Genomic DNA, 282,438 nt, shown 5'->3' on the forward strand with positions numbered 1-282,438 from the left:
AAACATAAAAATTCAGAAAATAAGGTTCCTGGAGGATTTTAAGTGCTTTCTGACGCACCCTTTCCTGGAGCGTTCCCAGGGAGAGCAGTGCGCCGCAGCCTGTCCTTCTGCCACCCTAGGAGCGACCCTGGGTTCCAAGTGTGTCCTAATTACCCGCTTGTGCTCAGGACTTAGCACTGGGCGTGGACCGTAGTGACAAGTGCCACATTCTGTGCTTCAAGATCCTTTGTTGCTGGAAGTTAAATTCTAGCAAAATGTAGGGTTTTCTGCAAAATGAGAGATACCTTCCAGCAGATTCCAAGCCCGAGGCCCCGGCAGGGGTCTTCTGAGGGTGCAAACTCACCCTGCATGCTCGGCTGGCCGGAGGGAGCTCTCCGCGCGTGGGGGCCGCACCCCAGGCAGCCATGAGGGTCCAGAGCTGTGATGTCTGAGTGTCAGGGTGCCCACCATAGGAAGGTGCTTGATGGGCCCCTTGCACAGACAGGGAAACTGAGGCAGGATGAGCGAGGAGCCCCAATCCCAAGGCGCCTGTGGACTGATCTGAGACTCAGATCCCAGCCACCAGGCCATGGTGGCGATGGAAGGGTCTCCGTGCCCCGAGAGCAGGACCGCGCGAGAGGACAGGCCCCAGGGCGCCCCATCACTTGGCCAGCAGGGCGGGCGAGGGCACGGGCGGCTTGTGGTCGCCAGCGGCGGCCGTTCCCGCCTCCTGCTCCTCTGTCCCCCTCCTTCCCCCAGTGGCCGCCGGAGTGGGGCCAATGAATGAGAATCGGTTAAGCAAGAGAAATGGTCCTCAAATATTAGGACGCTCACCCAGAAGCGAAATATCCTGAATTTTGTGAATTGTCCCTGCAGAATAAATGAATCTCAAAAGAAATCAAGGTAGCAGAAAGGCCGCAAAATCAGACACTTGAAAAAAAAAAAAAAACAGGTGCTAAATGTCTCTTTGGAGTGTGGAACAAGAAAACCCAAGTAGGCCCAATTCTTCTCTCCAGACATAACTAACTGGAAGTCGAGCCAAGCAGCCGAGCAGAGGCCCCGGCGCCCCCGGCCCCCCGTCTACAGACGCCGCGTCTGAACGCGTTCCCGACGGGCCTGCGACGGCGCGGCAACCACCCACGGGCACAATGGGGTTTACACTGCGCCTGTAAACCGTATCCAGGACACAACTCACAAAATAACAAGAAGTGGCCCATAAAGTTCTTGAATGCTCAAGAATTACAGGAACTGCCTCGGAAAGAAACAAGACTATTATGCTTTGTGGAACCCCCCGAACCGCCGGGCCACCGTTGTTTTGTTTGGTGGGTGAGCGTGGCGATGGCTGGCCTCCTAAGGACGCTGGCTCACATTCCCAGGGACTGAGCTGCGTGTCACGGGGCGGGTGCGTGCAGCAGCCAGCCCCCGCGGCCGGTGGCCCGCTCCAGCGTGTGTGGGGTCCGCGGCAGGGGTCCCTGGGAGCGAGGCGATACATGCCCGTCAGCGTGCGGGGTCAGCATGGGGGGCAGAGTGACAGCCCGGGATGGCACCCCCGCATCGCCCTGCCCCAGGGGCCCCTCGCGAAGACTTCCCGCCATGCACAATCATCAACGGAGCCTACCACAGCTTCGTGCCACACGATTTTAACAAGCCCGCCGCGAGTCAGGCTCCTTTCATCCATCACGGGCACCGCGCGAAGACCCGCGGAGCATCCCACAAACAAGCGGGCGCCCGAAGACCTCACAGGCCCTCCCATGGTCCCGTGGCTCAAGACACCAGATCCCAGAGCGTGTGGCTGCAACTTCTTTGCACCGGGGCTCCCGGTACTCCCCTGCTGGGCCTTTGCCCGCCCCCCAGACCTGGAGGAGATACCTGCACCCCACGCTCACTGCTGCAGTGCTCCCAATAGCCAAGGGCCCGCCGAGACACAAAAGGGTCGAGGCATCTGTGCGCACGTGCAGTGGAATATGACTCGGCTGTGAGCAAGGAGGACACCCTGCTGTTTGCAGCGACGTGGATGAGCCTGGAGGCCACCTGCTGCGTGAGCTACGCCGGCACCACTCCACTCCGCTCGGAGGAACCTAAGAGTTGGCAAACCCGTAGAGGCCAAAAGCTGAGTGGCGGGAACGGCCAGCAAGTCGCAGGCCCCCGATGGGTGTGCACCAGAGCACCCGTCGTTGGCGAGCCGGTGCCATAGACTGGAAGGTGTCGGGGTGCAGATCTCCCGCTGGACACTCTCGGCAGCAACCCCGTGAGGCGACGGGTAGGTTTCTGCTCTGGGGCGAGGGCGTGTCAGGGGTTCCCTTGTGTCCAAACTCGTCGAAACATGCACACTAAGGCCCTAAGTCCCCGCGACTCTCTGTGTCTCAGGTGTATCTCCACGAAGGGGAAAACACAAGTTCCCTAGCGTGGGTCTTAAATGAGTGTGTGTTAGCATTCATCCCCCGCGGGGTCGGGACAGGCCGCTCAAGCCGCGTGGGGGCCTTGGGTCTCCCTAGAACCCCACTGCTCTCCGTCCCCCGCGGTCCCCGGCGTGATAGAACTGGAAGCAGGGCCCCCCCAGCCTGGGGCTTGTGTGATCAGTATGGGCAAGCGCTGCGCCCCACGGCAGACCCCAAGCTCTGCCCCGCCTCCGCGGGCTGCCTGGCGAGGAGCAAGAAATCCAGCAGAAGCTGCAGCAGAGCCCCCGACTTCACAGGACGACGTGGGTTCCCAGCCACAGAGCTGGGACTCGGGCCACCGGGCGTTCAGGCCGAGACGGCGCAGGTGCAGCACGGACGCAGGCCCAGCCCGAAGCAGCCGGTTCACACGGGAACGGGGCTGGCGGCCGCTGGGAGCCACGCTCAGGCCGCGTGGGAGAAGCCGTATGGGGCCGGCGGCTGGGAGGAAGCTGAGGCCGCTCAGGAATGTGCTGCTCTTTGAACCGTTTCCTTTCACGAGCTGGAAGGAACAGGAATTCACGTGGCCGCGGGCCCGGCTCGGTGCCGGGGAACTGGGGCGCGGGCTCTGCGAGGGCTAAGCGCTTCCATGGGAGCCGGGCCGCGTGGGGAGCCTCCGGCTGCTTCCTCTGCAGCCAGCCACCCCGCTCCCAGGCGCCCCGCGTGCTCCTGGAGTCCCGGGGCTCAGGGCACCTCGGGGTCCTATGTGGCCGATGGCTGATCCCCAGGCCCTGAGAACAAGAAAGCAAGGGTAAGACGGGCTTCCAGGAGGGGCCGCGGCTCCTGGAGCTCTGGCAGCACAGCGGCCAGGCCGGCAATTCATTCATGTAGTAAAAAAAAAACAACACTTGATGGGATGAGCCCTGGGTGTTATTCTATATGTTGGCAAATTGAACACCAATAAAAAATAAATAAAATAAAATAAAATAAAATAAAATAAAATAAAATAAAATAAAATAAATAAAAATAAAATAAAATAAATAAAATAAAATAACACAAAATAAAATTTAAAAATCAGAAAAATAAAAAAAATAACAACAAAACCATAAACAGCCTTCCAAAATATGTAAAAACGATAATTTTTGAAGACCACATTTATTTGCCATGCAAACCGATCTCTGGGGTCCCAGGATGGTGAACGCGGACCTGGAGGAGAGGGGAGCCGTGCGACTGGTCCCGCGGGGCAGCAACTGAAATCCCCACCGGTGGGGCCCCGGGCACTCAGCGGTGGGGCATCCGCCTTCGCCCAGGGCGTGACCCCGGGGTCCTGGGATTGAGTCCCGAATTGGGCTCCCTGCTTCTCCCTCTGCCTGTGTCTCTGCCTCTCTCTGTGTGTGTCTCTCATGAATAAATAAATAAAATCTTAAAAAAAAAAAAAAAAAACACCGATGGTCAGGAGTAGATGCGGAAACCAAGCGTGGGAGCAAGCGGGCCTCTGCCTCACTCGAGGATCGGGCCCGTTCCAAAGCAGCTGCTCCCAGCGCGGAAGGCCTGGGGTGGTCCTTGGGGATGCAGGGGGGCGGGGCCGGAGGGTGCTCGTGTCTCCCCGGGGACACTACCGCCCAGCGAGCGGGTTTGCGAGACTGCAAACCCGAACACGGGACTGGAGGCCATGAAACCGCCTTCCCCTGGGGACAGGATCCCAGAGGAGAAACACAAAGCTGAGACCCGAGAGGCCTCGGGACAGGCGATGAACAGAGGAGACAGGGCGCCGGCACCCAGTCCCCACAGAGGCCCTCCCAGCACCCAGCCCTGCTGGTGCCTGCACCCCGACTTCCACCACCAGCACTGCTAAAGGGGGGTCCGGGGAAGGCGGGGAGGTGGCGGGATCTGTCCCCTCTATTACAGGCAAATGGAAACTTCACTTTTTTTTTCCATTCTGGGACTGCTGGGGACCCCCAGTCCCTCCGTGTCCTGAGAACGATCGGGGTCTCTGGTGGGAGAGCCGGCTGCCAGGCCTGTAGGGCCGAGAGAGCCGGCTCCCCGTCCCCGGGCGCTGCCTCGAGGCGCCGGGCCTGGATGCTGGCAGGAGAGTAGCAGGGGGCGGGGTGGCCCCAGCAGGGCCAGGACCCCAGAGGCTGCCGGGGCTGTGCCAGGCCCTCTGCATCCTAGCTCCTCGTTCCGGGGCCAGGAGGCGACTGCTGCCACCTCTGGGAAGCCCTCCAAGACCTCAGACGCTGAATCAGAGCGAGGCATCCTCGTGGTGCTTCCTCCTGCTGAGCGGAGCCACATGTGAGGGCTTCACCCGCAGGTGGTCTCTTCCACCGGCCTCCTGTGAAACGGAGGACACTAAGCTTTGGGCTGAACCTATTCTTTATTTCTGGTCTTTTATTTTATTTTATTCTTTTTAAAGATTTTATTTATTTATTCATGAGAGAGAGAGAGAGAGGGGCAGAGACACAGGCAGAGGGAGACGCAGGCTCCATGCAGGGAGCCCGACATGGGACTCGATCCCGGGACCCCGGGGTCACACCCTGAGCCGGAGGCGGTGCTAAACCGCTGAGCACCCCCGGGCTGCCCTATTTTTGGTCTATTAAAGAAATAGTCTTTTTTTCAAAAAAAGATCTATGTGTTTTAGAGAGGCAGAGAGAGCGCACACGAGGGCACGCAGGGAGCACAGAAGGAGACGGAAACCATCTCCAGCAGACTCGGTGCAAAGCGCAGAGCCCGGCACGGGCTCCATCTCATGGCCCTGTGATCGTGACCCGAGCTGAAGCCAAGAGTCAGAAGCTGAACCGAGCGCACGACCCCGGCGCCCCGAGAAATGAGCGGCCCTGACAGGTGCATTTTAATGCCTGGCACCTGGTGGGGTTGAGGCACCGCTGGCACGTCCCCGTAGGACGGTCGGGAGGCACGGGTCTAGTTCGCTTGCCGACAGGGGAGGCCGGGCTGCTGTGTCCCTGACACTGTCCCGAGCCTCTCACCAAGGGATGCAGCCTGGAAGCTCGTGCATTTTGGGGTCATTTCACTTCCACCAAACATGGCATCCGAGAGGACGGGGTCATTTCTCCGTGATCGTTTCCCCCCTGGGTGTGGCTTCCGAATCTCCGGGTCCATGTGACCCTCTGATTTGCACACGCCACCCGGCACGGACTGTGAAATCCTCTCCTCACTGTGACACCGTAGGAAGCCACTTCGCAGGAGGGCTCTGGGGGCCGGGCTGAGGCCTTCCCCGTGGCTGCCAGGCCTGCACAGGGTTTGCCCTCCCTGAGGTCCCGGACGGCTGGAAGCCCCGCGCGGGCAAGGGTCGCCGCGGCCACCCTCGCCCATACACCCTTCCCGTCCCCTGCGGTCAGGCCACTTGCAATCACATGGCAGCTACTCCTTGAAAATCCGCCTTGGAGAAAAGCTCGGGGCGGCTCTGTGTGACCCCGACCTTCGTGCAACTTGGAGCCCCCGCCGCCTCCGGCTTAAGATAAACTCTTGGAAGGCATCCGAAGGAAGAGCAAATATTTGGACCATGGAAAGAACCTCTAAATAACAAAAGGCCAAAGGCCTGGTTTGTGTCAGGCCACTTCCCCATGCCCTGCACCCCAGCCACTTCCCCGGGGTCCCCAGCCCACTTAGGGGGCTGCCGCGCAGGACCCCAGACCCCAGGTGACGTTCAGCAAAGACAGCTGTCCTGTCTGCGGTCAAGGGACAGCGTCTCCCCCGAGTAGACGCGGCTTCCCAACGGCACCGGGCTCCAAGGGGCCATTCCCGGGACCTGGGGGCAGAGCGCAGGAAGAACCAGCTCGAGGACCGCACCCCGCAGCTCACTCACGAGACCTGGCGCATCCTCTCCGTCTCTATCCCTCATGACTGTATCTGCAGAGGGTTTGGGCTTCTTTGTTCAAGCAGATTTGATGATTTTTAAAGAATGTTTGTAGAATTTGACATTTATACGTTTAGAATGGTAGAGGTTAGTCACTCAACAAAGATACTGAGGATTTATATACGGCAGGAGCTACCCGCAGTCACTCATTCGGCGCATTCTCGGCGCACTCTGTCTTCCCTGCTCCGTGCCGGGCGTTCCTCTGGATGCTGGATGATGCCCGGGCTATGTCCCCAGGACTAGGCTTGATGGGTTTTGATTTTGTTTTTGATTTTAGAGACAGAGACGGATATAAACAGAGAGAGTGAGCGTGAGGAGCAGAGGGAGAGGGGCAAGCAGACTCCCTGCTGAGTGCGGAGTCTGATGCATGGGTCAATCCCATGACCCTGAGATCACCCACTGAGCCAAAACCAAAATTTGGATGCTCAACGACTGAGCCACCCGGGAGGCCCCAAACCTAACGTCAATAGGAGCATGGTCAGGGGTCTCTGAGCGAGGCTTAGGGGTGAAGCTCGGTGCTGGTCCATTCCTTAGCATGCTCTTATGAAGGTGGTAGACCAGCTGTCCCGTGTTAGGGACGAGAAACACCACCGCCCCCCAGCTGAGGGCTGGGGTGTGTTTGGGGTCACCTGCTCCCCCCCTCCAGGTAGGAACTGCTGAAGGGGGCACATCCACCCACGCTTCCCGTGCGTGTCTTAGAAACACAGACGCCAAAGACATCACGTTGTCCCACCAGGTCCACACTGCACGGGCATGAGTCCCCTGCGTCCTGCAGGGCGTCCTCGCTTCCCGGTGCCTCGCCCTGTGAGCTCCAGTCTCCTTTTTTTAACTCGGCTTTTATTGTATTTTCATCTCACAAGGGACTAGGGCTCCTCCTCTGCACACCCCGATCTCGTTCAGCCGCCCATCCACACAGAAGAGGTGAATATTCCAGATCTTAGTGCAAGCTTCCAGGGACAGTGGTGGGTAGCCACTCAGCAGCGTAAGCGAAAACAAAGCAAAACCAACCAACAAACAACAACCCACCTTGCATATATATATTCTTTCTTCTCTGCTCATGCTTTCTCTACCCTAACCCTGAATTGCTCACATGCTGCTAATTCTCCGTAGGCTCTCGCCTGCTAGGACGTCCCTCAGGTCTGGTCTACCCACCGTCTCATTGCTACCTACCTCCCGATTTATATCTGTTCCTGGTGTGTGTCAGGTTATAGGGCATTTTGTTTTGCTTTTTTCCTCCTAAACGGGATCGTTTTTTAAAAATTAATTATTTAATTATTTTTTCGATCTTGGGGGCATTACCTGAACCTTAAGGTAAAATTACAGCGGAGAGGATATCAGGTAATGGGGACGTAGAGGCTTCCTCCCCCGGTGCGTCCCCACGCAGACAACCGGACGTCCTCCATCTGGCCAGGCTGCTGCTCTCACAGGCCCCATCCTTGGGACGGGGACCCCACCCGGCCACGGACCCCGTAGGCCCCCACCTGCTAAGGCCATGTGCTCACATCGGGCGCCTCCCCTCAGAATAGGCACACATTCAAAATAACCACCTTTTGAGAATGTCGGACCCCCGTGGACCGGTGTCAGCGTCCAGCCATCGGACTCTGTCCTCGGCGGAAGAGCCGTGCACGAGCCCTCTGCCTCACCTGCCGCCAAGCCTCGGCATCTGCCGCGTCTTCTCCAGGACGCTGTGCAGACGGACGTCCTCCCGTGGGATGACACGGCCTCCACCCTATCTGCCTCCGCTCCCCAGCCCGGTCCCAATCTCGGAGCTGCTCCAGACAGTGCATCAAATTCCACAAGCGCTTGGGAAGCCGGGGACCTGTTGTCTTATAAGGAACCGACCCGCTATCCCTCAGCCTTTGTGCTCAGCCCTTACTCTGTAGCCGCGGCCCGGGGTGGCCCCCAAACACCAGCTCGCTGTGGCGATCTCCCATTCTAGACCCCGAAGCGCAAACCCACGCGTCTCCCTGCCAGATGCACCTCCGTCCCTCCTGTGCCCAGACCTTCTCCGCTTCCCCTCACCGCTCCCCACCCTCCATCTGCCCCGGCGCTGGGATATCCCGATCCCTGCATCCAGTCCCACTGCAAGCCCCGCTGTGAGCTTGCTCTCCAAGACCGTCCACGGAGACCAAGCAGAGCAGGAGGCCCACCGGCCTCTCAGCCTTCCCTCGGGTTGGTGGGCTTGACGCTGCCCGTGTCCCCCGGCGGGCAGCCCCGGCCCGCCCTCTGTCCGCCGTCCCCCTGCCCAGGCATGCCCTGTTTCTTCACCTGCACTGCAGGTGGCATGGCTCTCCTCCGCAAAACACCCGTCCTCAGAGGGCTGGCCTGTTCAAGTTCTGCAGAGGTTTTTTTTTTTTTTTTTAAGATTATATTTTTATTTACTTGATAGAGAGTGAGCACAGGAAAGATCACAGAGGCAGAGGGAGAAGCAGACGCCCCCCTGAGCAGGGAGCCCAACATGGGGCTCGATCCCAGGGCCCTGAGATCATGGTCTGAGCTAAAGGCAGATGCTTCGCCCACTGAGCACTCCCAGGCCCCCCTGAATTCTGCAGTTTTTACGGCTCAACCCCCCACTACCCTCCAGATAGATGTACAGTTCTCTGGCGTGATATTTAATACTTTATGATGCTTCCCAGCAGTGAGTCATCCCTAATGCTCCTGGTGCTCCACACGCACCAGGAGCCAGATCTTCCATGACTTCACCTGCTCCTGTCTGCCTCAGACCCCAGGGCCTTTGCATGTGCAACGCCTCAGCTAGCAAATCCTCCTCCTCCGCTTGTCTCCCTCCTCTAGCTCTTTGCGCTCCGCTCGTTGGAGCGTTGCTGCCCACAGGTGTCACGTCTGCCTGTGGCTTGCAGGCTGGGGTTCCCGCTCCCCAGCTCGTGGCGTGTCCAGCTGCCATGAGACGATAGCCATGAAACCCAAGTCAGTGACGTGCGTGGCAGTGGCGTCAGGTGAGTCTCCGTGGCTGATCCAAGTGAGAAACGTCGGGACCGCACCTGCCGAGAGCTGGCCTTCCGGGGGGGGGGGGGCCGAGTCTGTGTCACGCCGGCCCCCAGGGGTGTTTTGGAGGGAAGCTGCCACCCGGCTCATCGCAGAGCCGAGCCAGGGAGCGTGGCTGGGGTGGGGGAGAGGCCGGGAAAGTCCGGGGGCCTGTGTGCTGTGCAGCCAACACCAGGGCTGTAAAACTAACTAAACCCTGGAGCGGCTGACGCCCGGCTGGTGCCGCCTGACCCCCCGGGCTTCGGGGCGCACCTGACAGCTTTGCTGGTAATCTTCTAAATCTGTTTGGTCTGGAGCCGGAGCTGACGACCTGGAGGCCGGAGGACCTGCGGGCGGTGCCGGGCCTGGAGCCTCTTCCTCCGCGGCTTCCCGGCCTCCTCCCAGTCGGACCGGGAGTCTTGAGGCCCAGGCCCAAAGCGCCCAGGGACGGGATGCCTGAAACCACGGGCAACGTTCAGCCTGAGAGCCCAGCACCATTAAAGTCCAACCCGAAACTCACGGTGGGGCCCCGCACGGGAGGGTGGGGAGCCTCACGTGCCTCGTGTCCAAGATGGGCCACGTCGCAGCAGGGGACAGAGCGGGGCAGGAGGGGAGGGCCGCATGCGACCCTGTGTGTGCGCTGCCAGGTGAAGGGACTACTGTGAACCCACACGGGAACATCCCCGGGCCCCGAGCCGGTGCTTCCTCCTGCTGGGTTCACTGAGCACAGCCCTCGTCTCATCCAGGCAGACACGGGGAAGCCCCAGCACGCGGGAATGAGCGGCCCGGACTCACTGACCACGTCGGGGAGCCCAGGGCGCCAGCTTCTTGCCAGCTCACCCCGCCCATGCCACCGTGCCGCCACCAGATCCCACAAACACAACTGGCCCCGGCCCTACAAACACTGGCATTCCTGCCTGGGCTCTCAGGACAATAGAACCAGCGCTCACCCCGACCCCTGTCCTCCCACGTGCCCAGCGCAGGCAGAGGCGGAGGGACTGGATCAAGACCCCGTGGGGGGCGGCCGGGAACACAGCGGTGGAGGCAGGGGCAGGGGGCAGGGGGCAGGGGTGGGGACGAGGGCCAGGGTGAGGCCCGTCAGGCGGGGAGCGGCTCAGGGAACTAGCTCTCCCTCAGCCTGGCCCCAGCCTGCGTCCCCGTGAGGGTCTCTGCTCCTGTGCACGGGGCTCTGAAGCCCAGCGACACTGCGAGCCTCCCACCCAGGGCTGTGCCCACCACCACCGGGTGCCACCCGGACACTGGGGCGGGGCCCCCACCCCGGGCCCGTGGGAAAAGTGTGCGGACAGGCAAGCCCCCGCTTCTGAAAGTTTCATTGCAGGAAAAGGAGAAGAAAAAGCACTCTTCTAAAAACCACGTTACACCTTTGCCAGGAGAGAGAGAGAGGCCTCCCAGGAGCAGGTGGGCAGGACTGTAGGGCCTCAGGGTCAAGGCCAGGGCTGGGACTGGGCCCCCGCAAGCCTCTCCTCCCCTGCGGGAGCTGCAGATCTCTGCAAGGGCTCTCACTAGCCCTTTTTTGATGATGAAAAGGGGGAGAACTTAGGGAAGTACCTGCCCCCGGGGCACATGGGAGGGAAGTGCCTCCCGTGGTGCAGCGATTTCAGTCCCGAGTGTGGCCCTGGGGGGCTGGCGTATGCAGCTGGAGAGACGTCTTATAAAATTATAAATGTGCTTGGGATCCCTGGGGGGAAGGTTCAGCGGTTGAGCAGCTGCCTTTGGCTCAGATCGTGACCCCGGGGTCCTGGGTTCAAGTCCCGCCGCATCAGGCTCCCTGCGTGGAGCCTGCTTCTCCCTCTGCCTGTGTCCCTGCCTCTCTCTCTGTGTCTCTCATGAATAAATAAATCAGATCTTTAAAATAAATGGCTCCGAGTCAAGGTTTTGCACACTGCGGCTCCGGGTGCTCCTCCTGTCTACCCATGAGGAAGTCACCGGCCGACGAGGCTGGCCCCGGTGAGGGTCGGAGCGCACCTCCGCCCTCCTCATCACGACAGGCCGGTACTTTTTAAGATCAACGATAGAGCAGGACTGGAGAGTAAAAGCCAGAGGCTGGAGCCAAGCCAAGCATTTCTGGGCTCCTAGGAGACAGTCGGCAAACACATCCGTGAGCCAGCGGTCCGGAGCCGTCAGCCAAGCCCCAGCCGAGCGAGCGGGCGGCAGACTGTCCCAGACTCCGGAGCCTCCGTGTCCACAGGCCGGGCAGCGTCCTCGGCTGCGGACGGGACCCCCGCGTGCAGGGAGGTGGGACATGGTCTCTGCGTGGCTCCCCTCCCGCGCCACGTGCAGATACACAAAAATTTAAGTGATGACGATAGGCATCGCTGGCAGGTCACATGTGGGTTCAAGTGAGGTTATCAGACCTGTCAGGGGAATGTCTTGGAACCATCCAGACACGTGATGTGCTAGCTCTCGGGTGGAGCCCCCCAGATGCGCCCTGGGGGCATCCGCCCCAACCTCTCCGAAAGTCGCCTTAATGTCCGGTGGTGCAGCGCATGTGCCCTCCGTCCCGCCTTCCAAGGGACTGAGATTTATGGGGCCTCGAAGAAAAGTGCCCCCCGGTAGGGGCGGGGCTCACTGCTGAAAATCCAAAGTCAAAAAAATAAAAAATAAAAGTACTGTTAGCTTTGGCCCCTCGGGGCGGGGGGTGGGGGTTAGAAAAGGCCACCAACTGTCACAGTCCTTGGCCAGGAGCGGGTCCGCAGCCCCAGGCCCGCAGCACTGACATCGCCATGTCTCCGGGGCACTGGTCCAAACTTAACTCTTTGGGCCTGTTTTTACATATATAGAAAACAGCACGTATACAAATACATTACCATTTCTTATTTTCTTATTTTTATTTTATTTATTTATTTATTTATTTATTTATTTATTTATTTAAGAGAGCACGAGCACACACATGGCAGGCGGGGGGAGAGAGAGATTCCCAAGGAGACTCCGTGCAGACCCGGGGCTCGAGCTGAGACCCTGACATCCCGACCTGAGCCAAAGTCAGGAGTCGGCAGCTACACGGACCGAGCCACCCCGGGCCCTCTTTCGGCCCCTTTGCTGCTGCGACCTTCATGCCTCTGACCGCCTAACCTCTCCCCGTATCCGGCCGTCAGTACGAGCCATGTCTTGCAGTCACCCGCTTCGCTTTTAAAGGAACCCGCTTCTCTGGGCGCCGTCTGGGGTGGCCTGATTGGGACCCAGGCCCGTGGCACGTGATGTGGCGTCCGTTGGGCACTGGGGACACGGCGAGCCCGTTCCCCGGAGGAGCGCTCATGTATCTACAGCGGCGGACGGTGTTGCACGCGCTCCCGTCGGCCACCTCCACGGCACAGTCATCCCAGGCCAAAGAGAGGAAGTGTCATCTTTTTTTATTTTATTTTATTTTTTATTTTTTATTTAATTTTTATTGGAGTTTAATTTGCCAACGTAGAGCATAACACCCAGCGCTCTTAAGGAGTTGATGTGTTTATTTATTTATTTTTTTTTTTAGGAGTTGATGTGTTTGAATACTTCTCATTGTCTTATGGGATCGAGGAGTAAAATAATCAACTACTTCATTCAGTCTACCGTAGAAATGGTGAGTGGTGACACCGTACCTGAATGTTTCTTAAATCTCACAATATTGTACATTTTTATGGCATTGACATTTTCAAAAGTTTCTCTTTAAAATTTTGCTAATGCAAAAAATAAATAAATAAATAAATAAATAATAAAAAAATAAAATAAAATTTTGCCAACGCCATTTATTTTTCCCTCTTGTCTATGTTCCCTTCTTCCATCTCCTCCACTCAGTTATCTATGTCCATAAATTTAAAGACTTGAACTCTGACCTTACAAATTTATTCACCCTCCTAAATTCATCAAATATATGGTTGACTTTTTCTGAGGCACCTAAAACTACACATTTACAGGATGATTTTACATCTCTTTTCCCAGTATAGCTTTTTTTTCCCACATTATTCCCCCATCCATTCGTGAATCCATTCATGCTATCTTACTGAGTTGCCCTTACAGGAAATGGGCGCAGTGCATTAGACACAGTATTAATACAACAAATACAGTTCCAGGTCCATTTAAAGTTTACCTAATTTGGAGAAACTGATATTACAAAGTAATGGAAATATTACGACTTCACAGGTACGGTAAATATATAAGATTTACAGATTTATGACTTTACAGATACAGTAAATATATAATAGATTGACCCTCCAACCCTGGTCCCAGATCCTGACTCCTACCAGGGCGTCCCGACTCCCCTGGGAGCTCTGCCCGCCTCTGGGACAGCCCCGGGGTACGGGGTACGCGCTGTGTGGCTTTCACAGCTTCCTGCCAGTTGTGTTCCTATGAAGCACAGGGTCACAGCCACTGTTCCTAAATCTAAGAACAAAATTGTATGTAAAATGGGGCAGAGTGTCCCAGAGCAGCAGGTGGACCTGGGAGGGTGAGCAGATGTTGCCTCAGCATGCACAGATGCAGGCCCCTGGCCCCGCTACGCAGGCTGCGTGCTGTCACCAAGTGACAGCAGCAAGGGCCTCAGCCCAGGCCAAAGCGAGGGAGTAAAGCCACCATCCCCAGGAGAAGCAGCTCTGGCCCTCGTGTTCGGGGGTGGGGGGAGGCTGGACAATAGTCAGAGGCGGGGATTCAGGGGCTCTCACTTGGGAGAGGGAGGGCCGTGAGTGCCATGAGGCAGAGGAAACAGCGGGAAACACAGAAGAGCAGAGAGAGAGCCCACAAGTCCTTCCTGCCCCACAAGTCCTGCCCCTTCCCACAGGTCCCCGGAAAGGGCGGCCGCCTTCCCTCCGTTCACTCCAACACAATGTTCAGGGGGGACCCTCCCTGCCTGTCCCTCTGGCTGCACCCAGGCCTTCCCGAAGGCACGAATAACCCCCCTTACCAACACCCCTCGCCAGACATGTGCGGCCGTGGGCCTCGGAAGGGGTTGGGCTGGATGAGCAGCACGTTGACCCTGCACAGCAGGCTCCACTGATCCAGAGGCATGGGGTCATTCAGTGGGGCCCCCGGGTCGCCGACGGGGGCCACAGCCCAGGCCCTGAGCGCGCAGCCGGGGAGCTCAGAGCAAGCAGGCCCGAGGGGATCCGGGAGCCGAGCCAACGCGGTGCCCAACGGCGGCAGACGGCTTGTGTCTGGGGTGGCAGGAACGGGGACAGCTCTGGCGAGGCTGGTGGGGGGCGAAGCCACAGCTCCTCAGAGCCTTGCAGGGAGGAGGGCCGCGTTCCCCCAGACACCCACGTCCACAGCCACATGGCTGCCAAGTGGCTGGAGCGGCTCCCCCGAGTGCACAGCACGCTCCAAGCCCCCAGAGGAGGGTGGGATCTGAACACGGGGACGGCCGTGGCCGCGTCCCTCTGCAGGAGGAGGCGCTGCTAAGTTTCCACGCAGCGGGCCCGGGCTGCTGAGACAGATGCGAAGCACGGAGCTCTCACCTCCCGGTTTACTTTGGGGTCGGAGACCATGCGGGTGAGCACCCCAGGGGCCGCGCTGCAGCCAGCACCCGCCACCCAGGCTCGACCCGTGCTCAGGTGTCACCATCCAGGGCACAGGAGAGGCTGCAGCTCTAGTCCCCAGATGCACAAAAGAGGAGGCGTCTCCGAAGAGGTATTTTTCTACAAATGCAAACAACGAACGATTCTTTCCCTTTTAAACGAAACACAGCGAAGACTGAGCGTTGCTTCGGCTTCTGTCAATACATGAATGAAAAGAATGAGGGGGAATCGCATGAGGTCTGCAGCCCGCCCCAGGAGGGAGCGGCCGGCCGAGGATGGCTGAGGGGGAGCCACAAGAGATGCCTGGAGGATGCGACGATTGGCGGTGGCTCAGCACGGCTGTGCGTGGATCCCTCCTGGGCGCCCACCACCCTCTCCCATGCAGCATGAGCTCGCGGGATGAGCCGGGGTGAGTTGTGTGTGCCTGGCCTGGACCGGCCCCGGTGCTCGGGCACTTTCACCAGGCAACCCCTGGGGGTGCAGCAAGGGCCCGGGGGCTGCAGCCTTCCTTCCCACCTTCACCGGGAGCCCACGGGCTAACCGCCACCCCCGATGGCGCTGTTCCTGTTTGTGCAACGTCTGACGTCCTAGCACTTGACAAATACCAGAAACAGAACATTTGCAATAAAAATACTCACCTGTTTGCCATTGGTCCCAGTGACAGATTGCAGCCCCAAGTCCTGCTGCAGACACATGATGTCATCCACGCTCCCCGGAGGAGTCCCCCAGGAGACCCTCACCCCCCAGAGTGGCCCTGGAGACCCCGTGACCCTGGGGACCGGGAAAGGGCGTTTTGCATCCGCGTCTCGTGGATTCCTCGGGCTGGTGCGGGAGGAGACAGTACAGTCAGGACGGCAGGCCCGGAAGCAGGGGATCCTGGCTGGTCAGCGCTCGGGCCTTCGAAGCTGCCGTGTGCCCCAGGCATCGCTCCACAGGGGACTGACCACCGTTTTACTAAAAGTTTCAGAAACAGGAATTCAGCATGTGTCTGAGGACAAGTGGAACGTGGGGCAGGACACGTCTAGAGCGGTAAACAGAGATTTTCTCTTGGCCTGCAGCCCCCGCTTGCCGTCTCCTTCGTCCCCGACCCACAGCAGCATGTTCCGCGGAGGACGTCTGCTGCATCTCTGCTGTCCCGCCTCCCCTGGGGCCCAGTCCCCACGACCCCAGCCACGTGTCCTGGGCCCACGTGACAGGGGGCTCCCTGGAAAGAGCAGTGGTCTAAACGGGAACAGGTGATAAAAGCTGTCACTTGACGATGACCTCAAACGGCCCTGGGCTGATGGCACAAAGCGGCACACGTTGTTGAGAAAGTCACGAGGGTGGCCACCCGCACCTGGAGCCAGCCTGGCCGCCGAGGGCCTGCGGGCGTGCACGTGTGTGCATGAGAGTACCAAGTGTGAGTGCAGGTGAGGACGTGTGCATGCGTGTGTTGGTGTGAGTTTAAGTTTGTGTGAGTGTGGTGTGTGTGAGTGCGTGTGCATTCCATACATCTGTGCGTGTGAGTATATTGAGTGTGTGTGTTTGCAGGTGTGTATCTGATGTGTGAGTGGGAGCATGTGAGCATATTGATACATGTTATTGAGTGCTTGTGTGCGCATGTGAGCATGCGGGTGTGTATCTGACGTGTGAGTGGGAGCACGTGAGCATACAGTGTACATGGGCCTGTGTGCACGTGTGAGCATATGAGCATGCAGGTGTGTATCTGACACATGAGTGGGAGCATGTGAGCATATTGATAGATGTGCATGTGTGCACGTGTGAGCGTGTGAGCATGCGGGTGTGTGACTGTGGGGGGGGGGAGCATGTGAGTGCGTGGTGTACGTGGGCCTGTGTGTGCACGTGTGAGAGAGCCTGTGTGTGTACATGGGCACCCGTGCACGGCCGTGTGTGTTGTGTGCAGTCCTCGGTGCACGGCGTCTGCACGCCTGAGGTGCTCCCAGCCCAGGTGTGAGACACTCACAATCAGGGCGTCCCTGCTGTGCACCAGCACACTCCCTTGAGGGAAACCAGTGTCGGGGCACAGGATCTCGGGGGCACAGGGGCAGCCCTGACGGCTCGGCACCGGCGTGGACGCGGCCTGACCTCCTCCGCCCCTCCCATCGCTGAAGTACAGAAGAATGAAGGAGACTAGCACCTCCGACGCTGCTCATCCATCACGCCACGGCCCACCGTCTCGCTCGGCTTGGTCACCCCGAAGCATCGCCCAGCCCCAGCCCCCGACGTCCCAGAGACACGTGCGACAATGCGCTGGGCGGCCCGCTGGGCGCTCACGAACTGGCTCCCGAGTCACACGGGTGGGCCCTTGGGGCTCCCGGGGCCGGGCTGCACGCATGCGTGTGCACGGCCTGCCCGGCCGATCCCGGCCCAGCATCGAGCCGCAGGAGCTCCTCCGGACGCCCAGGCCCGCGTCTGCTCTCTGCCCAGTTCTCTCTCTGGGAGCCAACGGCCCCGACTTCCAGCGGGAAACCCAGCGTCTTCACTCGCTGGCTCGGGTCCGCCCCTTCGCGTCAGGGGACCCCGAAAGCCCGACAAGGTCTGAGCCCGTGCTGAGTGGGCGACAAGGTGCAAACAGGGACAAGGGCGCCCCAGTCACCCCCCCGCACCCCGGGGTCCTGCCCCCACCCGTCCCAGCAGGCCTACCCGGGAGCTACCGAATTCCCAGAGGAGGGAATTCCAGACCAAAGCCGGGTCTCAGTGCAGCAAGCTGCCCCCCGACCTCAGGATGTGCAGACTCCTCCCCCGCATACCCTCAAACCCCGTCTTGGACTGAGCAGGGTTATAGGAAGGCCTGGATTGGGGTCAGAGATTGGGTGCTGAGACCCTTCCCCTACTAGAAACGTGAGGAGCAGGAAAAGTGACTTTGTGGCCCCCACCCCCAGGGGCGCCCAGTAACACGGGCTCCAGTGACACCTCAGGGGCGGCCCCCGTGGCAAGAGGAAACAGCCCGCCCATAAGAAGGGCAGCAATGGTGAACAAACCGAAACTCCCACAATTTGGTGCATTTGTATCATTATCCAGAGGCCACTGGGAGTCAGGAGGGGCGCCCGTGCCCTGCAAGGTGACGGGCCACATGCCGGGGTGCAGGCCTGAGGCCCACGCTGCGTTCCCAGGGTGCCAGGAGCCGCCAGGGCCAGACCAGAGGAGCCCGCTTCTGGCAGGTTCTGGGGGACCTCACAGTAGGTCCACGCTAGCTTCTTGCTGCAGGAAGCTTTGCAAGCCAGATTTTTGGTTCGTTTTTTTAGATATTGGATTTATTTATTCATGAGACCCAGAGAGAGGCAGGGACCCAGGCAGAGGGTGAAGCAGGCTCCATGCACGGAGCCCGACGTGGGACTCGAACCCAGGACCCCGGGGTCACGCCCCGGGCCGAAGGCAGATGCTCCACCGCTGAGCCCCCCGGGCGCCCCGAGAGAGACGTTTTGATTTGATTTTTGTTTAAGACCAAGTATGTTTGAATGCCCTTCCTGTGAGAGCCCTGGTGACATTGCCAGACGTCACCTACCGCAAGGCACAATCCTCAGAGCCCTGGATGTGCGTCTTGTGCCCCAGACAGCCTCGTCCGAGGCCTGCGGCTGCGATCCCCGTGCCCCCAAGCTGCCCGGGGCAGGAACAGGCTGAGGACAAGCCGCAGGGGAGCAGAAACACCTCCGCTCGTGCCCTGGGGCTCTGCATCTCTCATGAATAAATAAATAAAATCTTTAAAAAAAAAAAGTAAAAATAAATAAATAAGCAGGTGCCCCCAGAGAAGTCCGCCGGTGACAACACGTCCAACTTGGCTTTTGTTCTCCTTCCTGCCCGTGAGCTCAGGGACAAACACTTCGCAGCCGGGGATCGGAAGGAGCCGAGCTGGATGCTTTCCTCCTGGCACTTCTGGAACATGTTCTAGAACATATTCCTGCGTTTCCTAGTGAAGTTACTACATTCTGGCAAAATGACGTTGGCTCTTCCCTATGGGACCACGAGCTCTCTGGCCCAGGAGTGAGGTCCCAGGGCCCCCGGGGGAGGCCACCCCCCACCCTCGTCATCATCCCGTCACCCGGGTCACCTGTGTCCCATCCAGGGAGGGCGGCCAAGCTCAGGAAGCCAGAATAAGCCGGCAGGTGCCACCGGGCCCCAGTCGCGGTGCACAAAGCACACACTGCTCAACGCAGCCACATGGGCCCCGAGCCTCCCGGATCTGCCCCAAAAGGAGTCCTCCGAGCAGAGCACAAGCGATGAGGGAGGTGGGGTCAGGCTTGCGCCGGAGGACGCCTGGGGAACCCCGTCCCCTGTCCCTAGCCACGACCTTCCTGGTGTGTCCGTGCCTGTGCTAGGGCGTCCGGGCCAAAGGTCTCAGAGAGCCGCGAAGTCCGTCCCAGAAATCCCATGCAGTCGCCTGTAAAACGAGATCACGCTCTCAACAGCATTTCAAGCTGTTTGGAGGAAATTCACTGTTCTTACACGTTCGTGTTTCCACTTATATTTTAGTCGACAGCTTTGGTCCTAAAAGAAAATTTTTAAATGTGTTTTGTGTAAAACATGTTGACAAGCCAGAGTATAACTTGATGTAATAATTAAAGAGCATGGAATAAAAAAAATTAAAAGAAAAAAAAGGGCATGGCACAAAAATAACGTCTCGAGATTATTTATAGGACATGTAGGTCCGTGACGGCTCCCTTTTAGGGCAGCCAATGACTGGGTTTTATTTTTTTAATTTATTTTTATTTTTTCATTCCACGGGGATACCAAGGAATTGAACTTTTTAAAGGCCGTTCTCTCCCCTCCACCCCAAAGAGACCTCCCGGAGCATTGACTGTGCCTACCCATTTGTGGATAACTTCAAACTATTCCAATAATTCGAAATTTCCCAGTGCACGACTGTAGTGCCTCCCTGCATTACTCAGGATGCATTAGTGGATCCTGTTTTAGATCCTATTTTAGTACTATCCTATTTTAGAGCTTGCTGTGCAGGGATACATCTGTCTATTACTCATTAGACTGGATCCTGGGAAAGTGGTGTTTTTATGCTGTTATGTTATTTTCATTTTCTAAAGTTTAATTTAATGAATGAATAAATAAATAAATAAATAAATAAATAAATAAATAAATAAATAAATAAATAAAGTTTAATTTTTTTGTTGCTGGTACATGGAATTACAACTGATTTTTCTATATTGACCTTTTATCCAGTGACATATAATATTACTAAATTCACTTACTCTGATAATTTCACTGAAAACTCTTCTAGATCCTCTGTATCCACAATCATGTTCACCTTAGAATAAAGATTGCTCGGTGTCCTTGTCTCTGACCCATGCACCTGCTACTTCTCTGAGTCGCTGTAGGGCAGCTGGGACCCCCCAAAGCGTGCTGAGCCGAAGGGAACTAGACCCGTTTTGCCCCTGGGCCATGATGGTAGCTGGAACATTTTATTTCTTCTGTCAAAAAAAAAGAAAGCTTTCCTGTGTTCCCAGTTTCTAAGGGTTTTCTCATAAACAGCTGTGGAATTTTTATCAAGTGTCTTCCGCATTGATTTAAAGGATAATATGGGGGCAGCCCAGGTGGCTTAGCGCTGTAGCGCCGCCTTCAGGGCGTGATCCTGGAGTCCCGGGATCGAGTCCCATGTCGGGCTCCTTGCATGGAGCCTGTTTCTCCCTCTGCCTATGTCTCTGCTTCTCTCTCATGAATAAATAAATAAAATCTTTTAAAAAATAAAATAAAATAAAGGATAATATGGAACGCCTCCTTTATTACGTCAACGGGGTCAGTCACGTGTTTCAGATACCCGATCATCATCCAGTCCTGTAAAAAGCCAAGTGCTTGTGACGCACTCGCCACACCAACAATTTATCAAAGCTGCCTTTTTAAAAAAAGAAAAATCTCCGAATTTGAACATACCATCCATTTCCAAGCAGCCAACAGGAATATATGCATCTTCTCATTTTCAGCCTTACAAGAAGGACAGAAACAGCCTGCCGTTGGCTTGTATTTGTAGAAGCAATTGCTTGGAAGCATCCAGCCTCCTCATAATCGCGGAGTTTACTGACATGGCCGGTTCTGAGCCCGTGTCCCACCTGTTCGGTCTCCCTTCATGTCCAGTCTTGCCTTACTTTGAATCGATGGAGCAGTTTGGGCTCTGTTTCCCCCTCCACCCATGTTGGGATCATGCACCTGTTCTCTCCTCCTGGCGCTCCCCCCAGAGAGTGTGATATGTGGTGCACGTCCTCCACCCAGCAAAGGCTCCAACCAGAACCACTCGCCAGGCAACGCGCGCGCGGACGTCCACTCGAGGCAATGACACCTGTCCACTCCTGGCTTTTATGCTTTTATTTCCGAGGAAAGTTTACATAAGTAAATAATTCTTTGACTTTTTTTTTGAATTTTGAACCTATTTCAAACTCACTAAAAAGCTGCAATAAAAATACAAAGAAATCTTATGTTCCCTTCATGCAGGCTTTTTGTTCACATTTTTGTTAATATTTGTTAGCATTTTTGCCACATCGGCTTTATTATTCTATCTGTCTTTGCAGGTGAAAATTGTTTGAAACACATAAGAGCATTTGTGTTCTTTATGCCCCTTTAACTCATTGATACTCCAGTGTGCATTTTCTAAAACAAGGATGTTTTCTGGGGATCCCTGGGTGGCTCAGCGGTTTAGCGGCTACCTTCAGTCCGGGGCATGATCCTGGACTCCCAGGATGGAGTCCCACGTCAGGATCCTTGCATGAAGCCTGCTTCTCTCTCTGCCCCTCTTGCTCTCTCTCTGTGTCTCTTATGAATAAATAAACAAAATCTTAAAAAAAAAAAAACAAGGACGTTTTCTTACGAAACAATAATTCAGTCTTCAAACTCAGGAAATTTATCGTGCATTTATTATGTTAAATGACCTAGAGCCCATATTCCAGTTTTCCTTCAATGATTCTCTATAGCCTGTCTCTCCCCAGCGAGATGATGCCGGGACAGCACGTCACACCTGTCCCTCGTGTGTCTTTGATCCTCTTCCACCTGGAACACTTCCTGACCTAACGCTGACATTTTGGAGTACGTACATGAGGTATTTTAGAGAATGCTTCCTCATTGGACATATCCGATGCACCCTCACATATCCCCCACCTGAAACAGCACAATGGTTTGTCATTCTCGGGGTGTCCTGCTCAGAGGCACATGACATCCGTCCACTCTTTGTCGATCTGGGGAACGTGGTGTCTCCACTTCAGCTGACTTTTCCCCTCTGCACCTGTTAAGCAGTTTGCAGGGAGAGATTGCCTGTAATCAAGCTCTGCTCAAGAACTACAACGAGAGCTGCTGACTCCTCTTCAAACCAATGGCGTTGGGATGACTGCAAAATCATCAGTGGAGAACCCACCGCCTCACGCATCAGTCACAGGCCACCTACCTGCCCTCCACGTGGGTCTCTTTCTCCAAAGGCTTCTCACCTCCTCGTCCAGGTTAACCTGTTACCTATTGTCGGTCTGACATCATGCATTTCTGCTTCGTTTTAAGGTTCCAACACCTTATTCTCCTTATTTACATTGATGCACAAATTATCCCAAAGGTGGCTAGTGGGAGCTTTTTCAAACTAAGCCAGTGCCTTTTGACATATTTTTATTTATTTGTTTATTCATGAGAGATACAGAGAGAGAGAGGCAGAGGCAGAGACACAAGCAGAGGGAGAAGCAGGCTCCCTGCGGGGAGCCCGATGTGGGACTTGATCCCGGGTCTCCAGGATCACGCCCTAGGCCAAAGGCAGGTGCCAAACTGCTGAGCCACCCAGGGATCCCCCACTTTTGACAAATTTTATCCTAATTTTGTAGGCATACAAAATGTTGCAGTCTCATCTTGTAACCTTCCTTCACCAGACCTTGGGACAGCCATTTCTCCAAGGAGCCCCGATTCCTGTTTAGTGACCTCCTTCCAGTGCTATGTTTTGTTTTGTTTTTGCCAAAACAGTCAGATATGGATATATTTTGTTATTCCCCCTCCTTTCTTGCTAGGTGGCGTGCTCTGTGTACTCTTTGGGAGCCTGCCCACTGCAGCCAAGAGCAACCCCGAGGAACCACAACAAGCTCTTCATCCGCATCTTTTTTCTTTTACACAATTGCCTATTTCTTCTTCTGTGTGAGTAACGTATTTTTTTTAAGTCACTCTCCTATACTTGGACATTTCGGTAATTTCCAATATTTTGCAATTGCAAGCAACACTACAATGCATAATTGTGTGCACATGAGGTTTTGTATTAGTAGAGGTGTGTCTTCAGGGTAAATTTCTACAAGTGTGATTGTGGGTCAAAGGGTAAATACATGTATATTTTGTACATTGCCAAGCTTGTCTCCCCAGGAGTTCCGCCCCTTGGCTTTTGCACAGCACAGTAGAGCAGGGGCTGTTTCACCCGACACTCACTGAGTATGCGGTCCAGATTTCAGAATCCTGACTGTCCAAGTAACTACCAATCAGTGTTGCTATAATTTGCATTTCTCTTGCCATGAGTGAAGTTTGAGCACCGTTTGATATATTTAAGAGCTATTTTTACATCTCCTTTTGGCGAACCACCTATTTTTTTATCTCCTTTATAGCTCCTTTTATAGGGATTTTCATTTAAAAATAATTCCAAATTATTCTGAACTTTTGTCCAAATATAGTTATCCAAACGTACTTCCTGAAAGACAAAGGTTGATGAATTTGTCTGTCAGGTGACACACTGATGATTCTCTGCTTTTGATGAATTAAGGAAGCTTTGAACTGATGTACGTGGGACGGAGCATTTGGACTTCAGTAAAGACTTAAATTCAAAAGAGAAAACGATGCCTAGGTGGCTCAGTGGTTGAGTGTCTGCCTTGGGCTCAGGGCGTGACCCCGGGGTCCTGGGATCGAGTCCCACGTCGGGCTCCCTGCGTGGAGCCTGCTTCTCCCTCTGCCTGTGTCTCTGCCTCTCTCTCTGTGCCTCTCATGAATAAATAAATAAAATCTTTGTAAAAAGAGAGAAAGAAAACGACACTTATCTTTGCACCTGCATCATATGGTCTGCAGAAGCCAGACAGCAGGGCTCCTGCCAGGAGTGCTCCTGCCAGCACTCAGCGTCAGCGACCTTCATCACCAAGTAATGCTTTTGAAGAAGTCAAATTAACTAGCCCCACGTTGTTGCCTCTAGATTAAGATATTGGTAGAAAGCTTTCACTACGCCACCATTCGGAAGGCACTCACACGTACCTTGCTGCACATCGCCTAGTTCACGTTCCTGTCTCTGACTTGGGCTTTCTCGTGTGTGTGGAGTGCAGGACGGATCTGATCCAGCCTTTTCCCAGCGGGTCTCCCGCTGGCCCCCCACACTGTTGACCCTTCTCCTTCACCTGGTGCTGGACACGTAGCCCCTTCTGCGCGTCCACGTGAGCAGTCATTGCACCAGCTCCTGATCCTCCGCTGGCGAGCCCGGGAGCCTGCTTGAGGACTGGCCCCCCTGCTCTCCTTCTTCTTCCTCGGGTCTTTCCTGGCTCTTCTCCTGTGTTTGCTTTTCCTTCGGAGCTTTGGTATCAACTTGCCAGGTCTGGGGAGAGAAGCCTGTGGCTGTTTTCATGGGGATCATCACACACCTCATGAAGCAACAGCAGAACAGTCATATGTGTCCTGTTCAGACATCGAGGGAAGCACAAGGGGGTCTGTGTTTTTCTTTTTTCTTTTTTTTTTAATTTAATTTAATTTATTTTATTTATTTATTTATTTTTGGTCTGTGTTTTTCAAGTGTCTACTTTCACATCTTTCAGGCCTTCATATGGCTTTTAAACATTTTTTTTCTTAACTTTATTCTTAAGTATCTTTACCTATTTATCCAATTGTATAGAAACTATCTTGCGTTCAGTAGTTTTTATTAGAAATCCACGTTGACTTCTACTAAAGACATTTGCATCATCCAAGGGGAGGCATCGTGACTTTTCCTTAGATACATTTATAAGATAAATAATATTAATACATTTCCTAATACTGAACCACCCTTGCGTGAAGCTCTAAAACCAGTGGGAGTATTCTCAGAGTATTCTTCGTTGTTTCCTAATGTGATGCTGAAATTGCTTTGTTGAAATTTTTACCGAGGTGTTCTGCTTGGTTATTTAAAACTAATAAAAAATTGGTTGGAAAATTCCTTTTTTATGTTATTTTATCAGATTTAAGTATCATTACTTTATTTGCTTCACAAAAAGAACTAGCAGTTTCAATCTGGTCTCTAAAAGCTTGCTCGAAAAAAAATAAAATAAAATAAAATAAAATAAAATAAAATAAAATAAAAGCTTGCTCGAATTCCCCCTGGGAACTGATGGTTTCCTGTGAAATAACTCCTGGATAATTTTCTATGATTTTCCCGTGAAACGGGTCTGCTAATGAATTCTGTTATGACTTGCATTGGTTTTGGTAAACCTTATTTTCCAATAAATTTTCTGTTTCACTAAGGTCCCCAGCTGTGTTTGCACATAGACATAAGCAAGGCTGCCTCTCCGGGCTCTCAACCCTCGATGTGTTCCCTCTCGGTCACTGTCTTTTTCTGTCTCTGCACCTCTTTGTCTCCTCACCAACAGTATGTTAGAGGCTCAGTCGCATCCACGCACGACTGAGCCACGTCCCAGCAGTATCCCCAGCGGCCTCTCGGTCTGCCTGTTCTGTAACAAGAAATGCAACAGCGCAGCCATTCTCGTCCTGGAAACGACCTACTCGAGGTTGAGGAGCATCTCTCCAGCCTAGAGGAGCTAATCTCCCTGTCTCCCCAAGGCTGTTCCCCAGGTTCAGCAGATGCCCATTAGGAGGGGGAAGGAGAGAGCGTGCGGAGCACTCAGCTGCTCCAGGGCAGCAGCCTTGGAAAATCCCTAGAAGTCCTCAGAAGAAATAAATTGCATTTTTAACCTCAAATCCAAAGGAACCAGAGCGACCGTAGCATCCTTACACACCGTGAGCCCCCAAAGCCGGTGCAGGCATTGATCCCCCGTGAATGTTTCCCTTTGGCCTCGGCACAGAAGGCGAGTGCTTCCCTCACCGAGGGCCCGTCCCTCGGGTCGCTGCTGCCCCATGAGGCCAGGACCTCCTCCCCACCCCCTGCCCTCACCCTGGCCGCCCACGCCCACGCCGCAGCCCGCATAGGGACTTTCCCGCTGACCATGACCTTCACTGCCTCCGCCCGGACAGGAGCTTGTCGGCACCTCGGGGACAGAAGCAGCTCGGGTCAGCCCCTGGTCCCATGCAGGGTCACGAGCCCCTCCCGCCGGGCAAGCTGGAGCAGCGCGCAGAGCAAGGCCCGCGGAGAGCAAGGCCTGCGGAGGGAAGCCGAGCCCTGGGGTGATGACCAGAGACCCTGGCCCACCTCCGTCCACCGGAGCCTGCCCAGCGCCCTGGAGCTGACTCGCCTGGAAGCTCCAGACTCGCCTGTGAAATCTGTTCGTTATTCAACAGGTGCAATTAAAACACGAAATGAAACAAAAAAATCATAACAGAAGCATGGAGAGGCCCAAATCGGGCTCACGGCCCGGCGGCTCCCGTTGCTCACCCTCTGCCGCCTCCAGGCCAGTGCAGCCGTGAGACCGGCTCTGCTTCCTTCTGCAGGGGCGGCTGCCCTGCTCCTCGTCCTTCGGCTCCGTCCTGCCAGGCGGCCCCCCGAGTGCCCAGGACGCTGTGCCCCTCCCTCCAGGCTCTCCTCCACCCCAGGGCCCGCACCCGGACCCTCCCTCTGCACCTGCCCACCCTCCCGTTGGCCTTGGGAGCGAGGAGACTGAAGAAACCACCAGAAGGAAATTGGACTTGGCAATCCCTTCCCGCGTGATGGAATGACAGGAGAGCCTTCACCCCGGTGGACAGCCAAGGGCACACAGGGGAGATGCCCCCCGCTGCAGGACTCTGCACCCACGCTGGGGGCAAATGCACAGGTGCATCCAGGGAGGGAGAACCGGGGGAGCAGAGCAGAGCAAGGGGCAGGGCCAGAGACACGTGCATCCCCCCCCACCCTCTGCCCCGGGTGCCCCAGCAAGCGGGTGGCCGGGGAGGCCTCGCCAATGGAAAGGGACAAAGCGGCCGCCCGACACCAGGATGTCGGGCTGGTCTTGGAATCGGCCCGGGCCCTGGGGCCCTCGAGACAGCGGGGAACACTCCCTCCTTGTGCTCTGCGTGGAGCACCGTCCTGAGCTCTCGCGGGAAGGATCACCTCTGCAGACTGGCTGTCCTGTGCCCCCTCGGGGGAGCGCCTGGTACCCAGTGGGCCACCAGCAGAAGTGCCCGGCGGGTCCCCGAGCTCGTACGTGAACGTGCGGGGCAAACGGCAACTCCGAAACCGAACACACCTGCGATGAGTTATTTCTTGTTTAACGGGATAGGGATGAGACGCTCCTCGTCCTTGGAACTCCGGGGAGCCCCTCCCAGGAGCCGCGTGCTCAGAATGGGTGCGAGCTCCTGCCACGGCCCCTCTCGCCTGCCGACGCCCACTGACGAGGCACCCGCGGCTCACACGGCTGCGCGAGCGTCTGACGACTTGGTGCGGGGCAGGAGCAGCGGCCCGACGTCCTGGGGCCGGCCCATGCCACCCCGGGACACCGGTTGGCAGAAACAGGTCAAGTGCGATCGGTCCTCACTGCATTCACGCCGGTCGTGCTGGGACAGCAGAGTGAGCACCGCCCTGCTGCGCCCTGAGCGTGCACGGAAATGCTGAATCACCGTACGGTGCCCCTTAACTAATATTGCACCGTATTAACCACAGCGGCCTTAAAATCCAGACGTTTTTATCTTATTTTATAGATTATTTATTTATTTATTTATTTATTTATTCACCAGAGACACAGGGAGAGGCAGAGACACAGGCAGAGGGAGAAGCAGGCTCTGTGCAGGGAGCCCGTTGCGGAACTCGATCCCAGCCTGGGGTCATGCCCTGGGCTGAAGGCGGCGCTAAACCGCTGAGCCCCCCAGGGATCCCTTTTTTTTTTTTTTTCAAATCAAAACGTCTTTACAAGATTGCTGAGCCGACATTGATGTCATCGATGGATTTATTTTTAGAGAACCCAAAACATGTTTTCAAGGAACCCGTCAACCGCCACAGGGACCTGCACACCCAGGGCCTCCTTCCCGAGGCCACGGTGGGGGGATTGTGAATAATACACCGGAAAAAGCCTTTTTAGCCATTCTTTGGGGATACGCTCCTGCAAGAGGAGTAGGCCCGAATAAATGGCCGGGGGGGTGACCTCACGCCCACTGAAGAGGGGTGACCCCCTGCACACCCCACGGTCCTCATCAGACTCCATCCCGCCCCCCCCCCCCCCCGGCAGTGGAGCCCAGAGCCTCTCCCGCCTCCCGACGGTGAGCGACTCCCCCTGACGTTTCTCGTGCTTCTCCGACATCCCTAAGATCCACGCGTGTCCTCGTCTCTGAGCTAGGCTTGCACCAGGCCCCGAATTCCAGGGTCACGAGGACTGTTTGGTTCGGTGTGCTTTGTGGGCAGCCCCCCGCTTGCTAATGCTGGCGCACGTTAGAGACGACGCCGTCTCCTCGTGGATGTGTCTCCAGCCTCGGGGCTGCCGGGTCCCCGTCTCCGCGTCTCTGAAGGTGACGCCCAGACACCGCCTGCCTTTGGCACTGCTGCTGAGCCGTCATGGGTCGTACCTGCTGTCCCCAAGCTCCTTTATCTGATCTACACTTTCCACCGGCACCTTCTCGCCATGACTCCTGCCGGCCCCCGGGACTCCAGCTCCAGGCCCCCCAGGCACCCCGCCGTGGCCTCTCCGCCTCTCCGTGGCCCCGGGTTCCCTGCGCATGGGCCTGGCGGGTGGTCCCCGATGTGCTGGGTCTGTCTGTATCCCTGTAGATGCTCTTTGGCTTTGATCGGTTCAGTTGGAAACAGTCTGAGCCTTTGGGTTTTAATAGTGTTCGTCACGGGGCGTCTGGGGGGCCCAACGGATGACGTATCTGCCTTGGGCTCAGGTCATGACCTCAGGGTCCTGGGATCGAGTCCCGCCTGGGGCTCTGCGCTCAGCGGAGAGTCCACTTCTCCCTCTGCCCTCCCCCCTGCCCCTGCTCATGCTCTCTATCTCTCTTCCCTTCTCTGTCTCTCAAATAAATAAAAATAAGATTTAAAAAAAAAAAAGCTGTTGGTCACAACCAGAATGGTGCTCGGTCTGGGGCCATGCGTCCCGCTCCCCAGACGGGGCCTCCCTGGGTACGATGCTCCGTTCCCCACAGACCCTGAGCCCTTCCAGGGGGAGGCAGCAGCTCTGAGGACAGGGTGCCGCCCCCCCAAGCCCTCCGGGTGCTTCCGCGGTCCTGGGGCGCTTCCTCCCTGCCCTGCATGCAGCCACGCAAGTGGGGTGCCCCCCCTGGACGATCTCCAGCCTTCTCTCAGGCTCCGCTCTGTCTCTCCAGCAAACTCCGCTCCTGACACTTGACGTCCCGAGTTCCTGCCTCCGTCCCCCTCAGCGCGTCAGAGAGGCTCTGCGTGGGGCCCCAACATCAAACAGCGGCGTTATTTTTTTAAAGATTTTTTATTTATTTATCCATGAGAGACACAGAGAGGGAGGCAGAAACACAGGCAGAGGGAGACGCAGGCTCCATGCAGGAGCCCGATGCGGGACTCGATCCCGGGACTCCCGGAGATGCTCAACCGCTGAGCCACCCAGGCGTCCCATAAACAGCTGCTTTAAATCCTACGTATAAAAGGTTAAAAAGAAACCTCAGTTGGAGGCCAAAAGAGAGAGCGATGGCAGGGAAGGCGTACCCGCCAAGTATCCCAAAAACACCCGGCAAAATCAAAGAGGTGCTAAAGATGGAGACGGGTGTGCGACACCCCTGGCACCAGGTCAGCCGCCACGGCCAGAGGGACGAAGCCACGGGGGTCCCTCCAACTCGAGAGGCTTCCACCCGACACGGGCACCACCACTGCTGCACACGCGTCCCTGGTGAAACGTGTCAAGGGGCTCACTGGCCACCAAGCCCGGTGCGGGGCTGAGGGGCACCAGACATGCCGTGAGGCCACACTGGGCACAGACCCACCGGGATTTCCTGCCTGGAGGCGGCACCCATCAGTTCCTGTCACAGAATCTAAGGGTCCAGGCACAGGGCAAGGGGCCAATGGACGGCAGCACCGGTGCAGCACAGCTGCTGAGCCTTGCGGTCCAGCCGTGTCCACGGTGGGGGGACAGAGGACCCCGGCCCTCCCGGAAACGCCGTCTGTGCCCGAGGCTTCTCACCCCAAACACAAGACAGGCATTTGGGGCAAACGGTCCTTGCCTGCCGCTGGGCGCCCGCTGAGGCCGTCATCCACCCCTCCGCTGGGAACCGACAGCTTTCTGCACACCCAGGCTCCTCTTAGAGGCTTCCTTTCCCTCCTGGAAGCTTGAAAGCCCCCTTGCACCGCACAATCTAACCCAGAAACTGGGTTCACGGCTGAGCCAGCTCCGCCTGCAGAGTGAGCCGGGGACTGGGCCTCACACCACTCCCGGCCGCGATCGCGTGCGAGCACGCGCACCTGTCGGAGCTTGCACGGCTTGTCTGCCCTTGAGAAGGGCCCGATGCGCACGGAGGAGGCACAGCTGTCGGCCTCGGCCGTGCAACCGGGAAGCACGTCTCCCGCCGGGTCTGCTTTCCTCCCAAATCCAATCTTGTTTTTTTTTTTTTCCCCCAAGAAGGAGTCAAACACCCCGGGCTGCGACAAGCAGGAAGGAGTCCGCGTGTCTCCCACCACTGCGAGGCGGGTCACTCGTCCATGTTTCCGTCTAGTAAAATTAGCTTCAACGGGGATTTAGGTCAATAATCCAGCCAAGAAGCGTCTTGCACCGGCTGCACGGATGCCAAGTCGGTGCATCTGTGTCTGGCCTCCGGAGGTGATTCGCAGTGGGGACACGGAATGCCGTGCTCCGGGTAAGCCCTTCCTCCGGGGCCGTCTCAGACGATGAACCGGCGGATCAACCGCGGGCTGTGAAGTGTCTGGTTCACACTTTACAGGTGAACAGACCGAGGGCCTCTGGCCTTGGCAGCACCGCGGACGGCTGGGGCCCATGGAGCCCTGTGCCTGGCGGTGCCCCCAACCCCCTTGTCATAAGGAAGCATGAGCCTGTTTCTTGTTACGACCTGGGCCATGTTCCCCAAAACTCCCGTCTCAATGTCCTGACCCCTGGAACCTCCGATTGTGACCTCGCTTGGATAGAGGGTCATGGGGTGGTGAGTTACAGCGAGACCATGGGGGTGAGCCCTAGGTCGCAGGGCTGGTGTCCCCGTAGGAAGAGGAGATCGGGACACAGACACACCGGGAAGGACACCCTGCAAGGACCTTGGGACACACTGGCAATGGCAAGTCATGGAGGGAGGCCTTGGGAGGAACGGGTTCTGCCCACACCTGGGCCTCGGCCCTCCAGCGTCCGGGCCGTGAGCGCCGCCCCTGCAGACGGAGATGCCACCCGGTGCCATATGCCCCGTCACGCGCCCTTGTTCAGGTCCCAGCCACCGCCGCCGTGCCCCAGTCACAGCCCTGGAGGCGAGCTGCGATTCCGGGAATCCGCAAACGTCCTGCATCCACACACGAGATGGGCTCAGCCCCCGGAGCCCGTGTGCCCCACGACCCAGGTCTTTAGCTGACTGTGCTCGGTCCAGGAGGGGGCTCGGGGTGGAGTGAGCGGGTAAAGGAACCAACGGGGGGCGAAGGAATGTGGCAGTGAGGGGGGGTCCCTCCCGATGAGGACATGGAGGGCAGGGCTGAGAGCACCCGAGGAGGCGCAGGGTGGGTGAGCCCGGGGGGAGGACCGGGAAGAGGCGAGGCTGCGTGGTGCCCACGGGTTGGCCCTCGGGATGGGGATGCCCGCCTGGGACGCGGCCACAGGACCAGCATGTGCCGCTGGAGGGCAATGTGCCCTTTGGGGTCGCCAGAGATGCCCCCGAGGAACTCCCTGCAGGCGGATAGACGTTTTGGTCGTTGGGTGAGCTCGGGAGGACAGAGGCCGAGGCCAGGACAAGGGCCCGGGGGGCCGTCCGCGGGTCTGGGACTGGACACCCCGGCTGGACGGCAAGTGGCCAACAGAGATAGACTGCCCACAGCTCCGGGGGCTGGAGGATGGAGGCCGGGGCCAGCAGCTCTGTGCCTGCCCTCCGCTGTCTGAGGGACCACCCTCGTACACCCTCCCTCCTGACCCACCCCCCAGGGCGCACCCCTGGCCACCACCACCTGGGTTCGGAGCCCCCACACAGCTGGGACCCACAGCCAGTCTATGGCCGTGACCGCGTGGGAGAGGAAGACATCCAAGGCTGGACGCTGGGGCGGTGCCCTTGGAGGGGCTGAAGGACGGGCCCAGGGATGAAGGAGGACGGAGGGCAGAGCCAGAGCCCAAGCACACAGATGGGTCATAGAGGAAAGGGCGTCAGGGCGTCAAATGGCCCCAGGGTGATGACACGTGACGCCGACGATGGCACCTGGGACAAGCAGGAAAGCCTCCGTCCCCCCTCTCCCCGTCCCATCCCGTGGCCGTGGGGCCTGGTCCCGGGGGCCCCAGAGCTAGTGGCTGAGAAGAGGCAGCGCGGGCCGGCCACTCGCCAGGGGCTTGGGAAGTTGAGGTACAAGCAGGTCGGAATGCGGGGTGCCCGGCGCCCAGAGCCTGCAGCATGCGGAGACACCGGCCAAGGCCACCTCAGCTCGTGACCAAAGCGTGACCGTCCCCAGTGCCAGCGCCTGAAACAATTACCTTCTTCTGGGATCCCTGGGTGGCGCAGCGGTTTGGCGCCTGCCTTTGGCCCAGGGCGCGATCCCGGAGACCCAGGATCGAATCCCACGTCGGGCTCCCGGTGCATGGAGCCTGCTTCTCCCTCTGCCTGTGTCTCTGCCCCCCTCTCTCTCTTTGTGTGTGTGACTATCATAAATAAATAAAAATTTTTAAAAATGTTAAAAAAAATTACCTTCTTCTATTTATGGGCAGCGGGACTAGCAGAGCGCTTTAATGGCTTTCCGAGACATCTTAAGTAGTGGTCATTAAGAATAATTATCTCCATATATTTGGCAGCATCGGGGTTTTTATGTTATGTATATTCATAGAGTTCTGAAATTCTTGGGATGCCCGGGTGGCTCAGTGGTTTGGCGTCCACCTTCGGCTCGGGGAGTGACGCTGGGGTCCCAGGATCGAGTCCCCCGTCGGGCTCCCTGTGTGGAGCCTGCTTCTGCCTCTATGTGTGTATCTCCCTCTCTCTCTGTGTCTCATGAATAAATGAATAAAACCTTAAAAAAAAGAAAGAATTCTGAAATTCTGTATTATGCTATCCGGCCGAAGTGAGTACATTAAAGTGACTCAGCATCCCGACACCGGGGAAACATGCTTTTAACATTGTGTATATTACTTTCTAGACATTGATACAAAAAAAAAAAAAAAAACAGGTGGAAACAAAGTAAAGAGGTTTCTGCACAAAACTACCCCCTAGAGGCCTAGCACTGGATTTCTTGGGCGCACCGTGCATTACTTGAACCGTCCTCCGTTCCCGGAGCTGGGGTGGGATTCAGTCTGTCACTACGTCCGGCCACCCTGAGAATGGTTTTACGCGTACGTATCACGTTCGTGCAACGTCTCACCTGATCTCTTCATGCTTGGGGTCGCCCACAGGGACTGAGAAGTCAGAGGGAGCCTAGCGGGGCAAACAGCACACGCTGCAGCGCTCTCGGGGCCACGCCCTGAGACCCCAGGCATTCGAGAGCAGCAGTCGGGCGCTTTGCAGCCAGGTGCCCGTCGCCCACACAGACACACACATGCACCACACAGGACCCCCAGCACCAGGGGACCCTCCCCGGGGCCTCCCCCTGCCACTACCCACACGCGGAGGGCCGCAGGGGCAGGGACCACCTCCCTAAAGTCACACAGGGTGATGCTAGTCGTGGCATGATGCCCCACCCCCTCCAGGGCACACAACACGAGCATCTCATTTCCCCAGGCCCGTGGGTCAGGGGGCCGTCCTGCTGGTTGGCCCCGGGCGTGGGGCTCCCTCAGGGTCACCCGTGCATTGACCAGAGCTCCGCTGTGCAACCTCGCTGAGCTCGGCTGGGCCTTCACAGGCACCCAGGGCGCCACCCAGGACGGCTGGGAAAGGCCGAGGCGCAAAGGGGCAAGCACATTCTCGCCGCCGGAGACAACGAAGCCGCCCACATCGCTTCCGGGCCTCTGCCGTCCACATCTACCAAGTGGGGATGCCCGCGCCATCTCTGGCTGGACGGGACTCCACCGTCCCAGGGCTAACAATTATTTTTTCTAATTTCATTTTATTGGAGTTCAATTTGCCAACATAACGCATAACACCCAGTGCTCATCCCTGGAAAACGAATAAGGGGTGGTGGAAAGGGAGGCGGGTGAGGGGTGGGGTGACTGGGCACTTGATGGGATGAGGGCTAACGATTTGGGGCACAGGAAAGCACAGAAAGCAGAGGGCGGCTCTGGGGTGGGCGGGGCTCCCCACGACGCCTCTTGGGCTGGCTGCTGCGGGATGTGCCCACGGTCTACCCCGGGGTCCACGGGAGGAGTCCATGCAGGAGATCACGCATGCAGGAGAGCAAAAGCATCCTCCTCGGTTGTGCATTTCACCCCCACGAAATCTCCTTGGGTGGGAATCACGAGGATTTAGAGGCCCGACCAAAGATGTTAACTGCGGTCGCGAGAAAATACGGCATCCGCCACCGCGACATCACCAACGTTGAACCGTCCACATTTTACTTACTAAGAAGCAGGCACAGAGGTGACCACCTGGATAGAGCAGATGCACGTCTTCCTTCCCAGTCTATTGCTCACTAAGAAGCAGGCCTGGAATCCACGTATTAAAAGAGGAGGAGAATCCAGAAAGCCGTTGAAGGTACTTAGTACTCAGTACTTAGTACTTGCACACTTGGTATTTCTGTAAGACACGTAACTACGCGGCCGATGACATCGCTGTGGCTGGGGATCTCCGAGGAAACCAGTGCTGTGTGGCCCTTCCCGCTCCCCAAGGAGTAGTGACTGTCCGCCATTCCTACTTACTGGCCACGTCCAGCAAATAAAAAGATCTGAAAATTTAAAAAATAATAAAAAATAAATTAATTAATTAAAAAAGATCTCAAAATTTAAAAAAATCATAAAAAATAAATTAATTTAAAAAGATCTGAAAGTAAAAAATAATAAATAATTAAAAAAGATCTGAAAATAAAAAATAACAATTAATTAATTAATTAATTAATTTAAAAAGATATGAAAATAAAACGACGTCAGTAGTTTTTCCTGCTTCTGGCTTCATGTGTAGCAACAAACACTGCTTTCAACCCGAAGCATGAAAATGTCCAAGTTTCTTTCACTGCCAAACACACACACACACAAAGGGAAACAGAGTCCACTGTGCAAAATTACACGACCCCGTGGATGAACTACGGGAGGGAATACTATTATCCTGGTGCCAGAGACTCACATGATTTACTCCACGTCTAAAATAAGCGTGAATGTTCCGAAATACGGTTTCACGAGCATTAAAGCCCACATCTGGGGGAGAAGTAGTGGAATATCAATCATAGAATAAAATAGTCTTAGGATCTCAACACTTCAGGTGCTTGCAGACCCCTGGGGCCCAGCTGCCTCACTCCGCCCTTCTCCTAATGAGATCTGAAGTTGGGGCGTCTGGGGAGCGCAGGTGGCGAAGTGTCTGCCTTCAGCTCAGGTCGTGACCGGGGTCCCGGGATTGAGTCCCGCGTCGGTCCCTGCTGGGGGGGGGGGGGCTGCTTCTCCTGCCTCTGTCCCTGCTTGTGCTCGCTCAGTCTCCTTCTCTATCAGATGAATAATCAAAATCTTTTGAAAAAGGAAATGAGCACGGTCACGATCCCCAGGCAGGCGTGAACATGCTCGAAGTCAGGGCTGCAGAATAACACGCGAGGTTCTCACATCCTGGACTCCGGCGCTTTCTACGCGTCCAGTGCATTCTGGTTCGGAGAATCACTGATGTTAAAACTAAGAGACCTCAATTAGAGGCCATCTGGTCGCACGTGGGTATTTGTCACCCACAAAGCCAGCCTGTCCAAAGTGAAGACCCCGCACTCAGGAACGGACAAATCTTGAATCCAGGTATCCCCCGTGGCCTCGCCTCTCTTTCTTGAGCTTATTAAATTCTGAGTATAATTTTGCTTCACATTCCATGATGTGTTTTCATTTTTTTTAAAAAAAGCTACATGATGTTCGGGGGACTATGAAGCAGGGAAAACATCTGCAAGTGTAGTAGCAAAGTCATAAAAATAAAAAAAAAGTCTGAAATAGCGGCGCGACATCAGCTCCGCGGCCGAGTCCCAGCCTGCAGGTGCGCACACCTGTGAGCAGGTGCCCAGGACCCTGGGTCGGGAACGCACCCAGTCACAGGGAAGGACTGGACATCCTGCAGGGGCCACGCACCCCAACTGCCGCGGGGCAAGTGAGGTCCCGGGCGCTCCACGCTCGCCACCCGCCACCTGACATGCTCCTGTAGGCCGCGTCGGGCAGAAGGACGACCTCTAGTCCCAGAACCAACCTCTCCGATGGCAGAGTTTTCCTTTGAAAATGCAGAAGCTCTCACCCAGGTTTTGCGAAATGGTTCATTACAAATACAACATGCAAGACGGAAGTGTAGAGGCGGCAGCCGGGTTTGCTCTCCCGCGGAGAAGGCATCGGCGGGCCTGTTTCACCCCCAAACCCGGACGCGCCGTGTCTGCTCCCCGAAATCTCAGCTTCACTGTTGGCGAGGAGGCCCAAGTACCCGAGCACCGCGTGGGAGGCTCCGCGGGCCCAGGGTGGCCTCAGTGAGCGAAGTGCCTGGCCAAGCCCCAGGACCCCCGTGGCTGCGGAAGTGGGGCCGCCCCTAGCTAAGCCTCTCCCGCCGCTGGCCCATAACACCGAGGCCCAGAGTGAGCGAGCTCTACTGTCACCGCAGCTCCCATGGGCACCGGGCGTCCCTCCCGCTTCTCCTTGCCCCGCGTACCTAGCTGTTCACACACAGCTCGACAACAGGAACAACAAATCATAAAAGGAAACCCCAAAACCTCATTTGGATCTTCATGGCTGAGGCACGCCGGGCACTTGGATGTTCTAATCACCTGCACATCGAACGTCCTTCGGAGTTGGGGCAAGCCGCGGGTCGGCCCCTCTGGAACGATATTCCGCTGTATTCACGGACGCATATTCCATGGCTGCTAGTTCCTTCTTAAGCCCTTCCGACGTTCAAGTTGGAAGGTAGTTAGGTCCTATCCCCGGGGAAGCATGTTTACAGCAGAGCACACACAGGACACAAAAGAGGCAATTTTCAAAAGTCAACAAATACAGGATGGCTCTCCCCGGCCCCCTGAATTGCCAAAGTTCCCCAAATCGTGGGAGGAAGAAAGAGGTGAGGAGGCCCGGGATGCTTGGCTACCTTGGCATCCCTGACACAGGGGCTGCGGCCGGTCCGGGTTGAGAAAGAACAAGCCAGGCAGGCCTGGGGGGTCCGAGGACAGACGCCGTAGCCCGGCCTGGAGCCAGCAGCTCAGAAGGGGCGGAAGTACCTCAAAGAAGGTCCTAGACCGCAGATTGTTGCAGACACACAAACGGATTCCAGGCTGCTCCGAGCTAGCTCGGGGATAGAAAGCTCGGCCGGTCCAGGAGGTGAGAAGTGGAGATGAGCCAAGGGCCAGGGATGCCAAAGGGCAGGGCTGCAGCTGTGATTGATAACGAGAGGACGAGCAAAGCTAAGACCGCCTCAGTGGCCACCAGCCCACGAACCACGACTAGTCCTAGAATCACAGCCCCTCAGGGTGAGGGGACCCCGGGTTGTCAACGCTGTGTCAGAAGTGAAAGGGCCCTAGAAACTGTGTTCAAGGTACAACTCCTACACACCGGAATTTGCGGATCCGGATTCTCAGATCCGGAGAAGCAGACACGTTTCTTCCGGTATCGGGTGGCAGGCAGGCGGCTCTCTCCAGGCCCAATCACGCTTCCAGCCGCGAAAAGCCGAGGAGCAGAGGACTGGACTCGGCTGGCTTGGGAGAGCAGGAGCTGAGCGCATGCGGGCTCCTCGTCCTTCACCCTGACACTCTTCTGGTGCTTTTTTCAATTTTTCGTCTGATGTCAGTGGGCACTCTCTTTCTCCCCTTTGCTTCTCAGGGTTTCAACTGACTTAAAAAGCCAGGGCCATGGGGCAGCCCGGGTGGCTCAATGGTTTAAGTGCCTGCCTTCAGCCCAGGGCGTGATCCTGGGGTCCCGGGATCAAGTCCCATGTCAGGCTCCCTGCATGGAGCCTGCTTCTCCGTCTGCCTCACTCTCTCTCCATTATGATAAATAAATTTTAAAAAATCTTTAAAAAAAAAAAAGCCAGGGCCACACCAACACCATCCTAATAATGGATTACAGCCCTAAGTACCTCAGGTCTTACCATCCAGATGCCAAGGAGGCCTTCCAACAGAGAATGACAAGGCACCATGAAGGCAAGAGAAAATGCTTTGTTTTCTAGGGAGAGGGAGGGAACACGCAGGTGTGGGTGAGGGGGAGATAATCCTAAGCAGGTTCCGTGTTCAGCATGTGAGGCTCGGTCTCAAGACCCTGAGATCATGACCTGAGCCAAAATCAAGACTCAGACGCTCAACCGACCCAGCCACCCGGCGCCCCGGAGAAAACCCTCAGAGGAGACAACACCGTGGCCTCAGACTCAGGTAGGACCCAGATCTGAGAAGGACCAGAGGAGGAACCTCGAATAGCTGTGAGGGAAAAGCAGCCGGCGGGCAAGCCGATGAGTAACAGAAGCGGAGAGCTGGAAACGTTAAGGAAACTTTAAACAAGAATGAGAGGCAATCGCTAGAAATCAGAGACACTGTAACAAATTAAGAATGCTCGACCTTCAGGCCAGCCCAGTGGAAATTTCCTAAACAAAACTACAAACGGGAGGGAAAAAAAAAAAAAAAACCCTCTGAACATTCAGGAACTGTGGGACGATTTCAAAACGTAGGACACGTGCATAATCAGGACACCAGAAGGAGAAAGACGGAAAAATGGATCAGAAGACAATTTGGAGGAAGGACAACAGAGAATTTGTCAGAATCCATGATGCTGCAAAGAAGAGGAGGATAACGTAGAATGGTTAAAATATTGAAAGGGAGGGATGCCCGGGCGGCTCAGCGGCTCAGCGGCTTTGGCTCAGGGCATGACCCCGGGGTCCTGGGATCGAGTCCCACATCGGGCTCCTGCATGAAGCACCCAGGACTAAACTCCCCCTGCCAGTGATGCACCCACAAGGGCCTTCTATCTTCCCTTCTATCCTTCCCTTCCCTTCCCTGCCTGGCCCGCCACTTCTTAGGTGGCGCGGCCATAAACCCTAAGGTCTTGGGGTGCCGTGGGCACGGTGGCAGCCTCTGCTGGGCATCCCCCATTCCGTGGGCCCCTCCTGGCGGCAGGTGGACGCACGCCCTTGCCTCTGCTTTGGGAGGTTCCTGATTGTGTCTCCCGTGACCGTGGTGACCCACATGGGACCAGGCAAGTGAGAGGTATGTTGACACCTATGATGACCCCAGGGGCCCACATTTATCCTAACACAGGAACACAAATCAGCATGACACTTTAGCCAAAATGATGCCACACCGGAGTTCTTTACACTAGAACAAAAAGAAAGAAGAGAAAAGAAAAGAAAAAAAAGAAAAGAAAAGAAAAGAAAGAAAAGAAAAGAAAAGAAGAAAAGAAAAGAAAAGAAAAGAAAAGAAAAGAAAAGAAAAGAAAAGAAAAGAAAAGAAAAGAAAAAAGAAAAAAGAAAAGAAAGAAAAGAAAAGAAAAGAAAGAAAAGAAAAGAAAAGAAAAGAAAAGAAAAGAAATCAGGAAGACTTATTTGCACCGAAAAAAAGAGATAGTTCGAAACAGAATTGCAAAGCCACCAAGGGAGACGCATGTCCCCATGTAATGCTGATCTGAGGAGGGAGACTTAGGAGCCCCCAGGCCCCCCGGGGCGCACATCGGCCCCTTGCACGTCCCCAGGATCTAGGCATGGTTGCACCCTACCTTTCCAGAACCTTCTTGGCCATTCTGCAAACTGTCAAAGGACATCTGGTCCCCTGGAGGCCTCCGGAGCTGCGATCACACTATGACCCTGGGTCCCCCATGCGGCCGTGAGTTCAGGAATCACACGGTGTCCTCCTTGGCCAGGCTGCCTTAACAAAGGGCCGCCGACGGGGTGGCCGGGGCGAAGGACGCTCACGGCCTCCAGGCTCTGGGCTCCGGAAATCTGAGACCAGGCAGGGCCGTGCACCCCGGACGTGTTCCAAGACTCTCTCCTTGGCTCGTGCCTGGCCTGTGTCCCCTGTGTGGCTTCACATCGCCTCCCTCGTACGGATTTTATAAGGATACGCGGTCCTATTGGATTAGGGCCCACCTGGCGACCACACCCTAAGTCTGTCCAGAAGCTCGTGTGCTTCTGAGTTAGAACCATTCACAGCTGAGTCTCCACTTAACTTTGCAGACACAAACCGACACAGCCAAGCACTCCCAACGGACACGTGTAATTTTAGGTGGACCCTGGAATCAAAAGTGGCAGGGCCCCAAAGTTCCCGCTGGAAATCCCTGTCTCGGCACCACCTCCGGGGCAGCCTGGTGCCAGGTGGGGGGGGCGTGTCCCAGCTGGTTGTGCTGCAGAGACTCAGGAGGGAAGTCACAGAGGGCTGCGTCCATGGGCACCTCTGTCCCAGACTCGCACGACTGCCTCCTGCACACACACCTTTGCAAAATAGAAGCGATTGTGTCTGTTTTGCTGGGTGGAGCCCGAGGCCCCCAAGGGAAGCAGCTCCCCGGCTCCCAGGACTAAGGGCTGGGTACGGTGGGGGCCGGGAGGCCAGGATTCTGTGGGACCATGGCCAAGAATGGGACTCGACCAGACCCTCCTGCCCGGGACCTGCCCCAGGCCCTGAGCGAGCAATGCAGTGGGTGCGAGGGACGAGGCTCACGGCCCCTTCACAAAGCAGAGGGGTCCTCTCCCCTGTTTGGGGGCAGCCACGCCTACACCTTGGGCCCGTTGGGGCCCACCGACGGCTGAGCAGGACTGCACGTGAGCGAGGAGCAGTTCAAGTGTGCAAAGCAAAACACACTCATGGGAGAGACGAGCAAGGCCAGGGGCAGCGTGAGGGACGACAGTCGCTGGAAGGAAGCACTCGTGGAAGCTCGAGGAGAAAGAACATTCCAGAACCTGGCCGCTGCCTCCCTGCCTGAGAAGCAAGATGCAAGGAAGGAAGTCCCTGTGCATTCTGAACGTGGACCGGGGCGGCCCGGGCTCCCCCTCACTGGGGTCCCCGTGTCCTGCACGACACCCCGCCGAGAGCCACGGATGGGTGAAGGGCTGAGGGGCGGACGCCAGGGGCCAGTGCGTCGCGTGGATCTGGACGATTTTGGCCAAGGCGTGAGCACCGGACCCGGCAGCTGCCACCCAAGAGGCAGGGTGTCTGCTGGTCTGCAGGAACCTCAGGGGGCTGGGGTCCGGGGAGCCTGCCCAGCCCCTGCACCTTGCTCTGCGCTTGGGGGCGTCGCGGCGGGCCGGCTGGTTATTGCTCACCCGCCGCGCTTGGTCCTTGGGGGATCCCACCTGGGCGCCGGCCCCAGGACCCCCCAGCTCGCCGTGAACCGCGCACCCTGCCCCTCGCAGGGAAGTCAGCCCTCCCCGGGGATTTTGCAGAATTTCGAGTCCTGTCATGACCGGGGGTCTTCGCCTGGCTGCCACCGTGTCCCCAGAGCCCGAAGTCGGGCAGCCCAGGAGTGGGTGGAGACCAGGGAAGGGGACGGGGTCGCAGGACGGGGCCCTACGTCCACAGGGAGGCCGTGGGGGCCTCTCGCCTCTCCTCCTCCAGTGTTGAGAACCAGCAGAAAGCCCCCTGCACCCCCACCTGTACTTGACCTGTACCCCACTTGCACTTCCAGCTGTACCCTCACTTGCACCCCCACCTGCACACCACCTGCGCCCCACCACACCCCCAACTGCATCTCCACAGGTACTCCACCTATACCCCTACCTGCACCCCCTCATGTACCCCCACATGCAACCCCACATGCACCCCCACCTGCACCTCCTCCTGCATCCCCACCTGCACCCCCATGGGTACCCCCCCTGCACCTCACCTGCACCCCACCTGTACCCCCTCCTGCACCCCTCCTGCACCCCCACCTGCACCCCACCTGCACCCCCTCCTGCACCCTTCCTGCACCCCTACCTGTACCCTCTCCTACACCCCTCCTGCACCCCCACCTGACCCCATCTGCACTCCCTCCTGCACCCCAACCTGCACCCCCACGGGTACCCCCACCTGCACCCCCTCCTGGACCCCACCTGCACCCCCCCACCTGCACGCCCACGGGTACCCCCACCTGCACCCCCATGAGTACCCCCACCTGCACCCCCACCTGCACCCCCACCGCAGCCCTGCTGCCAGAGCACATCCATCAGCATGTGAGGCCCAGGTGACAGCACCCGACACCTTCACACGGGGACCTAGTCAAGCCGTCACAGGATCGGGGGACCCCAGAGCCTTTGTATTTTCTGGGAAAATGGTGAGCGGCGCCTGGGGGTGGGCCAGGGGGTGGGCCGTGCCCCTGTGCTGGGTTCCTTCTGCAGAAACTGGGGAGAAGCCACACCCCATCTCAGAGAGCTGGCATCTCCTCTCAGCAGAAGGTCTTCAGGGAACACCGGGCCTCCCCTGAGGGGGGTTCTGTCATCCCCTTTAGGGGAGCCTCAGGGGCTCCGCGGCGCACCCTGCATCCCCGGTCAGAGGCCGCCATCTGCTGGACGCAGGACGGGCTGGAGGGCAGCGTCTCCCTGCGCCTTCAGTTCCAATCCCCCCCTTCTATTTTGTATATTTTTTTACTGGACTTCGATTTGCCAACACACAGTGTGGCCCCCCGTGCTCCTCCCTCGGGGTCTCCCCAGAGCCCGGCCCCGCCCCCCCCCCGCCTCCCCTTCCACCGCCCCGTTCGGGTCCCAGAGTCAGGGCCCACTCGGGGTCTGTCTCCCCGCCTGGCATCTCCCACCCAGTCCCCCTCGTCTCCCCCGGGGTCCCTTCCCCACTTCTAGGCCCCGTGTGAGCGGGACCGTGGGACTGTCCCCCCCCCCCGCCCCCCAAGTGACTTCCCTCCTGGGGCAGCCAGGGGCCGTTGAGAGAGCGGCCCAGAGCCGGGGCGTCCCAGGCCGCAGGGCGCGTTGTCCCACAGAGCCACGGGCCCCGGTGGCCCCACAAACAGGCGCAGAGATGAAGGAACGGACCCCCCGGAGCTGCACCCCCAGCTCCAGCCCCACTGCTGCTCCACGGAGCGGGACAGACCACCCACTGGAAAGGGATGGTCTCCTCAATCGGTGGTGCTGGGGACACCAGGCCCCGTGGGCAGGAGGATGGAGCCGGACCCTAAGAGCCACAGAAACCCCCCAAGTGGACATCGTGGGTCTAGACGGCTGCATGAGGCTCCATCTGGCACCGGTGGGCTTCCCAAAGCCCCTGTCCCGTGCCCGTCACGGGGACGAGGTCTGGGCCCGGCCTCCTTGGGGCCCTGGACCGGACGGAGGCCCCTGCCCTGGCCCCACCGGGCACACCACAGGGCCCAGCCCCCCCAAGGGAGCCGAGGCCTCGGCCCTGCTGCCCACACCTCACTCCCAGGACGCGCAGATGCTGAGGACCCCGGCCTCGGGACAGAGGACAAGGCCCCCGACGCCCCACGGTCACCGGCCACGGCTCTCCCCCAGGACCCCAGCCTCAGGCTGGCAGACGCGGGACCCCGATCCTCCGCCAAAGCCGGGTTGGGGATCCCACTAGGCAAAGGCCGGGGCACGGGGTGGGGGCCCTGGAGCCCCGCGGACACGGCCTCCCACCGCCCGCCTGCACCCGCGGAATGAATCGGCAGCAGGTGGGAGCAGGCCCTGCACCCCCCCCCGCCCCCGCCGCTGAGGGCCGTGGGCGCTGCTCCGCGGGCTGCTGGCGGGCTCGGGGCTCGGCGGTGGGTGCACCCGCGGCCCCAAGGGGTCAGGGCGGCCATGGTGGGGACCCTGAGCACCGGCTGTCAGTCTGTCCTGCGGGGACGGCCCCCGGCTGTCCGCCCGGCTTCACCCTTCACAAGCGAGGGGAGCGTCTCCTGCCTCTTCGTGGCCTCCATGAGCCCTCCCACGGGAGCCGGCCTCTCCTCCCCGTCTCTGGGTCTCTCCCTCCCATCTCTGTCTCCCTCCCTGTCTCTGTCTCTCCCCATCTCTGTCTCTCCCTACCCGTCTCTGGGTCTCTCCCTCCCTGTCTCTGTCTCCCCCTCCCCGTCTCGGTCTCCGCTCCCCACGGCTGCCCAGCCCATGGCCTCCAGGGCACCCAACCCGCGGGAAGGGCACCGCCACCCTGGAGCCTGTGGCCCTTCCGGGGAAGGGACCAGCGTCTGGGTGCCCGGCCATCCCAGGGTGGCCCTTGGAGCCCAGGCCGCGGCGCCCACCCGTGGGTCCTGGGAGGGGCCCCAGGCCGGCGCCCGCCTCCTCCCCGTGCCCCCCGCGCTGTCCCCCGGGGCGCTGGCCGCCGTCTAACCCACGGGACCCTGGAACAAGGGAGGCTGTTTCACGCCCGCCCAGCACCTACAGCGTGACTCAGCCACACATTTTTGCTGAATCTAAGCTGTGACCCTGACAACCTGCTGCTGGTCACTGACGCCAAGTGTGTCACCCGGGAGCCAACCCCCCGGCCCGAGGCAGCCCGAGTCCAGGGCCTTGCACGCCACGTGAGTGCCGGCCGCATGAGGCCACCGCAGGACGCAGAAGGTGCCCGGCCGTGCTGTCCTCGGGCCGCCTCCCCGGGGCAGCAGCACCTGGGGTCCCTGGAGCCAGAGGAGGAGCTGCCGGGCGTCACCCCGCAGCCCCACTCCCCCTGCGCACCGCCCCACCCAGGGGCCCCCTGTGCGCCCTGCTGCCCGTCCATGTCCCACGGGCAGCCCCGCTCGGCCCCACACTCGTCCTCGGGGCCACGGGTAACCCCAGAAGGAACCAGGGCCACGTCCAGCTGTCAGTCCTGCACCGAGTGGAGCTGGTGCAGCGCCCAGCGCCCGTGAGGCCGTGGGGTGGGAGGGGCCTCCCACCGCGGCCCCGAGGCCAGCTCGCCCGACCACGGGAGACCAGGACAGAACCCAGCACAGCCGGGCCTGAGCAGCCTGCGGGGCACGTGCGTCCCCCACAGTCTCCCCCACGTGTGTGCAGAGGGCAAGCGTGCGCAGGGAAGGACGAGCCGTCCGGGGCTCACGCGACTCCGAGGACGCACCAGGGAGCGATTGGGGAACTCGGCAGCCCCAGGCTAACAACGGGTCACGACATCCTACCGGCTGCGGGGGAACCGCAGCGACACCACGGGAAAGCCTCCGTGAAGGGCTCCCGCTGTGCGAGGTAAGGCAGGGCGTGCTCGGGGCACCCAGGGCACGGGACGGCCAGGCCCACGGAGTTCAGGGAGGCCCGGGGCCTCGCGTGGGGCGCTCACAGGGGTGGGTTCAGTGCGCCGCGGCCGCTAAGGCCCGTAACACACGGGACGCCCACGTCCTGCTTTCTGCGGAGGTCACGTTCCACAATGAAGGAGCTAAAAGGTGACGACAACGGGAGTGCTTCACGACGGGAGCGCGGCGGGCCACCCACCCACGGGTGGGACTCCCTGGCTGGCCGTCCCTGTGCAGGAGGGGAGGTGGGGCCCAGCACCACGTCCCTGAGTCGTCCCATGGACCATCCCAGGGTCGTTCCTTACGTGCGCTTGTGTACCCCCGGCCGTGGACACTCCCAGCACTCGGCGTGTCCTCCGGGTAAAGGTGGGCAGCAGGGGGCCCCCTTCCAGAGAGCGCCCTGCACCCCCCCGGCCCCCGGCCCCCATCATCCGTCCAGGCAGCTCCTATGGTGGCTGTCACCTGCCGGCCTGTGCTGGCTCCAGGAGGCCCACCTGACCAGGAAGGACGCAGGGACACATCCCGCAGCCGGACGGGCCACAGCGCGGGCTCGGGGCGCAGAGGCGGAGCCTCTGCTCCGGAGCAGGTGCACCGAGGGGTGCGCTGCAAGGCCTGGGGCTCCACCGCTGGGCCCACGCTGGCCAAGGACCGCCCCACGGCACCTGCCGTGTGCACCTGCCGTGGCCGCCCTGACCTGCTCTCTGCACCAGGAGGCGTGAGCAGGACGATCGTTGCTGAGCTTGAGGATCGTGCTCGGCGCCCACCGGCCTTCCTCCCCGTCGCGTGCCCTGGACCAAGTCTCCGAAGCACGGGCACACACCTGGCCCCAGGCTCTGACATCTTCCTGGGCCTCAGTGCGTGGCAGGCGGCTGCCACGAGCCCTGGCCCACGGAGGGCCCCAAAGCTCGGGCTTGGCTCGTGACACGAGCAGGTCGGGAAGAACCCGACCGGACGGGGACGCTCAGTACAGACACCGCGGACCCCGGGCGGGATGGCGGCCAGGCCTCCTGCTCCGCCTCTGCGTCCATGACCTTCCACGCGCACCTGCCGTGTCCCGCACATGGCCTCGTGGAGGAAGTGCTGCAGGGAGGCGGCCGCCCCACAGCCTCAGCTGTACAAGACCCGCTGGCCAACCCGCCACCAGCTGGGACGCACGCAGGCCGCCCCATGCACCTGGTCCTCCCCACCCACTCTCCCTGGGGGCGGCCACAGGGACTGGGGTATCTGCTTCCACGGGAGCTCAGGGCACGGGCCTTCGTCAGGACTGAGCCTGAGCCTGAGCTCTGAGCCTGAGCCCTGAGCCCTGAGACTGAGCCTGAGCTCTGAGCCCTGAGCCCTGAGCCCTGAGCCCTGAGCCTGAGCCTGAGCCCTGAGACTGAGCCTGAGCCCTGAGCCCTGAGCCCTGAGCCTGAGCCCTGAGCCCTGAGCCTGAGCCTGAGCCCTGAGACTGAGCCTGAGCCCTGAGACTGAGCCTGAGCCCTGAGCCCTGAGACTGAGCCCTGAGCCTGACCCTGAGCCTGAGCCCTGATCCCTGAGCCTGAGCCCTAAGCCTTGAGCCTGAGCCCTGAGCCTGAACCTGAGCCCTGAACCCTGAGCCTGAGCCTAAGTCTGAGCCCTGAGCCTTAAGCCCGGAGCCTGAGCCTGAGCCCTGAGCCTGAGCCTGAGCCCTGAGACTGAGCCCTGAGCCCTGAGCCTGAGCCTGAGCCTGAGCCCTGATCCCTGAGCCTGAGCCCTAAGCCTTGAGCCTGAGCCTGAGCCCTGAGACTGAGCCCTGAGCCCTGAGCCTGAGCCTGAGCCTGAGCCCTGATCCCTGAGCCTGAGCCCTAAGCCTTGAGCCTGAGCCCTGAGCCTGAGCCTGAGCCCTGAGCCCTGAGCCTGAGCCTGAGCCCTGAGCCTGAGCCTGAGCCCTGCTCCTTGAGCCTGAGCCCTGAGCCCTGAGCCTGAGCCCTGAGCCTGAGCCCTGCTCCTTGAGCCTGAGCCCTGAGCCCTGAGCCCTGAGCCCGAGCCCTGAGCCTGAGCCTGAGCCTGAGCCCTGAGCCTTGAGCCCTGAGCCTGAGCCTGAGCCTGAGCCTGAGCCCTGAGCCCTGAGCCTGAGCCTGAGCCCTGAGCCTGAGCCTGATCCCTGAGCCGAGCACGTCTGGCCTCCGGGGCTGGTCTGGGCACAGCGAGGAGCTCATTTGCCCCTGGCATCCTGGCCACATCCCCAGCAGGGATCAGCCTCCCGCAGCGGGAACAGCCCCCCTGGGGGTCCCCAGCTCTGCCCTCTGCCCCTAGACATGTAGCTGGGCCCCCCACTCTGCACAGATGTCCCTTCCAGCAAACCTCACGGCCTCTGGCAAACTCTGCCTGCCCCCCCAGCACGTGAGCTGCTGCCTCCCAGAGGAACGTGAGAGCACCGCGCACCTGCTGGGGCGTCTCACCTCGCCCCTGCCCCTAGTTGGCCGCCCCTGCACCTGCTCCCTGAAGCCAGAGCCTCCTGAGGGATCGCAGGGAACAGTTACGGCCCAGGGCACCTCCCACCCCGCGCTCCTGGCCACACCAGTTCTGGGAGACTTCGACCATTACCAGGAGAGCACCTGCAATCACTTACACACCTGATGGGAGAGTAGACACTCAGGCTTCTTCTCACGCAAACCAAGGCCTGGCCTCTCCCCCTCTCCTGGGAGAGTACACTGGACACACGGTAATGTCCCTGCGGGAGGGCGGAGACTCCTGGGACCCCCGGCACCTGCAAGCAGCAGGGTGGGGACGGCCACTGTGTCCAGCTACAACTGCATCCACCTGCCACTGTGCACATCTGCCCCTGCATCCACCTGCTGCTACTTCCACCTCCCCCTTCATCCACCTGCCACTGTGCTCACCTGCTGCTGGATCCACCTGCCACGCACACACTAGGAGTGGAACAACACATAACCTTCACGACACCTTCACGTGCCCTATCTCCCTGCCACGTGGACGAAACACGGCACTTCTTAGAGGCTCTCGCAACGACCCACTGCTTCCACGACTCAGCCTGAGCACTCAGCTCTGATCGGAGGTCTCTAGGAGCCAGGGAGACACCTAACAATAATCATAACACCATGGCTGCCAGTTTTTTTTTTCCAGGATTCTAACAAATATTTACTGAACCAGCTGAGTTTCCAGAATCACCTCAAGGCTCAGGAATATCAGACGTTAACAGCGGGAAGTCCTCGCACCATCACATGAAGACGGAACGCGGGTATACGTGTGACCTCCCATCGGAGGAGTGCAGGCCCTGGCCGCTCAAGGAGAAGCCACGGGTTGCATCTTCGCGGTGACTGGGCTCAGTCGCGAGGCCATGATCTTTCTATAAAAAGGAAAAGAAGAGGAAACCGCTGCACGTTGAGACACTAATGCCCCACGGGCCAGCGGTGATGCTACGGGGGGAAGGGCAGAGGCGAGCACGGGTACGAATCCCTCCCCGGGTCCCCAGCGGCCTCCGAGGAGAGCAGAAGCTGAACTTGCCCTGGACGGGGATGTTCTTTCAGTAAACGTGGCGAAGGTCGTGGTGGGGACAGGGAGAAGACCGCGCAGCAGGCCCGGCGTGAGCGTGCAGGGCCCTGGAGGCCGCCTCCCAAGCAGTGGCCCTGAGCACGGGTCACCTGCCCAGCACGGGGCCCACGGGCCCCACAGCCACGACAGCTTGGAGACGCGCACCCCCGACCACTGTGCTCCCGAGGGGAGCTGCTTAGACGCGGGACCGGCGCGCCAAGAGCGGACACGGGGACACCGACGGCCCTGCCACCAACGCCGGCCTCGCTGGGAGGCTGTGACCCTGTCGCACTCTCCCTGTCCCTCTCACTTGCAGCTACGGCTCCGGAACGGGCGCTGCTCATACATTTGGAGGAGGAATTATTTGGGTTGGAAAATGGAAAATGACTTTCACTTAGTATTCACTGGCAAGAAAGGGAGTACTTTTTTTTTTTTTAAGATTTTATTTATTTATCCATGAGAGACACAGAGAGAGAGACAGAGGCCCAGGCAGAGGGAGAAGCAGGGAGCCCGACAGGGGACTTGATCCCGGGACCCCGGGGTCGCGCCCTGAGCTGAACCGCTGAGCCCCGGGGGCCTCTGGAGGGAGTACTGTTAAATGGGAATGATCCCAAGTCAGTGGCCAGTGGCGGTTCATTTAAAATGTTTTAGATGCTGGGATCCTTGGGTGGCGCAGTGGTTTAGTGCCTGCCTTTGGCCCGGGGCACGATCCTGGAGACCCAGGATCGAATCCCACGTCAGGCTCCTGGTGCATAGAGCCTGCTTCTCCCTCTGCCTATGTCTCTGCCTCTCTCTCTCTCTCTCTGTGACTATCATAAATTAAAAAAAAATAATAAAAATAAAAAATAATTTCATTTAAAAAAATAAATAAATAAAATAAAATAAAATGTTTTAGATGCTAACAAAGATCTCTGCCAAGTGGTGTGGATTGCACCTGCAGCCTCCACCTCGCAGTCAGCTCTGCCAAGAAGGCCTCAAGGCTGGGAGTGCAGCTCAGGTGCCTCTGCAGCCCCACCCCCGGGTCCATGCAGCACACGGCCTGTGCGTGACGGTGAGCCTCCCTCGGCCCCGCGGCCTCCCCCTCCCCTACTGGCCCCCCTCCCCAGCGGCCGGGCCTTCGGCTTGGGTTTGCTCTCCCAGACTTCGGAAGGGTCTGTAGGTCCCCCTTGGGATTCCCACTGGGCAGTTCAAGACCGCCGGGCTGGCATTCGGCCGCGGGGGTGCGACCTTCTGTCATGCTCATGGCACCTTAGATGCCATGTGTCCCCATCCGAGGCCAGCCCGCCATCCCAGGCCAGGCCCCGCTGCCCAGGTTGCTGAGACAAGACCCAGGCTGATGCTTGCTCGCTGCCCCCAGAGCGCCCACTCGGCAGCGGGAGCCACAGGGGTCCCTGTGCAAAGGGCCACGAGGGGCGGGGAATGTCGTCCCTCCTCCGGGAGACCCATCACCTGCCAAGCGTCGGCGACACCCTCTAGTATTTGAAGAGCCCTAACGTCTCCTCCAACCAGAGCCGTCTCCAGTCCCCGGAGGTCCCACATCCCGGAGAACAGGATGGTGGACAGCGGTGTTGTCTTCCACTCGCAGGGGCCACCGGGACCTCGCAACAGCCTGAGTCTGCGTGCTCTGGGGCTCCGGCCTCCCGCCGGCTGCGGGCGCCCGGCCCGGGGACAGGACCCCGCACACCTGCACGGCGCGCGCCTCGTGGTGTTCTCACCACCACGAAATAAAATCAAGTGGAGAGACGGAGAGACGGCTGTGCATCTCCAGGCTGGGGCGAGCTTCTCCCGGGCCTTGCTCCGCAACGAGGCTGGTCACCTCCCTCTGACGGCTGCGGGTCCTTGTTGGAGGGGTCTCGGCCGCGCAGACCAACCTGACCCAGCTGCAGAGCCCAGCGGTCACCTGCACCCCCCCCCCACCCCGGGGCTCACGTCCCACCCACCAGGCTCTCGGTACACAGCACCTGGGCCCTCACCGACCGCGTGGAGCCAGGGGGGCTGCGGCTCCTGCACCCCAACGCCCACACGCGGCTTGACCACGGGCAGCTGTGGTGCCTCCCAATCCCCCGCAGCCAGAAGGGGGCCTGCCCCAAGCCACCGACTTCTAGGAGCCTCCGTCCTGATTCCAAGAAGAATAATATCTGTGCTGACACCACGACGATGCTGTGTATCACGGGGCACGCTCCACCATCGGGACCTTCCCGGTGAAGTCCCGCCATCCAAGGTCAATTACACACACGCGTGTTAACACACCCGTTCAGGACACGCGTATCACGTGCCCCATAGGTCCCAGGCGTTCTGCCGGTTCTGCAGATGGAAACGCAAACAAGACAAGACTCAGAGCCTTCCTTTGCTCCAGCAGGTTTTAGTAGACTAATGCACGGAGCAGACCTTATTACGGTGTAAGAATTCACTATATGGTAAAGGATCCGTTGGGAAGAAATAGGGCATGGGCCAATTTATGTAGGGAAAATGGCTCCTGATTGGTGAATGGTAATAGTGTTTCTCATACCGTCCATCAAAATAAATTCCTAAACGAACTAGGGGTGGTGGAGGGGGAGGAGGGCGGGGGGTGGGGGTGACTGGGTGGCGGGCACTGAGGGGGGCACTTGACGGGATGAGCACTGGGTGTTATTCTGTATGTTGGCAAATTGAACACCAATAAAAAATAAATTTATAAAAAATAATAAATAAATAAATAAATAAGTAAATAAATCCTAGTATATTCAAAGAGTAGATCTAGGTTTTCAGTAGAAGTGACTCTTTCTCTGGTTTTTCTTTCTTTCTCTCTCTCGGTCTCTCATGAATAAATAAATAAAATCTTTTTAAAAAATTAAATAAAATAAACTGAGTGACGGTTAGAGGTATCTGTCCAGAAGGTTCCACCCCTTATGGACCTGTTTCCATTTTCTCCACACCGTGACCCTAAGAGGTAGGTGGTGATGAGCACAGTCTCATCAGCGCCAACAGGAAAACCCAGACGGGGGCTGACACCGCAGCCTGGACCAACCGGCCCAGAGGTTCTCACGCACAACTTGGTGAAGAGAGCCTGGAATTTGACGTCACCATCTGGTGAATAACTTGTGATTCTGTGACAGCCCCGAAATCTTCATATCCGACAAGCCAAACCCAGCCTTCGAAGGCCCCAAATTTGTGCGCAGGGTCGCCCGCCATGGATCTTTTCATCCTTCGCGAACCTGGAAGACTAGCAGGTGTATTGTGTCGTTCCAGGACCGGCCCCGTCCAGACCAGGCCCGTGGCCCGTGGCCACGACGTGGCCTCCCGACTCCTCTCTGTCTGCGCATTTTACTCGTTTCACGTCTTTGAATCAAGGACGTCGTTCCTGGACAGCTCATGCTCCCGGGACATCACCCTTGGTGAGTTTTCTACACCATTTTCTACACCATTGCCGCCCTCTCTGGGGCTTCTTCCGAGAGTCTTTCTCTTCCGCACAAGGTGACCACTTCAGGGGTCTTTCCTCCAGTTGCGCATCCTCCTTGGGATTTCCCTGCAGATAAGCTTCAAATCCCACCTGCGTTCCGGGGGCTCCCGAACCCCTCACTCCTCCGAGGGAAGCCAAACACAGCCGTGCACCGCCTTTTGTTCAGGGACACACAAATGCCCCTCAAGAGCCCCAATAAGCCTGGCAAACCCAAGCTGTCTCTTCAATCTAAGGGGTTCCATGTTTGTTCGGGGCGCCAGCAGTCACCGAGTCAGAACCTAAAAGCCATATGGGACCCCCCGCTTAGAGCCTTGTATGCCTTCAGCCTCCAAATCCCGTGTCCGCTTCCTAGACAGCCCCTGGACTCCATCCCTCTCTCTCTCGACCCAGCCGCAAATGCCAACATTCAAACCACCCTCTTTGAGACAGATGAGCGACCCCTAACTCTGGGAAATGAACTAGGGGTGGTGGAAGGGGAGGTGGGCGGGGGGTGGGGGTGACTGGGTGACGGGCACTGAGGGGGGCACTTGGCGGGATGAGCACTGGGTGTTATTCTGTATGTTGGCAAATTGAACACCAATAAAAAATAAATTTATAAAAAATAATAATAATAATAAAAAGAAAAATAGAGAAAATACGGAAAAATTTTAGAAAATGAAAGACAAGCTGCAAATCTTCAAATCAGCCAGAGAAAGGACCTGTAGTTTTCAAAGGAGCAACAGATTGAAATTTTTTCAAAAGAAACTATGGAAGCAAGAAAACAATGAAATTCAAAGGGTTGGGGGAGGGGGAGTATTACTGCCAGAGTAAAATTCAACGACCTAATAAAAATATTTAAAAAAAAAAAAACTCCCTCTTTGCTCATGTGCGTTGTATGGAATGGACTTGGGCCTGGTTTTCCAGCGTCCTGACCTTTTCCACTGTAGAATAAGTTCAAGAAAGTGGCATTAGTGGTAACAGCGAGTGGGATTTCAGCTCCCCTAAACCCACACTGAAAACAGTAAAAGATCATCAAAGCTTTAAGAAAATAGAAAAGAGGGGATCCCTGGGTGGCGCAGCGGTTTGGCACCTGCCTTTGGCCCAGGGCGCGATCCTGGAACCCGGGATCGAATCCCACGTTGGGCTCCCGGTGCCTGGAGCCTGCTTCTCCCTCTGCCTGTGTCTCTGCCTCTCTCTCTCTCTCTCTCTCTCTCTCTCTCTCTCTGTGACTATCATAAATAAATAAAAAATAATTAAAAAAAAAAAGAAAATAGAAAAGATTTACCAAGATCTAGGTAGATAAGATATCCCGGATATCCACAGAAACCCGAGAGAGTCAGAGCCACAGAACCTGAACAGGTTGCCCCAGTCTCTGCACACTTGACGTGTTGAACCAGAGGACGACTTGTTAAGACAGCAGCGGGGTGTCCCGTGCACGTCAGGACGCGGCAGCACCCCGGACCAGAAGCACCCGCCACCCCACCCCGCCCACTGCACTCTAACAAGCCATCGTGGCTCCAGACCTATCCTCCGGCATTTCGGGTATTATACAACCGTCCAATATGGGGTGAGCAAAGACAACATACAGTTTAACTCTTTTTGGTAATCATGTTGGTGACAGTAAACCCAGTGTCATTAGTCTAATGGGGTTGTCTGAGCAGAATCGTGGGGAAAGGCCAAAAAAAAAAAAAGAGAGAGAGAGGGAGATTCTAATTTTATTGTCATTTTCACATCCTTGAGAACCAAGATTCTCAAAGCAAAAGAAAGGAAACACTGAGGTGATATAGAAAGAATGCAGAAAGACCCAAATAGTCCTGAATTTGGACAGGACACGTTAGTATGGCCTCATGAGGTATTTGATCTTTTTTTTTTTTAAAGATTTTATTTATTGATTCATGAGAGACACAGAGAGAGGCAGAGACCCAGGCAGAGGGAGAAGCAGGCTCCGGGCAAGGAGCCCGACACAGGACTCGATCCTGGGACCCCAGGAACATGCCCTGGACCAAAGGCAGATGCTCAACCACTGAGCCACCCAGGCGTCCCGGTTTTGATCTTTTAAAAAGGAATTTTGAAATAATAATAATAATAATAATAATAATAATAATAATAATAATAATAAAATAAAAAGGAATTTCAAGGGCGCATGGGTGGCTCTGTTGAACATCTGCCTTCGACTCCGGTCATGATCCCAGAGTCCTAGGATGGAGTCCTAGGACTCCAATTTGCCTATGTTGACAAATTGAACACCAATAAAAAATAAATTCATTATTAAAAAATAAAATAAAATAAATAAAATAATAAAATAATAAAATAAAATAATAAAATAAAATAAAATAAAATAAATTTAAAAAAACCATGTCACCCTTCCATCCTCTAGCAGGACTGGAAACTTTCAGTGATTCCACTCAAGCTTCTCTGCAGAGTCCTTGAGTTCGGGGGGCGGGGGGCATTCTTTGTCGGCATAACTCAGGTTGCACCTGAGATGGGACTATTGATTTTATTTTATTATTTTTTAAGATTTTATGTATTTATTCCTGAGACACGGAGAGAGAGGCAGAGACCCAGGCAGAGGGAGACGCAGGCTCCATGCAGGGAGTACGACGTGGGACTCGATCCCGGGACCTCGGGGTCACACCCTGAGCTGAAGGCGGATGCTCCACCGCTGAGCCCCCCGGTGCCCAGGACCGTTGATTTTTATAAGAAGCACCAAGGGCTTCCGGCCAACGCGGGGCTCTGGTCCCAGCCTGCCTTTCCCGACTCCCTTTTCCTCGCACCTGGGCTGGCAGCCAGCACCCCCGCGGCAACCCAGCCGCCTACCCTCTGCCCTGGGGCCCGGTCTGTGCCTCCAGCACTTGCACTGGCATCGCCTGCCTTCGGATGCTGGCCTTCCTTTTGCTTCTGGAAACTTGTCTTCCTCCTTCGGGGCAGGACCACGGCTGCGCGTCGGGGGAGCCTCTGCTGAACTCTGCAGACTGTACCCTACCCCTGCCTGTGTGGCACCGGCAGGTGCCGAGGGACCGACATCTCGTGTCCGGGTTCTCCTGCGTGACAGCCCCCACGCTCCTCCCACGGCGTGTGTTCATCTCTGCCCCAGGCCCAGGTGCGGCCACGTCTAGTCCCCCGTGATATCTCTAACAGGAACAAAAAGCAAACCCAAAAGGGCCTGCGAACTCGGGGTTGACTGTCCAAAGAGAGAGCCGGATAGCTTTCTGTAGGTTCTTCAGCTCTCTCTGCAGCTATCGTGGCTCCCTGCCACCTTGCTTTCTCACACAGAGATTTCCCAACTCCCCAGGAACGGAACACACTGAACCTCACGGAAAGTTCTGGCACGGCGCTGTCGTCTGATGGCCTCACTCATCGTGGCCTAGAACGGACAGCAGAGCGCGTGGGAGACCCAAGGCTCTGGGGAAGGCTGCTTCACTTCCGGATGGGATCCCGCTCCCCCAGTTTTTGTGGAACCCCCTGGGGGACCCGGCTCTCCACAGCAGCCCCAGGACCTCAGAGGATGTGCGGGAGCGCCACAGGGCCGGGTGGCAGCTGGGACAGACCGAGGGCTGCAGGCCACAATGCGTGACTCATGGTGGGCCCCACGCGTGTGGGGAAGTCGAGGCAGCTGCTCACACTGCGGTTTCCTCCTCTGGAAAACGAGCCCGTTGTGTGAAGAAGGGGCCCAGGGCCAGGAGGGTGCCGTCAAGCCGTGTCCCACATAAGGACAGCATCCCCCGCGCCCCCCACTCTGATGCCCAGCTCCAGACCCCAGGCAGGTCAGGCAAGGGCACTGCTCTCAGCAGGATCGGGGCGCCCAGGTCTCCCAGGAGGACCATGTGGGGTCGTCTCGGCCCCTCCCTCAGTCCCGTCGCTCGCACTTTGTAAGAAAGTGGGCATCACAGCACGGATGTGGCAGGCAACTTCAACCTGGCAGGCCAAGAAGTCCTCACCCGCCACACACCCCTCCCCCCGCTCCCTCACATTATAGCCATTTTCTAGCAATGGAGGCATCACTGCAAAATCTGCCGGGGGAACCCCAAACTCCAAGCAGCCGAGGGAGTTAGGCAGGCTCCCCAGAACTGCAAGAGACGCCAAGGAGGCGACCCACAGCTGCCATTCTCAACGAGCCAACCAGCAGGGTCCCTACACTATTGTCACTGCTGATACGGGATCGTCCTAACGAAGTGCAGCATCGTGCAACGAAAGGTCCTTGGTAGAAAGTCACTCGGTGAGAAGTCTCAAGACATTTTATTTTATTATTTTTTTAAAGATTTATTTATTTATTTATGATAGACCCAGAGAGAGAGGGAGAGGCAGAGACACAGGAGGAGGGAAAAGCAGGCTCCACGCAGGGAGCCCGATGCGGGACTCGATCCCAGGTCTCCAGGATCAGGCCCTGGGCCGAAGGTGGCACAAAACCGCTAAGCCACCCAGGGATCCCCAATCTCAAGAGACTTTAAATGCTCACATCCTTTGATGTGAAAGGGTGAGATATACCTTTCAGGGTCTATTCTAAGGCATGTGGAGATGCAGGAAAAAATGCAAGTGCAAGCAGGTTCCTAGAGCATTGCTTAGGATCATTAAGAATCTGAAAACCACATGGCCAGACACCAAGGAATGACCGAGAAATGAGGCGACACTCAGCCCATTAAACTGCATTTTAAAGAAAACATGAAAACAGCAGGATTCATGATAGTGCACCACAGTCGGGAGAGCTAGTGTACAATCCTGCAGCCCCCAGGTGCCCATCTTTCTGCATGTGGGGGTCTGTCAAATTGGCCGCACCTTACTTAGTTCTAGAAAGCGTTTCCGAATTGCACAGGTGTGTTAAGCCAACCCAGACCACAAGACTTAAAAGGGAGGCAAAAGGAGAAAGAAAAACAAAAGACACGGGGATGAAGAGGAAAGCAGTTCACGTGAACGACGGACAAGGGCCGGGCTACACACTTGGCCGTAAACTCACTAGCAGCCAACGAGTTATGGGAAGCGGCTTAGGATCTGTCTTATAGCCAAGTTTTTTTTTTTTTTTATGGGAAAAAAAAGTTTGAACAGCTATTTCTGCAAAGAAAAGACACAGATGACACGCAAAAGACAGTAAACAAAAAACAAAAACCTGACAACACCGAGGGCGGGGAGGACAAGGAGCTCTGACTCGGGAATATAGAACTGTGCAGACACTCGGACGACACTCTGCTGGTTTCTCACAAAGCTAACCCTAATCTTTCTTTTTTTAAAGATTTATTTATTTACTTATTTATTTATTTATTTATTTATTTATTTATTTATTTATTTATTTATTTATGATAGACACACAGAGAGAGAGGGGCAGAGACACAGGAGGAGGGAGAAGCAGGCTCCATGCAGGGAGCCCGACGTGGGACTCGACCCTGTGACTCCAGGATTGCGCCCCGGGCCAAAGGCGGGCGCCAAACCGCTGAGCCACCCAGGGATCCCCAACCTTAATCTTTCATACAATCCAGCAGTTGTGCCCCTATTTACCCAGATGACTCGAAACCAAAAACACCCATCACAAAACCCAGGTGTCCAGACAGACACCCACACCCGGTTGTTCATGGCAGCTTTCTACATGATCCTCATACACTGGAACCAACACACGTGCTCTCCAGCTGGCGAATCATATATAGGACACACAACGAACCGGTGGCACATGCTTGCCTGGTACATCCTCACCCGAAGTAGCAGGCAGCCATACAAAGGAACACGGGTACGTGGACAAATCCCTAAAGCATTCTGCAGAGCAAAAGAAGCCAGACCAAAAAGGCTCCGTTTTCCATGACGTTCTGGAAAAGACGCCACAGTAGGGCCAGAGGACCGACCCATGGCTGCCAGGAGCTATGGCTGGGAAGGGGTTGGCAGGGAAAAGCTCCCATGGGGCAGTGTTTGGGGAGTGGAGCCGCTCGCTGACTTGATTAAGGGATGCACACCCTAATCGGACTCATTTGCCAAGACCTGCCTGGCGTACACCCAGGAAAGCAGGTACTTGACTGTACACAGATCCAGAAGGTTTTAAACAGAGAAGACACGCAGGTCAGAGACCTGTGGCAGGTTTGGGGTAAGTGCACACATACGGACGATCAGGAAGGTGCTGGACATGTTCCTGCAGGAGTGTCTGGGGTCGAGCAACTCCTGGTTTCAAAGTACGAGTGAGAAAGAAGGACGAGAAGAGGTTTGGCTTTAAGGAAACAGCCTGGGAACACGATGCTGTTCCACAAATGTAAAAACGTGGAATGCTGACTTATTTTACCCTTGGACCCCGACCACCAGTGGCCTGAGGACAGACGTGCTCTAGGGGTGCATTTCCAGGGACAGGGTAGCTAAGCCAACAGGGGCTGCGTCCCAGCCGGCGAGGATCTGCACCCACACCGGCACCCTCGGCCCTTCCCTCGGGGCAAGCATCACCGAAGGATCACAGACTCTCCCCGGCCCGGGCACAAGGATGACGCCCCGGGAGCTTGCACGGGCTTCAGGCTACCCCTCCCGCGAAAGCTCACCAGCCTGATTACGCACAAGTGCTGTGGCATCCGTCACGTGCCAACAGGAGAGAGTCACCCTTGGATCCATACCTCCAGTGTCCTCTGTCCTGGGGACATAGTGACGTGGCTCTGTGCCCTGCCCATACTCCTCTATTCAACCCCGCAAGGAGCCTGTTGCTAAAGCAATCGCCCACATTTGCAGAAACCCGACAGAGACATTTCAAAGCTGCATCCCAGTTTTGCTTTGGGGGATCGAGCCCTTCTCCCATAAGCCTCAGGCCTCGAGGGTTTTCCTTCCCCAGCGAAGGACGATGGCGAGCATGCCAAGGTTTACGCACCACTGTTTGTGAGTCAGAAAACGCGTTCGACGTGCCAAGGGTGGGATGCAGCACACAAGGAGGTCTTCGTGAAGTTGGGATTCTCTCTTGTATGTGCTGATCTCCTGACAGCTGTTGTCGGCTCAGACGTAGACCATTTTCCCCGGGCCATGCATCTTTGCCCTAACTATATTAATCCCTAGTATAATCATACGCGTCATCAATACATAGAGACATATACGTATATCCTTATATATAGTTATTTTATTTATTTTTTAAACAATTTTTATTTTTTATTTATTCATTATTTTAGAGACAGAGAGAGAGAGAGAGAGAGAGGCAGAGACACAGTCAAGGGAGAAGCAGGCTCTATGCAGAGAGCCCGACGTGGGACTCGATCCAGGGTCTCCAGGGTCATGCCCTGGGCTGCAGGCGGCGCTAAACTGCTGAGCCACCAGGGCTGCCCATATATATTTATTTTATAAAGCATCCCAGACACTCTGAAAGCATAACCTATAATTTCAGGGGGGTGGGGGCATGAGCCCATATATATACATTCACAGACATTTCAAATAAATACAAAAGAGCTACCAGGAACATCAATGGCATGAAGATCACCATAATAGCAGTCCTACGGCATCCCATACCCTGAGGCTGACATGACTTGAGTAGGTTAAGGAGCCCAGACAGGGAAGATTTTCCTCTGTGTCCTTTGCATATGGAGAATGACCTGGAATGTGCCTCCGGACCCGCCAGACTTGGCACCCTCTGCCCGTGCTCAGCCACGTGAAAGGCACTCGAACCTTTCCGGTGGTTGGGAACCCGTGGCTTCACCTCCCTAAGCGCCCACGTCCTCCCCACTCCCCGAGCTTCCGTTATGGACGCCCTGCCGACAAGGAACCAAGCCCGGAGGCTGATATGCCGGGAGAGTGTCCCCATCGCCACCTGCTTCTCCCAGACCCTGAGCTCGTCCCTCAAACCCATCGTCTTCTAGGTCAGTCACAGACGTCTCCGTCCAATAAAACCGGACCCTGGACTATCAACAGCCAGAGAGCTTAGTTACCTTCTTCTGGAGCAAAGAGGGCTTAATTTTCAACAGGTCTCAGAATTTGATGGGAAATATTTGCATTTCATCGTTCTAGTAGGGAAGGAGGATGAGGAGGATGAGGAGGACGAGGAGGAGGCGGAGGAGGAGGGAGGATTAGTAGCTACATTTGCACATAACATTTGAACGTTTGCATCCTGCGGGACGTGCCTTCTAAATGGTGGCTCTCACCCTATATAGAGATTGCAGTGCAAGGCCTAAAATTAGGATGCAGTGTTTTGTAGCAACTTTGACGTCTGGTGACATTGGAAGGGCCTCACGTGGCCTGACTATCGGCCCCCCTCCTCACTTTGCTCCCTGGACCAAACTGTCAGCCCCGGGTCTGGACTTGGCGGCTGCCTGTCTCTGAGCAGCAGGTGTCACCCCCCTGCCAGTTCCAGGGATGACTCCTAGAAATCGAGCACATGCTCCCCTGGTCTGCCCACGAGCGACTACAGTGCCCGCCCCCAGCCCTGCTGCTGATTCTGTGCCCGAGTGGAGGCCCAAGGTGATGCACGCTGTACGCAGTCCTGCCGGCCGGGCTGTGGGCACCTGGGACCCACAAATCACCGGCCGCCTCATCTGTTCAGGGTCGGGTGTCACGTGCTTAGCCATCCCCATGCTAGGCCGGGAGGCCCTCCCTCCACCGTGGGATAAATGAGCTCAAGTTAGCTAAGGTTTATTAAGCATCCAGTAACACTAGCATTAACTGCTGTTAATAGTATTTTAAAAAAAAAATACTTGGGATCTCCGGCTATTGGCCAAACGCTGCTGGGAACACGGTCCCTTGACGCTCTCGACAGTTCTGAGGCACACTGATCCTCGTTGGTAGTCATGTTAGTATTAACTGGTATTAGTAGGCACACCAGAAAGATTATTAGGCGATAACCCATGCAGGGCCTGCGGATACAGGTCATGTGTCTCTCACGAGGCGAGCTGTCCAGGTGTGGGAGGTTTGGAGGCTCCGCAATCCCCAGCACAAGGCTTCCATCTGGGCCCGTCTATCTCCACTTTCTGGCCAATGGAGAATAAGCAAAAGAAAGGGAAATGAAACTACCTTCTTCGTCCAAATGAAAAAAATGTAAAAACAGAGTCAAAACTGCCAGTATTCGATGGCAACATGAGGATTTACCCAGAAAACATAAGAGGATCAACAGATCATTGCAAAAAGGAAGAGCTTAACAAGGATGCTGGATGTGAAATCGATAGGGAAAAATCAATGGCATTTCTCCAACGCAGAAAATGTTAACAGCAAACAAGCTACACGTTAAAAATAAAAAAATAAATAAAAAATTAAAAAGTAAAAGTAAAAATAAAAATAGCAAAAAATAAATAAATAAAAATAAAAAAAATAAACATAAAAATAGCAACCGAAACGTTGAAACCTCTTGGAGCAAAGTGAATGTATTTTTAATCCAGTCAAGCATTTTTTTCAACAAAATGAAAGTCAAGGGCAGCCCGGGGGACTCAGCGGTTCAGCGCCGCCTTAGGCCCAGGGCGTGACCCCGGGTCCCGGGATCGAGTCCTGCAGGGAGCCTGCTTCTCCCTCTGCCTGGGTCTCTGCCTCTCTCTCTCTCTCTCTCTCTCTCTCTCTCTTTCTCAATCTGTGAGTCTCTCATGAATAAATAAATTTTAAAAAAATGAAAGTCAAGCATGAAGGCGCTGTGCTCCCAGCCAAGCAGCCACCGTGAGGCTACGGCAGGTGCAGTGGACGCGGGTCCACTGCAGGAGGAGGCGGGTCCCAGGCTGCCAGCAAGCCGTCCCATAGGCTCCCTGCGAGGCCCCCTCGCCCACGCCGGCGCAGGGGGCCCACGGCTGAGCTCGTGGCATCACGTCGGGGAGCAGCCAGTGCCGGGGGTCCCCACAGAGACCATGCAGGGGCACAGCCACGAGCTGCCTCCGCAGGCTCCCTCTGAGAACCCAACCATGGGCTGCTTGGGGCCGAGGGGCCATGAGCCTGGGGACCCCCCCAGGACCCCCGACCGGGCTGGCCTGACACCCCTAGGACGCCCACGGGGCCGCAGCATCGCCTTTCGTGCTGGCTCGCATGGGCCCCCGCCCTCCAGGCAAGTGCCTGCAATTCTGCTCGGCTCCCTCCCTGCCGTACACAGCGCGCAGTCCTGCGTCCCTCTTCCCTTCTGTGCTCGTCCCGGGACCCGCCTGCACGACCTCCCCTCCAAGTGGACATCCGCGTCCCACAGCTGGTCAGCATCACCCAGTGCAAGCGTTTTGAGACTCAGAGCGCTGCTCGTCCTCCTCTCTGGGCTGCGGGCCCATCTGGGGCAGCCAGGCCGCCACACATGCACCCCGGGCCGGGCCGCCCAGACCTCAGGCCTGCATCGTCACAGTCCTGGAGGCTGCGGATCCAGTGGTTCAGGGACGGTGTCCTTCCCTGGGGCCTCATGCGACAGAGACAGGGACGGAGCTCTGCTGTCTCTCTTCAGAAGGACCACGGTCTTCCAAGATCAGGGCCCTGCCCTCGTGACGTCACTCAGGCCAAATTACTTCCTTGAGGCCCCATCTCCGCAGTCCGCCGTTCTGGGGGTTAGGCCCCCCATGCTTCAGATAAGAACTTGGCCAGGAGGGCGGGTGCAGACACCGGGTGCATCACAGTCCAGGAAGGCAGCGTGCTGACTTGCCTCCTGCTCTAATTCTGTCCCGAGCACCTGGTGCGCCGCAGCGAGTAACCGCCCCGAACAAAGGGATAGAGCAATGGTTCTTCCCCATGACCTGGAGATTGCATAACTTTGACACTCGTCTGATCTGCTGGCCCTGACACGGGAAAACCCCCCAAAAATTCTCAGACATGAAGGTTCATTGAGGGCTCCCATCTAAACTCAAACCCAAGGTCCTGTGAACAGACCCACAGCTTACTACGACGGCTTCATGATTCTCCGCAGGCTCTGGGTTGTCATGATTTTGATGAGAAAAGAGCTGATATAGGAAAAGAGAGTATAGGGTTTTGCACAACAAGAGGCAGGGTTTTGTCTTATGAAACCTTCAGGCTGACATGTCCTTTTGAGCCATCCTTAAGGTAGGCACATCCTGCTGCAGCGGTGCCAGCATATATCGTGAGATAAATGAAATATCCTGAGATTTCACGAGACGGAAATATCCCAAGATTTCTCCCACAAGGACTGTGGCAATGACGACTTATGGCAATGACAGGTGGCACAGGCACGGTGAGCGGTCACACAGCTGCTCCGCCCGCAGCAACCTTAGGGCACGATGTCTGAAGCTTTGAACCAGACGGAGAGCCCGAAAGCTGGTGTGGTCTGGACTCGTCTGCAAATGAGCTTCGTGACTTTGGGCAAAGCATTTCACCTTTCCATCCAGCTCCAATATCTTTATGAATTTATGATTTTGTTTCACTACGATGTTTCTATTGGTGAGTCAAAACACCACATTTGTTTTCCAGGGAAAGCTCCAAAACGGTGACACAATGACATTCCAAAGAACGGGCCATCGGAAGAATGAGGAATTACTGAAAAATCACACTCTAGGATGAGTGACACAGGAGCGGCAATGGTGAGGCTCTGTCTCTTCACGCGGCCTGGTCCACACTCAGTGACAGCAGACTCAGCGGGGTCCCTGAGCAGCGAGCCAGGACCAGGATGGCCACTTGACCTTTGTTCCCTGCTTATCTACTCCTCTACAAGAGTCCAAAGAACAAAGCAAAAGGTATCAAGGGAGCTGGAGATGCTTATTTTCCTACAAGCCAGGCGATTGTTGTGAGGCGTGGTGTTGAAATCTCATCTGAGTGACTCTACTTGTAGTATTTCCCTCCAGAATAACAAGTGCCAGCTCTTGGGAAAGAGAGAAAGCTGAACGGATTCCCAGTCCGTTCCAATATATCCGGAGTCTGGATCATCTCAGGCGGATTTGAACGACTCTAGGTGCAATATTTCGGCGGTCAGATGCTCGTGCAACTTCCATGATGACATGGTGGACAGGAATTCCTGGAGAAGGCTTTCCATCATCCCTTCAGATGTATTTATCTCCAGGAGGCCATGGCCTCAAAACAAGAACTGAACGTCCTGATTGCAGCGGGAGTGGATCCACTCACTAGAGATAAACAAGGCTGCCAGGTGCCTTGAAGAAAAGAAGCAAAGCACATTGTTGAGCTCGTACTGTGGGCCCAGGGAAGGGCTCGGTGCCTCACATGTCATCTGATTTCACCTCCATGCGGGCCCATGGGTGCAAGGACACTCTCCCCTGGCATAGGAAGGTGCAGAGACCCAAAGCACCCCCATCGCCTCAGCTGGCACGTCTGGCCTCCACCCCACTGCAAATGTGCGCCTTCGCCTCTGCGGACCTGGCTGCACACAGCTGAGCTCCACCAGCGCCATGACTTGGGATGAGCAAAGACCAGCTGCCACCCCCTGTTTATTAATCCATTCAACACAATTTAGTGAGGCTCCCATAAAAGCAGCAAATCCCAAGCTGTGGTGTGCATGTGCATCCTCTGGAGCAGTGGCTTCTGCAAGTCCGGTAGGTCTGGGTCTGATCCCCTGCACTTGACAGGCTTCCGGTGACACCACTGCTGCCGGTCCGTGGGCCACACTTTGAGCAGGAGCTGCCAGCTGGCCGGAGAGAATATAAAAGCAAACAAGACGCAATCCGTGGCCTGGCCAGCAGAGGAACGCGGAAGGCAGCTGGATTCACCAAACTACCACGGTCTTCAGGAAAGCCCACGCCGCCTGGGGTGATGGAGGTGGGGAAGACCTCCCTGGGGAGGCTTCGGAGCTGAGCTTGAGACACGAAGAGCTGTCTTCTCGTGGTGAACCCGGGGCGAAGCCCACTGGTGGGGGAAGCCACGGCCGCTAAGGTGGAGGGAGAGAACAGGAGCGCCAACGGCAGAGACGCCATCATAACCACAGCGCTGCCAACGGCGCGAGTCATGAGAACGCTGGAATCCATGATCCCATGATCCCAGATTAATGATGAGAAAATCTGCATCGGCCAAGTTCAAATGAAGGAGCATTCTCTCAAACCCTGGCCAGCACTCCTCAAACTGTCGAGTGTGTAAAAAGCAAGGAAAAGCTGATGAGTTGCCATTGACCAGAGTGGACCCAAGAGAAGTGATGACTGAATGCATCGTGGTGTTTTAGGGTCGGATTCAGAGACAACAACAACAAAAAGAATATTGAGAGTAAAAAGTACTGAGCTCCGAATACCCAACTTTTCTGTAGATCTAAATTACTCCAGGACAAGACGTTTCTCCTAAGACTTTGAAAGCTGCACAGACCGTATTAATATTAGGAGAAGTAGACTCAGAGCAAGGAGCATGATCAGGGGTGAATATGGGCATAGAATAATGATAAAGGATGAGCTCATCGAGAACACAGAATAATCCTAAATACAGATGCACCTGACGACAGGTTCCAACTACACAAAGTGACAAATCCCAAACCTGGAAGGAGAGCTACACAGACCCACAGTTGGACTTGCAGACATCAACCCTCTATTCGGAGTATCAATAGGAAAGGGAGGTGGAAAGTCCGCGAGGATGCAGAGGATTTGGAAAGTGCCATCCACAACCTGGACGTCGTGGGCATTTATAGGACGATCTGCTTCAGAAAGCAGCATCCGCATCCTAAAGCGCCAGGAATATCCCATCCCGCGAGGTCGGACACGTCCAGCCCCATGAGACTAACACTGACAAAGGCCAAACACTCGAGGCCACAAATCCCATTCTCTGACAACCATGGGGTTAATCTAGAAACCAAAATGAAAAAGAAATCTGGAAAAAAAATCCCCAAACATTTAGAAATGGAAGGACATGCTTCGAACTGCTGTCATGAACCGAGTCAAAACAGAAGTCTCCAGGGAAATTAGAAATGATCTTGACTGGCATGAAAATAATAAGGCAGCTTAGAAACGCCAGTCGCATGTCACTAAGGTTTTGTTTAGAGAGAAATTTACAGCAGTCAATGCTTGCACGAGACGACAGATCAGTGGTCTAAACTTCTCCTTTAAAATCTAGAAAAGTGCAAAATAAATCCAAATCAAGCAGAAGGAAGAAGATAATAAATCAGAAGGAAATCAGCAGAAATCCATGGAATTAAAGACAGCGAAATATAGAGAAAATCAATGAAAGAAAAGATCAATAAAACCCTGACAAGACCAAAAAGCAATTTAAAAGACAAATTACTGACATTGGAAAGGAAAGAGAGGATGTCACTCAGTCCACACAAGTAATAAAAGGAGGGTAATGGGATCATCTCTCTGCCTACGCATTTAACCACTTTGATGTAATGGACCAATTCTTTGAAAAACAAAAGCCATCCAAACTCGTTCAAGAAAATAAAACCTGAACAGTCCAATATTTATTTTTTTTGAAAAGCAATTTTTTTTATTTAAATCTTCTAATTCATGTAGAAAAGTCTCAGGACTCCACCTCCCCCCAAATTATTTCTTTATTTTATTTTTTTTTTATTTTAGAGAAAGAGAGAGAGAGCAACAGAGGAGGAGCAGAGGGAGAAGGAGAAGCAGACTCCAGGCTGAGCAGGTAGCCCGACGCGAGGCCTGATCCCAGGACCCTGGGATTGTGACCTGAGCCAAAATCAAGAGCCACCTACGGGCCTGCAAAAAAAAAAAAAATTATTTTTTATTTTTTTATTTTTTTATTTTTTTATTTTTTTTTTAAGCTGGAACTGATCTAGGTTACCAACATCGCAGGGTCCTGATCAATGTACAAAAGTCTGTTGCTTCTTTGTATACGATTGACCCTTGAACGATGTAGGGATTGGGGTGCTGGTCACCCCCCAACTTTCAAGAATCCAAAGATAACGTGAAAAAATTCTATTTATTTACGGGTATATTGATTCAGGCATTGTAAACAAAGGGGCATCAATATGATTGCTTTTTTTTAATAAATTTATTTTTTATTGGTGTTCGATTTGCCAACATCTAGAATAACACCCAGTGCTCACCCCATCAAGTGCTCTATGGTGACCTCGTGTAGTCAGGGCGTATATGCCAATGAATAAATAGTCATGAAATCTGTACAGGATCCTGTAGCAGGATGCTACAGGCCTAGTCACAAGACGGCATGGAGCTCACTAACGTTTGCTATCTCTAAGCACCGTGGTTCATCCGTGAGTTTTTGCAGACTGTCACGTTTCCAGCAACTTTTCCAGTATATTTATCGAAACACATCTGCAGGGCTCCTGGGTGGCTCCATCAGTTCAGTGTCCAACCCTTGATTTCAGCCCAGGTCGTGATCTCAGGGTGCGGGATCGAATCCTGCGCTGGGCTCTGTGCTCAGTGGGGAGTCTGCTTGAGACTCTCCCTCTCCCTCTGCCCTTCCCTCCCCTCTCTCTCTGTCTCTCAATAAATAAATACAATCTTAAAAAAAAAAAAAGAAAGAAAGACATCTCTGTATAAGTGGGTCCATATGATCCAAACCTACATCGTTTGAGTGTCAACTGTGCTAAGGATGACTAATCTGAAATGAGGAAGTGTGTTGACAGCGGCATCTAAAGATGTAATACCCAAAATAAAATAAAATAAAATAAAATAAAATAAAATACAAAAATAAAGATTTAATACACTTAGGAGGAAATTTAACACTTTACCCTGCAAACTACAAGACGTCACTACTGGAAATCCATCACCTAAGTAACGTCCCCGCTCACAGAGGACACGTGTCGCCCGAGATGGCTGCGCTACCTGGGTCTCGAGACTGGGTCCAGCTCCTGTCCTGATCCCCGCGGGCTCTTTCGCGGTAGTTGACAAGCTACGGGATGCGCGTGGAGATGCCCAGCGCGCAGAATAATGAGCCAGTCTGGGGCTCCCGAGATGTGGGGCTGACCCACAGCTGTGACCCCCCCAGGACACCATCTCGTCACTACGGATCTTCCCGAAAACGAACAGACTGCGTCTCGACGCCTCTGGGGTACCTGCATCCAGGCGGGGCCCGGGCTGCCCGGCACGTGCCCTCCGGGATGGGGCATTGGGGCCCCAAGGCCACGCCTTGGCACCCGTGCAGGACTCTTCCCCCAACACGGGCGTCAGCCGCTTGCACGGCAGAGGTGGTCAGGGCCCGGGCAGCCCTGAGCACCGGAGGCCCAGCCCACGTGGGTGGCCCGCGCAGCCTTGTCTCCGGGACCCTGGCGGGAGGCCTCAGGCCAAGGGAGAGCCCCGGGGCGGCTCCACACACCTGCTGCCACGGTCGCTCGAGGAGCGGCCTTCCAAGCTCCAATTGGAGCAGAGGCCAAGGGACGGGGCGCCCCTCGGGGAGGCTCCCGTCGCTCCCCAAGCAGCCGGCCCAGGTTGACTGGTCCCACCGTGTGTCTGTGCCGGCGTCGGCTCACGGAAAACGGGCCTTGGCTTTGCAACGGTGCCGGGAGTGTGCCCCCCGCCCCCTCGTCCTGCTTCAGGGCCTGGTCTTCCGAAGTAGAACACGCAGAGGAACGCCTCCCCCTCCTGCCTGTGGCCGCGTCACCATAGGCGGCCTCCCCAGGGCCCCGTCAGCCTGTGCCCGGTCCTGGCAGACCGGACCCGGTGCCCGGGAACCCCACCGGGTGGGCGCACCGAGGCCCAAAGCACCCTTGGCCCCGGCCACCAGAGGCCAGAAACTCCATGCAGCATGGCTCCCAGGCAGGGCAGGAGAGGGGAGGGGAGGGGAGGGGGGGGAGGCTTGGAGGCTGGGGAGGCTGGGAGGCAGGGGAGGCTGAGGAGCCTGGGGAGGCTGGGGAGGCAGGGGATGGTGGGGAGGCTGGGAGGCATCTGCTCTGCAGCCAAGAGAGAGCCATTCCAAGGAGGCCACGCTGGGCATCTGTGACAGGAGCAGACGCCCCTCCTCCACAACATAGGGCGCCCACAGTCTGCACCGGGCACATATGAGCGGGGGCCGCACATGCGTGTTTGCCAGCGGCTCCTTGTAGAAGATGATCCTCACACGCGGTTGCTCCTCTAATTCACCATCATCAGATGTTTACCTGTTTCCTTTCTAATGGTTATTCCGACATTGTTATTCAGCTGACCTCCTTTCGGTGATTTTCAGAGGATCCTTGAAAAAAAAAAAAGAAAAACAGTCTAGGAAAATTGCACGTGTCCACGGCTAAAGTGATCTGTTATTTCCAAATTTGTTATTTGTAACTGTGGGGTTCCCCCACCCCTTCCTTAGCTGCTCTTCAGGGCTCGGATGGTTCCAGATCCTTCCAGCTCCTGGAAGGGCCCGGCGCACACTTAACATTCTTAGTTCATCACGAAGCTGAGATAAACATCAGTTCACGCCAGCCCCGCGGCCGGCTCTGTGGCCCTGCTGGTAGCGCGCCCGCTGGACACGGGGACCACAGAGGACAGGCAGCCCCATGAGGCCCCGTCAGGCCCCGTCAGGCCCCATCAGGCCCCGTCAGGCCCCGTCAGGCCGGGAAGGAAGCACCAGGGAGCATCCCTTTTGGCAGCTTATTTGTTTACAGGAAAGGGAAGGCTGCAGGCAGGGTCCCCACAGGCCCCCACAGCATTTTGCAACCCCTAACTTCTCCGAAGCACTCCTAGGGAAGCGGCCCCGCTCCAGCTGCAATGGAGGAGCTGGCGTCCAGGTGCCACAGGAGGAGCAGGTGCTGGGCTCCCTGCTGGGCGGGGAGGTTGGGGGACACTGGGGCTGCTGCCTGGCTGGGAGTGCGTGGCGGGGGGGTGCTTGGGGGACCCCGGGGGTCCGCGGCCGCACTTGGGCTGATTATCCTCAGGCACAGGCTTCCCTGCTTTCTCCCCCAGTTGCACCACGTTGGGGACCCTCACACCTGGCCCCCGGCTCAGCCCTGGTGCCTGCGCCCACCTCCCTCCCCGGCCGCTGGGAGGACGCGGTGTTCTCCAAGGTCGCCCGGTGGGTCAGCCCTACCGCGTGAGGCCTTACAGACACCGTGCACCGGCACCTGCCCCCATCTCAGGGCGAGGCACTAACACTCAGCGTGTGTCTGCTGGGACGCAGGGCCTCTAAGGGACGATCGTGCTGAGCCTCAGGGTGCACCCTCGTGGCACCTGCTGCATCCCTATGCAGGGAGGACGTCAGGACACAGGCACCCGGAGGGAGGAGCATGTGGGACACGAGGAGAAGGTGGCCGCCCACAGGCCCCGGACAGGCCTCGAGGGGACCAACCCTGTGACACCTGCATCTGGGCCTCCAGCCTTTGGCATCACAAGATGAGCACCTGCTGTTCAAGGCCTGGCTGGCCGGCCCCACGACCAACAAGAGCATCCTCCCCTCCGGGGGCGCCTGCGCCTCCGGGGCCCCTTCCAGCACCCAGGACAGTCGCCAAGATTCACTCTCAGTTCTGATCCCAAGAGCGCAGCCCTAGGTGCGGCCTGTCCTGGGGGCCACAGGACCCTGGGGGGCCGAGGAGCGAGCTTTCCCCGGCAGAGGACTCAGGTCCCAAACCAGAAGTTCCCGGCGCCCGACCCACCGCCCGCTCTGCTTTTTTTTCCTTTATGATAGTCACAGAGAGAGAGAGAGAGAGAGGCAGAGGGAGAAGCAGGCTCCATGCACTGGGAGCCCGACGTGGGATTCGATCCTGGGTCTCCAGGATCGTGCCCTGGGCCAAAGGCAGGCGTCAAACCGCTGCGCCACCCAGGGATTCCCCCGCTCTGCTTTTTTAGGGGACGCACTAACCTGGGAGGCTGGCCTTCGCTCAGGCCACACCTAAGGGCAGCAGTTCCGAGGCTAAGCTCCGGGGGTAGCTCAAAGCCGCAGCCACCTTCGGGGGGCCCACCCAGTCTCCCCAGAATCGTGGGAGTGGCAGGCAGCATCCCAGGGGTAATTGCATGTGGTCCCTTGGAGGTTTTTGAAGTCTAAACCAAAACGGGGGATCCCTGGGTGGCGCAGCGGTTTGGCGCCTGCCTTTGGCCCAGGGCACGATCCTGGAGACCCGGGATCGAATCCCACGTCGGGCTCCCGGTGCATGGAGCCTGCTTCTCCCTCTGCCTGTGTCTCTGCCTCATTCTCTCTCTCTGTGTGTGACTATCACAAATAAATAAAAAATTTAAAAAAAAAATTTAAACCAAAACGGCTGCAGGAAGCAGAAGACCCCGCGAGCGCACGGCTGTTCCACCTGGACGCGGCCCCGACCCGGCGCCTAAGCACTGGGGGCGCGGCCCACGCTCATCCTCGTGGGGCCCCCGGCTCCCGCCTGCTCCAGGCGCCCTCCCCGAGGCCCCAGACGCCCATGCTGCTCCTCAGGCCGCTTCCCTCCCTGGCGCATGGGGGGCCGCCCGGGGCCCCAAGTCTGCCCATGTCCTGCTGTGCTCCCTGGGCGTCTGTCGGGAACGGTGCGTGGGGAGCCGGGGCGGCCGCACAGACCCCGGGACAGGCAAGGGGAAGACCCCCGGGTGCAGCGTGCACCGTGGGAGCGTGTTCAGGGGGACATGGAGGGGAAACCTCCCTCCAAGCTTCTTCTTTTTTTTTTTTTTTAAGATTTTATTTATTTATTCATGAGAGACACAGAGAGAGGCAGAGACACAGGCAGAGGGAGAAGCAGGCTCCATGCAGGGAGCCCGACGCGGGACTCGATCCTGGGACCCGGGGTCACACCCTGGGCCAAAGGCAGATGCTCCACCGCTGAGCCCCCCGGGCCGCCCATGGCTCCGAGCTTCCTAACAGCCAGGGCACGTGCGTGTGCAAACTTGCACACTCACACCTGACCGGTCGTAAAATGCGCCAGGAGCCACCGCGTGCTCCGAGAGGGTCACTGGATTCGAGTGACGGAGGACACTGGTGAGGGCCTGGCCTCGGCATCCAGGGCCCCGTCCCTTCTCCTGCTCCCCGGGAGACTGGATCCCGCCCACTTCTGATTCCCAGAGGGCAGCCCCAGGTCTGGCCCACCACGACGCCGAGGGACCCCAAGGGACCCCGAGGGCCCAGGCACAGGGGACCCCGTGCTAGTCGACAGGCAGCGGAGACCTCGGGCGCCACGGGAAGTGATTCCCACTCCCAGGAGCTCCACGTGCACAGGCCACCGTGGGCAGTGGTGGCTCCCGGGGGGTCTGGGTGGGGAAGCAAGGCCAGCAGGGAGCCTGCCCCGAGGACCTGCCCCTGAGCCGAGCACCCTGGGGGGGCCGCCTGGCTCTCCCCTGCCCTCCAGGCCCGCCGAGCTCGGGTGTCCGCCGGGCGCCCCTGCTCCTGTCCCCACGCCTGGCCCGCTTGCACAAGCACACGGTGCCGCGGGGCCTGGGCGGTGGGCACATGCGACAGGCCCAGCCTGGGCACTCTGCCCCTCCCTCCTCACCTGGGTCCTGGTGCAGTCGGGGCCATCAGGCTCCCCGGCCGTGAGCTGCACCCGTCGCACTTTCCAGAAGCAGGTCCTAGACTCACAGTTGAAGCACGTCACGGTGTCCCCTCCCCTGGTCTAGCCCGACGCTTCCCCCCCCCCCCCCCCCCCCCCGGACGCCCACCTGCGCCTTGGACCTGCGCTTGCTCAGGGACTCCGGGCCGGGGCTGGGGCGTGGCTGGCGGGGGCAGGAAGCGCGCCGTCCGGAGGCCGCAGTGGCAGAGGTGCGGCCGACCCGAGGGAGAGCTGCCCGGCACCCACACACCTGGCCCAGGGGAGACACGGGGCTCAGGGCCACTGCCCGGGATCGTCCACCCTCACGTGGAACCCGGGGGCGCTCGGGGGGTTAGAGGTCATCCTCCCAGGGCTCCCCCTGGGCCGCCGGGCCTGCGACGCTGCGATGCACAAGAGGCACAAGGTTGGGCTTCCCCCCCTTTCCGGGCTCAGGGACCCCCCCGCCCCTCCGGATTCCCTAAGGGGGGAGCACAGGTGTCCCTGTTTGCTAACAGGTGAGGTCAGGAGGGCACCTGGGGGGCCGGTGGCCAGGGGAGCCGACCACGTGGTTACAGGTGGGCCCGGGCCCCAGCTTGGATGCAACAGCCCGGGGCCCCTCAGCGGCTCAGGGAGGCTGGGGGCCTTCTGCGCTGCTGACGAGGACTCGGAGGCCGCCCCCGACGCCCGCACACGGGGGCTGCAGGCTGCGGCACCAGCTCTCCAGGTCCCTGCGCCCCCCTCCCCCCCCGCGGCCGCCAGCGAGGAGGGGGTCGACCTCTGCGCTTCCCCACCCAGCACCCCGGCCGGTGACCCCATGAGGCCCTCCCCCTGGACCCCGCGCCCTCTTCATCCCCCTTCCGTCCTCTGCGCCTCCAGCAGCCCAACCTCAGTTCTCTGGGCGGGGACCCCTGCCCCCCATCGTCTTCCCAATGGACCCCATGCCCCCCGGCCTCGTCCTCCTGGGGGACCCCCCACCCCACGCTGTCCTCCCTGCAGACCCGCCCCTCCCCGTCCTCCCCGGGCCTCTGCCCCACCTCCCTCCTGCCCCTGCCCCTGCCCCTGCCCCTGCCCCTGCCCCTCGCCGTCCTCCCCGGGACCCCTGCCCATCCTCCCTCCTCCCTCTGCCCCTCCCCGCCCCTCCCTGTCCCTCCCCGTCCTCCCCCCTCCGCGGCAGCCCACACGGGTCGGGGAAGGCGCGCGCGCCCCCTGCCGGCCGTGCCGGGACGCTGCGCTGACCGCGCGCAAAGGGCTGATCTACAGCTTTCCTGAAGGCAAAGGATTTCAGGGCTATGGACATTTCTGAAAATACAGATAAAGAAAAAAGGAAGGGGCACTCTGGCCGCTGCGGACACATGCAGTCGCGGCACCGTGCGCCTCCTCCAGGACGTCCTCCTGTGCCGCGTGTGCTCCCTGGGAGGCCTGCCCAGCCTGAGCAGCTTGCAGCCACCAAAGACCGTCAAACTTTTTAAATTGTTCCTCTAGGGACGCCTGGGTGGCTCAGCGGTTGAGCTGCCTTTGGCCCAGGGCATGATCCTGGAATCCCAGGATCGAGTCCCATATTGGGCTCCCTGCATGGAGCCTGCTTCTCCCTCTGCCTCTCTCCCTCTCTCTCTCTCTCTCTCTGTGTCTCTCATGAATAAATAAATAAAATCTTAAAAAATAAAAATAAAAAATAAATTGTTCCTCTAACAAAGGTCAATGTGACTGCAAGCCCGGGGCGCCCTTGTCGTGGCAGGGTGCAGGCTCCGTTAACCGGCTCCTATCACAGCTGCCCACCCGCGGGAAGGTCCAAGGTCCCACGGGTCCCTCCCGGCCTGGTCCCTGATGGCCGCTGAGCAGTCAGGAAGGCTCCTGAAGCTCCGTGGTCTCTCCGCTCCGGGCCCACCGCTGTCACTAACCTGGGTGACAGGGTTTGCAGGTGACTTAGAAAGACCCAGACACATACACACAGGCCAAGGCACACCTGCCCACACGCCACAAAACATGCAGACACGCACGTGCCCATGCCGTGCGCACACACCAACACGCCTGCACGCACACACACTCCATAAAGCAGGCCCACCAGGCCACAATCAGTGGGGAGCAGTGGACGTGAGAGAGGAGATGGGCGGCAGATGTGCCTCTGGACCTCGCTGCAGGAAGCGGGGCGAGGCAGCCCTGGGGAGCAGTGTTCAGGCCCCAGGCTCATCTTCTGCGGTGATCTGGGCTCTCGGGCGGCCGCCTTGGGGTCTCTCAGCCCCGCGGCCGGGCTTGGCCCTTACTGTACGCCCCTCGGGGCTGTTGTGAGGATTGTGGAAGACAGTGCCTGGCACAGAGTAAATGCTAATGAAGCTTAGATATTACTATTACTCAGAGAATGTATTGGGCCTCTGCTCAGAACCCACACCTTGTACTTTGTTTTTTCATTTATGGGAAATTTGTGAAATCTCTTCTTTGTTACTAATCCACTAGTGGAAGGGTGTGGGGCTGGTTCTGGTTTTCGACAGTTCTGAATAGAGCGGCTGCAGACCTCCACGTGTGAGTCTCTTTTGAATATAAGTTTCATTCCCTTTGGGTAAATACTTCAGCACAGGCTCACCGGGTTACACGGTGTGAGCATATGAGAGACTGCGTAAGAAATAAGAAAGCGTATGAGAAATTGTAAGACAATGCCAAAGTGCTCCGGAAGTGGCTGCGGGTCTTTTGCATTCCACCCGCCAATGTGGGCAAGTTCAGGGGCCCCACGTCCTCCTCGTTGTCCTCAGCTACTGTTTTGACCACTCCAGAAGAGACGGGATGAGCGCTCGTGGAGGGTCTAATTTGCATGTGCCTCATGCATGTGCACACACATGGCCATGGTGGACCACACCCTGGAAGAACTAGTAATTTTGCATCTCTGCCAACTGCAGTGATGATGCTGATGGTGATGATGAATGATGATGGTGGTGATGGTGATGATGGTGGTGATGAAGGTAGTGATGGTGGTGGAGATGATGGTGGTGACGGTGATGATGGTGATGGTGATGGTGATGATGATGGTGATGGTGATGATGGTGGTGGTGATGGTGATGACGGTGATGGTGGTGGTGGTGATGGTGATGGTGATGATGGTGGTGGTGATGGTGATGACGGTGATGGTGGTGGTGGTGATGGTGATGGTGATGACCGTGGTGGTGATGGTGATGGTGATGACGGTGGTGGTGATGGTGATGACGGTGATGGTGGTGGTGGTGATGGTGATGGTGATGACGGTGGTGGTGATGGTGATGACGGTGATGGTGGTGGTGATGGTGATGACGGTGATAGTGGTGGTGGTGATGGTGATGACGGTGGTGGTGATGGTGATGACGGTGATGGTGGTGGTGGTGATGGTGATGGTGATGACGGTGGTGGTGATGGTGATGACGGTGATGGTGGTGGTGGTGATGGTGATGGTGATGGTGGTGGTGATGAAACAATACCATCCATGGAAAGCTCACCATGTCCTAGGCTTTGCATGGGCTCTTCTTACACAGAACCTCATTTTATCTTCATCAAAACCCTTTGAAGACAAGGAATGTGCAGCCCTCATCACACATGGAGACGGCCAGGCTGACCCTGCTCGTGTGCAGAGCACGCGCACGCACACACACACACACACACACACACACTGCGGGGCTGTACTGCCCAGAGCAGCCGATCCCGTCTAACCGACACTGAAACATTTTCAGAGTTTTGCCTTGATTTGCCTCCTCTTTGCTCTCACAAGCAGTGAGAACAGCAAGTGTGTCCTCACAGCTGTCATTCGGTGAACTCCTGCCCACCACCCAGAGAGTGATGTTCTCGGTACTTTCATCTTCTAGAGGAGAGTCCTCCCCACCATGGCCTGCTCCTCTCCACCTTCCAGGAGCGCCAGGCCCTGGGCCCCGCGTGTGCAGCATACCTGATAGACTAACGGCCCTTCCTGCCCCCGTGGCCCACCATGGCCAAGCAGACATGGAGAAGCAGCGCGTGTGGTCGTGGGGCCTCCATGGGGCAGCCCTGCCTGGTCCCCCTGTCTCCTTAGGCCTGCTCAGCGGAGCCCTGGTTGAGGCCTCAGGCATGCCCTGGGACTTCTCCGGTCATTTTTATATAATCAAATGCCCCACAGTCACTTGTGATTGTGGAAAACATCCCAATTTGGTGCCAAGGATGTGCAGGTTCCTGCAAGAATCCAAGTTTCTCTCTGCACCCGGTGTCGCTCTCCGCCCCTGGGAACTGGCTGCCAACCCCTCAGGAGGGGCCTTGGGAGGAACAAGGATTGGGGAAGAAGGGTGCGCCTGGCGGGCTCTGATCAGCCCCACCTGCCCCGAGCCAAAGCTGGCCATTCTCTGGGTGCTTCTGGGGTCTCCAGAGCCTACGCCCCCTTCCTGCACCTCCATGCACCTGGGCAAAGTTTTCTTCTGAGAATTGCTGGCTCTCCCCTCCGGCTCTGGCTCTACGTGTTCAGACCTGTCATCCTGCTGGGTGGCCTCGTGAGAGACCCAAGATCAAGACCCCCCACATACACCCGGCTTCCCCACATATACCTGCAGGTCTCCCCGCAGCGGCGCTGCAGAGCTTGGGCCTGGGCCTGTGTCTCCCAGAGGTTCACATAGGTCTTGACTCTTCTCCTAGACGCGTGTCTGGTTTTGCTTTTCTAACGACGTTCCTGAGATGTAGCGCGCGGCCACGGCCTCCGCCCACGGAACGGAAAGATCCGGCGGGTTTTAGTACCTCTCCTGCACTCCACCATCGCCGCGGTCACGGAGGGCGGTTCCATCACCTCTTAGAGGACGATGACTTTGTTTTACCTCTTGGTTTCTCTTCCCGCCTATACTGGGAGCGCAAGGCAGGCCTCGCCAGGCGGGCAGGGGGCGTGCGGAGGACAGAGGGCACGCGCTCTCCCTTCAGGGCTCAGCAGCTTGCCGCGTCCGCTCCTACTCCTGCTAAGACGGACACAGCCAGACCACGTGGGTCTGCGAGGCGAGGCCTCTGGAGCCAGCCGCCAGGGTCCCCCCGCGCGTGCACCCTGGGTGCAAAGGGCATGGCCTGTGTCCCGACCATGGCCAAGCTGCTGAACATTTCTGCCCCTGGGCTCCGCATCTGTTGCCGGGCGGGGTCCCCACCTGCAGCTCCGCGTGGACCAGCGGGCAGCTCCCTGGCTCTTCCCTGCCCCCCGGGCCAGGGGCGGCCAAGTTGGGTTCAGGCATCGCCGCGTGGCCACGAGAATTTGGTCCGTGCAGAGGCCCCCGTGGTCCCGACGCCGCAGCCCGGGGGCACAGGTGTCACAGGGGTAGAGGTTGGGGGGCCGTGGCTCAGCAGAGGCTTCCCTGGCCGGGCCTCTCCGGGGTCTCCAGGTGGTGGGAGACGCCGTGTGCTTCCTGGGGTGGGGGTCAGGCCTTCTGCTGGGGTCCCCCCGCCCCCGGGGTCTCAAATCCATGGAGACAGAGAGGCCTCATGGGCCAGCTCGGCTCTCGTGGCACCTGCCCTTTACTGGTACCCTCCCACAGGCAAAGGCTTTGGGGGTCCACGCCCCCACCCCCGCAGCCCCGGCCCTGGCCACTCGACGGCACCTGGTCTGCTCGTGTGTTTGGGTTCTCCTCCCTCTGCCAAGCTCTGCGCTCTGATCCCGCAGGAACTTTATGGCCATGGATTCTTGGATCTTTCTCTTGTTACCAACTCGACAGCCCTGCCGCCCGAATGTGCCCAGGTGTGGCCAAGCCCGTGTCCCCTGCACACGCCGGGGGCCCCAAGTCCACTGGCAACTCCAGTTGAGATTGGAGTCAGCCGTGTGAAGCGCGACCCCAGGCCCTGGGGTCCATCTCCTGGTCCTGGCAGCCACAGGCACCTCTAGAGGAAACACGAAGCCACTGGGCAGGCACAGGGCCCGTCACTGGTAGATTCAGAGCCCAAGGAGGTGGACCCGGGAGCCCACCTCCGATAGATCTGGGTCCCCGGTGGGCGAGATCCCAGCACTAATTGCCAGGAGATCCAAGGCCCCCCCCAACAGATCCACGGGTCCCCAGTGGGCAGGACCCAGGTACCCTTCTCCAAGAGGCCCATGACCCCAGGGGTCGGACACGGCTGCCCACTATCAACAGACCCAGGATCCCCAGGAGACGGGCCCCAGGTGCCCATTGCCAGTAGGACCATCAGCGGTAGCCTCTGAGTGACAAGCAGGGAGGTCACCTGCACATGGCCAGCTCTCACCCAGGTGCGGAGTCCAGGCCACTGTGACAAATCCACTATGCCCTCGGAGAGCCCGTGCCCTGGCCATGGCATCCACGCCCCGTGGCCCGGACTCCCTCCCTGGCCCTGCTCAAGGGTCGACCTTCCGTCCGACGAGACTCTCCCAAGCTCGGGAGGCCCCTGGGTCCCGTGTCCCCGTCACCTGGTTCAGGAAGGAGGTACACAGAGAGAGGGAGCCCAGACCCATGACGGCAAGAAGCCAGCCTGATGCGGCCCCACCTGGCTGGGAAGCCCGCCCTGGGCACCAGGCGCTGTGCTCAAGGTGCAGCCACGGAACTTCATATTCAGGTTCGGCCCGACTCAGGAGGACCCGGAGGGGCCCCGCCAGCAGGGGAGCAACAAAGCAATCAGCAGCTACGAGCAACAGCACATGCTGCAGTCCCGGCAGACACGTGCACACGTATGCACACACGTAGTCACACAGGGGCAGGCTCACACGGTCACACAGGTGCAGGTGCACACAGTGACACAGGTGCAGCACACACGTAGTCACACAGGGGCAGGCTCACACGGTCACACAGGTGCAGGTGCACACAGTGACACAGGTGCAGCACACACGTAGTCACACAGGGGCAGGCTCACACGGTCACACAGGTTCAGGTACACACAGAGTGACACAGATGCAGCACACACGTAGTCACACAAGGGGCAGGCTCACAGGGTCACACAGGTGCAGGTGCACATGTAGTCACACGGGCAGGTGCAGACGTAGTCATACAGGTGCAGCACACATGCAGCTAGAAGGTGCAGGGACACACGTAGTCATGCAGGGGCAGCACACAGAGTCACACAGGTGCAGGTGCACACACTGACACAGGTGCAGCACACATGTAGTCACACAGGTGCAGGCACACAGTGACACAGGTGCAGGTGCACCCGTAATCACATGGGCAGGCTCACACGGTCACACGGGCAGGTGCACACGTAGTCACACAGGTGCAGATGCACACACAGGGACACAGGTGCAGCACACAGGTAGTCACGCAGGGGCAGCTGCACATGTAGCCACAAGGTGCAGGGACACACGTCGTCACATGGGCAGGTGCACACGGAGTCACACAGGTGCAGCTCACACAGTCACACAGGAGCAGGTGCACACACAGGGACACAGGTGCAGCACACAGCCACAAGGTGCAGTTGCACACGTAGTCACATGGGCAGGTGCACATGGAGTCACACAGGTGCAGCTCACATGGTCACATGGGCAGGCGCACACACAGGGACACAGGTGCAGCACACATGCAGCTAGAAGGTGCAGGGACACACGTAGTCACGCAGGGGCAGCACACACGGTCACACAGGTGCAGGTGCACACACAGCCACAAGGTGCAGGGTCACAGGTAGTCACACAGGTGCAGGTGCACACGTAGTCACACAGGTGCAGGTGCACACAGAGGGACACAGGTGCAGCACACAGGTAGTCACGCAGGGGCAGGTGCACATGTAGCCACAAGGTGCAGGGACACACGTAGTCACGGGCAGGTGCATACGGAGTCACACAGGGGCGGCTCACACAGTCACACGGGCAGGCGCACACGCAGGGACACAGGTGCAGCACACACGCAGACACACGTGCACACAGATGCACTTCTACCCAACACAACAAATGCCTGTGCCACGGAGAATTTACCACGTTTATTATTTTATTATACTTTGAATAGAGACGATATCTGAAAAGCAGAGAAAATGACTATACAAAGGGCTTATAGAACATTCATTTACATACTGGGTATATTCTTTACAATGTAAGAAAAGTAAAAACGCGCACTACTAAGGCAGCTGTGGAGACGTGAGGTCCTGCACGCCGAGGAGACCCGGGGCCCCCGACGCGGTGACTTCCCAAGGCTGCGGGCTAACACTGGAGGAGCACGGCTCCGGGCCGCTGGGCGGGCGGGCAGGACCCGGAGCACGACCCCGCGGTGAGCAGGTCTCGCGGCCTCCCTGGGACTGGGACCCTGCCTGGGGCAAAGCGTCCCCGCACCCGCGTGGGGGTGGGGCTCACCGCGGTCCAAGCCCCGTTCGCAGCTTCCTCTCGCTCTGTGTCACGCACGTGTAGCACGGGGAGACACCTGTCGTACCGGCTCGTCGGGAATCGGGGATTGGGCTTCCCCGGCGGTGGAGGCGGAGCCCACTCCCTGATGCCCTGACCGCCGGGGGCAGAGGCCACAGTGGGCCAGTCCGCTTACAAGGCAAGGGAGGACGGCTTCTGGAACGTTCTGGACACAGAGCAGCCGGGAAGCCCACACTCCCCTCGCTCTGGTTTCTAAGCAAGCCGCCTCTTCCATCACCGGAAGGCCAAGGGACCGGGCGGGCGGTCCAGGCCGAGCCACGCACAGGCGTCTCAGGAGGGGGTGCCCCTTGGGGATGCACCTCGGGTCCTGGAATCCCCAGGCGCCAGCCACCCTTGCTGAGGACCCGGCCCCCGGGAGGGAGAAGGTCCGCGAAGACCAAGGCAAACATTTGGCACAGAAGTGAGGCACTTGCATCTGGGACATAGGGGAGTGGGACGCCGGCCCGGCCACCCCGCTTGCTTCTGCGAGGTCGGGTGTGGGCAGCCCACGGGCTGGGGCCGCTCAGGAGGCCTCCCCGGGCCGCACGGGGTCCTCAGCAGGAAGAGCGCTCAGGACTCGGCTCCCAGCCCGGGGAACGGAGCCTTGCGCCAGGCCTCCCCTCCTCCGCCGCGCAGCGGGCTGGGGACGTGGGGCCAACTGCTCACAGGGCCGACTCTGCCCCCGGACAACGGAGGGGGAGCGTCCACTGGCCTCCGGGGCCGCAACTCTGGGGCCGTCCAGGGCCCCCCAGCGACCGTAGGCCTTCCTGGTCCTCGCAGCCATCACGCCGCCCCCCCCTCAGGGCCCCAGCATCGCCGCGGGGAAGACAGGCCTGCCCCGGGGAGACGGGAGGATGGGCCCTGTCCGTTGCCAGGGCCACTGCGCAGCGGCTCCCACCGCCGCCGCCAGCGTGCAAGGGGCTCCCTGCAAGGCCCGGAGGCCCGGAGGTCCGGAGGCCCGGAGCGCAGCATCCGCCCCAGGGAGGCGTGGGTGAGCAGTCGTTGAGGGAAGGACAGCACACGGCCCGCCTGACCTCGTGTCTGTAAAGCCAGAGAGGAGCCGGCTTCCCGTCCTGGGGCTGGGGCGTCAGGCTCGCCAGCTGCCGCGCGGCGGGCGCCTGGATCCCTGTCACGTCTCCGGCTGGGGCGGGCGGCGGGGGGGGCTCAGACCTTCTTAGGGGAGCCGATCATGACCTTCGACACAAAGTTGACAATGGCGCTGGCGGGCTGCTCCGGGTCGTGCTCCGCAAATAAGTGGCACACATTGTCCGTGGCGCTGCCCTGCTTCCGGGCCACAAACCCGAAGACTCTGTGACGGGAAAGGTGGGCAGGTCAGCGCAGCGGCGGGTCCCGCGAGGCCCGGCGAGCTGTGGGCCCGTGTGCTGCCCCCGCGGGGAGAGCAGGTGCGTGGCCGCCCCCTGCCCGGTCCACCGCTGCCCGGGGCAGGTCCCCCCGAGCCACCCACCTCCCCTCCGGTGTGGGGACTGTGTTCCCGCCAGGGACGGCCAGGCAGGGCCACGTGGGGGCTGGACGCCCTCGCGCACCCCAGGCACCTCAGTCTCAGACTACGGGCAAGCGAGGGAGCGCACCTGGCTCCGGAAGGTTCCGGGAGCACGGCCAGGGAGCCAGGGCTGGCTGTCGGGGCTCCCCCAGCGTCTGGGAAACACCAGCACTGGGTCCGCCACGCGTACATATGCACGGGAAGCCCTCCCGCTGCCCCGAGCTCGACGTGCCTGCGGTGCGCACCTGCCCTGGCCGTACGATCCTCTCCACGCTCCCCGCCCAGCCCAAGGACTGGGCCTCCGGGGACGAGCCAGCAGGAGGGGAGCCCAGCCGGCCCTCCCCACGGGAGGCACCTTCATTCGTGCTCACGGCACAGCCTGCACCCGCCCGCGCGACGCCCTCATTCCCTTACGCGCCGCCAGCTTCGGAAATCTGCGAGGAAACCCGCTTTGGGCAGAGATGGGGGGCGCTGGCGTCCAGGAGCCTTACCTTGAGCAGGGGCCGTCTGTGATCCACCTTGCAGGTGGGAAAAAGAGAAAAAAAAGGAAGAGTTACATGAGTCTGCACGTTCACAGGCAAAGGGCGCACAGACACTGCCGACACACACGCTCACTTACTTCCTGTCCTGCGGATCCAGCGCGCAGAAGATGACGCTGCTCACGGGGTAGTGTCTCCGAAAGAAGAGCCTGTCGGGACACGGGGAGGACACGCCCCTGTTAGGGGGCACGCGGGTGACGGGGACGCTCGGGCTGGGCGCCCCCGGGACAGGGTCCGGGCAGAAGCTGACTTGACTACTAGGCGCCTGCGGGCAGAGCTGTGGGCACGGGCGGACGGGCGGGTGCTGGGCACGGGGCTGCGGGAGGAGCCGCCCCGCGGTGGAGACGGGCGGTCATGCCGTGCACCTGCCAGCCACGTGGGGTCGGGACCAGGCCCAGCAGCCCTGGCCGGTGCGGGACGGGAGCCGGGGAGCCCAGCCTCCCCACCCTTGGTCCAAGGACCGCCGAGCACTTCCGGGGGCACGTGGCACAGGTGCCGGGGCAGGCGGGCCGTGCTGGGGGGAGCGCTGGGAACTGGCCCTGCGCCTGCCTCCAGGTCGGTGGTGGTCCGGCTCTCGCATGAACCACCCCGGGCTGTTTTGGTGATGAATTAAATAAAAACTCCATGCATCAAAAATGCATCTGACTCTGAGATCAGGGGCTGCACCGGGGCAGGAGCACCCAAGCCTCCGTCTCTGCTGCCCCTGCTTCTCCCTCTGCCTGGGTCTCTGCCTCTCTCTGTCTCTCATGGATAAATGAATAAAATCTTTAAAAACACAAAAACAAAAACTTATACACGTGTGCATGTGGTACTCAAAGGTCCAAATCTCTTTTTTTTTACGGCCTTACTAACTCGTAAGAAAACCTCCGTGCCCACTGTCCACGGTTCAGGCGCGACTCCCGGGAGGCCCCAAGTGACACATCCAGGACCACCTCTGGGCACACGCGTGTTGGCAGGCCTGAGCCCGGCGTGCCTGGAAGCCCCGCCCACAGCCCAGCGCCCGGCACACTCACTTCCTCTGGTTGTCTGTCAGGGTGATGCCCTGTGCCGACACCTTGAAGTGCACGACGGTGCACATGGGCGGTGGCTCCTGCACCAGGGTGAGGCTCAGCGCCTTCTGGACGGCTTGGTGGCCCGTGAGGGACTCCATCTCCACGGAGTTCAGGTACCACACGTTGCAGGCTGCGCGGCACACGGGGAGTGGTGTGTTAGGTGGAGGCAGAGCCCTCGGCCCCCCGATCCCCGAGGTGTGGAGAGGGAGGGACCTCGGCCCCCCGGCAGCTGCATCCCCAGGATGCGGAGCATGAGGCGGGGAGCGTGAGGGCCAGAGCCCCACAGAACCGTCCTGCACGGAGACCTGGGAGGGGCGGCACCCGGGAAGCTGCGGGGACGATGCATGACCCGTGTGGCCCGGAGCAGAGTCGGCCTCTCTGCTGGGGGTCACGGCCCTGCGCTGCCAGGGGCCAGGGGCTGCTCCTCCTGCAGGAAGGGAACCGCTGAGCGGGAACAGGGCTCGGCCAACAGCCCAAGGCCCGCTGAGGCTTGATCCCTGCAGCTCCCACAGGCCCGACGTGTGCGGTCAGGGTGACTGGGACGCACGGGCTGCCTGCCGCCCGCTCCCCGCAGGAGCCACCCAGCCCCGGGCGGAGCAGCCCGCGCCCCCGCCCTGCAGGTCCCTGTGAGCGTCAGAGTCCCAGAAGCTCTGGGGTCTCCGAAGCCCCGGCTTCGGTGAGGAGGACCCGGGGCTGCACCGAGTGTCGGGAAAACGAGGCTCTTGATCCTGGAGCACCCCAGGGGCGTGTCAGCCGGGGTCTCGCGGGGCAAAGCCGCCGGGCCGATTCGTGGAGCCACCAGAAGGGGCCCAGCCGGAAAGGCCCAGAATGAAGGGAAAGAGGTTCCAGAAACCCTCCTGAGAGGGAAGCGGCTGGAAGCCGGGGGATGGGGTCTCCGCGAGTGTGCGCTCCGGGGCCCCCCACTTCCTCTGCAGGACTCCGGCCCTGGACCCGCCACCTGCAGGGAGTCTCCTTGGAGACTAAGCTCCCTGAACCACGCTCCCTCGCTCTCACCAAGAGCTCCGGACGGCACAGGGGACAGCGCACAGCGCAGGCGCCGCCAGGCACCATCGAAGGAGACGTTCCCGCCCCAAACACAAGCACCTCCGTGTCCCCGAGCCCCCGAGGCCATGCGCTTGCTGGCATCCGGCTGCAGTGATGCCTCACAGAGCGCCTGGGCCCACCCGCGCCTACCCCGTGCCCAGGAGGGCGCAGCGGCCTGGAGACCCCGAGACCCGTCCAGGCACCTCGCAGCCCCCGGGGGGCCAAGCATGTGGTGGTGCCTACGGGGAGCCCCCTGGGTACCAGGCGTGCTCAGCAAGACAGTCTCCCTGGGGGTGCGCTGTGGCTCGTACCGCGAGGTCCTGAGCCGCAGCCCACGCCCACTGACAATGCCACACGTGCGCTGATGGCAGGTGCACCTTCCGCAGGTCACACCTGCGTGTCGCTGGCCCAGGTCGAGGCTCAGGGCAGAAGCAGAGATGCACCTGCCCCTTCCAGCTGGCCGCCCCTGTCCCGGGCGCTGAGGGCTGGGGTGCCCCTGCTCCTGCCTGAACCCGAGGGCTCCTCCGGTGTCGTCTCGGGACAGAGCGTTTGGGCACAGAGTCCTTTCGGGTGCGGCTGCCCGGGGTGTCAACCCCAACCGCCCTCCTGGACAACAACCTGGCAATCCTTATCGGGAGCGGCAGACACGCCTGCACCTGGTGGCCCAAGAACACGCAGGAAGGAGATCTACAACCGCGGCAGGTGAGCAACGCAGAGTTGGGGCTGGGGACGCCCTGCACGGACCCGGCGGGGAAACAGGGAATGGTTCCACGGACCCACACGGACACCCAGCGGCCAGCAAAGGGTGGCCGGGCCACATGCACAGCGAGACGTCTTTTTCTTCTCCCCATGGCCTCGTATCCGCAGCCAACAATGAACATGGCCGAGCCTCCTGTGCTGGCCACCTCACCGTGTCCACCATGGGAGCCGCATGCCGGGCACCGCCGGCCCAGACGGCAACCGTATGTCAGTTGCTTCTCAAGACCAGAGAAATGCCAGAGATTGATGGGAGAGCAGAAGCAGAAGCCACGGTCGTGCTGGGACCACGATAAAGAGCGCGTTTGTGTAGGAGCAGGAGCAAGCGGGTGTGATGTTGGGAGGGTGGTTGTTCTGTTCCTGATTTCACGAGCGTTACTGTGATGTGTTTCCTAACACAAGAAAGGGAGCTCTGATCCGAGTGCAGCGAAACCCCGCGGAGCAGGCCCGGGCTGGGTCTGCACCCCCCCACCGGGACGGGACGGGCTGCCGCCACCCAGACCCTGCGCCCCCGTGACCCCACAGACGGTCTCTGGATAAGGAGGGGGGACTCGCGGGAAGCTGGCTCCTACAGACAGAACCTGAGGATGCAGGCCGCCCGTGGCCGCAGCACCTGCTCTCCCACCTGACGCGTGCTCCTGGTGGGGCTGCCTCCTGTGGCGCCCAACGGGGCAGCCACCCAGTGCTCGCGGCACAAAGCCCCAGGCCCCCGAGCCGCAGCCAGCCCTCCAGCCTCCGGCACCCTGGGTCCTAAGACGCCAATGCAAAATCCAGACAAAGACATCAAGTAAGGAGGCGGCCCCCCAAGGGGTGTTTGCAGTAACCGAAAGGCCGGGAGCAGGCCGCACAAGCGGAGCAACTGCAAGGCGGACTGTCCCTCAGCCGCAGAAAATCGGGGGATGGGGGGTTCGTACTCCATGCGAGACTAGGAAAAGCATTCAGGGCTGTCTGGGAACCAGACCTCTGAGCAGTTCACTCTCCCTCTGAATTCCCTTTTTTCGATCTAAAGAACTCCGATTTTTATAAATGAAATACACGCCACAGCAGGGAAGGTCAAGGTCACATCCCTAACATTTCTGGGAAATGAGCCAACAGAGGTCTGGTCCTCCTTCTCAGGATGGACGGCATCCCACTGCTGCAGGGCCCCCGAGGAAGAGGCCAGAGACACCGGGAGTCAGGGAGCCGAGCAGCCCATTGGGCTCGGCCCTGGGGCCGCCCACCGAACCCCACCCGCCCCCGGGCGCTGCTTCCCCAGCTTGACGGACTCCACCCGGGACAAGTCGAGTCCCGGAAGTGAATGAGGACACTCATTCATTTTAAGAAAAAACAAAAAACATTTCCCTGAGGGGGATCGCCGGTGGGACAGTCTGACCGCCTTCCTGCACGCGTTGCAAGCCCTGCGGGGGCCCCAGGAGCTCTCTGCGGCTTTGTCCCCACTCCAGCCACATCTCTGGGTCCTGATTCCACTCCTGGCCTTGCCACCCATGAAGTCAGCTGCATGGGAATGTAACCCCCTCGAAGGGTCTTAGAAACACCAGGTTTTAAAGGGATGCGGGCTCCGCGGCATAGTGTGCAACCATGGACATAAGATTCCAGGACCCACCTCAAGTCCCGGGAACTGACACTCGCCCCCAAAAAAGCAAATGTGGACCACCTGGGTGGCTCAGTGACTGAGCCTCCACCTTTGGCTCAGGGCGTGACCCTGGGGTCCCGGGATTGAGTCCCGCATTGGGCTCCCCGCAGGGAGCCTGCTTCTCCCTCTGCCTGCGTCTCTGCCTCTCACGAATAAATAAAATCTTAAAAAAAAAAAAATCATCCAGCGTTACTGGTACCTGCCACGTATTATCCAACAAGATTTAAAGTGTCCCTAAAAATGGTGTCAAAAGTAAAAGCTTTAATGTATAAATATAGGAGCCATTAAGGTTCCTAATTACGATTAGTGAATCCACTGATCCATTTACGAATGGAGAATGGACATCTACCGGGAAAATGTCTGATAACCATGAAGTCTAAGGAGAAACAGGACAGGCCACCTGTCCTAAGATGACGTTACGCCAAGTGCAGAGCCCGGAGGCGTGTGGGCTGCAGTGGGACCCCAGGCTGAGCAGGGCTGCACCCCGGAGAGACCCCAGGGGCCCCCAGCTGCGGCCCGTGCGGGGCAAGGGTGAGGCGCCAACACAGCAAAGGCCATTTCTCCACGTACGCGTGGCAGCAGGAAAACTACACCCTGCGTGAGTGACCCCATCACCGTCCTCGAGGCGGTTCTCAACGTCTGATTCACTTGGTCTCTGCGGCCACGCGGGACGGAGAGATCATCATCGCTACGACGGACTTGAACCCAGGACCGCCACAGCCATGCTCCTCGTTTCGGAGCATCACACTCCAAGACGCTGCTGTTTGGGGCAAACCAGGTCACCTTCGTTTCGGATACACGGAATGTATCTCTCAAGGACGGTCTGAAAAGAGTCCGACGCGGAATTACTCGATGTGAAAACCAGAGAGATGAAGTTTAGCTGAGCAGCAGGTGTGATGATGGGGGCTCCACGGAGGAAAGCTGGGAGAGCAGAGGAATGCATGGCGTCCAGAGGAAGGAACCAGAGAAAAGGTGCACGGCACACTCAGCTCCAACACAGAGCCACGGCCGAAGAGCGCACCATGGACACAAGCGGCGGAAAGGAGACTCTGAAACCCCCTCCCCAGCGTTCCCGAGAGCAAGCGTCCACCACGGGGACCTCAGCTCCCTCACCACTGCAGAGTCGGGGGCTCGGGCCGCGCCCATGGCCCTCTTCCACTGGGGCCACTGAACGCTGCAACCGTGACCAGGGCGGCTGTAATTACAGCACGGCGCAAGAAATAAGACTAATGCACAAGTCAATCCCTTTCCTAAAAAAAAATAAAAAAATAAAAAATCCCTTTCCTATCCACCGGCAGGGGACAACAATCTGGAATTAAAAGTACGATTCAATAAAAAAAAAAAAAAAAAAAAAGGACGATTCCAATTTATAAAGGAAGATTCAATTTATATTAGCAGCCCCAAAAGTGAGATACCTAGGTACGAATCTAATAAAATTATGTACTAGACTTATTTACAAGGAAAACTGTAAAACTGGTGCAAAAATACAAAGTAAGTGGATAAATGAAGAGAGAGATTCCATGTTCATGGATAGGAAGCCTCAGTGTTGTCAAGATGTTGCTTCTCAAATGGATCTAGAGATTGGATACAATTGCAATAAAAATCCCCCAGCAGGTTATTTTGTGGATATTGACAAAGTGATTTCTAGAGTTTAGGACCAAGGACAGGGACGCATGGGCAGCTCAGAGGTTTAGCACCTGCCTTTGGCTCAGAGCATGACCCCGGGGTCCTGGGATTGAGTCCTGCATCCTGCTCCCCGCAGGGAGCCTGCTGCTCCCTCTGCCTGTGTCTCTGCCGCTCTCTCTCTCCCTGTGTCTATCATAGATAAATAAATCTTTAAAGGAAAAAAAAAAAAAAAGAACAGGAAGATGAGCTATGCATAGACTGGGAGAAAATATCTGCAAAAGACACATCTGATAGAGGACCGGTCTCTAAAATATACAAAGAACTCTTCAAATTCAGCAAGAGGAAAACCATCTCGCTAAAAAAGCGGGCCACGTTCCGTAAGACATCTCACCAAAGAAGGTACACGGGCGGCGGAGCTGAAGACATGACCCACGTCACACGTCATCCAGGAAGTGCAATTAAAACATCAATGGGACGCCGCTGCCTGCCTGTCAGAACGGCCAAAATCCAGAAGCGTCCTGACACGGGAGATGGTGCAGACGTGGAGCGGCAGGAGCCCTCATTCACCGCCGGCGGGATTGCAAAACGGGGCGGCTGCTTTGCAGGACGGCGCTGGTTTCTTACAGAACGAAACCCACTCCTACCAGAAGGTCCAGCGGGCGGACCCGAGGAGGGGACCACCCCCGTCCAGCTAGAACTCTGCACACGGATGTGACAGCAGCTGAGCCATAACCCGCCAGAGGTCCTTCGGCGGAGGAAGGGTGCGCACACCGGGGTCCCCGCAAGGTAGGGTCCTTCAGCTCTGAGAAGGAGCTGCCGAGCCATGAGGAGGCTCGAAGGAGTCCCTAGCGCTAAGGGGCAGGGATACCAACTGGACGACTCCAGCCGAAGCCATTGTAGGATCGGCGAAGTATGTCGGCGTCGCCGGGAATGAACAGCCCCCCGGCGAGCCCCAGTGGAGACGGCGGGCTGGGACGTGACGGCGTGAAGGCAGGTTCACAGACCCCAGCCAGCGGGTGCGCCCTCGGGGGGGGATGCCGTGCCGGGGAGCATCGTGCACCCACCGGCAGGGGACGCATGCGGAACCTCTGTTCCTTCCTTTCGATTTTGCTGCCAACCTACAACTGCTCTAAGGGATTTTAAAGTCCGGGACGCCCGGTGGGGCTCGGCAGTTTAGCACCACCTTCAGCTCAAGGCGTGACCCCAGGGTCCCGGGATCGAGTCCCGCATCGGGCTCCCTGCATGGAGCCTGCTTCTCCCACTGCCCGGGTCTCTGCCTCTCTCTCTCTCTCTCTCTCTCTCTCTCTGTGTCTCTCATGAATAAATAAATAAAATCTTCAAAAAATTGTATAAAGTCTATCAGCTTGAAAGACAAGGGCGCAGGCTCGCTCACCGCCTGGGGGTCCGCGTCACCCTGCGCTGCCGGCAGCGGGGGCGAAACCATCGGCTCTCGGAGTCAGGCCCTGAACGCTTCTGCGCCCGTGGCTGGAGGGCCCGGCCCCCACCTCCCGGCTCACGGCCTCCCCCCACACGGACCCAGGGCCTGACCCTCTCGCACGGCTTCAGTCTCGTTCGGACGAGGGGTATCTCCAGCCCGGGGTGTCCCGCTTCCGTCCGCCCACGTGAGCTGCCCCACCGGCTTCCCTGAGAGGGGAGGCCTCCAAAGCAGCAACCGCGGAGTCCCAGAGACGAAGGAGGCTGTGTCACCGCCCCCCGTCGGCCCCGGCAACCGCGACCGGGCATCCCGAAGCATCCCGAAGCCGGCACTGACCTGCCCCTTGCTTCAGCAGCTCTGCGGCCGAGTTGGCCGCCGTCTGGGGAGACGTGTCCGCTACCTCCTCCAACGGATCTGCGGGAAGGAGCAAGAAAATGCCAACATGAGTCCGACTCACCGGAGAAGGATCTTCCCACCACGGTCAGACTCGTGCCCGGGATCCCAGGCAGTGACCCGCGTGGGTCTGAGGGGTCGGGGGGTGTCTCAGGGCGACAGCGCCCAGCCTGTGGACACCACGTTCTGAGCAAGGGGCAGCGGGACGTGACGTGGTCCAGTCACAGGCCTTCCTCAGCTCTCAGCGACAATTACCTCTATTGCTCATTAATCACTATAGAATGTAATACAATTATGTGAAATTACGGCTGCGTGGGAAGCTGGGAAATACAGCCAAATCACATCACTACGTGGCAGGTGCTTCTTCCCCGAATTATAGGTTATTTTCAAACCAGCCATTATAAAAGGCAAAGAGAATGTTTGTCACTTAAGCTCAAAAGAGCGACGTCTTGCTGACTTTGTAGAATCATACAAATCAATGCAAATGGCCCCAAAGGGGCCTCCTGACGTGGGCACTTGCCAACCGGGGAAGCCGTTCAGAGCCCAGGACGCGACACCGGGGCTTCCTCCTGTCTGCTGAGTGTCGCCCCGCGGACTCCAGTCTGACTGCCCCGGTGAGTCCCCGTGGACCTGACACCGCTGCCCCCGACATGTCCACGGGGAGCCCGAGCGGCGCGGAGGACCCGACCATGTACCTCTGTCTGGGATGAGCAGCTTGCAAGGCAAAGCCAGGGGCGTGATGGAATGCTGACACACCAAAGCCGTCAGGCTCCCTGCAAACGGGAGAACCATAGAGGGTTAGCACGGCCCCGCGGACGGCCCCGCTCAGCCACGCATCCATGGCTATGTCTTCAGCAGCCGATGCCCGCACGCCGGGACCCCGCGCAGAGCCTCCTGGAGCCGCGAGTCCGGCACAACAGCAAAGGGAGAAGCAGGGGCGCCGCGGGTGATTCTCAGCCAAGACCTGCAGGCACCAAGCCTGAGAGTCGGAGGCGGCCCAGGTGCTGGCGCCCCCGAGGCCCCGCGGGTGCTCCCGGAGGCTGGGGGAAGGCTGGACGCCGGCGTGGGCCGGAACACGGACCGGGACCTTGCAGCCACTCACCGAAATAGGGCTCGTTGGGGCACCCTTTCAACCGCACTCCCTTTGGGGTACACTCGATCAGGAAGTGCCGCACAAGTTCGTTGGCCAGGTCGCCTGCTGTGGTGAGATTTAAAAGAAAAAAAGAGAGAGAGAATTTGAAAACGAGTGCACCAGCAGACGGGACAGGACGACACGGCAGCAAAAGGGAGGGGATAAGAGCGGAGGCCCTGCGGTGACGTGCCCAGAGGCGAGGCACGGGGTCCTGGGGAGAGGCCCCCCCGGCCCTGCAGGAACTCCTGGTGCGAGGACTGAGTTTGCAGCTGCACATGGGGCCGTGCCGTCCGGTGGCGTCCCTTCTTCACGGGACAGATGACAAGGATCGGGACACGGGGGATGCCCGAGGGTGAGCTGCAAGGGACCGGTCTTGACGGGAGGACGGGCAACACCGCAGCCCCCGCTGGCCCGCACAGCCGAAGAGGAGGCGCATCCAGAGACCCCCCGACGGCACCCCGTCTGAGGGCAGGAGGGGACGAAAACCAGGAACAGAGGGAAAGAGGAGACGGCGCTGCGCCAGCGGGTCCCACAGTCCCCGTACGGTGCAGGCCTTCCGAGCCCAAGGTCACCCAACAGCAGGACTCACCGCAGGGGGGTGTGGTCCCCGGCCCTGCCCGTGGGTGGCCCCCACTTAGTGTTCACGGACAACACAGGCCGCATCCCAAGGGCGGGAGGAGGTCAGACGCTACGGGAGGCAGCAGGGGACGCAGCTGGGAAAGGAGCCCCACGCCTCTGCAGCTGTGGCAGGACAGTGATTGATCCGTGTCTCCCGCGCTGGAGGGGACACACGTGTGCTCGGGTGACAGTGTCTCGGGGGGACAGCCGGCTGCCTGGCTACACCCATCGCTGCCCAGGCTCTGGTATCAGAGGTGGGATGCTGACTTGCTGGGCTCGTTCCTCCCAAACCTGTCCCCTGGATGGTGACGCCCCAAACGCAAACCCAGGCCTGGACGAGGACAGGCTGCCAGCTACGATTTCAGCCAGAGGACTCCGGCACGATGGGGCCGAAGCTGCTCCGCACCCTCACCGCACGGCCGAGTAAAGGTCGGCCCCAGAGGTGGATGCGTGCTCCGAGGCAGGAGGGTGCACACGGCACCACCCGCCTTCTGGAAGAGACAGTGCATGCGGGGATGACGTGGGCTTGGCGTTTCCACACAGCCAAGGGCTGCCCGGCGTGCTCCACATGCCCGGCCCCGCTCTCCGCGCTGGGCCCCATTCACAGACACAAGCGCTCCTGCATGGACGCCTGTCCTGCCACAACCTGCGTGCAGGGTCGGGGGAACCCTTCACACGGGGCTTCAGGTGCCCCTTTCCAGGTCTGGCTGTGCACGAAGCTGATTGGCAGAGCCCCCCGGCCCCCTCATGCTTCCAGATGACACCACCACCCAGCTCCGGCACCCCCAGCCCCGGCTTCCTGGAGAGCCCCGCGGCCGCACCTGGGGCTGCACCCCTCGACCGCCAAACCCCACGTCCCTGCAGGCGCAGCTCCGAGGCCACTTCCTCTTGGACATCGTGGGCCCCGAGTCTGTGCTCATCCAGAACCCCTGCTCCCAGCAAGCCCGGGGCCTCCTCGTGCATCCCAATGTGGCGTTTTCACAAGCTGACCGCCGGTGGCCTGGCACCGACCTCCCAACAGCATTTGCTCGCTTCGTGTCTCTGTGTCCCATTTTGGTATTTCTGGTGGCATTTCAAGTCTTCCCACTGTTATTACAGTCATTACTGCGACCTGTGACCCGCGATCACGACACGCAGGACGCTCAGACAGCCGCGAGCTTTCTCACCAGGGGTGTTTCTTCATCGAGGCGTGTGCGTTGTCTTTCCAGATGTAAGGCTGTTGCACTCAGTGGACCGCGGTAGAGTAAACCTCATTTTCACACGCACCGGGCAGCCCGAAAGCTTTTCTGACACACATCATTGCGATACATGCTATTGCGATACACACTATTGCAATACGCGCACCTGCACTGCCTCCTGGGTGCACCTGCCTCCACTCCCAGGAAAACCGTCAGCAAGGACAGAGCCGCGGGTGCAGCAGCCTTACCGGGAGAAGCAACGACTCTTACAATATGAGCAAAAAGCAGGTCACAGAACCGTACCTATCAGTTTCCTTATGTAAAGCTGAGAACGGGCCAAATCCTGAGGATTAGGGATGCCTGTTTGGGTGGCTGATACACGCGGACCCACCGACTCTTCAGACTGAGCGATCTACTTCCTCTTCTGCACGTTTCATCACGAGCACGACCACACGCGGAGGTCTGCGATGGCTCCGCAACCCGGGAGACAGCCTGGGGGCGGCCCCCACGCCCCTCCTGCGTGTCGCTGTCCCCCGTCCCACGACCCTGTGGGCACTGAAGCGACCCCAGACTGGGTTCCGTGAGGCCCCTGGGGCTGGGCCCAGGCCCTTCCAACGTCCTACTGTTGGTCCCTTCCCCGCCCACCATTTCTCCAAAAAAAATCCCTGGGTCTGGGTGCTGCGGGGCGGTATCTGGAAACCTGAACGTGTGAGCCACGTGCATCAACTGTCACTGCTCATCTCTGCGGCCCTGAGCACTGGAAGTGGATCTGAACGTGGGCGTCCATGGTTTGGAAAAGTGCCTCATCTGTGGGCACTGGAAAGAGTCGGCGAGAAGGAATTTATTGGGCTCCCGGGGCCGACCAGGACGCAGCTGCCTCGGCCAAGACTGTTTCCATTGTTCGGCAGCTGAACGAGGGGAGGCATCACCTGTTCGACGCAGTAAAGGAATAAAACTCACAAATAATTAACATTCTGGCTTGCACGGGAACGGTGCCCAGTAGAACGCGCCGGGAAAAGAGAAATACTCAGAAGGAAACGTGAGCGGCGTTTGCCGCGGCCACGACATCTCACTGGCGTCAGCACAGGCCGCAGACGCTGTACGCGGGTGAGTGCACTTCGTCGGCTCCCGGGGCCCCTACCTTTCTTGTTGAGCTGCAGGACAGAAGGGGGAGGCGTGGCCACCTTCATGGCCAGGCCGTAGGCTCCTCGGAAGGAGTGGCTGTCCCTGACGATGAATGACCCAGGCTCCTTGTCCTTCAGCATGGCGATGGCTGCGGAGGGAAGGAGACACATGCACGGGTTTGCCGTGGTCCACGTGGCCCATCCGCACTCACAGCAGGCAGGTGTTTTTGCAAACTGGGTCAGAGGGAGCGGACCAGGGTCCCTTGTGGTGCAGCGCAGGGGTAGGAGGGGGGGTCCTGTGATGACGCATAGCTTTCAAGGGGGGCCTGACTGCAAGGATGCAGCGCAACACCCCCACCTTTGGCTCTCAACAGGTTCAGGCACGGTCCTGGCACCTGCCGGGCACACATGAGCCCTGTTCACCCCACAGCACCCGTGAGGCACAGGCAAGGCCCTACCGACCGCCCAGGAACCTGGCCCACCGGCCTGGGCGCCCGGATGCCTGGCAAGGCTCCCCTGTCCCTGCTGCGGCCCCCGCCCCACGTGGCGCTTTACATATTTTAAAGTGTGCACTTCCAACGGGGGCCGAAGGCAAGACGGAAGGGATGGGCCCAGATGCTCCTGGACGTTTCACATAAACCTCCCGATTCACCCCAGCAGACAGCATAAATGTGGGGCTCGCGGCTGGGCGGGGCAAGGGCAGGGCACTTAGCTAACCAGGAAAACCCTGCTGTCCACCCTCCCCCTCCCCCCCCACCCCCGGCTCTGCAGGGGACCACCTGGCGCTGGGCACCTGCCTCCCAGGCCCAGCCCCACCCGCCCCGCCCGCATCCTGGGCCAGAGGCTGCGCCCTCGCAGTCAGCGACCCCACAGAGTTTTCTAGGACGTGGCACACGGCAGGCCCTTCTCAGACCACCCGGCTGGGCTCACTGGGCTCACATCTCTGTCACGGGGATCCCGGAGCGGGAAGGGGACGAGGAGGGCGAGGAGGGCGCAGCACGAGAGCTGCTGGGCACAGGCACAAAAGCCAATTCAGGGACTGGGCCATGGGCTCCCCGCCCCCGGCAAACATGACAATAGGCTCCTTGAGCTCAGGGGGAGAGAGGCACATTCTTACCATTTTTATGAGCTACTTAATTGACTAGAAGAATTCCAAGAGAGCGCTGCGGGGCGCTTAACCCCTTCTCTCCAGAAAAGAATCCTCGGGACAGGACCTGGTCCATCCTCCTCCCTGCTCCGAGGCACCACTGGCCCCCGGCCCCGCGTCCGGGCTCACCACCCCCCCCAACCCGGGATCTCCCGACCCCACAAATCCTGCAGCAGGATGACTGTGCCCCGCGGGGACCCCCTCCTGTTCGCTCTCCGGGAAGAGGCGGCCCCTGACTTATGTGCTCAGACACGCTCAAGACTTCAGGTGTCTGCCAGCTGGCCTGGGCGGACGCCGCATGGCAGGTGTGAGGCACACAGCTACTTCTGCAGGCACAGACAGGGCGTGGGGCGGACCTCTGCCCTCCGTCCCTCAGGGCCCGACGGGGACGGGGAGCAGCCTCTGGTGACAATCGGCTGCATCTCCCGCAGGGGTGGGCAAGAAACGGGAGACTTGCCCTAAGTTTTCATCCCTGAGGCCGTGACCCTCGGACGTCCCCGCCCCAGGACGCCATCTGCCCGCGTACCTTGCTCTCGGGAGATATCCGCCTTGTACCAGAATTTGGACGTGTCTTGGACAAAGTTCACGGACACATGCTTATCACCTGGGTTATCTGCAAAAGAAAGCGTAAAAACACTCACTCTGGACGCTTTAGGGCGACCTCTCACCTCTCACGGAGCCCTGCGCTCAAAGTGCATCCCAGGTCAAGGATGCGGTGTCTCGGGGGAGCAGTGACCTCTCTAACCCTGTGGGAACCCAGGGCGCGGCAGGAGGCTGGTGAGCGCAGGGCAGGGGTAGCGGAAGGCGCGGAGGGGAGGATGCCGACGGACAGGGACGGCCCTGGGCTTGGCTCTGGCGGCGCTGCCCAGAAACACCAGCCCCCCCTTGCTGCCCACCACCCCCCGACGTGACAGGCGCCTACCTGGGGAGGGCGCTGCAGCCTCCAAGGCCTTGGGGAAGTCCGGGAGGACGTTGGGGAACGGGATGCTCATGGTGCTCCCACTGTGGGGGCTGGAGAAGCCGCTGGAGGACGGGGAGGCTGAGCCCGCAGACCGGTCCCCCTCCGAGGCTCGCTTCTTCTCGGGAAGGGGCGGCTGCCCAGGCAGGGCCAGGCTCTGGCCCGGCAGGACCGGGCTGTGGTGGCCGACATGCCCAGGTGTCCCCGTGAGAAAGCCGTGGGGCAGGAAGCCGTCGTTGTCGGCAGCCGCAGCCGTCCCCTGGGTGCTGGGAGCCTGGGGCGCTCCGTGGGAATTTGCCAGCAGGGCCCCTGGGTCCTCGCCGGGGGGAAGGCCGCCACCCATGGGGCCAGGGCCGAAGCTCAGGAAGGCCTGGCCACCCGGGGGGCCCAGGGCCTCGGGGGGCTCCACCAGGGATGGCGGGTGGTTGTGGAAAGAGGCCTGGAGCTCTGTGGGCGGGAGGTGGGGCCGCCCGGGGCCGTCGGGGCTGGGGCTCAGGAGGCCTCCTGCCGGCCGGCCGCCCCCCAGCACAGCCAGCGTGGCTTTGGGGCTGCCATCCACCCACAGGAGCTCCCCGGATGAAGGGCTGGTGGAGAGACAGAGCGATCAGGGCGCTGGCCCGGGAGACGCCCCAAGGTCAGCGCTCAGCTGCCGCCCACCTCCCCCTTCCTCGCTCTTCACCTGGCAAAGACCCTTCGAGAGCGGCAGCCCGCACCCCCGGGTCCCTCCCTGCGATGCCAAGCACGCGGCTCGCTGCCCTGCTGTTCCTGGGAGTGCTCCCCGGGTGCCGACTGTGGCCCTGCTTTACTCCGCCTCCTCCCTCAAGAGCCAACAGGGGCGCCTGACTCGGTTTCCAATACTGACTAAGGGGTCCCAGCGGGAACATGAGGAGGTGGGATGCCAGGGTGGCTGACGCTTGGTCTTAGCTCGGGTCTTGATCTCAGGGTCGCATGTGCAATATGTTCAAGCCCCGGGCTTGCGAACATAGTAACACACGCACATAGGTAATAATATGCTTAAAATGTAATATGTATCACATCATAGATACAATGATACGAAAGTAGGGTTTGATTTAAAAAAAAAAAAAAAAAAGAGAACACGAGAAGTCAGCACCCCCACAATGGGGAGCTCCCACGTGGAGCATCCAACAGTCCCCCACGGTGAGGTGTCCAGGAGCCGGCTACCAGCCGCGTGTCACACACGCCTCCTGCCCCGGGCGTGCCGCCCTTACACGGGACCCTCCCCTTGTAAAGAGTAAGGGGGCGGCCGGCAGGTGTGCCTGGAGCGTGCCCCGTCCTTGCACACGGAAACCACTCAGGAGCCGCTCCTACTCTGGGCACGGGCAGCAGCCAGGGGCCGCCCCATCGCCATCTGTGCCCCCTGCTCCCGCTGCACCCCTGCTCCCCCAGGCCCACCAACAGGGTGTCACTGTGCTTGCCATGTTCCCGAGGGCGCCGGCATCTGCCCGCCTACCCCTCCGCCCAGCCAGGAGGGAGACCGAGCCGTGGCCGGTCCCGCGCACCCCTGCTCCAGCCTCAGCTTAGAGCCCGCTGCCACAGAGGCCCAGTCCTTAACTGGCCACGGTCCCCAGGGTGCATGGGGACTCTCAGGAGTTCTCATCTGCGATCACATTTCTGAACGGCGACTGTTCTCAATGCACAGAGCAGCCACGTGTCATCTGCTGGCCGAGCCCCCCGCCGCCCCCCCGTCCCCACGCCCCGTCTGCGGGAGCCGCGAGCGCTAAGTCCCAGGGCCCGTGTCCCTACCTGTCCCGCCGCTGGGCGGGGCTGCTGCTGGTGATGGTGCAGGAGGCCGTGAACGCCCGCTGGAAGGCAGGTGCCGCCGGCGAGTCGGCCCGGAGCGCTGTGGATTTGGGCCCCACGGGACTCCCGGACATCCCCACGGCGCGGTGCAGGACCTCAGGGCAGCCTCGGGGTTCTGCAGCAGGGAAAGCACAGCAGAGAGTGGCTTACAGGCCTAGAACGTTCGCCGCACGCGAGGGCCCGATTCCACCCTGGGGCGGCAGGGGGGTCCCTCTGGCCAGGCCCGCTCCCCGAAGGCAGGACACGCACACACGCCTGCTGCCAGCTATGGCACGTCAGGGCAAGCAGACAGGCATCCTGCACGCTCGCGTCTGCAAGGACAAAGGAGGGAAGCACAGCGTCACCCCCTGAAGACCAGCGTACGACGGGCCGGCCATGGCCGTGCCGCAGGCCGCTTCTCCCATGACGGGGCCCGGGCCTTCGGCCCGCAGGCCAGCAGGAGACGCTGCACAGAGACGGCCCGCTTTCCATTTAGAGCTGGCCTCGTGTCGGGGGCTGGGCGGGCGCTCTCCGGTCCTCGCCCCCGCAATGGGCACAGACCCTGGCCTGGCCCCTGTCGCCCTGGGCATGAAGGCCAAGTGCCACGGAAACCTCCAGTCTAACGCCAAGCCCACAGATTCCATCCAGCTCTGTACACTCCCCTGACAAAACCCCCATCTGCTTACGGTCCGGCATCACCATGAATTCTGCGTATTTTTTAAATCTTGCCTTTTTTTTTTTTTTAAACTTCTGCTTCAAGAACTGGGCACATCCATCAGGTCAATAAAAGAACGCTAAGAAACACTCGTTATTTTGCTTTCTGCCTTAAAACAAGGGAAGGTTGATAAAAGCATGACTGAGTCCCTAAGAATCCCACGTCACTCCAATTACTCATTTCCAGGAAAGGGGAGGCATGTGGGCGAGTCACACACCCCAGCCACAGACCCACTTGGCAGCACGTGGAGCCGAGCCTGGACCCAAGCCCGTGGGCAGGACTGTGAAATCCCAGTGATTTGCGGAGATAAAGACGGAGGTTCTGAGCTACCCGAGCAGCCGGGGCATGGGGGAAGTGAAGAAACGTTCTGAGAACAGATCGGCCCAAAGGTCCTTCTGACGCCTCAGCTCAAGGGAAGGGATCAGATGTGTGGAGCCGAGACTGACGCAGCTGCTGAGGAGCCACGCGGTTAAGCAGGGGAGTTTTCACGGGGGCTGGACAGCAGCCCGGGAGCTCACAGCAGGCACGGACCTAGGATTCAAGGGGAGGCCCCTGAAGGCTACGCTGTGGGAATACCAGAGCCAGAAACAGATCAGCCCCACCCGGATCTGAGTGGTCTGCCCCGGAGAAACATCTCCCTCCCAAAGTTAACCTCACCCGCCAGAGCCTGCCTCTACCTATTATGGGTCAGTCGATCCATCCACCCACCCACCCATCCATCCATCCATCCATCCATCCATCTACCCACCTAACCATCCACCCACCCAGCTAACCATCTATTATCCATGCATCCATCCACCCACCTACCACCTATCTAACCACTCATCCATCCATCCATCCATCTACCCACCTAACCACCTACCCACCCACCCATCTAACCATCTATTATCTACCCATCCATCCACCCACCACCTAACCTCTATTATCTACCCATCCATCCACCCACCCATCTAACCATCCATCCACTCACCTATCTAACCACCCACCCATCCATCCACCCATCCCCCCACCTAACCACCCACCCACCCATGTAACCATCTATTATCTATGCATCCATCCACCCACCTACCACCCACCTAACCACTCATCCACCCATCCATCCACTCACCTCTCTAACCATCCACCCATCCATTAATCCATCCACCCACCCACCCCCCCACCCATCTAACCATCCATCCATCCATCCATCCATCCATCCACCTACCACCCACCCACCCATCTAACCATCTATTATCCACCCATCCATCCACCCACCCACCTAACCTCTATTATCCACCCATCCATCCACCCACCTATCTAACCATCCATCCACCCACCCATCTAACCATCCATCCATCCACCCATCTAACCACCCACCCACCCATCTAACCATCTATTATTCACCCATCCATCCACCCACCTATCTAACCACCCACCCATCCATCCATCCACCTAACCACCCACGCACCCACCCATCTAACCATCTATTATCCACCCATCCATCTATCCACCTATCCATTCATCCATCCACCCACCCATCTATCCATCCCCCACCTATCTATATTTCTATTTATCTATCATCCATTCATGATCCATCCACCCACCATCCATCCACCCACTGGTCTAACCATCCATTATCCATCCATCAATCCATCCATCTATTCATCCATCATCCAGCCATCTGCTCACCTACCTAATCATCAATCCACCCATCCATCCACCCACGTATTTATCTGTAATTTTTGGACACAATTCAAATATTTAACTTAAAAAAACGATCAGTCCTGGTAGTAACAGATACTAGAACAAAGAAATGAAAACGAAGACAAAAGGAGAGACAATAGCCACAGCTATATACACAGTGGAGTGAAAAGACACTTAAAAAACACACAAAATAAGAAAACTTAAAACGTTTCAGGAAAATATATGAAAATTTCACAGAAGAATTAGAATGCATTAAAAATAATCAAGTTAAAATTAAAAAAAAAAAAAAAAAAAGAATAATCAAGTGGATGGGGCACCCGGTGGCTCCGTGGTGAGCGTCTGCTTTCCACTCAGGCCATGACCCCGGGGTCCTGGGATCGAGTCCTGCATCGGCTCCCCACAGGGAGCCTGCTTCTCCCTCTGTCTGTCTCATGAATAAATAAAATCTTTTTTAAAAAGGAGAATAATCAAGTGGAACTCCTAGAATGACGTGAAAACAAAATGGCACGAAGCAGGCGGCCAATGATTCCATCAGCACACAACGCAGCAGGGGTGCCATGCGGGAGCTGGGTAAGTCAGAGGAGCACCAGCAGGGCACGAGGCCGTGTGGGACGTGGCGAGAAATTCTCACGCACACAACCGGTGCCGGGGCGGTGCAAGGGGACAGACCGAGCTGCAAGCAAGCCCGGGGAAGGTATTTAGCAAGAGCTCTCCCAAACGCACTATAGGAACCAAGTCACAGGTGTAGGGGAAAATCCATGACATCTAAGCCAGGCGAGCAAAAAGAAAACCATACACATCGGCTTGAGAGCAAAAGCGACGAAAATCGGAGAGACTTTGAAACAAAGCACCGTGTCTGATTCGGGAGGAAGCCGGGCGTCCTCGGGCACAGACTCTGCGTCCTCAGGGCCGTGCTCCATCCCCACGCAAGGCCCTTGCTCCTCCCCGCCCCTGCGGCAGACCGCCCTTCTGCCCCCACGCAGCGCCCCGCGTGCCAGGACACCCTACGCCACGCGTTGGTGGGGGCGCCTGGGAGGCTCGGTGGGTAAGCACCCCGCTTGGCGGGTTTTGTGATCTCAGGGTTGCAGGATCGAGCTCCGAGTCGGGCTCTGCGCGACCTGCGGAGTCTGCTGGAAGATTCTGTCTCTCGCCCCCGACCCTCCCTGTTCCCTCTCTAAATAAAGAGATGAATAAAGTAATACAGTGAAGTAGAAGTCGGTGGAGTCATTCGGCCACTGGAGGGTCTGCAAAGCGCGCCCTCCGATCCTGTCCAGCGATGCTGGAGGTGACGACCAAGATGCACGGCGCCTCCCTCCCTCCCTCCCTCCGCCAGCATCCTCCTGATGGTGAACAGCATCCTCACTTTACCCCTGCCCGTTCCCCGTTTCGGATGCACCTGCTGAGCGCCAACCGCCTCGTCAGCACTGTGCTGGCCGCCGACACTGGGTGGGCACGTGGCCGGAAGCTCAGCCTGTGAGCTTCCCCGAGGAAGGGACAATGCATCTACCTTGGGGGGGACCTGGAAGGCTTCTCGGAGGAAACTCCTTCGATGGAAGCCTAGCAGTACGAGGGTTTGCAGTGCGCTGAGCGGACGCCCCAGGAGTGCCAGGCACCCTCTGAGGCTCTGGGCACAGGAGGCAGAGCCGCCGCCACGGGGCGGGCGCTAGTGGGGGCTTGTCCTGAACTCATGAACGACGGAGCGCGAGCTCAGAAGTTAACCAAAGAAGTGCAGGGCGGGATGTGGAGTCAGCGCTCCAGGGTCCGGCCCCCAGGAGTGGGGCCAGGTCCCAGCCATGCCACGGCCCCGCGAGGAGCCGCGGTGACCTCCGCGTCGGGGGTCAGAAGCTGCCCGGTGCAGCCCAACAGGCCCCCATGTGCGGCCGGAGCGCCAAGGGTCACGCGTGGGCACCCGGGCCGCCTCCTCCCACTGCTGGAGACCGAAGGTGCTCGCGGGTGCTGCTGGCTCCCGGCCCCGAGCCCCGGCGGCCCTGGGAAGCCCTGCCCCGCTGGCTCGTGTGGCGCCTGGGATCGCCAGCGGGGAGGGGGCGGGCGGGGATAAGAGCCCGCTGTGTTCCCGTGTCGCCTGTTCCCGGAAAGCAGCAAGCTCAGCGCTCCCATGAAAGTAAGTGGCTTTGTTTCCCTGGCGCCGCCTCTGGGGCAGCGGCCGGGTTTCGTTCCCGGCCCCGGGCGATAGGATTTGATTACCCCTCAACCCGGAAAATGGACCTCAGCGGGGGCCACTCCTTCTGGCCACTTGTCCTGCAGGCCGCCCGGCAACAGGCAGGTGGGACACGTGTGGCCAATTCCACGTACCCTGCACACGCGCCGGGCGGTGACGGTGACGCTGCTAGACCCGCTGTCCCGGGCAGTGTCACCCGCGCAGTCTGGCCCGGAAGGAGGCCCCGGGGTGCAGTGGGCGCCGCCAGGGCTCAGCGAGGCGGCCCCACGGGGCACGTGGTGGGCGCTCCGCTCTGAGCATGGCCAGCGGCCCTGCTGCGTCCCAGGAAGCGGGGGGCCCTCTGTTCCCTCCGTGCTGCAGGACGTGGGGGCCGCCGGGGACCTGCTCCACCTCGTGCGGCCCCAGCTCTCGCCTTCCGCGGCCCCGGCGTCCTCCTGACAGACTCTCACACTTCCCCTTTCCAGTGCAGGAGGCACAATAGGGTCAGTGTTTGGAGAGCAGACTCTGGCTTCCTGGTTCCGTCCCCAGCTGGGGTCCTGGCGCCTGCAGGGCCGAGGGCCGGGGTGGGGGGGCATGTGGCTCCCTGGGCTCCCAGGCCTTCCGGGACCTCCTGGGCCCAGTCCCCCCACGGCCTACCCTTCCTGCACTTCCTCCCCTCGGAGCAGGGGTGACGGGGTCACAGGCCTTTTTTTTCCAAAACGTCTATTTTTAGGTCCCGCGGGAGCTGCCGCAGGAGGCTCTGTGGGAAGCGGGGTAACATCTGCTCCCCGGCCGCCGGCCGCGGCTGGCCTCACGCGGAAGCTGGCAGGGCCTAGGCGGTCCCGCACTGCCCAAAGCCCACCCAGCACGGAGACCCTGCTGCAGGGCAGTGCCCCGACCCGGACACCCCGGTGCGCCACCTGCACTCGAACCCCGAACCCACGTTCCCTGCCTCCCTGTGACAGGTGCCTCGTGAGGCACGGCGAGGACTCACATCGCCTGCTGTTAATAATTACAGATTACGCTGCACTTTTACGTGCTCTTTTCTATTTAAGATTTTATTTATTTACTCCTGAGACACAGAGATAGAGAGGCAGGGACACAGGCAGAGGGAGAAGCAGGCTCCATGTGGGGAGCCCAAAGCGGGACTCGATCTCGGGACCCCGGGTTCACGCCCTGGGCCGAAGGCAGGTGCTCAACCGCTGAGCCCCCCGGGCTGCCCTAAAGTATTATTCTTAAAAGGCAAAGCTTTCTATGGGAAGTTGGGTATCGGTGTTTTTTTTTTTTTAAAGGAAGTCCTTAATCTTTGAACGCTTCTGTGATTTGTGTAAGAACAACAGGCCATTCACCAACCTTCTGGAAACCAAAGGAAGGATGGCCAGGCAGCCAGATATAATGAGAATTAATTAGGGAAAACCCCTGGAATACTGGAAAAGCGGGCCCTGCGTGTCTCCGGATGAATGTGGAGACCGCACGTCTGCAGCCCCACATACGCCGCAAACAGGACGCAGTGATGACCGGCCTCCACGCAGATGGTGTCCGGCTTTCTCGTTCATAAATCTTCACGTCAAAGCCACAGAACGTGGGCGCCGGGCAGCCTCAGTCGGTGGAGCGTCTGCCTTTGGCTCAGGTCCTGGTCTCAGGTGCTGGGATTGAGTCCCGCGTCGGGTCCCAGCTCAGCGGGGAGCGCGCTGCTCCTCTGCGTCTCCCTCTGCCCCTCCCTCCTGCTCGTGCTCACTCCCTCTCGCTCTCAAATAAAAAAAATCTTTAAAAAAAAAAAACAAAAACCGTGGAACGTGAACGCGTTCCACAGCTACGGTCAGCATTTTCCGGGAGAGGCGGGAATGCGCTCCCAAGGTAAACCAGCCCCGCCTGCTAGAAGAGCTGCCCAGCCGGTGCTGGCGTCGCCGTCGCGGCTCCCGTCTGGGTGCAGGCAGTGGACCTGCCAGGACGCCCTCCCCGCAGATGGACTCACCCCCTTGGGAAGCGTTGCCGCGTCCGCCTGTCCGGGGACACGAGCACCAGGAGCGCGGATGCACCAGCCCCGGGAGGCTGCGGCCCTGTGCGTCGTCTACACTCCGAGCACATCCGTTTCCAGCCAGGATCTGCTTCCAACACACTGGCAAGGAGACTCCTCCCCTGGAGACACTGAGCGGATGCTTTCCTGGCCGCGAGGGTTGCCAAGCACCCCCTACTCTCCAGACGCGCCGGGCGAGCGGGGCCCCTCGGCAACCTGCAAAGACGCCTGGGCGTGCGCACCCAGGAGAGCAAACTGCTTCTTGTGCACAGCAGTCGGAAGAAAGGCACGGGGGTGGAGGTCCTGAGGATGCGGGGCCGCCCGGGGTGCGGGGGCCTCCCACACGGAGGTGGCACGGGGTGGACGCCGCGGAGCCGTGTCCCGTCTGAGTCGGCACCTGGCACTCTTCTCAGGGCTGCTGATACTCTGTGGCCAGAGGGGCCCCGGTGTGTGCTGTCCTTCGTCCGCAGGAGGACAGGGGCGTGCTCAGCCTTCGGGCTCCCACCGGTGACTCCACGTCCTCCCTCCATGTTCCGTTAGCCGGTTCCGTGCAGCAGCAAGTGGCCCCGGTGACCGGAGATCGCCGCCTTGCAGCTGCTTCCCATCGGGTGGGAGTCCAGGTAGACGGGACTGCCTACCGCTGCCGGCGTCGGGCTTGGGGACAGGGCGGCAGGGAGGAGGCACCCCCGCTGCCCCCAGGAAGCCCCCCTGCGGAGCCCAAGAGCCCGGAGAAGGTGCTTTCCAAGCAGAGGGAGGCCGGTGCACCTGCTGCAGGGCCCACAGAGGAGATGGCAGGCATCCGGATTTGCACATGGACGGACGGATGGAGGGAGGTTGGCAGCACACACGGACCCCTCAAGACGCGGCCCAGGTCAGTCGGTGAGGCGCCGTCCCCGTGACCTGTGTGGTCGAGGGTCCCAGGTTCCCGGAAGGATTCCAGTCCCACAACGGGTCCAGGCCACGGACAGGAGACCTCGATGCCCCTGCCTCCTGCACACCCCCCAGCTGGCCGGGCCTTCCTCTGGGAACGCACACAGGCTTCTGGCTCACCTCGGCCGCGGACCTTCTGAGGAAAGGCTCCTGCAGCCCGGCCCAGGCCAGCGACACGTGGGCCCCGAGCAGCCGTCTTCCCGCCTCGACCGCACCACGGAGCGCCACAACCCCGTGCGGAGGGCGCGGGGCACAAACCTGCCGCTTGGACGTAACTGGGAAACCCCATTTCCTGCAGAAAATCGGATGCACGTAAATCCTAGGCCTCCTTCTAGAATGATCTCTCACAACCTCCGGCATTTGGGGACTTTCCTCCCGGATGCCCCCAGCACACGTGGTAACTGGGAACCCAGACAGTTAACGGGAGGTTTTTGCTCTAATTTCGGAAACGGTAATTCTGTCATTCTTAGGAGGTCACTGGTGCTCAGACCCCGAACCAGGTCCCTAGGCAGGTAGTGGGGCTTGACTGCAGCGCCCCAACCACCCCAAGGACCACGGGCCCCACGAGGTCAGCGCTGGAAACCTCGGCCTCCGTTAACACCACGCGGCTCCTCGCCATTGCTGAGTGCATGACGCGGAGTCTTGGAAATATGAGCAAAACACGGAAGACAAGTTTCTGTGAGAAAAAGCAAGGTTTCTTCCTAAAGCATCAGGATGTTACTACTAATTACTGTCCGTGTGCCACTTGGCAGGCTTACTTGGTCCTCAGAACAACAGCTCAGGGGGTGTGCAGTCACGTCTTCCAGAAGCTCCCGTGCCCTGTGTGCCACAGCTGGGTTCCCAACCTCGGCTCTGCAGCGAAGCATGCTCCTCTGCACTCTGGACCCGGCCTCCTGGGTCAGAATCCCGGCGCTCCCACACGGCAGGTGCATCAGCCAGCTCGGGTGCCACAAGCGCTGCAGACGTGTGGATTAAACGACGAGAATGTGGTCCTCACGTCCTGGGGGGCTGGCTGCCCCGGGTCCAGGCTGGTCCCTCCCGAGGCCTCTCCTGGGCATGCAGACGGCCACCGTCTCCTCCCTGTGTCCTCACGTGGTCGTCCCTTCCGGCTGGTCTGATCCTGATCTCCTCTTCACCCCCTGTGGATGCCTCCTTAGGACCCCTGTGTACCCCCCAGGATGCCCCCGAAGGACCCCCTCACCCCCTGTGGATCCCACCCCCTCCTTAGGAACCCTGCAGACCCCCCAGACACCCCCTGTGGACCCCCCCATGGACGCCCTCACCCCGTGGATCCCATCCCCTCCTAAGCCCCCTGCAGAACCCCCTAGGACCCCTCTGTAGACCCCCTGCAGTCCCACCGCACAGACCTCTCCTCGGGCCCCTCTGTAGACCCCCACCTCCTTAGGAACCCTGTGGACCGCCCAGGACACCCCCGAAGGACCCCTCACCCCCTGTGGGTCTCTCCTTAGGACCCCTGTGGACCCCCCTACTGAAGGACCTCTTCACCCCCTGTAGATCCCACCCCCCTACTTAGGACCACTGCAGACCCCCCTAAAGGACACCCCCTGTGGACCCCTGCAGACTCCCCGCTGAAGGACTCCCCTCCTTAGGACTCCTGTAGACCCCCCAGGACACCCCCTGTGGACACCCCCCCAAAGGATGCCCTCACGCCCTGTGGATCCCACCCCCTCGTAAGCCTCCCTGCAGGCCCCCCTAGGACCCCTCTGCAGACCCCTCTACAGACCCCACCGTGGGCCCCTCTGTAGACCCCCCTACATACCTTCCCTGGGAAGGGAGGCCGCTCTGGCCCCTGGGGCTCCTCCCGGCCCAGCTGGGGCTGCAGGGAGGGCCGCTGGAGTCCCCTCGCACTCAGCCAAGGGCAGCTCTGCGCACCCCGGCCTCTGGCTGCCCCCACGGGGCCTCAGTTTCCTGCCTGTCCCCATCCCCACGGCAGCCCCAACTCTGCACGCATCTCTTAACGCACGGGCGCCATGCCTGGCTGGGCACCGTCCTCTCCATCTCAGTGGTCAAGCGACGGCTGGTCTGACAACCTCTGTGCCTGAGCCCACGCGGCGCCTCCCGAGGACAGAGCTCTCCAGAGCAGAAAGCCGAGGTGTGAAGGAGCAGGGTCTCTGGGGGGGCAGCTAGTGCCCGCCCCATCAATGCGGCCCCTGACCTTGCCGGAAGTGACCCACCTGTCCCCTGCCACGTGGGGCCACCAGCGGCGGTACCCCGATAGCTCACCATCAAGGTGTCTGTGCCCCACAGCCTCCCCCAGCGATGCCCATTGGGCGCCACACCGACTCCTGCCCAAGGGGACAAAAGATAAGGCTCCGTGTCTTCCAGAAACATCCACTTCCCTCCTGGAGCTCTGGCTGCAGGAGCACCTCTCCCCTTCTTTCCTCAGAGCAGACCCCTCAGGGGTCAGGATAACAGGTATCCTTCTGTTTCTAGCCTTTTTATCATAAATTCTCCCCGCGTTCTATCCCAACCCCGTCTGCTCCAGGAAACAGGACACCACCCCAAGCTTGAGGCTTCACACCCCACATGGGATCTGGCTCCAAAAGGCCTTCAAAAATGCCGCTTCCCGCAATGACAGTGATTTATCTGCTTGACCCCTGCGCATGCTTCAGGCACCTGTGGATCGCTTCCCCGACCTGCGAGTCCCGTCCCTGCATCACCTTGGGGTTCCCGGGGCTCAGCACAGAGGTGGTGACCGTACAGCCAACGTTTACTACATCAGCAGTGCTGAAAACAGGCCGGGAACTCATGATTCTGGCCAAGAGGGTGCAGCCTCACCCCTCCCCGAGCCTCATGGAGCAACGAGACCCAGGATGCCCCACAACCACAGCACGGGAGACCCGGACAGGTGGACAGACGGTGGCTGTCTGGGAGCCTCGGTGTGCCCTGGTTGCCTTGCTGCCTCCCGCAGGTCCCCAAACCATCACCCCTAGCACGGACAAAACAGCTCCAGGAAGAGCCCGCTCACCTCGGTGCTCACCCAACACACCAAGGGAAAGACCAACCTGACACCAAGGGAAACCCTCGCACGGTGGGTTTAGTGAAGCCGAGCAGAAAGCTCCTACTTCCTAACACCTCCGCTTCCCAGATGGGGGAGGCACTGGGGATGTCCCCTCCACGGAGGGCGTCTTGGGAGGGAACAGCGGGAAGCTGAGCATCAACATCTGCCCGGGGCAGGAGCACTGAGCACCACGGGGAAGGAGACCAGACGCCATTAATCCAGAGCCTAACACAGCCGCGGGGAGTCCAGGATCAATCAGAAAGCCCGTTCCCCACACAAGGACAGGGAAAGCCACCTGGATGGGCATGCACAGTTAATGACGACAGCGTCGACACTACACAGGCGCTGGAACGGTCTGGCGAGGATTTTACAGCAACTTGTCACCATGCTCCAACAAACAACGGTGCATTCTCTTGAAACAAGTGAAAAAAACAAAAGCAAACGGAAAAAAAAAAAACTCTCAGCAAGGAGGCAAAAGTTACCCCCAAAAGTGGAAATTGTGGGACCGAAAGATACAGAAGGAGCAATGTGTGCAGCAGCAGGGCAGGGCTGACGGGGAGGGGATCCTGGACTCGAGGAGCCAGCAGGGGCGTGTACCCCACGTGAGCAGCATAGCAAAACCCTAACAGTGAACAAGCCAAAGCCGAGGGGCCTGTGAGCCAGGGATTCGACCCCACGGTTGTGCCACCTGCGGTCCAGGAGGAGAGGGAGGGGCAGCTGGGAGGCTGCAAGAAGAAACGGCATCTGAAAACCCCCCCAGGCTTGGCCCAGGACGTGATCACTGAGTCAGGGAGCCACACGATCCCTGAATAGGATAAACACCAGGAAAACCCACCCATCGCAACAAAGCTTCTGAACCCGAGACAAGGTCCCCATTGCACAGGCAGCCCGGACGGGGGGCACCACTCCAAACGTGGGCGACTACTCATCTGAAACCAACAGGCCAAACGGAAGTGGCACCAATTTCCAAAAAAAAAAAAACAAAAAACAAAAAAAACAAGGAAACGAACCACCAACTAAGAATCCCACACGTGGCCTAAACATCCTTCGGTAATGGGGTCGAAAAATTCACAGGTGGCAGAGAATGAACAGGGCTTGTTTGGAGACCCACCCCCTTAATGAACGGCCAAAGCACGTTTTCCAGAAAGAACGAAAATCCTAAGAACGCACAAAGTAACGGGGACGCAATACAGGGTTATGGAAACCCAAATAAAGCAAGAAAAGAGGGATCCCTGGGTGGCACAGTGGTTTGGCGCCTGCCTTTGGCCCAGGGCGCGATCCTGGAGACCCGGGATCGAATCCCACATCGGGCTCCCGGTGCCTGGAGCCTGCTTCTCCCTCTGCCTGTGTCTCTGCCTCTCTCTCTCTCTCTGTGTGTGACTATCATAAATAAATAAATAAGAAAACTTAAAAAAAAAAAAAAAAAAAAAAAAAAAAAAAAAAAAAGCAAGAAAAGAGAAGCAGAGGGGGGAGATCCAGGGCAGCAAACAGAAAACTCGGTGTTTTCTGTTGTGCCGGACGGACGGCTGTGCCGGACGGACGGATGCTTAGGTCTCTGTGCCTCCTTCGCCCCCACCCGTGCTGCAGGGACACGGGCCCGCCACGCTGCAACTGCCCCACTCTCCCTACCGAGCAGCCCCTCTTTCCTGCGGGCCACACCCCCTTTCTCAAACCAACCTTCCTAGAAGTCTGGCTCGCGTCGTCGTCGTCCTACGGCTGCTGGCCATTCCCCGTCCCACCACCCCCCCGCCCGCCGCCGGTACTCCGCTGATTTTGGCACTTCCAGAATCAATTCATCGAGTCCCTTCACATCGACCTGCTGTCGGTGTTTTGGTTGAAATCACGGTAGATGCGCATGTGAGCTCAGCTGAGATTCAACGCCTTTCCGGCCTGACCCTCCCGTCTGCGAACAAGGTCTTGTTCTTCCTTGGCTGCTGTGCAGCCGCCTCCTGTTATGCTTTTAAACGTTCTCAGAGAGGAGCATCACCTTCAACGCCACCGTTATTTCCGGCCGGCTTTGCCCCAAAGGCCGCCGAGAGCCTACTGAGGACAGGAAGCCGCAGGTCAGCTGGTGGACCGCATGCTCTGGAACAGCCCGCCCCGCAGGATGAGGGACGGCGAGCTGCGTCCGCTCCGCTCCTGCAGCACACGAGGGCTCCCAGACACCATCTTCCTGGACCAGCACTTGTCCTCCAGGGACCCTTCTTCCTTCCCGTCAGAGCCGTCCGGGAGCTCCACAGCATTCCAGAAGCTTCTTGGGCTGCACGCGGGAAAGCGGGCCCACCCCCGGTTCCTCCAGCCCCAATGTCTCCCGGTGTCAGTCACCTTCCTGATCGCCTGGAGGCACTTCGTCCATCAAATATCTGAGAGAGGACAGGGCTCCAGGCCGGGATGGGAAGCGGAGGCGGTGCCCTGACTCCCTAGTCCGGGGCTCATGGGCTTGTAATCCGGCAGGATGGAAGCGGGCGGGGGCAGCGGGTGTGGACTCGGAGCAGGAAGGGTGTGGTCAGCGCAAGGGGTGGTCTGGACCCCAGCTCCTACTGTCCCGGGGCCCCGTGACCTTCCCATCACAGGGGAACACCAGCAGGGACAGCCGTCGAAGGAGATGGGAGGCCAAGCAAGTGGGAGGGAACCTGCCTGAGCCGACAGCTGCAGGGCTGCCGCCCCAACCCCATGGTGCCTCCGCACGCTGCTCGCCGCTCCCTCCAAACCCGGGGAGAGGACACCGAACATAAGGCCGAACAAAAAAGCAGAGCGGCAGCAGCCGGGACCACGCCTGCAAGCGGTTCCGGCCACTCGCCTGGACCCTCACCCGCATCCGACCGAGCACCTGCCGCCCTAGTCGCAGGCACAGATGCCCCCGCCCAGGGCTGTCAGGTCAGATTTCCCAAAGATGCTTTCAGGTCGCGGTCCCGTCACGCACACCAGCGCTCTGGGAGGCAGCGATCCTCGAGAGCCCTCCCTGTGCAAGCCAGCACCCCCGTGCCCTGCACGGGGACGCAGCCGCCCAACGGCAAGCTCAATTAAGAAACCCGGTCACAGGACACCACGCATCTCCACGCCCTGGGAGGCCACGCTCTGTCCCCAAGGCGACCCTGCCCTGCACAAGCACATGTGGCAGCGGCAGACCCTACCTGTAAGGTAAGCCTGCCCCAAGGAGCCACCCCTGGACCCCCAGCCCAGGACGGGGTACGGCCTCGGGGCAGGACGAGGGGTCTGCAGGGGGGCCCCACCCCACGTGTGCCCGTGGGTGGTCTCCGGCCTGAGACCCACAGAGGGAGACGGTGACTGCTCTGGCCTGGAACCCAGGGGCCCACACCCTCCAGTCTCACCTGGGGGCTCACAAAGACATTCCCGTGCTGCCCAGTTAACGGTGAATCCACACGCATGCAAAATTAAAGCATCAAAGTGCAAAACCACGGGTGATGCTGTGACACACGCCAGCCTCTGGGCAGGACGGAAGGAGAGACCACGACACCTGCGGGTGCAAAGACCCCAAAGGCAACGCCACTGATGAGCTCGGGCTACACTTTGTTGGAGAGACGGCCCAGCCTTTCCCCCGATGGAGCCTCTGGGGCCCTCTCGTCTGGCCCCTCACCCGCCCCATCCCTGCAGCTAGGGGGCCCCGCATGTCAGCAGCCCAGACCCGCACCCACCCGTGCCCTGCAGGCTCAGCTGCGCCAGGTGGAGCCCAGCGCGGGGAGGGACCCAGACGCCACCCCCCACCCAGGTTACCCCAGCGGCCGCATGTCCCGTGCTCAGTCCCGCAGTGTTCAGAAGTCCTCCTCCCCCAGCGGCTGCCCTGCGCCCGCCCTCCGTACCGGCCGCAGCCCTGCCTCTCCCGGGAAACTGGGGCGCAGCACCTGGGTACAGCCGGGCCTCGGTCCCAGCCCAGCCTCCACGCCCCAGGCCCCGGGCGGACGGGACACTGGGAGCCAGGCAGGCGGCTCTCTGGGTTTAGAAGAAAACGCTGCGCTGGGAAGCCCCGGCCCCGAAGCTGAAGCTGCACATCTGTGGGGCAGCTTTCGGCCGCCCCAGCGGGTCTCCAGTCCCGGCAGAGACAAAGCAGGGCTTTCTTCTGGAAGGAGGGGCCCTCCAGGTTCCGGGGCTGGGCGCCCGTGTCTCCCAGGGTCTCCAGGAGTCTCCGGCTCCCTTTCCCGGGACTCTGCACCCCCGTCCCCTCCCCCACAGCCAGGAGTCCTGCGGGGCGGGGGCGGGGAGGGGGGCCGAGCGAGCTGCGCTTACCTGGGCAGCGCGGGGCGGGGCGCCCCTCAGTCCAGGAGGGGCCCGGGAAGCGGCGGCGGGTTAGGCGCTCCTCGGGCTGTCCCGGGAGGCCCTGGGAGCCAGCAGCGGCCCCCACCTCCGGGGGCAGGGCGACTCTGGGTTCCGGTGTCCGGGAGGGGGGGGGGGCCGGGGCGGGCCGGGGGCGGAGGCCCATTCAGCAGGCGGGGCGGGGTGGGGGGGACTGGGGCCTGCCGCGCGGGCTGCCTGCCCGGTCGCTTGGGGCCTCAGGCCCGCCCCGCCTGCTGGGTCCGCTTCCTCTCCAGTCCTCTTCCCTCTCCCTGGTTAACCTCTTGCAAACCCCCAGCTGCAGCCCTGCCCAGCTCTGCTGCAGCCCGGGGCCTGCCTGTCACCGTCACCGTCGCCGACCGCCAGGGCAAGCAGCCGGGACAGAAGCGCCCCCTCCCGCCCAGTGGCGCCTCCTCCAAGGTGGACAGGACCCCTGGGCTCCTGCTCGGTCGGCGACGTCCTGCTGCTCCGGCCCCGCAGGTCCTCCCCCCTGCAGGCGGCAGCGCCAACCCACCCAAGAGGCGCCAGGCCCTGGAGAAGGGAGCCCCCGGGGCGGACCCCTAAGCACAGCACCTGTCCCTCCTGCCTCGGCCTGGCCTGGCCTCCCTCCAGGGATGCCCGGCTCCTGCTCTCGGTGCCACATGTGCCCACCTGCCGCCCGGCCTCAGGGTGGCCCTGGCACCCGGTCGTCACCCTGCACAGGCCGACAGACCCGGTCCCCACCAGGAAGAGCCCCAGGACCGCTCCCCAGCCTAGCGGGCATTTCCTCCAGCTTGTTTATGCGCCTGCAGGGCAGCAAAGATGGGTTGGAAATGTCTGACGGGCCCAGGGCGGGCGCGGCCACAACGGATGCCCCCCCACCACCACCCCCACCGGACGCTCCTGTGCTGCCCCGGCCCAGGAAGGCCCAGGAAGGCCCAGGAAGGCCCATGAAGGTGCTGCTTGGGCGGGCCCCTCCCAGATGCTCTGCAGACGCCGAGGGACGGACAGGCCGGGAGCAGCCGCCCGGTGGGTCCAGGGGAAGCAGGACAGGCTTCCTGGGCGCTGCCGCCACGACTGGGACGCGGGGGGGTCCACAGACACGTAAGAACCGCCTGGAGACACGGCCGCCCTGCCGCCTCCTGCTCCTCTCACTCGGCCGCAGCTACGGTCACAGCTGTGCTCAGAGCGGCAGCGGCAGACGACCCGGGTCGGCAGGCGGACGCCCCCGGGCTCACACTCGCGGGGCCCCGGCAGGCGGCTCACACGCACACGTGCCCGGCCGCCCGCCCTCCGCGCACACTCGGCTCAGGTGGTGCCAGGATGTCTGGGAGCCTCACAGGGAGGCTGCTTACAGGACGGGGGCCACTCATGCAAACTGCAGGGGGGCCCAGGACCACAGACAGGAGACACCCAGTGACGTGCAAGCAGGTCTTCAGCAAGGGCCGTGCCCCAGACACGAGACCGAGGGGTCCCGGGAGGCCCCGCGTGACACACGAGGGACGTGGATCCTGGGGGTGCTCCTGACGCCCAATGGCTGCTTTCCCGGGAGCTACCTGCCCGCCAGCCCCAGATGCCGGCTGCGCTGCTAACGACGTGCTCAGGACGTGCTTTTGCAGAGAAGGGACGAGAAGCAAACAGAAGCTGCAACCCCCACGAGCTCGGCTGCACCCGAGTTGGCGGCGGCCGACGTCCAGGTCCTCCGAGGCCCGGCACAGCGCCCACCCGCGGAGCGTGCAGCCACCCGCACCCGAGGGCACACGGAGGTCGCCCAGGAGCCCCCCGCCAGCACACCAGGGCCCTCGAGCACTGCCGGTTCCTGTTTTCCCAACTACCCAACGCTTATTTCCCTGGCTACTGATTTTATTCACGCGATCTCTCTCCACCACATATGAGCACATAGTGCATGATGCATCCTAAATGCCCCCAAAAAGCAAAGGAGCCCTGAATCTGGGCCCAGGCGGGGACACACACTACTCCACTTGCGTGCAAATACGCACTGGAACGCGACGGCCCGCAAAGCGGAGACAGTGTCTCTTCACCCAACCAGGGGGCTCCGGTCAGGGCCTCTCCGGGGCAGGGACGCGTCCTCACCGGGGGTTTGGGGGAACGGCCCCAAAGGCGCAGGGGCAGGTGGACCACAGCCAGGAACGAGGGGCGGGAGGCAGATGGCGCGTCTGACCCCGTATGGCCCACGCGGCTTGAGGCTGCCCCCCGCATGCATCCCCCGGCACCGTGCACCTGCGGGCCGGCGTCCCGGTCGGCAGCGAGGCTGGTCCTGGGGGCTCCCCGCTCAGGCTCTGCCCCCCACCACGTTCTCAGAGGCGCCCAACTGGCCACTGAATCTGCTGCCGGGGGCCGCTGCGGCATGGACGGGACGGGCTCCCCTCTTCCCAGCCCAAGGACCGCGCTCCACTTTCGACGGGGATGAAGCACACGTGGGAGGAAACGGCAGATTTCAAGACGCGTGTTTGGCAGGTTGTCCCATCCACACGCCGGGGTCCATCCCACCGTCCCAGCGACCGTCCCCAACACCACGTGGGGCACAGCTACCCCCGCACCTGCTGCGGTTTACACGGGGTCCGAAGGGCGTCTGGGGGGCTCCACGCAGGAGCTCAGGCTCCGCGGGCGGCCTGCGTCTCCCTCTTCCATGCCCCTCCTCCTGCTTGTGTACACTCTCTCTCAAATAGGTAAATCCTTAAAAAAAAATTGCAAAAATAAAAGGTGTCCTGAGAGGTCCCACAACTAGACAGCAGAGGACCAGGGTGGCAGCTGGGGCCCCCCGGAGTCTGTCCCCCTGGGCTGGCTGCAGGCTCAGAACGGGGCGGCGGGCAGGCGAGCGGCGGGGGGGGGGGCAACCCCGTCCCCCAGAGAACACAGAGAAACCTCTACTCAGAGATTCCAGAACAGTCCGCCAGAGGTGGAAGAAATGAGCTGATTCAAATAAACTGGGAAACCCGAAGATCCCTCTACATCAAAAGCAAGCACACAAAGGCCGGCATTCATCGTGGCCGGGAACCGGCAGCTCACGTGGGGACACTTCCAGGCTGGCCCACGGGGACGAGGTGTCAGCGGGGAGTGTGCCCAGAGCCCAGTGAATGGACGCTCTCACGCCCAGGCTGCACCCGGCTCCAGCAGCCCACCAGGCAGGGGTGTTTATTTTCAAATATATTTTGCGACACTCAACGTTCTTTTCTTCATTTTCTTCATCTGGGGCCGGGCAGGGGGGTGGTCGGGGGCCAGTGAGCTCGCTGCTCATGCACAAGGGGGTTGACGGTCACCAGGAGAGAGGCCCTCTCCTGCACAGACCGGTGTGCACGGGCATGCAGGGTCGCCCACACGTGCAGCTCCACGTGCTTGCTCCGGGGTCTGCGCATTCAGAGGGCTCCGGGTGTCCAGGAACGTCACGCATGTGCACATCCAGCACAGGCCTTTGTTCCCGTTATACACATTCTCAGCCCAAGCTCATGAAATTTCAAGAGAAGCGCGGAGTCGGGGACAGGAAGGAAAGGGGGCGCCTGGTACAAGGGTTGCACAATTTGTCACGCTTTGAAAAATGACTTTTTTTTTTTAATAAAAATAAAGCACTGCCTCAAATTCTCTCTCTCTCCTCTCTCTCTCTCTCTCCCCCTCTCTCAGCAAGAGGGTCCTGGACATGCTCGCCCTCTGGCAAACGTCACCACCTGAAACCAGCTCCAAGGGGGCCCCGCGGTGCTCAGCACACCCCTGCACCCCAAGGCTGCAGCCCCAAGAGCTCCACCCTGTCCTGCCCAGGGATCAGAGTCCTGGTCATCACGGCTGTCCCCACGACAGGAGAGGGACCGCTCGCATGACAGCCAGGGCCCCAGAAGGGCCAAAACACTCCCCAGAATGAGGACAAAATGGAAACTAAAAAGTGTAGGAGCCCAGTTCCAAGTCGGGGGAGGGGGGCTCCCCACCCCATGTGTGGCCCTCCTATGACTCATCCCGACCCTGACCCCATCTACTCAGGGACACAGCCCCGCAGGCCCAGGTGGGTCCCCACACCCCCCCCCCACCGTCCAAGCTGTCACCCGGGCTCTGAGCCACCAACCCCAGGCCCCCCGCGGCCCTCCTGGGTCTGACGAGGTCACGGGAGCGGCTCGCAGAGCTCAGGGGATGGCTCTGTCCCTAAGTCACCGCTCTGTGAGAAACCAGAAGGGAGAGCTGCCGGGGGCGGGTGGGCGGGGGAGCTCGGGGCTCCCAGGCCCCCCAGTCCCCGCGTCACCCACTCACCAGCCCGGGAGCCCCCCAGACCCGGTCCTTGTGGGCGTTTCTGGGGCTTCATCCCGAGGACGAGATTGATGAAATCACAGGTCATGGGTGTGGGTTCACCCTGCGGCCCCGCCCCTTGAGGTCGGGCTGCCCCTGGGGCTGGCGGGGGGGGGGGGGTCCCCACCTGTAACCACGTGGTCGGTTCCCCTGGCAACCAGTCCCCCCCCCCCCAGGTGCTTTCTTGATCTCACCTAGATGGCATAACAGGAGACATCTGAGCTCCCGGACTTAGGGAATCCAGAGGGGCTGGGGGGGTGGGGGGCTCTGTGCTGGGAATGCACTGAGACCAAGTCTGTCCTTCTCCAGAAATCCCAGCATCGTAGGCTCACACCTGGAGCTGCTGAGGGTGCTAAGGATGGTGTCCCAGCACGCCCGCGTTTCCCGGGGCTGTAATGCAGGAGGGTCAGGGGTGCATTTAACACGGGGACAGCCCAGGCCGGTGCTGGAGGGTCCCGGGTGGGTCAGACCTGCTGGTCTCCGGAAGCTTCCTGCCCCACCCACAGCAGGAGGAGCAGGTCAGAGAGGGGCAGTCCTCGCTCCCCCGCACCCGACCTCGGCTTCTCATTCCAGCGCCCGCCATGGCCCTGGAGCACCCTCTGGCGCGGCTTCTGTGCATGTTGCTTTCCACCGCAAGAGCCCTGTTTCTGCTGCGGAGTGGATGCGAGGTGCCCATGGCAGCCCCGGGGACATCTGGCACTGAACCTAAGTGGCCACAGGACCCGGGGGACACGTGGACGAGGGAGCAGAGGGCAAGCGCCGCACCCAGACCCGCAGGGCAGGGTGAGCCGGACCTGCGACGCATTCCCTCCACGACCAGGCCAGAGTGAGGAGTGAGGGTCCCGGGAGCCCCATCTGCACAAGGCCTTGCCCCCCCCCCCCCCCCCCCGGCTGCAGACCATCCCCCCAGCGCCCTGTCTTAGCCAGGATTCTGCCAAGTCATCCCCATCCTGCCTAGCCTCTGCCCTTCTGCACCAAGAATCCTGCTGGGCCAGTTTAGCAAGTATCCCCTCCCCCCATCCTTCTCAGAACTTTCCGTCCACCCACCTACCTGTCCCTCTGCTCCTGGCTCTCCGCTGCTCTCTTGCAGCTCAGGCTCTCCCTGTGGCCACAGGACCAAGAGAAATCTGTCTTTCCCACCTCTGGCGGGCGTCTGCCTCCCTTTCTCTGACACCTGTCCTGTGGGTCGTCCAGGAAGTAACCTGATGGTGCTGGGCTGATTCGGACTCCGCCGACACCCCAGCACCTTGGAGGACACAGGAAGGGACTCTGTGTAGTGAGGGGTTGCGCTAACTGTGCCCTCAAACAACGCCCGGAACCGGAATGGGACTAGGCCCTGACAGTAGTAATAGCAGAGTCGGAAACCTCTCCCTCCCTCAGCCTAGTCAGCACGTACTTGTGGGGTCCCTCCCAGCCTTCAAAAGCCCAGACCTCCTCACCAGGCGAACCACAGTACGAAGCGGCCAGGCACCGGGCACCCGAGTCCTCGCCCAGGACCTCGCCGCCCTGGGGCATCCCTGGTCATCCCCGCTTACACGCAGCATATCCGAGAGGACAGGGCTGCTAAATGGGAGGGTCCCGCGCACACATGGGGACCGCACCCACATTTACTCCCCACCAAGGGCTCCCATATTCCCGCTTTAACTCCTTGTAGTATAAAATCCTACACACAGAAGTAGGGCAGGACAGTACGATAAGCTGCATGGAGCCTCCGCCCAGCAGGTCCACTGGCAGCTGGTATGGCCTCAACCACGCCTGTGCCATCTCCCCTAGTGGGATTCACAACAGACCCATAAGCTGGAGATCATTGTGGCTTTACGTGCAGAAGAATTACAGGGACACTCTACTTTCTTTATCCGCTTTCCTCCCAAAGCCGTATCTTGCAGGAGACCAGGACCTTGACGTTGATATAGTCGGGATAGGCCACATTCCCCCCGACACAGACCCCTGTGGAGCCACGGCCACTTCCTTCCCACCTTCGTCCCTCCTGAGCCCTCGAAACGCTGTTTTGCGTTCTACAGTGGTGCCTCAGCACGGGTCCGACATGAATGGAACCATACAGCATGTCACCTTTAGGAAATGTCCACTCTGGAGATTCATCAGGGCTGTTTAGGTCTCAAGAGCTGGTTCACCCAGATGGATGAGCTGGGCTCCACAGCGTGCAAGGACCCCGGCCTCTATGACCATTCCCCTGTAGAAGGACAGCTAGGTTGTTTCCAGCTTTGGGCCCCTAAAAATAGAGGCACCATAAACACTTGTGGGCGTCAGTCTATGTCCTCAGGATAAAACTCGAGGCTCTTCGTCAAGTCACATGTAGCAGCACGTGTAGGTTATTTTTTTTAGGAAAGTGCCAGATGGTTTCCCGTGGACAGGCTATACCTGTCACACTCCCACCAGCAGGGGAGGAAAGTTCCAATTTCTCTACATCATCACCAGCACTTGGTGTTGACGCTATATTTTTATTTCACCGATTACGCTGGGTCTGTAGTGATGGCTCACGGTGGCTTTACTCGGCCTTTCCCCAGCAGTAACGACCCTGGGCGTGCTTCACAGGCTTCTCTGCTACCTGTCCATCCTCTTCGGTGAGAGAACTCTTCCTGGCCTTTATAGGCCTCCTGATCGGGTTGTTTCTGTCTTTACTGCCGAGTACTTATAAGGCGCAATTTGCTCCCGGTCTGTGGTCTGCCTTTTAACCTCTTCCTACAGAAATCTCCTTCAATTCTGATGAAGTCCTACTTCATCAATTTTCCCTTTTATGGATCGTGCTTTGGGTGCTCATCTAACAACACTTGTGTAGCCTGGATCCCAAAGATTTTCTGCTATTGCATTTTCCTAAAATGTTTGCAGTTTTATGTTTCAGTTTATGATCCATGTGAAATTAATTTTAGTATAAGATACAAGACTTTGGTTGCTGCTTTTTTTTTTTTTTTTTTTTTTTTTTGACCGTGGGCGCCCAATGGCTCCAGCAGCACCACTTGTTGAAAGGACGGTTTCTCCTACATTGATTGCTCTGCACGTTTTCCGAAAGTTGGGTAAATTTGTGGGTTTTGGGTTTTCCATTCTGTTCCAGGGGTCTTATGTCTGTACCTCACCCTACACTACATGGTCCTGATACTCAGGGTTACCTAGAAAGTCTGCACAGTAATCAGTCCCTGCCTCCACTTTATTCACGTTATTTTAGCTAGTCTACATCCTTTGCACGTCCACATAAATTTTAAAATTATCTTGTCTATAACCAAAAAAATCTTGCTGGGATTTTGATAGGAATTGTGTTAAAACAGTGTATCAGTTTGAGAAGAACTGACATCTTCACCAGGGTGAGTCTTCCAAACCACGAACATGGAATGCCACTCCATTTATTTAGATCTTTGATTTTTTTCCATCTATCCTGTGGAGTTTCCAATGGAGGAGTCTTGCATGTTTTCTTATGTTCACACCTTATTATTTTCCTTTTTTTGGTCTATTATGAACAGCGCTGTGTATCTCATCAGGTCTGTGCATGTTCACTGGTTATAGAAATATAATTGATTTTTGTGTGTATCTCTTACGTCCTACAATCAGCTGACTTTGTTCTAGAAGGGTTTTTTTGTTGGTTTTTATTTATTTTTATTTTTATTTTTTTGTAGATTCCTTGGACTTCTTCACATAGATAAATTGTGAATCTGTAAAAAGCAACAATTTTGTTTTTTCCCTTTCACTCTGTGGTCTTGTGCCTCCTTTTCTTGCATGATGATCCTGCAGAACTTCCAGGTTTAGGTGCGAGCTGCAGGGTTTTTGTAGATTTTTACTAGTGTTTTGCTGGAATATTCTAGTCATGAATAGACGTGAATTTCATTAAAAAAGTTTTTTGACGTCAATCGATATAGACTCATATGGCGTTTTTCTTCTTTTCCACTATGTGTGATGGCCGACACTGATGGATTTTGAAATATTGAAAAAGCTTTGCATCTCTAGAATAAATCCCCCTTGGTGAAGATGTTTAATTCTTTTATATACACTATTGCTCTATTTCCTTGGCTTCGCCTAAGGAGTTTTGTGTCCGTTCACAAGGGATAATAGCCTATCGTCCCCTTTTTGTTGTCTTTCTCTGGTTTTGGTACCAGGGTTCACACTGGTTTCATGGGATGAACCAGGATCTGTTCTCTCTCCTTCTGGTTTCTGGGAGGAGTTCTGTAGAATTAGTGTTGATTCTTTACACATCTGACTGAATTCTCCAGTGAAACCGTCAGGGCCTGGAGATTTCTTCGGGAAGAAAATGTGCACTGCTGCCCTCTTCCTGTCTGCAGGATGTGCCGTGATGGGTCCCTTTCATCTCTGGTATTAACAATTTGTGTCTTCCCTCTTTTTTTTTTTTTTTTTTGTCCGTCTTTTGAGAGACTGGCCAATTCTCTTGATCATCTCCAAGAACTGCTCTTTTACCGTTTCTTTTTCTCTATTGTTTTTGTTCAGACTTTTGTGATTCCTGCTTTACATTTTTAGTATTTTCTTCCTTCTAACCATCTTGAGGTCATTCTGTTCTTCTTTTTCTAGATTCTGGAGGCAGGCGTGCAAACTCTTCCTTTCAGGCTTCTCTCCTTTCCCAATGTGTTTCCTGCCACAGGTGTCCCTCTTGGCACCGTCTCAGCGCTGTCCCACCAGGCGTGAAATGTCTTGCTTTCATTTTATCCAGTTCGATACACTTCTTGAGATTTTTCTCTTGGACCCATGGATTATTTGCAAGTGTGTGGCTTCATTTCCAGGCCTTTTGGACCCCTGGATTCCCTGCATGGCATCCACGCTCTCTGCTCTGCAGAAGCCCGCTGCACAGCCCAGGATATGGCCCACCCGGGTTCGTGGTCCCGGGGCTCACAGCCCATCCACTTCTCTCCTCCACCTTCTGGCATCTATTTCACATGTGCTGCCAGGGGTGTGGTTGCGCTTTGCAGGAGAAATAGAGAAGATTATGCCTTTTCCTTGCCAGGAGGCCAACGCCACTCTCCTGACGGGGCTCTAAAGCAAATGCTCTCATTTATGCACACAACGGCACCTGGCTTTAATGACACGGAGCCAGGCACTACGTTCAATGCCCAGCACATCCCACCCCAGCCCTGCGCGCTGGTCAGATGAGGCATTACCACGTCTGCAGATGAGAAAACAGGTTCAGAGGGTCTCCACCTACGAAAGGAGCGGCTTTTCCATGAATGGACTTCAATCTGGGCCCTCTGAGACCTTCTGTGTCACTGGGTGACTTGCAGTTCCACCGAGAAGAGTGAAAACTGAGCCCTAATCTGACAATGCAGAACAAAACGCCCCTCGCTGGGGGTGAGGCTGACTGGCGTGCAGTCCCGGCTTTGCCCCCCACCCACTGTGTGGCCCAGACGATGTGCTTACATCTCTGTGTCCGTTCCCCCAGCTGTCAGTGGGTCAGCAGGGATAGTGACCCTCGTCATGTGACCACAAGACGAGAGAAATCACACTGTGAAGAACACAGGGCAAACATCACCTGCACGTGAGCTACTGCAGTCACCTGCCCGCAGCATGTACAGCATGTGGGACCGCCACGCGGAAGCAGGGCCCCCACATCCTGAGCATCTCGTGGACCCACAGCATCAGGGGCGGCCAGGTTAAAAATTCAGAAGGCACTCACAGGTGTTCTTAGGATGAAAGAGGTGCCCCCTTCATGTGCTGGCTTTTCATGCCTGAAGTCAGAGCCCTACTTCCCCTGCATGGGAGTCTACACACCGAAGGCACTGAGGACGCCCTGACGCTGAATGCACATTGGGTGTGCAGGGCCTGCGTGGCACAGACTCAGGAGCCACGCCTGCCCCCGGGCCGGCACCCACGCCGAGCACGCCAGCCTCACTCTGCTTCCCACGCCTTTCTCAAGTTCCAGAAGGTCCATTTTCTGTGATGCTTCCATAAACGCATGCAACTGCCCCCCTTCTCTGCGTTTCAGTCCTACCTGCTAAGAAAGGCGAGCGAGCTCTGCCTGTAAAGAGAAGCAGGTACGGTCCTGAAGCCGCGGGGGGACCTGGGAGAGGGACAGCCCTTCCTGTAAATGACACACCCATCTGGTGTCCTCTGGGCAAACAAGGGCCACGGCACCAGCCGTCCTCACAAGCACGTCCCCGGGGGAGGCAGCAGGAGTCCAGGGCACCCAGGAAGCCTGATGACCACTCAGGGAACCCTCGTCTGCCTCCCCTGGGGCAGCAGGAGGAAGAATCTACCGGCACAGAGAAGAAGGGCCTGAGAACGCACGCAGGCCTCCGGCGAACAGCATCCCCGCTCCCGGTGCCCGAGGCCTGAAGCGGCTGGACCTTCACGGCAAGTGGGGGATGTCGGCAGGAAGGGGTGCGGAGTGGACGCCCTTCCCTCCCCTGAGCCCGCGTGCCCTTGAGCCCCATGCAGAGGGTGGGACCTGAGCAAGGGCCACAGCAGAGCTGTCCCAGCGGTCGTCACCCCGCGGGCAGGTCCAGGAGAGCGGGGTCTGGGGTTGCCCCGCAGCCCCAGGCAGGGAGCCCGCTGACCCTGCAAGTCCTCTGCTAAGGGCTGGGCGGGCTTTCCAGATTCTGCTTCCAGCTCCAAGTAGCAGCGGGAGTTGAAAAGCACAGACACTGCCCCCGAGCGCCCAGGACCCGGTCGCCCCCAGAGCGCCGCGGCCCCCGCCGAGAGCCCCTCCCTCCTGAGGGGTCCGAGATGGGACTCCCGTGGAAACACGTCCCTGTGAGACGCACAAGCCGAGCAGAGGAGATGCTTACCGTGGGGCCCCCTGCCCAGCTGCAGCCCCGGCGGGGTGAACGGCAGGTAATGCGGGGGCGTCGTCACTGGAAGAGAAAACAGACGCCAGCTCTGCCGCCACGACCTCCCCGACGCTGAGCTGCCATCCACCGCGGGCTGGCTCCTCGCTTACCGTACGGGGTTTCTGGAGACACGGGAAAGGCCGGCGTGGGAGAGACGGAGGAGTCGCTGCCGCTCTTGGCCGGAAAGAAGGTCCTGCCACTGATCCCGTCAGGGTCTGGGGGGTATGCGGGGGCCACCGTCTGGAATTGGCACAGGGAGTCGAGTGAAGGCCCAGGCTGGCCCATGGCGGGGCAGTGGGGGGACAGGAGGCCGGGCCCTGTGCACAGCCCCACCGCCAGAGGCCACGGAGAGCTGCTCGGGGACACGGAGGAAGGTGTCCCTGTGGCGCGTCCACCTGCTACGGCGCAGAGCCGGGGCACTGGGCAGCAGCGACGACAGATCACACCACCCGACCCCGTGGCGAGCTCACAGGCAGCAGGAGCAGAGCGGCGACCAGAGGACTGGTCCAAATCCCCATCTCTGAGCTCTTCTAGGCTCCAACCCCCCTGTCCCATGACAACAAAGACCCCACGGGTCGGGAAGGGCTCGTCGCCCCGGGCTCCAACCCGTCTGCTGCACCCTGGTCACACGCGGGAGCTCTGTGGGCCCCACGTCCACGCCGACCCACCTTCTTCCTGCTTCCCTCCCAGGCCCACAGCTCCAGGCAAGCACCCTGGAGCCACCCTGGGCCCCCGCCGCGCTCAGGCCACAGGGGCTGAGCACCTGGGCTCACCCGCCCGCACCCCTGCCTTCTGGGGAGGAGCGCCGTCTACGGGGCGCAGCGGGGTGGCGATGGGACCACGACCGGGATGGCACGTACCTCCTTGGTGTCTGCTGCAGAGAGGAAGGGAGCCAGGCTGGCAGCCTGTTCTGCGCCAGGGGCCTTTCCCCATCCGCACTTAGGGAAGGCCGGCTGCCCCCCAGCACTGTTGTCGTACTGCCCGAGGCTCAGCTTCCGGAATCTTCCACCCAACGGCTCGTCACCGGAGGAGCCTGACAGGAGAGACACTCAGGCTGAAGGGGCCTTCACCGCAGCAGAGGACACACCCCTCCGTTGAAACCGGACAACTTCTCACAGTCCCTCCTATTTTTTTCTGGTTCCAGAACATTTTCAACGACCAAAAGGGAGCCCTCCTGCCCGGTCCCCTCCCCTGGGCCCTGGAGACCCCCCCCCAATCTTGTCTGTCTCTGGGGACCTGCCGGTTCTGGACGCTTCCTACAAACAGACGCATCCAGCAGGTGTCCTTCGCTCTCCGGCTTCCGTCACCGAGCGTGATGTCCCAGCCTGTCACCCTCTGAACCCACTTTGGCTCACTCCTCGCCTCCCCCAGCGTCGGCTGCAGGAGGCATCTTGTGCATCTGGTTCCCGGGCACAGGGAGCCCCGAGGCTGGGCCGGCGCCCGCCCTCCCCTCGCTGGCTGCCCCGGGACTCTCGATGTCCGGCAAGCTGGACCGGGGCCTGGGAGACCAGCCACGCTCGGTCACTTGGCCGTTGAGGGGACACGGAGATACACAGCCCCGCCGTGATCGGGCCACGCGGACATTTCAGCAGCGGGACTGTGGGAGGTTGCAGCCCCCGGACGGCCAGGCCCCGGTCCACGCCGGACGCAGCTGCCACCAGCCTGCCCTGGAAAGTGTGCTGAGGCCCGGCTCAGGGAAATTCCGGGGTGCCGAGGACAGTCGTCATCTGGGGAACCTGGATGCCCCCGTTGAGCCCCTACAGAAGTGGAGGATCCAGCCCAAGGCACTGGGGTGCCCATAAAGGGCTTCCACGGGGGCTGAATCCACCTGCCCCGGGAGACCAGCACTGTGGTCACCAACCTGCCACTGAGGCAGCAGAGGTGCAAGAGGTCACTTGCTCCGATTACTCGCTTAAAAAACTGGATTTAAAAACAAAAAAACAAAACAAAAAAAAAAAACAGGGACGCCCGGGTGGCTCAGCACCTGAGCATCTGCCTTTTTAATCAGGTCTCGGGATCGAGTCCTGTGTCAGGGTCCCCGTGGGGAGCCTGCTTCTCCCTCTGCCTGTGTCTCTGCCTTTCTCTGTGTCTTGCCTAAATAAATAACAAATAAAATCTTAAATAAATATATAAATGAATAAATAAAATCTTATTTATAAATAAGAATAAATCAATAAAATCTTAAGTAAAATAAATAAAATATTACTTATAAATAAGAAATCAATAAAATCTTAAATGAAATCTTACTTGTAAATAAGAAATCAATAAAATCTTAAGTAAAATAAATAAAATCTTACTTATAAATAAAAATAAATCAATAAAAACTTAAATAAAATAAATAAGTAAATAAAATCTTACTTATAAATAAGAATAAATCAATAAAACCTTAAGTAAATAATTAAATAAATAAATAAATCTTATTTATAAATAAGAATAAATCAATAAAACCTTAAATAAGTAAAATAAAATCTTATTTATAAATAAGAATAAATCAATAAAATCTTAAGTAAATAATAAAATAAACAAAATCTTACTTATAAATAAGAATAAATCAGTAAAATCTTAAATAAATAATAAAAAATAAATAAATAAAATCTTATTTATAAATAGGAATAAATAAAATCATACATAAATAAATACCTTAAAATACAACAACAAAACCCAGAAGCCCCCTGGCAACTCTGCACCCCACTGTAAATGCACTGAGCGCTGGTTACTTGGAGCCCACTTGCATCTTCCTAGGGCGACTCCAGTTTCTCGAGGGGACTGTCCAGCCTCGTCCATAGATAAAGAGCCGGGGAACCCGCGAGCTGGGGTCGCACCCCTCCTCTGCCCTGCGTCACCACCCTGGTCCCTGGCACGGAGGCGATGTCCTCGCCCGGTTAAGATCCCAGGTGACTGCTCCGGGCAGCCAAGGGGGCCAACACCTGCCCGGAAGGCCAGGGGGAAACCCACGGCCTCCTGGAGCGTGAACTGTGCCTGCCAAGTGCCCTGAAGCTCTGACCGGAGGGGCCGCGGCGCCAGCTGGGCCCGCACAGCCGGTCCTGGAAGCTGCCTTGGGTTGTCGAAGCGGGAACAACAATGGCCCAAGGCGGCCCAGCTGGGTGAGGCATCGCGATTTCAGCTCAATTGAAACACGCGCGTCTTCTAAAGAGGGTGGCAGAGGCCACAGGGCAGCGTGACGGCGGGAAGCCCACCCCGCCGGCTTCAGGTCCCCGGAGCGGCTCTGGAGCTGCGGGCCTCCCCGGGGGCGCCGGGACCGCCCGCCACCCACACCTGGAGCAGCGGAGGCCTCTCTCCCCCGCTGTCTGCCCACGCGCCCCGGCCCACGGGAATGGCCCGCCGCGGCACACGGAGCGAGCGAGGCAAGCCTGTCTTCCACGTTGCAAAACCGAAAATCCTATTCCCTGGGAAACACCAAAGCGCTTGGTCGGGCAGCGTCTCTCCCAACACGGCACGCCAGGAAGGCAAAGGAGACGGCCGAAGAAGCTCGAAGGCCGCCCTTTCGATATGAGGAATGTCAGCAGCCCTTTTCCTTCGGTTTCCTCCAAATCAGAAGGGACTCAGAGCAAAGATGTGAGAAGCCACCGGTGCCAGAGGCAAGGTCACTACTCAACCCACTGAGACCCCGTCAGCAGAGCCTGGTGCCTGGCCTCAGGTCCATTCTGGCTTATTGCAATTTATTTGCCCCTTAATGATCTGTCCCCATCCCAGGCCCGCTTGGGATCTCGCTGGCCCGCTCCTCACGCACATCATCTTTGAGCGACCGTAGCCATGACAGAGGACGGCGGCCAGAGGTGGCCACCCCCAGAACCACTCTCAGCAGACGGCAGTGCAGGCAGGCCCCGCGGGGCCCCCGGTTGGGAGCGATGACGCGTGGCCCTTCTGGCTGGAAGACCAGAGCTGCGACTCCCAGGTCGGTCCCCGCTGGGGACGCCACCACCTCTCCCTGCTAACACCGACTTTTCGGCCCTCTTCCCATGGCTTCCTACAGCTGCCCATCCCTGACGGTTCTTGCGCCCTTGGGGGGGGGGCACGTCTGCGTGGACCAACCAGATCCTAGCACACGTATGGCAGAGCTTTGGGCAGCAAGTCACCCACGCCAGAAGCCAGGAGGGTCGCCAAAGCAGACTTTCCGACACTGGAGGGCGGGGGTGGTCCCTCCACAATTAAAACACTGCCATGTGGCCTGGTAGTTCCACTCAAGAATTGAACACACTCGGACTAGGACGCTCCCAGCAGCACCCCTCGGGACAGCCAAAGTGACACCGTGTCCATCACACGGAGGGATCCACGGTCCGGGCACCCAGCGGATACAAATCAGCCACCACACGGGTGAGAGTGCAAAAGCAGCTGCCAGGTGGAAGGAATCGGGCACAGGAATCAGCCACGGAGGGCCACACGCTGTACAATCCATTAGGCGGAATGCCCAGCACCGGCAGATCCGGGGTTGGAAAGCAGACGAGGCACCTGGGGGCCAGAGCCGGGAGACAGCACCGACCACTAACGGACATGAGCTTGATCGTGATGCACGTTGCACCGGTCGCTGAACTTGGGGCTTTGGAAAATCACCACGGATGCACCGTGTCCAGCACGCGCGGTCTCACAAGCCAAAATGTACCAGGAGCCCCTGTTTCTCCTAAGACCCAGTGGCGGGCTGCTCCGGGCAGAGGAGCTGCAGCCACCCCCTCCGTCACCTCCAGGCTAGGCCTCACTGCCGGGCTCCTGCTCACGCCCCCCTGCCTTGCGCTTGCTCAAGGGTATCAGCAGGTGAAGTCTCCCCCACTTCGGGATGCGAACCAAGAGACCTACCTAAGTGCCAGGCTGTAGGGAGGGGCACACAGCCGGGGTGGCCGACAAGAGCGAGGGAGCACAACACCCCAGACCCCCAACCCCCCTCCACCTCACCCCATTTCATGAGGTGAAAGCTTTCCGACAGGTCACCTCTGGACAGACTCTCTCCTGTCCTGTGGGCAGGGACGGCTCCCTACACTGTCCTGTGATGAGGTTCTTGAATTCAGCAGAGCCACAGGGTCCTTGGAGAGTCATCTACCCTTCCGCCAGCACCACACCCCTCCGCTGATGAACATCACCGTGTGCTGGGACGCAAAGGGGCTTTCTGGCCGGTGGCAGGGTCAAAGTTTAGTGGAACAAGGGCTCAGCCACGGCACGCAGACAGATGGAAGCTCTAGTTACGTGCCACGGTAGGCTGTAGGCGTAAAAATCGTGGGGGACTCAGAGAAACTCACACATGACGCCTGCTACAGCACCAGGACTCAGAGTGGCAGTGCTTACCGCCATGGGTACCAGCATCACTGATACCACTATCACACTAGGGGTCACCATCACCATCACCACCACCATCATCACCACCATCATCATCACCATTATCATCACCATCATCACCATCAGCATCATCACCATCATCACCACCACCACCATGATCATCTCCATCAGCATTACCATCACCACTATTATCATCACCATCATTACCATCATCACCACCACCACTATCATCATCACCACCACCACCATCATCACCATCACTATCACCACCACCACCATCATCATCATCACCATCATCATCATCACCACCACCATGATCATCTCCATCAGCATTACCACCGTCACCACCATTATCATCACCATCACCATCAGCATCACCACCATCACCATCACTATGATCACCACCAACACCACCACTATCATCATCACCATCTGCATCACCATCATCATCACCACCACCATCATTACCACTATCAACATCACCACCACCACTGCCACTACCATCATCACCATCATCATCATCATTACCACCACCATCGCCACCATCACCATCATCACCACCATCAGCATCACCACCATCATCATTATCACTATCATCACCACCATAACCATCATCGCCATCACCATCGTCATCACCATCATCATCATTATCGCTATCACCACCTACATCACCACCATAATCATCACCACCATCATCACCACCATCACCACCACCATCACCATTATTAATATTGTGCTGGCATCAAGCAGACTTTCCCAGGAAATGCTCAGCTTTCACATACACTTTTCCTCTCTGTAAGAAGTAACTAGACCCAGAGCGGCTGAGCCACCGCTGTGAGCTGTCAGGACACACAGCACCCCCAGGAAGAGCTCCGGGGAACGCTATTCCCAACTTCCTACCACAATAACTGGGGGTTACTCTTACTACCAGTACACATTCTACAAAGAGTGAGGGATCCTACTCACCTCGGGATGCTGAGGTCCCTGCACCCAAGTTATTTTCTACAGCGAGGATTGCATCTGAGACGCAAGACAGACCAGGTGGGGTCTTGCTGGAAGACACAGCATTTTGGACCTTGCCCACCCCTTTCCTGAGCAAGACTCAAGATGACTCTGGTCAGACACTTTGTCAATGGGGCCAAGCCTCAGACACAGACACACCCCACGTGTGGGGTGACGGCCACCATGCTGGGCATGCCATGGCACCTTTCCGACTTGCCGGCCCTTCCTGCTTGGCCACGTGTGGCCCAGCTCAGCTGAGCAGCCTTGGCCTCCCCATCGTGGCTTGGGATCTGGAACCCCTTCAAGGCACAGGTTTCCTGTATCCCCAAACCCAAGATGTTCCAGGACTCAAAACCAATTGGTTAGCTACCCTACTAGCACTCCCCCTGCACCTGGTGATTTTTTTATTTTCTGTTGTTGGCTAATCTAGCCTTTCCCAAATGAAAAGTACAAATACTGACATTTAAATTTTAAAATCACTTGGGTTCTGGAGTACCTAGGTGGCTCAGTCAGTTAAGCATCCGACCCTTGATTTCGGCCAGGTCATAATGTCAAGGTCCTGAGATCAAGCCCCACACGAGGCTCCATGCTCAGCATGGAGTCCGCCTGAGTCTCCTCTTTCCCTCTCCCTCTGGCCCTCTCCCCCTACAGCTGCTGGCGCTCACACTCTCTCCCTTTTTGCTCTCAAATAAACAAAATCTTTAAGAAAAAAAAAAAAAATCAAATGGCTTCCAGCATTCTCTATACCTGCCAGGGAGGGGAGCTCCCTGCTGCTTCAACTTGACGCCTGAGAGCTACAGACACGAGCCTTCTTCCGATGGGATTTTTATCAAGACACGATGTCCCAGAACAAGAGGCAAAGCCTGCTCGTGGGCTGCTCCGAGCATCCCTCTCCTCCGCCAAGCTCCTTCACACCACACGCGGTACAAGTTTCAAGGCACGCTGCCTCTCCCTGCTCGGTGCTCTCCAAAGCAGGAGCCTCCCTCCGGAGCTGCACACCATGCTCCCCTCCCCCACCCAGCCCCGTCCCAAGGCCAGGAGCCACCCACTTGGCATCGGCTCATCATGGCTCAGACCGGGACCAGAACAGACCTCCTATCAGAAGCGGGCAGGGTGTTTGGGTGCAGAGCAGGGACCTACTCCTTCTCTACTGTATGTAACGTGCGTGACCTTGGACGGGTCACTTCATCTACTGACGCCCCCAAAAACTCAACCGTAAGACAGAAATCCATCCCTGCAGCCAAGAGGCCTGCGGGAGATGAAAGGGGTCTGGAGAGCACTGCTTGTCCACTACAGCTACCCCGGGCTTCCCAGGCCCCAAGGCGGGGCAGGAAGGCCCTGCCCTGGTCCCCGCACCAGACACCCCAAGGACGAGTGCCCTGCAGACCCGGCCTCCTGAGTCAGCGCGGCCCCTCCGCTGCGAGGGAGCATGGCCTCTGTGCTCAGGCCCCGCCAGGCCGATTCCCTCGTCCCTGACTCTCGGGAACCCACCCCTGCCCCCACGCTTACCCGCTGGAGTCTTCCACCCTCCGGGCCTGCTGCACTACCATCCGGAGCAGCCCCCACTCCCTGCGACGCCAGGCAGGTGTGCAGCTGCCGACCTGTCCCCACAAGGCGGGCCCAGGGACCCCCTATGCTCTCTGCTGCCCTGTCCCAGGCCCAGGGAGGAGCCTGGCGCTGCCCTGCAAGGCCCCGTCCTGTAAGACAGGCATGGGAGGCGTGCACCCGTGGAACTCCACTCACCTGGCCGCACAGAGCCTCTGCTAGGGGCCTCGCCCACGTCCTGCAGGCTGCCCGCCCGCAGCCCGCCTCCCACGCTGTCAGGAGGCACGGGGCCGTTGGCCTGGCCGCCCGGCATGTTCATGTGGGTGGGGATGGGCTCAAAAGTCGGGTCCAGCTCCAAGATGAGCCTGTTCAGCTGTTCGATGGACTGATCGATGTCCAGGGTGGGCGAGCCTGGCGCCAGGTCTGCGCTGGGCTCCGGTCCGGTCCCGTTCACGACTCTGTCTGGAAACCTGGGCTTGAGCACTTTGCCGGGAGGGGGCCGCTGTGCGTCGGGGAGATGGGGCGTGGGGCCCACACCCCTCTGGAGGGCCACTCTGCTGCCGCTGCCCCGGGTGGGGGTGACGGGAACCCTGGACTGGGCCTGGCCCAGGCTGGACCCGTCCTCCGGGCTGCGGCCTACGAGCCTGGCCTCCCCGTCGGGAGTGAAGCCGTACTGGTGGGCAGCTACCATCTGCTGCTGGCGCACCCAGGTCTGCGTGGAGTAGCCGCTCTGCATGTAGGCCTGCGTCTGCGCAGACACGGAGGGTCTCCGGAGCACGGGCTGCGGCTGCTTGGCCTCCCGGGTTGCGAAAGCCTGCTCCCGCTCATACACAGGGTCCACGCCTAGGCTCAGGTCTGGGGCAAGGCTGCCGTGCGCATCATCTCCGGGGCTGCTGCCAAAGCCGTCCGACAGGAGGGAGTGCTGGCTGCTCTGGTGGCCAGCGAAGGGGCCCAGGTGGGCCGACTGGTGTCCCTCTGAGGAGGACAGGGTCCCGATGCTGTCCACGCTGTGCAGGTCGTGGCCCGGCATCTCGTCGTCCAGGATGTCCGTCTCCCGGTCCTTGAGCAAGGCGTCCCCGTTCACGTGGACCTGGGCGGGCACGACGTGGCGTGTGCCGCTGTACTTGCCGGGGGCATCGGTCATGTCCTGGAGGGGACTCCCGGGGTCGTCCAGGCCAAAGCCGCTGAGCAGCTGGTCCAGCTCTGCCTTCTCCTGGGGGCTCAGGCCCCGTCTGGGCCCCGCAGCCGGTTGCTCCTCCGTTCTGTCCGTCCTGACCGAGGCGCTGGAGTGGCCCGAGTCACTGCTGACCGACAGGGTGTGGTCGCCGTGGTCCGGGCTGCTGGCGGTGGGGCCGGGCCCACTGGGGACGCCGGGGTCCGAGGCGCTCTTCTTCCTCACCTTGGCGTAGAGGCTGCCATCCACGGGGCCCTGCGTGTGCGACACTGGGGCAGACAACGGGAGACGGGTCAGTCCGGGCAGGGAAAGGGGATTCCGGGCCCCCAGGACGCGAGCGCGGTGCACCTGCCCGGGCACCTGCTGGGGCACCTGCCGGGACACCTGCCGGGACACAGGGTCAAGTCACCGCGCCCGGGGGCACGCGCTCCTCCAGGCCCCCAGGGGCCTGCACACCGCGGCAGCGCCCACCAGAAAGCGATTGGAACGGCCCAACTGCTTCCGGCCGGGCCCTTTCTACCTTTTTGTGCAAAGAGACCCAAGACTTAGAGAATCTTCTGGAGTCTTTGCATTGGGGGTCATCGTGCCCCGAGGCCTCAAAGTGAACTTCGTGGCGGGAGGGGGTGGGGGGCGCCCGGGGCTCAGCGGGTGAGCCTCCGCCTGCAGCCCAGGCCGCGACCCCGACCCCGACCCCCACCGCGGGGATCCGGTCCCGCACCGGGCCCCCCGCAGGGAGCCTGCTCCTCCCTCCCCCTGAGTCCCTGCTGCTCTCTGTGTCTCTCACGGAAGAAAACAGAAAATCTTAAGAAAAAAAAGCTCGGCCAGTGGCCTGGACGCAGAGCAGCTAAGCTCCTAAACCCCCGGGACGGAGAAGCGGAGAAGCGGTCGGTGGGGCGGGCGGTGCACGGGCCGGCGGGGGCGGGGCGCGGAGATCGGCGCGCGGGGCCGGGGGCGGGGCCGGGGGCGGGGCTAGGGGCGGGGGCGGGGCTATGCCGGGGGCGGGGCTGGGAGCACACCGCGCGGGGGCGGGGCCGGGGGCGGGGCTAGGGGCCGGGGGCGGGGCTATGGCGGGGGCGGGGCTGGGAGCAAACCGCGCGGGGGGCGGGGCCGAGGGCGAGGGGCGGGGCTGGGGGCGGAGCACGCTGCGCGGGAGGCGGGGCTGGGGCGGGGTCGCGCTTGGCCCGGGCTGGGCCGAGGGGCGGGTTTGCACGGGGCTGGGGGTGCGGGCGGGGTCGCTCGGGGCTGCGGTGCTGCAAGGGGTGCAGGGGCCGGACGCGGGACACTGGAGATGCAGCAGGGCACCGACTGTCACAGGGCTATCCCCGGAGCGGGGGAGAGGGGCAGAAACCCGTGTCCGGGCTTCCCGCGGGCGCAGCGTTCTCCCCGAGAAGGTCCCACTGAGGCCACCACGGGCCCCAGGGCGCTAGGAGGAGGACGGCGGGGAAATACGGCGGGGAAAACACTGGGGGGGTGGCCGCTCGGCTGCTGCTCCCAGTGAGCACCCGGGCCTCCACCTGCTGCGGGGGGGGGGGGGGGGGGGGCGGGGGCGGGGGTCTGAGAAGGGAGGGCCTGGGTCGCAGGAAGCGCTTTCCTGGTGACATGGCAGGCAGAGTGCCCCACGGGTGGCCCAGGGCCATGCCTGCCCCTTGGGCCCCTGGGAGCCACCTTCCAGTGGCCACAGGGCCCTGAACTCACCCTGACCTCGGGCTCCTGGCCCAGTGAGGTCGGCGCACTGGCACAGTCGGCGGCTCCCCACAGTTCTGGAAATGCTGGGTCGAGGTCACAGGACCCAGACCTGTAGGGTCCAGGGGTCTTTTCTGGACCGCACGGGTGACCCCAGGCTAATTTCAGACGTGTCCAAGAGAAGCAGGACAAAGGCCATGGGGGACGGCGCTCACCGGGGTATCATGTGCAACCGCATGGCCGACGCCTAGAGCAGAGCCGACTTGGGGGACGTGAAATACTGTAAGTACACCAGGTGTGTTCACAGCAGACAACTGGTGGTGAGAGCGCCAGGGCAGGTGCTGCCCTCGGGCGGGGCCACCAGGGCGGCGGGCCAGGTGCCACTGCAGAGAGCAGGCCCGGCACGCTCTCCTTATCACAGCGCAGCCTGCGTAGCGGACAAACCTGTTCCTTCCTCAAACGTAAAGAGCTGAACCGGGCCAAGGTCAGTCACCTACTGGGAGGTGGAGGCAGGACCAGAAGCCAGGCCTGCTGGACCCCGGGTGGCAGTGCCAAGGCTGCTCTCGGCGAGCTGTGCCAGAGGACCCTGGAGAGACCCCGAATGCCAGGGTTCAGAGAGGAAGAAACATGCATTCAACTTGGCATCCGGGGGGACCCCGGTGCCAGGACGCTTCTGCACCGAGCACGCGCCTTCCCTCCATCTGCGGACCGTGAGGCCGGAGGCAGCCCTCGTCCTGTGCAAATCACAGACGCCACCACACTGGTGACCAGGGGTCGGAGCAACCCAGGCCAGCAGGCGTCTGGCCGGAGCACCTGCTAGGGAACCACACAGCCGGGCAGGCACCTGCGAATTCTAGAAGCCCCTCTCGTGCCGCCAGAGCCGTGCATCCATGGCTTGCAGATCCTTCTCCTTAAATCTCGGTTACACGCGTGCCCAGCTTTGCACGGCAGCAGTACCGTAGCCAACGAGGCTTATCCGAGCTGCAGTTACTGTGAATTGGAAACTTCTCAACTAAACGCATGCCCGCAATGACTTTTAAAAAAAAAAAAAAAAAAAAGGAAGCTAGGAACGAGCGGTACGAAAGTTCTAACTTAAAATGGGACACTGGGCGATGTGCCCATGAACCATCCTGCGTTAGAGCCCCTCGGCCGGCCCCAGGCTAGGAACAGTCCACGAGCAACGTCTGTGTGATGCGGTCAAGGACAGGAGGTCCCCTTGCCTGGGGGATCACGGGCAGCCGCATGGAGTCTTTATTAGCAGGAGCCCTCTCGGGGTAGTAGCGACTGTGTTCACCCGCACGGGTACCACGGAGCCAACGCTGGCTCTGCACGAGGCCCGGCACTCGGGACACGGCTCCTTGGCACCCCCCGGGGAGGCGGGTGGCGCAGGGGCCTTCCCCCTTTAGTTCAGACTAGGGTCACACACACATGCCACCTCACGTCTGGCCTGACCTTCGCGGGACGCATGTCTCATCTCCAGGAAAGGGCCAGAATCCAGGGCAGTGAGGCCCCGAGACCGGGCCGCCCAAGCCTGGGGATCACTTGCAGGAGCTCGGATCTTCCCCAAGGCAGGGGCCGTGCCCACAGATGCACCAGCTTGGGATCCTGGGGTGGGGGGTCGGGCACGGGGTGAGGGAAGGGGGAGGAGCCTCTGGCGCCCTCAGTTCCCACCCTGCGCTCTGGCAAGGGCTTCCGCTGCTTCTCCAGGAAGGAGCTGGGCTGGATTTTCAGTGGGAGGAACTGGACGCCCGGGTCCCCCTACAGCCTTGCGATGGGATTCCCACTCCGCCTTTAGGCCCTGTGTGTGTGCAGCTCACACTGAGGCCCTCTCAGCCCCCTGCTCCTCACTGGGGAAGCGGTGATCGTCCCATCTTCTAGCGTGGTTACACACTAGCACAGGCGGCCAGGAGGCCACGATCACTGGGAAGAGCGGTGTCCCCGGTGGACGGAGCCCAGCTCTCCCTCTGGGCCTCATTTCCTGTCTGCCCCGTGCTGCTCCCGGACCACAGCAGGCACCCAGCTGTCCCTGCCCCAGGGCCTTTGCACGTGCTGTTCTTTGCCTCTGGGCTTAGAAGCCCTGCCCTGAACCCAGGCCCCTGTGGGGTGGGTGTAGGGGCAAGGATGGAGAATTCTGGAAGGTGCGGCCGGGGGCTTCCTCTGCCCTATTTTTGTTTCCTTTGCCCTATTTTTGTTTCCTTTGCTCTATTTTTGTTTTGACTTTGTGTTTCCAGCTCAAAGGACTTTGGCCAGATCCTTGTTCTGCCCGCAAAGACCCTGATCCCAGAAGGGGGTGACGGGAACACGGGATGAGGGCCTCCACTGGCCCAGCCCCAGCCAGGCGCCACCCTGCCCAAGCCAGTCCCTCTGCAGGTCACCCCTCCCTCCTCTCCGCCTCCACCCCTCCAGCCAGAACCCAGGGCTCCTTTCACAAGGAGGCCAGGGAGTAGCCTGGTAATGATTTCCCCGCAGCCCGGGCTGAGTTAAAAATCAAACAAACATAAATAGGGCTCTGATTAGGGCCGCATGACACAGCAGGGCGGCTTATCGTGTGGAAAAGAACCAGAAGCTGGAAAACACAGAACGAGCCTCCCAGCCTCACGGGGCAGCGCCCGGCCGCCCTGCCGCCCCCACCCACCCGGGGCCGGGGAGGGAGGCCTTCCCACAAGGACAAGGACGGAGAAAAGGTGAGAAAATGGGAAAGACCAAAATACGAACAGAGAAAAGAAAACATCCCTTGTCCCGTCCTGGCTGACGGCAGGTGAAGCGACACCCCACCTGCGCTCATGCTGGCTGCATCCCCGCCGCACACCCTCCCCAGCTCCAACCACTGACCCCGAAAGGACGCAGAACTGACACGGACTGTGTCCAGCTGTTGGTCTTCAAAAGTCGCTTGCAAACACGGAGCAAACCCGATGCCATCAGCAACTTCGTCCAGGAAAGGAATTCGCCTGGATGTCTCCTGTGCCGCCTGCCCCCACACTGGACTCCCCCCTCGGGGACCTCCCTCGCCCCCAACGCAGCTCCCGGGCTGCAGAGTCCTGCATTCCGTGGCTGCGGGGTTGGCCGTGCCACATCCCCTTGCTCGGCTGCAGAGGGGGACCGCCCGCCCCGGGCCCATCTTCTAGAACCTTCCTTCCTCCTCCTAGATAGATCTCACGATGAGGTCAGACCAGTCCTCTCCTAGGATACTTGTCCTTGCGGCCCCTCCGTTGCCCCCCTTGGGTCACGGGGTCTGTTTGCCCTCTTCCATCGGAGCAATTTAGGGTACGAGCACGCCTCCACTCCCTTCCTGGCGCCCTGGCACCAGCCACCACCAGGCCTCGAACGCCGATTAAGCAGCCTGGTGCCCTTGGGCGCGCATTCACCTCCCTGGTCTCACTTTCCTCGTCTGTGTAGGACTGAGCTGCAAAGGGGAGTCCGAGGAGACCGCCCGGAGATCAGGGATGGGGGCCGTCCCGCGAGCCACCCCGAGGGCATCGCCGGCCCTGCAGGCCCCCCTCCTGTCCTGCTGCGGGTTCCAGAAGCCACTACAAATCGCGTCTTCTGGGCCCAGAGCCTGGGGAGCAAGAGGGAGCCTGACAAAGGAGGGTGCGGGACTCAGCTCCGCCGGCCTCACCCGTCGGGGATTTGGTGGAAGGAGGGATTCTCAACAGGTTTTAGAATAATTCCTCCAAAAGTCTAGTCGTTGTGCGAGCCAGCGTCGGGTGTCCCCCATGTCCCACGCAGAGCCCTGCGCCCGCCGCCCGCTTCGGGGGAGTCCCCCGGGCCCTCCTGTCGTGCAGACGGCGTGCCCGGGTCCCCCCTTGGGGCCCAGAGCAGGACCCGGGGGGAGCGGGCAGGGGGCTCTGCGTCCTCTGGCCTGGAGGGGAGATGTGGGTGGTCTCGGAGGGTCCCCGGGATGTCCACCCTCCACCCCTGGGGCTGAGGCTCCCACGGCCCGCTCTCCACCATGGACACAGCTGCTGGCCAGCATGGTTTCCTTCCCGGGCGTGCGGCCGGGGGGTCACTAGCGGAGGCCCGTCATCACCTGAGCCCAAGGCCACCCTCTCCCTCTATCTTGGTTTCTGTTTTACGGAAAGCCGAAGCAGCTGGGCACCCCGGGCACAGAAGGAACCCCGGCTTCCCTCCTGGGGCTCAGACCCCCAAGAGCCGCAGGTGAGGGTGCCTCGGCCGCTCTACTGACTCCTCCCGGAGTCCTGCCTCCCGGGAGCACAACCTGGCTCCCCTGTGCCTCCTCCCACGGGCTGGGGAGCCTTGCAGAGCCCCACACATGCACACGCACGTGCAACCGGGGGCACACACTGCCTGTTTACCTTCCTTCCAAGCAGCCCCGCAGTGTGTCCGGGGGGATCCACCGTCTCATGCAGAAAGGCCTCCACCCAGAATGCGCCCGCGGGCGGAGGGGAGCCTCCCCGGCCTCCCGCCCTTCCTCTGGGGCTGGGCCAGCACCTTCTAGGTGAAGCCGGGAGAAGCTGGGAGCTCCACTCCACCTACCGCTCAATGTAAACACGAGGGCGGGGCTTCATGCATCAGGTTTCGTGCAACCGGAGCCCTGGAGGCTGAGGAGGCGGAGCAGAGGCTTCCAGGGCCAGAGCTCAGCCCACCTGAGTTCCCAGGAGGCCTCCAGCCCCAGCCAAGGACCAGCCTGCCTGCGTCCCAGAGCCGGTGGCCAGCATGCGTCCACCTGGGCCCTTCCTCCCCATGGCCCTTCCTCCCTTTCAAGCTCCCGTATTCTTCTGTCCTCATCACGCAGGCCGGGCCTCCTGGTCTCCCTGCACCCCTCCCCGTCCACACCGTCCATACCCTCCCCGACATCCGCACCTTTCGGGCCTCAGCACCTGCTCGGCGAGGCCCCGCGCCTCCACTCTGCCAGCGAGGGACGTGCCTGGGCGCACCTGCTCAGCACCCAGGCACCCTCGGGTTAGCAGGCACCCGCTCACCCACTTGCCGCCGAGGGCCGCTGTCACCGCGGTAAGCGAGGCGACTAAGCGAGCTCTTCGCAGCAGCATCTCCCCGCAGGAGCTCACGGAGAAAGGGAAGGAACCAGAGCTGGACGCTGCCCGGAGAGTCCGGGGCCGCGGCCGGTGTGAGCGAGGACCTGCCGTCCCCCAGACGGCGCATCTCAGGGCTGACGCCCGCGTGAGGAAGAGGCCTGGGGCGCCCCTCTCCTCCACCGAGGGACGCAGGCTGCACACCGACCCCGGGCCCGGAAGCCAGGATTTCTCCGTGCCACTCGCTGTCCCCATGCGTGTGCTCCAGGGTGGGTGTCTTCACGGGTCACCAACGAGCCGCCACGGGCCTTCGAGGACACGTGGCGACCGCACGGGCCCAGGTCTCGGCCACCGAGCACGCGGCCACCATGCACTCCCGCCGGCGGGCTCCTTTACACCAGCCCCGCCTGCACCCTCTGCTGCCTGACGCCGCCTCCTGTCTCGAACACACGCACCTGCCAGCCCACCACAGACATACCAGGCGTCCCCAACAAGAAGGGCCCCCTTGGCTGCCCGGAAGCAGGGGCCATGGCGACCACCCCACGGCTTGGCTCCGAGGGACGCGCGTCCCCCGCCCAGGGAGCAGGAACACGGTGGCAGCCTCCCTCACCGCCCTGGATGGACACACCTGCCTGTGTGCACTGAGCCCCTGCGGTCACCGGAAGCTTGCACGGCTGACGGAGGGTCACATGCTGCCTCGGAAGTGACCCCGATTCCAAGAAGTGTCCAGATGCTTTGCAAACTGCACACTCTGGGCTGGATCTGCTGAGGAAAACTCCAGGAAGGGAGAGCGTCTCACGCTCCTGCCTCCCGCCATCCGCGCCGCCCCTGACAACAGCCTCCAGGGCAACGACGGGAAAGCACGGCCATGCCCCCATCCTTGGACCTGCCCCTGGGGATAAAAGCCCCCAGTTTACACGCAGTTGTGCGTGTAAAGGTCTTGTTTGTTGGCATTTAACTGCACACCACCCCAAAACAACTGTGCGCGGCCAGTGGCTTCCGACGTTACCAGCCGAGCTCATCTCCAAGCAGGACATGATGCACAACCTCAACGTGCCAGGCCCAGGAGGCAGGCAGTGGGCGGGGGCCTGCTGAGGACAAGGCCCGTCCCGGGGACACCCCCACTCCCTGCCTCACCAGCACCACTGCCAAGGGGACTGAGGCCTGGCCGGAGCCGGTCACCTGGCGACACCCGGGGCCAGAGACCAGGGCAGGTGGGCTAGGGAGGGCTGTGGGGACACAGCCCCCGCCCCGCTCGGGCTCTTGTCCTGCCCACACTGAGGGGCCCACTCTTTCCTGCAGGGGTGGCCTTGCCGGACCTCCCCAGGCTCTGCAGGGAAGCCACTGGGGAGGAGGCGCCCTCCTCCTCCTGGCCTGGGGGAGGCCGGTCTCCCCATGGGGGACAGGGAAGAGCTGTCTCAGGGCCCCGTCTATGCATTCCCATGCAGGCCGAGGGACGCCATCCGGGGGTGCACGGCGGGGCCCTAGGTTTCTTCCATCATCAGCGTTTCTGTGCTTGGCTTGCCGCCTTCACTCACCAGCTCTGGGATTTCAACCTCTAAAGCATGGCTTGACCACCCCCCCCCCCCCCCGCCCATAGCAGATGTCCCGGCCACCCCTGGGGGGTCGCAGGTCCCCAGACCTCTCAAACACTGGCCTGCAGGATCCCTCCAGCGAGGAGAACCAAGCTGCTGGCCCCCGAGGCAGGGCGCTGGTGACAGTCCCGAGCCCGCGCTCGGGAAGGATGTGGGGCAGCCAGGACAGGCAGGCTCCGCGAGCAGATGCAGCCACAGAGGGCAGGCACGACAGCAGGACCCGGAGGGAGGGCACGCGCCACCTGCCTGGCTCGGAGGAGGTCTGGGAGCTGCCGACATGAGCACGTGACGGGGTCCAGGCGAGCGCACCCGGCCAAGGACCCGGCCCAACCAAGCTGACTGCCTGGGCCAGCGCCAGCGTCCGCAGGGGACGACGCCGCTCGAGGCCCGGCCGTCCCGGGGGCATCCACGTGGGCTCCCGGCTGCAGCTGCATCCTGACTGCTCAAGCTAGAAAAGCCTAGAAAAGCCGCGGCTCCAAGCGACCAGGGCGCTCACTCGGGCGGCTGTCACTCATTAAACTGCCTCCGACATCACGGTCTTCTTGCCAAAGGACCCAATCCCTACCCAAAGGACGTGTTTATGGTTCTTGGCCTAGAGAGGGAGACTCTGGGATTCCAGATAAGATAAGCACATTGTCCTCCTTCCTGACGGTGCCGGCTATCTGGGTGCAGGGTAGGGGGTGGGGGGTGGATTAACTCTTGGGGTCCTGGGATCACACCCAAAAGGTGGGCTGGGGATGGAGGTGAGGCAGGTGACGGGAAGGTGCTTCCCCAGGTCTGAGCAGGAGGCTGGGTGGTCAGCTGCACCGTGAGCTGGGGAGGGAGCGAGCGGGGCCTGCCGGGGCTCGGGGAGGGGTTGGGGGGTGCAGGGAAGGGACTTCCCAGCCCGGGAAACGCAGGGGGCGGCAAGCAGGCCCCGCAGGAGCAGAGCCAGGCAGGACGCCGCAGACCCCCCGCTTCTGCTCAGCCGCCCAAGATCCAAAGCTCGCTCTGGTTTCCAGATGTCAGAGTCGGACCAACGCTTTCAAACCCGCTTTTGAATGTTGCAGCTGGATCCGGAACGTGTAGCGGGCGCCCCTGGGCCAGCCCCGCACGCTACGCCCCTGCGCACGCCCCGCTGGGAACCGGGAGCGTCCTGTGTGCAAGGGTCCTGTGTGCGAGGGGATGGGACGGACGGGGCCGCATCACCTGGGAAGGTGCAGGCACTCGGGTCCCCGCCCACCGGCCGCTGCCGCCCTGGGGTCATCTGGGGCCACGCCCGATGGGGGGTGTTGCCGGTGAGCCCTCGATAGGGTTGCAGAGCCCACACCTGGGTGCCGCGGCCCCCTCTGTGCAGCCGACGACCAGCAAAGTGTCCTCTGTGGCCAGAAACTCACCAGTGGGCCAAGGCCCAGAATCTGGAGGCCAGGGTGCCCCGGAGGGCTTCACGTCCCCCGAGGGCCGCGCTGGAAGCTTTTCTGCACCTCACCCCAGGGCTGGATCTGGGGCGGTCTCAGTCGTCTATCTGCTAGTACGGGGCCACCCACTGACCACCCAGCATCACCCTGAGCCCAGGCTCCCTTCCAGGGCCCTCCGGCCGGGATGCTTCCCGGTGGGACAGGCCTCCCCTCCCCTTCCCGGCATCCCACAGGCCTGCGCCCTCCGCCTTCCTGCACCCCCTGCCCCCTGCCTGCAGGAGCCACCTCCCCCCACCAATGTCACCGAGGGACAGGCTGAGCAGCGGTGCTGCTTGGATGGTCTCCTAATTCCTGGCACGCGCTCCAGTTACGGCACATGGGGTGCGTCCTACGGGGACCGCTCAGGGAGGCACGCAGTGCACAGACCACACGCACATGCCCACTGACGCCCACATACACACACGTATGTAGTATGCTCGTATACAGACGTGCACATCCCCACACACGCATGCATATGGTGCATTTGTACACACACATATACACAGGCACGTGCATACGCAGACACGTACAGACTTGCACACACTGTGTGCACGCATACACGTGCATAGGTGAAGACACGGCATACAGACACACGCACACCTGCACCAGATGCATATTCATAGCGTGTTTGTATATATAAACACACACGTAGACACGTGCACATGAGCATGTGTCCTGGCACGTATATACGTATGCACATGTGAGCACACGTGCACATGCAGGTGTCCACACATGCGTCCACACATGCACAGCTCACGTACCTGCACACGCGCACCGGAAGGCCTGCTCATCTTCCCCTCCCCGGGATCCTCCTGGCACAAAGGCACCAGAGCTACAGGGCAGGTGGATCGCACGAGCCATGGTAAGAAAGGGGGTGCAGGGGTGGAGGTGATCTCGGGGCTATCCTGTTAGATCCCATTTTACAGGTGGGTAAATGGAGGTTCGGAGTGGGAAGCTCAAGAACAAGCATCTTGAACAACCCTCCCTGTGGACAGGGCAGCAGGACCTCTCCCTGTCTCAGAGCCCCAGCGCCAGTGGCAAGAGCGGGGGTCGAGCGGGCAGGACCGTGGCCCCTGCGCAGCAGCCCTCGCAGCTGTCAGCACTGCCTCCCGGGGGCGATGCTCCAAACTAGGGAGTCCTCCCCGTGTGATGGTCGGCGACACTCGGCAGCGCTACACTCACGCGTCGCTGAGCCACACCAGCGTGACGGCGACAGAAACGTCACCAGGGTCTGGGGCACCGCAGCCCACCGTCCCAGGCCCCGGTGCCGCTGGTCTGGCCATGCCGTGATGGCTGCCCAACAGCGCCAGGGCCGGGCGACATTCACGTGCCCTCTCTCAGACGCCGCGGGGGCCCACGAGCCTTCACCCACCCCACGTCAGGTCCCCACCAAGCTCAGAGGGAGTGACGACACCGTTACGGGGCCCTGGGATCTGCGGGACAGCTCGGGGTCACCCGGGCCACGTCCACTTGGCGGCTCCGAAAGGGGCTAAACACCGTGCAGACAGCTTTGGGGGCACAGAGGAGCGGGGTTCCGAGCACGCGTGGGGCCGATGCCGGCGCAAGACACTCATATGCCGTGTGGACGCTGAGCCTGCAGCAGGCGGCCTCTGCGGGACACGGTGGTCTGCGCTCTCGGGCCCCAGACGCCACGGTGCACCAGCGCTGACACCGTTCCATTTACTCCCCAGTGGAACCAGTGTGACGAGGAGCATTTTGGTTTTCCCTCCCAAGTGAGGCCTGGCCGTCGGGTGGGTGGCGGCGGGTGACGGCGGTGGAAGGCCATGCTGCCTCCCCGCTCAGATGCACAGGAGGTGGCTTCTTTGGGGAAGCCCAGCAGAGCCTGCCCCGTGACCCTCGCCCCCTTCGTGATGGTACCTGGGGCCCGAGTGGTCCATCCCGCGGGCAAACACGTGTGCACACGCGAGCACGCAAACAACACGCCAGGGTCACAACAACCTCAACTAACCCGAAGCATCAGAGGTCCAGGGACACAGAGTCACCAGGAGCCACCCGTGACCAGAAGCTTGGTGCCCCAGTAATAGGGAAATGGGGTGGGGGGGTTGGAGCTCCCCGGCCGCCGCCCGCCACGGCCGTGCCACACGCCCCACCCAGATTCACCAAGCCTGTGTCTCACCGGCCCCACCAGACGCGCAGCGCCCGGGGGCGGGGGCTCTGGGCCCCTAAGGAAGGCAGGGTTTCTGGCAGCTGAGCGGATAGCGGGGACACCTCCCGTGGAAGCAGGAGCAGCCCGCCCTCGCTGCCCCTCGCCTGGACCCCGGAGTGGCAGCCACACCTACCTTCTCCCCCTATGCCCAGGCTCTCGTACGAGTCCCAGCGGATCAGAGGGTCTGCTGTGTTGAAGTCCACAATCACTCCATGGTCGTTGCACAAGTGTTCACACCCTGCGTGGGAGGAGGTGTCACTCACTGCCCAGGCACGCCAGCCCGACGGAGAGGCGGAGGCACACCGGGCTCGAGTGCCAGCAGCCAGCACCAAGACCCACACTCCCGCGCCCACACCGCTGGCGACGACAGCCGGGGTGCACTGCCCTCAACGCTGCCGGCAGGACACAAAGGGGATGCTGGTGCTCCGTCCCCCCAGGCCACGTCCACCTAGGCCACGTCCGCCCTGGGTCCCATCCACCCCAGGCCCCGTCCACCCCGGGCCCTGTCCACCCTGGGCCCCATCCACCTAGGCCATATCCAGTGGGGGCCCCATCGACTCTGGGCCCCATCCATCCCGGGCCACATCCACCCCAGCCCTGTCCACCTAGGCCATGTCCACCCTGGGCCCCCATCCACCCCTGGACCCCATCCACCTAGGCCCTGTCCACCTAGGCCACATCCACCTGGGGCCCTGTCCACTCTAGGCCCCATCTACCCTGGGCCCCATCCACCTAGGCCACGTCCACCCCGGGCCCTGTCCACCCTGGGCCACGTCCACCTTGGCCCCGTCCACCTAGGTCACGTCCACCCTGGGCCCCGTCCACCTAGGCCACATCCAGCTGGGGCCCTGTTTACCCCAGGCCCCGTCCACCTAGGCCATGTCCACCCTGGGCCCCATCCACCCCTGGACCCCATCCACCTAGGACCTGTCCACCTAGGCCACATCCACCTGGGGCTCTGTCCACCCTGGGCCCCATCTACCTTAGGCCCCATCCACCTAGCCCGCGTCCACACCGGGCCCCATCCACCCTGAGCCATGTCCACCCTGGCCCCGTCCCCCTGGGCCACGTCCACCCCGGGCCCCGTGTGCCTCGTCTGCACAACAAGACCACCCAGGTCACTTCACGGACGGTGACCCAGAGGCGCCGAGCGACCGGCCCCAGGGCAGAGGACGGAGAGGCAGGTCTAGGCCAGGACTGCGGGCTCCGGGCTCCCAGACCACGTGCCGACCTGCCCACGTTCTGGGCAAGTGGATGGGGTTCTGACCTCACGAGCCCTACACTTAACCGTTAACGAGGGCAGCGACCTCAGAAGGAAGGCGGCTACTTTTCCCAGCAATCAAGGCCTGAATTAAAACATTCACGCAAAAAAAAAAAAAAAAGTTCACGCATTCGGTACTCTCCGTAAGAAAGAACCATTCGCCTTGACCACGAAGGGGCAGATTTCTCCTTCCGTGTATTTTTAGAAGAAAGGAGAATCTGCTTTGCACATAAATATTTGCACCCGACGACGGACTTTTAATCCTCTTCCAAAACATTCGATTGTTTTTTGGGGACAAGCAGACATTTACCAGGATCTCCCGGCCTGAGGGACAGACTGTCAGGGACTGAGGTTCCGGGCCCTCCCTCGGGCAGAAGTCGGGCCATTTGTGGGGTCTTACTGATCCCCGGGCCCCACAGTCTACAAGCCACCCCATACCCTCTGAAAAACAGCCTGTTCTTGGAACAATTGTGATGGCAATCTCCCGCTGTGCACAGAGGTGGGAGACTGTACAGAGACCCCATAGGACCTACGTCCCCTCGGGCCGGCACCCCGCCTACCTTGAATCTTCTCGGGAGTGGCGGAGAAAAGCAACTCAATCTTGCCGTTATCAGGAAACCTGTCATCTGAGAAAGGAAGATCGTGGACAAGGTCAGAGAGGTGCGGCAAGAAAGCAGGGGCCAGGGGTGCGCTTCCGCCCCAGCCCAGACGGCGCCCAAACCCCAACGGTGCAGACGTCCCAGCATGCTCCTCTGGAATGTTCTCTGGACCACGGCTCCGTGTTCCGTGAGGCCCTTCCCGAGCTGTGAGCAGGTTCCCCCTTGGGGCGTGGGGAGAACGGGGCCAGAGAGCAACCAGGACCCGCTGCCAGCCGCCCGCACGTCCTAGCCGCTGGCGGGCCTCACCTTGGCTTGCGTTGTCCAGATCCTCCTTCCCGAACACGAGGCCGTAGCCCTGGACGGCGCCCGTGTGAAACTGCAGGCGGAAGATCACATCGCGGGTGGCTGAGCGGTACTTCTTGTGATAGCACTTCACCTGGTGTGCAGAGGGGAGGGCCGGGGGCCAATCCTGAGCAGGAGGGGCGGGCAGTCTCCACGGGGCCCCAACTCTGCCACCTGCTGCAATGTCCCCACTGCTTTGGTGCCCCCGCCGGGACCCGAGCTCGGAAAGGCCACCGCCTCGATCTTCAGACCAACACATGTGAGCCTGCTTGGACGGGGTCTGCAGGACGGCCCTGCGACCCCATCTTCCTGGCTTCTAGTATTTATTTAAATTTAAATTCAATTTACCAACATACAGTCTAACTTCCAGGGCTCATCCCGTCCAGTGCCCCCCTCGGTGCCCGTCAGCCAGTCACCCCATCTGCTTGCCCACCTCCTCTTCCACAACCCTTTGTGTTTCCCAGAGTTAGGGGTCGCTCGTGGTTTGTCTCCCTCTCTGATTTTCCCCACTCAGTTCCCCTCCTTTCCCCTATGATCCCTTTCACTACTTCACACATTCCCCATATGAGGGAGACCACGTGATGATTGTCCTTCTCCGACCCACATACTTGTTCCCTCAGCATCATGCCCCCCAGTCCCATCCTTCTAATAACTCCCCGTGGAGCTGACTTTTCTTTTGTCGGAATTCTCTGTTTCAACTTAAAACCTTTCTGTTTTCGCGGGAGAAGTGGCGGGCCGTTACCGTCTGTGCTACGCTAAGTGTTTCTGTGCTTGCTAGAACCTAAAGAGCAAGGGAGATCTGGGGGCAGAAAGGGAGAAACCCAGAGGGAGGGGTCGGGGCATGTAAAGCCCCGAGCCAGACTGCCCCATGTCCTGGATGCTCACTGAGACCCACCTGCAGAGTCACCAACAGGGAGATGTGAATCCAGGCCCGAAGGTTGGGGTGCACTGGGCCCCTGGGCACAGCCCAGGGCTCTGGGGTGATGTGCTGACATGCAGGATGGAAGCACCCCTTCTGCGCAGCATCAGGGACCCCGAGGGTCACTTCCCACCTTTACGTGGGTGCCCTCCCTGCCCAAAGGGGTGCATGGGTGCCGGGGCCACGGGGAGGGCCCAGCAGCGAGGCACAGCACAGCAAGGGCTCCTTTCCAGGGTCCCCGGGGGCCCACCGCCAGAAGCCTGCGAGGGAGAAATAAAGCCCCGGGAGCCCCGGGAAATGTGCCCCCCTGGGCAGAGCCAGGGTTGTTTACCTCTGTGCCATCTACACGAGGAAACGAGGAAACAGTCTGACAAATAAAGGAAAGACTATAAAGCGAGCGTCCGGGGAGGGTAGACCCACACGCCGGGCTGGCCGGTGTGAACGTGGCTGCCCGGGGCATCAGCACCAGCCAGCGGGGATCCGGGAGAAGGGGGGCAAGTGCAGCCGGCTTGTGCAGCGGCGGACCTACAGCCTCAGTCCCCTGCTGTGGATGCTGGGATCTCTGACGTCTCAGGGGGCCCAGCCCAGGGCTGACCCCTGGGATCCCTTCCACAACATTTGCACGCGCCTCCCCACCTTGCGAGCCTCAGCTGCACGCAACACCCCCACCCCGCAGACTGACCGCTCGGCAGGGCGCCCAGCCACCTGGACCACAGAGGGGACCCCGCAGGGAGACCTGGTGCCCCCATCTGTCCAGGACAGGCCCCTGCACTTGGAACGTGACGGTGACCTGGGCAGGAGGTTCCCAAAGTGTCCTAAATGCCTAGGGGAACCTAACTTTGTAGCAGCAGGACAAAGGCTCCAACCTAAGGGGGCAGCCCAGCCCCCAGGGTCAGACCCAGGAAGGAGCAGCCCTGCCCAGCGTGGGTGACAGGGACACCGGGTGACCTCGGGGCAGTGCAGGGGCTGGGCAGACCAGCCCCCCGGCCACAGCCCTCTCTCTGGGGGCCTCCCCCACCATTGACAGGCTCATCCTGCAGCTGGCTCCTGAGGGACAGCTCACCCCACCTGGCACCTCCAGGCTGGGACCACCCTTCCCCGAGGACCCAGAGGGAGACGCAGGCTCCATGCAGGGAGCCCAATGGGGACTCGATCCAGGGAGCCCAATGGGGACTCGATCCTGGGACCCCGGGGTCACGCCCTGGGCCAAAGGCGGATGCTCAGCCCCTGAGCCCCCTCGGGTGTCCCCATGACCGCTGGTTGTTGACGGGACAGGGCTCGGAGTGGAGAAGTGACCTATGGCACTGCCCGGTGCAGATGCGCGCTCTCCTAGGGGCTCCGCGGATCCTGGCCAGCACGCTGGCCGGCACCCCGAGCCTCCCCACACGGCCCTGGCTGCCTCACCCGAGCTTCTCTCCCCACAGGTGGGGTGGCACCTGCCGCCCGGCTCACGCACGTGCGCCCGATTCTCCTGGAGATGCAGAAGAGCACAGGAGCCTCCTCCGGGAGGTCCAGGCAGCGGCCCCCGCCCAGCAGCTCCCGCCCCAGGAGCCCACCGGGGCACGGCGCCCCGTGCAGAGCCTAAACCTGCCCGCCCAGCCCAGCAGACCTGCACGGCGTCGGTGGCCCCACCCGGTGCAAAGAGTCATCGGCAATGGCCCGACCAGATGCTCCCTTGGGGATATAAAGTACCAGCGGTGCCTCGTCACCGTGACGCGATGCGGTCTCTAACCTCCGTCGCCCCTCTGGCATCAGCGCGTCTCCAGGACAAGTCCATCCCCTGCCTCCAGACCGCAAGACCTTCAGGTGGCCGCAGCCCGGACCGTCGGTGAAAGCGAGGAACAGCGGCCACCGTGCGTGAGGACATCCGTTCGCCACAGGCCAGGCCCCAAGCGCCAGCAGGGCACGCGGTGGGACGCGCACCTCACACCTCCCGGGGCGCGCTCCGGCCCAGGCAGGGAATGCGCTCGGGGTGCCGTGGCATGACCTCGTGGCTCGGTTCAGGGGATCCCATCAGAGGCGCCGACCACCTGCTGCGCCGCCAGAAGCCGGAGGCTCTGGGCAGGGGGGCGCTGGTGCCAGGTGGACGCTGAGCGCTGGGCATGGGGGCAGCACATGCCGTGGGCACAGCTGGTGCTCGCGTGCCCGTGGGGCACGGGCTGCAGCCGGTCCCCGAGCCCTGGTGCAGGGTAACAGCCCCCCGAGCCCCGGGCGGCACCAGGTGTCCTCTCCATTGACGGGAGAACAGACCTGGACCCGCGGGGTCAAAGCCGGAGGACACAGCCTGGGAGCGCGCTCCCAGCTGGGAGCTCAGCCCGCAGGTGTCATCCCCGCTCCCTGCCACCCTGTCCTCCCCCTGACATCGTTCGAACTCCCGCCTGCTGAAGTTCAGCACCCCCCATCAGAAAGGAGAGCTGCCCCCTCCCGGCCACTGGGGCCCTGGGGGCCGCGAGGAATGCGCATCCTCCGACCTAAATCGTCGCCAGCCGGCCCCTGAAGTCCCAACACCCACACCAGCCAGCGTCCGCGCCAACCGACTGGAATTCCTGCCCATTCCTGCCCAAACCCACGGGAAGGTCAGCAAGGTACCCGCTGCGGAGGAAAGCACAGTCCCGCGTGCACCAGGGCCGTGGAACGGAACAAGGACCAGGTCCAGAGAGCGCGGATCACGACAGGGTCATGACAGGGTCACGACAGGGTCCCGATGAACCACCCGCCCGAGGAGCCGGGCCCACAGGGGGCGGTGGGAGGCCCGCGGTGCTGCGAGCTCGCCGAGGCTCCCCGGGAGGCTGGGTCGCAGCGGCGAGGTCCCACAAGACAAGTGGCCGCGGGGTCGGCTCCGCGGAGGCCACAAGACCCGGCACGCCGGGCCGGAAAGTGTCTGCAAGCCCATCCTGGCCCTGGGCCCGGCCAGCTCCTGCTGCATCCGCACCCACGCAAATTCCGGAGCAAACTTACGCAAGGGCCTGGCTGCGCTCAGCAGGCTCCGGCCTCCCCCTAGGACCCCGCGTGAGGCCCCGCCTCTGGGGAAGGCGGACCTGGGAGCCAGAGGGCGAGGAGGCCAGGGTGGCAGGTCAGGAGCAGCACCGCCCCAGAGCCCCGCAAACCCCAGAGGTGCCCAGCCCGCGGGAGCCCACGCAGCCCGATCCCTGCAGCGGGGCCTGGTGCTCAGCTGGTGGGTCTCACGTCCCGGTGCACACGTAGCAAGATGTAGGAGGGGGGATGCCGAGGAGGAGGAGGGCGACCCAGCGGGGAGCCAGCGCGCCAGCAGCCCTCCTGCGTCCAGAGCACAGAGCTGGGCTCCACCGACCCCGGAGACGCCAGGCGGGACCGTCCGCGGCTCCGGGGCTAAACCTGCAAAAGCCGGTCAGCTTTCGGGATTCTTCCCGACTGTGGCCAAACTCTCGGGGAGTAACACGAGCACCTGTGCCTCTGGGCCTCTAGGAGGCGAGGCCCAGCCCTGCTCCCCACGCCGCGGGCTGACCCTGCGGAGGCGCAAGCGGGGCCCTCCTGGGGACGGACGCGGGTCTCCTCGCCCCCCGTGGACGCGGGACCCAGGGCCACCTGCACAGCACTGGACGCAGCCCACGCCACTAGGGGACGCCCCGCCGACGTCGGGGAACCTTCTGTGGCGTCTTCCTCCCGTGATGCCCTCCGAGCGGGTTTTGGGGGATCCAGGGTTCGGAGCTGCGACACAGGGTGCACCCCACGGATTAGGACAGACACCCGGCTCGGTGTCGCCAACGCCCACAGCACAGCCGGGGCCTCTCCGCCCTCTGCCAGGACCCCAGCCCGCCCTCCGGGCACCCGCCAGGAGTCAGCCAGGAACTGACTCCCGGGGGCAGGACTGCGTGTGGCTCCCCTTTCCTGTCCCGCAGGCACATCGCCCCGGGGGTCGGGCACCTGCGGTGACCCAGCAGCACCCGAGGCTCCTACGCCCAGGGGACGCGGGTTTGCGGCTCCCCTGGCTGGGACAGGTCTGCTGCTGACACAGGAGCTGCGTGCACGGTGCACGTCCCCCCGACCTCAGGTGCTGCGGCCTCAGCCTGGGGCCTGGACACGCCTGTGTCAGGAGGCGGAGGCGGAGGCGGGATTCCTACCAAGAGGTGATTGAGGGACAGAGGCCACCAGGCCAGGCCCTGCTCCCCCCTGCTGAGCCCTGCTCCCCTCTGGCAAGACCTGCTCCCCCCACCCCCTGAGCCCTGCTCCCTCCCACTGGGCCCTGCTCCCCACCTACTGAGCCCTACTCCCCACCGCTGAGCCCTGCTTCCCCCCCCCCCGCCCCGCTGAGCCCTGCTTCCCCCCCGCTGGGCCCTGCTCCCCCCCACCCCCGCCCGCTGGGCCCTGCTCCCTCCCGCTGGGCCCTGCTCCCCTCCCCAAAGCCCTGCTCCCCCACCGCTGAGCCCTGCTTCCCCCCCCCCCCCCCCGAGCCTGCTTCCCCCCCCCCCCCCCCGCTGGGCCCTGCTCCCTCCCGCTGGGCCCTGCTTCCCCCCACCCCCCCCCCGCCCGCTGGGCCCTGCTCCCTCCCACTGGCCCTGCTCCCCTCCCCAACCCTGCTCCCCCACCGCTGGGCCCTGCTCCCCTCCCGCTGGGCCCTGCTCCCCCCCGCTGGGCCCTCCTCCCCCCAGCTGGGCCCTGCTCCCCCCCCAAGCCCTGCTCCCTCCCCAAGCCCTGCTCCCTCCCGCTAGGCCCTGCTCCCCCCACCGCTGGGCCCTGCTCCCTCCCCGCTGGGCCCTGCTCCCCCCCACCCCCCACCCCCCCCACCCCCCGCTCGCTGGGCCCTGCTCCCTCCCGCTGGGCCCTGCTCCCCTCCCCAAGCCCTGCTCCCCCCACCGCTGGGCCCTGCTCCCCTCCCCAAGCCCTGCTCCCCCCACCGCTGGGCCCTGCTCCCCTCCCGCTGGGCCCTGCTCCCCCCCGCTGGGCCCTCCTCCCCCCAGCTGGGCCCTGCTCCCCCCCCAAGCCCTGCTCCCTCCCCAAGCCCTGCTCCCTCCCGCTAGGCCCTGCTCCCCCCACCGCTGGGCCCTGCTCCCTCCCCGCTGGGCCCTGCTCCCTCCCACTGGGCCCTGCTCCCCCCACCCCCCACCCCCCCGCCCGCTGGGCCCTGCTCCCTCCCGCTGGGCCCTGCTCCCCTCCCCAAGCCCTGCTCCCCCCACCGCTGGGCCCTGCTCCCCTCCCCAAGCCCTGCTCCCCCCACCGCTGGGCCCTGCTCCCCTCCCGCTGGGCCCTGCTCCCCCCCGCTGGGCCCTCCTCCCCCCAGCTGGGCCCTGCTCCCCCCCCAAGCCCTGCTCCCTCCCGCTAGGCCCTGCTCCCCCCCAGCCCTGCTCCCCCCACCGCTGGGCCATGCTCCCCCCCCCCCCCCGCTGGGCCCTGCTCCCTCCCGCTGGGCCCTGCTCCCCCCACCACTGGGCCCTGCTCCCTCCCCGCTGGGCCCTGCTCCCTCCCACTGGGCCCTGCTCCCTCCCCCTAGGCCCTGCTCCGCCCCCAAGCCCTGCTCCCCCCCCCCCCCCCCCCCCCCCGCTGAGCCCTGCTCCCCTCTGGCAAGACCTGCTCCCCCCACCCCCTGAGCCCTGCTCCCCTCCCGCTGGGCCCTCCTCCCCCCAGCTGGGCCCTGCTCCCCCCCCAGCCCTGCTCCCCCCACCGCTGGGCCATGCTCCCCCGCCCCCCCCCGCTGGGCCCTGCTCCCTCCCCCTAGGCCCTGCTCCCTCCCCGCTGGGCCCTGCTTCCCCCCCCCCCCCCCCCCCCCCCCCGCTGAGCCTGCTCCCCTCTGGCCAGTGGGCTGTAAGTAGACAGATCAGGATGCAGACACGTGCGGGGGGCTGGCCTCGTGTGACGTGGGGAGGATGTGGGGAGGACACAGTGTCTGAGCCTGGGAGAGGCCTCGGGGGACCAACCTGGACCTGGGGCGTCCAGCTCCCGGGAGGGGGACGGGTGTGTGCCATGTAGCCCCTCTGCTCTGTGGAGCTTCTTAAGGCAGCTGGGGGCGTGCCCGGGGGCTCAGTCCGTTCAGCATCTGACTCTTGGTTTCTGCTCAGGCCATGAGCCCAGGGTCCCGGGATCGAGTCCTGCATCAGGCTCCCTGCTCAGCAGGGCACCTGCTTCTCTCTCCCTCTGCCCCTCCCGCTGCTCGTGCATGCTCTCTTTCTCTTTCTGTCTCTAAAATAAATCATTAAGAAAAAATAAACAAAAGCTATCGGGGAAACTAACGCAAGATGCTCCCGCTCCTTCCGGGTGTCTCAAGCCAGATCATGAACTGCACCCCTGGGGCGACTGGCGTGTGGCCTGCGCCAGGAACCATCGCCCCTTGCTGGCTGCATCCCACGGCGTCCTCCCAGCTGATAAGGGGGTGCTCAGGAAGTGCAGAGCGTACAAAAGCAAGTCACAAACACAGGAAGCGTCCATCAAACAAGGATACAGCCCTAGAGGGTGGGGGGTGCGGCTGGGGGACCGTCGGCTTCGCTACTGGAAACCGACCTGCAGACGGGGTGCCCGCAGGGTGCATGATCCCCGAGACCCGCAGCCGCGGGACGCCTGAGCCCTGTGCAGGGTGGCCTCTGCCTCGATCGCTGCTGTCCCCGCGCACCCAGGAGACTGGCAGCCCCGGGAGCAGGCCCACAGGGCGGCTGCAGCGGACACCCCGCCGGCCAGCCTGCTGGTGGGGATGGTGGGAGCGCGCCGGGCACTGTGGCCACCCGCCCCCGGACAAGCACAGTGACCGGCCCTGCACCGAGGCCTGGCATTCTCAGGAGAAGCCAGAGGGGCACCGATCGCAGGACGCAGCCAAATGGAGGCGGCACGGACACGCGGCACCTGCCAGGGAGGACCCAGAGGACGGGGCTTCGGGTCGCCTGCAGAATGAGACGGCACTGCCTCTCCGGGGACACACGATCAAGGGGGCGGGAAACCCCCAGGCCACTCTCCCGTGGGAGGATGTAGGACCGCCAGGGCCTCATGTTGCACACGCGGGCGGCACATGCACTGGGGGGTCAGGATACATCCGGGTTCAAGGTCAGCACGACTGCGGCCGTGGGGGGCACGTAGCGGGTTCGCCCTCGGCATCTGGGGGAGCCGGGGGGAGGGTCCCAGGACCCAGCAGGTCAACACTGGCGGCTGGCAGAGCAAGGGGCAGCTGGGAACCGCAGGGGAGCTGGGAAGAGGGCGGGGGTGAGCACTCGGCTGGCCACATGAGGGGCCGGGAAGGGGACCTCAGGCTGGCCACCGAGGGAGGAGAAGCCTCCACAAGACAGAGGGACCACCCGGACCAGGGTAGTGGGGCGGGGAGGGAGGGCCCAGAGGGCTCCGGAAGGCCGGCCGGCGGTGGCGACCCCATTGCAGCACAGCCCCGGACCCCTGCACCCCCTCCCCGTTCCTACAACCTGTGCCCCAGGCCTCGACGGGAAGCACAGATGGGACAAACCAGGACAGGTCCCGCGCCCTGGGGTCGACCCGCCCACCCTGCCCACAGCCCCAGCCTTCCCGCAAGCACCCCACAGGCCTCCCTGCCTGGTCCTCGGGCTTCGGCCTCCAGGACGTCCAAGCCCACCCACCGAGCCACTGGTGCCCCCAGCCCCTGCCTGCACCCCCTAGGAGGGCCTCGCACCCGCCTGCCCCACCCGGCACGGCCCAGCCCTCCCACAAAAGGTCGCTGCCCCCACCAGCTCCTCCCGGACGAAGATGTCACCCTGTCCCTCCCTTCCTTCCTGTGCTGGGGGCCCACACTGAGACGCAGAAAGCTCGAAACAGGGCAAGTGCGTAAATGCACTCCTGGTACGGAAGGAAGGAGGGCGGGAGGGGTGGGCGAGGGAGGGGTGGAGGTGGGGAGGAAGGCCCGAGTGCACCAACCGCCTCCCTGCCTCTGGGGACCTGCACCCACCAGCCCGCAGTCTGGGTGGGAGGCGACCCTCAAGCCTCGGGGCCCTGGCCACCTCCCTGGGGTCGTCACGAGGGGGCCTGGCCGCCAACCACAGGGAGCACCCCCCGCCCAGGGACATCCGCCGTGCCAGGTGCAGGGCTGCAGGACCCAGGGCCATGCCCAACGGCACTCCCGCTAGCCTCTCCTGGCCTCTCTTCAAGCTGCCCGGGGCCAAGGGGAGACACAGGCACGGCCCCGTGCAGCCCCGGAGGCTGTGAGTAAACAGCAGACGCTCAATAACTGCTCAGCACGTGGGCTGATAATTGAGCGCTGGAAGATGCCGATACAGCCTCCCCTTCTCCCTCGGGGTCTCCTGACCGCCCCGGAGGAGGCTGGGAGCCGCTCCACAGAGCATCCTAGGAGGGAACCCTTGTCCTCGGAGGCAGCGCAGCGCAGTGGCTGAGCCCACGGGCCAGGGAGGCACACCTGCACGGCGCACCTGAGCCCTGGCACCCGTGGCCTGAGGACACCAGCCCCTTCCTCTCGAGGTCCTGAGGGGCGAGGGGCGTGGCGATGACCCCGCTGACCCGGCTTTCGCGGGAACTCAGGATGGCCCAGCCACTGAGGAAGCGCTTTGCAATCCTAACGTTTAGGGGGCACAAAGGAGAGAAAGCCCGAGCACCTCGGAAGAGCCGCCTGCCCCCGTCACAGGTCCCCACGCAGCACCAGGAGGAAGGCGCGGGGACCTCAAGGTTTCCCAGACGCCACCTTCCGCTGCAATCGGTTCACATGTTTGACGTCCTCTACGTTCAAGACGGAGCAAAGGCAAGAACCTAACGGCTCATCTCCTCATCTCCCCCTGAACCAGTAGGCCCTGGCGGCGCAATCATCACCTCGGAGGTCGCCCGCCATGCCGCGATACGCCGGCGGGATGTCACGCGGAGGACACGCAAGCTCGCACATCATGGGGGTGAGCAGGGACCCTCGGGGGCGCAGGGGCTGAGCAGGCCTCGCCCTTTGAGCCGTGTCCATTGGCTCTGGCCTCCTGGTCACAGTAAGCAGATGCCTCGGGGCCGAGGGGGGCGGGCCGGCAAGCACTCACCATGATGTCCCCCTTCAGCAGCTGGGCAGGCTCAATGGCAATGGGGATCCTGCTCTGGGTTTCGGGCCCAATGTTGCTTTAGGACAAACAAGAAGGCAGATGGTGAGGCAACCTCGTGACCCAACGGGAAGCACACGTTTTAGCAAAGCGACCTCACGAGTCAAACTCAGAGGGGACGCGAGATTCCCGGCTGGGCTTGGGGACCCGCGTCCTCGAGGTCCACGCAGGCGGCAGCCGCTGGCTGGCTCTGACCTCCCTACTCGCACTCTACGGGTGTCTGCAAGACGCTTACGCACACGTACGAGAAAAGCCAACCAAAAAAAGCCCAGGAACTCGTACAGTCTGAGGGCATGTGTCTGCAAGTGGTTGAAAACCATGCAGGAGAGGGCGGCAAATGCCAGGGACCCCCGTGCACGGCCGTGCGTGGCCCCCGGCCTCCGCGTCCGCACCCCGTTCCAGAGCCAGCTGTGCACCTGGCACCCGCTGGATGCCTCCCCCCTCCCCGTGGGACAGGCGGCTCCCGAGGCCCATGCCCCAGGGTGGCAGCACACTTACTAGATCCCCGACGTGTACACGGGCTGCATGGCTTGGTAGAGCTTCAGAAAGGGCCGGCACGCTGAAAGACAGAGCCGTCCGTAAGACGCAGAGCCACACGCGCAGGCAACGCACCAGCAGCCCAAGACGGGCGCCCCGCGCTGTGTCCGCACCCTGGGGGGCAGCGCAGGGCCGGGCCACAGGCGGAGGGATGCCGGGCTCCTCCCTGGGCCCCAGGGGGCCCCCGGGAGGGAGCACAGGCCCGTCAGGCCCGGGATCCGGGACGGGCCAGCAAGCCTGCAGACACTCACCTCCGCCCGCGTCGAAGTTGGGGGTGCCGTGCAGGATGACAAAATGCAGGAAGAGTGGCGAGGCGTTCATTTTCACCGTCCCCGACAGGAGCCCGCTGAGAAACTGCACGTACCTGCCAAGGCACAGCGGCTCTGACCCCACGCAGGGCCCCCTGCGCGCCAACGCCACTGCCCGCCAGTCCTGGGGCCCAGGATGCCCGCAGCTGGGAGACCCTGCAGGGCGCAGCCCCGGCACCCACGACGCAGCCCCCGCTCCCTGCTGGCCCTGCACCCACCCTGCAGGTGGCCCCCGCCCCCACCCAGCGCCGCGCGGGGTCAGGCCGCGGGCTGTCAGGGTCCTGCACCCGTGGGTAGCGATGGAAAAGTGAAGAGAGGCTCCGGAAGCCCCCCAGCCCCGAAGGCGGCGGGCCGGTGGCCCTCACGTCCCCCCACGGGAGGACCCAGCTGCACTCCGTGCTGCCCGAGGTCGGGGGCCTGGCGCCAGCACACGCGGGCCACCTTGGGGCTTATGATCTGCATGCCTGTGACCAGAAAGGTCATTAAGGAGGTACAAACCCCGTCTCTCCTCTCTACCCCCCGATTCTTCGGGACAAACGAAAACGAGAGGTTAGCGAAGGAGCTCATCCAGGGCGCCGCAGGGAGCATGGGTGTCGCCTTCAAACACGGGCTGGCCTGCAGGGTGAGGAGGGTGGCACGCGGGGAAGGAGCACGCGGGCGCCCAGCGCACTGCCCAGGAGCCCGGCTCCGTGGCTCCACGGCTTCCCGCCATCAAACCTTTCCTCTGAGGGAACAACTCCCAGTGATGTTTTCCGTGACTCGGAAAAACGTGTGGATGGGCAGGCGTGGGGCCCATGCGTCATCACTGCCGTGCCAAAGAGGCTTAAAATCTGCAGGGCCCAACGTGTTCCTAGCAACCAAACGTGTTCCTTGCCAAAAGCAGAAATGCACAATGGGGGGTTCCTCGAATCTCCCCAATCACGTGATCTACACTTGATGCAAGCTCACGTCTCCCTGGAAACGTGCGTGTATCGAGCTAGCATGGCCACGCCACGTGGGTCAGCAGAGGGAGCCACCATAAGGGCGCATCTTTCCGTAAGGCCCCCCACCGTCACCTCCACGGTGCTCGTGGGGGCCCCACGGGCGGTGGGGAGATGCGGGCTGGGCCCCCGTGGCCTTGTCCTGTCCGTGGGGCCCAAGCTTGCTGGCTACTAAGTGGTCCCCAGCGCTCCTGTCCGGGGCTGTGGCAGGAGGACGTGCAGGAGGGCCACCCTGGCTCCGAGTGCCAGAAAACCCGTGGGCGGCGGCAGGCACATCCCCGAAGGGGGGCTGCGCACCTGCGCCCCTGCGCCCCACCCCCCGTACCGGCCCGGCCCCTGGGGCAAGCGCTCGTTCAGAAACACGAGACGTCACGCCAGGACAACAGACATGTCAGAAGCCCAATGAAGCTCTGCTGGGAAGTGTCCGGTTAGGAGACAGACCCAGGATCCCTGGCTTCTGCAGGCCCAGAGCCCGTCCAGCAGGGTCAGGCACAGGGAGGATCGCTGTGCCCCGCGCCCCTCCCTGACGGGGCCGAGACTACTGTGCTGCTGTCTGGACTCCCTCCCGGAAAGAAAGCAGAGCAGAGGACACGGGGGCCAGAAGCTCCGATCATCAACGCGGCACGCCCACGGTGCCGATGGTGAGCTAAGACTGAGGGAAAGTGTTCTAAATGATCCAAGCAAAACGAACTCCACGACCATCAGCAGCCCCAGGGCTTCCCCGAGAACGTTCTGTGGCTTTTAAGAGAAAGGAAGAAAGTAGCAGAGAATTCAGCTGTCAAATGGGGCCTCCCAAGCTCATCAGCCCGGGATTAATTAAGTGAAGGCTTGGAGGCAGCTCGTGGTTGAGACCCCGAGCCTCCCAGGCCACAACCCCCCAGCAAGCTGATTAATTCATTCTCCCAAAGGGAGTCATGGCACAGGCTGCAGAGCCTGCAGAGCGACCCCTTAGGGTGGCCGGGACCACGGAGAGGGCCCCCATCACAGTGTCTGCAACGTGAATGCAGCCATCCCGGGCTCCTCCAACCTCAGAGTGCCTCCGGACGCATGGTGTGCTCTCACTCAGTCATCTAGCTACTCGATGATGGTTTGGGGGCATCTCTCGTTGCAGGAGCGGGGTGGGTACCATTTCTCCCATCTGCAGGGACAGGGAGATTCGCCATGGGGGGCGGAACAGAACCCGCACCACGGTCACACGTCGTAAACACTACAGTGTCCGGTGCACACGGTCAGGAAGGGAGCACAAAAGCCGCGGGCTTGCCAAGGGTGAGAAAATGTTTCTCTGTGTTCCACACTCCGGCACTGATGTTAAAAAGCTGTATAGTAGGGCAGCCCGGGGGCACGGCAGTTTGGCACCGCCTGCAGCCCAAGGCCTGATCCTGGGGTCCTGGGATCGAGTCTGACGTCAGGCTCCTTGCATGGAGCCTGCTTCTCCCTCTGCCTGTGTCTCTGCCTCTCTCTCTGTGTCTCATGAATAAATAAATAAAATCTTAAAAAAATAAAATAAAAAGCTACAGTAAGCCATAAGATCAAAAAAGAAGAAAATAAGGCGGACATTCTTTGCAGGTGGGCGCTGAGCGTTTTGAGTGGGTAAGAAGAATAAATATCGTGTGATGGTCGCAACAGACACAGGAAAAAATACCGGACAAGATACAACATCCGCCTAAGATAAAAAGTCACAGCTGGAGTGGGTATAAAGGGAACGCCCCTCTCCACGTCATAAAGGCCGTGCATGACAAACCCACAGCTAACGCACCGGCCTCAATGGTGAAAAGCTGCAAGCTTTCCCCCAAGATCAGGGACAAGACGAGGATGCCCACTCTTGCTACTTTTCTTTCAACAGCGTTGAAATCTCAGCCATAGCAATCAGACAAGAAAGAGAAATGCAAGGCATCCAAATCAGAAAGATTCAAAACTGTCGCAGTTTGCAAATGACATGATATTATACATGGAAAACCCTAAAGACTCTCCTTAAAAATTATGAGAATAAATAAAACTAGTAAAGTCGCAGGATGTAAGATTAATAGGCATTAGTCTGTTGCATTTCTATATGATAATAGTCCACTATCCAAAAAAGAAAGAACAAAATGAAGAAACAGCTCATTTATGATAGCATAAAAAAGAGTGAAATACCTAGGAATACATTTTTTGTTTTTTCGGTTTTGTTTTGTTTTTACTTAGGACTACGTCTAATCAAGAAGGTGAAAAAACATATACACTGAGAACTATCAGATATTGATGGGAAATTTAAAGAAGACACAAATACATGGAAAAACGTTCCATCCTCACAGATGGGAAGAATGAATACTGTTAAAAGCAATCTACAGATTCAGTGCAATCCCTATCAAAATTCCAGAGGCATTTTTAGAGAAATAGAAGAAAACCTTAAAATCTATATGAAGTTCGGGCGCCTGGGTGGCTCGTTTGGTTAAGCATCTGACTCTTGATTTGACCTCTGGTCGTGATCTCAGGGTCACAGGATCGAGCCCAGCACTGGGCTCCAGGCTCCGTGGGGAGTCTGCTTGGCATCCTCTCCCTCTCCCTCTATCCCTCCTAAATAAATGAATCAATATTGAGATGCCCGGGGGGCTAGACAGTTGAGCATCCGCCTTTGGCTCAGGGCGTGACCCCGGGTCCTGGGATCGAGTCCCACATCGGGCTCCCTGCATGGAGCCTGCCTCTCCCTCTGCCTGTGTCTCTGCCTCTCTCTCTGTGTCTCTCATGAATCAATAAATAAAATATTTTTAACAAAAGAAGTAAATCTTTAAAAAGTAGAAGACCCGAATGGACATTTTTCAAAAGCAGAGGTGCAGACGGCCAACGGACACTTGAAAAGATGCTCAACGTCACTGGTCATCAGGGAAATGCAAATCAAAGCCACGATGAGATGCCACCTCACACCTGTCACGATGGCTACAATTAACACAGGAAAGAACAGGTGTTGGTGAGGATGAGGAGGACTTGGGCCCCGGGTGCACCGTTGGTGGGAATGCACACACTGGGGCAGCCACTCCAGAAAACAGTGGGGAGGGTCCTCAAAATGTTAAAAATAGAAATACGACGTGCTCCAGTAGCTCCCCTCGAGGGCATCTACCTGGCCAAACAAAACACTTGCTTGAAAAGACACTCTGCCCCCGTGTTCACCGCAGCGCTGAGCGGAGCCACGGAGGCACCCGACTGCCCACCCACGGTGGAGGGACGGAGGTGTGTGTACAGCACAGGATGTAATCAGCCGTAAGAAAGGAGGAAATCTTGCCAACCACAACGCCGACGGACCTCGAAGGTGATAGGCACAGTAAGGTAAGTCGGACGCAGAAAGACAGAGATCACGTGACCTCACTTACAGCTGGAATCTAAGAAACAAAACAAAGGAACAAACAAAACGGACTCAAGAGCTCACAGATGCAGACAACAGATGGGTGGTTGCGAGAGGCAGGGGTTGCTGGATGGGCAAAAGGAGGAAGATGGAGGGGAGGAAGAGGAGGAGGGGGAGGAGGCAGGAGGAGGGAGGAGAGGAAGAGGAGGGGAGGGGGAGAAGGGGAAGGAGAGAGAGGGAGGAAGAGGAGGAGGGGGAGGAGGGAGGAGGAGGGAGGGGAGGAGAGGGAGGAGGGGAGGGAGAGAGAGGGAGGAAGAGGAGGAGGAGGGAAGAGGAGGAAGGGGAGGAAGGGGAGGAGGGATGAGGGGGAGGGAGGGAGAAGGAGGGAGGGGAGGAGGGGAAGGGGAGGAGAGGGAGGGGAGAAAGGGAGGAAGAGGAAACGGAGGGGGAGAAGGAAGAGGGGGAGGAAGGAGGAGGAGGGGGAGGAGGGAGGAGGAGGGAGGGGAGGAGGGAGAGGAGAGAGGGAGAAGGAGGAGGGGAGGGAGGAGGGGGAGGTGGAGAGGGAAGGGAAGGAGGGAGGAGGAGGATGGTGGGGAGGAAGAGGAGGGGAGGGGGTGAGGGGGGGAGGAGGAGAAGGGAGAAGGAAGAGGGAGGGCAGTGGAGGAGGTGGAGAGAGAGGGAGGGGGAGGGAGAAGGAGGAGAGAGAAGGAGAAAGAGAAGGGAGGGAGGAGAGAGGGGGAGGAGGAGGGGGGAGGCAGGAGAGGGGGAAGCAGTCCTCCCGGTGTGTGCAGACCCTCAGGTGGGGTCGCCCACATTCAGGTCACACCCTGCTCAGGCCGCGGCCCCACTTCCCGGCCTTGGAACCTGCTCAGGGAGAAGGGGCGCTGGACGGCCCAGGGGACCAAGGGCCCGTGACCAGGACTCTAAGGAAGCGCCGTTTTCCTGCAGGTGCCCGTCTTCCCGGTCTTCCCCGTCTTCCCGTCTTCCCTGTGGGGTTGATGCCCCGGCTCAGGCCCCACGCTGTCAGCGCAGTGCTCTCGCTGCAGGAGGCTCGGGGACAGACAGAGGAGGTGCCCTGCGGCTCCCAGAACCCCTTTCCCAGCGGGGAAACACGCCCGAGCCTGCGTCCTGGACGGCGGCCCTCCGTCAGCCACACCGCGGCGCCGCGGGACCAGGCGGCTGGGACAGGACGTGCTCGGCTCTGTGTCACCCTGGGCTCCAGCCCTCCCCTGTGCTCTCGGCGGGGCAGGGGGGTGGCCCTTTGGTCCCCACGCTCCGAGACGAATCCCACTGGCAGCTCGCTCCGGTTGGGGACGCAGACGTACCGTTTCTGGGAAGGCTGCATTAAATCCGAGACTTTATCGTCGTAGAACTTCTTCATCGCAAATCTGTCGAGGGCCTGGTCAGCGCTGAGGGGGAGGGAGACACGGCATTACCCCGTGCACGCCAAGGGGGCAGGGGGCAGGGACAGGCACTGTGGCCCCCGAGCCACCGAGCGACCAGCATCCGACCAGCCGCGCCCCTGCAGCAGCTGAGCACACCACCGCCCCCCCCCCGCCTCCTCCTGCACCCCGGCCCAGGAGCACCCGGTCCAGGCCACCATGGAGGCTGGGCCCGCGGCTCTGAACACCGTGCAGGGCGGCACCCTGACCCGTCCCACGGCCACAGCGGCCCCACGACGGCAGGCAGCAGCGGAGGCTCCGGATCATGCAGCGTGGGGCGCGGCCAGCTAGCGGCACCCAGGAGTGGGTGCCCCCTGGGGCCAGCTGGGGACGCGCAGGGGGTCCTCACCTCCAGCTGGAGGGGTCGGACGGTGGCACCGGCGAGGCAGGCGGCCCCAGAGCCCTTGGGGATGCCCGTGCGGCCCCCAGGTCTCTGCCACAGGCACTCCTGCCGCCCAACCGCCCCATGCCTACCTGCAGCTCTACAAGCCCTGCGAGCCAAGGAGGAGGAGGGAGCGGGAGCCGCAGACGCACACACACAGATGCTGTCCCCGAGGGGGGACCTGGGGTGCACGAGGGCCTGGGATACCTCCCGGGCAGACACGGGCTCCGCACTTCGGGTCCCGAGCGAATGCTCGGAAAGTCAGAGTCCACTCCTTAGTGTGGACAGCGCGGGTTCACCGCTGCTGTGAGCGGGCACCTGTGCCCCCAGGAGGTGCAGCCCACGCCCCACAGAGCGGCCACTGACGGGAAAGAGCAAACCCACGGAAAACGGCAGTTTTGGACTGGATTTCAGCGTGAGTGAGATGCGTGCTCAGGGCACCAGGTGTCTGGGGGGCGCGGTGTCTGGGGGGCAACGCATCTGGGGGGCATGGCATCTGGGGGCACCACGTATCTGGGGGGCACTGCGTCCGGGGGCACCGCCCGCTGCCCCAGAGCCAGCAGGTTCCCGCTGACCTCCCCGGCCCCCCCTGCCCCTGCTGGCGAGTCTCAGGCCGCCCTCTGGCCTCCTGGGGACCAGGGGGGACCCGGCCTCCCACTCACGAGTCAGGACCTCGAACGAGCCTGAGCCTCTGCCTTGCGGTTGGTAAAGGAGAGGGCACAGCTCGCCGCCCGGGTCTCCAGGGAGGATCGGGGGAGAAAACAGCTCTTTGTGCAGCGCTTCCCGGAGGCCCAGGCTCCCCAACCCGGCGGCTGTGAGCACCCGTGAGCACCCGGCTGCAGGGATGCGCGTGAGGCCCCGCCAAGCCGCCCCAGACCCCCCATGCCCGCCATGGCCCAGACCCCCCACGCCCACCTCAGCACGGGCCCCCGCCTACCTGGCCGACACGTTGGTGAAGTGCATGTAGGAGGATATGACCACGCCGATGCGTCCCTTGCCGCCCTGCAGGACACAGAAGGGGACTCAGTTTCCCTGGACTTCCGCGGCGGGGATGCGGCACCATTCACCGGATCTGGGGGGCAACACGCACGGACGGCAGCAGCGTGCATGCTGGGAGCCCCTGCAGGAGCCCACGCCACCGGGGCATCGGGGGCACACTGAGGGCAGACCCACAAGGGGGGCTGGGCCCCTGCCCGGGACCCCCGCGGCCACCAGCGTGCAGAGGAGGAGGCCGCTACAGGACTTCACCGCAAGGGACGGGACCTGGGTGCCGGGTCTGGGGGCCGTGAGCACGGCTGAGGGCGTCACACCGCTGCCCGCTCCACACGGGAACCGTGGCCCCAGCCTGCAGAGCTCAGCATGGCCACAGGAGGGCGGCCAGCCAGGACCGAGGGCCGGCACGACCCGCAGGACGCGCTGCACGGGGGCGCTCAGCTGCCACGGGCCACCCGCACTCAGGGCCGCGGACGGCCGCCTCCCGGAACACGTCACCAGCCCCCAATCAACAGCGGGAGAGCCACTGCTCCCCACCCCGCATCCTGCAGCCTGAGACCCGAGAGCCGTTCTGTGTCCGGGCAGCTCGAGAGGACCCGAAGGGACCCCGTTCCACGACACGCGACGACCCCACGTCACTGAGCACGTCTGATGGAAGCGTGGCCGGGCCTGCCCTGGAGCCGCATCCCGAGAGACGCCCAAGTCCTGGCAATAGCCCGAGGTCCCCAGAGCCCGAAACATAAAACCACGTAAAGAGGGGCCCCTGGGGGGCTCAGCGGTTGAGCATCAGCCTTCAGCCCAGAGCATAACCCCAGGGTCTTGGGTTCGAGTCCCACATCGGGCTCCCTGCGTGGAGTCTGCTTTTCCCTCTGCTTGTGTCTCTGCCTCTCTCTCTCTCTCTCTGGGTCTCTTGTGAATAAATAAAATATTAAAAAAAAAACAGCTAAAAAAAAATAAATAAAACCACATAAAAATAAAACGGTTCGCTACTGTCGATGCCTTTCGTGAGCATCCATGTGTCCAGCTCCGCGCTCGGGGACCCCAGGCCTGCATGTTCTAGGGCCGGACTCCAGTGGGGGGAGCGGTGGGGACAAGTATGGGAACGTGACCGCAGACGCCGCCGGACCGGACACTGAGCGGGAGGCCGTCTCGCACTCACCCTGCAGTGGATGACCACCACGTGCTGCGGGTCGCTGTTGAGCCAGGACTCCTGCGCCTTGCAGATGGTGCACACCTGGTCCAGGGGCGGCGCGTGGAGCTCCGGCCAGCCCACGTCCAGGATCTGCAACGAGAGGCAGGCTCAGGGGCGCCCCGCGGCCCACGGCTCCCTGTCTCCCGGAACCCCCGAGGGCCAGGAAGGAGCACGCCTCCACCTCCTTGTCTGAGGCTGCCGGGGACTGCGGCCACGCTCCTCAGCCGCCAGGGAGCCCCGGGGGCCTCATGCGGGACGCGGGACGCGGAGCCCGGCCACCCGGCAAGCCGACCGCCCCCACGGGATGCCCGGCGAGCCCGACGCTGCCTGCTCTACCGTCCGTCCCGGAAGGCGGAGGGGAGCAGTGCTCACTCTTCTAAAGAAGTGACAGAAATAGTGCAAAGCGATGGGAAAAAGGATACGGTGACATAGGACCACGTCGTGCAGCGTTCAAGCTCTCCCCTAAACCTTTATGACCGAAAAGATCAACGCGTGCTTAGTTAGGAGGCCGTGACGGGCAGCAGGCTGAAGATGCCAGGAGTGGAGACGCTCGGGGCTTGATGCTGGCGGTGGGGACACGGACCCCCATGGGAGCAGCCGTGGACGGCCGCGGGGGCGCACGCAAGCCCGGGGGGCGCGGAACACGGTCCGCCCGTGGATGGCGCCGACGTCAGCACTCAATCACGGGTGCTGCGAGGTGCTGCCCCTGAAGTCGGGGCCCAGGGATGTCCCTGTGTGTTTTTACAACTTCCCATGAATCTTTAATTATTCCAAACTAAAGAAATTAATTTAAAAATGACCCACAGAGGCGCCTTGCTGGCTCAGTCAGCAGAGTGTACGACTCTTGATATCCGGGTTGTGAGTTCGAGCCCCGCAACAGGTGCACAGATTGCTTAAAAATAAAAGATCTTTAAGGGCGCCTGGGTGGCTCAGCGGTGGAGCATCTGCCTTCGGCCCAGGGCGTGACCCCCGGGTCCTGGAATCAAGTCCTGCATCGGGCTCCCTGCATGGAGCCTGCTCCTCCCTCTGCCTGTGTCCTTGCCTCTCTCTCTTGTGTCTCTTATGAATAAATAAAATCCTTAAAAACAATAAAGTCTTTAAAAAAAAAAAACCCACAGTTAAGCCCAGTCTCCAATACCCCTTATGAGGTCACGTCCCGCAGAGACTTGAGCTGTTTTTGCAGGAGCAGATAAGCATCGGGGACATTTGATGAAACCCAACATAAGAGACCCGGGTGGTACCTTTGGGTTCAGCTTCGTGAGGTCGTATCTCTTTTCGGAAAGGTTCAGTACCTGGGAAGGGGGAATAAAAGGCCATCAGACAAGCCAGTGTCCTTGGAGGTCAAGGGGGAAAGGGCTGCTGTTCACGCGTCACCGCCATCTGCCTTCGAGGGACCGAGGGACGGGAAAGATTCAAACGTGTGTGGAAATGTGACCATCACAGAACGAAAAACCGGCAGAGAACGAACACGTAAAGGCAGCGGATGCACCTGCAGGGGGGCCGCCCCGGGAGGCCGGGCTCACTCGGGGGGCACGGGGGACAGCGAGGGCCTTCATGAAGGGCCGGGTCCTGTCGGGGGAACGCGGCCACCTTCCTCTGAGCCCCACACCCTCTGGCCTGATAAGACAGGCACGCTGGGCGGCCTCGGTCAGCAGCCCGTGGGTGCAGGAGCTGTGCCAGCTGCTCGTTCACCCACCAGAGGACGCAGGTGTAGACGGGAGAGAGACGAGCCCACCCCGGGGTTCCTAACTCTACGAGGCACACCCAGGGGCCTTCCTTCCTTCAGACCCTACAAAGCAGTCCTGGGGTCCTTGTCCCAACGCAAGGCAGAGACCCCTGCCCTCGAAGGTGTGCGGGGGCGGGGGTGGGCTCTGGCCCTACCAGGGTGGAGGGAAGAATACTCCGGACCCTGGTTCCCTGCCGCCCGGAGCCCAGGACCCTCGGGTGGATGGAGGTGGGGGCACAGGTGCGGGCACCAGGAGCGCGCGGGCCCCCGGGCCAGGCCTCAGGACGGGGACGGCTCCGCAGAGCACATGGCCCCGGGAGGCGTCTCCCTGCCTCGCCTGCCATCAGGCCACCCCAAGGACCAGCGTCGGACTGCGCAGGTGCTGGGGCATTGGGAGCCGGGTGCGCTGCGCGGCCGCATGCCGGGGAAAGGAGACGGTCGGCTCTCCGTGCGCAGCTTCCAGGGCCCGGAAGGCGGCAACCGCGACCTTGTCCTCAGGCAAAGGTCAGTGGCTTGGGCAGGTGCGGGGGCAGGTGCAGGGGCAGGTGGGGGGCAGGTGCGGGGGTAGGTGCAGGGGCAGGTAGGGGAGTAGGTGGGGGGAAGGAGGGAGGCAGAAACGGGCGCAGGGGCGGGGGGAGGGGCGGGGAAGGTGGGGGGCAGGTGGGGGGGCAGGAGGGGGGCAGGTGCAGGGCAAGTGGGGGGCAGGTACGGGGGCAGGTGCGTGGGCAGGTGGTGGGGCAGGTGGGGGACAGGTGCGGGGGCAGGTGGGGGTAGGTGGGGGGGCAGGTGCGGGGCAGGTGCAGGGGCAGATGGGGGGGCAGGTGCGGGGGCAGGTGGGGGGGCAAGTGCAGGGCAGGTGGGGGGTAGGTGCGGGGGCAGGTGCTGGGGCAGGTGGGGGGGCAAGTCCAGGGCAGGTGGGGGGCAGGTGCGGGGGCAGGTGGGAGGGCAGGCGCGGGGGCAGATGGAGGACAGATGCGGGGGCAGGTGGGGGGGTAGGTGAGGGGGCAGGTGTGGGGCAGGTGCAGGGGCAGGTGGGGGAGGCAGGTGTGGGGGCAGGTGGGGGTGCAAGTGCGGGGAAGGTGGGGGGCAGGTGCGGGGGCAGGTGGGGGAGTAGGTGGGGGGGGAAGGAGGGGAGGCAGATGCGGGGGCAGGTGCGGGGCAGGTGCGGGGGCTGGTGCGGAGCAGGTGGCGGGGCAGGTGCGGGGGCAGGTGCTGGGGCAGGTGCAGGGGAAGGTGGGGGGCTGGTGGGGGGCAGGTGAGGGGGCAGGTGGGGGGAAGGTGAAGGGACAGGTGGGGGGACAGGAGCGGGGGCAGGTGGGGGGCAGGTGGGGGGCAGGAGGGGGGGCAGGTTGGGGGGCAGGTGGGGGGACAGGTGCGGGGGCAGGTTGGGGGGCAGGTGTGGGGGGCAGGTGCGGTGGCAAGTGGAGGGCAGGTGGAGAGCAGGTGGGAGGGCAGGTGCAGGGCAGGTGTGGGGGCAGGTGGGGGACAGGTGCGGGGGCAGGTTGGGGGGCAGGTGTGGGGGCAGGTGGGGGACAGGTGCGGGGGCAGGTTGGGGGGCAGGTGTGGGGGGCAGGTGCGGTGGCAAGTGGAGGGCAGGTGGGGAGCAGGTGGGAGGGCAGGTGCAGGGCAGGTGTGGGGGCAGGTGGGGGACAGGTGCGGGGGCAGGTTGGGGGGCAGATGCGGGGGCAGGTTGGGGGATAGGTGGGGGGACAGGTGCAGGGGCAGGTGCTGGGGCAGGAGGGGGGTAGGTGCGGGGCTGGTGGGGGGCAAGTGTGGGGCAGGTGGGGGGCAGGTGCGGGGGCAGGTGGGGGGCAGGTTGGGGAGTAGGTGGGGAGAAGGAGGGGAGGCAGATGCGGGGGCAGGTGCGGAGCAGGTGCGGGGGCCAGTGCTGGGGCAAGTGAGGGGGCAGGTGCAAGGGAAGGTGCGGGGCAGGTGGGGGGCAGGTGGCGGGGCAGGAGGGGGGGCAGGTGCGGGGTGGTGTGGGGGCAGGTGGGGGGGCAAGTGTGGGGCCGGTGGGGGCAGGTGCGGGGCAGGTGGGGGGCAGGTGCGGGTGCAGGTGGGGGGCCGGTGGGGGACAGGTGAGGGGGCAGGTGCTGGGGCAGGTGCGGGGGCAGGTGCGGTGGCAGGTTGGGGGGCAGGTGGGGGGCAGGTGGAAGGGCAGATGCGGGGGCAGGTGTGGGGGCAGGTGGGGGACAGGTGCTGGGGCAGGTGCTGGGGCAGGTGGGGGGCAGCTGGGGGGGCCGGTGCGGGGGCAGGTGCTGGGGCTGGTGAGGGGGCCGGTGCCCGGGAAGGTGGGGGGGGCAGGTGCGGGGGCAGGTGGGGGGGCAGGTTCGGGGGAAGGTGGGGGGGCAGGTGGGGGGCAGGTGCAGGGGCAGGTGGGGGAAAAGGTGTGGGGGAAGGTGCTGGGGCGGGTGGGGGGGCAGGTGCGGGGGCAATTGGGGGCACCTGGAGCTGATTCAACGGTCACCGCTTGGGGGGCTGCCGCCGCGGAACACCTGGGCAGCCAGGGACCCACGAGCCTCGGGCCCACATCTCTCCCTACGGGGGTTCCCCATGAAGTCGTCCTCGCCCCCGGGGTACAGGGGCTCCTGGGCACCCTCCCCCTGCCCCGTGGCTCGGGTCAGCAGGAGGGAAAGGCTCGGCCCTGCCAGCGGGGATGCGACTCCCCTGAGGCCGTCCGGCATCTCCCCTCTGTCCCCACATCCAGCGTCCCCATCTCTATGCTCAATGTCCCCGCGCCATCCCTGAGCCCGGCGTCCCCCCTCTGTCCCCATGTCCAGCGCTCCCCCCGACTCACCAGGTAGTTGTCTCCGTGTTTGGACCTGAGCATGCGCGTCACCTCCTGCAGATTGTGCAGGTAGGACTCCTCCGAGCAGCCGGCGGGGAAGGACACCGCGATGATGCGCTCGGTGATGTAGGTGAGGTCCAGCTCGCGTCCGTCCTCCATGGTGGGGCTCGGCCCCGTGGGCCTAGGGGAGGGGGCCGGTCAGGAGCAGACGCGGGGGCGCCGGCTGCGGGCGCGGGGAACCTGAGTGCCCGACTCCTCGGGTTCTCCCGTCACAGGGCACCGGCCTCAACGCCCTCACCGTCCCGTGTGGGCCCCACTGGCCCCTGCAGCGCACGTGGGGAGCAGCACAAGGAGATCCCTGAGGCGGCCCCGGAGGAGGAGCCTGTCCTGGCTCCTGGGGCTCAGGTCACACCAGGCAGGGGATGGCGGGAGCAGAGGCTGCACCGGGAGGCACGGGGAGGGGCTCGTCGGGTCCTGGCGTCACGTCCCAGGGCAGGTGCACAGGCCGCGGGGGGGACCCACGTATTTAGTGCCCCTTTTATACGTTTCTCTCCCGATTTTTATAAAAATTCAAAAACAGACAAAATAGTTTAACAAACTGCTACATGCCCCTCATCTAACTTCAAAATCAGCACACGTGCCGCCCGCACCCTCTGCTCGGAGAAATCCTCGACACCGTTATCAGCTCGGTTACGAACATGCGGGCAGCTCTTAGAAGGCAGAGGCCTTCTCGGAACACCCATGATACGGTTTCGTGCCCAAAACGTCCTCAGATCTGATACCACAGACTTAATTTTTTAAAGTTAACGTATTCAAATCAGGATGCCAACAATCACCAAGATCTTTTTTCTCTACCTTACGTACGACAAAGGGACACTAAAGAGTTTCGACTTCTTTTAAAAATTAAATGGGGGGGATCCCTGGGGGGCTCAGCAGTTGAGCACCTGCCTTCAGCCCAGGGCATGACTCTGGGGTCCTGGAATTGAGTCCTACATCGGGCTCCCTGCATGGAGCCTGCTTCTCCCTCTGCCTGGGTCTCTGCCTCTCTCTCTCTCTGCATCTCTCATGAATAAATAAATAAAATCTTAAAAATTTTTTAAGTTGTGTTTTTGAACACTGATGTAAGAAGTAACCATGCGCCTTCGCCGGCAGCAGGGCTAAGTGCACCTCCCGGGTTCCCGGGAGGCCCCAACGTTCACCCGTGCAATTAAGCCACAGCTGTGCACGGAAAGAATCGCTTCCCCACAATCTGGGCTTTAACGTGGGGAGGAGGCTGCATCCAGGAAAAGAAAGGAAAAAACAAAACAAAACAAAAACCTTGATACATATCACCTTTGGACATTTATTCCCAGAGTTCAAAAAGGAAGAAAAGAAAGAAAACAGAGGAAAGAAAGGAAAGGAAAGAAAGGAAAGAAAGGAAAGGAAAGAAAGGAAAGAAAGGAAAAAGAAAGAAAGAAAGAAAGAAAGAAAGAAAGAAAGAAAGAAAGAAAGAAGAAAGAAAGAAAGAAAGAAAGAAAGAAAGAAAGAAAGAAAGAAAGAAAGAAAGAAAGAAAGAAAGAAAGAAAAAAGAAATGACGATGACCACAGAGTAAAGCAACACTAAGCACCAAGCTCAGGCTCCCCTGGGAGGTGTGGCCCCAGGTAGGGGCCACCTGGACTCACCTGGATGGTCTGGCACGGCCGAGAGCAGCAGATGGTGCAGGGGTCCCACCCCCGGGAGCCTGCGAACGACAGAGCACGGGTCATTCTGGTCCCCCAGCCTCCAGCCCCCCAGAAGGCAGGACACCGCCGCTCCCGGTTTGGTCGCAGGTGGGAAGTCAAACGCGGTGACCGCGCCCAGCAACTGTGTGGGTAGGAATCTCCCCCAACTCCGAAGGAAGGCAACCGAGGCTCAAGGGGTGTGCAAGGCCCTGCCCAAGGCGGGGGACACAGGAGACCCTTCCACGACGCGCCAGCTCCTTTCCGCGTCCGGGCCCACGCCTCAGGCGATGCCGGGGACGTGTACAGCGGGACGCCCGGAGCCCCCGGCCCTCCCTCCTGCATCCCAGTGACCCTGGGCCTGGGGAGCCCTTCTCAGGCTCAGACGCGCCCCTTCCCCGTGCCCCACTGGGCACCCGGCTCATCCTGGCTCCAGACTGAAGGAAGGGACAAAGAATCCCCAGGCTCCTTGGGATCGGAGACGGAATCCCAGCAGTCACCCCAACGGCGTCCGAAGCCAGTGGCCAACCAGAGGCCGTGACCCGGGCTCCCACCCCCCCGGGGACCGGGGGCCACCAGGTGACACTGGGACAGCGGCCCCTCGGCTGCCCGGACGCTCGCTGTCTCTGTGCATCTTTACTCAGGAGAAAAGAATCCGCCTACACTCGGGGTTCAGACACGCACGCCTCCGGGCACACACAGCGCGGTTCACGGCTGAGGAATGACCCAGAAGGCCCCCCGCCCCCCGGCCCCCCGCCCCCTTGGTACGGGCCCCAAGCCCCCAGCGTTCCCGCCGCCTGCCTCCCCGGGAAGCCTCCCGGGCACACCCCGCTCTCAGGGCCCGGGTGCCTTGGGGAGAACGCAAGCGTTTCCTGGGCTCCCTGCTGGTGCCCCCCCTCCCCCGCCTCTGCCCCGCCAGGCCCCCTTCACCCCCGCCCCTCCCCGCTCTGGCACATGCTTATCGCGGTGGCTCCCAGCGGCCTGCGAACCGAGGAAGGGCCGGGGGTGCCTGTGCAATCTGCAGCAAAGGTCACAAGGCGTCAGGGAAGCCGCCAGCCCACGACGCCCCAGGAGCCCCTCCGCTGGACCCGAGCCGACCTGACACCCTGCTGAGGCCACCGGCCCCCACGCTGGCAGTGGTCCTGGGGCCACACACGGGAAGCCAGTCCCCCTGGCGGGGCGGCCGCTCCACCCTCGAACACTCTCTAGCTCAACGCGCTGCCCCGGCGACTGACCCGCGTCTCTTCTGCTCACAGAGGTGCTTTTACACGACAAACAGGCACCGCAGGCGCAGCTCTGCAGCCCAGGATGCGAGCCCACGTCCCTTCCCGGAGGAGACAGGTGACACCTGCGCGCGCACACCGCGTCCTGGATTAGAGGCGCACGCGGCCCCCGGGCTCAGGCCCCCGGGCTCAGGGCGGCTGATGCCTTTGCTGGGAGGAGCTGGGCCAGGTGTGGTCGGGGGCCAGGCTCCTGAGAAGCTGTTAGGAGCACCTGCCCCAGGATGCACACGCTGCCACCTGCACCTGCGACACAGGCAGCGCCCTCCCCGGGCTCAGCGGCAGCCGCAGCCACAACAGGAACCCCGTCCCTACCCCAGCTGCAGTTAGGGACCTGCTCTCCATACATGGATCCTGCACTGACCCGACCACAGCTCTCGGGCAGACCCGCAGCCGCCACGCAAACCTCACCCCTTCCTACAGCCGGGCTCGGAAGAGGCCCCCATACGGAGCCCCACCCTGCAGAACCCTGAACCCTGGCCCCCTCCTAGGACCTCACCCCAGCCCCCCTACAGACCCTGCTCCGGAGCCTTTCTACAGACCCACCCCCGACCCCCTCCTATAGAATCCCCCCAGATTCCATCCTACAGACCACATGCCAGGCCCCACTTCCTACAGACCCTACCCCCAATCCCCTCCTACAGACCCCACTCCAGCACCCCCTTCTAGACCCCACCTGCAGCCCCCCTCCTACTGGACCCCACCTGCAGCCCCACGTCCTACAGATCCCGCCCTGCAGCCCCCGTCCTACTGGACCCCACCTGCAGCCCCACGTCCTACAGATCCCGCCCTGCAGCCCCCGTCCTACTGGACCCCACCTGCAGCTCCCCATCCTATAGACCCCACCTGCAGCCCCCCATCTTACAGGGCCCCGTTGTCAGACCCCGTGGGTAGCTCTAGACCAGGTAACAGTGTCCTAAGCTCTGGCGAGGGCCCCTGGCCTGGCAGCTCACACCCTGGCCCCCCACAGGACAGGCCTTGAGGGGCGGCTGGGCTCCTGCCTGCATCTTGCCAGCTGTGGCCTCATGGGAGACACCGTGGGTGACTTGATCCAGACGGCAGGGACCTCCCGAGGGCCTGTGGCTCCTGGGCCTGCCCCTGGGAGGCAGCAGCAGAACCAGACCAGGCCCACCCGCATCTCTGCTCGCTCAAACAGCCTGCGCCGCCCCAAGCCTAGCCCCGCAGCAGGGGGCCGGGTGCTCCCGGGGACACTGCCTGGTGGTGACCGATAAAGGACGCCGTGTGCACCACCCCAGACGCCCGCTCCGAAGGCCTCACCGTCCGATCCAACGACTCCCACCGGCCTGCGTTTCTGGAAAGAAGCCACAGGGCACGGGGGTCGGGACACTGCGTCCACACCTACAGCGGCCACCGCCTGGGCCAAGAGGGGCCCCACAAGGACTCCCCAGAACCAGGCCCGCGCAGTAGCTAACGAGCCCCCCGACCCTGCAGAGAAAGGGGCTCAGGCCCACCTCGCGGCAGGGGGGTCCGCTCCAACGCTGGCGGGCCGGGCCTGGAGGCCACCACACAGGCTCACAGACGGACCCGGCTAGGGGGCGGGGGGCAGCAAGAGGGGGGACCCTGGGGCGGGCAGGTGGAGCCAGGGAGTCACAGGGGGCCAGCTGTCCCCGCAGGGCCACGCGGGGCGGCCAGTCCTTCAGAGGGAAGGCCTGCCCCCAAGCGAGGACCCCGCGGGCTCCAGCTGTGTGACTTTGGACGGGTGCCTCGGGCTCCCCATCTGCAAAATGGGCTACCGGGTACAGCAAGCCCTCTGGGGGGTGCTGTGGGGCCAGGGCAGGTCCGGCTTGGGGCAGGGGCACCCTTGGCACCTGGGATTCCCGCACATTCTGGAAGCCAGGAGGACGAGCAGACCTGCCTGATGAGGCCCGCGCCAGGGGCGGTGTCCCCGAGTTGGCACCCGGTGGGCTGGACAGGTCCCGTGGGCAGATGAGGCTAATGTGGTGCTGTGTCCCCGCAGTCCCCTGCTGTGTGCCACGGGTGGGTGCCCCCCCTCCCCATCCCGGCCACAGCCCTCCTTCCAGCCCCCCCAGCACGGTCCACCCCTCCGGTGGACCCAAGACCTCTGCACGTGTCCCATGGGTCCGGAACGCTCGCCCCCACTCAGCCCGGCTCCCGGGAGCCGCCGCCTCCTCCCCAGCCAGGCACCCCCGGTCCCCGGCCCCGCTGCTGCGTCCTGGGAGGGCCCAGACCCCAGCGGCACGGGAGCAAGTGGCCGCAAGTGGCCGCGGGCGTTCTCATCCGTGAGGATGCTCGGGGCCCTGGCTCCCACGGCCCGTCCCCAGCAGCGGAGACAGCACTTGGGCTGTGGGAGGAGGGAGGGAAGGAGCCCTCAGGGCGGCCGGGCCGTGTAGAGGCTCGGAGGGGACGCTGTGACACTTTGGTGACGAGTGCCCAGGTCACTGTATCCTTAGGACACCCCGACCCGGCTGCCGCCACGGGCACCCCCATCCCTGGACACGGGAACGTGGGGCATCTTGTTCCTCACCAGGCTGACCCTGAGCCCACTGGGGGCGAGGGGAGGGGGGCCCCGGGGCTGGAGATGACGGGCTGCCTGCGCCCCCGCTTCTCACCCTCTCCAGTTTGGGGGGAGGAGCAGAGAAAGCCCCTGGGTGCAGCGTGCAGGGCAGGGAGGCCGCGGGGCCGAGGCGCGGGGCTCAGGGGCTGCACCCCCGGGCTGAGGGCCCAGAACCCGCAGCGTGAACAGTTCCGTCCAAAGGAACAAAAGGGGCGGTTGCGTAACCGAGGCCAGATTTCCAGGAAGCAGGGCCCTGGCTGGCGGTGGCGCAGGGAGCAGGCCTCGGTGCCCAGGAGGGAGGCGCTCGGAGCCGCGCGGGCACACGGAAAAAATAAACTGAAAACCTTGTTCAAAGGCAACAGCCAGCCCCGTGCAGCTGACACACCTCAGGGCAATCACGCCCGCCCTCCCCACCCGCAGGCAGGGGTGCAGGGGTACAGGGGCACGCGCCTTCCCGGGCGGCCTGACCTTGGAAACTGACGCCTCCTTCCGTGACCCAGTTTCCTCACCTGGGAAGTGGCAGGTAAACATCCGCAGCCCCACCGTGCCACCCAGGACACGAGACACGAGATGCCCCCAGGCAGCCTTCCCGGGCCTGGGCAGCCGGCCAGCCCCACCGAAGGACGACCCTGGAGACAAAGTCACATGGGGAGGCGCACCCTGAACTCCCCTCAACCACCAGCAGCGGTTGCCATGGAACCTGGGGGGGGGTGGGGACCTGCAAGGCTCAAGTTAGGAAGGGAAAGAGCCCGCAATAATCCCACGCTCCCAACACCCCGGCCGAGATCCTATCTGTGCTCATTTGTCCCCGACACCCAGATTCTGGAGGTGCAGGCTGGGGCACACCATATGGAAGCAGGACGTGGGGGGCGGGGGCGCTTGCTGAGGGCCGGGGGCCCGGGGCGGGGCAGGGGGCACAGAGCTCTCCCTGGAGCCTGGGGTCCCCAGGAGGGGGACCCGGGGGAGGGGCGTCCGACGCAGTGCTATGTGGAGCTCCTACGGCCCCTTGGCTGCGGAACGGGGACAGGAGCCCATGGAGCAGGGGCGCCGGCGACACCCCGGGTGCCAGGAGCATGTGGCAGCCCCAGGCCGCAGGCCCGAGCGGGGAACTCACCGAGCTGCTGAGGGGCCCGGCCCCGCTCCTTCCCGACTGCGCCTGGCCTCCCACCGCCGGCTCCTTCCCTGTGCCCTCTCCCCGCCCCTGGCAGCAGGTGGGTGCCCGCCCCCACGGCTGGAGAAGTCTCAAGGGCAGCGGCGCCCGCAGGCACGCCCAGCCCAAGCGGCAGCACGCATGCCTGCACCAGGGCACGGCCCGGGGCCCTGCACCCCCCACCAGGCAGGGCTGTGTCCTCAGGGTGACACCCACCCTCCGGGGAGCCGGGCTGTTGCCGGGGGCGGGGGGGGGCACCCAGGGTCTCCACTATCCAAAGGCCCCACCCCCGCCCCAGCCCAGGCAGCCTGGATTGACTCCTGGGCGGCAGGTGTGTGGCCTGCACCCGGAGCCCGGCAGGTGCCTGGCGCCCTCCCCGCCCTCCCCGCCCGCACCTGCCCTCCGCCCCTTTCCGTTCGCGCCAAACCCAGAAGTGACCACAAAAACAATGCTGAAGTGTGTCGCCGGGCCAGGGGAGCAGCGGGCTCGCCCCAGTCCCCGGGCGCCCAGATAAAAACATAGACGGGGCTGGGCATGCGTCAGATACGCCAAGCCCGTCCCTGGTCGCCCAGGGTCGCGAGAGGAAGGGCCCGCAGCAGGGCACGCCCCCCCCCCCCCCCCCCCCGGGTCTGCACCGGCAACCAGCCCAGTTTCATCAGTAGCCGGTCGTGCCCCTGGAATTCAGGGGACAGCCTAGTGGGCTCACGCACAATTACGCCTCACGCACGCTTACTCTTGTGTCTTCATCGATCAGTGCGTCACGGGAACTCCTCTCCCCCTGGAGGACTCGGAGCCTTTCCTGGGACAGGAGGTCCCCCAGGCGGGTGGCAGGGCAACCGTGTCCCCGAGTCTGCAGCAGCGTTAACCCTGGGGCCGCGCATGTGCAAGTAGGAGTGAGCGCCCGGCTGCGGAGCCTGGACTGAGCGATGTGGGGGCGACGGCCGGGGTGCTGAGCACGCACCCCCCGCATGTGCAGACGGGAGGGTGTCGGGCAGGGCGGAGGGGCCACCATGGCAGGGGCCGGCTGAGACAGCGCTTGTGGCCCGAGGGGCATGTGCTTTGTTGGCGGGCTCCTGTCTTGCCACCGAGGCTGTCACAGGGGCCAAGGGACCGGCGGGGGGGGGGGGGGGGGGGGGGGTCATACTCAAGAGGAGAAGGATGCACAGTGCCCTGGGGGCTCAGTGGGCTGAGGAAGGAAGGGAGGGAGGGAGGGAGGGAGGAGGGAGGGGAAGGAAGAGGAAGTGGGAGGGAGGGAGGGAGGGAGGACGGAGGAGGGAAGGGGGCCTCCAGGCGGCCTGACGACCCACCATCAACGCCTTATCAGCGCATTGCGATCAATCGATTCCCCATCCTGGCGGTCGTCGCACGAGCAGCGGACGTTCCCGTGCCTAGGACGCGCACGTGGGCCCATTCCCAAGCGAAACCACCAACAAAAAGCACAGAAATGCAAACCCAGCGCGTCGTGGGTACACGGCAGAGGGGACGGCAGCTCACGCTGGGCAGGAGGGCTAAGGCTGCACCCCTGGGTCGCCCTCGGCGGCACGGCCTGGGGACGCACAGATGCCAGCAAGGCCCCGAATGGGGAAACACGAGATGCACAAATATGGAGGCTCGACCACGGCCGGATCCACGTGAAGCTGTGGGCCACGTGCCGTGGATTCTCGTAAGCACGGTCTGCAGAAGCACACGACAGCCCAGCCCAGGAGTGTGTTTGAGTGTGCGATGCTCCTGCGGGCGCTGGGCCCTCCCCCCCTGCAGGAGGCCACGGCCACTCTGGACACCCCCGGGCCCCCCGCCCGCCGGCCCCACTCATCACGTGGCCTCCGTCAACACTTCAGGAGGCGTCCCCAGAAGAGAATCGGGGGGCTTAACCCCGGAGCCCCCAAGGCCGGCGCGCGGCTGCCCGACGCTCACCCGTCCCGGTCTCCCGAGCTCTGGCTTTGCGTGTCTGGTCATATATCCCACGGGCTGTCGGAATCGAGGTCGCCGAACGCAGAACGGGCCCCGCGGGAGGCCGCTAACCTCCCGGCCCTGCGCTTCCCGTAAGGGGGGGACCGGGGCTTGCTGTGGTTCTGCTCTGACTCCTGGCGGGGCTGGGCCGAGGGGCAGCCTCCCCCCCCCCACCCCTGCCCCCGGGGCCCACACGCCCGGGGCCAGCCAACTTCCCCGGACCAGGCACATGACCTCGCCAGCTTCCTTCTGCGCCCTGGGAGGCCGTTGGGCTACTTGCGGTCTGCAACTTGGCACATTTAAACTCTTTCACTTTCTCGCGAAAAATGGCTGGCAGGAATGCAGCCTTTAAACAAAACCTTACCTCTTAGCCTATTTTCAGCCCCGAGGCGAAGTTCACACACGAAAAGGGGATGGAGAACTGTCAGAGAGCGGTTTCTCTCTATTCGCCAGTTCTCAGCATCCCCCAAAGCACCTATTGGAAGAGTTGGGTTTGGGTTGGTTTTTATTTTTTTCTTCCTTTTCTTTTTCTTTCATTTATTTATTTTTTTTTTGTAGGATCTTTATTCAAAATCTGTTGCAGGTGCCAGAAAGTGGTGTCTGGGGAATCCCTGGGTAGCGCAGCGGTTTAGCGCCTGCCTTTGGCCCAGGGCGCGATCCTGGAGACCTGGGATCGAGTCCCGCGTCGGGCTCCCGGCATGGAGCCTGCTTCTCCCTCTGCCTGTGTCTCTGCCCCGCCCCTCTCTGCGTCTATCATAAATAAATAATCTTTAAAAAAAAAAAAAAAAAAAAGGAAAGCAGCATCTGGACCCAAAGTCAGAGCTGACTGGCCTCCTAACGGGATTCGAGTGCACCTCTGCACCCTCCTCGGGCAATCCCCAGGACAGGCCACTGCGCGCCTCGTGGTGGGACCCGCAGGCCAGGACCAGCGTGGGGACAGCGCCCGGACTCCACTGCCGGGAAACAAAGAGCGAGCAAGGTGCACAAGCCTCTCCCCAAACCCGCAAGAGCCCTCGGGCAGCCACACAGGACGTTCCTCATTGTCTCTGCACACGCGGGTCCCCGGACGGGACGCGGTTTCCGCCGAGGATGCAACTTTCTTCCTTGTCTTTCACGGAACCGCATCCCGGTGCTCGCAGGAAAATAAGTCGCAAGCAGAGCCGCCGTACGGGTCCCGGGAGAGCAGGACGAGGTGGGCAGAGCGGGGAGGCCGGAACGGCCCTGGCTCCTGACTCTCAGGGTGAGGGTGCCCCTCTGCATGCAGGGTGCACCCCACATGGGGGCGGCCCCCCCAAAGGCTCCGAGGCACTTGGGCGACCGGAGGGACACAGCTGCCTGAGGCCCCAGGCTCCCTAAAAAGATGCTCCAGGGGAGGCCGGGACACCCCAGACACTCACCGGCAAGCCCCAGCCCTGACACGGAACCAGAGTCTTCTTCTCTGGGGCAGATTCCAGCCTGTAGACCCGGGGACTTGCGTTCGCTGGAAAACACCTCCTCAGGCCCTTGCCCGGGAGACGAGCGGCCGGGCGAGCACGGACGCCAGTGGGAATGAGCGCCCGGCAACCCCGGGAGTGGGCCCGTGGGCGCTGGCAGCTGGCGGCAGGGGGCCGGGGCGCTGGCAGCCCACGCCGGACAGGATGGACATGGCACGAACGGTCAGCCGCTCCCGGACACCAGGCCGACGTGTCCCTGCACCCGGGGCCCGGCCGCCAGCGGCGCGTAGCTCACCCCGGCTTTCGCTATGGCTCACTGTGCGAGGCTCGGCATGGCTGGGGGGTCCCCCTTAATTTGGGGAGGTTCCCAGAGGGCCCGTGACCGGTGGCCCGGGTGCGCCAACCCGGAGCGCCTTTCCCCGGGCGCTCTCACCGCAGCTGCAAAAGCCCCAGGCCCGGATGTTAACTTTAGGTGCAGGAGAGAGAACGGGAAGGCCGCGGCGAGCGTGGACCAAAGTCTGGCCTGTGGGTAGATCCAGGTGGGGCGGGGGCCCGGTTTCCGGGGAAATCTAGGACGCCAGGTCTTGGAGATGGCCCTGCCAGCAGCTGCAGACGGAGCCAGGGGCAAAGGTCACTGGAAGAGGGTTCCCCCCCCCCCCCCCCGCCCCCGGCCCCAGCATCCCCTGCCTCGCACTCACGCGACCCAAGGCCAGGCGGGCCCGGGCAGCGGCCAGGGCTCCCGAGGCCTCCTCGCCACAGCGGAGGCCGGTTCCCAGCCCGGCCCGACCCCCAGGGCCCTTCAGAACCAGAGCTGCTCCTTCTGCCTCCCAAACCCCCGCCCCTGTTCCTCCGCATGGCTGCAGCTTCGCCCACGTGCGGGCTCACGGGGGATGCGTCACCCCCGGGCGGCCCCACGCCGTCCCAGAAGCGCCCTCGGGAGGCACCGGGAGGGACCCCTGCGCTGCCGTCCTGGCAGCCACACGGCCAGGAAGGCCACGGGGCTGCGCACCTGGGTGGGCTCCGGGTGGGACAGACCCCGCCGGCCACCACCTCGCACCCCTGACCCGCTCCCCTCGGCCCCGAGGGCACGAGTCCGGCCTAACCTCCCTCATCCTCATTCCAAACACAGCCGCACCCCGGTTCCAGCGCACGCGTCACGCACCACCCACGGGGGCACTGTGCACCCGTGCACTGCCTCCCCGGACTCGTTTCCTGTCCCAGGAGCGGGTGTGAGGGCGGCCGCCCCATCCCCACCTGCTTCGCTCCCCCCATGGGCAGGTCGTCGGAGCAGGTGAGGCACAGTGGAGGGAACGGGAACCTGAGCTTGGCGGGGGATCCTGGCTTCCCCGCCGCTGCCCGGGGCCCCCGCACCGTAACTTGGTCCTAGCAACACTGCCCCCCGTGGGGAGCGAGCCTGCACCCGGGTCGTGGCCCAAGGGAGCCTCAGGGGCACAGGGCGGTCCCCAAACACCCCCCCACCCCCTCTGAGGACGCCCGGCAACCCTCCTGGAGCCCCTCCCAGAGCCGCAGAAAGATGAGGGCCCCACAAGCTCCAGCCTCACGCCACCCCTTCCTGGCGCGTGACCGATGGCGCCACCCCTTCCTGGCGCGTGGGCCGGCCCGAGCCCGATGCTCCGTGTGCTCGTGATGCTTCCCCAGCCTCCCCGAGACTCAGTTTCCTTCCCTCCATCCACTCCACACGCCCCTTTAACTGGGGTGCCCTAGGGGCTCCTGCGGTCCCCATCCTGGTGAGCACAGGTGAACCGGGCCACGGCTCCTGCATCACCGACATTTCCAGGTGAGAGTCTGGGCAGCGCTCGCTCACGTGTGCTTTTATATCCGGGTCCCCCTCGGCTTTTACTGAAACCACAGGCGTTGAGTGTGACCGAGTGGAAGGCCCCCGCTACCGCCCGCAGGACTCCCGAGGACTTCCCCGGCCTCCTGAAGATCGCGGATCACAGAACAAGGACATTTGCACGTCTCTGCTGCCCGAAGCAAGAGCACGTCATTGCCTCTGGCAACTGTGCTGGCGTGGGATGCACAGACCCCGGCGGGGCAGCCCAGGTGCAGCCACATGCACGCGCACGCTCCCGGGGTCCGTGACTTCCAGAGAACACAGGCCTCCCCTCACCAAGCAGCGCCTGCGCCGGTGCTTCGAGGCGGGCCGCAGCGAGGAAGTGGTCGGCACCCAACCACGCCGCACGTACAAGGGCGGGGGCAAGGAACTCGCGCGGAGGCTGCCGTGGGAGGAGCCGGCGGCAGAAGCCAAGGCCTCCAGGTGCTTCCGCGAACCTTCGAGGCAGAGCCCGCACCCACCACCTGCCACGCGCAAGCCCGAAACTGATGCTTCCAAATCCTGCGATAAGGGAGCGACGTGACAGGGGGTTCCTTCCGTCGTCTCAAGGTCCCGGTGCCCCGCTCCACGGCATCACTTCCTGACTACCTGGGGCCTTTGGGAAATTCCGTCACGGCCACTGGTGAGGGATGTGACTCGTGACTCAGGCAGCGGCGGCTCATGGGCCACAGGTCCTGACAGTCACGCCGTCCTGGTGTTGACCTCCCCACCCACCACCACTTCCTCCAAGTGTGACTGAAGGCAAAGCAGAACCAACAAGGTCCGAGAGCACGTCCGCATGCGCATGCATGGCATACAGGTGCACGCGCCAAACACACATGCACACGCAATGCCGTACACACACACATACACAGGCACACGCCCTACCACACGCACACGCTGTACACACGCACATGCCGTAGACATGCACACGCCCTACACATGCACACGCCCTACACACGCACACGCCCTACAAGGCACACGCCGTAGACATGCACACGCCCTACACGTGCACACGCCCTACCACACGCACATGCCGTACACACGCACATGCCGTAGACATGCACACACCCTACACATGCACACGCCATATACATGCACACGCCGTACACATGCACACGCCATAGGCATGCACACACCATACACATGCACACTCCGTAGACATGCACACACCCTACACATGCACATGCCATATACATGCACATGCCGTACACATGCACACGCCATAGACATGCACACACCATACACATGCACACACCATACACATGCACACACCCTACACATGCACACTCCGTAGGCATGCACACGCTGTACACATGCACATGCACACACCATGCACACGCAGTCCATGCACGCACACACCATACACACACACCATACACATGCACATGCACACGGACACCATGCACACGCACTCCATATACGCACACACACAGGTGCAGCTAACAGGACCCAGTCTGGAAACTGGCCTCAGCCTGTGTAACCTGACACCTGATGTCACCTGCAACAGAAACCACCCATTGTCTTCACTTTAATTAAACAGAGAAGTCTGTAAATAGCCGCCTCAAATTTCAGAAGCTATTCTACGCCACCTGTGCTCCCGCGGGAGAAACCACAATAGCCAAGCACAAACAATCCGGGCGTGAGCACCGGGGGCCAGGTAAGGGCTCGCACCTGCGTCCCCTGCAGACGCTGGCAACACCCAGAGCACCTGACACATGGCCACCACCAGGCGGGGACACAGCCTCCATCATAGGCAAAAGCCACTCTGAAAGAATGAGCTTCTCAGACTCAGGGCAGCCGCACTGGCCCCTGGGGTTGTCCCCAGGCCGAGGCCGCCATGTGCTGCCCGGGAGCCCTGGCCACGCCCAGGCTAGTTCACATCTGCGCAGTGAAGGGCATCCTGGTGAAAAGCCACACCTGCACCCAGAGAGCGCCCAGGCCCGTTCCTGCACCGCTGCGATGGACACTGGCTGGACACTGACAGTCGAGTACAGACGGGGTGGGAGAAACCGGCAATGCCGTGCCCGGGGCATCAGCGACAGCCTCAGTGGACAGGCCTGCAAGCCACCTGCCGGCCAGAGGTCGTGCACCACCCGCACCCCGACCTGGGCTCCCCGACGTCTCCCAGTAGGGCTTGGGAGAAAGGGGCCCCCTACGTGTCTGTCACAGGACCTGCACCCTCAGGGAGCAGATGGCACGCTCCGGAACCCATCAAACCGACTGTCCCCAGCCAGATGGCAAGAGAACAATGGTCAGAAAGAAACCTGCAGAGGCCTTGACCGCCCCCTCGCATCCACGGCACGAACAAGGCTTTCTCCCGTGTCTCCTGCATGCCCAGCCAGTGGCCGAGATTTCGCAAGCTCCGTTCCATCAGCTCCTTGCCGCCACCCGCCCGGGGGTGGAGGCCCAGGTGCCAGAGGACCACGTGCGAGGTCCTGGGGGCCTCCAGGTGCGTCGTGACCTGCGTGGGCCGTCCCCTGACACTGGCCCCTGCGTGGGCTCGCAACCACTGAGGTGTTCAGCCTGAGCCACACATCCGGCACCGTCCCCCTGCCCCTTGCCGACAGGCCGACTCTCCGGGCCCCCCTTGTCCGCAGGCCCCCAGGAGGCTCAGCCCGTGTCGGACCCATCAGCCAAGTCAACGTTGACGAAGGCCGGGTCGCCTCCTGCAACCAGCCTGCCAGCTGGGGTGTGAGGACTAATCAAACTGCACACCCCACTTCAACCCCTGCAGTAACCTGAAGAAAGATCTGTAGTAGAACATCCTAGAACAACGGCCACCAGGGGGACAGCCCAGGGTTCAGAGCGTGTCCCAAACGCCCCACACAGTCCCAGGGACGTCCCTGCCCAGCAGACAAAGCCGCTATCAGGGCGTCAGGTCACCAGGTCAGGCCCCAGCATGTGGCCAGGTCCTGCTGGCAAGGCCCATCACCGCCCCAGAACCGACCCAGCGGCTCATGGGCTGAAGGAGCTGAGCCGAGGTGTTCTGGAACGTCTCGGGAGGGAACCTGGCACCTGGGACGTCTATGGAGCCAGTGAACACCCGGCCGGGGGGAGGCCCGGGGGCGGGAGGGGGTGGACAGACGGCAGCTGGACCTGGGGCTGCTCGCACGGCTGCAGCAGGGGGTGTTCGCAGCCCGGAGCCCACGGCCTCAGGTGGCAGGAAGGCAGCCATAAGCTCCCACACCTGAAGACTGACGAGTCGCCACGAGCATCAAAGACCGAGCGTGGAGGGGAGGCCCAGGGGCTCACCGAGGACACAGGGCCAGGGCGCCTGGGGCCGAACCTCGCTGGGCGTTCCCCACTTCCACGAAGGCCTCCTTGGGGTGTCCAGGTCACCCACCTCCGCAGGCCCCTGGGACACCATGACACGAGTCACCTTGTGGCCACGTTCCGCCCTGAAGGAGACGGCCCGAGACCCCTGCGGTCACGGAGGCAACCGACTAGGAAACCCAGGCTGACGTCCGGGATCAGGAAGACGGACGTTACAGAAGCAGACCTGGCTCTGACCACTATGGAACGTGTGCAGATGGCCGGCAGCTGAGGCCAGGCGTGGGTGCAGAGGCCCTGTGAGTGCAGCAGCGGGTCCCGTCTGAGGCCCCGAGGGAGCCACGTGGAGGAGGGGATGAGCCGGGAGCCCGGACGCGGCAAGGACTCACTCACCTGTTCCAAGCGCCCCTGCGCACAGCGGCGAGTCACCACCTAAAACGAGAAGAAACAGGGTCAGCAGACAGGCTCCCAGGAGAAGCTGCGTGACATCGGCTAGGGCCCGGCCCCGACGCCAAACCCCCGGGACCCCCTGCTCACAGCCACGGTTTCCGCATCACAGACGCGCAAAGCCCTGCAGCTAAGACAATCCCGACCGTGTTCTCGGCTTTTCCAAAGTCCAGCTGTTTGTACAGCATTTCGTGACAACCCTGGAGCCTTCTGCAGAGAGAAGCGCCCTGTGCTCCTAGGCAGATTTTGCAGATTTTCCTCTCCCGGGAGGGGACTCCCAGGCCAGGAAGCTGGGGGCCAGCGGGAGCCCGGCCACGACCGGGAGATGCAGGCCTGCCAGTGGCCTTCAGGCGCCCCCACGGCCACACCCTGAGCTCGTATTCCCTACGCAGTGGACGCCTGCCCTAGATCCCTTCCTGCGAGTGGAACGGAGTTGCGTGGAGGCTCAGGAGGCCGAGCAGGGGAGGCAGGAAGAGCATGGGTGCACAGACGGCCGGCGCGGGGCAGACGCTCAGGCTCCAGGACCTGCCTCGGTTGGTCCTGGGGGCGGCTCACACCTGCCTCAGTTGGTCCTGGGGCGCCAGGACCCTGACACCTGCAGGTGCTGCCCGCCCGGGCCCCTCGCACCCCCGTCCTCAAAGCAAAAATGTGCACAGCAAAGGAGAGACCCCAGGGACCTAGCTGTCCTCGCGGGCTGCCGTGGGCGGCAGCGCGACCTTAGCTCCCGCCATGCGGACTATTTATAGCCGCGCTGCTTATCTTAGCAGTTCCTCAAGGAACATGACACAGGGTCATTCACTCGTCTGGGACACACATTGCTCCAGCAAGACACTGACTCACACCCTCGTCTGGGGCAGGGCCCCGTCGCTGGCACCCACCCGCTCCCCCACCCACACCCCTCCACGCCCAGAACCCTGACCCAGGCCCGGCCTCCCGGCTCTGACCCCCCATCCCCCAGGAAAGGGGCACGTCTTCACGACACGTGTGTCCTCAGCTCCACACACGTAGGTGTCACAGCTTGAAGACTGGGGGAGGGGAAGTGTGAACAAATAAACATAAAGCCCAAAAAAAGAGTCTCTGGAAATACGGGAAGTTACAGGCAGGTGCCCTCAGGGTGGAGGCAGCCGGACAGGCAGGCCCCGGACACAGGACACACGCTCGGTCCGCGCCTGCCAAGGCCCTGCAAGCAGCTGGGGCACCTGACTTTCTGCATTCTGTGCCAGGGACAGTATTCAGCGATTAAAAAAAAAAAGGAAAAGAGAAGACACAGAGGAACCCCAGTGCCTGTCGCCAAGATAAAGAAGCCAGTGAGGATGCTGCAGCGTGAGTCCATCCAGCTCCGGCGGAGGCAGCACTGCAGGGACAGTCGGGGGACCGGCGGGGGCCCGGGGCGGGCGGGGGGGGGGTCCCCGGGGCGCGGAGTGTGCTTCACAAGCGCGGCCTGTGTGTGCGCCGGCGGCAGGCCCACAGGAAGCGTGGCCCAGAGAGGAGCCCACAGCACAGCAGGGCGTCGCCGGATGCCGTGGCCCCGCGACCACTCCTCTGACGCTGTGGATGCCCGGTATGGTAACGGGGAGAGCAGGACGGAGACCAGAGTTCTGGCCACTTCTCCGTGGGCCTAAACCACCCTCAAAAATAAAGTCTGTCCCTTCCGGGTCCGTTCACTGTCGGGAACGTGCTTGTCGCTGTGCAAAGGGAGCAGTGCCAGGCCGCGGCCCGACGCACGAGCCTCTCAGGGCGGCCACCAGGCGTCCCGTCCAGGGAGCAGGGGAGTCTGAGTCACCCAGGCGCCCACCGCCTGTCCCAGGGTGTCCTCGGGGAGCAGGCCCCAAGCCGGGGCTCCCGGGGACCTCTGGTCTCCAGGACCGACCACAGCCCCACCGCCCGTTCCCACCCGCACGTCACAAAACGCAAACAGGAAACGTCCAAGGGCTCCCGGGAAGCTGCAAGTGAGCTCACACCCGGAGCCGCCCCGTCGGAAAAGACAGAGCGGCCCGGGGGAAATCCTCCCGTCGCCAAGGGGAGAGCAAAGATTCACGTCAGGAACGGCGGACACGGGGCGGCCGGGGTGGCCCAGCGGCTTAGTGCCGCCTGCAGCTCAGGGCCTGATCCTGGAGACCTGGGTTCGAGTCTCACATCAGGCTCCCTGCATGGAGCCTGCTTCTCCCTCTGCCTCTCACTCTGTCTCTCTCGTGAATAAATAAAATCTTTAAAAAAAAAAGAACGGCGGACACCTAATTTCGCAGACCATCATCAGGTGGGCACCACAGGCACGTGTTCCTCGCACCAAAGCCCAGGCCGGGAGCCGCATGAGGACGCGCTGGTTGTGTGTCAGGCCTCTCCCTGGAGTCAGGGGCTGCCGTGGGAGGGTGCAGGCCGCCCGCCTTGCTCCTGGGACATAGGCGGTTATGTCCTGGGCGCCCGGGGACTCCCTGCAGCCCGACAGCCTGACCAGGGGCCCAGGGCGCGGCTCCAGGCCTGTCTGCCTCCTCCCCCAACTGGGGCCGGCACGCCCGCCCTTCGGGACCGGGAGGCCGGGTAAGCTGAGCCATAGGGGCTCAGGCAGGGTCAGCACCAGCCCCGCAAGCTCACCTGCTCTCTATCCCCGTCTCGCTGTGACCTCAGCTCACACGCCCAGCGGCCCATCTGCCGTCCCTTCACCAAAAGAAATTCAGTGTCGCTAGACCGCTTTCAGGCAGGCCCGGCTCCCCGGCACGCAAGGGCGGACGCTCCTCAGCATCGGCTTCTGCAGGCGCCGATCCTGCCTCCCCAGCAGAGCCAAAACTCGGCAGCACCTGCCGGGCGATCGGGGACAGCAGGCGGGCCCCGACACGACGACGTTCCGGGGCTGTCCTACAGCAGGACAGCCGCAGACCCTGCGTGCATGGCCCGGGCGCTAGGAGAGGACAAAGCAGCAGCCCGGGGGCCCGGGTGGGCCCCCTCACCGGTTCCCTCCCACTCTGGAAGGCGGCCTGAGCGAGCAGAGTCCAGGGGAGAGGCCACAGGGGACAGGGCGGGCTGGCGGTACCAGCGCCCCTAGTGGCGACGAAAGCCCCAGAGAGGTCCCTGGGAGGTCAGCTCCAGGATCACTTTATGGCCTGGAGGCAGCTGCATTAGGGGAAGTCACCGTAACCAAGAACAACCCTAAACAAACAGGACTGCGCCCGGCCACACCTGGCTCCGCTGCACCTGCAGCCCGGTGGTACTGAGCGCTGCCCGCAAGCCAGCAGGTGGGTGGGTGACTGGGACGGGGGGCTGAGGGGCTCCCACCCAGAGCCCCTGCGCCCCGGGAACAGGAGTGTGGGTGTGAGCGCTGGCGGGTCCACGTGACCCAGATGGAGATGGTGTGTGCACGCTCACACACAGCCCCGGCTTGTCCAGGGGCTCGACCCACACCCCCGGGGGCTGACCCAGGCCGGTGGCTGAGGCTCCTCCTCCAGGGGAGTGGGCAGGACACGGCCCCTCTGTCTACTTCTGGAAATTACGGTCCTGGGAGAGAAATTACAGTTCATTCCCCTCCACGCTCTACGGAGATCGTTTCCTTTCCCCTGGCCCCGCACGCAACAAGCTCAGATCTTTTGTCAGTGCTTACTGGATTTTGGCTTTGAAGGAAGCCCCAAGAAGTGGAACGCGTGCGGGGTTCCTGGAGCACATGTGGACGACCAAGGCACCGAAGCACCGCGCAGCCACATGCACATTGGAGGGTGATGCTCGTGGACCATCCCGGTCACGCTGGGCACGAGTAAGTCAACAGCCGGGTTCTGGATAAACACGAGACGGTTTTATTCACTCGTTACGTAAGATGGAGCAGGGATAAAAATTCCATTTTGTTTCTAAGCATTGTTACTGGTGATCAAATACGGGGGGCAGAGCGATGACAGGAGGGGAGCCCCTGTCCCCAGCGCCGACATTCGGAGAAGAGCTCGGATTCCACCCACGGCGGCCAGAAGCGAGTCCCACAGCCCCGGCACCTCAACAGCACCTGTTCCCTCCGGGTCCTGGAGGCGGGAGCCCAGGATTCACGCATGGCACAGCTGGTTCCCCGCCCCCGAGCCTCCGCCTCTGGTGTGCCCATGGCCGTTCCTCTGTGTGCATGTGTCCCAATCTCTTTTTTTTTTTTTAAGATTTTTATTTTATTTTTTCCTGAGAGACAGAGAGAAGCAGAGACACAGGCAGAGGGAGAAGCAGGCTCCATGCAGGGAGCCCGACGTGGGACTTGATCCCAGGACCCTGGGGTCATGCCCTGAGCCCAAGGCGGACGCTCAACCGCTGAGCCCCCAGGCGTCCGTCCTCGCTTCTTCTAAGGATGCCAATCCCATGGGACCATTCCAGCCCCGTCACCATACCTCAGTCACCTCCTAGGAGGCCCCATCTCCACGTACAGCCACATTCTGAGGTTCTGGGGCTCAGGGCTTCCATGTGTGGATGAGGGGTGAGGGCACAGGCAGCCCGCAGCACCCTCCATTGAGGGCCTGACCTGGCCAGTTGAGAACTGAGGTCAGCACGGATGGCCCCACAGTCCACCGGGAGCCGGGTCCTCTAGGCAGGGCCAGGAGGGCGGCCACGTGGGCAAGGGGCTCGGTTTCCCGGTCCGGTCCCCCCGGCAATGCTCCTCGGGGAGGGCGGCGCTCCAGTGAGGTGGGGGGGCCCGGGAGCAGATGTCTACACGGCCCTCTAAGCGGGGACGGCATCAGTGCAGGGAGACAGCCCTACAGACTCCGACGCTCAGGACTCCGTTAATCCACCCGCTTCCTCAGGCTCTCCCTGGGGTAAGACAGCCCCAGTCACCCGCGTGGCCCCATGAGAACACATGCCCCCCGCCCAGCTAAGCCTGCCCTCCAGGGCTTGCCCCGCACAGGGCCAGAGCATGGGGGAACTCATCTGGATCATTTCATTACATTTTGCCTTGAAGTTGGCAGGCAACTCCTGGAGGCTGTACTTTTCCTTAAAAAAAAAAAAAAAAGAAAAGAAAGAAAGGAAAAGAAAGAAAAGAAAAGGAAAGGAAAAGAAAAAAAGAAAAGAAAAGAAAAGAAAAGAAAAGAAAAGAAAAGAAAAGAAAAGAAAAGAAAGAGGAGCACTCTGTCTCTGCCTCTCTTGGTCTTTCATAAATTAATTAATTAATTAATTAAGAAAGAGAGAAAGAAAAGAAAAAAGAAAGAAAAAGAAAAAGAAGGAAGGAAGGAAGAAAGGAAGGAAGAGAGAAAGAAATGAAAAGAAAAGAAAAGAAAAGAAAAGAGAAAAGAAAAGAAAAGAAAAGAAAGAAAAGAGAAAGGAAAAAAGGAAGGAAGGGAAAAAGAAAAAAGAAAGGAAGAAAGAAAAAGGAAGAGAGAAAGAAAAAAAAGAAGAGAAAGGAAGAAAGAGAAAAAAGAAAAAGGAAGAAAGGAAAAAGAGAAAGTAAGAAAAAATAGAGCGAGAAAGAAAAAGAAAGGAAGGAAAGAAGAGAAAGAAAAACAAAAGAAAGAAAGAAAAAGAGAAAAAACAAGAAAAAGGAAGAAAGGAAGGAAAGAGAGAGAAAGCAAAAGAGAAAGACAGGAAGAAAGGAAGGAAGGGAAAGAGAAAGAAAGAAAAAGAAAAAGACAAAAAGAAAGAAAAAAAGAAAAGGAAGGAAAGAAGGAAGAGAGAAAGAAGAGAAAAAATAAAGAGAAAGAAAAAGAAAGAAAAAGGAAGAAAGAAAAAGAAAATAAGAAAAAAGAGAAAGAAAAAGGAAGTAAAGAAGGAAAAAAGAAAAAGAAAAAAGGAAGGAAGAGAAAGAAATGAAAAGAAAGAGAAAGAAAGACAGGAAGGAAGAAAGAAAAAAGAAAAGAAAAAGGAAGGAAGGGAAAGAGAAAGAAAAAGAAAAGAAAGAAAGAAAAAAGGAAGAAAAAAGAAAAAGAAAGGAAAAAGAGAAAGGAAGAAATAAAGAGAAAGAAAAAGAAAAGAAAGAAAAAGGAAGAAAGAGAAAAAGGAAAAAGAAACAAAGAAAAAGAAAGGAAGGAAGAAAGAGAGAAAGAAAGAAAAACAAAAGAGAGAGAAAGAAAAAGGGAGGGAGGGAGGGAGGGAGGGGAGGGAAGCCCAGGTTTGTGGACGTCGCCCTGGGGACCAGGGCCTGCCGGGCTCTGTGCTTCTAGTGACTTCTAGAGCTAAGGGCTCGGCCGCCCGCTGCCCAGGGCCCCGTCACAGGTGCGCGGGAGCGCGGGTGTCGAGGCGGCTTCCCGGCCCGTGGAGGCAGGAGGCCCAGGGGCCGCGGCCACGTCTCCCCGGGGTCCAGGAAGACGCCTGCCCACGGCCGCGGGGCACAGAGAGGAGCTAAAGCGAGCAAGTGCTGCTCAGCGCTCAGCTGTCGCCAACACTTGCCCGAGGCCAGAGGTCTCCGGCGGGCCTAGGGTCTACGCAGGACTGGGTCCCCTCGTCTTCTCAGGGCGGCCTCGCTCAGGAGCCAGCTCGCTCTCCCGTCCCGGCGGGGCCGCCCGCACCTGCTGGAGGGTCTCACCTTCCAGGGGCCCCCGGGGCGAAGTGCCAACACACGGGGTTACCCACCCCCGACACCTGTGCGCTCCTTCCAAAGCTCGCCCCCCGGCCGGGTGGGGGGAGGCAGGTGTGTCTTCAGGGCCGGGGCACCGCTCCCCCTGGCGAGTCACCTGGTCACCCCGCACCCCCGAGGGGCCAGAGCAGAGGGCAGGCTGGCACCCAGGACATGGTCCTCGGGTCTGTCCCAAGGGTGCAGGGGCCAGGCGGCTCCCATGGAGGGTGGGGGGCTCAGTGGGGGGCCCAGTGGGGGGACGGGCCCCTCTGTCACCTCGGAAAGCTCGAGGCCGCGAGGACACGGAGACGGTGACACCCGGTGTCCACCTGCGTCTAGGGCAAAGGCCACCAGTGGAGGGCAGGGGGCCCCCGGCAGCGCAGCAGGTGCAGGCCCCGGACGCGCTCTCCACCGCGGTCAGGCCCACGGTCCACCTCCAGGCCGAAAGGCGGACACTCAGGACATGTGACTTCTCCAGCTGTGCTTCAATTTTAAACAGAAAAGGTATTTTTGAATATAATATAGCGTAAAGGGCACAGACTCAGGCTGGAGAGCAGAGAAGTGTCCTAGGACGTTGCCCTAGAGGCGCACCCCCTGCCCTCCCCGTGCTCCAGCCCCCCAGGTCCTCTCCAGCGACCTGACCGCCCCGGGGAGTGGGGGAGCCTCTAGACTCAGGCTCCCTCAGCCAGGAGGGGCACGACCACCCCACCTTCCCCTCCTCCTCCTCCTCCACCTCCCCACCCAGCCCCCTCCCTACTGAGCCCCTCCACCCTTAGGCCCTTCCCTGCTCAGGGCCCTCCCCACCCAGTCCCCCTACCCAGGCCCTCCCCATCCAGCCCTCCCACTAAGTCCCTCCCCACCCAGCCCTTGGGGTGAGCCCACTGAGCCCCCCACACACCTTCCATGAACAACCACGGTGGGGGGTCTCGGCAGCCAGGGAGATGGGGGGTCACCCCCCAGCCTGGGCCTGGATGGGACCCCATGAGCAGCCAGCATGCCCAGGGCGCCTGGGGCCAGGGGAGGCGGAGAGCCCTGAGGGTGCAGGAAGGGCACGCCGGTCTAACCTCAGACACCTCCTGCCTGCTCATCTCTAACCCCATGGCCTGCTCCCCAGGCACAGCGTCGGGGACCCTAACTTGGGGAGGGGGCGGGCCTTGCCAGGGCACCTGCGGCCCAGGGGGCGGCTGCCAAGGCGGGACCCTGGCGAGTCCTGACAGGTGCACTCACCATCAAATCTCAGGAAGACACACCTGAAACCTGGCGTCCGGCAGCATAGAGGCAGCCTGTGCCCTCGGGGCGCCACGTAAGCACCTGCCGCCAACCCCACGGCACCCCGGGGCTCTCCTCGCCACATCACGGTTACAAAAGCCCGCGGCACCCAGAGTCCCAGGAGGATGCCCGTCTGCCGGGTGACTGCCTGCTGCCCCTCCGATCGCCCCGACGCCCGGTCAACACCTGCCACCACCCTCTAAACGTCCAGAGGAGGCCTCTAAGAGGACAAAAAGGCATGAAATAAGGCCTCTGGGATCAGAATTCTGATTTCCTCGTCATTCAGACCTCCTGTCCTCTGCGTCCCCTCCCTGCCCCCACGAAGCCACAGCCGGGAGTCCCCTCCTGCAAGGAGGGCTCAGCAATGTGGAGGCAGAGGGGGCAACGGCAAGTAGGATCACCTGCTGGGGCTCCAGGACGCGGGCTGTGGACACAATGGTCTCTGGAGAGACGCACCTGCTCCCCAGGTGCAGGAGGCAAGCGCTCCCGGGCACCCGAAGCAGGAGATGCTCCCGGCAGAGGCCCCGCGGCCGGGCTCGCTCGAGCCGCACACCGGGGCTCGGGACCCCTCGCGGAGGGCGTCTGTATTCTGATTCCAGAAAGAGACCACGGCCCGAACTCCGTGGCTGTTACGGGCGGTCAGGCTCAGCCCGGGTGCCCTTGCTCTCCTCCCCGGAGGCCCCACCGTCTCACCAGCTGCTCCCGGCGGCCACACGTGCTAGGTCGTTCCTCCCAGAGGGCAGGCAGGCCTGATGCAAAGAATCCCGTCTGTGGAGCATCACGAAGCGGGGAATCCCGTCACTAACACTTAGCAGCCCCCGGCAGCCCGGCCTCAGCTTCCCGGGCACCCGCACTGCATCGGGCACCTGCACCTGCACACTCGCACACCTGTGACCCTCGTCATGAGAGGGACGTCTGGGAGGAATGGAGGGGCCTCACCCTGCCGTTGGAGCCGGGCTGCACGAGCTTGGGGGACCGTCCTCAGGGTGCCCGATGGCAGGTGCCCATCCCCTGCCATGCCCAGCTCAGCGAGCCGGAGCCGGGCTGCACGAGCATGGGGGACCGTCCTCAGGGTGCCCGACAGCAGGTGCCCACCCGTGCCATGCCCAGCTCAGTGGGCCGGAGCCGGGTTGCAAGAGCTTGGGGGGCACTGTCCTCAAGGTGCCCGACAATAGGTGCCCACCCGTGCCATACCCAGCTCAGTGGGCCAGAGCCGGGCTGCAAGAGCTTGGGGGGCACTGTCCTCGGGGTGCCTGACGGCAGGTGCCCATCCCCTGCCATGCCCAGCTCAGCAAGCCGGCCTGCTGGGACTGCTGCACGTCCCCCCAGTTCGTTTCAGTTCATGAATGACCCCTAAGGCACTGCATGGATGCCCTCACGTATAACTAGGTCCCCCTGGCACAAGCTGAGGCCAGTAACAACCTGGGATTAATTCACTAAAAATATGTCAAACCACAACCTCACCCCTCCTCCCATCCCCCCACGTCCCACAGACGCAGGGAACACAGGGCAGCAGCTCCTCTGTCACGTGGGCCTCTACCACCCGCTGTCTACACCAGATCCGAAGATGCAGCAGCTGAATGTGACATGGCAGGAAGGGCCGTTCTCGGAGGAAATACTCTCGTGAGGAATTAAGACTGTGAAACAGGGCACCCGGGTGGGCCTACGGCCCAGGGCATGATCCTGGACTCCCAGGATCGGGTCCCACGTCGGGCTCCCGGCATGGAGCCTGCTTCTCCCTCTGCCTGGGTCTCTGCCCCTCTCTGTCTCTGTGTGTCTCTCATGAATAAATAAATAAAAATCTTTTTAATTAATTAATTAATTAATTAATAAAACTGTGGAACAGCCTCTCATGGCGCTGGCTTCGGGGTCCAGATCACACCTTGCGAGCAAAACCACGGACCGAGGCAGGAGCGGGGACCTCCCGTGCCAGCGCCAGCGACCCTGGGAGCCATCACAGACCAAGCCGTCCACCCAGGCCCAGGCCCTGCCACCGCGCAGTCCCGGAGACGGGCTCGCAGCTCCGCCTGGGAATTCTGAGAAGCCTGAGTGACGCCAAGAGCTGTGGATCGCTGGAGGAGGAGGGCATCGCAAGGCCCTGGGGGCGGGGGGAGCGGGGCGCCCTCCCTGGCACAGACGCAGACCCGGCCTCCAGCCTGGAGCCCAGCGGCGTTCCCGAGCGGGGCCCAGGGCACAGGGGCAGGTCTCCAGGCTCCAGGGCTGGGGCACCAGGCGCACCGACGCACCCACACACCTGGGCTCTGAAACCCGACACCTGCGACGGCTGGGACCACAGGAGGCCGCCCCGTTTGCTGGTCCGTGTGCCACACACAGGGACGGCCCCGCTCGGCACCTCTGAACCTTCGGGGAGACAGCTCAGCTTCTGCGGGAGGTTCGAGGGCTCCCCGCTCGGCGGCCACACGGACGGGCAAGCGGGGCCCCGGCGGCCGCCCACCCCCTCCTCTCCAGCAGGCTTCCATCTCACCCACGGGGGCACCCGGTGAGCAGAGTATCTCAAATCCCAAACTTGCCAGCGATCCTGCCTAAACTCTTTACCTTCCCCCAAAGCGAACTAATCCGGGTGACCACGGTCACCTGCGAAGAGCAGCTGTTCCCCGCGGACTCAGTGGGATGGCGCAGCCACCCGTTGGCCATGGAGAGAAGCCGCAGCCCCGGGGACCCGCCGCAGCAGGCGAGACGCCCCCGATGGGATCACGGCCCGGGCCCGTGCCTCGGGGCACCCTCTGGGCCCAGGCCTCGCCTGTGGGGCTTCATTGCCCGATGGCCAGGGACACGGTGACCTCAGTCCAGGCTCAGCACTCGGCTCCCAGCGGAGCCCGCGGCCCCTGGCCCAGCCCCGTTTCTGCAGCGTGGCTCTCCCCTTGGCGCTGACGCAGAGCAGGGCTCACCACACACGAACCCGCCCCGGGGAGGGTGCCACACGCGCAGTCTCTACCCCCCTCCCCTGTCCACCCGGCCTGCGGATGTCCCAGAGGAGCCCACCGTGCCCGCCATCCCCCAATACACTGAGCAGCAAGCAGGGCCGGACGTTAGGCCAAAGCCCGTGCCCCAGACCAAAACATCACGGTCGGCTGCCAGGAAATCCTGCAAACCCCCAGCACCCAGGGACCCTGTGGGCCGCGCGCACTTGGGGTAAACAGGGACCCCCACCGGCAGAGCCGCGTCCCAGCTCCTGACAGACGGAGCTGTCCCCCGATTATCCCGGAGTGGCTGGCAACGTGCGGCCCTTCTGCGCCGACGGCAACCGCGTCACGGTTCCGGAATAAGAAGGGCCTTTGTCACCGCAGGTGGCATTCTGTCCGGCCACTCAAGCTGGGTTGCCGAGAAAAGTGACTGCGGCTACGATTCCCCCAAGCCCGGTCTACAGAGAAAATGCTGGTCGGTCGCTCAGCAAACTGCCAATTAGGGCAGCCAGAAATGCCGCCATCGGTGATAGCAAAGACTTCTGGAATATTCTGAGCCAAAGAATTCAATCCTCTAAGTAGCTGGCTCTGGGCCCTTCAAGAAATGGTGCCAACAGGGGGGCTCACTCCCCAGCTGCCAGGAGGAGTGGCCGGGTCGGCCATAGTGTCACACACGGAGGCCCACACAGGTACACACACACACACACACACCCATTTGCATGCACACATGCATGCACCTCGAGGCACGCGGGCGCACACACGCATACCATACACATGCAGGCGCACATGCACATACTGTATACGCTTCCAGACACACACACCATGCACATCCAGGCACATGCACGCACACAGGTACCGTACACATGCAGGCATACACACATACTGTATACACATCCAGGCACACACACATCCATGCACATCCAGGCATGTGTGCACACACACACAACTACACACATGCAGGCGCACATGCATGTACTGTATACTCTTCCAGGCACACACACATGCATGCACATCCAGGCACACACACACGAATGCACATCAGGCACACGCACGCACACACAACTACACACATGCAGGCGCACAGGCATGTACTATATACACTTCCAGGCACACACACATCCATGCACATCTAGGCGCACGCAAGCACACGCATACTATACACATGCAGGCACACACGCACATACTGTATACACTTCCAGACACCCACACATGCATACCACACACACACGCATACTATACACATGCAGGCACACACACACATACTATATACACTTCGGGGCACCCACACATGCATGCACATCCAAGCACACACACATGCATGCACCTCCAGGCACATGTACGCACACACATACCATACACATGCAGGCACGCACACACATACTGTATACAATTCCTGGCACACACACATGCATGCACCTCTAGGCATGCATACACACACATGCATACTATGCACATGCAGGTGCAAACACACACACACTGTATACACGTCCAGGAACACACACATCCATGCACATCCAGGCATGCGTGAGCACAAGCATACTATACACATACTATACACACGCAGGTGCACACACATACTGTATACACGTCCAGGCACACACACACGCATGCACCCCCAGGCACGCACACACACACACCCATACTATACATATGCAGGCACACACACACGTACTGTATACACTTCCAGACACACACACCATGGACATCCAGGCACACACATGCATGCATCTCCAGGCACATCACGCACACACACCCATACCATACACATGCAGGCACACACACACACATACTGTATACACTTCCAGGCACACACACGCATGCACCCCCAGGCACGCACACACGTACTGTACACATGCAGGCACACACAGGTACTGTATACATGTCCAGGCACACACACATGCATGCACCTCCAGGCACGTGCGCACACACACAGGCAGGAGGACACAGGATGGGCAGCACTGCACTGCTGTCCCAATGGGGCTCTCACGTCTGCCCCACAGTAGTAACAAGGTATAAGCTGTGTAGAACAAGGGTCATATAATGGACACCCTCAGGGTTAGGGACACATCTAAATCCTCCTGGGGGCGGGGGGACCCCTCCTGGAATCCAGAAAATTCCTGAGCCCCAAACAATCACTCAAAAACAAAAGGGCACATCTGCAGGCAATGCAGACTGAGAATACACCAGGGCTGGAAACGAGCCACTCTGTGAGTGTGTATGAGCCAGGAACCCCTGGCCTAGACCAGAAAGGCGGCTCCTCCAGAGTGAGAGGAGAAGTGAGGCAGAAGTGTCCACAGCCCCGCCATGAGCGCCTGTCCCTGAAACAGCTCAAACGCATACCACATGACATCTAGGAGGCAGGGGGCCAGGCGTTCCGAGGGGGCGGAGGCAGTGCTGCTGGCCTGGGGCTGGGCGGCCGTGTAGCGCAGGCCTCTGCACCTCACTGTCCGCTTCTCCTGCGCCCCAAATCCCCCGTGATGGAAAGTTCAAAAAGATAAGTCATTCCATCTCTTTCTTGAAAACACTCATAGGGCCAGCCTGTAGTTCCAGCTATGTGTATACGTGTGTGTGCATGGGAATGTACGTGCGTTCCTGTGCATGTCTGTGCATGTGTCAGCTGTGAGTATAAACTGAACTGTGCATGTGCATGCACGCATGTGGGTATATACGTGTTCCCAGATGCGTGAGTTTTGCATGTGTGTGCATGCACGCGTGTGTGTGCTCCCGCATGAGTGTGAACTGTGCGTGTATGTGCACGTGTGCACTCCCACAGGGCTGTCAACTGTGCACATGAGTGTACATGTGCTCATGTGTGTCTGTGTGAAAAGCGCGTGGGTGTAAATGGTGTGAGTTGTATGTGCGCACGCATATGTGCACGGGTGTGCATGTGCTCCTGCATGGGCGTGAACTGTGCATGTGTGTGTGTGCCCCTGACGTAGGTGTGAGGTGTGCGTGCGTGTGTGCACTGTGTGTACACGTGTGTGTGGTGGGGAGGGTGGAGGGACTCGGAACCTCTGGTCCCCACACAGAGCTCACCATGAGGAGCCAGCCACCACTCACGCTGCGTGCCTCCAGCGCATGCCCCTTCTGCTCAGAGCCTGGCGTCAGGTGGAAATCGTCAGCAGCAGCTGACCCAGGGGGTGCACAGGGGCTGCACAGCGGCAGCAAAATCCCAAGACTCTCTAAAACCCCATCTCCCTGGGCCTCCACCCACGGGGGCGGCCTGCGGGACATGGGATGGGCTCCCACCAAGGCAGGGCCGGCCGGTCGGAGGGGGTAACGCACGCAGTCCCGGAAAATGCGGGATGCGCAGGCACGGAGCTCCGGGCAGAAAACCAGGCCTCCTTGCTGGGCCGCCCATAGCTGCCCACCTATGGGCACCCCACGGCCCCACCCGTCAAAGTCCTAAACCCACCCAAGCACCCCAGGCCTCCAGAGCTTCCAGGGGCACTGGGCAATTTAGCCCCTCCAAAAACCAGGGCGTCTATCGCCAGCTCAGGGCGCTGACCTCCACGACAGCCTGACAACCCCAAGCACCCCAAGAACAGCAACCCTAAGAGGAGGCCCCCAGTCCTCAAGGCCAGGCACGCGCCCTAACCCCTCCTCCTACCCCAGCCCAGCCCGACACAACAACGTAATCACGAGAGAGAAGGGATCACCTGCTTGGGGGGGGGGTGGGCAGGGCGCTGGCGTGGCCGGGGCCAAGTCCCGAACTCTTATCTACAACCCAATTCTTATCTGCAACCGAATTCTCGAGCGTTTCTACAATTCGGAGCAGAGTCCACGGCTCCTCAGCTTACGGCTGAGATGAAACCTATACGTCCTATCGCAGCATCTAGCAGCCTTCTCTTGTGGGTCCTGCGCTGTGGCCACAGGCCAAGGCGCCCGCCCTGTGCGCCCCTGCCATCCCGCGGAGGCCAGGGAGGGGGGGCACGGCCCTTACCTTGGCTTCACATCTCCTGTGGCAGCAGTACTTGCAGGCTGCAAGAGAAGGAGAAAGAAGGAGTGGGTGTCGAGCGGACTGGGCAGCAACTGGTCTCACCCCTGCAAACCCCGCCCGCCGCTGGAGACCCTCGGGACGCGGTGCCACACTCGGCAGAGGGTGGGGGGCAGGGGGCAAGGACCCCGGGAGGACGGCCTCCGTGTGCACCTGGGAATGACAGCTTGTCCCTGAACGGAGGTGGGAAACCCCGAAGAGCCCCCCCAGCATCAGGGCTGGCGACCGCCTTCCAGTCGGCGACGGAGCTGCCCGCTGAGCGCTGCACGCACCGCACTTCCGCGTGGCCTGGGAACGACCATCCCAAGAAGTCCACGTCCACATTCTAGCAGGGGAATCCTCCTGCCGGGGCCGTCGTGTGAGCGCTGAGCCCGGAGGCCCCGACTGCGCAGCCCTGGGGCCGGAACCAATGGGGATTTCCCAGGCCTGCCCCTGGGAGGCTGTGGCCACTGATGGAGGAGGCCCCGGGTGCCAGGCGGAGGAGGCCCCGGATGCCAGGCAGAAACAGCAGGACCGGGAGGCGGGGACATAGGGAGGGCAGGGGACAGCCCTGCACGGGCACGCTCCGCGCCTCTGCTTCCCCTCCCCGCCTGACCGCGATGCCATCAAGGGAGCCGGGTGACACGACAAGCACGATGTCAACCTACACAGGTGTGTGGGGTCCTGGGAGAATGAGGCCCCGGTGGGGGCGTGGGGCCGGGCCCTGACCTGCTCGGCGCCTCAAAGCGCCCACACACAGACGAGGGTACAGCAAAGTCACTGGGCCCCCATCGGGGGGGCACTGGATGCCAGAACCGAGCGGCCGGGGCGTTATCTCTGCGAGATCTCTCTCCTGATGGTCTTTATGCCTCTGAGGCTCACGAGTTATTCACAGAGACGCAGGGACTTGGCGTGAAGGTGATGAGAGAGGCTCTAACCAAGACAGACTTGCCTTTGGGCTTCACGCCAGACTGGGAACACGGCGGGGAGCCCAGCGGGGGCTGGAGGCTGGTAGGACGTCCCGAGGTCACGAGGACGTGCTCAGAGGCCTGGGCTTCTGGGTGAGTGAGAATCAGCAGAAATGCAGGTAGGAGCCCCCCGGCCCCAAAGGATGCTCTGTGCGCACACCCCGAGCAGGGCGGGTGGTCCAGCCGCAGCCAGGGCCGGCGGCATGAATTCTGTGGCCGTCACACTCCAGGAGGCCCCGGGTGACCGGTGGGCCACACCGCCCAGCTACGTGGGCCCCGGATTCCTGTCCCGCGGAAGCAGGGACGAAGGGCAGATGCCGCTGCCATGGCACGGTCCTAACCGCCACTGGGGTCATTGGCCACACGCAGACGTACTTGCTGCAACGGGCCAGCTCAACCCCGAAAGGGGTCCGGCCCGGGCAGCGTGACAGGCACGGGGACACGCACAGGGAGGATCTGTCCCACGACTTGGCCTTCGTCGGGTAAAGTCGTCGTATTCACGAGGGTCAACCAATCACAGCAACGTGGCGCCAACTGGAGCACTGCGGTGGAGACCCCAAGAGGTGGACCTGTTGTTTCCGGGACATCGGCAGGCAACCCCAAAGTCTTAGGGCGTCCCCTGGGGTTTCCCCAAAGAGTGGCCTCGGGGGAACCACGAGCCCAGCCTGCTCGGCTGGCTCCTCCTGGAAGTGCACACACGCCTTGTGGGCCAAGCGGACGTGCGGTTCTCGTGCCAGGAGGAAGGCGGCAGCCAGCGCTCCGCCCGGAGCCCTCCATCGCTCCTCCGAGGCTGGGCGCGTGCGTCCTAGGAGGCCCTGGCCTGCCTTCCCCGCCCCAGCACTCGTCCCGGTGCGCCTCACTCCGCGGCGGCCTTTGTCATCCGTCACGGCCACCCGGAGCAGTGGTGGGAACGGGACCGGCACCGACCTCACGGAGCATCCCACGCCCACTGCGCGTCAGCTGCGCCCGCAACACCTTCCACCGCAAGGGCCCGGGCGACGTCACCTGCGCCGCGGAGCAGGTTTACTGCCCACGACCCCTCAGGTCGCCCGGGGGGCGCTCGCAGAAGCCGGCGCACAGGGCGGGGGCCCCCTACCCGGCCGCGCGCCCCACACCGCACACGCCCGGGCTGCCTGCCCTCCCCGCCTGCGGCTCCCGCTTCATTGTCTGCTCCCGGCTTTCCGGAGCTGTAATTGGGAAAATTGCAGGTGTGGAAGGTGTAGAACACGATGGCCTGACGTGTGTCTACATTGTGAGCTCTTTGCCGCAGTCACGTTAATTACCCATCGTGCTCCCTTGGCTGCGCCCGAGGGAGAGAAGCCGAGACCCACCCTCTCAGCAAACCCCAAGTGGCCAGCCAGGCCCCATGCACCGCCGCTCAGTAGATCCCGGCTCGCTCACCTCGCCCCTGCAGGTCTGCGCCCAGACCCGCGTCTCCCCATCTCCGCACGCCCAACCCCGGAAACCACCACTCTATCCCCTTTCACTTGACTTTGAGGTACCTGGGGGTTTTCTAAGATTTCGCATGCAAGTGACACCATAAAGGGTTCGTCTTTTTCAGGCGTATTTCACTTAGCGGATTCTCCGGGTTCGTCCACGCTGTTGCAAACAGTGCGGTTTCCCCTTTACACGGCTGAACGATTTTCCGTCGTTTACAGACCGCACGTCACGTCCTTTACCCATTCGTCCGCCAGTGGACACTCAGATTGCTTCTGTATCATGGCTGCCGGGAATGAGGACTTCGCAAGCGAGAGAGTACAGATGTCCCTCTGAGATAATGATCTTATTCCTTTCGAATAAAAACCCAGAAGTGGAACTGCGAGATGATAAGAAAGTCTAGGTCTTCCGTTTTGAGGAACCGCCACACTGTCCTCAAGAGCGGCCGCCCCGGTCTGCATTCCCAGCAACACCGCGCAGAGCTACCCTTTCCGCGTATCGTCGCCGACACCTGTTATCTCTTATATTTTCCACGACAGTCGCTCAAACAAGTGTGAGACGACAACTCGCTGTAGTTTGCGTTTCCTTGATGATGAGCGACGCCGAGCATCTTGTCACGTGCCTGTTGGGCATCCAGACGGCTTCTTTGGGAAAGTGCTATTTAGTTCCTCTGCCCATTTCTTAATCCCGTTATGTGGTTGTCTGTTATGGAGCTGTAGGAGTTCTTTGTATATTTTGGATACTAATCCCTCATCAGACACATGACGTGCAATAGCCTCTCCCATTCTGTGGGCTGCCTACCCGTTTTCTTGACAGCGTCTTCGGCTGTGTGGAAGCTTTCGAGGTGGATGTAGTGCCACTGGTTGACGTTTGCTGTTGCTGTCATGCCCAGGAAATCGCTGCAAAGACCAACATCAAGGAGATTTTCGTCTGTGTTCTAGTCATTTTATGGGTTCAGGTCCTACACTCAAGTCTTTGATTCAGCTTAATTTTTTTGAGTGGTTGAGACCCAAGTGCAGCGTCACTCTTCTGCATGTCATTACCCATCTTCCCAGCATGGCTTGTGGAACCGGTTATCCTTCCCCGATGGATGTCCCTGGCATCCTTGTCAAAGATGATGCACACGTGGGCTTATTTCCAGGCTCCACTGGTGCTCCACTGGTCACTGTGCCTATTTCGACGTCAGCGCCACACTGTTCTCATCACTACGGTTTTGCAATATGGTCCGAAATCAGGGAGTGTAATGCCTCCAGCTCCGTTCCTTCTGAAGATCGCTTTGGCTATTTGGGGTCTTTTGTAGTCTCAGGTGAATTTTAGGGCTGTTTCTATTTCTGTAAGAAACGCCATTGGAATTTTGACAGAGATTGTGTTCAATCTGCAGATTGCAGTATGGATATTTTAACGATATCAATTCTTTCAATCCAAGACCATGGGCTATCTTTGCATTTATTTGTGTGCTCCTCGATTTCTTTCATCAATGTCCTACAGTTTCCAGAGTACAGGTCTTTCACCTTATAGGTCAAACTTATTCCTAAGTATTTTACTGTTTTTGATGCCACTGGAAATGAGATTCCATCCTTAATCTCTCTTTCAGACAGTTCACCGTTAGTGTCCAGAAATGCAATGGATTTTTGCACGTTGGTCTCATATCCTGCGACTTTACCGAATTCATTTGTTAGTTCTAAGAGTTTTTCAGTGGACTCTAAGGTTTTATATGGTATTTGTTCCTAACACTGGACTTTTATAAATTCGAGGGAACATTCAACTGTACGAACGGTCCTGAATCACTGTGTTAAAAAAAATAATTTTAAAAAACAGCAGCAGTCCCCGCAAAGAGCGTAATCTGTGCAGGTTTTAATACAAAGAGACTCTACACTCTGTTCCCAGATAAGGATAAACATGCTAATCTCAGCATTTCTGGGCCCGTCACCATGTAAGGCCATGACTCTGCCTCCAAAGACCAGTCCTGATGGCTCTACGTGTGGATGACATCAAATGCATGCATTACACAAACATGTTCATTGCAGTTTCCCCAGAATCTCATTACTTTCACTCACTTACATGAAAATGAAAAGAATTCCATCGACCCTAAATGCAAAAACGTCCCTTTCATTAAAAAACAACAACACACACTTGCCTCGTTACTCCCATTACCTTTTGCTCCATCACAGCCCTCGTCCAATTTCCTGCTAAAATCATTAGCACGTCCTCTGAGCTGAAGGACAGAGGCCCCACACGCTGGACTCGGTTTCCCTACCCGTGACACAGGTGGCCAGGGGGTTAGCAGAACACGCAGTGCAGGACAGCGCCAGCTGGGAGCTCCTCGGACGCACTGCACATGCCCGCTTCTACCACCAATACTCAGCCCGAGTCTCTGAAGACGCCCCTGAAACGCACCAACTGTGCTCCTTACGCGCCTCCTCCTTGCTCCTCTGCATCACAACGTCCCTCGCTGCCGGGCGCCGAGCACCCAGCGAACGGCAAGGCTGGAATCCTCCACCCAAGGCCAAACTCCCAGTCCACTGGGATGCCCGTCCTGCTTCCACATTAGCCCTGCGCCCGCATCACCCCAAGCCCCCCCCAGCACAAACGCCCTCACAGCACAACATGGGTGCCCCTGGATCACACCCCGCCAGCCTTCACACACCCGCCACCTCCGCACCCCAGCACAATCGCCCAGGGGGACAGCACACGTAGCGGAAGACACGGAACGTTTCCCAAGAACCATCACGTACTCAGCACACCGCAGAGTGCTTGCAGGGACGCCCCGCTATCCGTGGGGCATGGGCTCACCGCCCACCACTTGTCCGTACTCACTCCTCGCATTCCCGCCCTTCTACGTGACCAGGCGGACGTGCACACGGAGCACTTCTCTGTGCAGCGGAGCACTCGCGTGGCTGAGGGCCGGCGGCTGACCTAGCGGCCTTCCCAGGGAACACCGCTCTCGGCTGAAAGAACTCCAGCAGACAATACACAGTTATTCAGACTCACAGATGAACAAAGGGTGCCTGTCACAGTGAGGAAAACAACTGGCAGCGTTCGGCCAATGACAAAATTTGAGATTTCAAGTGAAAATTGGAATCTGGGGAGACACGTATCCATCCCCGTGGGCCCGACAACTCCTGACACTTTGCTGATACAGAGGACACTGATATATCAGAACAAATAAGGGGTTTTTCTTGGTATTTTAGGATAAATGTGTTAACACCGAGAAAAATCTGCTGAACCCGTTGCACCGGTATTTTCCAAATGACCGCCGCAGGACGTCCCAGGGTCACGCCCGGCCAGAAGATGTACTCAAAGTGCCAGACCGGCTAATGGATCTTAGTGGAGCAGAGCAGGGAAAGCGTGTCGACACGGCTCCAGATCCCACGCCAAAACTAAGCTTTAAGAAGCATCGCTTGAGTTTTGGTTTGGTGTCAGAAAAGAATACCCACCACAATCTGCAAAGGTCATCAAAACGCCGCCTTTTTCAAATACCTATCTGCGTGAAGCTGGATTTTCCTCAGATACTTGAACCAAACAGTGTGTTTCTGATGGTTCATCGTATGTGTCGACTTGACCAGGTTACGAGATGCCCCGAGTTCTGGTCGGATGCGTTCTGGATGTGTGTGGGTATGTCTGGATGAGCTTCAGAGCTGAATCTGAATCTTCAAGCAAGGGAAGCAGATTGTCCTCCCTGGCCAGGGTGGGCCTTGTCTAATCAGGTGAGGACCTAAACAAAATGAAGTGCAGAGGAAGAATTCTCTCTGCCCGACTGCCCTTGACCTAGGACATCAGTGCTCTCCTGCTTCTGGACTCAGACTTGGGCTGGAATTTACACCGCTTCTCCAGCTTACCACCAGCCGATCTGGAGCACCCACAACCTCCTTAACCACATGAGCCCAACCCCTTATGACAAATCCCATGGGTTCTGTTTCTCTGGAGAACCCGGCCTAATATAAGGCGGAAACAGGCTGAATACAGAAGCAGATGGGAGAATCCAGCCCCTCCACTAAGTCACAACTAACAAAAGCACAAAACATACACGTAGGTACACACACGGCAGCCTCACGCTTCTCGTTGTACAGAATGAGAAGCGGAACAGCGTGATACCAAAGATTCCGTTCTGCCATGAAGAAAAGAACCTGCCAAAGCAATTCTTAAAAAGTGTGTGTCCGTACATAAAATACTGGGTAGCTACGGAAACACTGTGATTTCTAAAAATCTACTACGGGATAACACTTGCAGTAGGCAAGCAAAGAGACGTGAAGCTCCGTACAGAGCAAAACAACTCTGTCAAAACAGATGTGACCAACGGGCTCATCCCCATGTGAGAACGCCGGGCAGGACGGAGTCACCCCAACTCGGTTCAGCAAGGGTGGACCGCGCAGTACATCTCGCGGGGAAAACCAGCTAAGTCATGAAAAAGTAACAGAAATAGCACCAACTCCAGAACGAATCAACCATGAAACTGGGTCGGAACTGGAAAAGCAGAAGAAATATTAGAATAAAATACGCAGGACATCCTTACGGCCGCAGAAAACTGGAAGGGGCCTCAAATGACAAGCCAACACAGAGATTAAATGAGATGATGGTAGATTTGAACAAGCCGCACCTGAGAACTTTGCCGAGACAAACACTCCACAGGGCGCCTGGGGGTCAGTGGGTGAGCGTCTGCCTCTGGCTCAGGTCATGACCTCAGGGTCCTGGGATCGAGTCCCGAGTCGAGCTCCCTGCTCAGCGGGGAGCCTGCTGCTCCCTCTGCCTCTGCTGTCCCCCCACTTGTGCTCTCTCTTCGTCTCAGATAAATAAATGAATAAATAAATAAATGAAAATACTTCACAGACGAAAGAATCAGACAAACAACCGGAAGGCTTGCAGTGCAGAATGCGGAACGGTAAGAAACTGCCCCCCGACACCTGCGGGCCAGAGTCCATCAAAGGCTGGCAAGTATGCGGCCGGATGTAACGGTGAGATGCCAAGTGCTTGTAAGACAGAATGAGAACTCAAGAAGAAAAGATAATGAATAATCTGATTTTCTTAAAGATGTATTTATTTATCTGAGGAGAAGAGAGAGTGCCCACACGCTGAGCGGAGACACAGGAAGCCGAATCCACTCCGTGCGGAGCGCGCAGCCCAACGCAGAGCTCGACCTCACGGCCCCAAGGTCGTGACCCGGCGGGGAGCAGGCCAGGCGCTCCGCTCACTGCGCCCCCGGTGCTCCGGTACCCTGAGCTTCTGAGCGAACAAAGACCTGAAGGTCCAGCTCAGGACGGGGGCAGCACCGGAGCCTCAGTGTCCGCTCGCAGGCCCGCCCTCCGCTAACCACCGCAGAATGGGAGCCTACAGTCAAAGCACGTGCCGCTTCTCAGCGATCAACGGCTCGCAAAGACCAACGCTGCCGAGCTCCGGGAGGGGGCGAGGCACCCGGGCCGTGGGTGCGGGGTGGGCACCGGTCCCGCCTCACGCTCAACGAAGTCCCGCGGGCATCTCCCAGCCTCGAAGACACACACGTGCAGGCCGCGGCAGCGCCGTCTGCACGCCACACGCCGGGCCCCTGGTCACGGGTGTCTGAGCCTGGGGCCCCAGCACGGCCCAAGCACCGGCCCGACGCTCCGACGTTGCTTCCTGCTGTCTCGGGGCGCTGGGCGGCCAACGTCTGCGGAGCCTCGGGACCGGGCCTCGCGGGCAGGCCCATGGCCCCGGCCTCCATGAGCCGTCGCAGAGGCCACCACGGCCCTGAAGGCCCCGGGACAGGGCACCCCTCAGACTGTGGCCCTGACGGCCCCGGGGACAGGGTGCCCCCTCACGGCGTGACGTCCTTACACGCCGCGCAGAGCTGTCTTGTCTCACTCTAGCCGGTGCCTAACGTATATTTGTTTTCTACCCGGGAAGAGCCGTCACCCAAGCAGCCTTGGCAAAGCCCCGGTGCCTCCTCCCTCCGGCCTCCTCCCCCTCCTCGGCCTCCTGCCCTCATTCCCTGGCACGCTTCCCTTCCAGGCTGTTCTCTCCTAGTCCGCAATGCGATTGGGGCAAAGCCTTTCCAGGGAGCACTTCTGCTGGGTCTGATCCTGCCCCTTTTGGATTCATCTCCCTCTCGGGGCAAAATCCCCAGAACTCACATTTGTCTACACCCATCAGGACCAGAACTCCAAGGTCGCTGCGCCGCAGCCTTCCCACTGCCTCATGCAAAGTATGACCAGGTCGGGCTCACGAAAGCACCACCAGTGACAGCCGAACCATTTGCGACCACCTGAGGGTTCCTGGTGGAGCGACGTGTACCAGAGCCATAAGCAGTGGCGAGGGCGCAGAGCTGAGGTGGCATCAGTGGGGCTCGGGGGAGCTGAGGGAGCCACAGCCAGACACGAAACCCCATCCCCACCCCACTGCCATCTGTGCCTTTTCCTGGGAGGTTCCAGAATCAGAGATAAGAAAGCCTCTATGTGGGATCCCTGGGTGGCGCAGCGGTTTGGCGCCTGCCTTTGGCCCAGGGCACGATCCTGGAGACCCGGGATCGAATCCCACGTCAGGCTCCCGGTGCCTGGAGCCTGCTTCTCCCTCTGCCTGTGTCTCTCTCTCTGTGACTATCATAAATTTAAAAAAAAAAAAAAGCCTCTATGTGCAAGTGTCCCAGCTTCGTGAAAATGAAGTTTTTTCTTCTACTGTCACCACATACAGAACACGAGGTAAGTAAGACAGGAGGTGGAACGTCAAGTAAGGGACTTGAAGGTCAAGAATGAGCCAGAAAGGGATCCCTGGGTGGCGCAGCGGTTTAGCGCCTGCCTTTGGCCCGGGGCGCGATCCTGGAGACCCGGGATCGGGTCCCGCGTCGGGCTCCCAGTGCATTGGGCCTGCTTCTCCCTCTGCCTATGTCTCTGCCTCTCTCTCTCTCTCTCTCTCTGTGTGACTATCATAAATAAATAAAAATTAAAAAAAAAATAAAAGAATGAGCCAGAAAGGGAACAGTAAAAATAGGAACCTGAGTCCCAGAATACATGCCTGCCCTTCCCTACCGTCACCGTATCACCAACAGGACCACCACAGTCACCATTATCACCAACACCACCCCCGGGGCCACCACTGTCATCCTCACCATCATCGTCACCACCAACGCTACCATCACCACCATCATCACCATCAATACCACCACCATCATCATTCTCACCATCATCAACATCTTCATCATCACCATCATCACCACCATCATTGCAATGATCATTTTTACGATCAGCATTATCACCGATGCCATCAAGGTCACCACCATCATCATCATCATCAACACCAGCATTATTATTACTGTCATCACTGATGTCACCACCATCATCGTAACTGTCATCACCACCATAATCGGCTTGACCACCAGCATCACCGTCACCATGATCATCATTACACGCACCTTACCGCCAACCTCAGCATCATCCTCTCCACCACCACCACCACCATCACCACCTCCACCATCACCATCATATCACTGCCATCAGCACCACAATCAGCAGCATCATTGCCTTCAGCACCTTCATCACCATCACCAACACTACTAGACACTTTTTTTTTTTTTTTAAGATTTATTTCCCCATGAGACACACAGAGAAGAGAGAAGCAGGCTCCCTGCAAGGAGCCCGACGCAGGACTCGATCCCAGGACCCCCGGGGTCATGCCTTGGTCTGAGGGCAGACGCTCCACCGCTGAGCCGCCCCGGCATCCCTACTGCACACCTTGAGCCAGTCACCACTCGGTGTGCTCCGTGTAAGCCATTATTCGCTAGAGGAAAATTCGAGCACAGACAGGCAGAGTGCGAAGCCTGGCAGCCTGGCTCCACGGTCCCCACGCGACACCAGCATCCCTCCTGCTTCTCCAGCCTTCCCCCTTCCCCCACAGCCTCACGACGCGGGCGGGCGTGACTGCTTAGACGCCGTGTGTACCAGGCGGGCCTCCTGGTCTCCGGGGCCCACACACAGGCTCCGCACACAGAGGCACGTGACGCGTATGACTCGCAGGAGACAAAGCTCCCCGGGCTCTCCTTCGCGGTCTTCACGCTGCCGTGACAGAAGGAACAGACCTGACAACGCGCTGTCAGGGGCACTGAAGAGAACCACGGAAAGGCCACCGCTCCCCTGAGCAGCCAATCACGGATACCCGCACGACCCTGCCGGGCCCTGTCTACACCCGCATGACCCTGCCCGGCTCCCAAACCCGGCCCTGGGAGCAGCATGCGCACACCCTGCCCCCGCACATCCACAGGGAGACACCTCCACGCTGACGAGTCAGTCCCCAGGAGACGCGTCCCTCACAGGCCCTCTTCGCCTGACGCCGTCACCGGGTGCCCATTCGAGGCTGGAGCCAGCACAGTGATCCCTCCAGCAGGAGCACCGAGTCCCGAATGCACGACCCCTCCGGCCCCGGCAGCAGCTCTCGGGGGCCAGGGGAGGGGGAGGCCCCCGGCCCGTTCTGGGAGAAGGGAGGGGGCCCGCGCGCCCAGAAAAGGAGACAGAGACACCGGGGATCAGGGAGGGAGGGCGCGGGTCCTCCGGAGGAGCAGCCACACCAGCTCCCCCCACCCTCCGGCCCCTTCCCGGCAAGAGGGGCCCCGAGAGGCCCGTGTCGCCCCCTCACTGCGGATGCCCGACCCTCGCCCCCACAGCCCAGCGCAGGGCAGCCCTGCAGACAGCACCGCGGGTCCTCAGGGGGGACGGGGACCAAGAGGCAAGCCCGACGCAAACGAAGGCCGCCAGCGACACCCGCCAACCACAGGGCACCACCCGGCAGCCCACGCCTCCTCCGGGCCCAGCCCGCCCCACGCTGTGACACAGGCCCACGCCCCACGGGGACCCTGGGGCTCTCGGGACCAGAACCACTGCCCCCACAGGCCCGCTGCGCAGGTCTCCGACTGCACAAGCAGCGGGCCGCCTGGGTGTGAGCTTTGGAGCACCGGCAGCCACAGAGCCTGACGACAGGCCAAAGGCCCAGCACCGACGCGCAGAGCGCCCGCCTGCCAACTGTGCCGAGGGTCGGCGTGCGCGACTGTGAGGCCGAGCCACGAGGGCCACGGCGCCCCCAGCACGGCCAGCAGCCTCGCTCCTTCTAGCCACGCTCCTCCCCAGCTGCAAGGGGGTAAGCTCAGTGGACCGGCCGGCAGCGGTGGGGGAACACCCGCCAGGAAGGGGCGCCACCACTGAACATTTGGGAACCGCCCACCCCCCCCCCCCACCCAGCCCCGAAAGCAGCTTTTCATTTGGGTTTTGCTCGAGTGTTTGCTGCGGTTCCGTTTCCTCGGCGGGTGAACGACAGACGTGCACTCACCTCGGCATAAAATCCCGTGGCTGTCGATAATCTGCTTGCAAACCCCACAGACCTTGGGCTTTTTAAAGACTTTGTTCTTAAAGCTGTGCAGGCTCGTGAACTCCTCCAGCTGAAAGAGCAAAGGGAGAAACTGTCAGCTCCACGAACCAGTTTGTTTGCTTTTCTCTCTTCTCTTTCAGGAAGTGGGACGTCTAGCGGAGTCCGGGAAAAGCTAAAACAGGAACCTTACAGTTAAACAGGGAAGAACAAGCAGCCATGCCGCCAAGGCCGGGATTCCCCCGGGGGCCGCGGATACCCCGTCAGCATTCCCAGTGCCAGGGCCCAGCCGGAAGCCCACAGCTGCCCCGCTTGCCGATCCCCTGAGACTGGGCCAAGGCCGTCAGGGCGCCGCGCTCGTCAGCACTGCTTATAGGACCATGTACTAGCGTCCACGCTGCAGGCCAACGGCTACTGCTATGACAAAGTCATCCACAGGCACTGCCAGAAGATGCTCAGCCAACAGAGGAAGCTAGTGACTGAGTCTCCTGGCCCCTGGGCCTCTCCGGATGCAGCTGGGCTCACGAGGATGGAGAAGCATTCGCGTGAGGCCAGTGTGCTAAGATATGTGGTTCCTCCCTACACCGGCCCGGCACTGAATCCACGACACACGCCGGCTCGGGGACTACACGAACCACTCGCCCACCAGACCCCTCTTTGCAGGGTCAGGGCTCATGGCCATATCTGATGATCTTACAAAAATTCAATTTGCCTGAGAAACCAAACGCCAGTCAGTCTACCCGATTGGTGATACGTTTGAGCGTCTCCTCTGAGTGCACAGATTCACTGAAGCTGGTACTTAGCACCGGAAGATTAAATGTTAGCCAGAATGGGAAACAAATGGTACAACTACAGCTTCTTACACATGTTTTTAGATCTACAACAATCTGGTGACTCAGCAATCCACTCCTAGAGTCACGAACTGGAACGAATGCATATGCCCACAAAAGTTTTGTGCAAGAATGGGCAGATCTGCCTTACTTAACAGTGCAAGATTTCCAAACAGAAAATAACTCAAACACCCATCCAAAGGAGACTGGGTACACAAACTGCGATACAGTCCTACGGTGGAACACTGTTCAGGAGCACGGAAGAGCTTACTACCGTTATATGCTACTAACCATGGATGAGCATCGAAAGCTCATTGATAACTCATGCATGAATTATTGTGCCGAGCGAAAGAACTCTGAGAGGAAAGCACACAGTGATGACTATTTATCGGACGTTCATGAACAGGCAAACAAATCTCTCCAGTTCCCCAGAGGCAGGAAAACAGTGAGGTGAGCTCCATGACTGCTCCAGATTCCTGCATCAAGGAAGGCCCCAGGATGCAGAGAAGGAGGGGACCAGGGAACTAACTACCTGGGACTGAGGAGACGGTGCTAAGCATTCATGCAAAACAGGGCAGCAAGAGTTCACTTGCCACAGCACCTTGAAACAGAGCCGCGTGGAACCCCTAAGATGTGCACAGGGCCCTCTGATGAGTACATGTGTGCAGTGTGTGCACACATCACAGTACAAACTGCCCGGAATAAAGTACAGAAAGGAGAGACCACCTAATTAAACACAGATAAACAGAGCATCAGTGAGCTGTGGGAAAGTTCAAGCAGCCTAACACACGTGTAATTGGAGTCTCTGTAAAGTTGGGGGGGGGGGTAATTGAAAAAATAAAGCCTAAAACTTTCCCAAAATCTAAGCAAAATTATCAACCCAAAAACTGAAGAAACTCAACAAATCCCAAGTACAAGAAGTGTGGCCGAAACAACACCAAGGCACATGATAATCACACTGCTCCAACCCAGTGATATACAGAAAATCGTAAATGCCCCCCAGAGGGAAGGAAAGGACACAATGCGACAGGGGACCAACCATTAGCACAAGAGCAGATTTCCCACAGAGAACAAAGCCAGTGAGAAAACGGCAGAGAGACAGAGAGCGCCCAGAGAAATTCTGACCTAAAATTCTGGACCCAGCAAAAACAGCATTCAAAAAGTAAAGTGAATTTTAAAATTCTTATGATACGCAAAAGCTGAAACACATCCATCCCCAGATGACACCTACTACAAGTTAAACATAGTCTGAGTGCAAGGAAAGTGATCACAAGTGGAAAGACCGCTTTACACAGAAGGAACAGCACCAGAAATGTTAAGTATGTGGATAAATACGTAATACTTTCTTTTATATTGAAAACTCACTACAAGATAATTAACTGTTTAATAAAAAAAACCAATAGTGATGTAATGTGAGCTTCAACAGACGTAAAACTAAAATTTCTGATAAAACAGCACAGGGGCACCTGGGTAGCTCAGTCAGTTAAACGTCTGCCTTTGGGATGGATCATGATCTCAGGGTCCTGGAATCAAGCCCCGTGTTGAGCTCCCTGCTCAGCGAGGAATCTGCTTCTCCCTCTCCCTCTGCCTCTGTCCGCCATTTGTGCTTGCTTTCTCTCTCTCTTTCTCAAATAAAATAAAATATTAAAAAACAAAGAAAAGCAGTACAAAGCTCAGGAAAAAAGAAATGTAGGTTCTACTGCAAGGCTCTCATACTATTCATGAAGTCATACACTCTCATGTGAAGCAGACTGTGAGAAACTAGGGATATGTACTATAAATCTCAAAGCAACTACTAAAATAATGAGTGATAGGTAATAATCCAACAAAGGAGAGAAAATGAAATTATTTTTTAAAATTTCAACTAATTTAGTCAGTGGAGCACAAGACCCTTGATCTCCGGCCCTGAGTTCAAGCCCCACATTGGGTGTAGAGATCACTTAAAAATAAAAGTTTTTAAAATAAAAAATTAAAGTAAATAAAAGTTCAACTAATCTAAACATGGCAGAAAAGAGAAAGCAGAGCAAAGGCTAGGTAAAAGAAACAAAACAAACAGCAAAATGATGATTTAAATCTAACTGTATTAGTAGTCACATTATGTACATAGTTTAGATGCCTTAACTCAAAGGCAATGGTTGTCAGATTATATTCTTCTAAAAAGTGAAAAGACAGGGATGCCTGGGTGGCTCAGCAGTTGAACATCTGCCTTTGGCTCAGGTCATGATCCTGAGGTCCTGGGATCGAGTCCTGTATCGGGCTCCCTGCAGGGAGCCTGCTTCTCCCTCTGCCTGTGTCTCTGCCTCTCTCTGTGTGTCTCTCTTTAAAAAAATAAAATAAAATAAAGACAAGACAGAGAAAACATACAAGGGTAATGTTAAATGAAAGCTGGAGTGGCTATATTAATATCAAACAGAGTCAATTCCAGGTTAAAGAATGTTACTATTGATAAAGAAAGGGATTTCACAATAAGAGGGTATATGCATTAAGAGAACATATAATCCTAAACATTTATGCACCTATTAACAATACTTTCAAAATCCATAAAGCAAGAAATGATAGAATTGCAAAGACATAAATAGACAAATGTGTAAATATTGTCAGAAACTTATTTCTCGGGTGACGGGCACTGACAGCAGCACTTGACTGGATGAGCACTGGGTGTTATACTATATGTTGGCAAATCAAACTCCAATAAAAAAATACAAAAAAAAAAAAAAGGAAACTGTTTCTCTCTCTTTTAGACTGAACTGTGCTCTAATGAAATTCATATGTTAAAGCCTTAACCCTGAATATGACTGTATGTAGAGATGGGACATTTTAAACTGGTGAATAAGGTCAAACATGGTCATAAGGGTGGGATCCTACTCCAGTAGGACTGCTGCCCTTACAAGAAGAGGAAGAGATACGGGCGGGGAGGTGGGGAGGCTTGCACACTGAGAAAAGTCCATTTGAGGAGTCAGTGAGAAGACAGTCATCTAAAAACCAAGGAAAAAGGCCTCAGAAAAACCAAGGCTGTCAGCACCTTGATCCTGGACTCCCAGCCTTCAGAACTGTAAGAAAATAAATTACTGCACTTAAGTCCTGCAGTCCACAGTATTTTGTTACAGCAGCCCCAACAAGCTAATAGACCCGTTCTCAATCACTAATAATTATTTTTATCAATAATAACAATTGATAGTTATTGCAGGAAATAACCAAAGATACATAACATTCTCAAAAGACCTGACCTGATTGACACTGATAGACTATCTGACCCAACAGCAACAGAATACACGTCCTTTTCAAGCACACATGGAATGTTTAATGAGGCAGACCACATTCTAGGACATAAAACACGTCTAAATAATTTTTTTAAGTCTAAATAAATTTAAAAGCATTCAAACCATACTAAATATGTTCTCCAATCACAACGGGATTATATTAGAAACCATAAATAAAAGATTTCCATAAAATTCCCAAGTTTTTGGAAACTAAACACATTTATAATTTTTTTATTATTATTTATTCATGAGAGAAGAGAAAGGCAGAGACACAGGCAGAGGGAGAAGCAGGCTCCCTGCGGGGAGCCCAATGGGGGACTGGATCCCAGGACCCCAGGATCACAACCTGAGCCGAGGGCAAACACTCAACCACTGAGCCTCCCAAGTGCCCCCAACAACACACTTCTAAATAATACATCATAGCAAACAGGATTTATCCCAGGGGGGCAAAGTTGGTTTAACATTCAAATACCAAACAATAAACTAAAAAAGAAACCTACACAATCTTTCAATTAATCAGGAAAAAGAAAAAAAAAAAAAAAGTCTGACAAAATCCAACATACACTTTCTGATAAACACTCTCAAATCAAAATAGAGAAAGGGTTCCTCAACTCGATAAAACCTATAGCAAACCCCAAATTAACAACAACAGACTGAATGCTTTCCCTTTAAGCTCTGGAATGAGGCACAGATGTCTGCAATGAACATTTCTATTTAACACTAACCAGTGCATCTGGGCAAGAAAAATAAATAAAAAGTATCCAGTTTGCAAAGGAAGAAGTGAAACTGTCCTTAGTCACAGACACCACTGTCTATAAAAACAAACAAAAAAAAAGTTATGAAATGTACAAAAAACCCTCTAGAACTAACAAAGAAGTTTAGCCAAGTTGAAGGACAGGAGTTCACTGGATGTACAAACTACTTCCTAGCAATGCACATTCAGAAACTGAAACTCAAAGAATATTACCATTTATAGTATCATCAAAAACATTAACTCTTAGGAGTAAATCTAACAAAAGACGTGAAACACCTAAAAGATTAAAAAAAAAAAAAAAAAAAACATAAACCAGGGCAGCCCGGGTGGCTCAGCGGTTCAGCGCCTGCCTTCGGCCCAGGGCGTGATCCTGGAGACCCAGGATTGAGTCCCACGTCGGGCTCCCTGCACAGAGCCTGCTTCTCCCTCTGCCTGTCTCTCTATTTCTGTCTCTAATAAATAAATAAAAATCTTTAAAAATTCTTTAAAAATACATAAAAATTAAAAAAAAACATTCTCACCTAACCATATATTAAAAAAAAAAAAAAAAAAAACACAAGCCATCTCAGAAAGAAAGTGAGGAAGACCTGGAGACGGAATGGAGGGATATACTATGTTCATGGATGGTAAGCCTCACTCGAGTCAAGATGCAGTTCTTCCGTACAACCTACAGATTCCACACCATCCCAATGGAGATCCCAGCAGGATTTTTTTTTAAATAATAAATAAATCGGCAAATGGGTTCTAAAATTCATGTTTACATTCAAAGCACTAAGAACGGCCAAAACAACTTTGAAAATTGCACGTGCTTACATGCACAACTCGATGGTTTCAGACCACGACCCCTTACTCCCTGACCCACAGCCTAACCGCTCACAGCTACCATCCCCCGGTTGGCCTTACAAGGGCCTGGAACCGGCCGAGGGGGGATTCCTATGTGGGCAACTGCTCTGGCTGCTCCAGTCTTCCCTGCTATTCCAGCTGTCTGGAGTGCAGGCAGCTTACAGGTCCCCACATTCCACCTGACCACTCCCAGTTCCTCTGCAGGCTTGTCGAATCCTCAGGCATCTTGTGGTGTTTTTGCTGATCTTGTCAAGCCTAAGGGGGCAGTGTCGTGCACCAAGCAGGATGCAGGTTCTGCTGCTTGCAGTGCACGCTCCGGGGCCCCGGGCACGTGCCTAGGGACTTGGGGACCCAAAGGATACTTCCCATCCCGCCTAGGAACAGAGCTACTGTAAATGACCAAATACTATAGATACCAGGTACCAGTCGTGTGCACCAGCAGCCGCAGGAATCACTGGGTCAGCTTTTTTTTTTTTTTTTAAACATTTTATTTATTTATTCATGAGAGGCAGAGACACAGGCAGAGGGAGAAGCAGGCTCCATGCAGGGAGCCGGATGTAGGACTCGATCCTGGGACCCTGGGGTCACGCCCTGGGCCGAAGGAGCCCCCCGGGCTGCCCACTTGCTCAGCTTTTGAAACCACTCTGTGTAAACCCCACCCCACCCAGTTAAGACAGACCATCTGGAGATGGGGCCAGAGTACACATTTTTTTTCCAAACTCACCCCATGATGCCAACCTGCAGCCAGGACTGGGCGCCACCACTACGTCGTGGACCACACCAGAAGGACCCACCCTGCGTAAACAGAAGGCACCCAATCACGTGCTCATTACAGAGACTGAACTCTTTGAGAGCCCCCCAGTGCCTGCAAGACAGGGACCTCGGTGCTCCCACTGTGAAACCCGGGACCTCAGCAGGGCCCTTGTGTGCGTAACCATGACCACCCCAGTCCCACAAACACGGACGGGAGGACGCAAAACCGAAACCACACGGCCGAAGTCCAAGGCTGTGGGCTCGGGCCCCGTCTCCCCCCGGCTTGCGCTCAGACAGGAGCAGGCATTCAGACATCTCAAAATACAGTCCTCGTGGCCGTGCCCCAGCTGGCACATCCCTTCCCCCGCGTGTCAGGGTGGCTTCTGTGCCTTCTCTCCCGTGTGGGCTCCATCGCGGGGCACAGGGCTCTCCCCCGCGTCCCCAGCCCCTGCACAGCGCCTGCAGACAGTGGGCCTTGGACCCTCAATTACCATTTGTTAACGAGGCATGAATCAGCCCCAGTCAGTGGGCCAACTGGGGGACACTGGGACCTTTTATTCCTTCCAAATACCTTTATTCCACCCAGGGAGAAAGAGGCACTGTGTTCCGCGGCTTTCCTGCCCACTGGGCCGCGGCTAGAAGGCTGCAGGCTCCCCAGCGAGGCGCTGAGCCGGGCGGGCCCATCCCTGAGCCCCGGCCTCTGCTCCCGCGTCACCCGCACAGAACATCCCCAGTGTGAGGTGAGCCGGCGGGATTAGCCGGCCTTTGTTCTCACCTGATGCCGCGCTCCTTGCTCCTTGCTCCGGGGAGGGGGAGGTGGGGCCGCAGCGTGCCGGGGGCGGGAGCTGCGAGGCGGGGCCTTGGGCAGGCTCAGTTCAGGAATCTAAATTGCATTTAATTGTTAGGAGCAGACAGTTGGAAGGGCAGCGCGCGGGGCTGCCCATTCCCCGGGGACTCCCCGAGGGGCACCCAGCCATCAGCGCCCGTCTTGACCGTGAGGTCCCTTTATAGAAGGAAAAAAAAGTCTCTGCAAAATGGAGCAAAGGGAAAGCTCCCCGTGCGCCCGCGGGTAAGGCTCTGCTGTGCGCTGCGGAATGCGAAGCTGCACAGAACTCTCCGTGGGTCCCCCGGGTGCAGTCACGGCGCACAACAGCGACCCCCACAAAGGCCAAATCAGCAGAATCCGGGCCTGGGAGAGAGGATTTAGGCGCGAGCTCCGGGGCCGGGAAACCGCAGGTGTCATTCCCAGGGGCGGACCCCGGCCAAAAACACAGACCAACCTCCATGCACGGACACAGGGGCCCCCGCGCCTCCGGGACGATGCCCACTGGGCCATCCAGCCGCCGGCAGCGGAGGACACAGGCGTGGACGCCCTCCACCACCACACACTGTCCCCAGGCTCCCGGCAATAGTGTCGGGCCCTGACGCCGAACACCCGCGCGCGCAGGGCAGCCACAGTGACGGGAAGTAGCTGCTGCTGCGACTTTTCATTTCTCGGAACCTTACAAGTTTCCAGGAGAAAAAATGTAATAAATGTCTAATTACCAGGCTCAGAGGGACGGCTGCTGGAGCCAGCGGGGCCCGGGGCGTCTCCTGGACTAGGAGGGCGGCGTGGCCCTGGTGAGGCAGTCGGCACAGCCCCAGCACCAGCAGGCTGGGGGCCCCCTCCCTTGGGGGGAATCTGGGCTGCGGCCAGCGTCCCACTCCCACCCCAGGAAAGGAGTCCAGGGAGAGTGTTCAAATGGCACTTGCATCGGACAGCTGGCCCCCCGACTGTCCCCCATGTGCGCTCCCCAGGGCGCCGGCCTCCCGCCTCGACCCCCTGCGGGCCATGCAAGGCGCCCACGTGCACAGAAACACGCCAATGTGCACCTACAAGGGCACACTCGCAGGCGCCCTGGCCCAAAAGCTCTTGGCTCCCAGAGACCCGGCTCCCCAGCTCCCGCCCCCCCCACACACACACACCCACGGCTCGCACCCACTCACCTGGCGCGGGTGCCGGCGCGGCCAGGCCCGGCGAGCGCAGCCTCCAGGCGGCCCCAAGGTCAGGGCGCGCAGCCGCATGGCCGGCCCGGGCAGGAGCCCCCCAGTTGGCGGGCGCTGAGCCCCTCTCCCTCGGCGGGAGTTCCCGCCAAGCGCGACCAGAGACGGGCAGGGGGGCAGGGGCGCAGCAGCCTCCCCGTGGCCTCCCACGGCCACGGCACCGTCAGGAGTCAGAGGCCGGGAACAAAAGCCAGGCGAGCGAGCACGGCCCCCCGGCGCCCCTCCATCTGACACGAATTAGCTTCCCTCCCCCGCCCGCCCACCCGCCCGCAGCCGGGAGGAGGCTCAGGCTTCTCAGCAGCTGGGAAGTGGAGACAGCGGCCTCCGAGCAAGGTGGGCAGGGCAGGCCGGGCCCCTGCTTCCATGTGCTCCCCTCGCCTCTGCTGGGGGTCTGCGTGCCTGCGGCTGAGGCCTCGGGGCCAGGCCTGCAGGCACGGGGGGGGGGGGGGGGGGGGGTGGCGCTCGGCAGTGGAGCGAGCTCAGGCCATGACCCCGGGGTCCCGGGATCAAGTCCCGTATCCGGTCCCTGCATGGAGCCTGCTTCTCCCTCTGCCTACGCCTCTGCCTCTCTCTGTCTCTCTCATGAATAAATAAATAAAATCTTAAAAAAAAAAAGGAAAATCCCAAAGTGGAAAGGCTTTTTCTCCAGTTTGCCCCTTCAACCAAGGAAACCGGGGAGCCCTCCTTGCCGGAGAGGGGTGAGGGTCCCGGCAGGCCGGGAGCAAAGGGTCAGGGCCCTTGCACAGCCTGGGGGCTCTCTGCACCCCCCCATCTTCAGGGCCTTCCAGCTGCTGGAAAATCCCGTCCCGTTCTGTGCAGTGGCCCTGGGTTCTTGCAGGGACGGGGAAACCCCGCAGGGTGGGAGCCAGGGTGCCAGCGAGACGGCGGAGGACGGGTCACTTAGCCCGAAGGAAGCCGGGCGGGGGTGCGGGGACGCCCGCGGCCAGAGCCCCACAGGACCAAGGGGACGCGGCTCTCCTCCCGGGGCGAGGAAGGGCGGCCTGACCGCGCAGGGCCACCAGGAGGGGGAGCAGAAGGCGGGGAGCCCCCATGACCTGGCCACCCCGGCCCATGCTCGGGCTTCCCATCCCTGATTCCGCGCGCAACTCCAATGCCTTAGCCCGGGAGCCGCTGGGTGGGCGACAGCAAAGCCTTTATGGCTAACACATGTGCAAATTCCAGCGGCTTCCAGGCCAGAATTAACCTCTCGGGGTCTGGCGCGCAGCATCCATCCCCCTGCGTCTGCAGGGAGCAGCAGGGGCCCGTTGGCCTCCAGCCGCAGGAACGCCAACTGGCCAACCCATCGGGGGGTGACACCCTGAGTCCCACTCCCGTCGCCGGGCACCTTGCTCCCCACGCTCGCATTTCTGAGGTTCCTTCACTGCTGTTCGTCTTTCCAAGGCGGATTCAGACTTTGGCTTTGCAGACACTTCGGGGTCCTGCTTCCCCTACACCCCCCTGCCCCCACTGAGTGACGCCCCTCTGTGGCTCGCCAGCCCACATCCAAGCCGCCTCATCCCGGGGCCCGACCCCGCAGCGTGGCCGTGCGTCTGGGCCTCAGTCTGCAGGATCGAGCCTTTGTCTGGGGTTTTCCGCACACAAACGGAGCGCGGGTAATAAACACTGGGCAGGAATGAAAAAAATCCGCTTTGCTGCTTACCCATGCTGTCAGCCTGCCTCCGCTCACCCTCTGGCTCCCTCGCAGCGGGGTCTGGGGCTCCCTGGGGAACCCCGAGGCCGGGACGGGCTCTCACCACAGCCCACCTGCCCCGCATGAGGCCGCAGCCGCCCACCCCTGGCTTCTGGCTGCACGAGACCCCAGGAAAAAAGTGAGGTCCGTCCCGCAGAGGATGGACTGTGCTCCTGGGGCACAGCAGGGTCGGCACAGGACCACAGAGGAGGGGTCTTCGCTGCTCCACCTGCCCGAGCCAGGGAGCCGGGGGCAGCACCAGGGCGTGCGGACAGAGAAGACGGCCGCCGGGGTCGGGGGCAGAGCCTCGAGAGGTTCCTGCCAAGTGGGCCCCACGGCCCCAAGTGCAAACCTCAAAGCCACAGGCAAACCCCGTGGGGTGCATCTTACCTGCCTGCAGCCCCAGCTGGCACCCGGCACGTCCTTCACCCGGCGAGCGTGAACCCCGACCCCAGCAGTGGGGTGCCCCCCCAGGAGACCAGCTGCAAGAGGGGTGCAGGCGCAGGCCCAGACCACACACGCGGGTTTCCCTTCCCCTGCACCAAGATGGTCCAGGGGCGGGATCCCCGGGGAGCCCCACTGAGGAGGAGCCCGGCAGCCCGAGGCCGAGCGCCCTGGCCTCCGGTCCACGCCGTGTCCACGAGGACAGGCCAGCAGCTGCGCCAGCCCGTCCCTGAGCAAATGCACCAGCCCCGCAGGCGGGGGCCGCCCTGCTCTGCGCTGTGCGGCTACAGGTTTCTTAGTAACCGGTTTCATCAACACCACCAGCCCCCGAAAGTCCCTGTGAGGTTGGCCCCGGAAGGCGCGGCCCCCGAACGCGCCTGCTTCCCCCGCTGAGCCGCTGCCACCCACGGTCACGGCCGCTGCAACCCAGAAAAGGGAAACAGCAAATTCTCCGTGGGACGGGACGTCCGTGGGACCAGCAGGCCGGCGCCGCCCTCGGCCACACACCTGGCAGGACCTCGTGCCTCGGGCCCCGGGACGGGGACTCTGAGCACAGGCCTTGACCCCCGAGCGCCCCACACGCTGCCCGGCCCGCCAGACGCACGGCAACCGACGTAGAGCCGAGGGCGGCCAGGGGTGGGTGACGGGGCGACGCCCGAGTGGCGGCCGACGTTGACCCCACTGCCTGCGCACGCCTGCGGAGCGCCGTGTTGCACGCCTGAAACTGGCAGAGTGTCGTACCCCGATTATACCTCGATCTCAGAAAAGCAAAAGTGAAGGTCAGGAGAGTTCTTGTCCGGTCCACCCTCAGAACAAGTGGCCTCGCTGACCTCCCCTGAAGGCTGAACATGGGCCGGGGCGCCCGGGTGGTTCCACTGGCTCTTGATTTCGGCTCAAGTCACGATCTCAGAGTCCTGAGATCGAATCCCACCTGGGGCTCCACAGTCAGTGTGGTGTCTGGCTAAGATTCCCCCCCTCCTGCTGCTGCACCCCCTCCATTCTCTCTCTTAAAAAAAAATATTTTTTTTAATTAAAAATGAAAGAGGCCATATACGTTCTGGGCTTGAGCTTCCAAACATACAAACTCAGAAGTTAGAGAGTATGTTGTTGCGCTAGATCCGCCATCGTCTTCACCCTCCTTCCAAGTCAGCTCAGGGCTTCTGCAGCGTCTCGGTCCATGCCCATCCCGCAGGAGCAGCACCGCAGGTGTCCCGGGCATCCCCCGGCCCCGCACAGGCAGCACTGCCCGCCCTCGTCACCCTGTAGCTGGGGCACCCTGTGCGCAGCAGCCCGGGGTGGGGGGAGTGAGTCAACACAGACAGACGCCAGGTCTGAAGGCGGCGGCGACGGAGGCCACTCCCTGCGGTCACACCCGGGCCGAGCCTTGGGGCCTGCGGCCTCCTATCTGCTGCCCTTTGAGATCCGATTAGCCGAGCGACACTGATTCACGGCCACCGTTCCCCGCCCACCATCATACCCCGGTTTACAGTGTGGGAGGGACGCAGGGACGGTGGCACCCGCGGGGATGTGGTCCCGGTGGCGCCGTGTGCCCGGCTCAGGGTGAGGCTTGACCCTGCTGGAAACGGGGCAGTGGGGGCTCGTGGCAGAGGGTCGGGGCCGGGGCAGGGGAGACAGGGGCCTGCGGTGACGCCGCGGGAGGAGGGGAGGCCACGTCCCGGGGCCAGAAGGGCCCTCGCTGGGCAGGGATGGAGCCACTCAGGGCGGCGGCACTCGGCCGCCTATGGCGCTGCTGGGAGCACTGGCTCCAGGGCCCTCTGGGCGGCAGGCTCTCACCTTGGGGGCGGGAGCACACGGCCAGGAGGACACCCGGGGGCTGTCCCCCCCACCCCCGAGGAGCCCAGGGCCACAGGGACCCGACCTCCTGGCACCTGGCCGGGTCCACACCTGCACCTGCTCCGCACCAGGTCAGGAAGGGGAGGGACAGAGGCACAAGCCCAGGTCACCACCTGCAAGGAGCACCGGGTGTAGCCCTCAGGGACCCTCCCCAGGAGGGTGCTGCATCCCCCCCCCCATTCCTCTGACAGCCTGGCACCCACATGGTTGGTCGGCACCCTGCGTGCAGAGCCACTGTCTCCTATCTCCCGCTGCAGGCCACCCCGCACCCGGACGCCCTCCTCAGCCCAGGGGCTCTCAACAGCCCACTGCCTGATCCCCTTGAGGCCGCAGTTGCTGTCTCCCCCATTGTGTCGTTGGCCCACGACCCCTGGTAACCATCCCCAGCAAGTGCCCAGCGGTCCCGGGCCACCCCGGCCACAGCCACAGCCCCACCAGCACCTGCCTGCGGCCTCCTGCCCTCTTGCCAGACAGGCCTTCGCCACCCATGGAGGCCCCTGGCCCTGGCCCCGAGCCCGTCCTGGGCCGTCCTGCGCATGCTCGGCCCAGCTGCAGCGCCCAACCCGGCCTCCCCCACCCAGCCCCCCCACCCCAGCCTCCTCCAGCCCCTTCTCGCCCCCCCTTCCTGAACCCCCGAGCTCTGGGAGTCCCCGCTGCTCACCTCCCCGGGCTGTGCCCCAAGGCGACGTGACCCTCCACCCTCCAGGCCAGAACTGGGGATGACCTCCGCGGACACGCTCCTCCCACCCGTCTCCACGGCTCGCCCAGAGCCAACCTCCGCCCCACCCCACCCCCGTCCCACGCCTACAAAACTGCAGAGGAGGCCTGGCCCCCGTCCCCAGCTGACCATCCTGGCATCTGCAGGCCGCCAGGGACCAGGCCGTGACGACACTCGGCACCCGAGACCTCTGATCCCAGGCCCACAGGCCCCCTGAGGCCGACCCTGCCCACTGGGGCCTGTCTGCCTCCCTGCTCGTCTATAGCCTGCTGGGCAGCTGCTGCCCCAGGACATTTGCACGTGCTCTTCTCGCGCCTGTGACCTCAGATGTCTGCCACAGTACCGCACCCTCGCCAAGGCCTCACCCGACGCCTGGTGGAAAACTGCCCCCCTCCTGAGCCCACTCCTCCTCGAGCCTCCTGGACCTCCCTCAGGTCCTTACGACTGCCTCACATCCCACCCGGGGTCATTGCGTGGGATGGGCCGGCGCCCCACGCACGCCTCAGTCTAGGGGCACAGCTCCCCCCGCAGGGCACCCCCGTGCCTCAGTCTCCGTTCCATTTTAGGGGACACTTCACCCCCCAAATGCCCAGCAGAGCTCGCTCAGACTCGGCCCCAGACAGAAACGGGACCCTTGGGCAGCCCCAGTGGCTCAGCGGTTTAGCGCCGCCTGCAGCACGGGGTGTGGTCCTGGGGACCCGGGATGGAGTCCCATGTCGGGCTCCCTGCATGGAGCCTGCTTCTCCCTCTGCCTGTGTCTCTGCCTCTCTCCTCGCTCTCTCTGAATGAATGAATAAATAAATCTTTAAAAAAAAAAAAAAGAAAATAAAAGAAACGGGACCCTTGGAAGGTTCTGAGCAAAGGAGCGCCGAGATGTGGCTTAAGATGCCCGAAAAGGTTTCTCCGCCTGCCCCGGGACAAAGACCCAGGGGACAGACGGGGACGGATGTGCGCGTGCGCTGGCCAGAGACAACGAAGCTGGTGCCGCACCCAGTGGGGACGGTGCCCAGGGCAAGACACAGGCCGGGATGGGGCATCGACACGGCGCTCGGGGGCCAGAGGGTGTGGGAGCCGGGGCGGTGGGCACGGGGACAGCCGGGGTGGCAGGCACAGGGACAGACCGGGGTGGCGGGCACAGGGACAGACGGGCCCTCCGTTTGGGGCACAGCCAGGACCTCCCGGGGACAGCCAGCGCCTAGCTGGGGTCCCACTGGGAACGTGATGCGGCCCTACCCTATGTCCACCTGCATGGAGAACCACAAACGTGTCCAGATTCCTGGCCCTCCAGCCCCGCCAGCACAGTTGGGGGGTCCAGGGGGAGCACCCGGCACGAAGGGGTGACCCCGCTGTGTTCCACGACGGCTGGAAGGACCCGGAGCCCATGGGGCCAATGGGTGGCACCGCGTCCCCAGCCCCCCCGTGCAGGGGTGCATCCCACGGACAAGGAAGGGTGAGCCCAAGGACAAGTCCACAGGTGGAAATACGACGTGAACACCAAGCGCCTGGCTGCAGGGCGACGCAGCAACAGGAGGCCTCTGCTCGCCCGTCGAGGGGAGGGCGCACTCAGGGCCACGCAGGCGGCCTTTCAGGTGGGCAGGGTGCGGGCGGGCGCCCCTTCCCCTCGGCCCCCCTCGGCCCCCCGCCCCCACTCCCGCCCTGGCCTGTCACCCCGAAGCCCTCTGCACGGTGAGCGTGACAACGGGGAAAAGGAATAGGGGCGCGCCGACCAAAGCCCGGGCCCCAGGCTTCCATTCTGGGGATCCGCAGCACGCAGACGCACGCACAGGGACGCGCGCAGACACAGTTCGTAGAAGGAAAGAAATAATAAAGATGAGAGCGGATATACATGCAACAGGAGGGACACCCGGGGGCTCAGCGGCTGAGCGTCTGCCTTGGGCTCAGACCATGACCCTGGGGTCCTGGGATCGAGTCCCGCGTCAGGCTCCCTGCGTAAAGCCTGCTTCTCCCTCTGCCTGTGTCTCTGCCTCTCTCTGTGTCTCTCATGATAGATAAAATCTTTTAAAAAAAATAAAATAGGGACGCCTGGGTGGCTCAGCAGTTAAGCGTCTCCCTTCCAACCCAGGGCGTGATCCTGGGGTCCTGGGATCAAGTCCCACATCGGGCTCCCTTCATGGATCCTGCTTCTTGGATCTCTGTCTGTGTCTCTGCCTCTCTCTCTCTCTGAATAAATAAATATAATCTTTATAAATAAATAAATAAATAAATAAATAAATAAATAAATAAATAAATAAAATCTTTACCGTGATGGAGTGAGACTCGTGCCTTGAATGCAAGGATGGTTTGACACCTGCCAGGGGGTCAGTGCATGCACCTCATTAGGAATACAGACGGGAAGGGCACCCGGGTGGCTCCGTGGGCTGAGCATCTGCCCTCGGCTCAGGTCCTGAGCCCAACTCAGGCTCCCTGCTCAGCAGCTCCTCCCTCTGCCTCTGACCCTCCCTCCTGGCGCCGGGGCCTGCAAGCCCTGCCCTGCCTCCTCCAGGCTGACCCGGCCCCAAGCTGCCCCCTTCCTACAGCACGGCGACGGTGAAGAGCACCCGGGGACCCGGCGGTCCTCCCACAGCCCTTCTGGCGCGTCCTCGGCCACACCTGTCATGCATCAGGCCGGGGCCAGAAGAGCGCATTAAGGAAACAGGCAGGGGGTGGAGTCACACCTCGGCCCTCCAGGCGCCTGATGTCCATTTCTGGGGCAGACGGGCCGGGCTGGGCCGGGTGGATGCCGCGTGGCCTGCGAGCAAGGCCAGCCCCTTGCCGTCACCTCACCTGCTGCATCCCCCTCACGATGGCAGGCGGAGGCTGTGGCACCACGTGTACCGCACCGCGGAGCTTAGTATCTCTCCAGAATCTGGACGGTTTGGGTTTTTTGGTTGTTTTTTTTTTTGTTTTTTTTTCCACATGCACAGTCCCAGAGAAAGGATGCTGTGAACGTGACCTTGGGCCGGCTGGACACAACGCCCGTTAGCAGGACGGGCCGCTCTCATCCCCACAGGGCTTTGCCGGGTGCCTGGCACTTTTCCGAGAACAAACCCCCGTTTAACTATGAGACACGAGCTCTCACGTCCTGGTGACTGTGCGTCGACACTGGATCCATTCTGAGCGTCAGACAAAGGAAAGGATTGTGGCTGCCCGCACGGCGTGGGCTGCTGGAAGGCCCACCTCTGCCTCTGTCCAGAAAGAACATTCCTCTGTGCTCCGAGCAGAGGAAAGCGTCTGCGCCCTTGTCCGGGGGCCTGCGTGGATCCCTAGCGGGCACTGACTGACGGCTTTCAGTAAAACGACAGCTTGGAGTGTGGCTGCTTTCCAAGAGCATCACAGTGGACGAGACCCTCCAGTCCCGTGGACGCGTCAGCGGCCTCGTCCAACTACGCAGTCGAATGCAAGGCGAACCTTCCAAAATTCCAAAAACAGGACGTGGTGGCCTCGGGAAGCCTGTGGAAGCCCTGGGGACACGTGTGTGCACGCCCCTCCCTCCGGCGAGGAAGCTTCTAGAACGTCCCTGGGTGGGCCTGGAACCACAGCCTCGGGGGCGGCACAGAGACTCCCGGGGACCAAGCGCCTCGCCCACGGGCACCCAGCTAACCCCGCGCTCCTCCCCGAGCTCTTATCGCACAAAAATGAAAGCAGCAGCCTTGCTTCTTGTCCTTGGAGAAGCCCGGACTTGAGGAGGGCGGGACTCCCGCTGCCCGGGGGTGTCAGGAAGGGCACAGGGGGCAGTGGCGGGTGTGTGTCCCCGTCCCCAGGTGTGTGTCCCCCGGAAGGAAGTGCCTCCTGGGGATTGAGCTCCTTCCAAGGGTAAGAGACCAGGGGAAGGACGGCTGGCAGGTCCCCGGAAGACCCCAGTGCACGCCGTCACCAAGGGGCATCCTCAGCGCCTCCCCACCCCCAGCCCCATGTTCAGTGATGAGCAGCAGACCTCACCCCACCGGTTAAACAGCACGGAGAGCGAAGGCTTTGACACCGGTCCCAGTTAGACAAGTGGGAAGCCCCGGCTCGGCCTGTGCCTCCTTTTTCTCAACTCAACCCCCTTCCCGCCCCATCCCTGTGCAAAGCAGCCACGGGGACCCGGTAACTGCGCTCCCAGATCACGGGCGCCGGCATGCAGTTCCCAGACCGAACCATTTATCCAAATTAGAACCATTCTCCAGAAACAAAATCAGACCCTTTTAATTGAAAATAAAACCCAGCAACCCTGAAGGCTTTTTTTTTTTTTTTTTTTTTTTTAATGAGAGACAGTCTTCCTGCTTTCTCGTTCCATTAATCACAGAGTTTACAGGATCTGTCAGAGCAGCTCAGTAAGAAGCCTCCCTCCTCCTTGGCCTGCGGGCCTGGTTTTCGCCCCGTGGGCACCAGGGCCCGGGGACGACGAGCGGACGCAGGGAGGTCACAAGGCGTGCGTGGCTTCTCGAGGGCCAGCTTGGGGGAGCTTCCAGAGGTCCGGGCGCCCGGAAGGACGGACAGCCCCCACATCCTAGTCCCAGCAGCCCAAGTCCAACAACAGATACACAAGGATACTCGGCCTTGACATGGGGGCCACCGACACCGGCCACGGGGCACCGAACCTGGAAGCGTGATGCTCAGTGAAGGAGCCAAATACTGTGTGACCCGACCCCGACGAGGCCGCTGGAGGACTCGCACCCGGGTCCCTGGAGGTCTCGCTCTCCTAGAGCCGGAAATTGTGCAGCAAGGAGGGGGCAGGGGGGGACTCGGTGCTTTAGTTTCACGAGATGGACACAGACTTAGGGATGCACGGCGACGGCGCTAGCAGGACATGACTGTGCTTGGTACTGCTGGACGGCCCGGGGCCTCTGCCCACAGGCCCTGCACCCCAAAGCCCCCGGGACTTCCTCCCTCCCCGGCTGCAGTGCAACTTCAAAAAAAGCTTCAAAAAACGTTAAAATGGGAAATTTTTTTTATGTTCTGTGTGTTTTAGCACAATTAAAAAAAAAAAAAAGTTTGTGCTCTTTGACCTCTTGGCCCAGGCTTGAAAGTCGTGAACATGCCCAGCCAGGGTCTTGGTCAACAGCTTCTGTTTCCTCCAAGTCTACAGCCAGCGGGGAGCATGGGAAAACTATTTTGGAGCAAGAGAGTCAAAAATCAGTGGAAGAAGCTCAGAGCTGGAGCGCCTGGGAGGCTCAGCGGTGGAGCGCCTGCCTTGGGCCCAGGGCGTGACCCCAGGGTCCCAGGATCGAGTCCGCATCGGGCTCCCTGCATGGAGCCTGCTCCTCCCTCTGCCTGGGTCTCTGCCTCCCTCTCTGTGTCTCTCACAAAAAAATTAAATAAAAAAACAAGGCTCAGACCTCCTTTACCCAGGAAGCTTCTCCGACCCCTGAGCCAGGCAGATGACCAATGGCCCATCCCTTCCTGGGCTGGGACACAAGACGCAGCCTCACTGGCGTCCAAGGGCCCTCCCGCCCGCTCAGCACCCCCGCCCCCGGAGTCTAAGCAGAGAGGAGGCCCCCTGCCCTCACCCCCGCCCGCCAGCGACTCAGATCTTTTTAGTGATGAACTGGAAACACACCTGTCCCAGATCACAGGGCAGACGCGCCCCGCCCCGTGGGGGATCAGATAGCGCCTCGGAGAATGAGGAAGTGCGGTTCCGACGGGGACCCCGGGCTACACATGCAGGGAGGGTCACCCAAGCCGCCAGCAAGCCCCCCAGGTCACACGACACAGCGCTGTGGGTGGGGCGAGCCCCCGTGAGCCCCGGGGCAGGGGCAGAGGCAGGGAGCCCCAGGATGCTCACGGCCCAGAAGGGCGGCTCCACCCCAGGTCTCGGGCCACCAGAGTCCACTCTTTCCTCCCAGTGGGCTGCCCGAACCTTGCCTTTGATCTGCATCCAGAATCACCCGTGGGGAGGGAGGAGGGTGGCACCGAGTCAATGGAGCCCTTTTGTCCCAGGAGCCAGGCCGCTGCTCCTCCGGGAGGAATGTGCACAGAACGCAGCCGCCAGCTAAAGGCCCGCCGGCCCTGGGCACCTCACCGGCCAGATGCGGGCCTGCACCCCCCCATAGCGACCCGCGGCCCCGCAGCTGTGAGCCGGGGGGCCTGGAGCACTTGCCTGCTCCCCTGGCTGGCCGCGGCCCGAGTCTTGAGCCTCCCACCCCTCAGGGTGCTTTCGCTCCAGGCCAGGGCCAACTGCTCGTGGCTGGACGGGGCCCACGGGTGCAGTGAGGGAACGGTGAGGGCAGTGCGGGCGGGGCAGCCCAGCCCCGGGGCGCCAGCTGCTCCCCGCTAGGAGGCTGGAACAAGGTCCCACAGATGCGTCCGGAGAACAAAGCCAGGGCTGCCCGGGCACGGGGAGCTCGAGCATCTCTCCTGAGCAGGGAAGAGGAAGGCAGGAGCCCCACCCCCACCCCTGGAGAGCAAGGGGAGGAAGGAAGGGAGAAGCAAGGACAGACACAGGCTCTGTGTCCGAGGAAGCAGCTGCTGGGGGAACGCTGCCAGCTGGGGGCACCTCGCCCGCCCCCCGCAGGAACCGTGGCGACCCCGAGAAGGAGCCTTGGGATCATAGACGGGCTGGTTCCCAACCCAGCCCCAGGCTCCGGGCCCCGTGTGTGTCCAGACCTGCCGGCCCCGTGACGGGTGAGGGGTGAGCCGGTGAAGCACAAGGAGCAGCAGGGCCCACCCTGGGGGAAATACAGACAGAAACCACGCGGGGCGGGGGGGGGGGGGGGGGGGGTGGCACGAGTCAGCTGCCATCCAGCAGCGCAGTGAGCACAGCTGTGCGGTCAAAGGGACGCGGGACGCGTCGACTGTGCAAGGTCACCAGGCTGGGCTCCGGGACGCTCCCAGGCCCTCCCAGGCTTCCTGCCCAGCCCCGGAATGCCTCGGAAAGGCCCGGAATGCCTCGGAAAGGCCCGGAGCAAAGGCTCCCCACTCCCCCACCCCCCCCACCCCCCCCACCCTGGGGCTGCTGGCCGGAGGAGGGACCTCGGCAGGAGGGACCTCGGCGGAGGGCGTGTTCCCGTGACTCCCCAGGGCGTAAACTAATTTGTCCTAGTTTAGCCCACCAGGGACAAAATTCTTTGATGCTAGTCAGTAGATTGTTGTTAAAAAAAAAAAAAAAGTAACATAAAAAAAATTTTTTTAATAAAAAGTAACAACTCTTATAAAACACGTAGGGGCCACTGCTGAGGACTGGGTGACACAGTGACACAGGGTCCCGGCCCCGGTGGGGGGCACCCGGGCCTCCTCCCGCCAATTCAGCAGAGGCAGCCCCCAGCTGGGGGAGGGGGTTCCAGAACACTCTACCGGGCGGCACCAGCAGGCCCACGGGCGACACCGCGCACGAGGACAGGGCGGCGAGACGCAGGGGAGCAGCAGAGCCCCTCGGGCCGCACGGGGCCCTGGGTGTTCAGCAAACCCTGTCCTCGCAGGCAGGGGCAACAGGAAGGTGTAGGGACCTGCAGATTCGCGTTTCCTGCCTTTATAGGAAAGGGAAGAGACACCAAGAAGGGACTTCCTACCCTGGACGGCTGTGGGGTGGAGGGACCGGGCCCTTCGCCCTCAGAACCCGACGGATGCGGTATCGCAGTCACAGCATCTCCTGTGCTGAAGGGAAGTCGAGGCAGCAGCCCTCGATGGACACGCTCTAGGAGGAGCGGGTGTTTCCAAGCAGGGAGGCAGCGTGACAAGGCCCGGCTCCAGCTGCACGTGGGCACCATCCCCTGCTGGGCCAGGACCCCCATCACCGCAGCGCGATGCAGAGGCCCCAGAACACCCGAGGGCGAGGACGGCGACCCACGCAGCTCTGACTTCACCAGACACCTTCTGCACCGACCAGCTAACCCGGGCTGCTCCTGCCGGCTCCCCGGGGATGTCGGCTCAGGCCCCCGAGTGCACGGGGACCCCGGCGTAGAGCGCCTCCGGAAGGGGCCCGCAGTCCAGGCTGGGCACACCTTCCGGGCCCCACGACCGGGGGCACGCTCGGGGGCCCCGCCACCAAGCAGGGCCTCTCCAGAGCCCGGCCTGTGGCTGGGAGCCACCCTGAGGAAGCCTCCTGCTGCGACCGGTGGGCCCGCTGGGTGGCCGCTGGGTGGCCGGCACCCACAACAGCCCCGCCCGGAGCTGGCAGGTTGTCCGGCAGGGACGTCCGTCCACGCGTCCCCACTCCGGGCACTCCCGGGGCTGGGGCGGGTGTCGGGAGGGAACAGAAGCTTTCCCCCAAGATGCGGCTGTTTATGCCAGGCTGATCCCGGCGAAGGAGCCCGGGAGCCCGGGCGCTGGCCAGAGCTCTGACCCAGATCCCTCTTTGTCAGTTTACTCATCTGTAAAACGGGCCAGCCGGTGGGTCAGACATGAGGACTCTCTCCCCTCATTTTTCTAGCCTTTTTGCCTTCTTCCCAGGCCTTTTTTTTTTAACACCCCCCCCCCCCATCCCAGTCAGGAACATCCTCTGCAAGAACATATTTGACCCCGCGACCTTTAGCTCCCAGGGTCACATTTGCAAGTTGCTCCTTTTGAAACCATTAGAAGCCAGAGCGACATTTTGTAAAAGCTCCTCGGTTTGCAGCCAGGAGCTCGGGGTTCCAGGCAGCTCCTACTTTTTCCACCTTCTCAGAAGGTTGCAAAGAATCCACCGGCGGCGGCTAGCCCCGGCACCCCGGCGAGGAAGGTCAGCACACGCACCCACTCGGTCAGGGCGAGGACCCCCAGGCTGCACCACCCCGTTCCACCAACTGCGACGAGATACCTGGTCTTTCCTCTGCCTCCCTTTGCACGCCCGTAAAATGGGGCAATGACCCAGCCCAGCTCCCTCCGAGGGATGGAAGGCAAAGGCAACACACGCAGAGCATTCAGAGCGAGCAAACTCTCGGAAAGTACCTGTCCTTGGGCCGCGGCTCGCGTCTGAGGTCCCGGCCACTGCGCGATATTGCAAAGTAAGATACTATTACTTGGTCTGCGAGGTCAGGAGTCTGGCCTCCTGCCAGTTCCCCGGGCACAAAGGTCCCCTCATTCCGGCAGCCCGGGCTCCCCTCCACCCTCCAGCTGCAGGGACTCTCGGGCCCCTCCCGGGCCCTGCAGGCCTCTCCACACAAACGCCTTTCTTAATACTTGTTGATTGATTTGCAAATATAACCTCCCGGGCCCTGGAGCACCCGGGCGCTCGGGGGATCAAGGACAAGAGTCTCTTTGGGGAGCCAAGGGTCACGGACAAGAGTCTCTTTGGGGAGCCACGGGTCACGGGGCTTCAGGGACCGCAGTGGGCACGCATCAAATCCACCCAACGTCAAAAGGCCTGATCCAGAGGCCGTTCTCAGGATGCAAGGAGGTATCAACCGGTATCAATACGGTATCAGTACGTTATCAATACGGTATCAATGCGGTATCAATGCACATCAACGCGACGGGCGCCGCGAGGCCTTCAGGCACCCCCCCCCCCCCCGAGCGGCCTCCCGAGTTCCGGGGCCCCCGCGCTCACCGCCCAGGGCCTGCGCCCCCGAGGCCGGTGTGAGGCGCGGGGCGCCCTCCAGGCTGCGGCCTCCGGGAGGCAGGCCCAGGCCCCAGGGCGCAGGCCGCTCCCCGGGCTCCCTCCCCGCGCGGTGCCGGCCCGGGGGCGCGTGCCACAGGTGGCGGGGCCGGGCCGGGCGCCCTGCTCCTCCACGGGGACCCACAGGCCCGCGGTCCGCGCTGGGAGAGGCCCCGGCGCCCCCGCCCCGCAGGCTCGGGCCCCCAGGGAGCGGAGGCCGCCCCCCCGCCCCCCGCAGGCGGGCCCGGCCCGAGACAAAGCGGGCGGCCGCGCTCCCCATACCTGGGCCGGCGCTCCCGGGGCGATGGGCGCAGCAGGCCGGGCGGCCGTCCTCCCCGCTCGCAGCCGCGCCCGCCGCAGGGCCCCCTCCAGGCGGCGCGGGCGAGCGCCACCAGTCACCTGGCCTCGGCGTCCGGCCCCGCGGCCGCCCCGCCCCCGCGCGCCCCTGCGTCCCCGGGACCCCCCCCCGCGCGCCCCCGTGCACCCCGACCCCGGTGCACCCCCGGGACCTCCCCGTGCGCGCTCGGGACCCCCGGGACCTCTCCGTGCGCCCCCGGGATTCCCCCCGCGCGCCCCCGTGCACCTCCGGGACCGCCCCGTGCACCCCTGGGACCTCCCCGTGCGCCCCCGGGACACCCCGCGCGCCCCCGTGCACCCTCGGGACCGCCCCGTGCACCCCTGGGACCTCCCCGTGCGCCCCCGGGACCCCCGCGCGCCCCCGTGCACCCTCGGGACCGCCCCGTGCACTCCTGGGACCTCCCCGCGCGCCCCCGTGCACCCCCGGGACCTACCCGTGCGCTCCCGGGACCCCCGCGAGCCCCCGTGCACCCCCCACCTCTCCGCGCGCCCCCGTGCACCCCTGGGACACCCTGCGCGCCCCCGTGCACCCCCGGGACCTCCCCGTGAGCCCCCGAGCCCCGCCCCCCGCGTACCCCCGTGCGTCCCCAGGACCTCCCCGTGCACCCCTGGGACCTCCCCGTGCGCCCCCGGGAACCCCCCGCACGCCCCTGGGACCTCCCTGGGCACCCACGGGACCCCCCTCCGTGCGCCCCCGTGCACTCCCGGGACCTCCCCGTGCGCCCCCGGAACCCCCCCCCCCCAGTGCGCCCTCGGGACCCCCACCCAGCGCGCTCCCGGGACGTCCCCGCGCGTCCCCGTGCACACCCGGGAGACCCCCGGCGAGCCCCCGGGACACAACCCCCTCCCCGTGCGCCCCAGGGACCTCCCCAGCACGCCCCCGGGACACCCCGTGCGCCCCCGGGACCGTGCCCCGCGCGCCCCCGGGATCCCCGTGCGCGCCTCAGGGACCTGCCCCCGCGCGCCCCCAGGACCCCCATCCCCCGCTCCGAGGGTCCACGCGCCGCAGGTGGGGGCGGAGGGCGGCTCAGGCCCGGATCCCTGCAAAACTGGTTGGTTCGTTTCCACCACCTCAGCCCGCCCCCCGGACCCAGGGCTCCCCGCCCGCGCGCCCGCGGCTTACAGTCCGGCGGGGTCGTGCACGTAGAGCGCCCCGCAGCCATGGCAGGCAAAGTTCAAGACGTTTCAGGAGTCCCTGGAAGGTCCGGCCGAAGGAGAAGGAGGGAGGCTCCAGGAAGACTTGGGAAGTCACGTGACTTGCTAAAGTGAGCCAGAAGCAATCAGCAGGGTTTGGGCGGCCAGGAGCCTTCAGGAGAGCCAGCCTCGGGCCAGAGGGATGCTTGGGGGAGAGGCAGAGAGAGTCCAGCATCCCCCACCCCGCCCCGGACCCACATCCCCCCTCAGTCGGTATCTCTGCCTCTGTTTTCCCATCAGTGAAATCCGAGAAATGGGCAGCACCCCCCAAACACACAGGTGTCTGCAGAATTAGAAGCAACGTCGCTGGCACGTGCAAGAAAGGCGCCAACCGCACCTTATCCTGGGGACAACGAGTGCGTGGGAAGCCCCTCATCCAAGGAAAGTGCACGCACAAACATATCCACCCCACATCCTACAGAAGGGGGGGCGGGGGTCATATCTGCCACCAGGAGCAAATCTCCTATCAGAGTCCCACCTGGAGAGGGCTGCCCACGTCCTAAGGCGCCGGCACCAGGAAATGCCCGATGCATGGATCAGGGATGCAACACCAGCACCTCCCCGGGTGCTCAGGGCCCGGCCCTGCCTGTCCCACCTCCAGGGGACCTCCCTCAGTCCCCTGCTCCCACCCTACCCCTACTCCACCATGCCTCTTTGAAAGACGAGCAACCCCTGCATTGCTGGAGAGGGTGGAAAGGCTGGAGAGGGTGGAGAGGGACCACGATTTCTCAAGAGGTCACAAGCCATGACTCTCATCTGCAGACTGAGCCGGGCATTCGTTCCCCGAGGCCTGCCCTCTACGAGACCCCAGCCCCACAGCCCGCAGGACGGGGCAGGGGGCACCAGGAGAGGCGCCGCAGTGGCGGAAGTCACAGCCAGCTGACCCCGGAGTGGGGCCGAGGCTGGCATTATCACGATCCAGGTAACCGCCCAAGGTCACCCAGCTGTTCGGCAACAGAACATGATAAAGATCCAAAACCTTCAGGCCAACAGCGATCTCAACGCCTCCATTCACCCCCCGCGGGTGCGTCCACCCGTCTCTTTGCTGGAACACCCCAGAGCCGGCCACATCTATCCACTCTGCCTCTCGGAGTCTGTTCCAAGGTCCAGGTCCCCGCTGGCCAAATGAATGACTACGCAAACTTGAGCTTCGTGAGGTGTGAGAACGTCCACTTGCAGCTTCAAGGTCCCTAAGCCCAAGGTTGCACGGCCTCATAAAACCTCTGCCCTCCCATTGCTCTCCCAGAGCCAGACGGCCTCACCGGCTGCTGCCACTTGCCGGCTGGCCGGCCCCAGCCTCTACCTTGCTTCTGGGGCTGCAGGAACTTGGGGCCCATTCACACAGCGTCTGTCCCTGTGCATTCCCACTGGGAGCCCCGGGGGGGGGGGGGGGGGGGGGGGGAGGAGGCGCTCTGGACCTGGTGCTTCCTCCATGCGCTCGCCTGTGCAGCCGGCTCCCAGATCCCCCGAGGGGCAGACACCCACACCTGCCCCGGGGGCTCCCAGGTGAAGGGCCTCCCACGTCACAGCCCACAGCTCTGAGTCTCCGAGAACTTGAGTGGGGCAGGCTACAACGATCTGGAAAAGGGCCACATGCTTTTCCCATCCTTCCCCACCCAAAAATACCTCAAATCTGAAAACAAAAGCCTCAAACCAGTGTAGCTGAGGACAAGCTGGGATAGGACAAACAGCCCTACACCGACACCGACACCGAGAGCAGCCACTCCCTTCCCAGCACTGCCGATGGCAGAGGCGGGCCCGGGGTGGGGGGCGCGGCCCATCTCCAGTGCCCAGAGCCCCTCTGGCTCCTGCCCACCGCGGCTCTGAAAGCTTGTCGTCGCCGTGAACGTGGTCTTGGCCACGGCCCAAGCCTGATAGCTCAGCGTCCCCGGTCGACGCGGCCCATGGGCCAGGACTTGGACAGGTTTCTGACGTCCTCGCACTGGCAATCCAGAGAGCCGGTCCCTGGAAGGGGCAGCGGAAACAGGGCAGGAGATGCAGCTACGTGAAAACCCGTGAAACCTCGGCCGCCTCTCTGCCAAAATGCACGCACACGCCATCTGCGGCCACAGCCCTGGGAGCCCGTCTGGGCCACTGCTGGAGCGGCGGACGCGGGCTCTGAGATAGATCCGAGTAGGCTCACACTGCAGGTGGGGAGAGGGAGGCAGGCCCAGTGGGTGCCGGCGCTGTGGGAGCCGCCCTGGGGCCCAGGGGTCAGTGTTGGCCTCGGGCCACCCCAGAGGAGGCCGAGGGCCAGCTCCCAGCCGCCCAGCCACACGCGTTCACTGAGGGATCTTCAAGGTTCTCTGCAGGAACCTCGAGGTCCCACTGGGCTGCTTTGTCCCAGAGCTGCCACCCTCTCCAGAGGGCATCGCCTGCACGGGCTCTCAGTTGTCCTGCCATGCGTAGAAAGGAAGGGGAGCTGCCCCTGCCCTACGAGCGCCCAGCTCAAACCCAGCTGTGCGCCATCCTGCAGGCGGCGGAGGCAGAGCCCCGTCCCGGTGAGGACCGCTGTGCTCTCCCGCCCGACATACCCCCTGGTGGCACGTAGAGCAGGAGCCTGGGAGACCCGGGGCACAGAGCGCGGCAGAGAGGAAGGAAGGACACCCAGGGCGGACCGGCCAGGACTCCTGGGGCCGGACACTGAGCCCCGATGGCCCGGCCAGACGCCTTCCTAACGGGATTGGCTTGCCCAAACCCCGGTGCCGGTTCCCGAGGTATCGGAGCCCAGGCACGTACCTGCCCCCTAAGAGGAGCTTCCTGCCGGGTGTGGAACAGCCACTGGGCCTCTGCTTGGAGCAGCAGCCGGGCAGGTGCAGGGCCCTTGTGTCCTGAGCTCACGCATCTGGTCGGCTGGGGACCCTGGACAGCATCCTGCCTTCTGTCTGGCTCCCTGGTGCTGAGCTGGGTGCACGCACACGGACCTCGGCAGCTCTTCGGCGAGGCTGTGCGGGGAGTACATGGGTGGTCCCGCAAGAATGAACGACTCTGATGGGTCCCGAGAGTCCAGGGGACCTAAGGGACACTTACTTAGTCCAGGCCCAGAAAGGGTGGAACATGCTCGCTGTGCCTTCGAGAAGGTATGGATTCCACCTCCATGCTCAGGAGAGGGTCCCAAAGCGAGAGAGGGCACAGGTGTCTCAGCCCCGGGCCCCAGTCCAGAGAGCTGAGGTCCGCTGGCCCCATGACGCTCTGGGGTCACACACGGGTGGACCGGCTCTGGCCTACCTCCCTGTGGGATGGACTCGGTCTTTAATTTAAAACACCGCTGGAGGGGGGCCCTGGGGGGCTCGGTGGGTGAGCGCCCGCCTGCCTGCCTTCGGCCCAGGTCATGATCTCAGGGGCCTGGGAGCGAGTCCTGCATTGGGCTCCCTGCTCAGGGGGCCTGCTTCTCCCTCAGCCTCTGCTCCTGCGCGCTCTCTCTCTGTCTAATAAATAAATAGTCTTTAAAAAGACTAGGACTGGGACTGCAGGCAGGCAGAAGCTCAGCTGCAAGGAGCTCGAGGGGCAGCCCTGCACCCCCAGCTACCTGGTCCTTCAGCTGGGAACCCCCCCCCCAGTTTCACGAGCTGGAGTCCTGGCTCCCAGGACCTCAGAACGGGTCTGTACGTGGAGAGGGGTCTTTAAGGAGGTGACAAGGTAAACGAGGTCACTAGGGTGGGCCCTGCTCCAGTGTGCCTGAGTCCTCATCAGAAGAGGACGTCAGGACGCAGACCCGCACCGAGGGACGACCCTGGGAGGACCCAGGGAGGATACGGCCGTCCGCTCGCCCAGGGGAGGCCTCGGGAGGGACCGCACTCCCACCCCCGCCCTGCCTGGATCTCGGACGTCGGGCCTCCAACGCCAGGGGAGGACGGATGCTGTTCCAGCTGCTGGCCTTGGAGCCCAGTCTCAGGGGCCCGAGTGGAAGGAGACAGAGGTGCCTACCGCGGGCTCACAGCCCAAGCCCGGGATCGGGGACACGGGCTCCACTGCTCACGCCCCCTGCCTTCCCGCGGCAGCGAAGGTCCGCTGGACGCCCGGCTGTGGCAGCACGGGGCAGCCGGATGCTGCTGCATGCTTTGCTGGACGTCCATCCCCAGGCCTTTGGAGGTGCGCATCCGTGCCACACGCAAGATCGCTGCACCTTGGGCTCTATGAGCCTGCACTGAACGTGAGCCGGGACTCCGGGGGGGCGGCAGCCCGGTGGCAGTGGGCCCCGTCAGGCAGATCTGAGGATTCCAGAATGCTCCAGCTGCAAAGTCCCTGATGTCCGCCTTCCACGCCAGGGTGTCCCCTTCGCCGTCCTTGCACACTCACCAGCCTCCGCTTGAACGCTCCCGGTGAAGGGGAGCTCCCAGTCTCGGGGACACCAGCCCCCTCTCCCGAGGCCTGCATGGCACAGCAGCTCTGGCTGATAGGAAGGCCTCACCGGGAAGCCGCCCCCCACCCCGGGGGGCACAGGGCAGGTGCCCCCACAGGGAGAGCAGGAAGCAGGGGGCAGCCAACTGGGGGGCACCCGAGGAGGCGGCCCCCAGGGAGGGACAGCTGGAGGGTTCCTGCCTGGGCCGAAGAGAGCTTGGGCCCTGTCAGTTCTGGGGGAGAATCAGACCCCCACCCTGCACCCCTGCAAGCCTCGGTTTCCAGTCGGTGACCCGAGGCCGCGACAGATGCGGCGCCAGGGCCCACAAGGACCCCACGTGGCTCCCTTGGCCCTCCGCGCTGGGCCAGGCTGTGAGTCCAGCAACAGGTGCAAGTGGCCACCCAGCTCCGTGGTGGGGCCTGGGGGCGGCCGGAGGGGGAGCCGAGTGCTGGGAAGCTGGGGAGGGGGCTCAGGTCGGGCAAGCATCCCGGGAGGGGGGCTCCTACAGGGCGCAGGGCAGCGGGCCCGACCGGCTCCTCTTCCTGGTGCAAACACAGAGGTAACAGTAGCTGCGCCACGGCCTGGTGCTTTGTGGTTTTGCTTTGAAGCAGTTACTGGGCTATTTTTCCTTGGCTCAGCGGCTCTCCACTGAGAAGGAGCCCTGCTGGCAGACCTGCCCGCAGGCGACACTGTGAGGCCAGCATCCCACAGATCTCCAGACCCCGCTGGGACCTCCCGCACAGCCCGGGGCGGGGGGGCCCATCATGGTACTAGTTTACCGAGAGTTGGATACTTTTTCTAGACGTATCCCTTTGAAAATGCAACATATGATTCATTTATAAAAACCCCACAGGAGGGTCGCCCGCCTCCAGCTCAGGTCAGGACCTCAGGGTCCTGGGATCGAGTCCCACGTCCGTCGGGCTACCTCTCCGGTTCCCCCTCCCCGCTGCTCGCGCTAAATAAATAAATAAGACCTTAAGGAGACCCCACCCACGCGCGGCCACCGACGACGGCCTGTGTCACTGCAGCCAGGGCCGGGCCCAGCCACAGGACAGCGCAGGACAGTGGCAGTGAGTAGAGGTGCCGGCGGCGCCGGGCGGCTCCCTGACCTCAGGCGGGTTCTGGAGTTTGCCAGCCTCCGGATACCGGACAGGTGAGCACGACCGTGAGTAGGACAGAAGCCACCTGATGTGGGCCCCCGTGGCTCCAGTGTCTGTCTGCAGAGGTGGGGGCCGGTGCCTCCAGGTGGCACGTGTTCATGCTCAGGGAGGGGCCGGGGGGGGGGCCATGTCCTCTCCACCTGGGAGCCCCTGGGGGCACATCCAGGACGCCTGAATCTGCAATCCTGGCGTGACTGGCCATCTGCCCTATGACCTCGTAAGGTCGAGTGACCTCTCTGTGCCCCGGCGTCCTCTTCCGTGGGGGACACGGGGATGATACCAGAACCTGCCCCTCAGGGGTGCAGGCTCTGAGCTCCGTTTGGAGGGTGTCCGGCTCCCAGGGCAGATGTCGGCCACCCGGGCCGCTGCCCAGACGGCCTACAGGTCTCAGCTGAGCCTCCCGCCATCACGTCACCTCGGGTCCTCTACCCTCAAGCCAGGGGCAGCTCCCGCCTGGGGTGTGGCTTCCCAACCAGCAGGGCGCCAAAATCCTCCCCTCCCCCGGGAGGGGTGGACAAGCAGGCGGATTCCTGAGCCCGGGCTCCGAATTCCAGGGCTGGGTCCAGGAATGTGCTTCAAAAAAAAAAAAAATCGCTTGTTTTCGTCCCTACTGCCTAAGAAGGGGGTACGAGTACATCGGGGAGGAGAGCTCTGTTATCCCGAAGTGCTTTAACCGGGGCCTCCTTTTGCTAAGTGCTGTCTTCTGGGGGAGGGGGGGCCTGGAGATGCTAGATAGACCAAGATGCAGGTGGGTGTGTCCCTGGCAGCTTGCCCCTGCCCCCGCCTGGGTCCAGGGGGTGGTGCCCATCCTGCAATCCCATCCGGGCTCAGGTGGATCGGGCCCAAGGGGTTGGGAAGCAAACCTTTGGAATCTCCTGATGGTCTGCGAGCACCTGAGCACCCGGGTGGGAAGGTTCTCCTGGGAGAGGTGTGCAGGAGCTCCCGGGGCGCGGCCACCTCCCCACAAGGGCAGAGGAGTGTCTGCAGCCTGTGTCCCCTCCCCCAGGCCTCCAGGCCTTCCCTGCTGCCCCCACCAAGGTTCCCACTGCCCCATGCCTCCCGCTGCTCCCTGGGGGTCTCTGCTGCAGGGCCCCCTAGCCTGCGATGGGGACAAGTGAGGCTGGCTTGCACAGAGACTGCCCCCGGGGCTGCACCCCAAGGAGCGCTGCAGTCCCCACATTGTACCCCAAGACTCGAAGGCCCTCCAGAATTCTATCCCGAGACCCAGAGGCCGTCCGTTTGCACCCCAAGAAACCCCAAGCCCCCTCAGACGGCACCCTAAGAAACTCTGGGCCCCCCAGGCTGCACTCCATGAAAACCCAGGACCCGCACTCCCTTCAGGGCTGCACCCCAAGAGCCCCCTGAGCCCCCAGGATTGCTTCCAACTATTTTGTGAATGATATCTTTATTCCCACAAGAAAGCACAGCGTCACGGTCCTTGGGTCCCCTCCCAGTCCCTGCTCTGCGGCCGTCAGGTGACAGATTGCCGTGGGGCTCCCCGCGCGTGTCTCCGGGTAGGAGCTGCTGACTGCTGGCCCTTCCTGGTGGGCGGGAGCCCAGGGCCTGGGGCCGCTCTGGTTTGCAGCCACATCTGCATTTCTCTCTAAATGACGAGTGGCGGGAAGGCTGCTGCTTTCCTACCTCATGGACTCCCCAGGGTCCATGCGATCACGGGTCCCCCTTCTCCGCCCCATCCGGGGTCAAGAGCCGCAAGCGAGTTCTTCCAAATTGGGTCCCTGACAGGCGCCCAGCACCACGTAGAACGACGAGGCCCGGCCTTGCAGAGGGGAGCGGGCAAAGGCCAAGGCTATGACCCATGAGGCCATCCAGGCTGCCACCCTGAGAAGCCCCAACACTGTGGGGAGCGACCTGCAGGTGGTGTCCCGCAGGCTCTGGGGCTCAGCCAGACGCCCCGAGGGCAGCAGAGCACACAGCCAGGCCCCTCGCTCTGCCCGCCACCCCCAGGGCCTCGGTCGGCAGCAGACCCGGGGCGGGAGGGGGGGGGTCTCCTGGGGCCCCAGCCCCGCGTGTGCTCAGCCAGGCGCTGGGTGGCCTCACGGGCTCTGCACACGCACACGCCTTGCACTGGAACCTGTAAACCCGTGCACAACGTGACGGCTTCATCCAACGTCAGGGCTTTTTGTGTAGCATCAGTTCGGTTCAATAACAAGTTCCATTAAGGGCGCCCGGGGGCTCAGGGGTTCAGTGCCGCCTTCGGCCTGGGGCGTGACCCCGGGGTCCCGGGATGAAGTCCTGCATCGGGCTCCCCGCAGGGATCCCGCTTCGCCCTCTGCCTGTGTCTCTGCCTCTCTCTGTGTCTCTCATGAGTAAATAAATAAAATCTTAAAAAAAAAAAAAAAAGAATGTATGCCAGGGCACCTGGGGGCTCAGTAGGTTGAGTAGGTTGAGCCTTTGGCTCAGGGCATGATGTCGGGGTCCTGGGATCTTGCCCAGTCCCATGGGCTCCTTGCGCAGCGGGCAGCCTGCTTCTCCCTCCGCCCCTGCCTGCTGCTGCCCCTGCTTGTGCTCTCTGTCTCCCTTTCTCAAATAAATAAATTGAATTTGAAAAAAACGTCTGCCAACCTCTGCTCCGAGGTTCTGCAGCATGATCCGTGGGTGCGAAAGCTGGGGTCACAGGATGGCACGGCCGGCGGGTCTCTTTCTCCAGGTCGGAAGCACACTCTTTCCTATCCAGTCCCGCTCACACCCTGGGGCTGGGGGGGGGGCAGCTGACCCCCAAATCCCGAGTGTCCGACTCTGAGGCACCTCCCGAGCGAGGGAGGGACACTTCCCATTGAGCCAGCCAGGCCGGCCCTCTTGATTTTGGTTTTTATCCTCAAAGTCAAGGGCAAAAAATGAGGGGGATTTCACTGAAGTGTGACAAGTGATTTACTGATCGCTGCAACCAGTGTGGCCCCGAGGGGCCGCTCGCAGGAGCAGGTGACCTCCAGGAACCCAGGTCCGGCCCCTGGCATCAAGCCACTCTCTGTGGTCTCCCTTGACCCCCCAAACAGGGACCTCATTTCCCACTTTGGACCCTCTGAGGGACGTGGATCATCCTGCGGCGGGACACGGCCCCCCGGAAGCGGTCTGCAACACCCCTCAGGTATGGGGGTGCGCACCATCCCCTTTACAACCTGGAGAAGCCCAGCAGCAGGTGAAGGCTTCCTGCAGACACCCCGTGGGCAGGGAGCGTCTGTGCACCTCACTATGCGCACATGTGCTGTGTGTACGAGCCTTTTAAAGATCGATTGATTGATTTGAAAGGGGGGCGGGGAGAGAAACTGGGACTGACTCCCCACTCAGCGCGGATCCCACGACCTGAGCTGAAACCAGGAGTCGGACGCCGCGCGGTGTGGGCTCGCTGATGAGCTCAGCTGGCACCGTTCCGGTTTCCCGGGTTCCGCCATGGGCTAGCATCGCTCTCATGATGTGGAGTAAAACCGCATTGGGCAGTTTTTGAAAATGATGTATCCTGGGGGGATCCCTGGGGGGCTCAGCAGTTTCGCACCTGCTTTCGGCCTTGGGTGTGACCCCAGGGTCCCGGGATCGAGTCCCACGTTGGGCTCCCCGCAAGGAGCCTGCTTCTACTTCTGCCTGTGTCTCTGCCTCTCTCTCTGTGGGTCTCTTGTGAATAAATAAATAAAATATAAAATATAAAATAAAATAAAATAATAAAATAAAATAACATGACGTATCCTAGTAACGCCGGCCCCATCCGTAGCTCCAGAGACCGTGCAACACAGAGAGTGGGACCACTCTGTACTTCCCACGCCCGCAACCCCTGCGTGTTGTCAGCACGGATACTGTTTCCCAGTAAAGCAGATTTCACTTCTCCAAACAAAATGACCCAAAGCAGCCTTTTCACCCCGGCCAGCTCTTGCCACATACTTGGGATGCCAACATTCTTCCAAACAGCCTAGGAAGGCCCCAGTGGCCAACATAGACGTGCACTTCTAAGTAAATAATTTTACTTGCCAACATTCCTTTCTGGGGCGAATCTTCCTGCCTGTGTGCGCCGCTCAGTCTCTCCGCCCTGTGCAGCCCTGCCGCAGGCACGGTGCCTCCCGGCTGTGTCAGTGAGGGGCTCGGAGTTTGAGCCCCCCACTGTGGGGTGGCTGAGATAAGGGGGATTTCCCCAGCAAGGGACGAAACAGCAGAATCAAGTTCACTTGGGTGGGAACGTCATCCTCATCCCTGGTTGTGTTGCCACACGTGTGTGGGTGGGAGTCAAAGGGTCGATGCGCACCCAGCCCTGGCTGCGCCCGTGGAGGGGCTCCCCATCATCGGCCGTGGGCGTTGTGCTGGATCGAGAGTCTGAGCATTCCCGGTGACGAGTCAGTCGTTGAAGAAGGAGCCTCCTCTCTCCAACATTCGGCTGAAACGGCATCCCACAGTGGGGAGACCAGAGGCCTGCTGGCGCAGCCCACTCGCTGGCTGATTTGCTGAGAGCAGAGGGGGCTGGCATGGCCCAGTGGAGCCTGGGGTATCAGCAGGGGATCCGGGGGGTGGGGGTGGGCTTGCCAAAGGGACGGGCTGCGGGGTGGGGGAGACCAGAAGCCGGCAAGAGACACATCAGGGCAGCTCGGTGACCAGCCGGGGAGCCTCGTTTTCTGCTGGACTTGAGCCTTATTGCTGAATCGGGGTGATCCTGACCCATGGGGTGAGGGTGGGGGGGTGACCACAGTGATGACCCTCACCATCCAAGGCCATGTCGTGTGTCTCTCTAGTCAAGGTGTAGACAGATGTGTTCGGGTTCCTATTATAGATCCCTATTGCCTGCCATGTGCTTACTAACCTTTTGCACTTATAAATACTTATAAATGGTATTTTATTAAGAAGACTAAGGGGCACCTGGGGGGCTCAGTTGGTTAACCGCCTGCTTTTTTTTTTTTTTTAAGATTTTATTTATTCATAGAGATGCAGAGAGAGAGAGAGACAGAGACTCAGGCAGAGGGAGAGGCAGGCTCCATGCAGGGAGCCCGATGTGGAACTTGATCCAGGGTCACCAGGATCACGCCCTGGGCTGCAGGCGGCGCTAAACCGCTGAGCCACCGGGGCTGCCCTAACCGCCTGCTTTCGGCTCAGGTCCTGACTCCAGGGTCCTGAGATCGAGCCCCGTGTTGGGCTCCCTGCTCAGCAGGAAGTTTGCTTCTCCCTCTGCCCCTCTCCCTGCTTGTGCTCTCACTCTCTCTCTCTTAAATAAATAAATAAAATCTTAAAAAAAATAAAATAAAAAGGGAAGAAGCCTGGGACATTGCTATGGGCTGAGTTGTGTCCCCTCAAAATCCATATTTTGAGGCCCTACCTCCACCAGGACCACAGGATGTGACCATATTTGGACACAGGGCCTTTAAAGGGATGCTTTTTTTTAAAAAAATAAATTTATTTTTTATTGGTGTTCAATTTACCAACATACAGAATAACACCCAGCGCTCATCCCGTCAAGTGCCCCCCTCAGTGCCCGTCACCCATTCACCCCCACCCCCTGCCCTCCTCCCCTTCCACCACCCCTAGTTCGTTTCCCAGAGTTAGGAGTCTTTATGTTCTGTCTCCCTTTCTGATATTTCCCACACATTTCTTCTCCCTTCCCCTCTATTCCCTTTCACTATTATTTATATTCCCCAAATGAATGAGAACATATAATGTTTGTCCTTCTCCGACTGACTTACTTCACTCAGCATAATACCCTCCAGTTCCATCCACGTTGAAGCAAATGCTGGGTATTTGTCGTGTCCTCAATAGCCAAACTGTGGAAGGAGCCTCGGTGTCCATCGAAAGATGATGGATAGAGAAGATGTGGTTTATGTATACAATGGAATATTCCTCAGCCATTAAAGGGATACTTAAGGTAAAATGTCGCTGGGGGCTTTGTAATATGACCGGCGTCCTTAGAAGGAGACACACACATGTACAGAGGGACAACCCCGTGAGGACGCCCAGGAGAGGCCCCGGGTGGACCAGCCCCCCCACCCCTGGGTCTCGGACATCTGGCCTCTAGCACCGAGAGACAATAAATCTCTTGTTTTCAGACGCCCAGGCTGTGCACTCGGTTATGTTGGGCTGAGCTGATTGATATAAGCATGAAGCTTTTTCTTTTTTGGGGGTAATTTCCTTGCTTTGTGCACCCTGAGTCCTACTGCAGTGATTTCCCCGCCGGTGGGCTGGTGCTAGGAGACCCACACGTGTGATTTCGTGTGTGCAATCCTAAGCATCTGAGGATCGGGGGCGCTTGTCTTGGGGTCGCACCGAGCTCCTTTGCAACCTGCTGCACCCGTGTCCTCAAGGAACGTGCCTCGCATGGCGTGTTTGCTGACCCTGCAGCCTCGGGGTGGGTGTCCCCGTGGTCGAACCAGAATCCGACAGCTGGGGCTCCTCGGAGAGCTCGATTCCAGCTCCCTGACCTCTGGCCTGCGTGGGACGGCCCGCTCACTCCCTGAGGTACCGTGCGGCCCTCACCCTGGTCCGAAGACTGTCACCCTCAGAACAATAACATCCGGGGAGCAAAGGCTGGTGTGGCCTGGGGCGGGGGGGAGGGGCAAACGTTTCTCTCCACCGACTGCGGAATTGGTCACGAAACAGCTCTCTGACGGGTGAGCGGGTCCAGAAGCCCGTTCCAGGGACCAGTGTCAATCCCGAGTCGTGCGGCTCCTCCTTGGTCTGCAGTCACTAACTGGTAGGTCCGCTGCGGCCACACGAGAGTGTCATCAGTCTACATGGCACGCTGCGCCCATCCAGCTCAGGGCTGCTCTGCTGCGCGTCCTGTTCCGGTCTGTAGCGGGCTACGAACCAAGCCGGCCCTTGCATGATCCCGTTTTCCAGGCGCCCGGTCGGAGGGCTTCAGTGCTTGTGAGTAGTCGGGAAACCAATAGGTGGAAGAGGAAAAAGAAAAAAAAAAAAAAAAGGCCGATTAACGATATTGCCAAAACTCGTAATACTCGGAGATTTGGAAATATTTCTTTAGCTCTTTTTTGCTGAGCTTTCTCTCTGAATGAAAATCAGCTGTGGCGCCTCCTTTCTCCCAAAGTCAGGGGCCAGGGAGTGTTTGGGAAGCGTGTTCCCATCGCCAGACCCTGGACGGGGCGCCCACGTCTGGTGAGCGGGACACCAGGGGTGACGGGTAGTCGGAAACGCCCCGGGCTCAGGAGGAGGTTGCTCCTCACGGACCAGAGCGAGGCAGGGTCCGTCGCCTGCATGGGGTTCGGCTCTAGCACGAGCCTCCGTGCGCCCCCCGGCCTCACCTGCAGACTCGCCAGGACACCACACCCCAGGAGCACCGTTGCCTCGGGCCAGGCTGCTTTCCCGGGACAGCGCATCAGAAGCGCGTCCCCTGCACCCCGGGGCCTCCTCTTCTGGAGGGCGGTGGTCGCAGGCACACGGGGTGGGACCCGCAGGACAGAGCGGGCGTCTGCAGGTGCCCGAGGACAGAAGCCCGCCGATGGCCCCTCCAACTGCGCTTCTGCAGGACACAGAAGGTGGGGCGGGCGCCGTGTGGCCACAGCCGGTGGCTTAGCTGCTCGAAAGGACGCAGCACGGCTTCACCTTCGAAAATAACTCTGCTCCGTGTGGTCGCAGCCGGGCGTGGGAATGCCCTCAAATCGAAACCAGCTGCTCGATCCTCAGGAACGGCGGGATCCCAGGCCCCTGTTTGAAGCCCTGGTCCCTGCGCGGCAGCTGCGTGTGTGACTTTGCAGAGCGCCCGGGGCTTGCGGGGGCAGAGCCGGGTCACTCACCCGGGCTTTCCGTGAGCTCCTGGCAGGCTCGGCTTGGCCGTGGCTCCCGTTGTCCTGCAAGAGGGGATCCTCCAGGACGTGCCTCTCGCTCACATGGAGAGTCAGAGCCAAGATCTGCTGTGTGTGTGGTTTTTTTTAAATATTTATTAATGAGAGACCCAGAGAGAGAGGCAGACACCCAGGCAGAGGGAGAAGCAGACTCCATGCAGGGAGCCCGATGGGGACTCGAACCCGGGACCCCAGGGTCACGCCCTGGGCTGAAGGCGGCGCTAAACTGCTGAGCCACCCAGGCTGCCCGAGGCCAAAGTATTTTAAAGCAAAAAACAGCCTGTTGCTTCCATCCGGCTCGGTTCCCTCAGCCCCAGGATGGTGCCATTGGGTCCCTGCAGCCCGTCCATCCAGCAGAAGCACGCTTCAGGCCGCCGGGGAGTCTGACGGTGGAGGCCGGGGTGCGTGATGGAGGAGGTCGGGGTATGGACGGGGGAGGTCGGGGTGTCTGATGGTGGAGGTCTGAAGGTGCCGGGAGGCCCGGCGTGGACGGAGGAGGGTGGCTGTGCTGGTGCCCGCGCCTGTGCCGCAGCCTCTGGCAGGTGCAGCAAGGGCCGGGAGGCTGGCTGACCCCGGGCCGCGAGGGGCCCTGTGCTAGGCCGTGGGAGCTGAGCGGGGGCAGCCGCTGGGGGCGCCGCGGAGGAGCCACCCAGCTGTGAGGTGCTGCACGCGGGCTCCGCATGTGGGGGGCCTGCGTCTGACCGCAGCTCGTCCTCCCTGTGACTTGTGGAGTGTGGGCTCCCGGAGATGGGCCGCCCGTGAACATGGGCCGCGTGCTCGAGGGACGCTTCGACGCCGCGAGGTCAGGGGGAGGGCAGGGCTGGGATGTGCTGCAGCCCCACGCGGCTCTAAGGACACTAGCAGAGACGTGAATGGCCACGAGTTGTGGCTCAGGGGGCTGCTCGGCAGTGGAGGAGTCCTGGGGACCCCGTGCTGCCGTCGCCCTGTCCCTGCGGGTGGCCCGGTCCGGGGTTCCCCCCACGCAGCACAGGCCACCGGCCGGGCCCAGTGCCCCACCCCATGGAGGAGCCCAGCCCTGAGCCCAGCCCCCGTAACCCGAGCCTCCTCTGGAATGCGGGACCCTGCGAACAGAATTAATCCTCTTGGCTTTGGCAGCTCTCCTGGAAGGAGCAGTGTGGGGGCAGGGTGCACATTGGCCAGGCGGGAGGACGCAGGATGGCTGCTGCGACTCGGGTCCTCCCTCTAGGCCAGCCATGCTCGTGGGCTGGGCGGGCATTTCGGGGGTAACAGGAAGTGGTTGGGATCCCTGCGCCCCAGCCCTGCGTCCCCGGGGTCAGCAGCGGTCACCAGGGCGCCGCCTGGGCCCAGGCTTCCTCCAGGGGCCCTAAGTGGAGTCTTCACCGTCCGGAAGAATTTGGAAATAGTGTCCCGACGTCCTTGTTAAAAAACAAATTCGGTGATCAGAGGGAGGACCCTGTCCTCAGGGTCAAGTGCGAAGCTGTTCTCGCAGCTTCCCCGGCAGGCAGCCCCCTCAGCCTGCAGGGTCGCCACCCCCCTCAAACATCTCCGTCGGCCAGGGGGCCGCCCCGTTCTGTTTGTCTTCCGTGGCCAGTTTATTTTAGTCCCAAGGACCTGGCTGGTAGGCTGAAGCTGGCTAATTAGAGGGTCCCTCCTCCCCGCTCCCCGGTCCCGGCCTCACCTTCTGGACGCTGCCCCAGCGGCAGGAGCGGCCGCGTTTCTGGAGTGCAAAACAGCCCCAAACCAAACCCCAAACCAAAACCCACAAGAAAACACCCACCCAAGCACTGGGGACAGGAATGAGTAGGGGCGCCTCCTTTCCCAGGCCGGCGGGAGCCCCGGGAGGGCGGTGGAGGGTAGGGGAGGGCTGGGGGGGGGCGAGCACCTCCAAGCGCCCACAACCAGGGACGCGTGTATTTGAGGCTTCCTGAGACTCTGAGCCCGAACCGCAGGCGCCCACGGCCTTTCCCTCTGAGCTCCCGCCCTGTTTTCGTTGAGACCGTTGTGCAGACATTCCCAAAAATCCGGCGTCCGTGCCCACCCGTGACGAGTCCCCCGCTGGCGGATGACCCAGGGGACGGGAAGCTCAGCTCTCGCAGGACCGCGATCAGCGGCCCTGTGTCCCCGGCACCAGGAGAGCTGACGGGCGTCTAAGGACAGGGGCCCCTCCGGAGCGTGTGGTGCGAGGCTGTGCCCACGGCCTCCCATGGCCTCCCACGCGCCCCCCCGGCCGGGGCTCCTGCAGGGTCCGTGAGGAGGGGCTTCCCCTGGACCAAGCGGGAACAAGGCCGGCACCTCTGCCGGGCCACAGCCGCCGACAAGCTTGGAATCCACGAGTTCGCAGCCACAGGGCCGGGGGCACACGGCTGGCTTTGCCCTCAGGAGGAAGGGTTCAGAGAACCACATGCCCACGGCCGCTTTGTCACCCGGCGGGCACCCAGGGCCTAGGGCGACCCCCGTGTGCCCCTACGGCTCCAAAGGAGTCCCAAGGACAGCAGGCTCCCGGGTGTCACGCCTGGAGCCTTCCGACTCTCCTCGGGAGGCCTCTGGCACAGTATCATGACTTCAACACGAAACCGCACGATAATCCCGTGCAACTAGACTGGGCGCCTGCTCGCAGGGACTCCCCGGAACGGATCACGAGTCGCCTGAAACATTGCAGGCACAGGTGGCTGTTGGGCCGGTCCTGTCCCGAGTCGCCTGGGGCCCGAGGGTCCTGGGGGCCAAGCCAGTGTGTAAGGGCGGCTGCAGGGGTGTGATTCAGGGGGCAGGTCACCCGGGATCCTGCCCGGGTCTGGGTGCAGGGGTGTGATTCGGGGGGCGGGGTGCCTGGGATCCTGCCCGGGTCTGGCCACAGGGGTGTGGGTCAGGGGGGTCACCTGGGGCCGCTGTCCCCTGTGGCTGCAGGGACGCACCCAGGACCCCAGAGGCTCTGCGTTCTCAGTGTGAAACAACCGGATCAGTGATGCGACTTCACGGACACGCTTGAGGTTTCAGTCGCTCCCAAGTGCCCGTGAGGCTCTGCAGGGATCCGGGTCCTTTGGCCTGTGTCTGCGGCTTCACCTAAAACGCGTCTAGCTCCGGGCCAGGTTACGCCGGCCGAGGCACAGCCGGTGGGAACTACTCATCCGCCTCTCAGATCAGCTAATTTCTTGGGGTTCTTTTGGTTTTGTCTTTAAGATCTTGGGCCTCGTGCCTTGATCCCACGGCACATCTCTAGTCGTGGGCCCTGGGCTCTGGGTCTAGGCCACGCGAGGCCACCGGCCCCAGGCACACCCTGCGGACGCCCCTGCAGACCCTCCCTCCAGCAAGTGCCCTCCCCACGCCCTGCGTCAGGCCAGCCTCCGCCCCACAGGCCCCCGGAGCCCCTCCTCGGCAGGAGTGCCTCCCCCTCCTCCTCCTCCCCCCCCCTCCTCCCCCTCGAGCCCCAGCTCCTTGACTCACTGCCTGGGGCCCATCTCACCCAGAGCTCAGGAGCTGCCTTGGCCCAGAGCCCCGCAATCTCGGCGGGAAGCAGCTTCCACCCTGTAAGACCCCTGGTGGGCACCTCGGGGGGGGGGGGGAGTCCCCGTCCACGTCCCCATCAGTGATTTCAGAGGGATCGTATTTAAACCCCCGAGTCTCACAAGAGGACTTAGAGAGCGGCTCCGCCTTTTGGGACGAAGTCGCTGGCCGAACAGATCCCTCAAAATTGCGGCTGTTATGGGACGAAAAGTCCGCAGTGTGCTTGCAGGAGGGGTCGGGCCACGAGGTGCTGCACCCCCTGGATGGCCTCTAGAGTCACGCCGGCTCCTGGGACCATTTCTGACTTACCCACAGACTGTCCGGAAGGACCTTTTTTTTTTGTTTGTTTTCTCTGGGTGAAAACAAGCACAAAGGCCCAGGATGGTCATTAAGGTTTCTGATGGTTTGGAAGTCAGCCTGGCCCCGGCCCTGGACGCCGTCGGCCCCTCCCACCCCCACCCCTGCGCTGGCCATCGCAACACCCAGGATTTAAATGGCGACGTCGCAAAACATCCGTGTTCCTGCGCTCTGAGCACCGCTGCCTCAAATAGACGCAGGGCCTGAAATTATAGGTCGCCGGTGCAAGTGCAGGATGGGTGAGGCTCCGCGGGCCGAGCCCATTCCACTCCCTGGAATGAGTGCTGTGAGGTGCCCAGGACACCCTCGCTTTGGGGCCGTCGGGGGGTTGCCCGGTCCTGCCCCCCCGGAGTCTGGGGCAGGGCACAGGTCACCGGACGCCTGCCGCAGGTGGCTGTCATCCGTACCCCGGGGACCTTGGGTGGAACCTGAGGCTGAGAGCCCATCAAGTGCTGCCCCAGGGTGTGGGATGCAGGGTAGGCTGTGAGCTCCTGGCTTCACCCCTCCATTCCCGGGCAGTGGGAAGACAGGGTGCTGGCAAAGTAACAGAGAGAGCGGCTCCGGGAGGCCAAGCTCGTGGCCAGGACCGCGGCTATTTGTGGGACGGGGCGGGGCGGGCCCGTGAGGGTGGCCCAGATGCCTGGACCGTGGTGATGGCCTCTGCCAGGCCTAGGAGGGGGAAGCACAGGTGCATCCACTTCACAGTAACCCTCCGGGTGTTTTTGCACCTTTTTCTGTATATTTGCTATTCACAAAGGTCTGAAAATCATCGCGGCTCCTTATCAAGCCTGCAGGGGGTGGCAGGCACCCCCGGATGGCAAGCCTGCATCCCACCAGCCTGCAGCGAGGATGCCTCAGAGGCTGCACGAGCTCGTGGAAAGCAAGTAAGGCCGCTGATGCGTCTTGTGCAGGGCAGGGAGACGTCTGTCCGAGTCGGCTCAGAAATGCGCCTCCCAGCTGACGTAGCCGCTCTGGGGAACCGCGTGGAGGTTCCTCGAAAAGTTGAAAATAGAGCTACCCTACGAGCCAGCGATGGCGCTACTGAGGATCCATCCCAAAGACTGAGCGCCCGCCGCCTGCCCCCTCCGGGTCTCCAGGTCTCGACCTGCCGAGTGTCCGTGCCTCCAGCTGCAGACCCTAAGGGGAACCGAGCCACGCCTTGCACGTCGCAGTTAAAGCCCACGAGCGCTGAGCTGAGCTGAGGGACGAGGAGATTCTTGGGGAGCCGCTGGCTTTCCTGCAGAACAGAGCTGGGTTGTCGGGAGGCTCGGCTCTGCAACGGCAGGTCGAATTCTTCACCGGGGTCCCCGGCGCAGGAGAGACCCGGCTTCCAGGAAGCACGGGGTTCCCGGTGCACGGCTTTCAGCCGGCCTGACCCCGCTACGCTTCTTGCCACCGCACCTGTCCTGCAGCTGCGCATCCGCCTGGAACACCTCTCCGTCCACAAAATCCCTGGGGCGCCGGGCCCGCCGATGCCCAGGAGGTAAAGCCTCGTCCTCTGCGGGCCTGCGGACTTCCCAACCCCTTGGCACCAGCGCTTATGGGCTGGGAAGAGGTCGCCCCCGACTCTGCCGCTCACGGGCTGTTGAACTCGGAACATCTGTCTCTGTGCCTCACTTTCCTTATCTGCGCAATAGGGGTAATGACTCTGGGCTCCCGGCAAGGTCACTGCGACAGTTGAGTAAGCCAACGAGGAAGCCCTCAGCTCAGGGGGCGAGATCTGGAGTTGCTATTGCATTTATCACTCGGGGTCCTGGGCCCCAGCGCCCCCAGGCCGCGAGCTGCCTTCAAGCAGAAGCTGTGCTCACCTGCACGTGGTCTGGGCCATATAGAGGCCACGGCCGGCCCCCTAAATGGGGTTGATGAGGGGGGGCAGCTCTGGGCGGTCTCGTGCCAGGCCTCGCCCCCCGGCCTCCGCCTCCGCGGTCTAATGGAAAGAGGGCCCCTCACCTGGGCGCTCGCCAGGTCCAGGACTCTCGCCCAGGGCCCCACAGCAGGACAGCTAGGCATCCGACCGGCCTGCGGGGCTGGCTGCCTGGCCGGCGCTGTGCCCCTTCACTGTCTGCCATACACGGGCTCCTGAGGTCTGCGCGCCCAGGAAGCAGGTGGCAGGGGTCCAGTGGTTGACCGGGCCCCGCTCGGCGCCCCACACAGCAGGCTCTAAAGTGCTTGAGGGCAATGTGCTCTGCGGTGGGAGATGCCGGGAAGCGTTCGGAGCCTGACGGGGAATCTGGGAGCACTGGCCTGAAGGACCCAGATGGGGACACTGGGGAGGGATCCAGATGCGCACCTGCAGGGACCCCGGCCCGGCTGACCTCCAGCTCTAGCTTCGAGCTTTCATTTTCAGTGTTCACTTTATTCTTAGCCCGAGCGGGACACTTCCCATCTGCAACATGCAAATTTGAGGCTGGCCCAGGTGTGGAAAGCCGCAACCCTGACGTGGTTGGCAGGGAAGGTAGACTTCACCCCTCGGCCTCCCCACCTGCAAAGTGGGGCCTGACCAGGCTGGTTAAGGGCATGGCTTACAAACGTTACTGAGCACCTCTGCTGCCTGCAGCTGGGCACCCGGGGCGATCAGACGGGGGCCCTGCCCTTGACGGGCTGGAGGGGAAGAGAGAAACTTCCAGATGCAACTAGAATTTAACGCGGCGCGTGCAGTGGTGGAGCAAGTGCCGTGCACATCCGGGGCAGCTGGAGGGGGGCCCTCGGCGGGGCCGGACTCAGCAAATACAGAAGGATGAGCGAGCCTGGGCCTCAGGGCGGACACAGGTCCGTGGCGGACACAGCCATGGGGCAGGGCGCGAGGGGGCACTTGGCCCTGCAGGACCTCGGCTTTGTCGGTGAGGCTGAGCCACCTGACACCCCAGCAGGCCTGGCCCGGGGAGATCTCTGCTACCGAATGGCGGCCAGGGGCGCCGCTGGTCAGTGTCAGCCGCGCAGTGGGTCACCGTCTCCGGCCACCGAGCAGGGACGTGACGGTTCCTGTGCTTGTGCTGATGGGTGTGGGCGCTGGTGACCTGGTGGCCGAGGTCGGGGAGCACCTCTGCACGCCCGCGCCTGCCGTCTGCGTGTCCCCTGGGGGTGTCCTGTGTGCCTTCTCCGGGCCGGGCGCAGCGGGGGTGGAGAAAGCCGTGCGGCGGCAAGCGAGGACCTGGTGGCCGCACTAAGGCTCAGCTGACGGAGCGGCTGTGACAGACGCCTGCAAGCAGGACCGGCTCTCTGGGCTCGTGGCCATACTGCAGGTCGGTGCTCTGGGGCCCCGGGAGGGGCACACAGACGACCCTTGGGGCCTTTCCGGAGCCCGTGGCTCTCTGACTTCTGCAAAGGAAAAAGCGAGCAGCGGCGCCAATGCCGACGGCTCCGCCCGTAGGAGTGCCACACGCCTGGCGCCCGACCCACGGCCTGCGTGTCCTCAAACAGCCACATCCCCCTTTGACGCGAGGGCTCCACGGCGCCCGGTAAGGCGCACGCTCGTCATGGGGAAGCAGCTGCCCAGTGTCACCTGAGGAGTGAGGAGCGTGAGGGTGGAGACAGGACGCGCTCCCGGGGAGCTGACAAGTGCAGGCTGCCCACCTGTGACGGGGGACGGTCTTGCCCTAATGAGAAGCAATAAAAGCTAATTGTCCCGAGAGTTTGACAGGTGTTTCTCAGCCCTTCTGCCCAGAAAGCCAGGCCGCCCTGGAGCCCCTGGGAATCCCATCGTCGTGAGGCTTAAACAAGCGGAGAAGGTCCATCAAGGGGCCTTTCGTGGCTCCCAGGGGAGTGGACCTGGCGGCGGCCTCCTCCGAAGGTGGAAAGGCGGGTCGGGGACAGCATTGGGGGGGCTTGCACCCAGGGAGGCTGGGCTGATGTGCACGCATCTGCATAGCCGCCCGCGCTGAGCGCCCTAGGCTGGAGCCTGGGCAGTGAGGCTTGGTGGCCCCAGCGTCCGGCCCGGACAGGGTCCCTCACGCGGCACCTGCGCCCCCGTCCTGCTGCTCCTGCTGCTTTCTGTGGTGACCCCCTCCCGGGCAGGGCCCCAGGATGACAGAGGGACCCCGGGCGTGGCCTCTGGAGGCGGAGGTGAGGACAAGGGCATCCGTGCAGGACAAGGGCTGGCATCCGGGGGAGCCGGGCGGAGGGGTCCAGGCAGGCCAGGCGGGGTCCCCTGGGAGGTGAGCGGAGGATTTAGTGGGCGAGGAAGAGGAGGGGGTCAGATTCCAACACAGCGGCTGGTGCTGTGTAGACAGGGAGCCACGAGCGAGGGGCAAGAGGGGCCAGCGAGGGAGCAGCGGGGGCACACTGGCTGGTGCTCAGGGGGTGACAGGGGCCCGAGGTCGCCTCTTTCCCCACACGCAGGAGGTAAGAGGCCCCCAAGCAGGAGCAGGACGGTCCGCAGGCTCTCAGGGTGAGGTCGAAGTGCACAGCAGAGGGCTCCTGGCATGAGCCTCCCGCAGGAAGGCACACGGGGCTTACTGAGCCAACTCGGCGTATGGGCAGGAGGCTCCCCGGAGCGAGCGGAGGGCGTCTGAGGTCCGCGGGTATGGCCCGCAGGTAATCCAGCTACTGACCAGGGCCAACCTCGCGGAGCCGTCCAACCGAGGCTCTCAGGACCCCCGGGGTCTCCCCGCCCTTGCACGTCTGGGGCAGCACAGGGAGCAAGCCCCCGGCTCTGGCCTCATATCCACCATGAGAACGTGGATCTCTGATGGGGTGACAGAAATTAATGATGACACGTAAGACCTCCCCCTGAGCAGACTTCTGTGGTTTTTTAAGATTTATTCATTTATTTATTCATAGAGACACAGAGAGAGGCAGAGACCCAGGCAGAGGGAGAAGCAGGCTTCCTGCAGGGAGCCCGAGGCGGGACTCAACCCCGGGACCCGGGGGTCACGCCCTGAGCCCAAGGCAGATGCTCCACCGCTGAGCGCCCCGGGGGCCCCCAAACAGGCTTCCTAACACTCTGCGCAATAAAGGGAGGGACGCAGAGCGCCCCGAGGACGAGCCCCGGCCCTGCTGTGCCACAAGCTCCCCCTCGGCTTCGGGGAACGCCTCCGGGCCCGGCAGTGCAGGTCCTTGCCCCAATGGAGCCGGGCAGGTGCCAAGGAAGGCGCCCGGAGCAGCGTCCAGGCCAAGCATAGAGTCCAGGCGTTGGCCAGGAGGGTTAGTTTTCCCGAAGTCGCCCTGCAGGCCTGGCGGCTTCCAGAAACCCGCGGGGTCAGAACTGACTTGGGGGCCCTAAGACCTGTCTTTTCGGGCGGGGGGCTGTTACAAAATGAAGCGAGTTGTCACGTGGAGGGTCTACCACGCTCATGGGGTCGAGGCCTCACAGGCGCGGTGCGCGGCGGTGCACAGCTTGTGCGAGGTGCAGAGCCGCCAACGTCCGGGCATCCACGCACCTGTTTTATGGAGCCCACGAGGGCAGGTTCACCGGGAGGATTCTGATCCCACCTCGCAGTTCACCGTGGAAAATAGTGAGGCATAGAACCTACAAGCAGAGATTCTTTGGGGTTCTCGATGAACACGGGGAGAGCGCAAGGGTCTGCGCAGCCTCACGGACATCTGGTGTGTGTAGGTCGGGAGATGGGGCTACAGGGTGGAGGGGAATGTAGGGTGTGGGGGTGAATCCAGGAGGAGGCAGGGAGGCAGCGGCCAGGGTGCAGGCAGGGCGGGGGGGAGGTGTGCACACCGCATGTGGAGGCCACAGGAGGCCACAGAGGCTCACAACCGCACATCGGGCTGGGCCGCGGGGCCGTGAGGGGCTTTGCAGTGAGCCTGTAAGAACAGAGTGTGTGTCTGCATGCGTGTGTGCACAAGTGTGCACGCTCGTGGGCGCATGTGTCCAGATGCGTAGGTGTGCACATGAGCATGCAGCAGTACGCGTGTGCACAGCTACCGTCTATGTGTGTGCGTGTGCAGGCACTGGGCCGGGCGTCCAGGGGATGGGGCCCCACCGCGGGGAGCGCGGAAGGCGACCTCGAGCCCCCAAAACTGCCAGGGCCTCTCCCTGCCGCCGGCGTGGCAGAACGTCCATGGAAGGCTCCGGCGACTTCGATGCCCCGGCATGTGTGCACCTGCCCGGGTCTGCTCCGGCTCCCGCGTGTACCCGTCAGGGGAGCCCAGGTGGGAAGGGTACCTGCGGGGGGCCCAGGTAGGGATGGGTACGCATCCGGGAGGGCCCAGGTGGGGATGGGTACCGTGGGAGGCCCAGGTGGGGATGGGTGCGTGTCTGGGAGCCCAGGCAAAATGGGTGCGGGTTGGGGGAGCCCAGGTGGGGATGGGTGCAGGTCCAGGAGGCCCTGGGCAGCCCCTGCAGGGTGCTGAGTGAGCGGTGTGGGGTACATGGGGCTGGGGCACACTCGGATCTCAGGAGCCTCGGGAGCCAGGTGGCCTGGCTTGGGGCCCTGGACAGCCAGTCCCCGGGCAGCTCTGGGGACCTGGGGCTCCCGTGCTCACCTCAAGGCCAGGGCTTGGGTGACACCTGGGGAGCCCCACCGCCGGGGCCTTATTTGGTGTGAGCTCTGCGGCTCGCGAGTCCCCACCGCGCTCTTTGCCTGCCCTCTGACCACTCACCGACTCTCTTCTTCTCTAGGGGTGTCGCGGATTTTCTCAGGTCTGCAGTCTTGGGCCCGTGAGTGGAGCCCCCGAGAAGCCCAGATGCAGAGATGCCCGGGGGCTCGGGGGTTGAGCATCTGCCTTGGGCCCAGGCCGTGACCCCAGGGCCTGGGATCGAGTCCTGCGTGGTCTCCCTGCAAGGGAGCCTGCTGCTCCGTCTGCCTGGGTCTCAGCCTCTCTGCATATATGGCACTGTGACGCCCCTGGCTTCCCGGCTGTGCGTCCACATGCGGGAGGCTTGGGCCGGGCTCCGACTGCTGCCCAGGGCCCCTCGCCCGCGTGCGGTCCTGAATGTGTGCATCCACAGGGACTTGGGCTGCACCCCGTCCACAGCGCTTCTCTGGCCTCCGTTGAGCCTTCCGGTTGGGGCCGGAGCAGACACAGCAGCTGCTTCCCTGCCTCACCAGGTCTGGCCCCGTCCCTGCTGCGTGCCACCCCGGCTGACCCGCAGTCACCCCGCAGAGCAAGCTCCATCCTCCTGAGTTAGAGGTGGGTAAACTGAGGCCGCGGGAGGCGGCGCTTCGCCCTCAAGGAGACAGAATCCATATTCAAGTCCTGCTCTGCTCTTTCTGTGCTGGTTCAGGGCAACGGGGAGCAGGACCCCAAGTTGCTGAAACCAGCAGGTGACATTAGGGACGAAGGCCCTGGAGGCGGCGTTTGTCCGTTTAAAACATTCCTAACAAACAAACAAGACAGAACTATGGCAGAGACTGTGACCCATCGGGTAACTTCCACTCTTGCTTCAGAATTTTCTGGGCGCTTGCACACCTGGGGACCCTGGGCAGGAGGCCGCTGGAGCCCAGGTTGCAGACCAGGAAACCGAGGCCTGGGTGTTCAGCAAGGCGAGAGGTCCCACTTGCTCCTGCCCAGGGTGCTGACGTCACGCAGGTGCCCCCCAGCAGCCCCACCTCTGCCCAGGGAGTGGGCCCCGCACCGGCCAGTCTCCCCTTGGGCCCCCCCACCCGGCCCCTGTCTGTGATCCTGAGGACTGCCAACGGTCCCTGTGGTGCTTCTGGGCACGTCTCCTTGGTGAGACCCATCTGCTTGCAGAGCCCGTTGGGTTTATGGGCACAAGGATGAGGCTTCAAGAAGAGGGTAGGCCGGAGGGAAAGATGGGGGTGGGGGCGCGGGGGTGTGAGCGCAGGTCTGTGCAGGGGGGTGGAGGGCCCAGCCCTCAGGAGGGTCATGCACTGAAAGGCGTGGACGAAAGGGCGGTGAAGGATGCGGGGCCCTGGGGCACGTACAGTCACGATAAGTGGCACATAATAAGTTCGGTTTACAGGGAAAGTGAGCCGAAGGGAGACTTGTACGCAGCCCCCCCCCCCCCGCCCCCGGGTCTGGACAGGGGTCCTTGCAGAATCACGGGGTCGGCGCGCCGCCCTGCACATCCCGAGCTCCCCTATTCCTCCTCCTTGGCCCCCAGCGCCCGACAGCAGGGCGTGTGGCTTTCCAGCACGTCCCCGCCACCGTCCGCCATGGAACCTTCGCAGCTTGCCCTCTGTCCCTTAGTGACGCTCGCTGCGGGCGTCACAGCTCCTTCCTTCTTAGCGCCGAACGGTCTTTCCCCTTCGGGATAGAGCATGGTTGACCACCCGCTCATCCGGTGAGGGGCATCGTGGCCGCCTGCAAGCTTCGGCGACTGTGAAGCGCGTGGGCCAGGTTCGGTGTGGACATGAGGCCGTGACCTCGCTGGGGTCAGCACCTGGGGCTCGATCGGCGGGTCGCACGGTAAGAGTAAGCTTAGTCCTCTACGAAACCAGCACAGCGGCCTCCAGAGTGGCTGCGCCATCCTGCGTTCCCGGCCCGGCGGGTGAGCGTTCTAGCTGCTGCACGCCCTCGCCGGCTCTGGGGGTCATCAGTGTCCTGCATGTGGTTCTAACAGGGCTGCCGCCGTGTCCCATAGTTTTTATTTACGGTTCCCTGATGACGCATCACGTGGGGCATCTCTTCATGAGCTTCTCGACCCTCTGCATATCTTCTCCGGCGAGTACCTGCTCAGACCTGTTGCCCATTTTTAGTCGGGTTGCTGTTTTCCTCTTGTTGAGTTTTAGGAGTTCTTTGCATATTCTGGCTATGGGTCCTTCATCGGATGTGCGTCTTGCAAATACTTTTGATCGGCGGCTCATCTCGTTGTCCTGACGGCATCTTTCCCGTAACGCAAATTTTAAATAATAATAAAAGGCCATCAGTAGTTTTTTTCTTTCACGGCGTTGTTTCATTAGTGTCGCATCTAAAGAGTCCCGCCAAACCCAGGGTCACTTAGGCTTCCATCCGTGTTATCTTCTAAGAGTTTTATATTTTTTCTATTTTGAATTGAGGGGTGTGACCCATTTTGAGTGAATTTTTGTGAAGGCTGTAAGGTCTGTGTCTACATTCATTTATTTTCGCGTGGACGTGCAGTAGTTCCAGTGCCATTTGACGAAAGGGCCAGCTTGGTTCCCTTGGGTTGTCTGTGCAATTTGGTCAATTTGGTTAATTAATAAATGATAAATAAAATAAAATAAAATAAAATAAAATAAAATAAAATAAAATAAAATAAAATAAGATCCGTTGACTATATGGACGGGGGCCTACTTTTGGGCTCTGTCCTATTCCATGGGTCTGTTGGTCCCGTCTTTCACCGATGGCTTGCTCTGGTTCTGGAGAAAGTCTTCAGGCCGAACAACGCCAGTCCTCAGGCTTGGTTTTTCAGCTTCGGTCCTGCTGCCCTTTGCGGGGTGTTTGCCCTTTTCATGTGAACCTTGTCGACATCGACAAAGTAATTGCTGGGAGTTTGACTGCAAGTGCCTTGAACCCACAGACCAACTCGGGAAGAGCCAATATCCTGGCGACATCAAGTTGTCACACATGCGAACTCCATCTTCCAGTTCCTTTGCTCTTTCTGTAGAGAAAAAAAAAATCACTTTGATGAAAGACTCAATTTCTGAAAATCCTTAAAAGAGGAACAAAGTAAACGAACTCTGGTGGAAGAATGCGACGATCCCCACATTGCAGGCGTAATTCACAGAAGCAAATTACGAAAAGATACAGGATTTGGGGATTTTGGGGGGGGCAGCAGATGCACAGAATGTGAATTTAAGAGACGACTGTTCTGCACATTTTAGCTAGAGACCTCCACTCAGGTCTGCGGCTAGCTTCCGACAATTTTATTAAGCTCATTATTGGAATGCGTTGAGAAACCATCTCTGGAGGACTCACGTGCTTCAAAATTAAAACCAAACGAAACCCAAACGCCACCGGTGGCGGCGGTGTGGAAGCTGGCTGTGCTCTTGGTAACAACGTGTGTGTGTGTGTGGGGGGGGAGGGTGGGGACAGCTGGGGCGTGACCTGGGCGCCTCGTCTGCAGTCTCGGGCCGGGCAGGGAGGCTCCGGGTGTCTGCAGGAGGCAGCCCATGTCTGACGCTGTGGCTTCTCCCCTCACTAGGCCAGGCTCGCCCCTGCCACCCTGCACCCCCCTGTGGCCAGGCCACTGCCAAGGCCCATCGCTCGGGGCTGCATGGGGAGGTCACCGGCCGAGGCTCTCCGGATGCTGGCCCGCCCGCACCTCATCCCCTCCAGCGCCCAGCCTGAGCCCCGCCGGCTGGAGGCCTAAGGCCAGCTGCACGAAGCAGAGGGTGCACCGTGTGCTCGGCATCCTCACCCGCTGCCATGGCACCGCAGACCCGCGGCCGGTCCCCCAGGGTCACCTGCTGTGCTGTCCGCGGCCCCATCCTGCTTCCGGACGCCATCAGTCCTCCCTGCCCTTTAAACGGTACTTTACCATCTAAATGTGCATCCCCAGACGGGCGAGCCTGGCTCGTTTGTGAGCCGCCCGTGAGTAAAACCTCCTGTTTCTGTACCTTTGCTCCTAGCGTCTTTTGCTCAGTTTCTCTTGCAAGACAAATGTTGGGTCTGAGGCCGCTTGTCACTTACTGGTTTTCCTGCTGCCGGACATTCGGGCCTTTCCGGGGCTGGACTTTCAGAAGCAGCGCTGCTCTGGCAGGTGGGCAGCCGTCCAGTGGCCGCTGTGCCTGCGGCTCCTGCCCCGTGTGCGAGCCCCGGCCGCGGCCCAGGTAGCCCGTGGAGGCGATGCCCGACCACTCTCCAGTGGTTGCACAGCTCGCCTGGCTGCCCCACATCGTCCAGGCCCTCGGTGCCGCTGGACACCTGGCAGCCTGCTGGTGCGCAGGGAGGCCTGACCCAGGGGCAACGTGAGCCGGGTCACCGGGGGCGGGGGCGGGGCAGTGGCCTGGCCCACGGCCTTCGGAGCCTCCGCACCCAGTGGGCCTGTAACGACGTCAGCGCATGCATACGTGGGTCCCCTAGTTGGAGCCTAGCCATGTGCCAGGGACGTAGGTGTACGCACACGTGGTTCTATTCGTCGATCGAAGCGTGGCTTCTTGATCTCGGGGTTGGGAGTTCGAGCTCCGCGTTGGGTGTAGAGATGACTTTATTTTTATTTTTAATTTTTAATTTTTTGAGATGACTTTATTTTTAAACCCTAAAAAAAATATACTAGTTTTATTTAAGAAAACTCTCTTAACTTCTCTCTCTGTGTTACTCTACCGTCAAAATGACTTCTCTTTTAATGCGTGTCGCCAAATAACCCCTCGGTCCCTCCTTACGTGGAACACGGAGAGGCTGATTTTTAAGATGTGTGAACCTTCCAGGGTCACAACACCGATCGCGTTCTTAGGAGCCAGGACGGCAGCTCCCCGGGGTGCAGACTTGCTGAGCAGTTCTACAGGCCTGCGGGCCAGATGGAAGTGGCAGGATGTTGCCTTTCATGCAGCATCTTAAAAAGCTTGAAATTAGCTGGCTTTGCTTGCATCTGATCCTCTTTTATTCAGACCTGAAATATTTTGAAGACAAATGATCTAATACTCTACTTCTATCTTTGATATATCACGTAGAATAGGTAAATATGACCTTTCTGGAATATTATTAAAAAGATAGACTGGTTTGTATTCGGTACAAGTAGAGAACTCGACTTTTTTCCAAGAGCAGCACATAAATTTTTTCACCCTATTTTACATGTGGTTATTGCATCATTAAAAAAACATCAAAATAACTTACGAGTTTTAGAAAGTCCACGGTGCTGGTCCTTATTTTGCAAAACAGCGGGGCGAAGGCTGGTAGGTGGAGCGATCTCTCATAGTTGTTTTTCTTGAGATTTCTTTTTTTTCCTGTGTTTTATTTATTATATAGGAGGCTTGGAAGTAGAAAAACCAAACTTGGTCCTTGAGTCTCAGAATATGATTTCGCCTCTCTTCTCACATTCGGAAGATCTACACATTGATTCATGCTCGGTTTCTTATGTCAATCACTGAAAAGTAAAATCATCCATTTTTTTTTAAATCATCTTTTAAAAAAAAAATCATCCATCTTTTTCTTTTTAATCATCCATCTTTTTAAGAAGCCTTCTCAAAGAGCTTGTGGGTCACCACCACTCGGCTCCTCGGCACGTTTGCTCTTCCTCCTACAATGGGATTACCGTTTGGAAAGGTCGGAGGATACGGTCCTGGCGGGCGGAGAAAAGAGCTGTTTGGCCGCAAAGTCGTGGAAACCGTGGCTGGGGAGGAAGGCGGAGAAGCCTGCATCTGTCTCACCAGGTAGGTCGGGAAGACGCGGGTGTCCGTCCTTGGAGAGGACACGCCGCCAGCGTCCAGTCGTCCTGTGGTCCACCCACAATGCGGATCCTCGGTCAGGACGCGAGTCTGCCTGGAGTCGCGGACCCCAGCCCCACCAGGGTCATGGCCTGCTCTTCCGGTCACAGCGTGACTGTCCCCAAGGCCACTGCTCTCCGTCTTCACTCTCAGCCAGTGCGATGGCATCAACTCTCACGGTCGCAGCTGCCACCCACCCGTCGCACCCTCCTTAGTGTTTCCACCCGGCCCGGTCCCTGGGGCGACCTGAGCCCCCGGGGCCGCCTTGTGGGACCAACCTTGCGCGCTGCTCCATTGGCTTCCAGCAACACTCCGCACCCAGAGCAGCCTCCTTCGTCTCCTGGGACACTGTCAGCAACTCATCCACTTTGTCATCATTTTTGTTCTGTGGATTTTATTTCCCGGATTCCCCTCGAAACCCTCCCTTCTTCTGTGCCAACGCTGTTCCTTGCTCAAGACTGTGCTCCGCGTCTCCGAGCCGAGTCCCATCCTGCAGCCAAGTCCCATCCTGCAATGCTCCGGGGCCGCTCTGTCCCATGTGACGAAACCCCAAACTCCTCACGATGATCCAAAAAAGCGCCTGCAGAGACGTGGGCCTCCCTGGCCTGCTGCTGGCCTGGGGTCCCGGGCTACGGGGCAGGTGGCCCACCCACATCTCGGGTCAGAATCCGCAGCATGGAGTTTCCCACCACAGGAGGCCCCAGACTTGGGTTCACGGGCACCCCCTCTGCCCACATGGAGCTTCGTGCCGAGAAGCTCAAGCATATCTCTTGTGAAACCGTGGTGGAGTGGTTCGCCTACTACCAGGAGCGATAAGCCCCCGCGTGGGCTCCACTGCAGGAAACAGCCAGTCTGCACTGCCGGAGGCAACTGTTCTGTGTTGTCCAGACTTGAAACCTGTGTAACCTGGGATCTCCTTTGTGCCGGGAAACTTGGAACTGGACACGTTACCCAACAAGTGTAAACCGTGTGGCTCTGCTGTCAGAAACCCCGTCGCCTCCTGGAAAGGGATTCTTCTCTGTGACCCTTGGGAGGCATTCCCGAGCTGCCTCTCCTCTCCCGCAGTGGGGACTTGGCACGGGAGGGCTCGGGGTCCACCCGCACACACTCAGCAGAATGGGGCAATCGCCTGCTCCTCTGTCTACACCCACATGTTTTTACAGACGTGCCTTTTTCACTGAACACGGGAAAGATCAGTATGTCCTGTCCACTCAGGTTTCTCGCACACTTGCTCTGTGTCCCTTACTTCTACCTTGTTCAGACCCCCATGCTCTGGGCAGGATGACGGCAATCGTCCTTTTCAGAACCTTTGCCTCCAGACCTTCTTGTGCCAACCCAGCTTCCCAGATCCCGGGAGCCAGATGGCTCTAAAGTCCATGCGGTGGCTCAGCTATCTGCTGGGGGAGGGATTTTATTCATGCGTGTGCATGCAAGCATGCTTTTTACTCAAACACACAATTACGTTAACCTGGATTTTGCTTATGGGGGTGATGGAGGCGATGAGAGTGCTCAAAGATTCAGATGTACCCAGGGGTTCTAGAAATCTCTGGGAAGACAGGAGGTGGGGACTGCAACCCCCTGTGTCTGTCTGGGCCTCTAAGTGTAAGAGGATTGTGTTTCCGGAGGTTGAGTGGGTAATGCATGCATGTTGCACAACCCACATTATGGTTAATCCATTGCCTTCCTCCAGGAGATACGAGGAAGGCAGGAGAAATGATCCGCGGGAGACTCCGTGCACTGAGCGTTTGTCTCCATCCACGGGGAAGCACGGGTACTTCCGGGCCCTCTCAACCTGCCCTCCGAGGGAGGGACAGTCCAGCAGAGTGTGGAGAGCTGGGCGGGTCCCCCCGGGCCCTGAGGGCAGCCAAGGTCTACCTGCCTCACCTGCAAACAGCTGGGCGTGGCTGTGTCACTCGCTGGAGAGGGGGCCTCCATGGGGCAAGGCCACATTCCCGTGGCCGGGGGCGGGGGGAGGTGTGGCTTCCACGGGCTAGATGTGCAGTCAGGGCTGAATCGCTTTTTTTTTTAAAGGTTTTATATATTTATTTGAGACACAGAGAGAGACTGAACTCGAGAGAGCAGAAGCAGGGGGAGGGGCGGAGGGAGCAGCAGACGAGCAGGGAGCCCGGTGCGGGACTCGATCCCAGGACCCTGAGACCATGACCTGAGCCAAAGGCAGACGCTTCACCCCCTGAGCCCCCCGGGTGCCCCAAGGCTCAAATCCTTTTGGCAGTGACCCGGCCACAGAGTGTGGGCGTTCATCCTCCTTCCGGGCACCAGGAGGGTGCCTCTGCCCCTGCCGCTGGGGGGCACCTATGGCCACGAGACTTGCTCTGTGCATCAAAGTGTGGGTGGAAATGCTGCGAGTCACGCACAGGTAGAAGTTTTAGGAGTCAGGGGGTGAGATGTGCTTCTCTTCCTCTGTTTCGATGGCTCCGAACGCGTCGCTGGTTCACGGCCTGGCGTGTGGATGATGTGGATCAGAGCCCCCAGCCACACCACAAGGGCCGGGGGTCCTCAGTGAGGGAGTTCCCGTGCTCAGAGAGCACTGAGCTAGGACACTGTCCCCTTCCTGCCCAGCCTGGGGTCCCCACGCGTCCTCCCCCTGCCTTGTGCATGCAGACACGCGGATGACAGATGGCCATTGGCGGGCGGCCCTCGGGGCCCACGGGGAGGGACCCTCAGATGCAGTGCCGCTGGGGCTGCGCAGTGTTGCCTTGGGACCAGGGACAGCTGGAGCCAGAGGGGCCTGTTCGGTGACATCGTGAGGACGTCCGAGGGCCAAGGAGGCACAGTGTCTGCCCCGAAGCCAGCGTAGAGGAACGCGTCGCCTTCAGGCCCACAGACGCGGCTCGCAAAGGAAAAGGTGGACGCGAGATGACCAGGCGTCGGAGGAGGGCGTCTGTCCTGCTGGACCCGGCTGAAGCCTCAGCGGCCCCCGGGAGCCAAGCGAGGTGCAGGAACCCCAGGAGAGCGTCGTCTGAATGGGCCCTTCCCCGGGGGCGGCCGCTGGGTGCCCTGCTCCCGCCTCTCCGTTTCGCCGACGTCACTGCTTTACGGTCTCGATGAATCAGCGGCCACGGTTTATGGACTTCCCTCCAGGAACGCTCCCGGGGCTGTGGCCTCCCACGCAACACGCAGCTGCTGTACAAGAGCTTCGCGCCGAGAGGTCACCCTGACACCCAAGGGTCTCCCAAGCTGCAGCCGCGCGGTCGGGCGGCTCATCTGTCGCCTGAGGACACAGTGGCCGACGCAGGGCTTCCGACTGTGATCGCGGGGCCCTGGGCCCCCTCCGGGCAGCGACACCCTCCCCGCCTCCTCCTCGGCCCGTCAGGGACCTGTAGACTGAACGGCATCCAGAGGCACCGTCCGTCCCCGGGGGATGAAGGCCGGGGGCTCCAGTGTAAGCTGGTGCTCCCCGTAGCCAGCGAAGCCGGAGGACCCACCTCGGGAGGACCCACCTCGGGAGGACCCAGCTGCGGGAGGACCCACCTCGGGAGGACCCAGCTGCGGGAGGACCCACCTCGGGAGGACCCACTTGTAACCGCAGACCTTGCAGTGCTCGTCCCTGGGAAGCCCTTCCCTTTCTCCTGGGAAAGTCCAGGAGAGCAGAGGCTATCTACATCACAGGCCAAGTGGTGAAGACATCGTCATTAGGATTCTGTTAAGATTTTTAAAAAGATTTTATTATTTATTTATTTATTTATTTATTTACTTATTTACATTTATTTTACGCAGGCTCCACCATGGCCAACGTGGAGCCCTATGCAAGGCTCGAACTCAAGACTCGGAGATCAAGCCCTGAGCTGCGATCCAGAGTCCCAGGCTCCGCCGCTGGAGCCGCCCAGGTGCCCCGAGGACACGCTCAGTTATTGCTTTAGCTTTGGGGCGACCCTGACATGAGGCTTGGATGCTCCGCACAGGCTGGGCCGCACTCGATGCCGGCAGGAGAGAGGCCCCAGCCCCGGGTGTGGGGCCGAAGGCCTTGCACAGGTGCCGCTGGCCCACCTGCCTGGTGCCAGAAAGGGACTCTGGCCGTGGGGCATCATTGTGACTGCAGGTTAGCACCTAAGGGGGGTTGTTGGTTTCTTTTTTTTTCAATTTTATGGAAAAAATGGAGTAGATCTAAAAGGCCAAATAATAAACCCGGGGTACAATTATACCTCCGGGGATCGGAGCAGGGCAGGGTGGAAGCCGGCCGAGGGGAAGATGAGGGCTCGGAGAAGCCGCAGCCAAGCCGGGGGCCCCGGGGGCAGTGAGGGGCCCGAACCAGCGGTGCTGCGGGTGCCCCGCTGGCACAGCCCCCCCAGGGCGGCCGCCATCTGGCTTCGGGACCTTCACATGATAAGGGTGTGGGAGCTGGGGCCGCGTGGTGCCGGCTGGCGGGGAGGCCGGGCCCGCGGGGAGCAGCTGCGGCGGGGGGCGGGGGGGGCGTAGGGGGGTAGGACCAGACCCCCTGCAGCGTGCCCAGTGTCATCCTGATGAGGAGCTCAGGGGAGCAGAGAAGAGGCCCCTTCACCGGAGCAGCGCTCCGTAGGCCGCACGCATTTGTTTTCTGCATAGAATTTGATTTCCGCACGCGTCACGTGCTTTATTTGGCCCCAAGACGCATGGAAACCATCCTCGGCTTCCCACGCTCCCCCCCACGAACCAGGAAAGCAGAGAGTCAGGCCGTCTAGAAGCTGGAAGTCAGGCGGGGGTCAGTGGGGACTCCGCAGCCCTCCCCTTCCTGCTGTGGCCTTGCCCCTCCAGCCACTGAGCCCGGGGGAGCAGGGCAGCCCGACGACCCCTGGGATCCCTCTGCCGCACCCATGGGGAGCCGGCCTGGTCCAGGGGCCCAGCCACCCAGAGGGAGCGTCAGGGAGGGGGAGCCGGACGCGGGGGCGGGATGGGGCCTGGGGGGCTGCTCTGATTCCTGCTGGGCCCCAGACTCGTCTGACTCCTGGCCAGGCGCCAGGTCACAGGAACACAGTCTCCCCTCGCCCACGGGCGCTCACCCCACCCCAGCTGCGCAGCCTAGCGGTGCCGGCCCCCTGGACGTCAAGGCTCCCGGCGTCTGCAGAGCTACCCGGGGCCGTCCGGTGCCACCCGTGTCTCTTCGGGAGGACACGCGTCTTCTGTGCGGGACGGAGCGGAGCTGCAAGCTGGCGGCTGGCACTGCTTCAGGCCCGGGTTTGCTGCCTGGCTGGGCCGTGGTGCCGACGGAGGAGGCTGGGGTCTCCGCGGCTTCCAGCCCAACCGCCCAGGACAGCCCAGGGAGGTGAGAAGTGGGGGGATCCCTGCCATGCTTGCTAAGCCAGAAACTGGGGCAAGCACACGCCTCCTGGCGCTGCTTCAGAGCCTCCCCGCGGACACCCACGGTGTGGACGCCCCCGAGTGGCCCTCGCTTCTGACCAGAAGGCCCTTCTGGCCTCTGCGGGCAACCTGCCGGCCGGGCACCAGCCTCCCGCCCCAGATCCCCCAGCCGTGCAGGGGAGCTTTGGGTCAGGGACAAAATGCTGGGACTCCATCCAAATGGAGGCGGTGGGGGCAAATCGCTCCCTGAAACCAGAGCCAGGTGGCCACTGAAGGCCAAGGCCGTCCTCGCACATAGCTGTGCCTGGCACAGGGCCTGCTGGGGCCCGAGGTGGGGGACCGACCCCATGGCAGGAGAGGCAGGCTGAGAGTGTTCTGGAAAGAGGCGAGGGACAGCGGAGGGCTGCCCGGGGGTGCCACGCGCATTCCTGAGTAACCGTGGGGGCATGTGGGGTGAGGGAAGCTCAGGGCAGGAGTGGGGAACGCCACCGGAGCTCAGGGACTGAACCAAGCCTGCACGCCTGAGTCCAGAGTGACTCCGGGCACCCAGAACGGCCCTGCACCTGCAGTCCCTGCACCCCACGCCCCTGCAGCACCTGCAGCACCCTTAGCACCTGCACCCCATGCCCCCACAGCACCTGGAGCACTCTCAGCACCTGCAGCACCCTCAGCACCCTCAGCACCCTCATCCCCATGGCCGCTGCAGCACCTGTGCACTCACAGCCCCTGCAGTACTCTCAGCACCTGCACCCCACACCCCCTCAGCACCCACAACACCCGCACCCCCACACCCCTGCAGCACCCTCAGTACCCGCACCCCATGACCCCGCAGCACCCGGAGCACTCTCAGCACCCGCCACATCCTCAGCACCCGCACCCCACACCCCCTCAGCACCAAGAGCACTCTCAGCACCTGCACCCCATGCCCCCGCAGCACCTGGAGCACTCATAGCACCCGCAGCACCCTCACCCCCATGGCCCCGCAGCACCCGGAGCACTCTCAGCACCCGCAGCACCTTCAGCACCCCCGCACCCAGAGCACCCCCGTGACGCTGGCCCTTCCCAAGGACTCATGTACTCTCCTTCCTCCGCACAGTTCAGAAAAGACTGGGTTGCAGGTGTCTCGGGCTCTCAGGAGGCCGGGTGCAGGCGGTTTGGGAGCGAGGGGAGACGGGAGTCAGGACGCGGTGCAGGCAGGGAACCCAGGGCCGCGGCCCAGCCCTCAGGCCAGGTGGAAGCCTCCGTGGAGTGAATGGGTCCCCGTGCCTCAGTTTCCCAACTGTAACCGGACTGGTCAGGAGCAGAGCCTCCCTCGCAGGTTCGGGGAGAGGCAGCACATCCGGGGGCTGAGGCAGAGGCCGGGGACTGTGTCCCCGCGGGCACCCCACAGGGGAGGTTTGCGTCTAGCTCCTGCTCGCCTTTGTTCCAAGAAAACGTGGGCCGTGTAGACAGCCAGACACCAACTCTGAGTCACCTCCTGACTTTATTTTGGGGAGCGGCGCGTTTCCAGGGGCTGTTCCTCGGACGCAGACGAGTCAAACACCAAAGCTGCCCCTGCCCCACGGATTGGCATCAGTATGAAAAGCAAGCAATTACGTTTAACGATCAAAATACCCTTATTAAGCGCCAGCGGCTTCAGCAGCTTCAGGATGGCGGTGAGCGCCCAGGCCGGGTCCCCCGCGGGAGCAGGTCCCCGTGGCCCAGGGAGGGGAACGGTCCGGATCCTGCCCGACGCCCTGGAAGTGGCCCGGAGACTACGCTCACGGAGGCCTGACTTGGATTACGTCGGAGCTTCGGAGCAGCTGCACCCGCAAGCCGCCCCATCTTGGCTAAATTAGCCTCTTCAAAGTCAGTCCTTTAAAGTAAACATAGAAAGATCATCCTTAAATAGCACAAGGAATTGCATATTTGAGGCAAGGGGGCCCCCAAATCCCGATGTCGTGCACGGCACTTGGGATGTCAGGGCACACTTTCCCTTAAAAGGGCTCCTGCTTCCGTTTAGTGGAAAACGCAGGCGCCGGCCCTGATCATTCTGAAAAATACAAAGATTTTTTTAAAAAATGTTTCTTCTCAACAATTATTGCAGAAATTCTATTTCTTTCTCTTTTTTTAAAGATGTTACTTATTTATTCATGAGAGACACAGAGAGAGGCAGAGACACAGGCAGAGGGAGAAGCAGGCTCCATGCAGGGAGCGCAGCCTGGGACCCAGTCCCGGGAGCCCAGGGTCGCGCCCTGAGCCAAAGGCAGGAGGGTAGCGGACCGAGCCGCCCAGCGCCCCTCCGAAATATCCCGTGTGTTGCTTCTTACTCCGAATAGAATACTTTTTAAAAGATTTTATTCTTTTAGAACTTTTTAAAGATTTATTTATTTTTGGAGAGAGAGAGGGAAAAGGGGAGAGTGGGGGGAGGAGCAGTGAGGGAGCAGATCTCGAGGAGCCCCATGTGGGGCTCAGTCCCACGCCCCTGAGGTCATGACCTGCGCCGAAACCAAGGGTCACATGCTGAACCAGCTGAGACACCAGGGCGCCCCTTGAGATTTTTTTCTTTTTTAGTCATCTCTGCCCCCGGCGTGGGGCTCGAACTCACAACCCTGAGATCGAGAGTCACGTGCTCCACTGTCTGGGCCAGCCGGGCGCTCTGTAAATAGAATATTTTAAAAGAAATGATGTTCTTTTGCTGAAAATGGCTGAAAATTGGGAAAGCTTTGGGTTTTCAGGTATTCATATTGTCACCAACTGCTGTCTGTATCCTATCGGGTCGATGGACCCTTACCTGATTGTCTTAGCCGTCCCATGCTGGTGATCCCGTTGTCCGGATGCCGAGCCAGTGTCCCTTCTGTGTCTCCCTCCACGGTTCTCGCGCTGAGGCTCGGCTGCCACACCCGGGGTGAGAGGTGTCCGCGGCGGTGACGAGCGTCCCGCCGTCCGGTTGGGGGCCGCGCCCGAATCACAGAACCTGGCAGCCCGCACTAGCCCTAACCCCCAGGACGTGGGTCTCTATCTCCTGAAGAGCGGCTCCCCACCGGCCCATCCGTAGAGAAGGCAGGTTCATGGGGCGGGGGGGGGGGGGGGGGGGGAGGGGTCTGGCCCGATTCCTGGCCCAGCTTGGAGCTAATCATGCCCCCCCGCCCCGGGGCTGGGTGTGCGCGGCCCGGCTCGCTCCTCTTCCTGGGATCCCGATGACAGGGCCGAGGAACCGGGCTTCCGAGGCTGACCGGACGGAAGAGCCGGGCTGTCGACACAGGAGGGAGGCACCCGAGTGTGGAAGGCGGGGAAACCGGCGGGCATGGGTGGGCTCAGTTTTCCTGGCTGGGAAACGGGCAGCCCCACAGGGGTGTGGTGCGGCGAGGAAGAGGAGGAGGGGGAGGGGGAGGAGGACAAGGAGCACTGCGCTGCAGGGACGGGGTCCCGTGTCCGGGCAGCAACAGCCGCTCGTTCCTCACCTTGGGAGCAATTCCACTGGCTGCCCGGGGACACTGTCCCCAAGCACAGGATTTGGCCGCGGGGGACGCCGTGTCCCTGGCCCCTGATGGGCCCCTCGCTGGGCCACCCCTGGAGATGCGTCTCCCCACAGGCCTGAGGAGCTGCACCCAGGTCGCCGAGAGCCCCAGAGCCACCTGCCTCCTCCACTCCTGCTCCGAGGGCTGCCCAGTGGACACACCTGCCCCATGACCCCGGGGCCCGAGCATAACGCCGCCCAAGCCCCGTGGCAGCCGTTTCAATGCACGAAGGGCCGCACGGGGCAGGTTCCAGCTCATTGCTCATGTCTGAAAAGTGTTTTTTGTTTTTTGTTTTTTTTTTAAGATTTTATTTATTCATATGACGCAGGGGGAAAGAGAGAGCGAGAGCGAGAGCAGGGGAGGGGCAGGCAGAGGGAGAAGCAGGCCCCCTGAGCAGGGAGCCCGATGCGGGGCTCGATCCCAGGACCCCGAGATCATGACCCGAGCCCAAGGCCGAGGCTTCACCGGCTGAGTCCCCAGGCGCCCCTGGAAAGTGTTGGATCGTGTATTCCCCAAGTAATTATCAACACCCCTGATCACGCCGCCGCCTGAGCCGATCCTCCACGCGGCGCCCTGGCGAGGACCGCCCACTGCGTCTCAGGCCGATTGTCATGACCTGGGCCCAGCGCCGCCGAGGCCACAGGGGTTCATGTCCAACATGGTCACCCTCTGGGCTTCCCGACTCTGAGACAAGGAGGCAGAGCTGGCCTGGGTGAGACGCGGGCGCCGGGACTTGCAGCAGGGGGCTAGCTGGGCGCCTGGCTCTCCTAGTGCCTCCTGACAGTCCTGGGGCAGGTGGAGCACGAGGAGAAGGGGCGGGAGGAGGAGGAAGAGGGGGAGCAGGAGGGGGAGGGGGTGAGGAGAGGGAGGGGAGCAGGAGGGGGAGCAGGAGGAGCAGGAGAAGGAGGAGGGGGAGGAGAGAGAGAGGGAAGGAGGGGAAGGAGAGGAGGAGAGGGAGGGGAGTGGGAGAGGGAAGGAAGGGAGTGGAGGTAGGGGAGCAAGGGCGCTCAGCCGGCCCCTCTCCAGTGCCCCTCCTGGATCCCCAAGTCCAGCCAAGGCTCAGCCCAGCACCCAAGGTCCCGGGGACCTGCCCCCCTCACCCCCCTCTCAGCCCCGAGGCCGAGTCCGAGCCCTGAGCTTGCAGTGACCCTCACGCTCCTTGCTGCCCGGCGGCCGCTGTCACAATCATGGTGACGGGGAGAAGGAAGGAGCCGTCGGGGGCCAGCAGGCGCCCACCTGGCGGGGAAGGAGGGGCGTCAGGGCCAGGGCCCGCTCCGGGTGCTCAGGGTTAATAAATCAGAGTAATTAGTTAGGGGGCCATGATTTGGACCCCGTCTCCCCCTCGCACAGCCCTTCTGGGGAGTGGAGGCCGTGGCGCCCCCTCGGTGGCCGAGACGCCGCATGCCGCTCCCACTCTCCTGACTGCGCGATGGTCCCCGTGGCCCTGATGCCGCTGGTGGGCACTGCCAGGGGTGCCTGGCCCCAGAGTCCAGGTTCGGGGAGCGAGTGAGTGACCTCGGTGAGCGACGTCCCTGCCAGAGGCTCACCGGGCCCCTCGTCGGGCCTCAGGGGGACACCTGTGGCCCCGTCCCAGCAGCAGGTGTCCGGGGCAGGCGAGGCATGCGGGACGGGGCGAGAGTTGCCCTGCTCTGGCCGGCTTGGCCCCCTGGGGGTCGTCTGCGCCCCCACAGCAGGGAGGGGAGCCCACGGAGGCCCCGGTGCACAGGTCCAGGCTCCTGGCCCCACGGGACACACGCACCTGCTCCCAGGGGCCCGTTGGGAAGCAGCCATGTGTCCCATCTAACGGCAAGGAGCCTGGGGAGGACAGCAGGGTGTGGGCGCCCCCAGGAAGTCGCCTGCCGGCCTGCCCGCATCCACAATGACAGGAGCCAGTTCCCCAAAACGAGGATCTCCACCCTCTACTGTCTCCCCCCCACTCCATATACACATGTCCCTACAACCTATTGGTTCTGTTTTTCTGGAACAACCCAGAGTCATTTTCACGTGTTTGGAGCACCTGAGGTATTCGCCGCATCGCGTCGGCAGGAGTCGTCGGAAGGTGGATGAGCCAGGAGCCAACTAAAAAGAGAGTTGAGGCACGTCAGCATCACCTGTCGGGGAGAATTGCCTTAACATGTCTCTGCCTCAGTTTCCCTGCCTGCCAACGGGCAGCCCTTCCTGCCTCGACTGGTCTAACGAGACGAAGGGGGGATGTCAGCCCCACGGGGCCTGTGACCAACAGACCTTAACGGCCCTCTGTGCGGCCGCAGGACCTCACTATGGTGGGGGCGGGCAGAGGGCAAGGAAGGGGAGCCTGGTGCTTTCCAGCCAGACTGGCTGGCACCACAAGCGCTTCTCAGTTCTGCTTTTCACCGGAGAACCCCGCTGCTCCCCCATAAAGCCAACCCAGAGCCTCCAGCCGGGCCTTTCCCTGCATGACTTTGCAGCCAAGCTCTTCTGCGGCTCGGAGCCAGCTGCAGGCATTCTGGCCAGATGGCGCGGGGGGCGGGGGGGGGATGAGCCCATGATGCTGCCCCGGGTCCCGCAGATGTAACGTCCCCATCAGAGCCTGTTAGTCAACGGAAACCAGGATTTGAATTAGGATTTCTTGATGGAAAGCCTGGCCGTGCTTGAACTCTCCATAACCTGGTAAATTCTTAAATGTCCCTATTAGGAGGAAATTAAAGCTCTGTTGGCCTAGTCATAGATTAGTGATAGGAAATCTCATTACGGAAGTGTAGGCAGAGTTCACGTGTCCTCAATGCTCCGAACAAGCCAGCAGCAGCCACGCGTCTTGGACATGAAGCACAGAAACCAGAGGTTTACTGCCTCGGCAATGAACTTGCTTTCCTGCTCCTGCTGCAATGGAAGGAACTCGTCCCTGCGCGTGCGTGACCGTGACTTGCCTCGAAGACCTCGGCATGGAGCAAGGGTGCAGGGGCAGACATGCCCCGGATGCATGGCTCTCTGGCGTGGAACCCTTTTCTCGTCCCTCCCCCTGCCTCGTCTTTGTGCTTGTTTGCTTTCCCTTTCAAATATATTTTCAAAGTTGTAAAGATTATTGTGGAAAAAACTTTTATTTTCTAAAAGCCACGCAGTTCAGGAGTCACGGGTGGGTCTCCCTTCCAGCCCTGTGGTGTGTTTTAGACTCTCCCTCTGCATCTCCTTGGCCCTGATGGATGGCGGGTGGGAAATTTTCAGTGCTCTTCCAGGGATGCTTTTGACGTGGACAACCACAGGGATGGTGACCCAGCATCCACACCGGGGGCTGTCTCAGTCTGAAGATTCTCATTTCCCCCTCGGAGCCGTAGAGCGAAGCAGGACGTGGGGTGTGGAGCATCGCTGCAGGCGGGCCAAGCCCCCGGGAGCATCTTCGGCGAGGCCCGTGTGGGGGGACGTGGAGGCAGGCCAAGGAGGGGGTGCCCCGGCCTCTGCCCAGCATCAGCGCCCCACTGCTGACCGACAGATGGACACGTCTCTGCATCTCGGGACTTGCTCCTTGCGTCTGCTGCTTCCAACGAAAAGTGTCATTGTTTCTACAATTTCCTAATCACACCTCTTATTACACAGAGCAGCACCGTTGGAGAGAAACACGGGGCAGGACGCATCGCATATGCACCTTTTTTTCCTTGAGAATCACCATGATGCAACCTTTGCTCCGAATATCACACAGAATCTAGAAAATTGCAGAGAAAAGGGGCCCGTCTTTTGCATTTACCTATGTTTCTGCTCTCCCCGTGATTCTTTCCCCCTCCTTCTGATCCAATATTTGTCCTCTTTTTTCCCTTTTCCGTTTAGAGAGCTTTGGGTGGTCCTCTCTTAGGGCGAGCCTGTGGGTGGCAAAGCCTCTTCATGTCCCACCACTTTATTTCCCTTTGACTCCCGAGTGCCATTTTGCCTGGGTATAGAACTCTGGGTTGACCTTTCCTTCGACACTTGGGAATAGGATGCCGATTTCTTCGGGCCTCCAGTTTGGGATAAGAAATCTACTGTCGTTTGGATGGTTTTCCACCCCTGCGGGTAAAGGGTTACATTCATGATGTTTTCCCTTTTTTGTTTTTAGTTTTGATGTGATGAGTCTTGGTCATGAGTCTTGGTCAAACAAAATATATTTTGATATATTTGATATATTTTGTTTGATATATTTTGTTTGGGATTCCATCAACTTCTTTGAAGCTGTGGGTTTTATGGGGTTTTTGCATGTGCCAAATTGGGGACATTTTGAGATATCATTCCTCCAAATATTCTTTCAGCCGCACCTGTGATCTCCAGTCGTCAATTCCAGACCCTGAGAACACGACTGTTAGGCCTTCAGTTATGGTCCCAGCAGCCTGATGTCTCTGCTCTGCAGATTGGGTAATTCCTATAGTTCTGTCTCCACGCTCACGGGCGCCATCCTGCTCTTCTCCATCCTGCTCTTGAGCTGATCCATTGCATTTCAAATTTGATTATTGGGTTTTTTGGTTCTAAAATCTCCAGGTGGTTCTTCTTTATATCTTTCATTTTTGGTTCCTGTGATGTCCTCTTTTGTTTCCATTTGTTTCACGTGTGCTCCCAGTTGCCCGTGGACGGATTTCCATAGTGGCTGCTTCACAGTCTTCGCGCTCCATCTTGCTCAGTGACCCCATTCCAGGCTCCTTGGCTGGAGAGTAAGCTGTTGGGGTTTTTTGTGTTTTGTTGTCAGTCTGCACTTCCTGACACCTCCAGGCTGTTGGCTTCTCCACCCCCCTGTCTGGGTTATGCAAGGCAACATGGAAACCCAGGGGCCTCACCCCGGGCCGTTCCTCAGGTCCTGAGTTGTAGCTGGTCTGCCTCCCTCCGTTTCCCAAGCCTTCCTATTTTGTGTTTTATAGAGCGCCCGGGACTTTAAGTTGAAAATACAGAAAAATATGTGTACACCACATTCCCCGAAGAGGAACTCCCCTATTGTGCAGGTGTGTGTGTCGATATTTTGGTCGATGGACGGCGATGGACGGAGCTATGAGGGAAGCATGGAGTGGACGCGTAGCACGCAGATGACCATGACAACAGAAGCAAGCATGCCCGATGACAGGCTCAGGCGTAAGAGCCGTTAATCTGAAATCAAGAAAACGTTGGTTCATTCTGAGCTAAACTTAAGCTGGAAAGATCTTTCATAGGAATGATGATCGGAGAAGTAGCCCTTTGACTCTCGGGGGGGACAGCCTGTTGGATAAGTGCTGGATGCCCACCCATCCTGCCCCCAGCGCATGTGGAAGCACAGGGATCCAGAAATCCTTGACTGATGCAGGACATGGAAGGGCTTTCGGGCAGGGATGGAATGCGCGGGCAAATGGAAAGGTAGCGAGAAAGAAAAGACAAGCCCTGCAGGCCCTTCTGGTTAAAAGTCAAACAGTTGGGGCCCCCGGGGGGCTCAGTGGTGGAGCATCTGCCTCCGGCTCAGGGTGTGACCCCGGGGTCCCGGGATCCAGTCCCTCGGCCTCCCTGCATGGAGCCTGCTGCTCCTCTGCCTGTGTCTCCGCCATTCTCTCTCTCTCTCTCTCTCTCTCTCTCTCTGTGTCTCTCATGAATAAATAAAGTCTTAAAAACAGTCAGTCATCCTAAAAAATTATGTGGAGCAGCCTGGAAGAAATCACGGAAGTCAACGCGGCATTTCACGGACAAGGACGTCAGAGCGCTCTGCGTATATTCTGCAGCCTTTCCAGTCCTCTCCCTTCATTCCCCCACACCACACAGGTGCACTTACACCCCCACTCACACTCCCACGTGCACACACCCACTCCCACATGCGCACACACTCACACACTTCCACACATACACTCACACACACTTAAATGCATGTGTACTTACGTGAACGCACACATACTCACACACAATACACTCACATTTACACAATCATATACATGCTCACACACTTACACACTTGCAATGTAGTAGCACACATGTACACCTGCTCTCGCACACTTACGCATACTCTCCCACACATGCACACTTACGGACGTGCACTCACACACACTTAGACACATGCACTTGCACGTGCACTCACACATACAGCTACACACTAATACAGTTACACATGCACACACACATGCACACACATGCACTCCCACGTGTGCACTCACACAGGTAGTTTACAAATATGCACACCCAAGGCGCCCCCACACACACACACACATGCACACACAGGCACTTACACACACAGACCTACAATGAACACAAATGGCCATATTAAAATTAAATGCTAAAGGAAGTCAACATCAGCAAAGAGAATTTCAAGGCTATAAAACAAAATCAAGCACAAATGCATTAAGAGTTCTTAGTTCAACATCTTCTCTCCAAATGTTAGTCAAAGAAGAGATCCAGCCCCTTTTCTGAGGAAGAAAGGCTTTGAAGGACATTTTTACAGAAGAGCTATTTACGATCAGAAGATCCAGATGTGCTCATATTTTTAAAAAATGTTGAGACTAGAAATGACTGCCCAGATGATGGGCTCAGAGCTTCCTATGTAATGTCACCATCGCTTAGATGAAAACAAGACTATTGACGATAGTAGGAATATTTTAGTTGTCGAGATTGGGAGGATAGTGAAGTTGAATTTTGGGAAAGCGGGTGCTCAAGACTTTATATTTTCAGATTGAAAACCCAGATCGACAAAATTCTTACTAGGGTTCCAAGCATTTCATTAGCAAGCTCCTTGGCTTTAAAGCTGACACACTGAGTTTTAATACACACCCAGAGAAGCACACAAGTCCCCGGTGGGCCACTGGAGGCACTGCCACAGGCTGGGTACAGACACATCTGCACGAGCGTCATCACTCCACGGCCTCTCGTGACCCAAGGTGCCCGCAGTCCTGACTTCTGACACCAGCGAGCTCTGCGTGCCTTACTACTTCTTAGGACGGGGATTGTGCCCTCTGTGGGCCTTGGGTCGGGCCGTTCTGGGCTGGCTGCACATCTGCAACTTCATCTGCATGATGTCTTCCACTATGAATACACCACGATGTACCCGTTCTGCTGCTGATGGATGCTGCCTTCCTTCTTGTCTCTTTTTTGGGTCACAACAAATGAAACCCCCGTAAGCATTCCTATATGCTTGCATTTCTGTTGGACCTTTTAAAGGGATTTCATTTATTTATCTGTGAAAGAAAGAAAGGCACAAGTTGTGGGGA

General features: G+C 60.6%; 1 protein-coding gene and 2 long non-coding RNA genes across 14 annotated transcripts; all 3 read right to left on the reverse strand.

Annotated features, from left to right (window-relative positions):
- Positions 1-80,006: 80,006 nt before the first annotated feature.
- On the reverse strand, positions 80,007-237,323 carry TNS3 (tensin 3). 12 transcript variants are annotated; one of them, XM_077850336.1, is made up of 31 exons: positions 237,063-237,323; positions 220,119-220,226; positions 212,868-212,976; positions 201,148-201,185; positions 186,459-186,497; positions 172,574-172,632; positions 170,921-171,092; positions 167,639-167,689; positions 166,365-166,487; positions 165,150-165,214; positions 163,714-163,797; positions 158,036-158,148; positions 157,746-157,806; positions 157,191-157,266; positions 147,285-147,414; positions 146,940-147,005; positions 145,252-145,356; positions 132,271-133,515; positions 125,100-125,272; positions 124,350-124,479; positions 98,341-98,512; positions 96,541-97,160; positions 96,145-96,231; positions 94,489-94,620; positions 91,522-91,617; positions 91,115-91,192; positions 90,363-90,440; positions 83,494-83,662; positions 82,561-82,629; positions 82,433-82,459; positions 80,007-81,749 (listed from the first exon to the last, which is right to left on the reverse strand). In XM_077850336.1, the coding sequence occupies exons 1-31, from the start codon at positions 237,306-237,308 to the stop codon at positions 81,605-81,607; spliced, it is 4,866 nt and encodes a 1,621-aa protein (XP_077706462.1). In that variant the 5' UTR covers positions 237,309-237,323; the 3' UTR covers positions 80,007-81,604. The 12 variants fall into 12 exon arrangements, with proteins under 12 accessions (XP_077706462.1, XP_077706461.1, XP_077706460.1 ...); XM_077850335.1 differs by lacking the exon at positions 201,148-201,185 and adding an exon at positions 219,315-219,385 and having other exon boundaries at positions 91,522-91,614; XM_077850334.1 differs by lacking the exon at positions 201,148-201,185 and adding an exon at positions 219,315-219,385.
- Positions 103,963-113,266, reverse strand: LOC144285079 (uncharacterized). The gene is made up of 2 exons (XR_013353534.1): positions 113,147-113,266; positions 103,963-107,018 (listed from the first exon to the last, which is right to left on the reverse strand). It is a non-coding gene; the product is annotated as an uncharacterized LOC144285079 (long non-coding RNA).
- On the reverse strand, positions 190,279-197,535 carry LOC144285078 (uncharacterized). Its single transcript, XR_013353533.1, has 4 exons — positions 197,452-197,535; positions 193,910-195,048; positions 193,288-193,494; positions 190,279-191,276 (listed from the first exon to the last, which is right to left on the reverse strand). It is a non-coding gene; the product is annotated as an uncharacterized LOC144285078 (long non-coding RNA).
- Positions 237,324-282,438: the final 45,115 nt, after the last annotated feature.

Source organism: Canis aureus, chromosome 15 (genome assembly GCF_053574225.1).
Source record: "Canis aureus isolate CA01 chromosome 15, VMU_Caureus_v.1.0, whole genome shotgun sequence".
Taxonomy (NCBI): Eukaryota; Metazoa; Chordata; class Mammalia; order Carnivora; family Canidae; genus Canis; species Canis aureus.

Bases quoted from the DNA above. Each gene is read 5' to 3' on its own strand.
- TNS3 (XM_077850334.1), bottom strand. From the start codon at position 237,308: ATGCTGGACTCTCTCTGCCTCTCCCCCAAGCATCCCTCTGGCCCGAGG. The intron at 97,161-98,340 runs GTAGGGACACGG...TCTCTCCACCAG, and splicing joins CCCGCCCAGCGGCGGGACAG to CCCTTCATCCGGGGAGCTCC. The intron at 82,460-82,560 runs GTAAGTGAGCGT...CCCACCTGCAAG, and splicing joins CTGGATCCGCAGGACAGGAA to GTGGATCACAGACGGCCCCT.